This window comes from Talpa europaea, assembly GCF_964194135.1.
Source record: "Talpa europaea genome assembly, chromosome: 2".
NCBI lineage: Eukaryota > Metazoa > Chordata > Mammalia > Eulipotyphla > Talpidae > Talpa > Talpa europaea.
The window spans coordinates 144,054,561-144,342,918 of NC_140068.1; the positions used below are offsets into that span (position 1 = coordinate 144,054,561).

General features: G+C 39.6%; 3 protein-coding genes across 3 annotated transcripts; 2 read left to right on the forward strand and 1 right to left on the reverse strand.

Annotated features, from left to right (window-relative positions):
• Positions 1–22,745: 22,745 nt before the first annotated feature.
• On the forward strand, positions 22,746–189,971 carry DCDC2 (doublecortin domain containing 2; the record flags this gene model as incomplete). Its single annotated transcript, XM_084259528.1, has 10 exons — positions 22,746–23,038; positions 27,360–27,414; positions 81,717–81,793; positions 81,928–82,059; positions 87,260–87,406; positions 89,283–89,337; positions 98,679–98,841; positions 162,629–162,729; positions 186,404–186,706; positions 189,873–189,971. The coding sequence occupies 10 exons, from the start codon at positions 22,746–22,748 to the stop codon at positions 189,969–189,971; spliced, it is 1,425 nt and encodes a 474-aa protein (XP_084115654.1).
• LOC311167728 (mitochondrial import inner membrane translocase subunit Tim17-A-like) lies at positions 55,238–55,905 on the forward strand (the record flags this gene model as incomplete). The annotated part of the gene is made up of 2 exons (XM_084228777.1): positions 55,238–55,520; positions 55,772–55,905. The coding sequence occupies 2 exons, from the start codon at positions 55,238–55,240 to the stop codon at positions 55,903–55,905; spliced, it is 417 nt and encodes a 138-aa protein (XP_084084903.1).
• Positions 189,972–212,553: 22,582 nt separating the features above from the next.
• On the reverse strand, positions 212,554–226,609 carry NRSN1 (neurensin 1; the record flags this gene model as incomplete). Its single annotated transcript, XM_084228022.1, has 2 exons — positions 212,554–212,952; positions 226,421–226,609. 2 exons carry the CDS (start codon positions 226,607–226,609, stop codon positions 212,554–212,556), a joined length of 588 nt encoding a protein of 195 aa, XP_084084148.1.
• Between the last annotated feature and the right edge of the window lie 61,749 nt (positions 226,610–288,358).

Here is a 288,358-nt window from a genome sequence, read left to right on the forward strand (position 1 = left end):
ATGCAAGAACACAAAGGAGTTTATTACGGGCTCGAGTCCGGGCTCACAACATGCACCAATGCAAGGGCAGAGGTCGAGAGCACTGAACAAAGAGAAGAGGAATCTTATATAGGGTTACAAGTAGATTCCTAAAAATTAAATCATGTTGGCAATCATTCATTGGTTACACAGGTGCATTTCTTAACAACAGTGGGTACACAGTTTCAGTTTTTGAGCTGATTGGTCACATCGAGATGCAGCTCTACTTTGTGGCTAGTTTGACCCCATTAGTGGCCCGAATTGCTTGGTTCTATTTTATGGCTAGTTAGACCCATTACTGGGCTCCACTGTGGCTGGCCGTCCAAGATAAGACCAGAGCGGGGTGGGGGTCAAAACCTTCCCTGGAATGCAGTCTTTCCTGGGACAGCAAAACCTAAAATTCTAAGATGGCAGTTACACACAAAATGACAAAGCAATGGCTAAGAATACTTATGGTTGGTTCCACACCACCAAGAAAGGGAAAAAAAGAAATGGTGGTAGACTATACTTTCTAACATTGTTAGACTCATTTCAGTTTCTGTCTTTAAATTGTAAACATAAAACAATTAAAAGGTTTCTCTTTTCTCTCCTTTCAACTAAAGGGATCAAGATAAAGAGCCAAGGAACAGCTGACCTGACCTTGGGAAGATACTGCATTAGCAACAATAAAAAGTTGTGTCGAAGTAAATCAGTACCTTCAAGTAAAGACTTCAAAATTTATGGCCTTGCTGAAACTCTCAGTTTCCAGACTATAAGGCTCAAAAGGAATAAAGGTAAAAAAAAATTTTGAAGGAGAAAATGATTTTATTAAATTTCACACTAACCACCCCACCCCACTTTTTAATGTATATATTTTATGTCATTCTTCATTTTTGTACAATGTATGCTTTTTCCTATCAGATGTAGTCCCCATGAAATTTCCACCACCAATTCACCCATGTCCCATCATCATAGTCCCTTGTGCTCTTCCCACCCCATTTTGATCCTTCTCCCACCTCCCCTACAGAATACCTCTGACTTATAATTGACTGTTGAATTTTAAAAATCTATTTATTTATTTATTTATTTATTTATTTATTTATTTATTTATTTATTCTTACAATGTTTGCTTTCTTTTCTCAGGTGTAGTCCCCATAGAATTTCCACCGCCAATTCACCAGTGCAAGGGATAAGGTAAATTTTAACAACCCTTCTTGTTTTCCTCAATGCTTAAACAACACCCAATAGATACAGTTACTGGATGGAGTCTGTCTGAGTCAAAGCGAGTTCTATTCCCATGTTTGTTAATTCTTAAAAATAATTAGCTCCAGGTAATTGTTATGCCAAGGAGGCATACTTTGGGGTGGCAAATTATGCTCTCCTCCACCGCTTTAGCTCCACAGCATGTTGATTATGTAACCCCAACCTCATACTGTAGATTCTGTTCTCACCCAGAGCTGTTTCTTTGATCATAGCCTCCTGAAACTTCCAAACCCATGATGATAATATTCTCCCATCAGAACTTTTCTGGCTGATCTTCTCTACCCCAATAGGATGTTGCAATTTGAAACCACTATGCCTAGTTCCCAGAACACTAGGACTCATGGGGTGTAATTAGAGAAGTCACTTTATTTCTGTCCCTTTAATTCTGCGGAGTGGGGCAAGTCCTTCTGCCTCTTGGCTGGTTCCACGACTTTCTGATCTCTCAGTCTTAGTCTTAGGTTCATTGAAAAGGTTCACTTTATGTGCTAATTTCAATTCAGAAATTTGCAGTGTCAGACTCAATTTACTAATCACTTTGATCTTCATTCAAAGGAAAGGCTTGGCCCTTCTCCCCTTGTTGGGTTTGGAGGCAAATGGGAAATTTTGGAGTGAATAGAATATCTCTCTCTACCAGTTCATGTAGCTTTTCTTTCTCCATGGTAACTTTCTGACTGCAGGGGTTGTGAGGCAAAGTAAGATAAACCAAAAGTTCTTATTGGAAGGTAGTATCGTGTTCTCTACAGGCAGTACAGATTTTAAAATGGACATTGTTGAGTGCTATTGACCTCAAACAGAAGACATCAGTTATTCCAACCACAAATGGGATTTATTTGGAAACAAAACAATAGAAGAGAGGACAGATTAGGAAATGCATTTGTGGCAAGACCTACATGCACTCCCCCAAATCAAAGGCTAATAACTGTATATAAACTCCTCCATAGTTCCACTGAAGGGGGAAGGAGTGGGAGATTCAAGGCACGCTGAGTCCTGTCTTATAGTTTGCTGATTTACACACGTGAGGACAATCTAGTTTCCCTACCTCATCAAACTTGGTTCTACATATTAGTGTTTAACCCGAGTTTCCCTTTCAGCGGCATGCAGTGAGTTTCCCCTTGAGGCAGAGACTTTTGGTTATATCCAAATGGGCAGGTTTATTATATTTAAAAAAAAAAAAAGGAAAGGAGAAGAAGACTCTTGCACAGACACAAGCGAGCAGGAAGATCTACTTCTGAAAGGGACCGGTTTGTTTAAAGAGACGCCTGCATAGACATAGGCATAGGGATGATATAGCTGCTTAAAGTTTGAAGTTTATATATTGAATGTGAAAAGGATTATAGAATATTTTATATGGATTTTCCAGTCTTGTTTCTGCTGACATTTGGGGCCAGATTGTTGGGGGCAAAGGCTGTCCTGTGCATTGGAAGATGCTGAGTAGCATCCCTGGCCTCTACCTACTAAGTCCCATAGCACCCTATGGTGCTGTTACTGATTCTGAAGGGTCTTTCTCTGACTTTCACTAGTTAATCTATATGAATTTTGAAAGAGCCTGTGGTTTCAATAGAGGAACATTAGTGAGGATCATATAGTAGGGAAGGGCCAGGGTGAGTGTGGTGGGGATCCTGGTTTTATGAGGTTAGTCACCAGGGCAAGGAAGGAGGGAAGCAGAGTATCAGGTGGCTGGGGTTTTTAAGCAGCTTATAGACTGGACTTAGAGGATTTCTAGCTCAGGTTTCAGGGGGCCTTTAAGCACCTACAGGAGCTTTACTTGGGCTCATGTTTAACCTCACTGTCCATCCCACATAAGGGTATTCCAGTTCATCAGGTTTTCAACAACAGGAAAGTAACAAACAAGGACCAGGGTATTCCAGAGGCCCCATGATATTGTGAATGACTGAAAGTCTCAGATGTTGTTACTCTTTCCTGGGGAGCAGAATCACTGCTGGTTGAAAACCACTACATTTAATAGTAACGAGAAGAATCCACAAATCTCAAGACCATTTTTTCCCTTCAAAAGACTCATTTCTTTAAATGTTATAGTCCCATTATTCATAATTGCATATTAAAATATGAAAATCTAAGGTTATCAGACACTGGCACTAAATTAAATTAATTAAATTCCATTTTCCTCAATGTCTTTATGACTTAAAAGTGTGCCCTGATTTATTTATGTCCTTTGTTTCAAATAAAAAGTCCCTGGGGCCTCCCTGGTGGCCTAGGGGTTAAGTCTCAGTGCTATTACCACTATGGTCTCAGTTCGATCCGCAGCCAGGGAGATAAACCACCTATGGCACAGTGCCTGCTGCTCCCCTTAGCAGTGTATATCAGTAAATCCGCTTGTTCTGCTTCCCACTTTGTCTCTGGTGAATCCTTTCATCCCTTGTACCTCTGGCCTATACCCCAGTTCTTCTATGCAAAAATAATTGAAATTAAAAAAAAGTCCCTGTTTGTTCCCAGCACCTAGAGCGGTAGGTAGACTCTGAGGTCTGGGTCCATGATCCATCCATGTGGGCTTTGCAAAAGACTAGCTTTCCTATGTTGGAAAATTTTCAAGGAATTTGACCACAGGAGGGAGCACTATCCATATGCTTGCTTATTATTAACTCTTTTAATACATTTTACCAAGTCTACTGATTCAAATGCTGATGTCATCTGGAAACACCCTCACAGATACCCAAAAATAATGTCTAATCTGTGTACTCCATGGACCAGTCAAATTGACATACAAGATTAACCCTCACAACTAATCTAATCTCTCTCTCTCTCACTATCTTTTTTTAATACTGTTGACGTTGGCTTACAACACCGTATATGTTTTAGGGAGTGCAAGTTCACACTTCTTCCATTGCATGTTCCTACACCATGCCCACCGCCGAATCACCAGTAACCCTCCATCAGTCTACTGGGCCTACTCTGCCCTTTGTTCACACCCCAGTTTTTGTAACCTAAGGTCATACCCGCCTACAAGTGCATTTCTTTCCTAATTATATTTTTTGAAATCAGCACCCATAGACGACATTGTTACACCACACAGTGGCTTTAAAGAATTCCTGAGAATAAAAGTGTTAAAACTAACATCCTCCACTTTGAAGAAAACACATGGTATATGGTGATAGGAGATAATTGATAGAGCTTCTGCCTTTATGTAATATCTATAGGCATGTGGAGAAGACAGCATTTTTTGCTTTTTAGGAGTTAGCTTCTGTCAAAATGTGAAAATTGCTTGGACTTGTAAATATAGTAGACAAATACCAAGTACAGTTGACCCTTGAACAGCACTGGTTTAAACTGTGTAGGTCCATTTAGATGTAGATTTTTTTCAATAAATACCTAAATGTATTTCTTTTATGATTTTCTTAACATTTTCTTTTCTCCAGTTTGTTGTCTATTGTAAGAACATGACACAACATACAAAATATGTATTAATGGAGTGTTTGTTGTTGGTAAGGTTTGTAGTCAATAGCATGCTACTAGTAGTTACATTTTGGGGGGAGAAAAAGTGTTACAAGTGGATTTTCTACTGCACAGGGTATTGGCATCCTTAACCCTTGCATTGTTCCAGGGGCAACTGCATATATCTGTGTGTGCTTTAAAATAATAAATGTGTATTTATATATTCATATTGTGATATGCTGAATTGGCTCTACTTAAGAGGTAGAAATGATACAAGGAATTTGATAAAAATTTCCTTAAAATAACTTAGATTGGGAGTGATGGTTGAATAGAATAATCTTATATGACATGGTATCCTATTCATTCAATTTTATCATTTCATTATCTGAAAAAACCTGGCTTGTATAGGATCTGTCACTCTTCTTTCTGCACCCTTTTGTCAACACAATATGAAGCCTCATAAGACATGAATTTTTATCTAGGATGATATGAAAATGATTTGATTTGATATTCCCAGGAAGGTTGGAAATAATTCTGGATTTTCCCCAGTTTACCCAATGTGGAAGTGAAGGTTCGAAACTGGTAGAATACATCTGTATACCGCCTAAAGAAAGGGCTCCTGGAGTCCACATTATAATACAGAATGGTGTAACATAAGTTAACCAGATTGGGCAGGGAATGGTTCCAGGTCTAGTTGACAGAGAGTCATGAATGCTTTTTTTTTTTTTTTTCGGAATGATTCTAGACTTTGTTATTTTTTCCTACAACAATTAGTCTTTGGTAATCTGAGTCATGATTCTAAGTGTAATTTCTTTTTGGTTAATATACTAGCACTTGGCCTTACCCTAGGTAAACTACCCTAGGAATATTATGAAAAAATATTTTTATACTATTTTGGAATCAAAACTGGCTGATGAGAGTATAAGATGATGACTGGGTTTAGAAAAACCAGCCCCAGGGTTTGCTTCCTCCTTTTACAGGGAAACTGATTTGAGAGGCAACTAGAGTATAGTCTTGTCAGGGAGGGTCAGATGGGAGAGGCCAGCTGTACATGTAAAAACTGTAGGAGAGATTTATGAGTGCTGACTCTATGGACCGGGATATTACTTTTTCTAATCTCAGAGACCTGTGATTACATAGTGCCTCACTCTTTTATGTAACCCAACAAAGAAAAAATGGTGATGACACAATGCTTTCTTACAGCATAGATTCTTAAAATTTTTATACTTGTTAAAAGTGTCCTTTTAGACTAATAGAGATGAAGTTTCTCCCGTGTAACATTCCTGCAAATAGATGAGAAAATGTAAGCAAATTATTGGTGAAGACATTCCTAATTTTTTTTTTGTTTTAATGCTAATCTTAAAAAAATTTTTAAAAGTCAATTGTGGGTGTACAAGGCTCCTTTCAAGTTAGTCAAGAGCATGATGCTTGATCGCCCTGGGGCAATAGGTATACATCACGAGGTGTGACCAGGAAAGTCCAGGGGGGCCATTGACTGATGTACTTTGCATCCCAGGGGCTGATCAGTGGAATGCCTTGTTAATAAGATTGGAGCCATGGGTAGGGGTCTGGAGTATATCAGTGGACTCACTCTCCCTAAAGCCCTAAATTCAGTATTCAGTTTGACCCACACTTTGTCAGTAAAAATGCCAGGCTCATGCTCGTGAGCAGCATCCCACATCCTACAGCCTGCTCCACAACTCCTGTTTCTTTTCTTCATCAGTGGGGTGTTGCTGATGCAACAATCAGTTAGACTTAACATGAGGTAATATCCATGCATGTAGCTCAATTCAAGTGCTGGCAATATTAGCAGTATGGCCAGGTTCTTCTTACTGCCTGTGCAAAAAAGTACCACATGGTCAATGACAAATGTAAGATTTCCTTGACACTAAGACACATCCTGATTTCAGACTTAAAAGAAGTGGAAAATAATGTGCATGCTGTAATAAATGTAATGTGATCAGGTGTAAAGGCGATCATCCCATAGCCTTCTGGCTGCTTCTAGGCTGGCAAATAATCAAACAAGTATCTGACAAATTGATAAGAAAAAAATGTCAAAAGAAGTTTACTAATGGCATGTATGCCATCCTGTATACCTGGATAAGACCCAGCATGACTGTCTAATTCACCCACTTGGCCTCATACACCATCAGTTTAAAAAGCTAAAACAAGGGAGACTGGGAGTCAGGGGAGAAAGGGAAGTCATCTGGGAAGGTTACCAGGGCAGGCACTCTGGATACTTGTATACAGATTAAGGTCTATCTTCTGCATTGAAAAGAAATAAAGAGGGGCCTCCCCACTGGTGCAAGGGGTTAAGTCTCAGAACTATGAAGCTGCCGGAAGCCACTGCAGCAAGAGTTTGATCCCCGGCCAGGGAGATTACCCATATGGCGCATAAGAGATTGGAACTTCCTGGTTCCCATCCCTACAAAAGTTTATATGTAAACATCTTTTTCTTTTCTTCTTTTTTTAAAGATTTATTTTATTTATACAAGAACTGGGGCACAGGCCAGAGGAGTGGGAGGGTGAGAGAATTCACCAGAGACAGAGTGGGGAGCAGAACAGGCAGACGGACCAAAAACACTGCTGAGGGGAGCAGCTGGTGAGACAGGAGAGGTCTGCCACACCATGTGGGTATCTTCCTGGCCAGCTGGGAATCGAACCCCCACAGCAGAGGCTGCAGGCAGCTTCATAGCGCTGTGCTCAACCTGCAGTGCCTCTGGGGAAGCCCTCTTTTCTTTTTTCTTTTTTTTTTAGATTTATTTATTTATGCATACAAGAACTGGGGTACAAACCAGGGTTGCGGGGCAGGGGGGCGGTGAGAGGATTCACCAGAGACAGAGTGGGGATCAGAGCAGACAGAATGACTGAAATACACTGCTGAGGGGAGCAGCTGGCGAGACAGAAGAGGTTTGCTGTGCCGTAGGGGTAGCTCCCTGGCCAAGGCTCAAACTCATGCTGCAGTGGCTGTGGATAGCTTCATAAGTTGCGTCTTAATCACTTGCACCACCAGAGAGGCCCCAGCCTTCAGAGCCCCTCCTCTGAAATCAGCCTTTTGCCAAAAAGCTTATTTGGGGATGCAGATTTTTGCTCTCCTACTGTGATGATTCATCTCTTCCTCTCCCCACTCCCTCTGGCTTGAGAAAATTCCTGGTATTAACTTGTTTCATCATTTGTCTCTTTCAGATTAAAATTGAATTAATCATGGGAAAATATTTAGACTGTGTTCAGGATGTGCTGTGTTCTTACTAGGTAAGTTTTTCTATATTTTTAACTTAACTGTCCCTAAATATTTTTCATCTGGTCACATAGATGTCTTTAAGAGTACTTTTCAAATCTGTCCCAATAATGGTTTTACCACACTATTTGAAAATGTCACTGGGAAATGATCAAATAGGTCATAAAACTGAGAGGTTGAAAAATGTTAGTTTGTGCAATCACTGAAACGACTGTAGTTACTTTGTAATTGTTAGACATCAATACATATGAATAGAAAATATTAGGGTGTCTGGCCTTCATCATTCTAACTCTTATGCTACTCATGGTCTTATTAACTGATACAAATTTTTAAAATTAGAATTTCCAGACTTTGAATGACATCAGATTGTCATCATTCACTTACACAGCCTTTTCCCAATAATCCAGAAACTGGAGAGCAGTTAAACAGTAACTTCTGTAGCAGTGACATAATTTCCTGCAAAACTGTTATTTTTGTAATGGTTAACTTCTCTCAGTTGTTCACAGCTGGGGGTCAGTTTCTTTCATCAGTGTCTTCTATTTATTATAAATCACAGTGGCTATTTTACCCTTGATCTTGCCTGTTTCTTCCAGACTTGCCTGGCCCCTTCTGCCCTTTTCTTATGGTTCCCACCAGAAGCTGCCTTAGACTTGTGGCAGGCTTTTGGGCCAACTGTGTAACTGGACACTTACCCACAAGGGGATGGGTAGCATGTGTTTCATTGGAAACTATTATCTTCTCTTCTTTCTATTGCACACAAATTCTATTAAAGTTCTTTCCTATGGATGATCTTATGCACTAAGAATAAGTTTGTCTTTATGCACTGGATGGCAGAACCCATAGAGAGTGTGCAGGTTTGGGAGTCCTGGGGTACCCCTCTGTCTGGCTGCTAATATAACCAGGCTCATAGGAATCCCAGAGGATCTGGGCTGACCACCAACAGTCATGTTTCACACTCATCTGCACAGGAGAAGAAAGACCTTAAAAAAAAAGAGATAATAGTTAATTTGGCATCTACTATATAGGGCACTTCTTTAATCACTATGCAGTCATTATCTTTATTTAAATTTTTTTCTCCATCATCTTTTTATTCAGTTTTCACAGGAATTTTGTTTTGCCCATAATTATCACGTGAACTAAGTTAGACTGGTGTTTGTCTTAATGGAGCCATAGGAAACTCTGAACATTATGAAAGGGAAATGCTAAATCCTGTGCCTTTTCAATTCTTTTCCCATTCTTTTTTTTATTAATTAATTAATAGGGGTAAAGATGTTGCAGTCATTATCTTTTTAAATCTTGCGTGGGTAGTGTTTTGTTCTTCATTTTACAGAAGAGGAAACTAAGACTTATTAAGTATCAGACCTGTGGTGACAAAGCTGTTAAGTGGCAGGATCAAGATTCAAAACCAGAATACAAATAAATAAAAACAACACTTGTAAATACAATAGCACATTTTCAATGAAGCAAGTTAATGTCAATGTTGAGAACTGTAAAATAGATGTAAATCTTTACCAAATGAAGAGACTTAAATAATTTGATGAATGTATTTCAATGTGTGTGCATTTTGAAATATAAAATATTTCTAGTCAACAATTGTCTTCATTTTTCTCTTGTAATAAAAGTCCGTCATTACCAATAAATAGTTTCTTGTGGAGATCTGATTCTCTGTCATTTGGTCCTATCTGTATGCTATCCAGTATGGAAAAAGAGCAAGCCTTCTGGAGTAGTTTTGTGCCAAATTTGACCTGTGGCAGATACACAGACTGTCGACATGTTTATTGACTCCGATGAATTTGAAAACCTCAGGCAATTCTTCTTCCTTGCCTTGAAATAATAGTCTAGAGACAGAGGAATCCTCCAGGTGGCTAGTTAAATGCCTCCAGAGAAGGCATGGGGCATTGATGAATCCCTCTGTGGATTTCTGTATTTACATGTGGCCTTATTGGTCAAAGAATCTCATTAATCATACCCCTTAGAATGGGAGCTCTAGAAGTGGCATGTTTGTGAAGAAACTGGAAAGTAGATTTGATGTTGCCTGGCATTATCTCTCTAAGAAACTCACTAATGCAGACTTGTTTCTTTTCTTAAAAAAAAAAAAAACAACAAAATCTGTCATATTTAAAGTAATTATTACTAAATTGTCTTTTGCCAATGAGTAAGCTGTATTGATTTTTTTTTCTCTATCCCTTCTCCCTTGTTCTCAAGTTCAAGAGCTCAAACCCCTAGATTTTCCTAGGTCACATCAGGCTAGGAGATAAAACTGGTCAAAATAGTAAGACAGAGGGCCTCCCCTGGTGGCGCAGGTGGTTGACGCTGCGCTGTGAAGTTGTCCGCAGCCTCTGAAGCACCGGTTTGATCCCAGCTGGCCGGGGAGGGTCCCACATGGCATGACAGACCTCTCCTGTCGCGCCCGCTGCTCCCCTCAGCAGTGTATTTTGTCAGTCTGCCTGTTCTGTTCCCCGCTGTCTCTGGTGAATCCTCTCACCCTCCCGTTCATCTGGCCTGTACCCTGGTTCTTGTATAAATAAATAAATAAATCTTTTTTTTTTTTTTTTAAAAAGTAAAAATAGTAAGACAGAGGTTGATGGGCTCTTGTATCCTACGAAATGTGCATGTGCATCCCATAACCTCTCCCCTCAGAAGTCCCCCTATTAACTCTAGGAGTCCCCAGGAAGTGAGCTCTTAAGTCTGCACAGCTTCTGCATGTCCTGAATTCTCTGCTGTATGTGCTTTTGGTGCTATTTTGTGCAAAGGTTTCTACTGCTTGTGAAACCAGCACTGGTGCACTGTCTCCTCTGTGAGGTGACCTGATCTCTTGCCAGACATCTGTGCCATGGATGTTAGATTAGAGTCCTCAGGTGCAAGGAGGCACTGCCTCCCAACACCAGAGTGCCTGTCACCTCCCCACACACCGTCTCCATGTTCTGTTATACAGACAGTGTAAAAGAACTGTTTGTGCTCAGTGCTTTATGGAATTTATAGTGAAATACTGACTACAAGTTTTACTGACACCAAGTCTAATTCCTCGTAGTAAGCACATGAGGATCAGAAGCTGACAGATGAGATGGAAAATTTAAGTTTGTCTTCCTCCCACCATCTAGTCTTTCTATTTGGGACCAAGTTGATTTCTTGCTATGTTGTATGTTTGGATGAGTTTTTTTTTTTTTCCTCAAGTGATGCATCAGTTTCTCACAAAAACACATTCCTGGCAGGTCTGCCTAACAGTAGAGAAGATGTGAAAATATAGATGAATCCCTGTAGTGGACATGGCTGAGATTTGAACTAGGTCACCTTCCTCCTCTGACCTGCCCTTCCTCCATTATGCTCCCTTCACCCCTTATTTAAATCTCCCTCCTTTACACACACACACGCACACACACACTCATCGAGCATCAACTATGTACCAGGTACTGCTCTAAGCACCTCAGCTAGAGCAGTGACAAAACAGACAATGTCCCACTTTCCTAAACATTCTAGAAAGTGGCAGGTGTTATGAATAGGAAACAGGACAGGGTATCCTGCCAGACATAGCTAGGATACACTTTATAAAGGGAAGGTCATTCACCTGAATGACAAAAAAGACCCTATAATTCCCCATAATATACAAAAACCTGACATTTAAAAATCACAGCATTTATATTTATACACAGCATTTATATTTATATTATGTGTTATAATCCGCCTTTGAGAGCTTTCCTGTCCCTAAAGACGTAAGAAGTGAGATTTTCACATGGAACCCACCCATGGCTGGCTTGTTCCACTCCCCCAGGTTGCTGTTCGAACCCATCTGGAGCAGGCCATATGAGTGACCCTGTCTCAGAGGGACCTCGGCGATGGGGACCCTCTGCAGATCCCTCTTGGGACCCAGTCACATTCCCAACTCACCACACACTCTAATGGGGCCTCTGGGCATATGGTTTTCAGGGTTTCTAACCTCATCCCATAGGGAGGGGTGCTTCAGGGAAATCCCAATTCAGGTGCAGATGCAGTGAGGAGAAGGCAGTAAGGAACCCACATCCCCTTCTTCTCAGGAAACTCCATATAATTAAACTCTAGCAGGTAAAGAAATTGTAGAAATTTCTACAATTTCCATGGGGCATTTCTGAGAGAGCAAAATATAAAAAAAAAAAAACCTGGATTCCCCAAGATGGCTAAGGGACTTGGGGGTTGAGGGTCTAGCACCCCCATGAGGATCAGTGTCTCTCTTTCATCTCCTCAGAGAAGACATTGGTCATCACAGGCTGGACCTCCTCTCAGGCGGCCTCACTGATTTTTCCTGGTCCTAGGGCATCTAGAGCCCCCCTCTCTAAAGGGGTTCTGACATCTAGTGTCACTGTCCTGCATCATGAGCCCCCCTACCTCACACCTCCAACCCTCCACTGCCCACCCCCTGCCCCAAGCTGCACAGGCCACCTCATAGTCTCTGGGACCAGGCCTGATATCAGGGAGGACTATTTGTTTTTTTGATTCCTTCCAGTCTTGTTTATCCATATTGCCTTTGCTCATCTTTTCACTTATCTTCTTTTCCTTTTATTTCTTCTCTATCTTGTCACTATGTCAGGTTCATCAAGGCTGTCTTAAGACTCACCTCCTCTCTGTGGTCCTCCCTGATTGCTAGTGCTTCCAATAATCTCTTCTTTGCTGAATGCCCACAAGTACCTGGGATCTTTTTTTTTTTTTTAAAGATTTATTTATTTATGCATATAAGAGCTGGGGTACAGCCAGAGGTGTGGGGGTGAGATGATTCACCAGAGAGAGTGGGGAACAGAATAGGCAGATAGACCCAAGTACACTGCTGAGGGGAGCAGTGGGCAAGTCAGGAGAGGTCTGCTGTGCCATGTGGGTAGCCCCCTGGCTGGGGATTGAACTCGTGTTGTAGTAGCTGCGGATAACTTCATAGACTGCATCTTAACCCCTTGCGCCACCAGGGAGGCCCTCCTTTCTTCTTTTTTTTTATACCTTATTTTTTTCATTCTATTAAGAATTTGCCTGTTTGTTTCAGGGTCTCCCTAGTGACACAAGGGGTTAAGCACAGCACTATGAAGCTATACTCAGCCTCTGCAGCAGGAGTTCGAGTTTGATCCCTGGCCGGCCAGGGAGCAACCTACATGGCGCAGCAGACCTCTCCTGCCTCACCTGTTGCTCCCCTCAGGAGTGTATTTCGGTGAATCTGCCTGTTCTGCTCCCCACTCTGTCTCTGGTAAATCCTCTCACCCCCCACACCTCTGGCCTGGACCCCAGTTCTTGTATGCATAGGTAAATAAATCTTTAAAAAAAAAGAATTTGCCTATTTGTTTCAAAACTTTTTTCAAAAATAAGTATTACTAAATTTTGAATGTGAATGTGTGGCAAGCATTTATCATGTGTGTGAGGGGTATAAAACATTAACAATATTAAAAAGATTGTATGCCCCTGCCCCCAGCAAAGTATAAGATCTCACCATTTTCCTACCATATCCCAGGGTGTTCTTGCTAGATCGCATCCTCTTTATGGCTCTGACTCTACCCCAGTGGCTAACCATTTCCTTAACTGTCTGTTACATTCCCTTTTCTTTATAACTTTAGCAACTTTAGATCCCTAATGATTTAGTTCTTCATGCATTAAAATTTTATTTTGGTTGAATTATACTATAAGTACTCTTCTGTGTCTTGCTTTGTGTGTGCCATGTTTGTGGAGAGTCATGTTGACTCATGCTGCTGGTCATTTTCAATGCTGTATGGTACTCCATTGTCAGATTACATAAGTATTTATCCATTCTATTGTTACACATCAGGATTTTCTGTTTTCTTATTATGAAAATGTTCTATGAACATACTTTTCGATGTCTCTTGATGCACACATGTAGGCGTACAAGTAGAAGAAATGTTGGTTTAACAGTATATACATGTTCAACTTTAGAAGAAATACTAAATTATTTTCAAAGGAGTTGTCCTAGTTTATAGTTCAAGAGCAGTAAATGGCCTGTTGTTCTTTATCTTTGAGGATCTTGGTTTGTTGTATCCTAATTTTTGCCAATCTGGTGGGAAAAATCTAAGTTTTAGTTTGAATTTCTCATGAAACAAAACATCTTACGTGTTTATTAGTCATTTAGGTTTTTTTTTTGTTTCTTATCTTTTGCCTTCTTATCTTTTTTTGTTTCTTATCTTTTGTTCATATCTTTTGCCTATTTCAAAAATTGAATTGTGAGGTTTTTTTACTTTACCTTTTTGGATGCTGAATTTTATATATATATATAATATAATGTATATATATATATTCTTAGTAGTTTTCCTTTGTTGTTACATATCCTGCAAATATCATCTCCTACTTTGTGGTTTTTAAAACATATTTTAAAAATAAACATGTACACATGTATTTTAATATAAATATTTGATTTCTTTCTTGGAACAGATGCTCTTAATTTTTTAGTTAAATCAGATGCATAATCCTTTTCCTTTATGCTTTTTGTGTATTATTCAAGAAATTCTTTGTACCTTAAAATCCTGATGATATTGTTTTACATTACCTTCCAAAAACTTTAAAGTTTTACTTCTCACATTTAGGTTTAATCAGCCATGAATTGTTTTTTTGTGTGTGTTGTGAGAGTGGGATCAAATTCCATTTTATTCACATGGACAACAAATTGTCTTAGCATCATTGTATACACACATACATATAAAGTTAGTCTCCAATAATATATGCTAGCACTTTATATATCAAGTGTCTAATATAATAAAGGTCTGTCTGCTGCTTTCCAGTCTGTTTCATTGGTTCAATTGTGAAGGCTTATAGTAAAACTATTCTAAATTAAGTATTATGGCTTAGTAAATTTTGATATTTTATGAGGCATGCTCTATATACTTTTCTTCTTTGTCAAGAATACTTTGGCTATTATTGATTTAACACTCATGCAAAAAAAGGAGAGAGATATGAAAAGAAATTAAATTGTAAATGAAATAGGGGTGATAACTGAAGATACTACAGATAGAGCAAAGAAAATCAGCGTATATTATGTATGACATTACACCAATATATTTGAAGGCCAATGAAATAAAAAATATTTAATTATGTAAATTCATAATCAGACTCAAGAAGTGATTTTTTTTAGAATTTTCTTTTTCTTTGCTGAAAATGTATAGAAAACAAGTAGATCCTTATACTTAATCTGTGTCTAGAAATATAAACTCTCTAATTTTAATAATTCATCCACAGATTATTTTGAAATTTCTTTTTTTTTTAAATTTTATTTATTTATTTAATAGAGGCATGTTTTTATTTATTTATTTGTTTGTTTGTTTTGTTTATACATGCACTGGGTACAGTCAGAAGTGCAGGAGGGTGAGAGAATTCACCAGAGCCAGGGCTGGGAGCAGAGCAGGCAGAAGGACCGAAGTACACTGCTGAGGAGAGCAGCGGGCGGCAGGAGACGTCTGCGCGCCATGTGGGACCCTCCTCGGGTGGCCGGGGAGCAGCCAGGGATCGAACCAGCACCGCAGAGGCCGCGGGCAGCTTCGCAACCTAGCGCTCAACCGCTGCGCCACTGGGGAGGCCCTATTTTGAAATTTCTATGTACATATTCAGATTATTTGGAAATGAAATTATGTTCTTTCCAACACTTTTATATTTCATTTCTTTTTTTTGCCTTACTGCATTGACTGTCCATCTCAGAGAATGCTTTCAATGTTTCATCTTTCCATGTCATATTTGTGATAGGAGATTTAATTTTTTTCATGGATGCTTTTTGTTATGTTAATAAATTCTCTTTTATTCATGATTTGCTGAGTGGTGTTATCCAAATGGTTCTCTTTTCATTCAGTTCTTGACTTTTCTGAATTCTTTTCATTGTTGACAAATTGACAGTGTGTTTAGAAAGATGTAAATGTTTATCTAATCTATCAGTTTTGATTGTATAGAAGGAAAGCGAGAGAAAGTATTTCACCTGCTGTTGGAAATGGAGTTCTAGCAGCATCCTTTTTGAAGGCTCACTGAAAGCAGAAACCATAGCTGTGCACACATATTCCCTGCTAGCACCTAATATTGTCAGGCACATCACACTAGTTGTTCAACTCTTCTTGGGATGCCTCTCTTCTTCCTTCTTGCTCCGTGTCTTCACTGTCAGATTGATTCACTAACGGGTATTTCTTAAACACCTGCTTTTACCATGATGGCAATACTGGAAGATCCAGGCAAAACGTATTTCCTTCTGCAGCATGAAGAAAATTGAAACTCTGGGTGTGAAATCTCTCAACTTTGTTTCCCTAAACTTGTCTTTTGAATGTTGGTTTTACAGATACATCCTAGTGAATTGCAGGTTTTTTTTTTTTTTTCACTGATAATCAAAGCTCTTATTGTAGGTTTTTTCTAGAGGAAAAGAATAGTAATTTAGAGACGTGATGTTTGTCTTAGGTAAGTTTAAAGATTAAAGATAAACATCTGTGAGTTTCTTTGGGGTTTATTATGTGATAGGAAGCAGCATAAAAAATAAAATAAGGTATAGGGTTTATTATTTCAGTAGATTGTAATTACTCAGCCACACTCTAGCAATAAACAAAGTAGGAAATGACTACTTTTTAAATGCTTAACTTCCTAGTCTGTGACAATGTATAAAATAAACCTTTGACTAAGGTCTAGCCTGAGGTTGGGACGGCGGGGATTAGGTAGAGAGAGGCTTTACGTATGTTAAGCAGGTAGACTCAACATGATTAGCTTGTGTGTAGATGAGGATGGTCCCTCCTATGGCACCTTTCAGGTACTTTATTTTTATTTTTAAAATTTTCATTGAGGTATTGGTTTATGTCATTGTTTGTATAATGGAAATATAAGACCCCTCTCCCTTTAAATGTTGTTTCTGTAGCGCACCTCCCATCAAAGCACCCATAGTCCATCACCATAGTCCATTGTGCTCCCTCCCTACTTTTTCCTCATTCCTTCCCTTCTCTCTCTGGATGCCTGGACTCTACAGTCAGTTTTCCAGGGTCAGCTTATGAATTTGGGTTTATCCAACTCTTTGTTTGGTTTCTCTTTATTCCATATATAAGTGATGCCATCTGATATTTGTCTTTCTCCTCCTGACTTTTGTCACTTAATCCCCTTCAGCTCCATCCATATCACCGCAAATAGCATGAGTTTATCTTTTTTGATTGCTGAGTAGTATTCCATTGTGTATATATAACACATCTTCCCAATCACTTATCTGAATTGGGGGCACTTAGGTAGTTTCCATACTTTGGTTTTTGTAAATAGTGCTGCCATGAACATGGAAATGCAGGCTTCCCTTTGAATCAGTCTTTTTGTATTCTGTGAGTAGGCACTTTATTTTGTTATTTTTTAAAGATTTATTTTTGTTTATACAAGAGCTGGGGTACAGTCAGAGGCACGGGAGGGTGAGAGAATTCACCAGAGACAGAGTGGGGAGCAGAACAGTCAGACGGACCGAAGACACTGCTGAGGGGAGCAGCAGGCGAGACAGGAGAGGTCTGCCTTGCCATGTGGATTTCTCCCTGGCTGGCCGGGAATCGAACCCGCATCTGCAGAGGCTGCAGACAGCTTCACAGTGCGGTGCTCAATCTGCTGCGCCACCGGGGAGGCCCGAGTAGGCACTTTAAATATAGCTGACTGGGGAAGGTAGCCTAGTACCTCGTTGTGAAAGAACTTAGCCATTGCCTGATCTGATGAGAGGCTATCAAAACCATTATCCAAGTGTCAATATAACAAACATAGTTTTTGCTGAAGTTCTTACTCTTTCTGAGTTTGAGCTGTGAACACAACTTGTGAAAGTGACGATGGTCTTCAGTGGAAAACTATGGAAAAAGCCCCACATTTCATAAATATTCTTATTGCCATGACAGACTTGGAAACTCAATGCTGGGTAAGAAACTCTGGTTCCTTGTGTAGGTGGCTTGCCTCTGCTTTGGTGGTGTATCTTTTTGGTGGTGTATCTTGTCTGAGGTTAAGCAGTTAATTTTCAAATTCCTTTAGTTGTCAAGTTCTTTTTTCCTGATCTGAGAGTATTTTTTTTTTTTTGACAGAAGCACTTCCCACACCTTTAAAAGCTTTTTCTTAAATTTTCAACTTAATATATTTTGCATTCATTCACTCATCAAATAATTTTTTAGTACCTGCTATGTGCTATCCTCTTTGCTAGATGCTGGGGGTATGTTAACGAATAAAGTGGACACAGTTCTTTCCCTTAGGAATTTTATCCTTATAAACATATAATGCCACAAAGTCTTATAACTACAGATAAGAATGATGGAAGAAAAATACAATGTGTGTAGGCCTAGTCTGATCTGGGGCATGAGATATAAAAGCTTAACTGGGAAAATGACATTTAAGTTCCCTACTAGCACCTACTACACTCTGAGGCGCATTTTCTAAAAAGATTTATTTTTTGTTTATGCAATAGCTGGGGTACAGGCCAGAAGCATGGGAGGGTGAGAGGATTTACCACAGATAGAGCAGGGAGCAGAACAGGTAGATGGACCAAAATACACTGCTGAGGGGAGCAGTGGGTGCAACAGGAGAGGTCTGCTGCACCATGTGGGTAGCTCCCTCGCCGGCTGGGAATTGAACTTGTGTCACAGAGGCTACAGACAGCTTCACTGCGCTGTGCTCAACCCGCTGCACCACCAGGGAGTCCCTGAGGCACATCTTATTAGTTGGAACAAGTCAAATCTATGGCAATGAGGATAAGAGGCCACAAAGAATATTCAAAGGTATATGCAAGGAAATGAAAGGCTAAGTCTTCGGGAAAGTCATAGGGAGAGTCATGTGAGAAGAGATGGAAATTACAGCAATAAGGATACCATATCCAGAGTTTTGTAATCAGTGTTGATGATGTTGGATTTTATCTTAAGAAAAGTGGGTCATATCAGAAGAGTTTTAAACTGGAAAGTAGCTGAACAGCTTTGTATTTTTCAACAATCTTTCTGGCTGAGTGTTCTGTACAGAACGGACAGGATAATGGGGAAGCAAAACTGGATACAGGGTGGCCTTTTGGGGAATGATGGTCCCCTGAATTCAGAAAGTAGAAATAGATTTGGCAATAAGTGAATTGGTTCATTAAATATTTGAGAGGTAGAACTGAAAGAACTTGATGATTGACCAAAGAGCCCTTTAATTGCAAGATGCAATGTAGTCTGGCTTCAGTATAGTGTTACATTAAAATAATTATTATTTTGGCAGAAAAATGCAATTGGAAGGATTTCAGAAACTAACTCAGGTACTTGAGGAAATGTCAAATATCTTTACAGTAGTTTTAATGCATAATAAAACATTTCTAATATCCTCTTTTGCAATATCTCTCACTCTCAGTGTCTTCTACCAATTTAGGAAGAAGCTTAAAAACAAAACTTCTCTCATTCTGTGTGTGCTCTCAAATATTCCCCAGCATTTATCTGAAATGGCTTCACATTCTACCTCAGCTTTTCACCACCAGGGATCATTTAACCTTTCTGATTCTTAAGTACTTCTCCTTTTGCTCAATGTTCGGATTCTGCAAGCAAAAGAAACAAAGATGCGTATACTCTATGCAGATCTGTGTTTTGAGGAAAAGAAATGAATATGTTTCAACTTTAAACAAATGGGTGTTGCAAGCATGCCCATTTATGGAGGCAGGGAACATAGGACAAGAGAAGATTTTGAGGAAAACATGAGATCATGTGTACCATTTGTGTCTGGACTGCCTTCTCATAGTGCAAGGGACTGGCTCATAGGAACAATGTGCTGAAAGTCAACGTGGACTGGCTTACAAAAGTCAATTGTTAAATTCTCAGCCATTTTAAACATGATGTTATTATAAATAAAACAAATTACACAAAAACTAAGATAATAAATACTCAAAACATATTACTACTGACATTTTACTATTACCTATGAAGTTAGATGTCTACTGTATCTGTATGATAGAAATACCATATAATGCTATGCTACTGTGAATCACTTGCCTTCAGTGGTGTCAGACTGGTAGCTGGAAATAGGCCATGTTTGCAATACTTAAACTACAAACACTGGCAAATGTTAGGCATCAAGACCTTCCCTGCCCTGAGATCTAGTAGTTAAACATTTATCACTACATCACTGTCCAAGAGGAGCCTGGATGAACGAGTCTGGGCTCAGGAGACAAATCTGGGCTGCAGATGCTGTTGTAGGGGTTTCAGAATAAAGATGTGGGGCAGCTTCATGAGATGGCATCAGTGTCATACACTTAGAACTTCTCCATGTTTGATTTAATGTTCTGCTTTCGCCATCTTGAGTTCCTTAATTTTTGAAGAATGGGCCACTCACTATTATTTTGCACTGGGTTGGCATAGATGGTAAGGAGCTTTGGGGGATTGCTTAATTTACTGCCTACCATCCCTCAAAATAAGTATTTGGCTTTATTCACCTACTTGGTAGTGCATTTGCACAGGTATTTTCCCCAGTCATTCTCTCAACCTGTGTATCTTTCACAACCAACTCATAAATTTTCCTTATTTTGTTTTTTGCTCATTTTTGTTCTCTTTTCAAAATCTGTTAGCTTTCAAGTCATTGCTATATTAAATGACTTCAATAAAACGCCCCAGATTGTGATGTCCCACATCACCTTTCAGATTGCTGGGACACGGTGGTCTTGAATCATAGAAAACTGGGTTTGCATTTTTTATGTGACCAGAGGTTAGTTTCTTTACTTTCTCCACACCTCAGTTTCCTCATCAGGGGAAAGAAAGATACTTACCTCTGAATTTTATTACGAACATTAAATAATTTATGTAACGTGCCCACCAATGGTAAGTATTCAGTTAATGGTAGTTAATAGTAACATTATTTTTATTCATATAGGATGAATTAGGAACACCTGGTAATGAATTTTGAAAAGGATACAGTGGTAAGGTCTTAGGAGAAATCAGGGGAACACTGTTAGACATAAGCTGGAAGATTTCAACTTGTTATTTATTTTATTTTTAAGATTTCTTTTATTATTATTATCATTTTTAAAATATTTATTTATTCATGCATACAAGAACTGGGGCGTAAGCCAGAGGATTCACCAAAGAGAGTGGGGAGCAGTACAGGCAGACTGACTGAAATGCACTGCTGAGGGGAGCAGCGGGTGAGACAGGAGAGGTCTGCTGTGCTATGTGGGGGATGGAACTCTTGCTGCAGTGGTTGTGGAGAGCTTGATAGCACTGTCTTTAACCCCTGCGTCACCAAGGAGGCCCCGATTTCAACTTTTTAAAGAGAATTTTCCTGGTGCCACAATGTTTCCCAGATTGTATTGGACAAAGTACCTCTCACAGGAGTTCTTAATATTTTCAAAGCTCCTCTCCCCCATACACTGATCTAAATCTACACACAGCAAGAATACGGGCTCTAAGGCAGGGATGGCCATTTCCCAATTAGCCTTTTTGGGACAGTGGAAAAAAACTCTTTTCTTGGCATAAAGCTGCCATGTGGTAGATACTCAAAATACTGTGGGTGATTTTATTCACTGCTGCATCCCCAGCTTCTAGCATGGCCTGGTCCACGTAGGCGTCTGTTTATAGAACGACCTCAGGATCATGCCACCCTGCCTTCTCCATCGGTCCTCCAGCCCCTCATTTCTGTCGTTGCAATGCCCCGGGGACCAGGCGCGCTCTAGACCTGGAGCACGGACTCGGCTCCCCGCGCGCGTGGCTGCAGTTGCTACGGAAACGGCGGGACCTAACAACTCCGTTCCCCCCGGGGTGAGAGAGGCCCGCAGAGGCAACGGCAGCGGGAGGAGCAGCGGGTGCGACGCTGGGCGCCCCGCCCCGCCCCCGCCCCTCCTGGCCAGCACCCCCGGCGCCCCCCCAGTGTTGGTAGGTACCCGGGGTGGGTGCCTCCCCGAGGATCCCACCCAGTGCCCCCCGCTGCCCGGGGCCTTCCTTGGTTGCGCACCGTTGCAGGAGGGAGTCAAACGACGACCCCCAGGCTTCGCAGCCGGGCGGGCTCCAGGGGGTCCCAATGCTCGAGTCTTGTCTGTCTCAGTGCACCGCAGGCATTTATTTTGCCGGAAAAACAAACAAACCTGGATCATTGCAGCCAGACTCTTAAGTGCTCTAACTTGGGCTTGCAAGGTGGAGATTGAAAGGTGAGGGCACACGGAGAGAAAAGAGGAGCCGGTTGGAGAGGGTAACACAAGTGCGTTAGAAATCCAGTTTCGTCATATTTATAGTTTGTGCGCGCTGTGTGTGTGTGTGTGTGTGTGTGTGTGTGTGTGTGATGTTTCCACCACTCGTTCCTGCGCTCCCCGGGCCTGCCTCTTTATTTTATTTTATTTTTAAAAAATATTTATTTATGCATACAAGAGCTGGGGTACAGGCCAGAGGTGCAGGGAGTGAGAGGATCCACCAGAGACAGAGCAGGGAGCAGAACAGGCAGCCTGACTGAAATGCACTGCTGAGGGGAGCAGCGGGCGAGACAGGAGAGGTCTGCTGTGCCATGTGGGTAGCTCCCTGCCCGGGGATCGAACTCGTGCTGCAGAGGCTGCGGTTAGCTCCATAGGTTGCGTCTTAACCCCTGCGCCACCAGGGAGGCCCCGGCCTGCCTCTTTAAAGCCCGCTGCGCTCGCCTTGGGGGGTGGTTACACCTGGACCCTGCGGGGAGCGTGTGAAACAGGTGCGGTGCGCGCCCAGCCGGCGCTGATTGGCTGTGCAGCCCTGGGTGAACTACCTGAACGAGCCGGGGGAGCCCTGCAGCCTGCGGGGTCTGCGCTGCATGCACGCCTGGCGCGCGGCCGCGGCTTGGCTCTCACCTGCGGGCTGGTCTGTTTCTTGCCGGTTTCAGGAGGCGACCCCGCGCCGAGTGAGCCGGGAGGCGGCCCGGGCAGCCGAGGTCCCTCCCCGCCAGCAGCGCGCCCCGGCGGCGTCCCGCGGGGAAGATGAGCGGCACCAGCGCCAAGTCCAGCCACCTGTCTCAGCCCGTGGTGAAGAGCGTGCTGGTGTACCGCAACGGAGACCCCTTCTTCGCGGGGCGCCGCGTCGTCATCCACGAGAAGAAGGTGTCCAGCTTCGACGTCTTCCTGAAGGAGGTGACCGGCGGCGTCCAGGCACCCTTTGGGGCCGTGAGGAACATCTACACCCCGCGCACCGGGCATCGCATCCGGAAGCTAGACCAGATCCAGAGTGGGGGTAACTACGTGGCAGGCGGCCAGGAAGCCTTCAAGAAACTCAAGTGAGTCGGGCTGTCCCTTTGCCCACTATTTAGGGGTGCGCGAAGGTGTGAGGCCGGCAGGAGGAAAGAAAGGCACCCCCCCAGCTCCCCGGCACACACATCTCAATGGGCTGAGAGGATGCGCCTAGGAGGGCTCCCTCCTCCTTGCAGAGGGTACCCCTGCAGTTGGGGTTCCCCGTTGAAAGTGTGGCCAGAGGCGCAATCTCCTTGTGAGGCTGTTAAACTTCAAACAGGCTTCATTAAAATTGGTGTATGAGGAACACGGATCTTACCCCTAAAAAGTATTCAGTGAGCAAATCAACATGTGTGCGTTTTCTACTCTGCTTTATCTCTTTGGGCTTTTTCTCTCTCTCCTCCCACTTCTCTTGGAACCCATTTTTGTAATTTATTTTATTTTTTTAATATATATATTTTTTATATTCCCCATACAATTGCAACCCCCTTATTTTGACCCCAATCCCTCCCCTCCCCGCCCCCACCCCCCATAGAGTGTCTCTGGTTCATAGTTTGTTGATTTTGATTTTTACTTTCTTATAGTTATTCTTTTTCCTGGTCCCTTATTTAAGTTTTCTAGATTCCTGCTATGAGTGAGACCATCCGGTATTTTTCTTTTTCTTTCTGGCTTATTTCGCTGAGCATGATCCCTTCCAGTGCCATCCATGTTGCTGCCATCTTTGTAATTTAAAGAAAGATTTCCTAAAATCACCTTGAAGTGTGGGATACTATGCTCTGTAATCTCCAGAGGAGAAAATTGCGCTCTGCATTTCTCCCTGCTGGATAAATTCTTTCTTTGATTTCAAGTAGACCTGATCATGCCTGGTTGTGACCCTTCTCCGACCTCCTGCATATTTATGCTATTGGCATAACGCTTGGGCGAATTTATTGGCTGACTGTATTTTTCTACCCGCCTGTCTGCAAGTATCTGATGGCTTGATCTTTGAGGGCATCATTGGTTGATGTTTATTCCCGGTTCCTGGCAGGAAGCTCACACTCATTGTAGGTGTTCAATGAATTAGCAAACTATTTAGGTCTTTGAAAGGAACTAAAATGAACAAACCATGACTCTTTGCCTTTAGGAGTTTACAGTCTTACAGGAGAGAGACTACATGCAACGCAATAATTTTTATGCAAAGTACAAAAGAATAGGTGTAATTAGAAAAATAAAATGACAGGACTCCCTGGTGGCTCAAGAGGTTAAGAACAGCACTGTGAAGCTATCCGCAGCCTCTGCATCATGAGTTCCATCCCGGTCAGTCAGGGAGCTACCCACATGGTGCAGCAGACCTCTCCTGTCTCGCCTGCTGCTCCCCTCAGCAGTGTATTTCAGTCAGTCTGCTGGTTCTGTTCCCCACTCTCTCTGGTGAATCCTCTCACCCCCCACACTTCTGGTCTGTACCCCAGCTCTTATATGCATAAATAAATAAATCTTTAAAAAAAATAAGGTGACATGGGAGTTCAGAGTGGAAAGAAATTAGTTCTGCTATTAGACTAGCAGGTGGCTATTATAAATTTATTGAATTTAGTATGCCATGTATAATTTTGATAGCTTGAGATATATTTCATATACATAAACTCCACCCATTTCGGTGGCTTTTAGTGTCTCATAGAGTTGTGCACCATCACTGCAAACTAATTTTAGAACATTTTAGAACATTACTCCAAAAAGAAACAGCCTTCCAACTTCCCCTCTCCTCTGATAATCATTAATCTACCCTGTTTTTATGGACATATCCATTCTGCTACTTCAGGTCAATGTAATCAGACAATATCTGACCTTCTGTGTTTCTGGCTTCTTTCATTCAACACAATGTTTTCAAGGCTTTTCCATGTAGCATGCATCAGTCCTTCATTTTTTTTATCGTTGAATAATATTCCATGGTATAGATATGGCACATTTTATAGATCCATTTGTTACTTAATGGATTGGAGTGTTGCACTCTTGGCTATTATGAATATTGCTGCTATGAACAATTGTAGTTCAAGGCTTCATTTCTCTTGAGTAGATATTTCAGAGGGGAACTACTGGTTGTTGAATAACTCAGTATTGCATAGCATTTAATATATTTTAATTAAAATCAGGCTAGACCTCAGGCTAGTAGAAGGATATCTTTACTATAAAATCTCTGCTTGTGTGTTCTGACTTTAACTCTTAAAATATTTTCCCAAATGTCACTAAAGTTGTCTCATATCATGAGCTGAACCTTCCTATGAGCTGTTCTGTCCTTTGTTAAGCCAGACATTCTTTTTATGTGAGGATGAGGGATATATTTGGATCTATGAAATTGCTTCTATTAGGCTTTGTCTAACTTTCTAGAAAATGAACCAAACAAAACTGTGTGCTTTCAAGAAATTTAGAACTTAAAGCTGAAAATCAGGACGGTTGAGATGGACCTGCTTAGTAGCTCTATGTCCTTGGAAAGGCCCCTTGACACAGTTACCTAATAAAGAAAAGTCACATAACCATCCCTGCCTAACAGGGTTTTTTAAAAAGCAAATCCTCTATGGTGGATAAATGCAAATCATCCTTAGGCTCAGTTCCTTCCATCATACACCTCATTTTTTATTAAATAGTTTCTATATGAAACAATTTCATGGGAATGGGAATTTGCTTGAGAATCTATGACTAGCTCAAAATTGTAGACTCATAATCTCTTTTATTTGGAACTACCAACTGAAAAGGTAAAAAGAGGAACAGTTCCAAACCAAGTAGAAAGTGCACTTCAGAGCACTCTTTATGCATGTAAAAAACTTGCATGGTTAATTTTGCTTTTAGTTCATACACACACACACAACTGAGTTTGTTATAAAAATGTCTATGGTTAATTTTCCATGCCGATAGATGAATAGTTTATTTATTTGTGTTAACCTAGCACTATATATGGTTATAATGATAGAATCCAAGAAGACCTATATGATGAATATATTTGAAACCTGGCAGTTATACTATTATACAAATGAAGCAATAAAAGAAACAACAAAAGGAAGCTCAAAAGTTAATGAGGGAAATTTGTGTCATTTCGACTCTAAATGATGTTGGGAAAGATAGCAATGGTGGAAAAATTAATTTTCGAATAAAAGTGATCAATTTCCTACTTGAATCTTTTTCACTTAAATTTTATTCTTACATTTTTGAAACTATAAGCTTCAGATAGCTATTAAATCTTTATTTTATATAGAGAATTCTAGAGGGTGGTATTTCCCCCCAAATTGTCTGTGTGCTTTTTGGGAAGTTGACTCCATTCCTTGTGGAGCAGAAAACACCTATCTGAACATGACAATTAGGATACTTTGATAATATGTCAGAAATCATTAGGGTTGCAAGAATCATTTTATTGTTGAACAGAAGGAATATTTATACTATGTAAAATACTGTTTATGAAAGGGAAATACATGATAATTCCCACAAGTATCTATTAAAGTCTTGTATAAAAAATCAGATAGCAATAAAAAATACTTCAATAGCCAAAATTACTTCTAACATAATTTTTTTGGCAACTCAGCAATTATGATTGTTGAAGTAGAAAATCAGTCAGTAGATTTGCCTGTCTATGGTTATAGGTTAAATGCTAGCTTATACATACTTTTAATATTACAGCATTTATTCAGCATCTTCTGTGTATGAAGGTAATGGGATTTGATTACAGTGATGGTCTTAAAGCTTGAAGTTGATAAAGAGATAGTTTTCAAGTTGTGCTTATGGTAGGGTTAAAGAATGACCACTAGTTAATATATTTGTAGCAAATAGTAATGGAGTAATAGAGGTCTCCAGAGGTTAACTAGTCCACTCACCTGTCTCTTAGCTAAACCAGTAGCTAAACTGTCTCATATGGCTAAGTGTTTCTGTATCACTAAAGTACTGTCACAGGGAAAAAGATTTCCCAGCCTTTCAGAATTGTTACTTTAGTGCATACTACCAGCACTTTCTTTGACCTGAATCTGTGATTAATGGAACTGTTAAGCAGTTTGTACTATAAGCCTCTATTTTTAGCAAACTTGATATAAGAATTAGAAGTGCTGTATAGATAGCAAGTAGCTAAGCCATAAGGCGGTGTGGGGGTGGGGGTGAGGGTGGGGTGGGTGGGGAGGAAGGGGTGGTGTGGGTTGTTCCCAAAATAGAAGTTTAGAGTAGACATGGTTTGCTTCTGGGTGGTGATGCTGAAAATAGTTTGTACTACTATGATTGCTTTTAATTAGTGGCTGCTGATTTTTGCTTTAGGCTTAGGTATTTCCTATGGCTTGCTTTACTTTTTAGTAATTATTTGAAATAAATTTATAAATTGACTCAAAAGCTAAAAATGGAATCTTTATTTTTCCCCCCCAGTTACTTGGATATAGGAGAAATCAAGAAAAGACCAATGGAAGCTGTAAATACAGAGGTAATGCACACAATATTTTGAAGGTTTAAATAACAGAACCATTTTTGTGTTTCTTACAGTATGTCTGAGAAATTTAGCACACATATTATTATCAGAAGCAAAGAAACTGAGTGGTTCTCCTAAGACATGTAGGATTAGATACCACATGATCTTCTTTTCCTATTTTCTTTCTTTCTTTTTTTAAAGACTTATTTATTTATTTATTTATTTATTCAAGCACTGGGTACAGTCAGAAGCGCGGGAGGGTGAGAGAATTCACCAGAGCCAGAGCGGGGAGCAGAGCAGGCATAAGGACCGAAGTACACTGCTGAGGGGAGCAGCAGGAGAGGTCTGCACGCCATGTGGGACCCTCCTCCTGTGGCTGGGGAGCAGCCGGGGATCGAACCGGCACTGCAGAGTCTGCGGGCAGCTTCGCAACCCAGCGCTCAACCGCTGCGCCACTGGGAAGGCCCTTTTTCCTATTTTCTAACTACATTCTTAAGTTGAAATCCAGAGGATTTTTTCCCCTGTCACAGGGAAAGCGATTATGAGTACTGTGACACAAATCTTTACCAAATCTTCATCCTCTGTCTTCACTGACAGCCTTGTGTCTGAAATAACCAGGTGCTCTGCCTGTGCCTAGGGTTTTCCAAGGAGCCTCTTGGCCTTTCTGTGACAAGAGGAAAACGTGTCCATTTCAACTGCTTTAAAGTTCACTTGAGCAGAGTCAGCAGAAGCTTGTGAGAAGATTGCAATGGAGCCTTGCGAAATGGTCATAACACTGGCTGCCACAAAGCTTCTGAAACCCGAGTGCCATTTTCAGATATTCTGTAGGACATGCACCTTACTTTGGGCATTAAAAAAATAGATGAAAAACCAAGTCAAAACAACCCGCTTAAATATCCCAGTGAAACAGAGAAGTTGGTCGTTAAACCCAGATAGCACTTGGTCACCAGCTCTAACTTCTGCTCTTTCTCTTTTGACCCCCATAAATCTATGAAGAAATGGCCGGCAGAATAGTTTTTTATTTGTAGTGCACAGCACAGAAATCTCCACAGCTTGCACCATTTCTTCTCATGTATGGTTTATGCTCAGCAGGACCAAATAGGTCCCTCTAGGAAAAAAACATAAGAAACAATTCTAATGGCGCAGAATTTAAAGAATGTGAGTTAAATTTATTATTAAAATAATTTGTGGAAAGAGGTACCAATCCCAGACATTGTTTGAAATAGTTCATATTCTTGTATTTTGATTTTCAAGGTGTGCCAAATTGATTATTTGAGAGAGTGATAACATACATAGCTTAAAGTAGAAAAAGGTATGCAGGGCCTCCCCGGTGGCACAGCAGTTGAGCGCTGGGTTGCGAAGCTACCTGCAGCCTCTGCAGCGCTGGTTCGATCCCCGGCTGCTCCCTGGCCACCGGAGCGGGGTGCCACATGGCGCGCAGACCTCTCCTGCCGCCTGCTGCTCCCCTCAGCAGTGTACTTCGGTCCTTCTGCCTGCTCTGCTCTCCGCTCTGGCTCTGGTGAATTCTCTCACCCTCCTGCGCTTCTGACTGTACCCAGTGCTTGTATAAATAAATAAAAATAAATCTTTAAAAAAAAAAAAAAGAAAAAGGTATGCTTTCTCAGGTTGGGCTTGTATTACAGCTAAAGAATGTCCAGTAGTTAATATCTGTAGCATGTAGTCAAAGAGGAATGATTAGTGAATTAGTTCTGGGTATAATTGTGTTTGAAGGATGCATAATTATTTGAAGTAGCCTGCCTTGCTTAAAATTGCTGACTGAACCTGCGTTTCTGTGATAGAAATTGAGATGTGCAAATTATTAAAAAATGTGAACATATGTTTATTCCGGACTCCAGTGCTTTGGTGAAGACATTGTACCTGGCAAAATGACAATACATTTTTTGAAATTTTTTTTTTTACAATTGTTAAATTATAATTTTTTTTTTTTTTTTTTTACAATTTGCAAAGTTCAGAAGGACTCAGCTTAATTTACTAAAGTTCTTCCATTGAGGGCAGCAGCAATTGTTTCTTCTGTACTGTGGGTCTATGTCCGGCCACAGGGACAAGATCAGGGGATTCTGCTTCCCCTTGCGCCCGTGTGAATACTGCATCTCTTCCACTTAATTTCTTCCTCGTTGTTCCCTCCCTTTCTCCTTTCCTTTTAACTGCACAGACCCCACTGTAGCTTTTCATTTCTTTTCAGTCTTTCGCCACAAATCCTTCCAAAGAGGATAGAAAGAAAAGAAGGAGAAGAAATTTGGGGAGCTGGGGAGAGGTGGTGAGAAACTGCTTGTCCATGTTCTTTTAGTATTTCCTTTCATCCACCCAAGACCCCCCCCACGTGCTCCCTTGAGCCCCCCCAACCTTTACCCTCCCCTACCGTTCCTCCTAGTCTAGACAAGCAGGTATTTACTTTCCTCACTTTTTCAGTCTTTTTTTTAAAACGTGTTTTATATTTTGTACATCATTTTTCATTTTTGTACTATGTATGCATTTCCATCTTGGTTATAGTCCCTGTGAAATTCCCAGCACCCATTCACCCGTGAACTATCACCGTGGTCCCTTGTGCTCTTCCCACCCTTTTTTTGATCTTTCTTCACCCCACCCCCACCCCTGCAGAATCTTGCTCCCCAACACAGAAACCCTCCTCCCCAAACTCCACTCCCTGACCATACTTCCAGCCTGCATTGAGCAGAAGGAGCCCCTCCTTTGTTGACAGAAAAGGGAGAGTTTTGGATTCCTGGCTTCCCAAAAGGAAACTCTGAGTGTCTTTTCTCATGGAGCTATGACTTTAATTGTTCTATAACATATTAATGTCCTAAAACTAAAGGTCCTAGAGTAGCATTGCTGCTGTTTTAGGTAGAGCACAAGTAAAAAGACTTTTGTGTACTCTCCTGAGAAGCTCACTGTGGTGTGTGTTTAATCCTTTCTGTGCAGAAATACCTCTCTTTTCCATGACTTATTTATAATCAGACTTTCATTTCACTTTTTAAATTTTGAAATGAGTTTCATGGTCTAATAAAATACAGCAGTATATTTCATTTATTTATTTAATAACTTTTGAAAAAAGATTTATTTATTTATACATATAAGAACTGGCGTGTGGGCCAGAGGTGTGGGGTTGAGGGGTGGTGGTGAAAGGATTCACCGGAGACAGAGTGGGGAGCAGAACAAGCAGACTGACTGAAATACACTGCTGAGGGGAGCAGCGGGCAAGACAGGAGATGTCTGCTGAGCCATGTGGGTTAGCTCCTTGGCTATGGGGGGTGTGAGGGGGGGATTGAATTTGTGCTGCAGTGGCTGCTGGTAGCTTGATAGTGCTGTGTTTTGACCCCTGCACCAGCAGGGAGACCCTACTTAATAACTTTTTTAAAGATTAATTTAACAATCACAATAAGGACTTTTTAAAAATATTGTAAGTGCCTAACATGGCATTATATCCAATAATTGTCCAACATGACAATCACAATCAAGCTTTTAGAATTCAGCAAGTTTGTGACTTGGAGGCCTAAGTGTGTTCAAATTTTGAGGACTGACTTGGTAAGCACTGACCTTTCACAAAAACTACAGGTTCTATTTGATGTAAAGTGGCGATTTCCTTCCAATATTCGTGTCTACTGAGAAAATAGTGCATACCTTATTACTTACTTACATGAGGACCACAATACTTTATCAATTAATTGAGTTCCACAGTTCTTTGGAGTCAGATGATTTACCTTACTCCCAATGACAGAGAGGGATTCACTGAGTTAATTGTGAAGTAGGTTTACATGAGGGGTTAGGATTGACTGAAGGGGGAAATTGCAATGCTATAGTAGCATAAAGGATATTTATTCTAAGATGTTTTAGTGTGAATGGTGAATAAAATTTTTCAAAAGAATTGGGAGCATTTCCTTGAAATCTGAGGTGATTACATACTGTTTGAGTTTTCAGTTTTGGATGTATACAATAAAAGTCAGTATGTTGGTGTGTATGATTCATTTATCCTACTTGCTTAAATAAATTAATTCTCATTGTTCTCAGCTTATGTTACTATGCTGTTTGATGGGGTTTTGTAGAATGTGGAGCACTGGGTCTTAGCCACTGGAGTTAGGTTTTTGCATGTGATAGGAAACCCAGCCAGAGTGCTGGGAATTAATGGCATTCCTGCCTTCTCTCTGGTTATCCTCACCCAAGCCCCAGAGAGTTATAGTTAATAATTGAGACACAATGGTCTCTACTGTGACCAGACTGCAGGTCACAGTAACTAGAATGTGCATGTCACCTTGACATTCAAAGGTCTTTTGTGTTGGGCCTCCCCGGTGGCGCAGCAGTTGAGCGCTGGGTTGCGAACCTGCCCGCGGCCTCTGCGGCGCCAGTTCGATCCCCGGCTGCTCCCCGGCCACCAGAGGAGGGACCCACATGGCGCGCAGACCTCTCCTGCCTCCCGCTGCTCCCCTCAGCAGTGTACTTCGGTCCTTCTGCCTGCTCTGCTCCCTGCTCTGGCTCTGGTGAATTCTCTCACCCTCCTGTGCTTCTGGCTGTACCCAGTGCATGTGTAAACAAAAACAAACAAACAAACAAATAAACAAATAAACATGCCTCTATAAAATAATAATAAAAAAAAAACAAAGGTCTTTTGTGGTTTCTATTATTGCTTTTCTGTTCTATAAAGCTAATCTTTGAAGAGACACCGAAAGAACAATCAGTTCTACTCTTCTTTTCCCTGTTTATGGCCATATTTTCCAGTGAGAGAATAGTGGAACTACCGTGCACCTTGTCCACTAGCCCAAAACAAGCACATGGTCTTGTTTAGCAGACATTTTGGACAGCAGGAGATAAAGGGGGTAAGGGAAAGAAAGGAAAGAAAAACGAGATAGAAATAAGAAAAAGGAAAATGTGACTCTGCTGTTTGTACCTGCTATGAGTGTTGTAGGTTCAAAGCAGACTTTCCTTGCCTCTCCAACACAGGCCTTGCTTTTATCTATACACAGGTAAAGAGAACTTCTAAACATCTCTTGCACTCTTGCCTCTGTTCCCCAGTTATATTTTTCTATAGTATTGTATTTTTATTGACATTATAATGTTGGTTTACAACACTGCATGTATTTTAAGATTATAGGTTCATACCTTTTCAAATGTATGTCACACCACCAAATGTATGTTTAATGTATGTTAAAGCAACCACAGCTCTCCGCTGTTGTCCATTGGGGCCCTCCCCTGTTCTTGCTCCCCACTCTACACCCTCTCCCTCTTCTGGCTTCAATTCTGCAGTCAGATTTCTAGGCTTTGTTTTGTCTTAGATGTGTCTGTTCCTTTTTTTTTTTTTTTTTTTTTGCTTTCCTTATAGTCCACATAGGAGTGAAATCATCTGGTAGTTATTCTGATTTATTCCCTGAGTATTATCCCCTCCATCTCAACCACGTTGTTGATATGGCAAGATTTCATCTTGTTTTATAACTGAGTATTCCATTTTGTATATTGACCATGTCTTCTTTAGCCATTTAATTGCTTTGGACACTTTGGTTGTTTCTGTAATTTGGCTATTACAAATAGTGCTGCAGTAAACATAGGGATATATATATATATATATATATATATATATCATTGAATTGGTGTTTTGATATCTTTGGGTAGATATCTAGGGGTGGGATTGCTGGATTTTATGGAAGATCTATTTTCTTTAATCAATTTATTTGTGCATACAAAATCTGGGGTACCGGCCAGAAGTGTGTGTGTGTTGGGAGGGGGGGTGAGAGGATTCACCAGAGACAGAGTGGGGAACAGAATAGGGAGATCCACTGAAATACACTGCTGAGGGGAGCAGTGGGGGAGACAGGAGAGGTCTGCTGTGCTATGTGGGTCACCTCCCCAGGCAGAGATCAAACTCCTGCAATGGCTGTGAATAGCTTCTTAGGACTGTGTCTTAACCCCTTGCGCTACCAGGGAGGCCCCTGGAAGATCTATTTTTAATATTTTGAGAAATCTCAAAGTTTTCCACATGGGCTGGACCAGTCTACATTCCCTCCAGCAGTGTATGGAGTCTTCTCTTTTCTCCTCACCTTTGCCTGCTCTTGTTTGTGCTCTCTCATAGTTTGTGCTATTATGCACTAGAATATGTTTTGTCTTGATGTGGTAGATGGCAGAACTTATTTAGAGTGGGTAGGTTTGGGGATTTGGGGGTGCCCCTCACCCTGCCCTATAACAAAAGAAGGAAATTGTTTGTGCTATTCTCATAGTTGTGAGTGGTAAATCATTGTGATTTTGACATGCATTTCCCTGATGTTAAGCTTCCACAGATAATCTGTTGGCTATCCATGTGGCTTCCTCGGAAAAATGTCTATTTAGATCTCCTGCCCATTTTTTTGGATTGAGTTATAGGTTTTCTTATTGAGTGGCTTGAGTTCTTTGTAGATCTTGGATATTAGCCCTTTGTTGGATTTATGATATGCATCTATTGTCTCACATTCAGTCTGTCATTTCATAGAGCTGTGTTTTAATTTCTCTTCCCACTTTCTTACATCAGTGATGATTTTAATAAAGAATTGTTTTTTTTTTTTTTTTTAATCTTCTGAGCTTGGTAGCTCAGCTCCTCAGTTGTGTCTTCCCATGTCCTCTCTTTACTTCCTTGTCTGCCTCCTCTCAGTCCATTTTCAGATCTCATTTGGTGCTCCTCTGGTCCATCTTGAGTGATCCCCCTCTTTGTTTCCTCCAAAACATCAGCAGTCTGGGGGAGTCCTCGGCCCTCCGCCATAGGAAACCTCTGATCCGCCTAAGACGTCTTTCCTCTTCCTTACCAATCTGCTGTGCTCTGACCCTTTTGCATTAGCTGCCAATGATTTTTGGCTGCCCTTCTTGTTTTCCCACCTTATCTACTTGACCTGCATGTGATTGGACACCTATACTATGCAGCAGGGTACGCAGAGTGCTGGGGACAAAAATGAGCAAGGTATTCATAACTTCTCACCTCCAGGAATTTATGGTCTTGCTGGGAAAACAGAGGTATGGGCACCTCTGGGAACATATAGTATGTGATTTGATTGGGTGAGGATTCAATTCTATTTGTGTTGAACTGCTTATTTCAAGCAATTTTGATTTTATCATGTTACAACAAAGCCATTGTGTACTTTGAAATGGAAATTTCCTTCTTTTGTTATAGGGCAGGGTGAGGGGCACCCCCAAATCCCCAAACCTACCCACTCTAAATAAGTTCTGCCATCTACCACATCAAGACAAAACATATTCTAGTGCATAAGACCTTTAGAGAAAAGGAACTTTAATACAATTAGTGTGCAACAAAGAAGAAAGGAATGAATATAGGTTTCAAATCAAGCACCCAAAGTTTATGCTGGCCACTGAGGCCCAAAAGCCTGCCACAAGTCTAAGGCACCTCCTGGTGGAGATCCAGAGAAAAGGGGCAGAAACAGCCAGCAAAGTCTGGAAGGAAAAGAGCAAAATAAAAATCAAAGTAAACGCTGCCATTGTTAACCTCCCCCTGGGTCTCTCACCCACATCTGTGCCACCCAGTCCAGAACCAAGAAGCAATAACAGTTTCTTCACATGTCTCTCTGCTCCAAGTGCCTCTTCTAGGTCTGCTTCTGGCTCCCCATCCTGCTTCCTTCCTTCCTCAATCTCCTCTCCAGCTTGTCTTCTCTGCTCAGCTCCACCCTACCTTGGGTGGGGCAGGGAACTTAGAACCTTCCGTTTTCCTGGGGAACACCCTGTTACACTTTGACATAAAATTGCAGATCCCCCTTATCATCCACCAGCCCACGTCTCCCTTGTGTAGTGAATTCTTCGAAGAACAACATTCTTAAATAGTTATTGAAATTGCAAAGTCTGTCAGAAGCCTTGGTATGCTGTATATTCAGTGGGGACAAACAAGATGGCTCGACTACAAAGTGCTTATGATGTTTGTTTTGTTTTTTATCCCTAGGTGCCTGGCATAGAATGAAAACCTCACTGCTCTGGCTCCTTAAGAGCCTGGAGCAGGAGACAGGGCAGTAAACCAACAGTTATCCTCCAGGGCACATGTGGTGGGTTAGAGGTGTGTTCAGAAGACTTGAGGAAGGGCAGTTGGATTTAGGGTTGTGGGTCAGCCAGTTCTAATGGTTTTAAATATAACACAATATTCCTTCTAGCCTTTTTCTCTTAAAGTTTTGCAATGTCCCTTTCTATAATTTGATGCAGGGGCATTATTTTATATTAACATCCGTAAAAGATGTTCCTGTCTCTGACAGGAAGAGTGCAAATCAACCTGATGGGAAAGGCAGAGAGGCAGTTTGCCATTCCCTCAGGCCTGGAGGGTAGACACAGCAGGCAGCAAAGAACTTGGCTTCCCCCATAGTCAAGGGGCAGCTGCAAAATGCCTCCAGGGCCCTGTCTTTTTTTTTTAAAATTTTTGTTTTTGCATAGAACTGGGGTATAGGGCAGAGGTGGGGGGCCAGTGAGAGGATTCACCAGAGACAGAGTGGGGAGAAGAGCGGGCAGATCTACTGAAATATACTGCTGAGGGGAGTAGCAGGTGAGACAGGAGAGGTCTGCTGTGCCATGTGGGTTAGCTCCCTGGTGGGGATCGAACTTAGCCTGTAGAGGTGATAGTATCAAAACTTAACCCCTAGGCCTCCAGAGTAGCTCCAGAGCCCCTTCTTTAAGTGATTTTTTCTTTCTTAGTGTGGACACTCCCAGATCTGCTTTGCTGTTCCCGTACTTGACTGGAGGACTGTCATTGCTAAACCACTTTCCCACCTTTACCTCATAACAACTCTGAGTTAATCCCCCACTTCTCTTCTTACCTCAAAACTGTAATCAACCCAGAACTGAATCTGAACCCAAATCTTATAAAAGGTGATTCCCTCTTCCTTCTTTTCCAGTGTCATTCTCTGATTTTTCAAAGTCTCCCGTTGCCCCCTGTCAACCTGATTTTGTTGGGCTACCCATCTATTCCTGTCCCTGGGAGTCTTTAGTTGATTAGGCTTTAACACATGCATCAAAGCTGCCTATTAGCTAGAAGCCTCTAGGAGGTCTGCTAATTTTACCTAGAAATTAGGCTGGTGGTTAATAGGCTGGTAATAGTTTTAATTCTCCATAGTTTTGAATGTCCCTTATCAGCAGTTAAGGGAGCCATGGATTTGCCTCCTGCATGCCTGGTTATTTTTGCATTTCACACATGGATGGAATGTCTCAAATAGTAAGAGTCTCCATATTTAGATTTTATCTCAGGAATAAAAATAGTTGCAGTTAAACCTTTGTGTGACATGTTCATTGTCTTTCCAGTATAATTCGGAGCCATGTTAAATGGATGCTATTTACTCAACATAGATGTATTGTGCGCCTGCTGTGTCCAGCATTGTTTGTCCTGTGGGATCCAAACCAGCGTCACCCCTGGCCTCTTGGAGTTTATTCTTTAACCTTCCTTGCCTCATGAGCTTCCATCTTGACCCCACTGCCACTGACCTTTGTTGCAAAACTCAGTGTCAGATAAAATAGATTTCGGTTCGGTTTTATATTTTGAGGGTGAGATAGACAGTTTTTGAATTTTGTTATTAAAAATAGTTCAAGAAATAGTGTTACAGGACAGGGAGAGGGGCAGCCCAAACCCCGCAAACCTGCCTATTCTAAATGGGTTCTGCCATCCGCCGCATCAACACAAAACATAGGAGACTTTAATGAAAAGGAACTTTAATAAAACTAGGAAACAATACAGGTTAGGCAAAGAGTCTAGTTTCTAAATCAAGCACCCAAAGTTACCCGTCCCCTCGTGGGTAAAACTCCATCCATATGGGATCGGCCCAGAACAAGGCCCCAAAGCCTGCTACAAGTCTAAAGCATCTTCCAGTGGGGACCCACAGAAAAGGGTCACAAACAACCAGACAAGCCCGGAAGGAAAAGAGCAAAATCAACATCAAGATAAAAGCTGCCATTGTCACCTCCCCACGGGTCTCACCCACATCTGTGTTACCCAGTCCACGACCAAAAGACAAGCACAGTTTCTTTACGTGTCTCTAGGGTCCATGCGCCTCCTCCAGGTCTCCTTCTGGCTCCATCCTGCTTCTTCCTTCCTCAGTCTCTTCTGCTGCTTCTCCTCTTCCTGCTCAGCTCCACCCTCCCTTGGGTGGGGCAGGGAACCTCCCCCTTTCCTGGGGACCACCCTGTTACAATAGTAATAGTTTTTGAGGAACAATGCAAACTTAGTTTATGGAATATTGGTTCCCTTTTCCTACAGTTGTAAACATTGAAGCTATTGACTATAGCCTGAATAACAGTTGGGGTTGTCTAGCTCCTTATGATTGAGATAAAATTGGATCAAAATGCCTCTGCTTAGCCGGTGAAATGCCCAACACTCTTCCCAAGATTTCTGTGACTTCCTGCAGTAATTATTATCTCATACTCATTTCTTCTTCTGGGTTTCTGCTTCTAAAATATTAGTTTATTTTATTTTTTCTTGTTCCCCTACAAGTTGTGTCTTGTTAGGCACCTTCCCCAGCACCTCCCACCCAACTCAGAGGAGAAATCCTTTTATTGATGTCCACATAAATATTTCATTCACACAAGTTTGTGTGAATTTACTAAGACTTTGTAGAAGTAAAGTAGGTTTTGTAGGTTAGGTTGATGTGTCAGCAAATCAAAACTCAATATCAGATTTTTTTTAAAAAAAGATTTATTTATTTATGCATACAAGAACTGGGGTACAGGCCAGAGGTGTGGGTAGGGGGTGTGTGAGAGGATTCACCAGAGACAGAGTGTGGAGCAGATCAGGGGAAATACTCTGCTGAGGGGAGCAGTGGGCAAGACAAGCGAGGTCTGCTGTGCCATGTGGGTAGCTCCTTGGCCAGGTGGGTGATCGAACTCATGCTGCAGTGGCTGTGGACAGCTTGACAGCGTGGCACTCAACCCACTGCGCCACCAGGGAGGTCCTTATCTGTTCTTTCTGATTTGCTAGTGAAGGTGCCAATAAAAAGTACAGTGCTAGGTGTGAAAAGAGAGCAGAAGGTCAGGCTCACCTAATTCTATCTGATCTGTCCAGGAATAGATCTGTAGTTTAGGGAAGTGATGCTTTATTTTTTTTTTAAATAATAAATTTTATTTTTATATTCCCCATACAATTGCAACCCCCCCATTCTGACCCCAACCCCTCCCCTCCCACCCCCCACCCCCCAAAAAGTGTCTCTGGTTCATAGTTTTTTGTTGATTTTGATTTTCACTTTCTTATAGTTATTCATTTTCCTGGTCCCTTATTTAAGTTTTCTAGATTCCTGCTATGAGTGAGACCATCCGGTATTTTTCTTTTTCTTTCTGGCTTATTTCTCTGAGCATGATTCCTTCCAGCATCATCCATGTTGCTGCAAATTGCTTGTGTTTATCTTTTTTGAATGCTGAGTAATATTCCATGGTATATATGTACCACATCTAGGGAAGTGATGCTTTTAAAGGAGATCTGCAAGTTAAAAATCAAAAGACCCCACTGAATATTGTTTCAAGAAGTGATTGCCTTCTCGTTGGCTAAGTAGCATTGAACACACCTACTCCATTTAAAATTTTCATTTCAGTATAAATGTTCATTTCATTTCATATCAGTGGGATTGAGCACTGCAGAAGTACCTTGGAGAGGAAAGAGAAAAAGGAAGAGAGTTTCTGAAATCTCAGAACTTTGCTTTGTGTGAAAAGCTTGTGGGATATACCTTAGTTATAGACTTCAGGTAGATGTTTTTAAGGTTTCTGAATAGCATTATTAAAACTTCACATTTCGCTTTAATCATTAGGCATAATCTCTAATGCAACATACCATGAAACTTTCTACTCTGAAGCTTTTGGGTGGGAATGGGATTCTAGACATTAAATTGGCTGTAATTATTAACCTTATTGCTGGAAGACATGGGGCTGTGTGTTTTAACTCTCTAATCTTTAGCCTGGGAGTTCTGGGTTCACAAGGGGAACTACTAAATCGTTAAACCTTTAAGTATTTCTTTCTTTAACTTGAGGAAAGACTTTTCATATTGTATTAGTAAGGTTGCTAATCTACTGAAGAATCAAAGAAAATAAAACCCACTATTGTGAGTCCTCCAGCGGGTATTAAAGTCGCTCTCTAATCTTTTATTTTACATCTTGCCCTCACCTCTCTATTATGACTGCTAAGTCAGAAGCATTCTTGTAAGGACAGCCAGTGCACATCAGTGGACATGGTTAGTCCAAGGTGAGGATGACTTTGCCAAGACTCTATGAAAACAGTTTTTTGATGAGGAACAAATGACTATTTAATTTTTTTCTTCATACTTTCTTGTTTACCCTTTTCTTGTTGTTGAGCTGTGTGTGTGTGTGTGTGTGTGTGTGTGTGTGTTTGAACAAGAGTGAGGAAGAAAGATGTGTTATCTTCACCAGGAAAATATTGATCTTATGAAAAGACCCATTTATAAGCCTGGTCAGCTCAGATCAAAACTTAAAAGGTTGGCGATTTTGGCTTTCCCGTTAATGTGTATCAATGGCTTTTGTTTTTAATATCTTGCATTCTGTATTTGACATGTAGACATGATTTTAGGAATCATGTCTGTGCTCAAGGACATGCAAATTAGAGCATGCATATAATTTTATTTAAAGTAATAAGCTGTTTTGAAGCAAAGAGAAATTTTATAAGTTAAGTTTTAAAAGTAATCAACATTTTAAGAAAAAGGTAGAAAAGATATTTAAAAATGGGTACATTGCAAACTAGATGTGTATGCTCAAAAATAACTCTTAATTGAAGTATCAAAAGATTCTCAATAAAAACTTTAACTAAGAGTCTACTAAAATAAGATTCTTTGGTAGCTCCAACACTCACAGCTGTTGACCAGAGAAGAACCTTGTGTTTCTTTAATTTTTTTTTTAATATTTTATTTATTTATTTTTAAAGATTTATTTATTTATGTATACAAGAACTGGGGTCCAGGCTAGAGGTGTGGGAGGTGAAAGAATTCACCAGAGACAGAGTGGGGAACAGAACAGGCAGATCAACTGAAATACACTCCTGAGGGGAGCAGCGGGCGAGTCAGGAGAGGTCTGCTGCACCATGTGGGCAGCTCCCTGGCCAGGCATTGAATACGTGCTGCAGTGGCTGCTGATAGCTTTATAGGTTGAGTGTTAACCCTTGCACCACCAGGGAGGCCCTTAAAGATTTTATTATTTTTTTATGCATATAAGAACTGGGGTGTAGGCCAGAGGTGTGGATGGTAAGAATATTCACCAGAGACAGAGGAACAGAATACGTGGATCTACTGAAATACATTGCTGAGGGGAGCAGCAGGTGTGACAGGAAAGGTCTCCTGAGCCAAGTGGGTCAGCTCTCTGGCCAGGGATTGACCTCATGCTGCAGTGGTTTGATAGTTCTGAGACCTTAACCCTTGCACTACCAGGGAGGCCCAGATACTCTTTTTTCTATACTTCCTGGGATCCAGAAACATAGAAGATGAAATTTTAAGAATGAATCAGTATTATGATTTGAAGTCTTGTCAGTATAGATCAAGCATTGGTTTGGTGGGCACTTGTGCTCCTTCTAGGGAACAAATACCTAGGTTCACATTTTAGGAAAATTCTAGAAGAGTTTATTCAGTTTTCGGGTGAAATCAAAGGGATTATGCAGGATGAAAGTGTGATTATTTCTACATGGTATAAATAATTAGAAAATATTATTAAATACATTGCAAAGTAGAACCAAGGAATACAAATAATTTATGCTCAGTTAATTGTTGAATGCTGCTCATGTATGTCAAATCTACTCAAGAGTTTTATAAGGAGATTATGTAATACCAGGCAGTGGACTGGATTCTAGTAATGCAGGTATAAAGACATCATGTGCCGCTCAGAAGTTCTATCAAGGCAGTTATTATAAGAGGACTCTGAAAAGAGTTTAAAAAGATAAGACATGGGGAAAACAATAAAGAGATTTTAAAGCATATGTATAGGTATACGTATACATAATATGAGAGCTTGTTAACCCAAGGGAAGACCATGTTTTATTTAGATCCAATAGATAATTGGCTTCAATGTTTGTAAAGAATGTGGTGAACATAGCTGAGTACACAACAAGGGGAAACAAAATTAAACTGTGATGTGAAGGTTGAAGAATTTGGGTCAGATTGAAATGGACTATGGTAGAGAATTATTGGTGTTTTGGAGTTGTTTTGATATGATAACACACATCTGAAGAGGTGTGAACTATACCCCTAAATCATGAACCGGTATAAAGACATCATATTACAAATCATGCTGTAAATCATTGTCACCTCAATAAAAAATAATATCATTTAAAAACTAAAAAAATCAACTTAAAAAATGTGTGAAGACTACTAATTGAAAGAAAATGAAGTATCTTCTTTCTGTCAGTTTCCATAGATAAATACTTTCATCTGACTCACATATTTCAGCTGTATAGATGGCTGGAAAGAATTGCATTGGCTTTAGTTTCTAACTGCCCTCTAATCTAAGACCCTATAATCTAAGACCCTTTCCTGGAGGAGGCAGTGTGTAGGAAGTGCTGGAGAGGCTGGCAGTAATCTGTGCTGGTAGCTTCTGAGTTTCATAGAGTTCTTCAATTTTATTTTATGTAAATCATGTAACAATTTAAATGAGGTGCTATGATTTACTGGAATTTCCAATCAGTTTTAAAATAGTAATGCAACTTGAAGCAACACCATAATAGTAAAGGGTTTGTAGAAAATTCCTGGCTTGAAGTGTGTTGGTATTTAGGGCTGCAGGTAGAGTAGCCTCCTCAACAGATAGAGCAACCTTCCAAAAATATTTCAGCTTTTTCCCACATTTTGTATATCTAGAAAAGAAACCCCCAAAGAGTGGTTTGTTAAAGGAATAAGGGAAATGAAACTCAGAAGGATCAGTAATAATAAACAAGCAGATAAAGTCCCTGTGTGAGAGTATGTTCATGTTTGATTAGGATATAGGAACTTACCAATTCAGGCAGCGTAAATGTTATTTATTTTTGATTTTGAATGTGTGTGTGTGTGTGTGTGTGTGTGTGTGTGTGAATCTTAAATGCCTGTTTTGCGGGACCTTGATTTCAAAGACTCAGAGTAGCACAGAGCAGCAAAACATCCTCGGACTTGACTGGTGGAGGAGCATGGTGAGAACAATGTGCTGATGAAACCAAGGAGTTGGACTTGGGCCCCATGGAACTCTTAGTTCTGGTAGGTCTCTGGCCCCAGACTAGCCCTCAAATATACAGGTGTTTCCTCTAGTGTGATGTTGGTTAAGGTATGGGTGAGAATGTGTGTTTAATTCAGTTTACATCCATTCCCCATACTGGAAAAACAGCTGAAAGGAGCTGTGTCTCACAGGTAGTAGGTAATAATCTTATCTTTCTGTATAATATAAAACAGATCTCAGTATACTTCAAAATGGATGGATGCATTTTTTTTAAAGGTTGGACTATTTGTTTGCATTTGGTTGATTTCAGCATGAAGTATGTAAGTAGCCTGCCTTAGCTGTCTAGTTTGATCTACAATAAAAATTCCCATTTGTCATTGTGAAAGACTCCTTTATAAGCAACCAGCCAGATCAAGCTCAGATGCCATCCCATGATTACATAGTTTGGATGTTTGGTTTGTTGAAATAAGATTGATTTCATCCCGCCTGTTAACTGAGGACTAGACTCTTCAGGGGTGAGGGATTGTGGGAGAGGGAACACCAAATTGACTTGGTGTATTTGCAGTGTGTAATGTTTAACCTGGAAAATTTCTCTCTAGGAAATATCTGATGGCTGTCTCTGCTGTTTCCCGCCCTCCCCAGCCCCCCACAACCCCTCACCCTCTAGCAGCAAGTATTTTTGTGTTTCAAAGATTTGTGATTTTCCGTGCCAGCTCTGCTATTTCAAATTACTATGTAGTCTAATATAGCCAGGCTGCCAACTTTAGAAATGTTTATGAACAAGTTGCCTAATGTTACTTAAGTTGCATTTTGTAAATCGTGTGTTTATTGATAAAACTCCATATTCACAATCTGTTTTACTTGAAGCGAACAGATAACTCAGTATCTAGCATTATAAATTTTGTATTAGCTAGCATGGAATTGTCCACACTGGTTTTTTAAAAGCTGGGTTATTTATTTTTAAGATTTATTTATTTATTTGTACAAGCACTAGGTGCAGTCAGAAGCGCAGGAGGGTGAGAGAATTCACCAGAGCCAGGGCGGGGAACAGAACAGGCAGGCTGATGAAGTACACTGCTGAGGGGAGCAGCGGGCGGCAGGAGAGGTCTGCGCGCCATGTGGGACCCTCACCTGGCCGCTGGGGATCCAACCTGTGCTGCAGAGGCTGCGGGCAACTTCGCAGCCCAGCACTCAACTGCTGTGCCACTGGGGAGCTGGGTTAAAAATGATTTGAAACATAAATTTTTAAGTTATTGATGTATAAATATTTTACTATAGCAAAGAGATTCTTTCATTATCAATTTTGCAAATGTATGGCTTGTTTCTCATGGACACTGGTTGACTTTTAATTTTAGTCTAATGGTGTATAGGAATGGGATTAAATTACCTTTCTTCTGGCCGTGACTTCTAATCACATTGCTAGTCACTTGTGTTATTCCTGTTTCAATTATTCTATCAATAATATTGATTAACTTTGCCTCTTCTCACCTGTTAGCCTCTCTGAACACATATTCATGGGCCTGTATATAATGAAGCACAATGTGGTTTATTACTGGGAATTTTCACTGTTTTTACTTAGGGACTCTTATTTATTGTTAAGCTCTTTTTCCCTTCTCCACTGCCCTAATTCCCTTGTTTATATATAACCATATTGAAATGGCAATTCTCCATATGTTTAAGAATTCCCTTTCCTCTGTCTTAGGGTGTCAAATTAGTGGAGTTGTGTAAATCAAATGTGGTGTCCAGAGCCCCTGTCCAATGCTTTTTTGTTTTTTAAAGATTTATTTATTTATGCATACAAGAGCTGGGCTACAGGCCGGAGATGTGGGGGAATGAGAGGATTCACCATAGACAGAGTGGGGAACAGAACAGGCAGATTGACCGAATTATACTGCTGAGGGGAGCAGTGGCGAGTCAGGAGAGGTCTGCTGTGCCATGTGGGTAGCTCCCTGACCGGGGATCAAACTCATGCTGCAGAGGATGCAGATTGCTTCATAGTGCGGTGCTTAATCCCTTAAACCCCTTAAATTTGTAGAAATTCTAGGTGCCTACATGTTAGTCTGAAGCAATATGAGTTTAGCTATGTGCCATGTGATTGACTGGATATATAGATAGAATCATAAAATGACAATGGCAGTGTTCCTGTACTCCATCTAGGGGTTCCTAAGGATTACAGAGATGCCTTTGTTTGCAGCATCTGGAGCACATGTGTCTGGAGATGAATTTCTCTCTGGTTCTGCTGTTATATTTGACCTCCTTTCGTGGGGGAGGCTTTGGAACTCAAGGGATTAACATGAATCAGAAATTTATGGCTCTTACTTTTTGGTTGTAAAAAGTTAGTTTCACAAATCTATACTTTCATGAAAAAAAAATGTCGTGAGCACCTATTCATGTGCTAGGTGTCATAGCACTGGTGAGGAAGTCACAAGAGGATTTTAGCCTTCATGAAGCTTGTCTACTGGAGAAGCTATCAGCAAGCAAACTCTGTAGTCATGTCTGGAAGGCATAGGATACAGAGGGGCAGCTATCATAGATCAGGGGGCTCCTCAGAAGCTTCCTGGAAGAAATAACATTTAAGTTGAGGTTGAAGAGGGATGTATAGTCAGCCAGGCAAGAATGGGGAAGAATGGAGAGATTGGTTGGGTGATTTTTGGATTCTTGGATTTTTGGCCTGGGCAACAGGTTATATGGTATTCCCTGTCATTGAGATAGGGAAAGAATATTTTTGGATCGCAGTGACAGTCATAAATATTTAAGTGTTAACTCTTTGAATATTGAGTCAAACCAAATATTAGAAGCTGTATCAAGCCCCAACCCCTGGCATATGAGTATGTGTAATTTTTTTGCTGTGTTCTTAGTAGTGTTCTATGCGCTTTACAAAAATTATCTAGTTTAATCCTGACAACAACCTTACGAAATAGAGATTGTTAATATTCCCATTTTAGAGAGAAGTAAAGTGGTGGCTAAGACCTAGTCCTGCAAAGCTCACAGTAAAAAGGGACTGCGTGTTAAGATCCATTGTCTTAGTGCAGGGGGAAGCATTTCCTTCTGAGTTAATGAAATTTAATCGAAGATGATAATTCATTGTCTTTTTGCTCTTAAAAGGGTGAAAAGTTTTACATATTTATTATGCTTTGATTTAATTATGATGGGAAGGAAAATATATGTAATGAAAATTAGAAATTAGGAAGCAAATCCAGAGAAGAGCTATAATTTTCTTTTAATTTCCTTAATATCCTTTAACAAGACATCATTAATCACAAAATCTCAGCTAGAGTTATTTTAGTTGTATTCTCAATTGACTTTTTTTTCCTTTGTCTTTGCTAATATTCCCTATAGGACATGATATTTCTGTTGAATGTTTCCAATACAGAACTTGAAATGACTTTGGCATGTCTGTCTGCTTTTAAAGGAGATCTCAAGGGAAACCAAAAATATTTTTACATGGAAATTTACTACAGAGTGTAAGGGCATTAGAGCAAGAGATATTGAGCCAACACTCATGAATGATTCTTTTAAAATTTTCACTATGTTTACCATCAGAGGATCATTTGGTTTCTTTAGCTATTCTGACCTGTTATTTTGAATAACACCTATCAGATTAAAAGGCAAACAAAAGCAATTTGAAGGATTGGAGAAGTGTGTTTATTGCAGCACTATTTACAATAGGTAAGCTATAGAAACAACCCAAATGCCCAAAAATAGATGACTGGATCAAGATGATGTGGTACATATACACACTGGAATATTACTCAGCAATCAAAAAAGATAAACTCATACCATTTGCAGCAAACTGGATAGAGCTGGAAGGGATCATGCTCAGTGAAATAAGCCAGAAAGAAAAAGAAAAATATCAGATGATTTCACTTATAGGGGGACTATAGAGGATCCAAATAAGGGATCAGGAAAAAAAGTAATTATAGTAAAGTAAAAATCAAAATTAACAGGCAACTATAAACCAGAGACATTCTGCAGGGGGGAGAGAAGGGAGTAGGATCAAAAAAGCAGTGGGAAGAGCACAAGGGACCATGGTAAATGGGTGGTGGAAATTTCAGAGGGACTATAACTGAGATGAAAATGTATACATTGTACCAAAATGAAAAATGATGTAAAAATATATCAAATAAAATAATAATAAAATAAGTATATCAGCACATAATGAACTTCTCTATGTGACTCAATCTTGGAGTAATCCTTCAGATATTGAGGGTTTACATAATTTCACCAAAAATGAGATCTATATAGAGCAAAAAATATGCATGTGAACTAGCCAGAATATTTTCAGTAAGCAAAAGACGATGTCTGTGTCTTATTTAATAGAGAAAGAATTTTTGAAAATATATTAGATATAATTTACAACCTCTATTAGAGCTGGAGAACTAAACTTAGAGAGTCACAAGGGAGTAGAGGCTCCCAGGATCTAGACTGGTGTGGCCGCAGGACCATGCCATTAAGGACAGCATTGCCTCTACTTCTAAACAATGGACACTGTGTTCAGGTTTTGACTACACTGCTCCAGACTTTTTACAGTGGATGTTGCAAACACTGCCTAGAAATTGGACTTTGTTACTCTTAATAGTACTGCTTTTATGTCTCTATGTTGTTGTATCACCAATCTTGGTATCAAATCCCTGGATGGCAATAAGGGGCCAAGTGAAGGTTGTATTCTGATGACTTAGCTACAGCGGGCTAACAAAGTGAACACTAGCCTTTTTTACTCTCTGTGTGGTGATGGGATCTGTGTGGTGATAGGATCCAAACTTCACACAGTGGGAAATCTGTTCAAGTAGAAAATGCATTCAGATGCTGGAAAGACAAAATAGGACAAATATTCACTGCATATCCTTTGATGGTCCAATAGTAAGGTATCTTTTGTTTCTGCCAAAATCATCCCTAACATTTCTCACATCTCCAGAAATACATATCCTGTTTTTCAAGTGGGATTGGTACTAAGTTTCCTTACTTAGTACATCCTGTTCCAAGTCAGGATCTCTGGATAGTGTCTATTCTTTTTCTAGTTCTGCTGTTATCTCAGTATTTTGCAACCCATATCCTAAATGTAACTGTTATTACTTCATATAAGACACCGGAAGAGGGGGGTAAACAGATACTAGTTATAATATCCAATATAAACATGATACCACAGAGAATCATGAGACTGGAAATAATATTCATGATTTCTTTTTCTACCTCTTTTTTTAATTCCTCTTTCCTTCTTTCCTTTAGTTAGTACTTCATGTGCTGAGGATTCTTAACTGGTGGGTTCAGCCCAACAGTTCTGAAGGCATCTGAACTCCCCATAATGTTGTCTGTACAGAATTGCTAGTCTATCACATGAAATTTACTATTTAAAAAAATTGAATTATGTACTATAAGCAAAAGAGAAGCTATACCCACAGTTTAGAGAATAGTAAAATTATGAAATGAACGTCTATGTATAATGTCTAGCTTAAGAAATAGAACATGACAATTATAGTTAAAGCTCCTGTCTTTTCTTAGTCACCTTTCCTAGATCTCCCCAGGAAGATAATGTAAACACTATATTCAATTCCCTATCATCATTTTGTCTTCCTTATAGTTTTACTCTTGTGTTTACCACTTTATAGTTTTACTACTGTACTGTACTACAAACTACTTTGTAGTTTTGCTGTACATAGTTTAACTATAATCTATGTATTCCTAAACAACATAGTCAAGTTTGGAACTTTATGTAAATGGAGTCATATACTCTGTGTATTTTTGCAGTTTGCTTTTTCTTTCAATGTTGTGTTTTGTAGTCTTCATCTATGTCATTGTACGGAGCTGCAGTTCTTTCATTCTCCTCTAGCATTGTATTCCATTTTATGAATAAAAGACTATTTGTTCATTCTCCAATTTATGACATTTGGATTATTTCCAACCACCCCCCCTTTTTGTATTACTATAGTGAATTACTATAGTGAATGTTTTGTACATATCTAGGAATAAAAATGCAAGAGATTCTCTTAAAAGATAGATGGAAACAACATGCTAGGTGAGAATTTGAGTCAGTTAGGAGCCAAGGCCAGTTGATTCCTCAACTGGACAGAGTATTTCACTCCCCCAGGGCGCATTTCTCTGGTGAATGTTGAAGGTCTCATTGAAAAGACTTTGAGGATGACTTGGCATATTTAATAGTGATATTGTATCTCCTTTCCACAAGGGTCTCCCCTTCAATTTTGGGAGGATTGTTGGGTCTGATAATTGACTGTGGGATTGTGACAACTGGTAGCTTAAGTCAGGTTTCTTTCTACAAGATCAGGTTTCTTTCTACAAGATCAGGTAGCTTAAGTCAGGTTTCTTTCTACAAGAGATTTTTTTTTTGTTTTAAAAATCTAGTGATTTATACAGCTCTTTTAATCATAGAAATCCCACAATTATTCACTTGGTATCATAGGTCCTCCCAGATCAGTTCATTGTGATAATCACATTGACTCTGCTGCCTCTTATGTTATTGTGTCTGCCTTGTCTCTGGAGAATAAGTGTTACTTCTTTCTTCTGCCAACCCAGAATCCTGATACCCCACTGAAATCAGAGACCCATGGCAAGCACTGCATCTCTACCAGCACATGTGATGGGAAGAGAACAACTACTAAAACAACATTGCTCACCAGTGTGCTTTTCCAAACCTTCCTGAAGGGATTGAAGGGAGTGTACGTGGTCTTTGGATTTCTTCCTCTGAGTCAGTTGTCAGCTCACTTATGTAAGGTGCCAGGCAGCAAATATCTTAGGCTTTATCAGCCATCCTAGTCACTGTTGTACTATTCAATGCTGCTGTTATAGAATGAAAGCAGTTTTTATAATTTGTGAGTGAATGGATGTCACTGACTTCCAGGGAAATAGATTGTGGGAAGAATTTGGTCCTTGGGTTTGTTGTTTGCCAGCCACTGCTTTGAATGATATCAAATGAAATTTGGCATATTAATTTTTTATCTGAAGGCCACTATGAAGTCCCGGTTCTAATTAACTAGCTAGGCAAAAACTTAGGGCTATTCTTAGGTCCTCAATGTAACGTGTTCTGTCCGAGTCTCTAGGAAGTACACCATGGCCATCAAAGAATGATACCTCATCCAGTATTTATCTCAGTAAAAGTCTGCAGTGAACACATTATCACAGAATGTGGATTTAAAAACAATTTCACTAAACATGCTTCAGAATTGTTGCATTGTTAATGTGTCAAATTTAATCTCATAAAGTTTGCATGCAGATAATCTAAACAAGTGACTTTATATAATTATGCAAGAAATATTTAACAGTACTTAAGTAATTCTAAACATAGCTATTTTTGATTATATCCAAATATATGTATTTATATATATGAAATGGAGAAATGAATTTTTAAATATAATTATTTAATAATTTCTGAGCTTAATTTTTTATTATGTCATGTTTACATTTTTCTCTTTTCATATTCAGCATTTTGAGTATCTCCATCCTTGCATTTCCTCCCATTATTTTTTCATTTTTTTTTATCTTCTTACTTTATTCTCTACTCTTTAAACTCTTTGTATGGTCCTCTTCTAGCCTTCACTGTACTTATGAAACATGATTAAAAATACCCTCATCAGGCAGCTTCTTTCTTCATTTCTTTGGAGTGTTTTACATCTTGTTTTCAAAGCTAAAAAACTATATATAATATATATATATATATGCATACACACACAAACACTGTGATGTTTTATTTAAAATACAGATTTTTAGGGGCCTCCCAGGTGGCGCAGCGGTTGAGCGCTGGGTTGCGAAGCTGCCCGCGGCCTCTGCGGCGCCGGTTCGATCCCCGGCTGCTCCCCGGCCACCAGAGGAGGGTCCCACATGGCACGCAGACCTCTCCTGCCGCCCACTGCTCCCCTCAGCAGTGTACTTCGGTCGTTCTGCCTGCTCTGCTCCCCGCTCTGGCTCTGGTGAATTCTCTCACCCTCCCGCGCTTCTGACTGTACCCAGTGCATGTATAAACAAAACAAACAAACAAACAAATAAATAAAACATGCCTCTATTTAAAAAAAAAATACAGATTTTTAAAATCAAGTATGCATTGACCCCCTTTAGTTCATGCTACTATTTTAATTAATGTGTTAATTTTGGCAAAAAATGCCCCAGTTAATTTTAGCAAGTGGTATTTGAAATTGACTTGAATTAATGATCAGAATAGTAAAGGAATGAAATATCAGAGAGCCAAAGTTATAGGTGAAAGAAAAACTGATGATTAGTAAAAGTTAATAAATCAAAGGGTTGTTTAATAAAGGAATGAATAAGTAAATGAGTGACTAGTTAACTCCTTACTATACATCCCCATCCTAGTGTTATCTGAATGTCCCTGAGTCTGTATCATGTTTAGATAATGTTAGTGATTTTTATCAAATAAAGGATTGGGTTTAAAATATTCTGTTGGCAATTTTTGAAAACTGTCTAGCTAAAAATAGTTGGGGTTAGGTAGAAGAATCTGATATAAAATCTTTCCTGTCTAGTTGTAAGACACATGATAGAGAATTCACTAGTAATTTGGCAAAAGTAATTTCTGTTCCTTTAAATGGGATAGATGATTGTATATGATTTAGAAGTTAATAAATATGAAAAGCCTTCTTAGGTTTATTACAAGTGCAGGTGGAAACAGGAATGTGTTTGTCTTAGTTGTTATTTAAACCATATAATCTTTTTTTTTCCCACTTGATCTGAGGTCTTTGGCAGAAGCAGATGCCTGTCAACTGCTACCTGTAAAAATTAATAAAGACTTCACATGGAATTGCAAAAGAAAGCTGTGTGTATCACATCATTTACACTATGAGCAAGTCTGCTCCTTTCTTTTGATGTTTCAAAGTCATCATGTGTTTTACTAGGTTGTTTTATCAAGAAAGAGGGTGGTTGTCATTTAGGGCCTTGTACTGTAAAGACAGGTAGTGGTGATGAAGGTTATAAGACAACTTGAAAAACATTGAACTAGTACTTAGATTGATTTATTAACAGTGTGTATAAGCAATGTCTCTCTCTATAATATGGCTGTGAGTAAGTTAGAGCTGTGGGAATTAATGTCACCAGAGAGAATTCTCTTCCCAAGTTCCAGTTAGAGAGGAAAGATTTTATAGAATGGGTAAGATTATAGTAGGTATCTGAGTAAAAGAAGGGGAGACATCTGGAAGAACTGGGAACCCAAGAAGGGAACCCTGAATATGCCAATGTGGATCTTCATTATAATGGAAACAAGAAGGAAAGAATATGCAATTTTTGTCTTCTATTTCATTGTTTCCTTTTCTCCCCAAAGATTGCTTGTAGAGAAAATGCTTTGCTTGCTTTTCATTATAATTCATTTTAATGATGAAAATTCCTAGTTGCTAAAACTGCCATTTTAGCATTTTGGGAAGATTCCCCAGGAACCCCTGAGCTGGGTAAGCATTCATCAAAGAATTGAAAAATATGATTAAAATACAGTCTAAGCTCCTCTTATTCAGACTGCATAGTAACTGTTTAAAATGTCATTCCTGTGGGTCCTGTTTCTCTTCTCCTCAGTAGTGGTGACTCTAAGCTCTTTTCTTCCAAAAAAATCTGTGGTTCTTGAGTGGTGAGATTTTACCTGCCCACAGTAGAGAAAGAATTGGGCTAGTGCCAAATGAAAAAGATAGCCTGCCCTGTCTTAAGCACTAACAAAACAAATTTCAAAGATTAAAAATTCTTGTGTTCTTCGTGGTGGTCTATTTGAAAAGGCCAAGTTTTCAGATTGTTTCGGGTGGCGAATTTCTCTTCCTTTGATGCTAGACAGAATGACTTTTTCATGCAAGGTTGCCCAACCCATACTGTTTATACAGGGTGATCTTTTACTTTGATTTATTGTTCTACCTCCATGGGTGTAAATACTGAGATTTATCTTTTGATGCATATGGCAGGTTTCTGAGTCTTTGGAACAGGATGTCTAGAAGTTGCATTCAATCCAGAGTTGTTTGGTAGTTGGTAACCTGGAAACCTAATTGCAACAACAAGTCATCCAAACAGTTATTCTTCTGAGTGCTCATAATGAAAGTAATACCAGGAGGGATCAGCCAGGAATTGACTAGACAGCTCTTGCAAACAAAACTGGCTTCAGGTTTATGCTTATTGCTAATTGAGTTACAGTAATTCTGAAGCCAGTTTAGTGGAACTTTTTAAAGAATAATTCCCTAGTAATGTGTTCACTGGAGATTTTAGTTGGGACAAATACTGAATGAAGCATTCTTTTTCATTTGAACGTTAAAGTAGCTGTTTTTTTCTTCTTCAATGTTTCATGAGATGTAAGCACTATAATTATGGAAAACACAACAGTGTGGAAATTTAAACATAGGCAAGCCCCTCCCCATATTTTATTCTTTCACATCTTCATTTTGGCATTATCAATATAAATGCTAGTGGAACAGGTGATAGTGCAAGGGTGACTTAGTGTTTCTTGTGGACCTATTTTTTGTCATCTCAAGGATTATTTGTGTTGAATGTAATTAGGCATCTTGTTGTCAAACCTAGAGTTCCAGTTTTGGGTTGTAGAAGATATCCCTGTCCAGTATCCCATTCTGTTGAGAACAAATGGCAACTAGTGTTAAGTTTTGCCGAAGTTGTCTGTTTCCACATATAAGTTGTCTAGATCCTTATTTCTACATTATCACCATTCTTCTTTACCTTTATAATTTGGGGATTGCAGAGTAAAAATGAGAAGTTAAAATGAATCAGAAATCCAGTGATATTTTTTCCAAATACTCTTTCAATTAGACTAAGTTGATGAGAAATTTGATTTCAGTTTGATTGAAATTGTTTTTCTGTTTAATATGATAAGTTTCACTCAGGAAAAACAAGCAGATTTGATAGTGTTTCCAAAAAAATCTGTGTTTTGTGCAGAGGGAATAAGGGTAAATGTTCTTCTTTGATTATGCTATTTATTACTTTGTATATGTCTCCCTCTAACATTACATCTTCCTGCATTTTGAGTACCTAAACTTACTTAGCCTTGAATTATCTCTCGAAACACTAATTTATATGCTTTTATTAGTAGGAGCCATCTCTGTGTGTGATTTTTTTAAAAAAAGATTTATTTTATTTATTTATACAAGCACTGGGTACAGTCAGAAGCGTGGGAGGGTGAGAGAATTCACCAGAGCCAGAGGGGAGAGCAGAACAGGCAGACTGATGAAATACACTGCTGAGGGGAGCAGCGGGCGGCAGGAGAGGTCTGCGCACCATGTGGGACCCTCGCCCGGTGGCCGGGTATCGAACCGGCACTGCAGAGGCTGCGGGAAGCTTGGCAACCCAGCACTCAACTGCTGCGCCACCGGAGAGGCCCCGTGATTTTTTTTTTTTTTTTGAGTGCTTCAGTTGAACATTATTTACGATTGAGAGATGGCATGACATGGTAGAAAAGAACAGAGATTTTGGAACAAAAAAACCCCCTGAGTTTCAGCATATATTCTGAGACCTAAGTACTGTTTCCTCATTGAAATTTGGTTACAACTGTCTTGGAGCTATAGTTATCAAGAAATATTAAGTGAAAAACCTACCATATATCAGATGCTGAACTGGATGAGAAATGACAAAAAAGAAAATGTGACCCTTACTTTCCAGGGAATAACTTGTTGTCTAACAGGAATAATAGACAGTAATGGTAATAAAATGTGATAAGTACACTTGTAGGTGAACCCAATGTTAATAAAAATACCAAAGGAAATGCAGCAAATACTAAATGGCAAAGAGATCAGAGAAAGGATACTTCAGAGAAGAACTGGATCTTGATAAATTAGTTGTTCAATAGACATATTGCAGGCAAGGTGGAAGGTGATGAGCAAGGACATAGAAGCATAACATTTCATAGCTGTGTTGGCCACTAGTTTGGCCAACAGACCTCTGGGGCTCTGATCCCAGAAATATGCTTTGGCTGTGGCAAGATTCCAAAGCAGTGGTTCTCAACTCTTAGAATATTCAAACTACACAAATTCTTCCTCTGCCCAAAGGTATTCAGATACAAGTTATGGCCTGAAATAGTTGAATTCACAGGCATTGCATATACAGATGTGCAGAACATAGCTAGTTTAATGTCCTCTGTAGTGTGCTTTACAGGAATCTAAACTCTTTAATACCTGGAGATCTAATAACTGCAAAGGTTCACCTACACAGGGGAATCTACTTTAAAATTCTCAGTTGTTACAACTTAGTGCCAATAGGCCAGGGATTTAGAAGTACTCTGTGACCTGAGCAGAATAGCTTGTCAAGTTTCTATATATATATATGAAGGCGATATGATTGTGGAGAAAGTATTCCCCTCTGGTTATTGAACAACTACCATTTATTAAACATTTTTTGATATGTAAACTACTCTTTTTCATTATCAGGGAATTCATACTCCACTCAGACAGTAGTCTTTATTTTCTTTCTTGGAGATGGAAGAACACTAATCTAGATCTCATTTCCTTGTGCTTACATCTTAGCCATCCACACATGCTGGGCATTAAAGTGTAAATTAAGCTAAGTGCATATTAAGCAGAGACTAATAAATGCAGGGAGGAAGACAAATGAGCACATTTAATAGACTTTCAAATATTTTATTTAAAGAATACTCATTTTATTCATTTTAAGCTTGTAATGTTAAGAGACTGATTAAAAGTAGAGAGCTACAGTGAAAACTAATTATATATATGAACTTCAGATACATCACGGGCTGCCAGTTGCTGAGGACCCTGAAGAATATTAGTAGAGATTAGTTTCAAAGATGGTGGAGTACGTGCAAGAGCCTTGCCCCTGGCGAATTGTGTATGATTGTGGTGGGGTCTTTATCATGGGTATGTTAAGTGGTGGTATCATTCAAATAATTAAAGGCTTCTCCAGTTGTAAGTGGGGAATAAACCACAGATTTCATGGCAGTTTGACAGCTATTATAACCGTGGTGCCACATTTAGAAGGTAGCTTTGCAGTTAGGGAAGGTCTATTTTCCATGAATGAATGCAGTATGGTTCAAATCAGAGAGAAAGGAGATCCCTGGAATTCTGTTACAGGTGGTGTCTTCTTTTTTTTAATAAAGATTTATTTATGCCTGCAATAACTGGGGTACAGGCTAGAGGTGCAGGAAGAGGATTCACCAGAGACAGAGTGGGGAGCAGAACAGGCATATCTACTGAAACACACTGCTGAGGGGAGCAGCGGGTGAGACAGTAGAGGTCTGTTGCGCCATGTGGGTTGCTCCCTGGTGGGCCGGGGATCAAACTAGTGCTGCAGAGGCTGAGGACATGTGGTGTCTTAATGGGAGCTATATTGACAGCAAGAAATGGACCAGTGAGCATGTCTGGGTCAGCCACAGTTGGGTCCTTTGCAATGGGTGGCATTCTTCTAACATTAGTTGAAGGGGCTGGTATCTTATTGACAAGACTTGCCTTTGCATAATTTCCCAATGGTCCTCAGTTTACTGAAGACCCTTCTTAGTTGCCTTCCACACAGTTACCATCCTCATCCTTTGGAGATTATCAACAACATCAAAAGAATTTCTTTCCCAGGACTTCTTGAACAGAATAAGCTGCAGTTCAAGAATTTCAGAAGATCAATTTAGTTTGGTTTGGTTTTAAAAGCATGTATGGGGCAACTATGGCCAAATAGTTTGTGAAGAGACAAAGAGCACCTTTTTCTAGTTAAAGAAACTTGGAAAGTGGAGCAGAAGGGTGTGTGTTAAAAGATCATGCATGTATTTATTCACATTTGGATGGCATTTGTGATCAAAATATATCTTTGAAAGAAAACACAGTAAGTGCTTAGAAGATAAATGAATAAATAGGCAAACAGCAGTGAATTATGACTGTTATTTCAGTGGGGACTTCTCTGCCTGGTTTCATGTGTTCTGACAGTCAAACAAGAAATAAAAAACATTTGGAACTTGCTTTCTTTTAAGATAAGTTGTAGAGCTCTGGTTTTCATCCCCAAATGCTTCAAGTAATACAAAGTACATTGAAAATTGCATGTTTTATTGGTAGGCCCTCATCTCACTGGAGATAAATTATGTATAAGAAGAATTGTGCCGAATCAGCTTGGCTCATTCCACCATAAATACTTTATGGGTGGAAGGCTAGGATAAGATACATATCTTGGCTTTGACAATAAAATATGCTTTGTCTTGTTTTTGAGGATGATAGAAAACTCTTCTTACCTTTGAGACTACCGTGTTTGATTCTTGTTTCCTGATCATCAGAAACCTCTCCAGAAACAACCTGCTTCCAGTGCACCCAGTTCTCTATAAGAACAACTCATGGTGGGCCTCCCTGGTGGTGCAGCGGTTGAACGCTGGGTTGCGAGGCTGCCCGCAGCCTCTGCAGCGCCAGTTTGATCCCGGCCACCGGCGAGGGTCCCACACAAAAAAACAAAAAACAAACAAAAAAAAAACCCACCTCATGGAGGGGAAGGATAAAAAAGTTTGTTGATTGTGTGGTCGAAAATAAAACATGTGCTGTTTTTTTTTTTTTTTTTTTTTTTTTTTTTAAAGATTTATTTATTTATTTATTTATACAAGCGCTGGGTACAGTCAGAAGTGCGGGAGGGTGAGAGAATTCACCAGAGCCAGAGCGGGGAGCAGAACAGGCAGACAGACGAAGTACACTGCTGAGGGGAGCAGCGGGCGGCAGGAGAGGTCTGCACGCCATGTGGGACCCTCCTCTGGTGGCCGGGAAGCAGCCGGGGATCGAACTGGCGCCACAGAGGCTGCGTGCGGGCAGCTTCGCAACCCAGCGCTCAACCGCTGCGCCACTGGGGAGGCCCAAACATGTGCTGTTTTTAATGTGAAGGAAAGATGAGTTTCAAGTAAATAGGATTCACAAGGAAAGTGTCAACAGAATGAAGACAAAATGCTTTTGCAAAGTTGGAAGATCTTAGGATAGAGAGTCAAAATTTCTGGGCTGGGTGAGGGTTGTCCTAGGACCTCGTCTTCCTCAGCTGTGACTTGATGCCAACAGTACTCATTGTGGGGGGGAAGGGGAAATTGCATGTTTTATATATATAAAAACATATATATGATATATGTTTTATATTTATATATTTCTATATATTTGTATTATATATTTTTATATTTATATATTTTTATATATGTATATGCTTCATTAGTAATTGCAGGTGATCAGAGCACAAAATTTCCTTCTTCCTTCTTTTCCTTCCTTCCTCCTTCCCGTTTTCTCAGGCCTCTCTCCCTATTCCCTCCTTTTTTTCCCTCCCCACTGCCTGTCTACTCAATTTTTCTTCTCTCTCTCTCTCTCTCTCCCTTTCTTTTCTTTCCGTCCTCCCTCCCTTCCTTTATTCCTGGACTCCCTCCTCCTCATTATCCCTCCCTCCCTGCCTTCCCTCCTTTTTTTTTTTTTAAGATTTATTTATTTATGCAAGCACTGGGTACAGTCAGAAGTGAGGGAGGGTGAGAGAATTCACCAGAGCCAGAGCAGGGAGCAGAACAGGCAGACTGACAAAGTACACTGCTGAGGGGAGCAGTGGGCACGGCAGGAGAGGTCTGAGCTCCATGTGGGACCCTCACCTGGCAGGTTACCGGAGATCAAATGGCACTGCGGAGGCTGCAGTCAGTTTCGCAACCCAGCGCACAACCGCTGCGCCACTGGGGAGGCCCCCTCCTTCTTTTTCTTTCTCTTTCTTCTTGGCACTTCATGTGAAACTTGATCAACAATTAAAATTCTATATTCCCGGGCCTCCCTGGTGGCGCAGCGGTTGAGCGCTGCATTGCGAAGCTGCCCTCAGCCTCTGCAGTGCCGGTTTGATCCCCGGCCACTGGCGAGGGTCCCACATGGCGCACAGACCTCTCCTGCCACACCCGCTGCTCCCCTCAGCAGTGTATTTCGTCAGTCTGCCTGCTCTGCTCTCTGCTCTGTCTCTGGTGAATTCTCTCACCCTCCCATGCTTCTGATCTTTACCCCAGTTTCTGTATAAATAAATAAATAATTAAGCTTTAGAACAACCAAGACTCAAAAAAAAAAAAAAAAGAATAGCAAAGTTGTGAGACTGAAAAATCATTTCCAGTCCTTTCAGTATCAGAAATATAAAAAGTCAGTGTGATTCATTTGTTTGTTTTTGGTCAGCAGGCCTTGATAGTATGCTAAGGTGTAAACTCTGCTATAGGCTGAGATGCGAATGTGATAATGAAGAAGAGAGAAACAAAGTGAGAAACATTTTGCATTTTCTCTAGTAATTTATTTAAAAAAAAATAAAATCCATCTGTAGGGTAAGGTAAAAAGTATCAGGCTTTTCTGCCCTCCTGCCATTAGGATAGATGAGGGAACCCTGTGGACCTGAATGCATGCCTGAGGGCGGGCACCTGGAGTAGGGTGTGGGCATGCGTAGATGGGATTCACCTGGGCTGAGAGACTAGGCTTATAAGGGCGGCATCAGAGGGACGCTAGCAGAAGCAGAGAAGGAGAGAAGGCCGGAGAGCCCAGAAAGAGTGAAGACTTGCTGGGGGCTGGGAGGCCTGCCAGGTACCTGGTAAATCCCAACAAAAGCCTGAAAAGCCCACTGAGGGCTCCAGGACTCCTCCTTTACCCGGTCTGCTGGATCAGAAAACCTGCTCTGTCCCTTCCTGGCGTTACACCAATGTACTTGCTAAATGTGCCTTGGAGTTATAGAAAATTTTGTGGAATACTTTTGTTGAAAACTTTTGGACTAGAACACAGTGCCAATATAACAAACCTTTGATTAATTGTCGGCACAACAACCTGTAGATTTGGCAAGACTAGGAATCCCTTGTGATACCTTCAGAACACGAGGACCATATAATCTCGGGACCATATATTACAAAGCCCCATTGTCTTTGCAGGTGGGAAGCAGCATCTATGTTATCCTTCCAAGGTGGAATGTTGGTTAAGATTTCCAGAGTTATTTCACAAGATAACATTCCATGCTGCTTTTCTTATCACCAGGAAGATTTTTTGATGTGCTCACATACTGTAGTGTAAAAATTGTTTATGGAGTATCTAAAGATGGTGGCCTAAAAGTGAGTGTCTTTTTTTAAAATATTTTATTTTATATAATTCTTACATCATTTTTCATTTTTGCACAATGTATGCATTTTCATTTTGGTTATATTCCCCATACAATTGCATCCCCCTCCTTATTTTGACTCTAGTTCTTCCTCTCCCATCCCTCCTTAATCCCCCCCCTCTAGAATGTCTCTGGTTTGTAGTTGCTTATTGATTTTGATTATTACTTTGCATTGATTAGTCTTTTTCCTGGTCCCTTATTTAGGTTTTCTAAATTCCTGCTATGAGTGAGACCATCTGGTATTTTTCTTTTTCTTTCTGACTTATTTCGCTGAGCATGATCCCTTCCAGCTCCACCCATGTTGCTGCAAATTACATGTGTTTATCTTTTTGGATTGCTGAGTAATATTCCATGGTGTATATGTACCACATCTTCTTGATCCAGTCATCTATTTTGGGGCATTTGGATTGCTTAGATGCAAAGGATCATTATGTGATAAAGTACAAGTCTTGCTCCTTATTCCTAGAGTGTTGAGTTTGGACCAACTCACCGGTTTTGAATTACTCCCAGAGGAAGGGTTCAGGGACTTTGAGAGACCTTCAGCGACCTCCTGATTCCAAAGCTTTCTATCATAGTTTGTTATATTTTTATTTATTTTTTTACTAAGACTTTTCATGAGTTTATAGCAGAGCCATTTGTTTCATACAAATTAGTATGACTTTTGAAATTATATAATTTTCTTCTTTTTTATATATATTTTACATCATTTTTCATTTTTGCACAATGTATGCATTTTCATCTTGGTAATAATCCCCATACAATTCCCACCCCCCTTATTTTGACTGTAATCCCTGCCCCCTCCGCCATAGTGGTCCAACCACTATGGAGAGCTGTGTGGAGATTCCTCAGCCCGCTAAAGATGGAGCTTCCATATGATCCAGCAATTCCACTCCTAGGTATTTACCCAAAGGACACAGAATCATTAATTCAAAAGGGCACCTACGCCCCTATGTTTACATCATAGATGTTTTAAAGAGGTGTGGGGTTCAGTGAGTGGGGTCCTTGGGATAACTGAGAAATGTTTCACCAGAGTACCCCTTTCAGCAGAACACAGGGAGTTTACCCATGAGGCAAAGACTTTGGGTTTTATCCAAAAGGAAGGTTTATTATATTAAAACAGGAAAGAAGACGACTTTGGCAGGAAGAGCTGCTGCTGCTGCTTTGCAAAGGGAAAAGGTTTGTGAAAGGAAACACCTTCATAGTCACGGGGAGAGAAACACTTGCACAGCACTCTGGTAGAGCTGCATCTTGCCAGTGCAGAAATTGTCCTGATGTAGTAAGTAGTGTTCTTTTGGGAGGGGTTCATTCCTTTGTAGAATCATTATCTGTTACTAAATTAATTCTGGGGTATGGCTATTTTGATTTGTGAGGACTGGTGACTCTGTACAGTGGCCCTCAGTTTCCACATCCCTACCTCTGGTCGGCACCTCCAGATACTTTCTATGGCAGTCTGATACCTGCTATAGCAGTTGCCCCTAAGGATTTTTCATTTCTATGCTTGGTTTAACAACTATGTTAACCATTTCCACCCCCACCTCTAGTTGTGGTCTTGCACACCTGCATCCTGAATTTTCTACTCTTGGCCTCCATTGGTAGACCGATTGGGAGTAAGATGAATTTGACCTCACTTAGTTGTATTTGATGTGAAACCCTTCCTTCTCTCTCTTATGTTATCTTTTAATTTAATTAAAGTGTTTTAGAGACCAAAGTGGCATTGCTTTTTAATGAGCTATCCTCACCCAAACAATCCAGAGCTAATATAAAAAATTGAACTAACAGACTTTGATTTTCTTGCCAACAATTATGTACAGATGAGACAAAGTATCATGAACTTGGGTGGTGTTGTTTTTTTTTTTTTTGCAGCTTGTAAAATGGATCAAATACAGATTTCACTTCTTCGTGTGTTTTCGTTAAAAGAGCTGCATCCTCATTCATTTTGTTGCTCTCAGGTGAATGTATTTCATTTAGGAAGGCAGGGCTCAGCTCAGAGTAAGCTAATTATCATAAAGGGGGCTTACTGTGCCATTGATAGTCTTGAACTGTTCTTGAATTTTTTAATGTTTTTTCTTTGTGCTTTTAATTAAGAAAAAAAAATTCTCACTGAACCTTGAACATTCTTCTTTATCTGCATCATGTGCTTTGACCTCCTGGATGGTGCAGTTTTGATGAGAAGGTGAGGTTCTTTTGACCTAGTTCTACCCTAAGGGAATGCAAATATTTTCCCAATTATGCTAGGCTCACTGGTTAACAACAGAGCATTGTTTCTTATTGTTCTGAGCTAGTAAGCTTGGTATGTGGAAAAAGACAGTCCCCCCCACCCCACATCCTTTTCGTGTTAATGGCAAAATCCATGGCTGATCTTTGGAAGACAACTGTGCTTTCTTTGTTTTAGTGGTGCAAGAACTAATTAATTTAGTGTCAAATATAGCATGACTTTTTTTTTTTTTTGATGTTCTTTTCAATTTGGCTTCACAACATAACAAAGGGCCAAGTTCCTCAGAAACTAAATAAAAAACAAATGCAATCGGGCCTCCCCTGGTGGCGCAGCAGTTGTGCACTGGGCTGCGAGGAAGCCTGCAGCCTCTGTAGCACCGGTTCATTCCCCGGCCCCTGGCGAGGGTCCCACAAAAAAACAAAAAACCAAAAAAACCCAAAAAACAAATGCAATCACATGACAGCAGTGCTCAAGTTTAGTTGTGGATGGAGGTTACAGTTAGTTGTCTTAGGAGACATTGTCAATTAAGTACAGAATTTTTGTGATTATTGGGAGAAAACAAGAGGGAAGACAAGGTGAAGACAGGGCAAGGGAGGTGGTCAAAGAATCAGATCTTTAGTTAGGATATGGGGTATTAAACATTACATCTGTTTTTATTTTGAAATAACTTTGATAACAGGGCAGAATTTCTTGTATATCTTACTTTACCGAGCTTCCTATCAGCATCTTACATAACCATAATATAGTTATGGAAGCAGGAAATTAAAACTGACACAGTGGTCTGATACAATAGATCTTATATGACTCTTGCTAGTTTTCCCACTACTGTCTTTTTTTTTTTTTTTTTTTTGATCCAGAAGCCAATCCAGCATCCCATATTCATTTCCTTACCTCCTTGGTTTTGCAGGGAGGCAAATATCTGCCGCCCAAAATCTTTTCGGCAATAGGTTGAATTTCATGAGAGGGGCCCTAAAGGCTGAGTAGAGGTTGCCTTTGAGTAAGATATTTATGTTAATTTCTGTAAGAGTGTGTGCCTGCAAGACAGTCTCCTTACCTCTTTTCAGTGGAGACGGCAGAACTTAATCTGCATACCTTTGTCCACTGTGTCTTTCCCAGTAACCTCCCTAACTGGCCTTCCCTTCTTGCCCTACTGCTAACAATGTCCTTCCGTCTTAGTTACACAATTTATAATGGTGTCTGAAACCACACGGTGAGTTACTCAGACATGTTGGGTCTCCTTTTACAGAGGAGTGGATAAGCTATTAAACTTCTCCCCAACATTTTCTCCTATCGCCTGTCTGTAGCTTGTGTGATTGTTTGCCAGCCCAGAAGAACCCAGAGGGGTGTGAATTGATTTCTTTTGTGCATCAGTGTTTCTACTAACCTGTTGCTGTTCCTCAGTTTTTCATGACCTTGACAATTTTGAAGGTCATTTATTTTGTAGAATGTTCCTCAGCTTGAATTTGCCTGATGTTTTCTTGTGTTTGGGTTGAGGTTATTTCTTTCTTGATAGGAATCCTGGGAAATGATGTTCTTAGTCATAAGATCAGAGGGTATTGCTGGGGAAATATAATTGAAAAAATAAAATCTCCTAATCTATTGTACCATAGAATCTATTGCATTCTACAATAGTAATAGAGATAAAAGTACTTTTATTGTTGAATAATTATTAAACCAGAATATGAGGCATATCATAGTCAATCCACTAAGAAGACTGCAAAGACAGACCTCATTCTCACAAACCAAGTAGATGCAACTTACCACTTGGTAAAAGGAGTGACCATTCATGTTAGCTAATTTAATTTATCCAGAAGATAAACAACCTAGACATGTCTTTATGCCAGGAAGTAATTTTGCAAAATGTCATGGGGTGCCCACCAAAATTAATTTCCAACACACAGATGTTATGCTCTTATCCTTGAGAAAGACATTCCTGAGTTGACGAAAGGCTAGCTTGTCTTCAAAAAGAGGACAAAGTATTTGTCATCCGAATTTTCTAAAATACATGTTCTGAGAAAAAGTTGGGGAGGGAAATATCTTCATGAGGGAGAATTAAACTCCTACTTTTCATTTGTTCTTAGAGTACATGCTATTGATAAGTCTTCTTACTGGTGATAATTAGCTTTGATCACTTGGTTAAGGTGGTGTCTATCCAGTTTCTCCACAGGACAGTTGTTCCTTTTATGTATTAATAAGTATCTAGTACTATTTCTCATTATTCAGGGCTTCACCTGCACATTTTATCATCTCTGGATGGTTCTTGCTTGCAACATTTATTCCTATGGTATTAGTTTTGACTAATGCCAATTTTTCCTTCAATATTTATTAATCAGAATTCTACAATAGAATAGTTGTAATCTCGCTCACATTAATTTTTTATTCCATCATTTATTTATATCATTATGTACTCATGGATATTTATTTTATTCATTGGGTTAAAATCCAATGCCATTATTGTTCATTTTGTTATTTAAATTATCCCTCCTTTGGCCAGTTGGGACTCTTTCAAGATGGTTTTTGTGTCTTTCACACATTGTTATGAGTACTTCAGTACTTTCTGGTACCACAAGTTGTTCCAGGTTCATTTTGTATATTTCTTTCTCCCACCCATTACTTCTCCATAGAACCGTGGTTCCTTAGTGGCATTTAGAAATCAACATTTGGTGGGTCCCCCTGGTGGCCTAGGGGTTATATCTCAGTGCTGTCACCGAGACAACCCAGTGTAATGGCCTTAGTTCCATCCCCATCTAGGGAGCTAACCCCTTATGGCACAGCAGACCTTTCCTGTCTTGCCAGCTTTTCCCCTTGGCAGTGTATTTCACTAAATCTGCCTGCTCTGCTCCCCACATTGTCTCTGGTGAATCCTCTCACCCCTGTTCCTCTGTCATACAGCCCAGTTCTTCTATGCATAAATAAATAAATAAAATCTTAAAAAAAATAGAAATAAACATTTGGGCATTAGGGGTGCTCTTTCTACCCAGATGTTAATGGCTTTTAGGTTTTCTCAGTAAGCAAAGCTAGAGCATACATATATGCATGCCAATACACATATGTACATTTAATTTTATGTCCTCTATCTATCATCTATATGCATATATGCAAACATATATTTAAAGAACAGAGTTCATACCAACACCTCCATTTCTATACCAGCACTATAAGGTTCATTCCATTTCCCCCATTTCTTATTTATAGCTTTTTTCTCTGACTGAGAAACACCACTGTCATTACCCACAGTAATGTGCATTTATTCAGCTTTACTGTACACATAGAATAGTTTTAGAGTTTCTAATCCGTAATCCTATGAGGAACATTTATTCAACTGGAGTCAGTATTTATATAGTTCTTTTTGCCTTTAGCTTTCCAGTAGGCAGTAAGAACACTATATTCCCAAGTTAGTTCGGTTCTTCATGCCTTCAAGTGTGGTGTGTTATTTATTTAAATTATTTTCTATGGTCCTAAAAGTCATAAGCTTTACAAAAAGGTATGCTGAGAGAAGTATCTCCCTCTGTCTCTGCTTTTATCCTGTCCTTATCCTGTCTTTTCCCACAGAAGTACAGCATCCACTCTAGACATGTACTTGGCACTTGGCTTTTTTCCACTTAGCACTGTGTCTTGAAAATATTGGTACAGAAAGATCTTTCTCATCCTTAATTGAGACTTCAGAACCTTTCATGATGTGAGTGTACCATACTTTTGTCTCAACCATTTTCCTATCTATGGCCGTTTCCCTTCAACATTTTGCAATTACAAACAGTATTGCCATGAATAGCTTTGTGTCTCTGTATTTTTGTGTTATTGGAAGTGTATGTTCAGAGCAGATTCTTAGAAATAGAATTGTGGGTCAAAAGATAAATGTGTATTTCTCTTAGATATTGCCAGATTCCCCCCTGGAAGCCTTATAACCAGTTTGCATTCCCATTGTCAGTATATTCAATATGATAGTGTCTGTTTCTACATCCTTGAAAACAAAACATCTTATGTTTTTTAATTTTAACAACCTGGTGAGTGAGAAATAGTATCCCAGTGATATTTTAATTTGTATTTCTCTAATTGTATAATTGAACATTTCTCATACATTCAGAGGTCAATTTTAGAAGTTTTTTTAAAAAAAACTGAATTCCCTGTTTGTTTTTTTCCCTACATTTTTCTATCAGGTTATTGGTCTACTGTTCTTAAATTTTTATTTGTTCATTTTAAAAAATATTTATTTATACAAGCACTGGGTACAGTCAGAAGTGCGGGAGGCTGAGAAGATTCACCAGAGCGGGGAACAGAAAAGGCAGAGTGACGAAATACACTGCTGAGGGGAGCAGCGGGTGCAGCAGGAGAGGTCTGCTGCACCATGTGGGACCCTCACTGAAAGCCAGGGATCGAACCGATGCTGCAGAGGCTGTAGGCAGCTTCGCAGTCCAGCGCTCAACCACTGTGCCACCAGGGGAGGCCCTGTCCTTCAATTTTTAAGAGTTCTTTATGTATTAGGGATATTAATGCTTTGCCTGTGGTATATGTTGCAAGAATATTTTTCCCTGTTTTGTTAAATTACTTTTGCTTTGCTTATGTCATTTTTGGTGATGCAAATTATTTTTATCTTTTAAGTAATTAAATTTATCAGTCTTTATTGGAATCCTGCTAGAAAGTACTTTTCTATACCAAGGTTAAAGAGGAATTCACTCATGTTTTCTTTTAGTTCTTTCATGGTTTCATTTTTCACTTTTAGATCATCATTCTGTTACAGGACAGGGTGAGGGGCACCCCAGAGCTGCCTGCTCTAAATAGGTTCTGTCATCTGTCGCATCAAGACAAAACATACTCTAGTGAGTAAGACCTTTAATGGAAAGAAACTTTACTACAATTAGTGTGCAATAAAGAAAAGAGAATATAGCTTCTATATCAGAATATATAAAGTAGTTTCCTAATCAAGCATCCAAAGTCACTCATCCCCTCATGGGTAAATACCCAGCCAAACAGAGTTGGCCCAAAGCAGGGCCACTGAGGCATAAAAACCTGCCACATGTCTAAGGCACCTCCTGGTGGGGACCCATAGGAAAGTGGCAGAAGGGGCCCAGCACATCTGGGATTGAAGGAGCAAAATCAAAATCAAGATAAAGGCTGCCATTGTCACCTCCCCACGGGTCTCTCACCCACATCTGTGTCACCCAGTCCAAGATGAAGAAGCAAGTGCAGCTTCTCATGTCTCTCTGCTCCATGTACCTCCTCCAGGTCTCCTACTTGCTCTCCATCCTGCTTCCTTCCTTCCTCAGTTTCCTCTGTAGCTTCTCCTTCTCCCTGCTCAGCTCTACCTTTCCTGGGCTGGGCCAGGGAACCTGGAACCACCCCTTTTCCAGGGGACCACCTGTTACAACTCTGAAATTTACTGTTGTCTATGGTGTGAAATATAGATCTACTGTACTATTATCTTTTTCTAAAGATACCTAGACTTTCCCACTTGTCTTGTCATCATTTGTATGGATCCCATTTTTGCTCCAGTGACTTGAGATATCCTTTTTATATGCCGAATTTCCTGATGGTGTGCTTTGATCTATTTCTGAACTTTTATATCCTGAAACCCTGGATTATATGAAAGTGTATTTCCCCAAGGTAGCTGTGACACAAAAGAGAGGTAGCTGTGACACAAAAATTGGAAGAGGACATGGATTTTGAAGCTGGATTAACTGGAGATGGAAAAACATGCTTACATTCTTTAATTTGTTTTTAGTTCTATTCCAAGAAAAACAGATTTCTTTTGAAAGGTCTCCAGCACTCAGTAATAGCACTTAAAATATTTTGACTACAAATGTGCTATGTGGGAACTACCTTTAAGCCATTGAGAGCGATATGCTTTTGTGGTCTTTTCAGGATGAAGTATTAGGTGTTGTAACCATGTTTCTGATCTTCAGGACTCATTTTATACAGTGATTTGTATGAATTCAAATTTAATTACTACCATATTTGTCTTGTGAACTGTATAGTTGCAGATGTGGTATATGGTAAACATTTGAAACTGAAATTTATGGATGAATTTTATCAGTAATCTAGTTGACTTAGTCTATTTTATATGTATTTTTTCTTTTTCTGATAGGAGCAGATACCTATATGGGATCCTGTTTAGTGTCCATAGTGGCATTTTGTTCCAAATCATGGGGATCCTAGCTAGTAATTCTTTGATATTTAGGGTTAGCAAGGTCATGTTTTTAGTAGTTTTATTTTTAAAGCTCTACTTTTTGGTCAAGATAAGTTACATTTTAGTAACACTTTAATATTTTTGGAGAGAGAGAACTTGAAAAGGGATTAGAGATTATGAAAATGTAGCCTCTTTATCCCATAACTGAGTAGACAAGGCCCCCAGGGTTGGTGAAGTGACGCAGGTAGCTAATTCAGCAAGGAGTTGAATTTCCAGGATTTAAAGCTGACTCCCAATCCAGTGCTCTCAAATGATGCTTTCCAGGATTTAAAGCTGACTCTCAATCCAGTGCTCTCAAATAATGCCAGATGGCCTTATGCATTCCTTCACTCCTTCATTGTGTCTCACTCTCCAAGTCTAGTTTCCCACCCACACCCTGAAGCTCAGTGAGAGTGGAGATTCCTGCATACACCCTCTACAGTACTGAAACCTCAGCATGGAGCGCAGAGCAAGTGCATTGTGGGTAAAAAACTAATAGTTGCTAAAAATGTCTGTGTCTCTTCCCCTGCCATCTGTTGGTGGGTTAATAGCTTTCTTGGTGTTTATGGAAGACTGCATGTAGATCATGTACAGTTGGCACATTCTTCAGCAGGAGTCCTGGGGACTAAGTAACTGATTTAAATGCAGGTTTGCCCACATGTCCCTGCATGCTCAGCATTGCTAACTTTCATCTTGTAATGTGCACACTTTCAGCTGCTTTGCATTCTTAGTGGAAATTTTACATTCCTCTGCCTAGATTGGTTTGGTAACCCAAATCCCATTTGGGAAAACAAACAAACCAAAATTACAATGGTGAAATAGTAAGCTGGGTGTGGTAAATTAAGAAGGAACATAAAAGAAATAATATACTGTAATATAATGTAACAATTACATTTTATTTTTTTTTTCAATACTTGGTTAGTGGTAGTTCCCATAATTTCTCCTAAGAGTTCTCTTGGGTTAATTGGTTATTTTTTAACTTGATGAGGGTCATATTCTCTTCAGCATAACAGGGAAACACCTTGGCTGACTTATGAATGCCTTAAAAGTGACTTATGTTCTGTTTAGTTTTCCAATAAGATAAATGTCATTGCAAATAATTATTTTGGAATAAAGTGAAGAAACAGGAGATTTAACATTGTATAACTAGAATGCTTAGGATTATCAGATCTTTTTAATTATTTCACAAAGTGCAGTAAAGAGAAAGTTAAACCAGAAGAAGACCACTATTTTAAAATGTGTTGTATGCTGGGAAATTGATTAAATGGTTCCAAACTTGATGAAAGTTGATGGACATTTTGTTTTTGAAGACAAGAAAATTTAGCAGCAGACAATTTATTTAATTATAAATTTATACTTGAGAGTTTCCCAGGGAAGATATTACTTAAAATGGGTATTCTATCTTTTGCATTACTTTTTTTTAGTTTTCTTTTAATAGACATTATTTTTTAAGAACAGTTTTAGATTCACAACAAAATTGAGGGGAAGGTACTGAGATTTCCCTCATACTCCCATCCTCCCACATACAAAGTTTTCCCCCTTATCAATAGCCCCCTCCAGAGTGATACCTTCGTTACAATTGTTGAACCTACATCATCTTGTAATTATCACCTAAAGTTCATAATTGACAATAGGATTCATTCAGTGTTGTGCATTTTATGGGTTTGGACACATTTATAATGAATGTTACTTTCAGGACACTTTTAAGCATAGAAGAAATCCTTTCCCTTGCGATGTTTTGAAAATCACATCATTTCTGAATTGATTTTGAATTATTTTCCTGCTTCAGTGATGGGAGACAATCACAATCATTTAGAGGATATTTCAAAAGACAAATCCGCAAACTGATGTTCAGGTATCCATTATTGGCAGGAAAGTAACTCTCTGAATAAGGAATGATAATCTATACTGACAGATGAATTCTAACCCTTCCTCAGGGAATCAGCTCTTGGGCTGGGTACAGCAACATGGGGACTGGTATGGGAGCCAGGTAGAGGTGAGTGGTTTCATCAGCTCAGAGAAACTAATTGGATCCTTCTGGGAATGTTCTAAACAGCTTGTTCATTATAATTAGAGAATCTCCTATAACTAGGTTCTCAGCAAAGTTAGAGTGCTTGGAAATTTTTATTATAATTATGATGATAGTTTTATTTATTATTATTATAGTTATTATAATGCTGATGTTATAGCCAGTCCAAAATTTTTCAGTGGCTGGGATGATTTTGCCTTTCTGGAATGTGTGTGTGTGTGTGTGTTTAGGATTTATTTATTTATGCATACAAGAAGGTACAGACCAGAGATGTGGGGGGGGGTCAGAGGATTCACCAGAGACAGAGTAGGGAACAGAACAGGCGGATCTACTCATATACACTGCTGAGAAGAGTGGGCAAGACAGGAGAGGTCTGCCTCTTGCCATGTGGGTTGCTTCCTGGCCTGTCGGGGATCGAACTTGGGCTGCAGAGGTTGAACATTGCTTCATAGTGTGATGCTTAATAACCCCTTGCGCCACCAGGGAGGCCCCTTTCTGGAATGTTTAGTGTGGGGTTAACTGATTGCAGTTTTCATACCCTTGGGACTCTATACATTATAACTGATGTAATATGTAAAGGATATTTGGTAGCAGAGAAACTTAAGAAGATACTGGGACCAATGAATAAGGGTGATCTAGACGTGCTAATCTACAATTTATAAATATATGTATTCAGTTATGTATAAATCAAGAAATATTTTATTTAAATGGTCTAAATACGTGTCTACTGTTTATGCTACTACCCAGTGTCTGTCTTGAGTAACTTTGGTGTAGTAGAATGAACCCTGACCTGGGAACCAAAAGAAGTGTTTGTTTACCTTGGTGGCTGGAGCAGTTCATCTTTCACCATCTCTACAATTGGAGTAATTAACCTCACAATGTTCTTTTGAGAAGGAAATGTCACTATAAATGAAAGTGTTTTATAAATTCTGATGTTTTATAACTGTAAGCTTATTTGAAAATAACTTTAAAAAATATTTATTTATTTATGCATGCAAGAGCTCTGGGGTATAGGCCAGAGATGTGGGGGGGATTGAGAAAATTCATCATAGACATAGTGGGGAGCAGAGCACTGCCAAGGGGAGCAGTGGGTGAGACAGGAGAGGTCTGCTGCACCATGTGGGTTAGCTCCCTTGCTGGGGATTGAACTTATGTTGCAGTGGCTGCGAATTGCTTCATAGTGCTGAGACTCAACCCCTTGCACCACCAGGGAGGCCTCAAAAATAACTTTTTTAATAAAAATATTGTAAAAAATCAAGGTAACATACAGAAGGTGTCTGATAAAGTTCTGGGCGTGGCATATGCTCAAAAAATTTATCCAAATTTTGATTACTTAAAGTGTTAACTGAATTCTATGTCTAAGTTACCATTATTGTGTCTTTGAGTTATAGAAGAGGCTTTTTATTAAAAGCAAAATACAAGAGAAACATGGTACACATACATATTGATAACATAAAGGGAATATGTTATACCCATGAAAAGTGTTGTAGGAGAGATTCAGACAAAATGATATGCAATTTCTGAGGGAAGAATTACATTAGCTGATTAAAGGGTGTAAGTGAGGTAGAACAGTGAGAAATTAACTTGGGACCAGCCCACGTATGACATCAAATATCTAAGACCAAGCCACAAGGACTTCATCTGAAGGCAAGCATATCCTTTGAAGGTGTTTGCTTAAGAAGGTCACATATTTGAGTCTATGTTTTCAGGAAGACTAATTAAGAAGTAGGTAGGTGAGAGGGAAAAGGTGTTGAAGGCAGAAATACTGCATTTTTCTGGTGCATTTCTTGGGAGAGCTTTTTAGGGTCTTAATCGGTGGGGTAGATAGAGGAGGCAACAGATGAAGCAGTTTTGAGATGGAGGAACCTATGAGTTCATTGTATTCTGGATGAGGTGGTAAAGATGTGTCTTGCCATACATTTTCTCACAATTGCTTTGAAAAAAATTGTGTGATTAATGCAAATTGAATAATGCTCTCCCTCCCCCCTCCCCCAACTTTTATATTATAATGACTGCTGAATTAGTGAGTGTTTAGGTGCAAAACAACAATTTAAAAATTGTTGTTGTAGCTGTCTTTTATATTGTAAAGAGTTAGACACAGTCTGGTAATACACTTTGGTGTTAGGAGAAAGAATTGACCTAGATATACAGATTGATTGTCACCAGCAAGATGATGTTGCTAATAAATAACATTGGATTGGATAAATTTGACTGGGGAAAGTGTTGAGTCACAAGGAGAAGTAGGCAGGGATGAAACCAAGCCTGAGGGAAGTAATAGCATTTAAATGCGAGCAGAAGAGTACTTAGCATAGGAAGCTAAGGATGGGGCATAAACAATGTATTGCTGAATTGTGGTGGAGTTTACACCTACACATTCCTTGTTTATTTCTTCTTTGATAATATAAAAGATCGAATATCCAAAATTTCTGGGACTTATGCTCTTCCAGATTAATTATATTTTGGGATCTTAATTTTATGTCATTTGGTATGTCAGGTATTACATCTAATGTTTTGTAAAAAATACATACATTTATAATTATATTTGTTTTAAAAATACCTTGCTATAAAGCTATTATGAAAGTTCATAGAGTCAAGGAGCTTTTGTAATTTTGCATTGGTCAAAAAACCCTGGATTTCTTTGATTAGTATTTGCATAGTATATATTTTCTAAACTTTTACTTTCAATCTACTCATGTCCTTATATTTTAAACATGTCTCTTGTAAACAATACATAATTGGACCTTGTTTCTTTATTTATTCTGACCTTTTCTGTCCTTTAATTGGATTCTTTATCTTATTTGTATTTACTAAATAAGTGGTATGATGGGTTTTGAATCTACAGTATGTGTCCTTAACTTGTTTTCGCTTGCCATCAAATGATATTTTACCAGTTCATGAACAATGAAGAACTTCACAATAGTGTAATTTCATTTATCATCATGCACCTTTTGTATTCTCGTTAACTATTTTGCTTCTATGTAAGTTAGAAACCTCATGAATCATTATTATTCTTTTTTGAGTTGAAATAGTCTTTAGGATTAAAATTTTTTTAAAGTCTTTTTGAAAGCTATCTCCTCAGGGTATAAAAACTGGCCATTTTTTCCTTTCAAGATTTTAAAAGTATCTTTCTGTCATGCTATGGCTTCCATCACTTTTTTTAGCATAGCTGGGGTACAGGCCAGAGGCATGGGGGAGTGAGAGGATTCACCAGAGACAGAGTGGGGAGCAGAACAGGCAGATGGACCAAAAGCACTGCTGAGGGGAGCAGCGGGCGGCAGGAAAGGTCTGCCATGTGGGACCCTCCTCCGGTGGCCTGGGAGCGGCCGAGGAGCAGCCGGGGATGGAACTGGTGCTGCAGAGGCTGCGGGCAGCTTCGAAACCCAGCGCTCAACCGCTGCGCCACCGGGGAGACCCTGGTGTGGTTCTTTTTAGATTTGTTTTGATTGGGATTTACTGAAATATTTGTGTGAATTGATACTTTTCATCAATTTTGGAAAACTTTTGCCTATTTCCTGTATACACACTTGTAGTCCATTACCTCTCTTTTGTCCTTGACTCCAGTTAACCACATTAGATCTCTGTATCTCTGGTGGTTCTAAGTGTGTGTGTGTGTGTGTGTGTGTGTGTGTGCGTGCGCACGCATGTGCACACATTTCATTTTGTGTAAACTCCATCTTTCAGTTGACTCATCCTTTCTTTACTGTGTCTAATCTTCTGTTAAACCTATGGAAAGAATTCTTCATTTCAGATATTCTGCTTTTTAGTTCTAGACTTTTCAAATTTGGTTCTTTTTAAGAGTTCAATTCTAGGCTAAAATTCTCCATGTTTCACCTCTTTTTCTCTGCCTTTCCTATTGAATCCTTTAACATATTTATAATAGCTGTTTAAAACTCCTTATTTGCTAATTTCAATTTCTCAGTTATCTCTGAGTTTGATTTTATTTTTTTCTCATGACAGTGGGTGATATTTCTTGTTTACATGTTTTATATTTTTTGTTACATACTGGGTATTTGTAGGAACCCAAGGAGAAGGTCAACTATTCTTTTGAGAAAAGGTGATTGTCCTCACCTCCCCTCTGAGTTGATGCATCTGGAGTAGTCCATGTTGAATGGCTTTAGGAGATATTCAGGAGTTTAGGAGATATTCCTAGAACAAAATACCTTCTCTTTGAGTTACTTTTCCAATTGTCAATTATAATGTATACCATCAACACAGGTGGACTGTACCATTTCCATGCATTAGGCGTGTTAGCCAGTCTCTGTCCCATTGAAAAAATAGTAATACTGAATAAATGTATGCTAATTTAAAAAACCTGTTTAGAATAATCTATAATGTGTTATTCAAATCTAGCACAAGTTGTATGTGTCAAATCTACTGACTCTTAGGTTAATTATTTTCAATGCTATTATCTTTAAAATTGTCTGCTCATTTGTCAAAAAGTGGTGAAAATTGATATTCGTTAAAAGGACTTTGTTCTCTTTTTCAATGATGTTTGCTGTCTTTGTAAATTAGTAGCAAAGTTCCTGCAAAGATTGCATTTTGAAAACCCACTTTTCTTTTTTTAATTATAAATTTTATTTTTATATTCCCCATACAATTGTGACCCCCTTATTTTAACCCCAATCCCTCCCCTCCCCGCCCCCCAACCCCCATAGAGTGTCTCTGGTTCATAGTTTTTTGTTGATTTTGATTTTTACTTTCTTATAGTTATTCTTTTTCCTAGTCCCTTATTTAAGTTTTCTAGATTCCTGCTATGAGTGAGACCATCCGGTATTTTTCTTTTTCTTTCTGGCTTATTTCGCTGAGCATGATCCCTTCCAGCGCCATCCATGTTGCTGCAAATTGCATGTGTTTATCTTTTTTGAATGCTGAGTAATATTCCATGGTGTATATGGACCACATCTTCTTGATCCAGTCATCTATTTTTGGGCATTTGGGTTGTTTCCAAAGCTTAGCTATTGCAAACAGTGCTGCTATAAACATAGGGGTGCAGGTGCTCTTTGGAATTGATGTTTCTGTGTCCTTTGGGTAAATACCTAGAAGTGGAATTGCTGGATCCTATGGAAGCTCTATGTTTAGTAGGTCAAGAAATCTCCACACAGCTCTCCATAGTGGTTGGACCAGTTTGCACTCCCACCAGCAGTGCGGGAGAGTTCCTTTTTTTCCACACCCTCGCCAACATTTGTTGTTGCTAGTTTTTTTAAATGTGCCATTCTCACTGGTGCAAGATGGTATCTCATTGTAGTTTTGATTTGCATTTCCCTGATGAGAAGTGATGTTGAACATTTTTCATATGCCTGTTGGCCATTTGCATTTCCTCTTCAGAGAAGTTTCTTTTTAGCTCTTCTGCCCATTTTTTGACTGGATTATTTTCTTTATTTTTGTTGAGTCTCATCAGCTCTTTGTAGATTTTTGTGATCAGTCCTTTATCATTAGTGTTGTATGCAAAAATGTTCTCCCAGTTGGTGAGGTTTCTCTTTGTTTTTGTTAATGTCTCTTTTGCTGTGCAGAAGCTCTTTAATTTGATGTAGTCCCAGCTGTTTATCTTTGCCTTCACTATCACTGCTTTGGGTGATGTGTCTGTAAATATGTCTTTGATGTGCATATCATATAGTGTTTCGCCTATATTTCCTTCTATGTATTTTATGGTTTCAGGTCTTATGTCTAGTTCTTTAATCCATTTTGAGTTGGTTTTTGTGTATGGTGTGAGGCAGTAGTCAAGCTTCATTCTTTTGCATGTAGCGACCCAGTTTTCCCAGCACCATTTATTGAACAAACTTTCTTTGCTCCAATGCATATTCTTTGCTCCTTTGTCAAAGATTAGTTGACCATAAATCTGTGGGTTTATTTCTGGATTTTCTATTTGATTCCATTGGTCTGTGTGTCTGTTCCTGTTCCAATACCATGCAGTTTTGATGATTATGGCTTTGTAGTATAGTTTGAAGTCTGGGAGTGTGATGCCTCCATTCCCTTCTTTTTTATTCAGGAGAGCTTTGGCTATTCAGGGTTTTTGGCGATTCCATATGAATTTCATCAATAATTGTTCTATTTCTCTGAATAATGACATTGAAATTTTGATTGGAATAGCATTGAATCTGTATATTGCTTTTGGTAGGATGGCCATTTTAATAATGTTTATTCTTCCAATCCATGAGCAGGGGATGTCTTTCCATTTCTTTTAACAGTGTTTTATAGTTTTCTTTGTATAGGTCCTTTACCTCTTTTGTTAGATTTATTCCCAAGTATTTGATTTTTTTTGTTTCGATAATAAAAGGGATGTTTTTTTTTTATTTCTTCTTCTTCAGATTTATTGTTTGTGTATAGGAAGGCTACTGACTTTTGCATGTTGATTTTGTATCTTGCCACTTTACTGAACTGATTGATGAGCTGAATTAGTTTTTCTGTGGAGTTTTTGGGGTTCTCTATGTATATTATCATATCATCTGCAAATAGTGATAGTTTGACTTCTTCTTTTCCTATTTGGATTCCTTGTATGTCTTTCTCTTGTCTTATTGCTCTGGCTAGGACTTCCAGTATTATATTGAAAAGCAGTGGTGAGAGTGGACATCCTTGTCTTGTTCCAGATCTTAATGGAATTGCTTTCAGCTTTTCACCATTGAGAATGATACTGGCTGTTGGCTTGTCATAGATGGCCTTTATGATGTTGAGGTATGTTCCTTGTATCCCAAGAATTTCAAGGGCTTTTATCATGTATGGGTGTTGCACTTTGTCGAAAGCTTTCTCAGCATCTATTGATATTATCATATGGTTTTTATATTTCTTTTTGTTGATGTGTTGGATAATGTTGATTGATTTTCGGATGTTGAACCATCCTTGTGTCCCTGGAATGAATCCTACTTGGTTGTGGTGAATTATCTTATGGATACATTGTTGGATTCTGATAGCTAAAATTTTATTGAGGATTTTTGCATCAGTGTTCATTAGGGAGATTGGCCTATAGTTTTCTTTTTTTGTGTTGTCCTTGTTCGGTTTTGGTATTAGTGTAATGTTGGCTTCATAGAACGTGTTAGGTATTACACCTTCCTTCTCAATTTTTTGGAAGAGTTTGTGAAGGATAGCACCAATTCGTCTCTGAATGTTTGATAGAATTCATTTGTAAATCCATCAGGTCCTGGGCTTTTGTTTTTGGGGAGGTTTTTGATTACCATTTCAATTTAGCTGCTTGTAATCGGTCTGTTTAGGTGTTCTATTTCTTCTTTATCTAGCTTTGGGTGATTGTAGAGTTGTAGGAATTTGTCCATCTCCTCTAGATTGTTGAACTTGTTTCCATATAACTGTTGATAGTAGTTATGATTATTCTTTTGATTTCTGCTGTGTCCGTTGTGATTTCTCCTCTTTCATTTATGATCCTGTTTATTTGTGCTTTCTCCCTTTTTTCCTTTGTGAGTCTGGCTGGAGATTTGTCTATTTTATTGATTTTTTTTCGAAGAACCAGCTCTTGGTTTTATTGATCTTTTGGATTTTTTTTTTTTTTTTTAGTTTTGATTTCATTTATTTCTGCTTTGGCTTTATTTCTTTTCTTCTACTGGTTTTGGGGTTTTTTTTGTTGCTCTTTTTCTAGATCTTTGAGCTTCGAGTTTCTTTGAGTTCTTTCTTGTTTCTTGATGTGAGCCTCTATTGCTATATATTTTCCTCTTATTACTGCTTTTATTTTTGCTGCATCCCATACATTTAGGAAATTGGTGTCCTCTTTGTCATTCAATTCAAAGAATTTTTTAATTTCTTCTTTGATCTCCTTGTTAGTCCAGTGGTCTTCCAGAAGTGTGGTAAAACCCACTTTTCTTAAATCCATGAAGTCTCTGGGTGGGTTGGCCTATATTTGCAAAATATGTAGCTTTTTGCCCTAAATTGCCTGTTTTAAATATATAAGTATACATTATTATGGATGGTCACAAAAACCTGATCTCTTTCCTTTAAAAGTGATTTAACTTTGCCTTTTAAAATGGTATAGTGAATTTTTCTAAGAAGTCATTAGTCATTAGATCTTGGTGATGGCACCCATTTAACAGAATCATTTCTTCAGGTTCTTAACTGAGTTTGGCTTTCTTGACCTGGGTTTTTAGGAGATGTTGAGCACTGAGATTAGAGGCAGATGGATTCTCTGAAGCATTCAACCTAACAGCCCTGGGGAGTGGCATTGCCAGTTCATTAATTAGTTCATGGAGCATCCCTTTGGGCTAGGTTAGCAGGTTTACCCCTATTTTTACAGATAAAGAAAATGAGGTGTGAGGCATTAAATTGGTTCATAGGGAAAGGTTTGGCAATAGGTACTGGAGTCAGAATTTCAAACCTTTAGTCAGCTCCTCACTTTGTAGACTTTGATGTTATTTGTTCACACGCATATTTTTAAGGTAACACTTTAGGCTCACTGAAATGGGTTTTTATAGTGAACAGATTAATATTTTTGAGTCATGGAAGTTTTAACTTGAATGTTGAACTAGTGATATTTTCTTGTTAAATGTCATTTGAAATTTGTGACCTTAAGTTAAATTACATACTTAGAGTGATTTTTGGTTTTTGTTTAACAAAACCAATTTAACCATAGGCTAATTGATATAAACAAAAGTTAATTTCCTAGAGCATACTTCTGGTCACAGAACCATCACCAAACTTCTAAATAAATACCCAACACACTTATATTAAACAATCATTTGTATTTATTCATTTATTTGTTACCTCTCTTTCCAACTCTGTTACTCCAGTGACCGGTTGTCATAGATCAGGGTGTAAGGGTGTAAGGCTAAACCCAGCCCTTGTTAAAAAGTCCTTCCATTGCAGGGTGCACTCACACCCACACCGAGAATGGGGCAGTTTAGACATACCAATGAATCTCACTTGCACATCTGTGGGATGTGGGAGGAAACTGAAGTACCTGGTGAAAACCCACGCAGATCTGGGGAGAAAGAGCAAACTGCACACAAACAGTGCCCCTGGCCAGGAGTGGTTTCATTCTTCTCACCAATGTTATAACAAGAGGATGTTGAATGAAATGATGTATTTAAGCAAATGTTCTTATGATTTGCAAATATTTTTGCCCACTGCGCAGGTTGTCTTTTCATCTAGCTGGTGGCTTTCTTTGATGTGCACAGCTTTTTTAGTTTGATGTAGTCCCTCTTGTTTATTTTTGCTCTTGTAGCCTTTCCATTTGTGATCCAATCCAAAAAAATCATTACCCCAATGGGTGTCAAGAAATGACTACCTATGTTTTCTTCTAGGAATTTTATGATTTTTGATCATAGATTCAAGTCTTTAATATGTGTTGAATTAATTTGTGTGGATGCTGTAAGATAGAGGTCTGGTTCTTTATGTTGCTTGTGGCTGTCCAGTTTTCCCAGCAGCATTTATTGAAGAGATGGCCTTTCCGCTTTGTGTATTACTGATTCCTTTGGCAGAAATTAATTGGTCATACATATATTGGTTTATTTCTCAACTCTTTTCTGTTTCATTGATCTATGTGTCTTAAAGCATCTTAATTAACCTTCATTAAGTATTTACTGTGCAACTAACAGACACTGTCAAGGATAATTTTAGGTAACAGAGAGTCACAGAAGAATGGATACTTTTTATTCCTCATTAAGATGGCATAATTCGACAGACGCAAGAGTACCTTAAGTTCCTTAGAGTTAGTATTTGATCTCTGTGAAGCTAGCAAAATGCGTGACAGATAATGAGAAGTTCATACATAAGGGTTCACTAACATCTCTGCCTTTAATAATGTATGATTTTAGACAAATTAATCAATTGAGTTCATTTCTTCATTTGTAAAATGGGGCCATAGTAATAGGCTTCAGGGCTTGTTTTTGATGATTAAATGATAAATAATACATCTAAATTACTTAGTACTGTGTTTACCATCAAATATAATGCAATTAATGTTAGCTATTTTTATTAATAAAATCCTTTTGCTTATAAGTACCCTTTATCAAATTAGGGGGAAATAAGTCCTAAAAGCAAATGTATTATCATAGATATAGGAGCAGGAGCAGTTTGAGAAAGAAAACAAATGAATGAAGAGAGAAGTATTGTTGATAACTGAGCTGATCCTAGCAAATGGAATTTTAGCAGGGGAATGGAGAGCACATTTCAGGGAGAGTAGCATGATAAACAAAGGCTTGGAAATGGATGCTGGCTGTGATTTGGAAATGGAGGGGAGTAGGTTAGTTGGACAAAATGCCTTGACTAGGGTTCTGGGTGGATGGAGTATTGGGTAGGAGATGAGAGAACTGAGCAAGCCGTAGCTGGACATGGGGTTCTTGGAGGCCAACCTTCAGAATTGGGCTTTAGGGGTCTCCCTTGTGGTGCAAGGGTTAAGCACAACTGTGAAGCTGTCTGCAGCTACTGTTGCACGAGTTTGAGCCCCAGCCAGGCAGCTGCCTACATGGTGCAGCAGATCTCTCCTGCCTTGCCTGCTGCTCCTCTCAGCTGTGTATTTCAGTCAATCTGCCTGTTCTGCTCCCCACTCTGTCTCTGGTGAATCCTATCACCCCCACACCTCTGGCCTGCATCCCAGCTCTTGTATGCATAAATAAATAAATCTTTAAAAAAAGAGAATTGGGCTTTATTTGGTGGAAATCAAATAGCAAAAGACTGAAGAAGGGGGTAGGATGGGTGGAGGAAGGAATATGAATAATGAAGAGGAGATATTGAGAGAACAAAACTTGAGAAGGTCAAAGGGTCAAGGCACAAATTGAAGACACCAGATATGGGGGTGGAGGGTCCTAAATTATTAGTGGAACAAACAGAGGCAGCAGGGGCCAAAATCAAGATGGGGTTTTGGGTTTGTAAAGGGCTAAGGGCCCTCCTGTGAGACAGGCAGAAAAGGAAAAGTAACAAAGGTAAAGAGGTAGATGCAATGGGTGTGGAGGGAAGGGAGCCCGGAAGACTTCTTGTCTGTTGGCCTCTATTTCCTTGAAGCTTGAAAAGAAATAACCTGCTGAGAGTGAGTATGTACGGGATGGGATTTTTGCGGTACAGAAAGAGAAGGCGGGGTTTGGATTACCCACTGCAGGAAATGTAAGAAATTGTTGACATGAAGGAGAGATCGGCCAATGTTGGAGCCCTGGCTCAGGTGATGGAGCTCCTAGAAGTCATGCGGTTCTTGTTAGCAGCAACCTGGAAGCAGAAGGATAGGGATAGGTGATCAGACCAACTCCGATACAAGGGGTTCGGGAATTGAGGATGTTGGGTAAAAGTGATGGATAGGGAAAGAAGCAAAGCCAAGTCAAAACTGACCAGGCCAATATTAAGAGGAGTGGGTGGGGTCAGGTGCCTGGTGGGGGTCTAGATTCAGAGAGTAGGCAAGGAGAGATAACAGAACCATATGTAGTGGCTGGTAGAAGAGGACAATATTGTGTAGGATTATTTTAATTTCTCAATTTTTTTGACCAAACACAGCATTATAACATTAAATTTCATGTTGTATTGTTTTTTTGTTTGCTAGAAAGCATTTTTTTTTTTAAAGGTTGCCTTAAAACTCTCATGACAACTCATCTCTTCCTGTTGTTGGCACATATTATGAGCAGTACAATCCCAATGCTTAAGGTTTTTGTTTTTGAGAATTTTGTTAAACCCATATAATATTGAGAGAGGGTGAGCCTTGAGTGTTTCTGTAAGCGGCCAAAAAGCAGAGTTTTAACAAAGGCACCTGAGGTCTCAGCCAGTTCCTTGGAAACCTGTAGTTTTTTCTCAGAAGGAAAAAAAAATCCCCAAAGAACATAAGCTCAGTGATTTGTATTTCTTTTCTTTTAAAGGTAAAACCCGTAACCCACAGCAAGATCAACGTGTCAGCTCGCTTTAGGAAAACGCCTCAGGAACCCTGCACCATCTTGTAAGCTGGAACGCTTTACATTGCAAGTTAAAACTGGCTTGGTGGTCTCTTGGTTTGGGATTTGTTTTGTAGTTTTAAAGGCATCACTGTTTCAGATGGTCTGGCTTATTTTTCTTTTCTTTTCTTTCCCCCAGCTTGATTGCAAATGGAGACCTCATAAGCCCAGCTTCTCGCCTCCTCATTCCCAGAAAAGCCTTGAATCAGTGGGATCATGTACTGCAAATGGTCACAGAGAAAATAACTCTGCGGAGTGGAGCAGTGCACAGGTACGTGGACATCATCTGAGAGCTGATGGGTTTCAGGATGATTGTATGTATTCCGAGTGGCTCCGGAGTCTATCCCTAGATCCAATTTTTGACTCCCGGGGTCGATATTCCTTACGTTATATAATGTGATGTGATCTGATAATACTTCCATTTTAGGGTTGTTTTTAGGAATGAGGTAACCCACAGAAAGAGCTTAGAACAATCCTTGGCACACAGCAGTAACTCCACAAATATTAGCTCATTTTTATTCTTCTGATTTGGAGCAGAGACAAGAATCGATATTGTTTTACTTGACACAGACTTTTTTTTTGAGTGAGCCAGCTTCTTGGCTCTTAATTAAGTGTTCTTTTTTCTCAGGGGATATTTATGCTTATTTAATGGCTCCAATGATTTGCCCAGGGTAAAAAAATACCAGTCTTCAGGAGGCGGTTAGTGGGTTTAAGGAGGAGGCAGGTGAGAAAGGATAATTAAGTGAGATTGCCTGAGCTTGAGAAGTCAAAAGCATTTTCTTAGGTTCTGAAATTTAAGTGATGATTAAAAAAACATGGCTTTTAAATTGTGAAGCCTATGAAATTATATTTTGATGGAGGGTGACTTATTTATTTTCTTTTGGGTGAGAGGGTTACATATAACATATACAAGCACAGAATGTATTATGAATCTATCTAGTATGTGACACACAAATATTTGATTGCACTCAAGTTTTCTGGCAGTTTTCCTTGAATTTCCTCATCACTCCAGTCCCTCTTCTATTCTCCACTGGTGGAGCTCACTGCTTTTCAAGCTCTTATGCCTATTTCATATCTATTTACCTATTTACCTATAGACATATATGATACAATAAGTTCTAGAATGATTGCATATTATTTCAGTTAAATGTGGATAGATGATAGTTTATACATATAATAATATATAGGGCATATTATTAATATATACAGTTTCATAGACATTGAGATTTTAAATCTAATTGTTTTAATTGAAAGTAATACTTCACATATGGTAAAAACATTCAAATAGGGCAAAGATATAAATAAATAAAAATAATTTCTCCTTTCTCAGGCTCCCCAATTCCACACTCTACTACTTTTCAGCATTAAAATATTCTATGCATACTGAAGTGAAGGCACATTTGTTAAAAACACAAATAGGAACACACACACATACATATATACATGAATAAATATATACATATACCTTGCTTTTTCCCCTTGTAACAACAAATCTTGAATTTTATTCTAATCAACATCAATAATTCTTTCTATTTTTAATGCTGTAAAAGATTCCACTTTATGACTACTCCTAGTTTGTTTTAAGTCTTTTCTTGATGGAAATTTAGGTAATTTCTAATATTTTGCTATTACATGTATGAATCTTTGTATATAAGCAAAGTTTGTCAGGAGACAATTTTGAAGTCAAATTTCTATGTTAGGGAGCAAATGCATTTTCAGTTTTGATTGATTCTTACAGTTGCCTTCCAAAGAGTTCATACCGATTTATACTATAACCAAAAGGACATGAGAAGGCTTGATTTTTCACATTCATCTATACTGTGAAACTAACAAACTTTTTGTCTTTTCATTCATTTTGGGTAAAAATATTCCATTTTTTTCTTGGCTTTATTTATTATTTATTTGTATAAGAGTAACATCTTGATCATTTCTTGTGTGCAAGGAATTACTCTGAAAGTTTTATAATTTTATATTTTTTAACTTGGCAACTCTATGAGGTAAGTAGTATTATTATTTTATTTTAATTTTTTTATTTTTGTGTAGAAGAACTGGGGTGTAGGCCAGAGATGGGGGGGGGTGAGAGGATTCCCCAGAAAGAGAGAGTGGGGAGTAGAACAGGTGGATTTATTGAAATACATTGCTGAGTGGAGCAGCAGGTAAGACAGGAGAGGTCTGCTGTGCCATAGGTGGATTATCTCCCTTGTCAGGAATCAAACTCAGGCCATACCAGTGATAGCGCTAAGACTAATCCCTAGACCATCAGGGAGGCCCTTATTATTCTCTTTTAATAGATATGAAACATGAGACACAAAAGGAAAAAGTTATAGTCCCAAGATTATGCAGATACTGAGTAGCAGGACTGAGTTTCAAGTCCAGTGGGCAGTATGGCTCTGGAGCCTGTGTTGTTAAGTAGAAAGCTCTTCTCTAAATAAGTGCCACATAGTTATTTTCATTCATGGCCTTTACACATTTATCTTATTGATTTGTGGACACTCTTTACATATTAGGGGAACTGGCTCTATTTTATGTGAGTTTTAAATATGATTCCAATTTGTATTTTTTATACTCTATTTTTCCTTTTGTACACAGGTATATTTACTTTTGATGTAGTCAGATTTTCTTATCAAGATTATAAAATTTCCTTCCATGTGTTCATCTTATATTTTTTTAAATTTCATTTAAATCTTTGATTCTTCTGCATTGTATTTAGGTGTTAGGAGTGAAGGCAGATTTTAATAGTTATGTATTAATATTTTTAGATAGTTTTATCTTTTACATATACATAAGTGTAAACCCATTCAAATAAATAATATATACACACAATTGTATGCCAAGACTCACCAATTCATATAAAATGATATAAACAAATTTATGAATAGAAATCAATTACTGCAAATGCCAGTAAAGAAATGAACATATAGTTATATGTCTCCTAAATACTTGAATACTTGGAGAAACTTCTTTTTGAATGTAGTATAAGATATCAGGAGATTTGGTTGCTGCTAATTTGGGACGTGTCCAACAGAACAATAATAAGTCTTTGGACATGTATATATTATTTGTAACCTTCCTATCTAAAAGAAATAAATTTGTCAGTCTGTATCAAGGGATAATCTTCATGGTTTAAAAAGTCATGTTTTTAATCTTCTCTTAAATTTCAGAACTTGAGAAAAATGCTTTTGATTTATCAAACTTCACTATTTAATTATCCCTTCTAAACTCTTCCTCCTAAAACCCATTAATGATCTCCTGATATGTTTTTTTTTTTTTTTTTTTTTTAACCCTGGTCGAGTAGTTTGGACCTTTAAAAAACCATGAACATCTTCTGAGAAAAAGGACCTAGGAATTGGCTCACTTAAAAATAAAAAAGTTGCATCTTTCCTCATGTCAATATGTCTATGCATCAAAAACATACAGTAAAAATTGGTTTGACTCCTTGTTTTCTTGTATTTTGTAGTAACGAAAGAAAGCAGGTGAAGGGTAATCACGTTAGAAGACTTACACCATGAGTTAAAATTTATTCAGTACTGTTCAGCTACCTACAGAAAAAAAAAAAAAATCAATGAAATGTTGCCTGTTTCCAGATCCATAGCCATGCTGCTTTTTAATTTCTTAGTATAAAAGTTAACTACTGATTCAGATCTTTTTATTGTGAAGGAAAATGAAAGAAGAATGTGTGGGTCTAGGTGGGTGGTTATCAACCATGGGTCGTCTTACCCCAGGGGACATTTGACCATTTCCAGAATGATTTTAGGTGTTCACAACTGGCAACGGGGGTAGCTATTTAAGTCATCTAGCAAGTAGAGGTGAAAGGACTGCTAAACATCCCATAACTCACATAACAACCCCCAACTCCCCAACAAAGAATTATAGGGTCCAAAATGTTAATTGTGTTGCTGTTTATTAACCCTGGTCAAGTCAATGCAAGAAAACCAGAAATCTGTTTGTGTTGATATTCAGACTTGTATGAATAGAAGTATGATGTTACAAAGGAAGAGACTAGCATTTTTATACTAAATCAGACACATTTGGGGGATTTGGTCCCTATTTGAATTGTACTTCATGGATCCCTATAATGTGGTCATTTACTTAATCAGCAAATGCCACAGACAGGCAGTTGTCTCCCCACACCCCCATCTTTTGCAAATGTTGCTGAGGTTTATAATATAAGAAGTCTGAGAGCATTATTTTTAAGTTTGTTTTGCTTTATTTAGTTCATTCATTTCTGTTTGTTTATATAACATCTATGAGTGGAATCATACGGTGTTTGTCTTTCTCTGACTTATTGTAGCCTCTTGGCACATCCGTGTGACTGTAAATGGTAGGATTGCACCTGTTTTTTTATATAGCAGAACAGTCTTCCATTGTGTATAAATACCACACCTTCTTTATCCAGTCATCTGTCCATGGACACTGAGGTTATTGTGCATTTTGCTGCAGTGTGCCTGGGTGCATCTATCTTTTTGCTTTAATGCATTTGTATTCTTCAATTAAATACGCAGAAGTGGGAAAACTGGGTCTTATGGAATTTCCATTTTTAATTTTTTGGAGAAATCTCCATCCCATTTTGCATAATGGCTGCACCAATTTACATTTCCACCAACACCAATATATCCCCTCCAAGAATTCCTAGAACTTTTTAAATTATTATCTTGAAATCCTTGAGTCTGCTAACTTTTACTTGTAACCTTTATAAAAGAAGCATTGTCTTTCTGCTGTAGTTTTTTATGGCTTATTTTTGCCCTTTAAAAAAATTCTGGGGACACTTTAAATCAGTAAGTGAAATTATTACTGTGCTTTTAATAAGTCACATATTAATTGTAGTTGGTCACAGCAGTTTACAGTAAAGAGAGGCTCTTGTGAAATCCCTTGATTCTGGGAAGATGAGGGAAGGCAGGGGAATGAAGAACAAGAGAGAAGCATGAATGCTATGCAGTTCTGCACCATTAATACTGGCAATGGGTTCTGTTCCTTTCTGCCCTCTCACCTCTTGCCTTCTGACCCATTTCTGTGTGTCTGGATGTAATATTTTGGCTGAGAGCTGTTCTTGCACAGATTGCAGTAAGTGACTTGTCAACCTAACAGAGTCATTAAGAAAATAAATTTTGAAAGTGCTTTCAGAATATAAATAGAAGAATCAATCTTCAGTGGATGCTGAGCTTTATTTAAAGGCCCAAGTTCTGTACAAGTGAATTCTCTCTCTCTAAAATCCTAACATAGCAGCATTGGGGACTGTTTATGTTAGATTGTGAGGTTTATTGGGATGAAAACCTGTACAGCTGGGTACTAACTGTATGTATATTGTAATAGGCATTTAGTTGGACCTAATGACTGTGAAACATGTATAATTCAATAATTAGAATAGTAATAAATGGGCCAAATTAAGAACAGAATGTTTTTATTTACTCTGTAACATTAGAATCTTTCAGTGCTTGTTAACATTGTAATTGCTGGCATTTATGTTTTGGCAGACTTTACACTTTAGAAGGAAAACTGGTTGAGAGTGGGATAGAGTTGGAGAATGGGCAGTTTTATGTGGCTGTCGGCAGAGATAAGTTTAAGAAATTGCCTTACACGGAACTACTTTTTGATAAGTCAACAATAAGAAGGCCTTTTGGGTAAGTTTGCATCATCATTCACTTTTCATATATTGATTAGCACTTAAAATAGCCTGGAATCTTTTGCTGACCCCTGAGACATTTTATATAATCCTGTTACCAGGATTGGAAAGCATGCATGAGACACAGAATTATTCTTATTTGCCCCCCTTTATTGGTTAACACTGGTTCACAATAACTCTGTATATGACTTAGGGGACTAGGTTCATACCTTGCCTACTGGATGTCACCATATCACCTCTACAATCCAAACACCCATAGTCCTTGTCCTGGACCATTGGGCCCCCTCCCACATTTGTTCCCACCCCTACATTTCCTCCCCTTCTAGTAGTTTCAGTTCTGCAGTCATCATTTCTCAGGGTTTATTTTGGGTTAGTAATGTGAGTTCCTTTGTGGTTATGATTTGGTTGTTGTAGATTACTTGTTTGTTTTCTTTTATTCCAAATGAGTGCAGTCATGTGCTATTTGTCTTTCTCCTTCTGGATTCTTTCACTTAGCATAATCTGCTCCAGTTCTGGAGATTTTTTCTTGTGAAGAAGATCCAGGGCAGTGAACTGCTATACAGTATACAATATTTGAAGTTTTAATAACATCTTCACTACTTAACTGAACCAAATGATTTTTTTTAGTTAGTACCCATAGAAACATCCAAAGTTGTTAAAAACATATTTTATTAAAACCCTTCTAACAGTAACTGCAATATATTAAAAAACATAATTCCACTGGTGCAAGTAAGTTGAGTATATATTTAATCTGTGCAAGATGTTAAAGCTTGCACTTTTAACTGCATACCATGCATTGTGAACTTTTTTTTCTCTGAAGTGTCCTATCTTTGGGACATTTTGTGGGGTGTGCTTATAAGTCACATGACATTGTGTAGTCACTTTGCTATTGGAACTGACTGTGGTTGTCCTCTGCTGGGGGCTGGGGACGTGGGCGGTGAGACCTGCTGAGAGAGAGCAGAATGTCACCAATTTGTTCTCCATTAATTTGTAATTTGTGTAGCTGTGTGAATTGACTAGTCGAGGGTCTCAGAATAAGTAATAGATGGAATGGAATTTCAGGGGCAATGTTTAAAATATGTAAGAACACTTGGTTTTCTAACATTTTAGAATACTTTACTGGCAGTCTCACTGCTAACCTTCTTCACCCATCCGTGAAGTTAAATCCTTTACAATCTCTTCCAAGTAGCACTAGATTAACCTGCCTGAACTACAGTGTATACTTGATGGTGGTGAGAAAACTGTAACTCACAAATTAGGAAGACTTACCTTTACCTATGTAAAAGCCCTCTTATTTTCCAAGCGCTGCAATTGGGTTTCAATGTAAGTCTTTTCCTGATCATGTAGCCATCTGTGAAGCAACTTACTCTTATTGACTATGAGTATTAAAAAAAAAAAATCAATGAGAATACTGGTTTAGAAACCCTTTGAATATAAAAGCCAATGTTTCACCATTCTGAACTTCTATCAGAAGTTGACATTATAGGAATTCTACTATCAATAGCAAGTTAATGCCTTAAACTTGTTCTGCAAAATGACTACTCAGCCTGGAAAATGTTTTTTGGAAGTGTAAATAGAAAGTGTGGGCATTTGAATAAAAAGACTGTGAAAAACATGTAACATGGTAGTAAAAGTTTATTTGTAAGCATCAATTGAAATAGTGTACAGGAAAATATAAAAAGGCATTTGGAATGGATTTGGAAATTTCATGGTGGTCATTGTGAATTTGGGAAAACATATGGTACTCTTGGTGAAACATTGATATCAGTAAACAGTTGACTTCCAGGGTGGGATGATAAATTTGGAATGATGATCTTCTTGCATTTCGTGTTTTGTAGCTATTCAGATTTCTAAATTGCAATTTGTTTCCACAGTCAGAAAGCCTCTTCACTACCTCCTATTGTGGGATCCCGAAAGTCTAAAGGGAGTGTAAGTATCAGATGCTTTACTCATTAATGTCCTATATTTCTATACAATACAGAGGGAGATTGTCCTTTGGGTTTCAATTAAATTTGAAGAAATAAAACTTAGCCGCCTTGTGGTATATGGCAATTATGTGAAACAACTCTAGAACATTAATGTTATAATTAAGGTCTGAAAAGAGTACTGACATTAAAAAAATAGATTTCATGATAGATATCTTTTCCTTCTATGCAGACCTGATATAATCAATATCATGGTTGAAATTTAGGCAAAAGAAGAAGTGTTGTATTAGGACAAATCAGGGGCTACTCAGCCAGTTACATATGGGAAAGACTAAGAAAGAAGTTTTTGTAAGCCTTGGTTATCCTATTTTTCTTTATAAAGATTGAGTCTTTACAAATATTTCATTCTCCATGAGAATGCATTTAGTTCAACATGCATTATTGATTCATTTACTTGTTTTTTAACTCAGCAAAATCTTTTTAATGACTATTATATGGATGCTATGACAAGCATTTAGTAATTTCTTAACCTGCTTGTGTTTTACTGTACTCCCTCATGGAGTTGAACTTTTTATCATGCTGGTGTATTGCCTTGGCAGATTTTTCTGGCTCAAGTTTCTCTTTCTAAACTTTTGATTGAATTGCCTGATTATTAGTGATCAGAATTGATTCAACATTCAACATTTCATCCCATCTATGAATTAACTAGGCAAAATTCATATTGCAGTAATTTATAAAATAATTGATTGCTGGGTCCTGTTTTCTCCTGCATATGGTCCAGATATACTTTCCTTTTGGTTTTGCAATGTGAAATTCTTGAAAAAATAATTTTGCATAAAGTAGTGCTAAATCAGCATAACAATAGAGATTTGTTGTCCACTCATCTGCTTAGACTCTTGTACTCTTCGTATCAAAGTTCCTGAGAAACTTTATGACAAAGTTCTCAAGAAACTTATGCTCCAACTGGAGTTGAGGAGATAGCTCCCAGAGGTAACTGACAAGCTAAAATTAAACATCAAATATGTGATGAGATCAGTAAATATGAGAGAGGGAAGGAATCTATGTGCATTGGCTGAAGTCTAAGGAGGAAACTAGATTTGAGCTATGTCTTTGAGAACTGTTTAAGATTCAGGTACAGGTAGGGGAGGGGATAAAAGGATGATGTGAGGAAAGGAAGAGACCAGCAGTAACCTAACTAATCCTTAGTGAGTGCTTGTGGGCTTCTCATTATGCCAAATTCTTTACAGATGTGATTTATTTAATCCTCACCCTCAAGGCAGGCACCATTGTTATAAAATATGCATATTTTAAGATGAATAAAGGAAGCACAGACAATACAAGTGGCACATCCAAAGGCTTCCATTTGACAAATAGCAGAAGGATGAAGTCTAGATGGGCTGGGATGTCTGGAGTGCATATTCCTGACCCTAGAGGGGACCATGAATCCCTCAGACTGAGTGGAACACAGGATCCATCATGGCTGGAGGCTGGTATACCTGAAATAGTAATGAGGACAATTTTTAGGTAATCTTGAATACCAGAATGAAGAGTTTAGTCTTTATCCTTGAGTAGAGGGCAGCTCATAAGGACTTATAAGAGCTGATCATGTTAGGCTGTTAGTGTATAACCAAGGGGCACCCAGGGACCCCAGACTGTTAAGGGGTGCTTGCAAAGGAAACAGATTTTCAGTGTGAAAGATTTGTAATAAAGTTGATGTACATAAAGAGAGTGAGTAGAAAGGATATCAAATAACAGATTCCCAAGAAAACTCCAAAAATCACCCATCCCCTTGTCAGCAAATGCCCATGCAAACAGGCTTGGCTCAAGGGGAGTCTGTTAAGTTTCCAAAACTTGCCACTAGTCCAAAGTACTGTTGGGCCAGGAGCCACAAGAAAGGGATTAAGCAGGTTTCAGAGAGCAGGTACAGAAGGAGAAACTAAAAATTCAAAAACATACCACATAATGATGAAGCCAGGATAACAGCTGCCATTGTCTCTGCCAAGGACCAGGGCAGCCACCCCACCTGTCTCTCCTGTGTCTCTTTCCAGTGTCTCTACATGTCTCTCCTTCACGTATCTGCTCTAAGTCCCCATCACCTTTGTTTCACCTCCTTTGTAGATACACCCTACTCCTTCCCAGCTGTTCCCCTCTTGGAAAGTCCAGTTCATAGCTTGCTGGGTTTCATCCAAGGTGATTGCATGTCAGTGAGGGTGTGGAAAATGGTGAGGCGTATATGTTACAAGTCCACATCCATTTTCAGAAGGCCAGATCTTTTATCTGGAGAAAGACTTAGTAGGGTGAGAATCCATAAATTAGACACTGGATATGGGTCAACTGCAATGACCTTGTGTAAATTGATGGGAACCTAGAGTAGGGAGGTCATACAGGTATTGGGAGGTGATTATTGTTTATGAAGAAACAAGGTATTTCCTTTGTAATTTGCACATGGGGTTATTGGACAGATTGGTCCCCAAGATAACTACAAGTTTTTGATCTTGGATGCCCAAGAAAATGGTAGTACTTTGACTAAGAAGAGGGCAGTCAGAGAAAAAAATGCTTAATTTTCTGCATGCTGAGTTGGAAGTGTCATAAGAAAAATCTATAAATTTTCAGCAAACAGGTGTAAATATTGGGGTCTGCTGAGGATCACAGGGCTGGGGCTGTAGATTTGCAAGTTGGTTCATGGGATGGTCATAGTGGATGAACAGAGACTTGTCACTGTGATGTTCCTTCCTAGCATCCAACACAGCTGGGCAGGGAGAGAACAGGTCTCCTCATGATGTTGAGTGACTGGGCAGGGGAGTGGGCTTCTAGAAAGAGAGAGTGTGCAAACAGAACTGCACAGGATCCATATGGAGATGCTGGGGCATGAGACTATTCCAGTGGCTGAAAAATACATTTAGCCATTTTCAGGATAGAAGAAACCCATCATTTGGGAGTTTGGAAATTTTGTCCTCTTCTTCAGAACTTTGGAGTGGAAGCTCTTCTGCAACTACCCCAGTATGAACCCATTCATTCTCATCTCACAATACCACCAGAAGGGGGATGGTTGAAAGGGGCTCAATGTAGTTAAAGTCACAGGAAAAGTTGATGTCAGAACCACTATCCACACTCCACTCTGCATTCACAGTTACTGAACTTTGGATTGATTGGTGTTCACTCTTCTGAAATTTGAAAAGTCTAAGTTTTTTAAATTAAAAATGTGTAATGTGTTTCCTGCCTTAAAATTCATATGCAGGAGGCACACGTGCACTTTTCTTTCTTGCTCACTTGATTGGAAGTTCTCTGGTATCTGAATATTCATTCATCTAGTGATGACTGATTGAATTTTCTGTGTATCTGGCATGGAACTAATTCCCAGCAAGATTATGACGTACAAAAAGACATGGTGCTCTCTCTTATGCAATGCTCTACTTGAGGAGACAAATAATGAACAAACAATTCCACATATCAATATACAATTACAACATGGAGGAGAATGAAAAAAAAATTGCAGAGCAATTTGAGAGGTAATAAAAGGAGAACTAATTTAGGGAGGTGTGCCAGAAAAGCCCTCTTTGGTGATGTGACTTTTAAAGAAAGGCCTTAAGTTTGAAGATACAGTTCCATCTCTTAGAAAGCAAAAACTCAAAATGTTAGCATGTTTCCTTGCTCTGACTTAGAAAAATCAAACAGCATTTGTCCTCTTTCCACAATAATCCCAAAGTCTTCTATATATTATATATATATATATCTGTCTAGCTACTCATCCATGCCGTCATTCATTCATTCAACTTGTATTTAATGAGCAGTTATTAAGTTCCAGGAACTGCTCTAAGAAGCTGGTGATCAGTGATGAACAGAGTTTCAAACAGATCTTTAATTCATGTATATGTGCATGCATGTGTAACCTGGGGTGAACAGACCATCAACCCCTAAACCTATACGGTCATGTGTCCTTCTGAGAAGTGAATTGTTAGGAATTTTATTATCACTAGAACATCATAGAATGTCATCACACAGACCTAGATAGGATAGCCTATTGCACATTTAGGCTCTATTTAGGGACCACCATCATATATGAGGTCCATTGTCAACTCAAGTGTGGTTATGTGGGGCATGGGTGTATAAATAATTTCATCTGGAGCTAAGCACTATGAGAAAAATAAATAGGCACTAACTGATAACAAATTCTCTGAAGTAGACCTTTATGATATCATGAGTCAGTCATGCATGGATGAGCAGGGAGCATAGAGCTCCAAGGCAGAGGAAACTACCACTGAGGCTGTTGGGAACCAGCTTGGCTTGCGAGGAGAGCAGAATCTCATGTGTCTGAGGGGTCTGACATGAACCTGGAGAGGCAAGCAGGGAATGATCACATGGGCCCTATAAGGAGTCCGGGCTTTATTCCTTGAGGGAATACTGCTTGAGGGTTAGAAGAAAGGAGTTAGTTGAAATCAAGGGCGGCTTTTGATTTACATTTTTAAAGCTCCTACTGGCTGTGGTGTCTACAGAACAGTGGGCCTGGCAGAAGTACAATCAGGTAGCACTGGGATGTCTGGAGTCAGTTATTTGACGCAAAGTTCTTTGACAGGTGCCGGTGGGTGGAGGTGGGGCAGGCATCTATTATATATCTTCTTCTAGCATATTGTAACTGTCTGTTGTCACTGATTGATTCAATCATCCGTTATTCATTTATTGAGTGTTTATTATGTTCTTTTTTTTTTTTTTAAAGATTTATTTATTTGTACAAGCACTGGGTACAGTCAGAAGCACAGGAGGGTGAGTGAATTCACCAGAGCCAGAGCAGGGAACAGAACAGGCAGACTGATGAAATACACTGCTGAGGGGAGCAGCGGGTGGCAGGAGAGGTCTGCGCGCCATGTGGGACCCTCACCCTGAGGCTGGGGATTGAACTGGTGCTGCAGAGGCTATAGGCAGCTTCACAACCCAGCGCTCAACCGCTGCGCCACCACGGAGGCCCACTTATTAAGTTCTGGGCACTGGTCTAGTGCTTGGAGGAAGAAGGCAGGAATAGGAGCCAGAGAAAACACTGAACTGTTTGGAGCTTACATTCTGGAGGAGCAGCTGGACAAACACATATACTGTACATTCGATTTTAATCACATCTAGACTTGAGGAAAAATATGTCAAGATATAGTAAGAGAAAGTGTGAGAGGGTGCTACTTCAGCGGGGGTGGGGGGGGAGGGTCAGGGGGGACCCTTTGAGGAGGTTACATTTACTCAGAGGGTAACAGCCAGCACACAGTAGGTTTTCCCAACACTTCTTCATGGTGAATGGCAGCATAATACACAGACTGAACATCTCACATTGGTGACTCCAAAGTCACAAAGTTCATTTTAGCAGAAAGGCTAATTTACTCCTTTCTCTTAATTAATTGGCTCCCTGGAGAAGGTAGGCATTTTTTAAGATCATTAACAGCTTGGCACTGAGTGGGAGCGTGAGTGAAGGGGACTGTGCATGGGGAGTGAGATTAAAACTTTTGGAACCACTGTCAGATCAATCTCTGAAATGCTGATGCCAGTCAAAGGGGGTACAGAACTAGACTGTAAGGACTTCACTAGCTTTCTAGGAATTACTCAGTAGCATGTTGCATGGGGCTGAGAGAATTAAAAATAAAAAAAAGAGAGGGGAAAGCTGCCCTGGTCTGGTGGTCTGCATGGAAGACGCCTGCTGGTAGCATACCTTACTTGGTCTACAAGGCCCCACCATTGTGGGAGGGAAGTATAGGGAACCTAGGGGCTCAGTAACCCCCTCAAAACAATCAGGAATTCCTTGGCAAAGGAGGACAAGACAGAAGTCACTACTATACATTTTGCTGGGAGTCACAGAAATGAGCAAATTGCAAATAATTGTAATTTGCTATTTGAACCTTGAAAATAAATGGGAAATATTAGTGAATTGTCTTAAATTCCACTAAGTTTGAAAAAGAAACCTATCAGCTGAGGGTTGTTCTCTAGCTGCAGTTACACCACATATCAATAGAAACAACACGCCCTCTAGTGGAAGAGATAGAAAATCAGGGATGTATTTGAAAGTTATGAAGACTAGAAAAATTAAATTGCCTTCCATTTTATTACTGTGGGGCTAATATATATCATGATGTAATTTACAGAATGAAATATTGTAATTGTTAGTATTTTGGTAAAAAAAACAACAGATTATCTACCTATCACTGTCACCGTAAAGTGTTTCCCTGACTCCATTCTGCCTGGGTGGGTTGTGGGGGCCTGGCACAGAGTCTAGCCTGGATGAAAGAGCTTCTCATCAAAGTAGCAAGTGAGAGAAAGGCCCTTGGGAGTCAGGGTCTAGTTCCCTTGTAAAGTTTCCTGGGTGCATTGCTGTAATATGCCCATGTTGAAGACTGCTCTGTGAGGCAAACCACTCACAGAATGATTTTAAAACTATGTTTTATGACCTGAGTGTCTTTGACATATTTTCATGGGGGTTGGAAATGGATTTACTGAGTGGCTTGGATCTTCTTAGAGGGAGCCCAGGGAACTATTTTAAAAATTCCAATTTAGGTAATGTGACAGGGTGGATCAAGTGCTGTTGTTTGTTCATTTGAGGCAGACATTTGTTATTCCTATGGGATAACCTGATATATGTGTGAGGCAGAAGGCAGGACAGGGGATGAAGTGTCATGTGGGGTCTCTCTTTAGCAGGGCAGGTTTAAAATTCAGCAACTTCTTGATTCCTTCCACTTTGGGCTAAAGTTGTAATTTGTCACTTCCAAATGGCTGTTTCAGGGAAACATGCAATCTTATAGCTATTTTTAGTGACTTGGGCATTAGAGAGCTTTAGGATATAGAAAAATCAGACCTGTGTAAAGTTAAGAAAGTTAATTCTTTAACCTAAATTGGTGATAATAATACTAGGTACAAACTTGGTAGATATTTGTGACAATGGATATTTAGCACATAAGAGGAATTCAGAAATACTGTTTTATCTGCTGGCATATTTGTATGAGATGGTAAAACCCTCCTATGCTCTCTGCCCCCAAATAGCAACCACTCTCTATGCTTCGAAGTTAGAAGTTACATGTGGGAGTCTGAAAAAGAAAGGAAAATCCCTCCCTGCATTCCTTTGTTCTTCCTTCTCTACATATAATTTATATATATTTACCTTTAACTCATATAATTATGTAAAATAAACCAAGAACATATATAACATGTTATTTTTTTGTATTTATTTTGGTATTACTAACACTTTAGATGAATCAACAGTTTTCTTTTAAAAAGTTTAAGTTATTTTCAGACTGATAATTACAAAACAGTTCTTCTCTTTGTTTCAGTTTAATTTTATTCTCACTCACAAAGTGCCAGGCTAATGGCCATTCACTGAATGTATAAGTGTCCATGCCAAAGCCATGCCTTGTATAGTTACTAGAATCAACTAAAAAGTTTCTTGCTGCTCCAAAAATCATCCTTTTGAGTATCCCTTTCAGAATTGTAGTAAATCAGGAGTTTCTGGTATATTCCACAAGAAAGTTGATTTTTAAAATTATGTGAATACCCAGTCACTCCAGATTAGATCCTGCTTCTCCCTTGTTATTCTCCTTTTGAAAGACTTTTGCTGGATTGTATAAAAAACTTTTCTGAGATCCAGAGGGTCTCATTTATTGTTTAGTTTGAGTCCTTAGAAAATTTTATCAGCATTGCTGTGCATTCTTATAAACTTGTTAGAAGGATAAGTCCTCTCATTCAACACTGCTAAAGTTTTAAAATCTTGGGATGAATAGACTTGCTTGAAAATTGTCTGGGCTATGAGACCTGGCTGATGGTTTTGGAATCTTCACTGTGATCATATTAACTCTTTCTTCTGCCAGGCAATTTATGGCCTTGTGAGAAAGAATCACTGAAGAAAAATAAAGAGAAATAAGACTCAGGTTGCAGTTAATGCAATAACTAAATGGAATCTGTATGTTTAAATTGCACTTGGAATAGGAAATTAAATCAAGCAAAAAAGTGTTATAGATTTGGACAAGTTTTCATACTGTTAATAAATCTATGCATAATTCATTTTCTTGTAGGCTATGACAAAATAGCATAAATAACTTCATTTGTAAGGCTGTGAATTTTTCTGTTCTTAATTGGGTGATGGCTAAAACTATTTAAATGCTTCTGGATGACTGAATATATAAATGTTTAAAATGAACAGTTATAATAGGTTTCTGGCAGATTTGTTTATTTAACATTACTGCATTTATTTTCAGATGGTAGTATAGTATGGATGTTGCATAAAGATTGTGCCAGATATGGTATGAGTTTGTTGGGATTTTTAAGAAAAAGCTATTAACTCTTTGATTTTGGAGAAAGTTACTCTGATACTCAGTAGAACAAATACCACATGTCAGGCACTGTCAGAGTCACTTTATAAATGTTCCATTTCATCCTCAATAGACCCAAAAGCAGGTACATTAATCCAATTCAACTGAGGAGGAAACTAACTCAAAGGAGGTAGGAGTGAGTCAACCCATGGTCCACATGTGCTTCTTGGCAGACCATTGCCTCTGAGCCAGGTATTTGGGGTCTCTAGAATTTGCATTTTTTTCTGCTATCTACAGTTGCACACCTTATACACTCAAGTAAGTTTAACACCAGAGCATTTGAGAGACAAGATGACTTTGTTAGGAGGGAGGTTTTTGTTGTAGTGGTGGCCATGGCTAAGTATCAGCACAGCTGTTCTTAGAGCTGTTCTTAGAGTTGCCATCACTGTCATGGCTGTCATGTGGTTCCAGAGCTGTGCTTGGACCAGTGACAGGAACCACTGAAACTCAGCCTCACCTCCATGCTGACACAAGGTCTTCATTTCCAGTGGCACAAGAGGACCAGAGGCAGCCTCCACAGAGATGATCATCCCTGGCTACTTTGCAGGAATGGGGGTATGCTGGGTCTTTGGAATGAATGGCAGGCATGTGATTCTTTGCTGCTGTGTCTGTCTGTTGCTCTGGATTTACAATTCTTAGAGACCATGGTGGCCAGCAGCAGATGAGTTAGTATCAGAGTTCCACAAGTGCAGCACATGTCTGCCTGCAAGATGGTACCCATAATGGGGTAGTAGCACTACCTGTCTCACAAGGTTATGAGAAGTCAATCAATTTTGTAGAATACCTGGTGCATATTACTCAATAATTGTTAGGTCTTATTTTTGTTGTCCTTCCTCAGCTAGACCCTTGTGCTGCTGCTAGGAAGAGTAATTCAGTATTAAGTGGACAGTAGCAGGATCAGCACCACCCCTTAATCCCCTGCCCCAGTTACCTCTAGTTAATGGCTTGAATTTACTAGGAGTCACTATGGGAGTTCGTCAGCCAACACCGATGGGTGTCATCTTTTGTCACTTAGGGAAATGATCGCCAATCAAAGTCAACAATCGGATCCAGTGATAATTCATCTCCTCAGCCCCCAAAGAGGAAAGGGAAAAAAGAAGATGTGAATTCACAAAAACCTACAAAAGGCAAACAAAATATGAAGTTAAAGAATTCATCAAAAACAGTTCCAAACAGTGGTGAGTGTGTTGTTACTATAATGATTAATTACCATTAAGGCTGGGATACAATTTCAATTATCCAGTGGACCTCTTTGTTTCTCTGACTCAGTGTCCTGTATGAGAATTTTCAAAGCTTTCTTGTGTATGAGAAATGCTACTGTTTTTTTATGCTCAATTTCTATCTGTAGACAGATAATGTGCTATGAAGACACTTGTTTTGAAATAAGGTGTTTCTTATGGTGGTCTTATTTTAAAAAGGTAAATTTTACCATCTTCTACTCCTGCTGAGAGTGTTTGACGAACATTTTTAACAACTACTATTGACATCAGTCTCTTCGTGTGGCTACGTCGCTGTCTGCATTGATTTCGATTCACTTTTAGTGACAGATTACCTTCCTCAAAAGGCTGTTCTGTTAATGTTGCTGATATCCAAGAGAATACTAAGCACACATAAAACTTTACCAGTAGACAGTATGTATCAAAATCAGTTATGTGTTTTTAGCTTGCATTACCATGTGAGACATGGTCTATGATAATTTTATAAAAATTGGCATTAGCGTGAGATCTCGGGATAGACATGTGATAACTAAGGATGCAGCAGAATTGTGAATATTCACATTAGCATTTTTTTGCAGACAGCCTCATTTTGGTTTTGTTCACCAGGGTGAGCATGTGATATGGGCTGGGGCACAGTGCAGTGGGGTGACGGCTTCTCCTTTTCTCCTGGATCCACCCACTCCCACCACAGGGGGGCATGATGGGATGCCCAGGATGAGGTTGGATGGGATAAGATATCATGGACAGCACTGCAGTGTCCATCTGGGAGTTCCAGTTCATCTCAGAATTGATATGAAGATTCACATTAGAGTTACAGTATATAATTGAACAAAGCAGGGTTAGGGACGATGACCCACATGCAGTCAAAAATTTTAGTATAACTTTTGATTCCCCCAAATTTAACTACAGATGTGCCTTAGTATCTGTGTGTGTGTGTGTGGGAGGTGTTTCAGAACGCTGGTGGATACCCAAGTCTTATAGCTGACCCTCTATATTCCATGGTTCAGCATTCACCAATACAACCAACCACAGATGTCAGTTGGTTGAATCCGAGGATATGGAGGGCCAACTGTGTTTATTTGAAAAAATCCACTTAAAAATGGACCTTGAAGTTATAAACTGTGTTGTTCTATTGTATAGCTAAGGTGAGCTTCCCCGCTGGGAAGACAGCATGAATCTGTGTGAGAGTTTGGAGGAAGCTGAACAGTTGATTAAAGAGCCAGAAGAAAGATGTGAGAGACTAGGTTAAAATGAATGAGCTAGGCTAAATGAATGAAGCAATTACAGAAGAGAAGAGAGTGAAAGGGATTTAAATCTTGAAAGACTTAAATGAGAGAGATTAGCTGGAAGTCAAGAGTTCTCCATTCTTGCTCCAGTTCTGCTATTGATACTAAATGAGATCATTTGACTTATTTTGGGTCGCCTTAGCTCTCTGTAAACTGTGGGTATGTGTTAAGAATTACCTTTTCAGTTGCACTTATCTTTAAGTTTGTGTGATCCTTTTTGGTGACCTGAAACAATGAGGTGGGGGTGAAAGACACTCAACAAATGTGTATTGAATGCTGAATGTGTGGCCAGCATTAAAGGAAAAATGTTAGCCTTGAAGAACATGCTATACCTTGAGCATTAGAAGTAACAGAGACTTTATTTTAATCAGTGCCATGGGCTTTCTCCTGAGATTTCTTCTTTCTTTAACCCTTAAAACTGGCAGAGTTCTAATAGATAATGAGATATCAATAAAGACTGATGAATGGATGACAGAAGTCACAAAATAGAGAAGTATCTGAAGTATTTTGACATCCACTAAGGAACATGACCCACTTACAACTTTTCATGAAGTATTCTTGATGCAAGTTTTATAAAGTATTACTTGCTTATTTTCTGTGAAGACTTGATTAGCTTATGAAAACCCCATTTTTTAAAAAATGTGTTACATTTTTATTTTATTTTATTTTTGTGTAGAAGAACCGGGGTCCAGGCCAGAGGTGCAGGAGGTGAGAGGGTTTACCAGAGACAGAGTGGGGAGCAGAACAGTCGGATTTCTGAAATAAACTGCTGTGCCATGTGGGTTAGCTCCCTTTCTGGGGATTGAACTCAGGACATAGCAGTGCTGGCACTGAGACTTAACTCCTAGGCCACCAGGGAGGTCCTGAAAATCCCAATTTCTACTTCTGATTATAGATTTTGATGTTGTCCTTCAGAAGAATGAGCACCATCATCTTTTCAGGTTATCTCTTTTGTAAAACTAGGAACATGACACTGGTTTAAATTTTCCCCTGTCAGAGGAAAGCAAAAATTTTTTAAAAGAGTTGAATTATCAGTATTTTTACCTTTGTAGAGACACACATATAATTTTCAACTACATTTGTATCTGTGGTAATGTGCTGGGGTAAGGTAGCAGACCTCTAGCTGTTCTTGCCTCTAAAGAATCCTACAGATGTTTTTAGATATTTGTGCATTTTAAATGGATGTTTTCCAATATAATTTTAATAATGTGCAGATTATAGGTTTTTCAACTGCTGGAGCTCATTACATGGAAGAATAACTGTCTTTCAAGTGAAGGTTTTAGGAACTGATTTTTTTTCCTCCAGTCAGAGACTTGTACACTGATCTAGAAACATCCAGAGAAACCATTTTGCATCTGTTCATCCTGATAGAAAGAACATGCAGCCTGACAAATGAACATTGCCTCCTGAAAACATTTTCTCAGGAAAAAAAGATTTTGTGCAGTTCATAGTTTAAATCATCACTTACTAAGTTTAAATGTTTTCAGCTTAAATCCATACTATTGAACATTGAGCTATTTCTCTTTAATAGATCTCCCTCCAGATGTTTTGGCTATTGAATTTTCCAGGTTATATTATCTAAATCAGTCTTCTCTCTCTCCCTCTCTCTGTCCCCCGGCCCCTTTAAATTCAGCCTTCGTTTACATTTATTATTGCAGTTGCTTTTTGCTTTAATGTCATCTATTTTCGTAATGAGAACCAAATGTGTGTTTTTGGATCCTAGCGTCTCCAGTGGGCTCTTATGCTTTAGGAAGTTAAAAAGCAATAGTGACTTGAGGCAAAATGAAAGGGAATATATGTGCAGAGGCAGGATAATAAGTGAAAAAAAAATGCAAGAATTTGGTTTAGAGATGAAATTTACTTAGTTTTTTTTCTAATTAAATACATTTTTATTTTGGAATTAAGTAATCTACTTAATTTTCATGTAAGTGTTAAATTCTAGAGTTCTGATGAATATCTGTGATTATTTCTTAGTTAAATCAAATTGTGGGCTTTTTTTTAAATCTGATTTTGCCTATATATTGTTCTCGTCATAATGAGTAAAAAGAGATTGGTTATCTTGATTTTTTTGAATAAAGGTTTGAGCCTACATCTTGTGTTTTCTTTAACTGTTCCCTTTTACTGATGCGCTGTATGAATGGGCAGTGCTGATATCAGTCTGTAGATGGCAACCTGGGTCTAATTTTATTTCTTACTGATTTCTTCCTTTTTTTTCCTCTTTTCTCCCTGACTCTGTTTCTCTCTGTAATAGTAAAAGTTTAATAATTCAAGCAGAGCAATGACATATTTCTTCAGGGAAACAAATCCCATTTTCTTTTGGTAGCCAAGATGCAAAGTCAGATTGCTTGGTGATTGATGAAGTTGGGTGTGAAATGCATTTTTAGTGCTGCATTTAAATACCAGCTTAACTGGCCAGTGTTTTCGCTACACTTCCCACTTAAGCTGCATTTGCTTGAGAGGTTCTAGAGGCCGTTTATCATGCAAGCTTCACTCTGAGCAAACTGGTACGATGATTTATTTTTGAAAGAGTATTTGGGGATCGATTATATCCTTTGATCATTTTAATACTGATGATATATAAAAAAAGGTGTCCTTAGAATCCTTGGAACTCAGGAAGTATAGTGAGTTTAGAGTTTCTTAGATATGATGGAAAATACCCAGGTCTGTATTGCTCCGGTTTATGAAGTACTGATAATTATAAATCTCTTTGAAAGGCAGAGTATAAAAACATAAGCAAAAACAAGACTGGATTTTTTTTTTAAGAATGTGATTCTCTTTCTGTTTGTGTGTGTGGATGTGTGCCTGCATACACATACACACACACACGTGCACACACACGGACGAGGATCCTGCTCCTTGCGATTCCTGGCTTATTCCCAGCACCCTTCTATGATTCTACCCAGGGAAGCTGGGATGTTCAGACTCCTGATGAATGACAGGGAGCAGGTGCAGCGCCAGGAAAGGATGTCTGTCTCTCCTGACCTTGCTGGGTGACTGCCTTTCAGCAGTCACGCTCTTGGATTTTCTAATAGCTACAGCCTGCACATGGTTTACAGCGTGGCCCCAAGCATGAAGCATTACTGCAATCCATCCTCAGAGGCAGATCATGGGGCATGGAAATGTGCACTTCTCTGGTTCTGCCCATGAACTCTGAAGATAAAACAGAAAGTTCATTTTCCCAATGTGCTCTCTCTGGTCTCACCCTGGAAGGGGTGTCACATACTGGGTGAAGTAAACACGAAGGTGCCAAGATGACATTACAAAACTGGGCACTGGCTTTGTTACTGAGCTAAGGTAAGATTTATGATTTGTTGGTGTCTATTGTGGCCACTTTCTCCCAAGAAATGGAAATAGAGCTTTTCTGCTCCTTCGCCAATTGTAGCTCCCATCTCAATGCCGATATGTATCGTGGAATAAGGGTCCAGTTTTACTCTGATAAATACAGGGATGATAAAAATTAGTAAAATAAGCATTTTTTTCATGCCATAAAAATGGCATAACATACTGGGAATGACATATTGTGGGACAAAAATTCTAGGACAGCGGGGGGGGTGGGTTTTAGTGACCTCTTGAACTTTTGCTATTAATAAAAGTTAGTTTGGAAATGTTTACTGTTTTAGCACTGAGAGATTGAACAAATAGAGGCAGGCTGAAGAGCAGTAAGATACACATCTCTGAAAAGAGGGAAGTACTAGACCTTTCGAGAAATCATTCTTTTCATATCCTGCTTTTTTTTTTTTCCCGAAGATTGATTTATTTATTCATACAAGAACTGGGGTACAGGCCAGAGGTGTGGGGGATGAGAGGATTCACCAGACACAGAGTAGGGAGCAGAACAGGCAGACTAAGTGAAATACACTGCTGAGGGGAGCAGCGGGTAAGACAGGAGAGGTCTGCTGTGCTATGTGGGTCACCTCCCTGAACTCATGCTGCAGTGGGTGCGGACAGACTCATAGGTTGCATCTTAACCCTTTGCGCCACCAGGGAGGCTCCATATCCTGCTTCTGACACATTTTATGCACTGCTTGGAGAGACTGTGAGAAAAGCGTTCTTTCACAAGGTGAGACTTCTGAAGTAAACTTCTCTTGGGGGTTATTTTATACATAGCCCAAGATTGGGGTGTGAAGATACTTTTGGGTTTAAGTAGAAGTCTGTGAGCTGTTGAGTTACACAGATATTTTCAAACCTTTGGAAGATTTTATCCCCAAACGTAATTTTAGTATTCACCTCACATTTCAGTAGTCCATAAAAATCTGATATAACCCCCAACACATACTAATTCTTGCACTGTACTCCTGATGCCTTGTATGGCGCCTGCAGTACCAATAGCATTTCTAATGGGGGAGTGAACTAGGAGTTCGATTTCACATCGCCAGGGACTCATGTTATCCACCTTGCTGCTGAGGGATGTGGAGCTTCCTTCTGTTGAGTCACTGGTGTCAGCCTGGGTTTTGAGGCCAGGGCTCAACTGGGATTGGGTATGAGGAGGAGCAAAGGTTAAGGGGTCACACCTGGAATTTTCAGAGGTGGAGACTCTAAGGTGTGAGCTGAGGTTCTTTTGTTGTTGATCCTCTGCAAGAGGCTGGTGATGGGATTGTCCCATCTTTATTTTTATCCCTGGCTTACCAACCCCCCATTTTTGTACACACTACCCATCATTTCTTAGCAGAGCCGTATTTCCTTTTTGGCCCATCAGGATGCTGCTACCTTTCAGACCATTTCCTTGATTTTACTGCTGCCAAAACTTTTCCATCGGTTAGTACAGATAAGCTGATCCCTATCAATGGGGGAGATGAAGATGCGAGTGTGATTCATGTATTTTTTCAGGAAGAAACTAGAAGTGGTTACCCTGGGCATTTCATTGTAGAATTTGAAATAGGCCCCAAACTGAGGCTTGGTTGAAGAGGGGGCTGAAGTCAGGAATGCCAGTGAGAGACTGATGGCTGGGGGAGACTGGGGAAGGAAAGAACAAGTGGTCATGGATTTATAACCTTCCTCTGCTCCCCAACTTCCACTTTCTTCTGTTCGTCCTATGGGGAAGTGAAAGCAGGGAGCCTGGTACATTGGCTTGTCAGTGACTGTCATTCATGGGTGAGGCACAGATGTGCACCCAGCACTCAGTTAGGATTTGTTGAGTATGTGTGTGTGTGTTTTTGGTGTGTGTATGTGTGAATTACATATTTGTGGTGACAGTTAAAATGAAGTGCTACAAATCACAAATGTCAACAAATGGTTCAATTCTCTTACTTATGCCTTAGCACATATCCATTGTGGATTCTAATAGGACATTTTAGAAGCTTCATCTACAAGTCTCAGAGTTAGACATTTCCTCAGTTTCACAGATGGAAGGAAAAGAGGCAAAACTCTTCACCCAGAGTCAAAGCGTGTATTATATCAATGACCAGTGATTTCTGCAAATTTCCTCGCTGGTCCATAGCTGGTTAAGGGGAATGTTTGTCGGTCTGCTGATGCTGTCCCTTACATTATTTCTCATACCTGTTCCCTCTTTATCCCAAAGATTGCTGAGTCCATCATGGTCCCTTTTCTTGTCTACAGCAGGTCTTCTAGACTTTCATAGGCCCATGAAATTCCCCTCTAATCCAGCAGCCACACAGTGTAGCATCTTTCTTAAAAGCAGTTTGGACATGCCACTCTTCTCCAGGAGAAGCTCTTCGCCAGGTGTGAGAACAATGTAGGGGACAGAATATGTAGGGGACAGTCTTGGTGGTCTGGGGGGGAAGCTGTCATGTGTACTTTGGCCTGTCTTCCTTCAGTGGTGAGAGTGTTGATGTATCACAGCAGACCTCGAAGCTTCCCTGAAAGATTTCGAGAAGATTCCCTTTTCCTCCTCTGCTGTTCTTCAGTATAGCATAGCCCTTTGTAAGTGATGCTTGCTTGGAGTCTGCTTTGTAGATGGTGTAGCCAGCTCTTACTAACAAGGTTTTCCTCTTCAGCTATGTGGGGTGATGCCAGCCCCATTCTCACACATATCAGGCCAGGCCTGAGTCTAAGTCTTTTAACCAAGCTCTTCTCTGCATTTGAATTTCCTTCCTTGTGTTTCATAAATTCTTACATTTCTGAGCTCCACCCCTTTTCCTAGAATGTATTGGGTGCTTACTAAGTACCACGCACTTTGCTCATCACCAGGGTAACTCCATTTTCTCCCTTTGTGCTAATTGCTCTGTGCTTACACATTTCTTCCCCTGGTCCTAACCAGTTTTTTTTTTTTTTTTAAAGATTTATTTATTATTTATACAAGAACCGGGGTACAGGCCAGATACGTGGGAGGATGAGAGGATTCACCAGAGACAGAAAAGGGAGCAGAACAGGCAGACTGAGTGAAACACACTGCTGAGGGGAGCAGTGGGCAAGACAGGAGAGGTCTGCTGCACCATGTGGGACTCTCTCTGGCCGGTGGGGATCAAACCCTCACTGCAGAGGCTGCAGAGAGCTTCACAGTATGGGGCTCAACTGCCTGAACCACCAGGGAGGCCCCCATAACTAGGTTTTTTTTTTTCTTTTCTTTTGAAAAGAAATCGTAGACATGTATGACTATAGACTTGAGACTACCAGAGTACGGAGGGGAGTGTGGAGATCAAAGAGGACGGAGGGAGGCACTCACTTGTCTATGGTGGAGGACTATGGATGTATGGACATCTTCATGGTGGGTATGGTATGGTAACATGTTTGAAGAGTTGGTAGCCTCTACCTCTTTATCGTATATAGCATTGTAAACGAATGCATCACTAGATCTTTATCAGGAAGTTTTCACTGATGAACTAAAAGCCGGTTTTCTTCTCCATTGTAATGATCAATCACCATTTACCACCCATAAATGCCCAAATATATTTATTTTGTAAGCACTGACATTTGTTCCTTCTTGGTATTACAGTCATCTCCTAGGCCTCTGTATTAATTCTGTCCATGTGAAAAGGAGTAGCTCCAGAGAATAAGTCATTTCTGCTTAAATGTTTTTAGTAGGGTGTCTGAAACAATTGCCAGATACTCCTTGTTACTTCCTCACTCATATAATATGCTGGGGACGCCTTTGTAGACTGTGGCCTATTTGATATATGAACTATATTTTTATTCTTCTCAGTTACCCTAGTTGTTTTCAAAATAAGATATAACCTTTATTGTAAATCTTCATGCAGTGTGCTATCACGATGGGGATAACGAGAAAGAGAAAATATCTATAAGGTAATTTTGAGCTTTGTAGATTTCAAGCTATCCATTTATTCTTATTTTACACAATTGGATGATAATACCAAAGCTCTCCTGTGAAATTGGGCAAAGATTCACGCCCTTTAAAATGCCATAATAAAAGCCATTTTTCACTGGATGGTGGGCAGAGCCGACAGGCCCCCCTCAGGCCTCTTGACGAGTCCAGAGCAAGTGTTTGTCGCCCTTGGATTGATTGAGGCTGACTTTCCCCATGACTTTGTTTTGCTTAGTGGTAAGAGCCATCCCAAAGGGGAAGTCATTTTTTAAAAAAGATTTATTTATTTATATATACAAGAACTGGGGTGTAAGCCATAGGTGTGGGGGTGAGAGGATTCATCAGGGAGAGTGGGGGAAAAGAACAGGTGGATCTACTGAAATACACTGCTGAGGGGAGCAGCGGGCGAGACAGGAGGTCTGTTGCGCCATGTGGGTAGCTACCTGGATGGCTGGGGATCGAACTCATGCTGCAGTGGCTGTCAATAGCTTGAAAGTGCTGTGTCTTTAACCCCTGAGCCACCAGAGAGGCCCAAAGGGGAACTCAGTTTAAGGAGAATGTTTGTGCCATAATTGGAAACAGGATGCCTCCACCTAGATCACTGAAGTCCCCTCCCAAAGCTGGCAGCCCAGCACCCTGCCCAGATTCACAACCCAAAGAACCACCACCACCTTGGGTACTCTTCAGGGGGGCTCTTACTCAGAGCTCTGCTGTTAATTCCTAAAGTGGCTTGTGGGTGCCATAGTTGTAGGGTCCTAGTAGACATTTCCCATAATAAGCGTTGCATGCTCAGTATCAACTTGGGAAATGTTGGACTATACAGAGTTAAGCCATTTGCTTTGCTACCGAATTTCTCAGTCTTTCATATGGAGATGTTCCACACCTTTTAGAACTCTGGCTCTCTGTTTCTTTTTTTTTTTCTTCAAGATTTATTTATTCATGCATACAAGAACTGGGGTACAAGCAGAGGTGCAGGGGGTGAGAAGATTCACTGGAGACAGAGCGGGGAACATAACAGTCAGACTGAAGAAATACACTGCTGAGGGGAGCAGCGGGCAAGACAGGAGAGGTCTGCTGCACCATGTGGGTTTCTCCCTGGCTGGCCAGGATCGAACCCGTGCTGTAGAGGCTGTGGACAGCTTCACAGTGTGGCACTCAACTGCCTGCGACACCAGGGAAGCCCTGGGTCTCTTTCTGAAGCACAACTTGAGAAACATTGGGGGTACATAAATAGGTAGTGTTCTCCCACACGACCATTTCCATGGAGGTTGAAAGTGTAGGGGAATTCCTGGTGAATATTAAATGACACACCCTGTTCTGACCAGATCAATCACTAATGTAAACAGCTAACATTTCCCAAATGACTATGTGCCAGCGCCTGGACTGCGTGCTGTAGGTATACGATCTCACTAGCCTTCACACAGCGCTGCAAGGTAGGTGTGGTGATTATTACCATCACACTCATTTACTGATTAAGAAACAAAAGCCCTGTGATCATATAAGTGGCCAATAATGGAAGTTCAGACCTGCCATTTCAGTCTGTGGAGGTTACTGTCTGGACTACGTGAACTCACATACACAGAAAACTCTGGATCCCAATCCCTTATTAAGTGCTATAGTCTCCTGTCCCCATAAACATCTACTTCCCAACAGACATTGGGGAGATGATCCCAGAAATCACAGAGAGGTAAGACATGGAAGGGAGGACAGGTACTAACGGGGTATTATTGAATTGGGCACCCTGTGGGCAACTGGGGCTCAATTCTGCTGGAACCTTCTGAGTGTATGAAACACACCTCAGAATTGTCCTACGCAGGGCTGAGGAAACTGGTATTTCTGGTTGCCATCCCTGTCCTTTGCTGGCTGAGGGTTGTTGTTGACTGTTATCTCCCTGGGACGCCAGCCTACCCACAATTAGGTTGACTGAGCTTCTGTGGCCACAAAAAGACCTCAGGTAGGGACTCAGAAAAGAGAGTCAGAAAGGCCAGGAAGCATGCAGGGACTGTCCATAGAAGCTGGGTTGGGCAAGAGGATGAGGGCTGGGCACCCTCAGTCTCTGCTCCATGAATTCTACATATGCGAGCCGCTCATTTCTTTTTCCTAGAGAAATGTTTTGAGGCTTTTCAGATGCAGAAGTTTGTCTCTCTTCCCTACTTTGAGTAAGATGCTTCACCGTAGCTTCAGCTGTGTTTTATGTCTCCTTCTAGGTTCTTTCCAAGACATTCTCGGCAGTTCCTTCAGTTGCCTGGGGAAGAGATCTGAGGGACTCTCTCCTCTTCAGGCAACCTTTTATCCCGTCCTTCTCTTTCCAGCCTCATATTGTACCTCAGTCTTCAACTGTACTTGGTGTCTTCAGTTCCTGTCCCCTTTCAGAGTGCTGCAGTATGCTTTTTGTTATTTCTACATGTTTCTCTGATACTGACACCCACTATTGCTGCATATTCTTTTTTCAAACTTCTATTTGTGCTATTTGTCTGTTGTCGTTTCTTCTTCCATTGTATTTACCCTTGTAGGTTTATGCACTTTGAATTTTTAACCTTTTTTTTGGGGGGGAGGGATTTTTAAAATTATTTTATTTTATATGTTTTTACATCATTTTTCATTTTTGTACAATGTTTGCATTTTCATCTCGGTTATAGTCCCCGTGAAATTCCCACCACCCATTCACCCGTGAATTACCACCATGGTCCTTTGTGCTCTTCCCACCCCTGTATTGATCCTACTCCTCTGCCCTCCTGCAGAGTGTCTCTGGTTTGTAGTTGCCTGTTGATTTTGATTTTTACTTTATTATATTTTCCCCCCTGATTCCTTATTTGGATCCTCTACATTCCTCCTATAACAGAGACCATCTGGTATTTTTCTTTTTCTTTCTGACTTGTTTCACTGAGCATGATCCCTTCCAGCTCCATCCATGTTGCTGCAAATGGCATGTGTTTATCTTTTTTGAATGCTGAGTAATATTCCATGGTGTATATGTACCACATCTTCATGATCCAGTCATCTATTTTTGGGCATTTGGGCTGTTTCCATAGCTTAGCTCTTGTAAATAGTGCTGCTATAAACATAGGGGTGCAGGTGCCCTTTTGAATTAATGTTTTTGTGTCCTTTGGGTAGATCCCTAGGAGTGGAACTGCTGGATCATATGGAAGCTCCATTTTTAGCAGGCAGAGGAACCTCCACACAGCTCTCCATAGTGGCTGCACCAGTTTACATGCTCACCAGCAGTGTAGGAGAGTTCCTCTTTCTCCACATCCTCAGCAACATTTGTTGTTACTAGTTTTTTTGATATGTGCCATTCTTACTGGTGTAAGATGGTATCTATTGTGGTTTTGATTTACATATTTTTGGGAGGAATTTTTAAAAAGAGAACAGATAAATACATGCATTCAGTTTGCTGTATTTAAGAATTCCTCCAAGGATTTCATATGCACTAATACCCTAGGAGAAACATACTGTATATTATGTTGTTTTGATTTACATATTTTTGGGAGGAATTTTTAAAAAGAGAACAGATAAATACATTTATTCAGTTTGCTGTATTTAAGAATTCCTCCAAGGATTTCATATGCACTAATACCCTAGGAGAAACATACTGTATATTATGTTCCCTTAACAGATCAGTAAACTAAAAAGCAAAGCAGTTCAGTTACTTGTCCAAGGCTACATAGCTATGTTGTAGAAGGAAATTTGAATCCAACCCTGACTCCAGGCACCCTGCTGTATATTAACTCTATTATACTACACTCTGCTTTCTGCTTAACAATAAATTAAATTGGACAGACAGCAAACCATACCAACTAAGATTTCATGTTTTCAGTTAGCACCATGGTATGGATGGCATGGCACTATGGCATGACTCTGGGGATGCAGAGTGAACAGCCCAGTCCATTCTGTCAAGTGTCAGGATATGTAAAATACCATCCAGACACAGGCTGGGGAAGCACTGGGAGAAGGTAATCCTGCCCTTCCTAAGGAAAGCTTCATCACAGAGCATGGCATGAAGGAAGTCACATTGTGGGCAGGCTTTGAAGGGTGAGTGGGAGAGGATAGAAAGGAGGCAGGCTAGTACATCCGTGGAAGCATAGAATTAATAAGCATGGCATATTCTGAGAACACTACATAGATTCATATAACTGGAGCTTCTGCTATGTGGAGAGAAGAGTGAAAGATAAAATGGAAAAGGTAAGAGGGGTGATGATTGTATGTTGGTACTCACTTAGACCACTTGACACATAACACATCCTCAATTTCCCAGAGAACCCTACTAAATAGCCATTTTCTTGCAGCATTTAATACAGGGCAGTGGTTATAATTCAAGGTATCACAGCATAGGAATCAAGACCTTTTACCCCCATGTTTAGTGTTTCACCAAGATAATGGCCTTAATTAGACTTTAGAGTTGTCCACAGTCTAAATACGTGAGGAAGATTCTGTGCATATTTTATGTACAAGTAAGATGAAATGCAAGTCGCTGAACCCTCTCAGATCAGCACTGTGATTGTCTATATTTTACCGACTGCAATGTTATCAACCCAGAGTGCTTAGCACCAGGAAAAGTAAAAAAAAGCATTGACATTTCAGATTAAACACAGAGGTAGAGTCATCTTGTGTAATAGTTGAACACCAAAAAAAAAAACAAAAAAAAAACAAGTAAATTGATTTAAACTGCATTTAACAAGGGACATGAAGAAAATGATAGCTGAGAATTCTAGTATTTTTTTGGAAAAAGATGAAAATGTTCTCAGCTTAAAATGAATGTCTGTGCCCTATAACTGTTAAACTACCCCAAAAATCCAATTGAAAGGCTAGACAGTTCCTAGGTCAGACTAGCCCAAGAGTGCACACGAGCAAAAAGAGACAGTGGCTGCTTTTCTTGATTAGATAAAACACTTCCCCTCATTGGTAATGTTCTTCTCAATAGTTCTGTCTAATTTAGGATTGAGTGGTGGGAGTGATCATTGTTCTGACAGACATGAAGACTAGGCACCAGGACCAACACTTAGAAGGCTCTAGTGAGCTCCATTACTCACAAATGGTCTCTGGGACTTTTTGTCCCAGCATGTTTGAGATTTATTACGGTTTCAATTTGGTGAGCTTTGTTAACTGACACAGAGTTCCAGATCTAATTAGTCTAGCACTCCATTACTTTTGGATGGATGAGTTCACTCCTTAGGAATTTCTGTTTTCTTAGCGAACCTCAGTCAGGAGGGACAAAGAAATTAAAAGTTTCTCTACTAGATAGATTTAAGGCAGTTTTTTGTTTGTGAGGCAGCCTTCCTGTTAAATTTTTAGAAATTAGGTGGGAGAATAATCAAATTCTCTTTAGATTTTATTCCCAGGTTCACCCTGAGGTTGTAATTTAGAAGCACCATTGTGGTTATTTAGCATTTTTATAAGAATAGAACGTTAATGAAAATGAATGAGAAAACACTCTTACAAAGTGGTACGTGCTTATAGGGGCCCTTGGTTGGGAGCAATATCTGCATTTAAAGAGATCGGAATTAATTTGGACTCCAAGTCGGAAATGAGAAACTTCTCCCGAATGGGGGGGGGGGGGACCTGGAGACAGGGGACGGCAGTGGGAGGAGGGTGCCCATGATTAATTTACGTTTCCTTAGGTATTTGCCACATCATTATTTCCCTCTCTCTCCCCTTCAAGACTGAGTTACCATTGTAGTCTGAGGCCTAAACCTGAAGAAGTCTTTGAAAAATGCTGAAAAAGTTAAAGGTCCATAGGATTAGCAAGGGGTAGAAAGAGAGAAGAAAAAAGGTCAACTGATCAGACAAAATAATTTCTTCTAATAAAATTTTTTAAAATAACTAAAATAACCTCAAGCCTTCATTCTCTCTCACTTCACTTAGCTTCTAGGTTAATCTTACTTTATTTTGCTCCATCAAATGTTACTGACAGCGTGGCGAGACATGAAAATGGAAAAAGGCATTGTTTTTTTTTTTCTCACAAAGATGAAAACTGAGCCAGAGGCTCTGAAGTGCCTCTACGTCAAGGTCAGAGGTGGCAAGTAGCAGAGCAGAGCCCCCCTGAAAGGCTTGGAGAGCAGGAAGAGACGTTCAGTCTGACCTGAGATTGGGAACTGATATTTATTTGAGAGAAAATTTGTAGCATTTGGTAAAAAAAGGAAAGGAAAGTCAAGACCGATTTCAGCATTTAAATCTCTAATGCGTTTTAAACCCAGAGTAATGAAGTATTAATCCTCCAAATTAGAATAATAATTTAATTTACCATGGGCAAGGGAGATGAGGGATTGTTCAGAAATCTGTCTATTGGACAGCGAAGAACAGCTGTGATTTTTCTTTTTCTATCTTTCTTTTGGTGGTAGTGGGACTTCCCATTGATGGTTTAATTTTATGACATCATTCTTTTTTTTTTAAATTATTCTTTTTTTAAAGATTTATTTAATTAAATTAATTAATTTATATAAGCACTGGGTACATTCAGAAGCGCGGGAGGGTGGGAGAATTCACCAGAGCCAGAGCGGGGAGCAGGGCAGGCAGAAGCACCGAAGTACACTGCTGAGGGGAGCAGCGGGCGGCAGGAGAGGTCTGCACCCCATGTGGGACCCTCCTCCGGTGGCTGGGGAGCATCCAGGGATCGAACCGGCGCTGCAGAGGCTGCGGGCAGCTTCGCAACCCAGCGCTCAACCGCTGCGCCACCGGGGAGGCCCATTTATGACATCATTCTTATGCTCTTTTGCAAATTTGCAGAAAAGTTGCTGTTTACTCTCAGAACATGACTCTTTATGCGGAAGACCCTTTGTTAATCAAAGCAGCAAATTTTTGTGACTCTCCCTCCTTTAAAGCGCTTCATAGACTTTGATTTTCCATTACTCACTGGAAGAAACTCACTGGGCAAACTCTCAACACCTTCCTTACAGACATAACATTAGGGGGTTGCAATTGTATGGGGAATATAAAAATAAAATTTATAAAAAAATATAAAAAAAATCTCTACAGAAGAGCTGAAATATTATCTATGCCTATTTTTACACTTCTCAACTTTAGGACTGGCTTAGCCATTGGCAACATACCATACTTACCAATGAGTCAATATACTCTGGGGCATTACTACGATAAAAGCAGAGAAGCACAAAACAAGGTAGAAATAAATTTATTCTCCTGTAAAAAAAAATAGAATTTGTTTATAGGTGCAACCACTTTTCTCGATTAAGACCCATATTTCTGACTGGGAACTTTGACTTTGATTTCTCACAGGCACCCACATGCATATGTTAAAAAACAAAATATTCCAAGCTCGGACTTCCTCTGTACACTTAGTGTTCTTCACCTGTTTCCCCATGTCATGGAATGCCTAAATTAGAAACTGGAAGTGATTTGCGTTCTCTGAGCTGGAAACTGGAAGTGATTTGTGTTGGTCTGCAGGGGCCAGAGGAAGAGTTGATGGTTTCTGTCAGCTTGCAGTGATAACTCAGGACACGGGCCGTCCCTACTGCATATATTTCTAATGCCCTCCACGTCTTCCTTTCCACCATTCAAAATTTTTTTTTGTTATTGAAATAGCATTGATTTATAAGATTATAAAGGTTTTAGGTCTGCAGCATTGTAACTTGACGTCTGTTAACGCTGCATTAAATTCATCACTAAAACTCCAGTTTCTATCCTTTACCAAACTACTGCCTTTCAGCTGATTTAATCCTGTTAATTTTGAGTCAGCTTAGACTTTTCCTTGTTCTTCATTCTCCACTCCCAATCAGAGCAAATTTGTATTGATTTTACCTTCTCAGGATCTCTTGAATCTGCCCTTCCCTGGAATTCCTGATTTAACCTCTTTATTTTGCACATAAACTGTTGCAGCATTCTAGATGCTCTTCTAAACTCCCTCCTCTTATACCCTACTCAGTTGGCCTGAATGATATCCTAAAAGCACAGAACTCTTCTTATTGCAGTTTCTCCAGAAGCTTCTCACTTTTATGATATTTCTTCCCAACTTTATTTCCAATAAAAGAAGAACATTCATTTAAAGATTCATCTACTTAGTAAACAATCCAGTGTCTAACATAAAGATGTAATTGAATTCCCACGCAAACCTAAATTGTTTGAGTCCCAACTTCTGAATTTCTTCATGCAAGTATCCTTTTTTGAAAATCAAAGCAATATTGGTTTATAATATTGTATAGGTTTTTGGTGTATAATCTTTTAAGCCAGCATCTGTATATAGTACCTTGTATTTGCCACCAAAATTCTAATTTCCATCCACCATCATATGGTTGCCCTTTTACCCTTTTTATCCCCTCTCTGTTCCTTTCCCTTCTGGTAACCACTATTTTGTTCTTAGAGTATCCTGGTACCACTTTTAGCACGTGAACTCCTGGTCTCACTCACCATCTCAGTAAAGGTCAGGTTGTCTTGTCCGTCAATGCCTGTGGTCCGGCGGGAGCACAGAATTGTTCTGTGCACAGAATTGTTCTCAATTTTTTGAGAACAGCCTTTTGAGAACATGCCTTTTCTGGGCAGAACAGAGAACACAAACAGTTTCTTGATAGCATGAACCTTTTTCATGTCCTTCTACTTGTATCTTGAACCCCTTTTTCCATCAACTCCCTTCCCTTTGAGACTCATTGTGACACCACCTCTTCTTTGAAATCTGCTCTAGCACTTCCAGATCCATCCTGTCTCCGCTCTGCCTCCTCAGCAAAACATGGCTTCATGACAGTGTGTGTTATGTTGGACTAGAACCCCCTTTTTAAAGATTTATTTATACAAGAATGGGGGTACAGCCAGAGGCATGGGAGGGTGAGAGAATTCACCAGAGACAGAGCAGGGAGCAGAACAGGCAGACAGACCAAAAGCACTGCTGAGCAGTGGGAGAGACAGGAGAGGTCTGCTGCGCCATCTGGATATCTCCCCAGCCAGCAGGGATCGAACCCACGCTGCACTCAACCTGCTGCGCCACTGGGGAGGCCCCTGGAATAGAATCTTTTGTTCTCATGTCTTTCTTCTCCACTGCTCCAGGGGTCACTTGAGAACTAGGGCTTGTCCTTATGCTTTATATCACGCCTTATTCATCTTTGTGAGTTGGTCTGTGGCTCAGTTTCTAACTTCTAGTTAGCGCTCTCTGAACTTGGATGAGAGCATGATTTTTTCTGAATATCGTATTTTTTTTGGCTGTGCTTTTATTTGAATTTAGTCACCACAGTTATTTATGATGATATTTCTTAATCATCATTAGTGTGATTAAATCAGATTTGCTAATCAAACATCTCCCATGAGCATAGAGATTAACGGGGTATCTGCCTGGCACAGCATCCAGACAGAGTAGTTGTAGATCCACGTAAGTAGAGGCATATTATTCAAATTCAAGGAGAAGTAATAGGCTAGCAAAAAGACTGCTTATTTAAGAAGTCAATATTAGAACAGAGGTATAATGTATGTCTATGTGGGGAAAACTGAAAAATTTATCTTGTTGTAATTTAATAAAAAAAATCAGCGTGGTTTTATGGTCCTTGAATGGGTGCTCTGTGCTGCCAAGATAACAGCCTTAGGAAGATACCACTAAAAAATGGAGGCTATTAAAACCAAACTGAGCTGATGAATTTTCTTCAATTTATAATGTGAGATGACCCTTTGTGTAGTGCTGTCTATGTGATATTGGATTTTCCATTACTGGAGGATTTAAAAGCTACTTTGGGCTAAAGATTATTTACATTTCTAATTTCTCATATTAAGTGATGGGACATAACTTTAAATTGTGACCCCTGCCCCACCCTCTAACAAAATTTTACAGTGGCTCAATTCTCAGCCTCTTGGTGAAACCTGCTGCTGTTCACACAGTCTCAGGAAAATCTCTCTCCTGTATTTTTTCTTGTGCTCTATTATGTTAGATTTGAATTAGCAAACATATCTAAGAGATTCTTCTTTTTAGGTGAGCACCCAATCATGTGCCAGAAGGAGGAGTGGCTATGAAGACACCCACCCACCCACCCACCCACCACACAACTCAGGCCCATATCAATATCAAAAATAAACTTTTTTACTGGCATGTAATATTTGAGAAGAGAGCTCAAATCATAAGTAGACATCTTGGCGAGTCCTCACAAGTTGAGTAGACCTGTGGCCAGCAGCCAGATCTAGAAACAGGACATTCACATTCACAGAGTGAGTTTTCTTTTATTTCTTTCTGATACCAAATACCCGGTGTCTTTCCCAATATCATCTTCCCAGTCTTTGACTCCAACGAGGTGCCCTACAGCTCATTTCAGTCTTGACACAAGGTTAGACTGCCCTCATCTCGGATGCCAGTCCCACAAGTGTCAGGTGCCCAACCCACCTGCCCATAAATAATAATGTCCCACATAAATAATTATGTCCCACTTATCTGCAAAGTCAGGGGTTTTAGCAACTTGGCCTGCTATATCTCCATGTTAATAATATACTAGAACAGCTCACAGAATTCAAGAAAGTGCTTTAGTTACAATTGCTGGTTTATTATAAAGGATACAACTAAAAAACAAACAGCTGGGAGAGACACACAAGACAAAGTATAGGCTTCCATACCCTCTCCTCACCTGCCACCCCCACAGCATCTTGAGTGGTGACTGTGCCAGGAGCTCTCCAAATCTGTCATTTAGGTCATGGAGGGGTTTTTATAGAGGTCTTGTTAGGTCGGCATGATTGACTAAATCACTGGCCATGAGTGATTAAATCTATCTCCTATCACTCTCCCCTCTCTATGGTTTGGGGGAGGGTGAGCCTGAAATTTTCAACCTTTTTTTTTTAAAGATTTATTTATTTATTTGTAAAAGCACTGGGCACAGTCAGAAGCACAGGAGGGTGAGAGGATTCACCAGAGACAGAGTGGGAAACAGAACAGGCAGATTGACTGAAATACACTGCTGAGGGGAGCAGCGGGCGAGACAGGAGAGGTCTGCCTCACCATGTGGGTTTCTCCCTGGCAGACCGGGGATCGAACTTGTGCTGCAAGGGCTGCGGATTGCTTCATAGTGTGGTGCTTAACCCCTTGCACTACCAGGGAGCCCAAGAACATCATTTGTTTTAGTCTTTCTTTTTTCTAATACATATGCAAACCTATAAAATTCTAAGCACTGCTTTAACTGTATCCCACATGTCTTGTTTGTCTTATTTTCATTATTCATATCAAGTGTTTAAAGATTTCCAATGTCATTTTGTCTTTGATCCATGGTTATTTAAAATGGCATTACTTAGTTTCAAAACAGTAAGTTCTTGAATTTTCCAGTTATCTTGATTATTTTTTAATTTCTAGCTTAATCCCATGGTGGGCAAAGAGCATATAAATAATTTCAATCCCTTTAAATTGTTGGGACTTGCTCTATGGTTCAGTGTACCGCCAAATTTGCTATCAATTCCAGAGGTTCTTGAAAACTATTTGTGTTCTCTTACTGGTAAGAACAATGTCCTGTATTTGTCAATTATGTCAAGTTTCTTAATTTTCAACTTTGGTCTTATAATGGCTCCAGGCTCATTCTTCCCTTACCATCTGCTTTCTACTTTGTTGCTCATTAAATTGCTTTTGCCATAGCTTCTTTTGGTCTAGCTATATTTGAATTCATTTATGTTTTCACTTAGCTCTGACCTATCTTCTGCTTAAAATTCTGACTTTTGTCATCGTCCTTTATTCTTTTTGCTCTGCTTCCTTCCTCAACAGGCCAGTGTGGGCATCTCCCATCCCTTTAGGCTACTTGAGAAAGGAACAGAGCAGACAGGTCTGTCCGTTGGCGTGCATGCCTTGAGTGTGGTTGTGGGATTCTAGTAGTCTTTGATGCAATCTCTGACCTCAAAGGGCTTCTGATCTGGTTGGGATAGAGACCTCCACACACAAAAAGTACAGGCTGTATATAATACAAATTACATATCATATAGTACAAATCAGTAGGATGAAGGATGTCATTATGAACTGGAATGGTTTTGCAGAGAATCTAGCATTTAGTAGGATATCAAAAAAAATGGGAAAACAAACTAGAATCTGAGTCACAGAGAGTTTACCTAAGTGAAAAATTTAGAGGCAAGGCAGGAAAGCCTAGTGATCCTATGTTTATATTTCACATAAGAGGAGACGATATAAACTATCAAAGTAATAGTGGCTTTCATCGAGGTAGATGGAGGTCAGAACATAAAGGACCTTCAATGTGAAGCTAGTTCATGACATTATCATGCCGCTACTGAGGCAGGGCATTGGAGATTACATGGGTTGTGTCTGCGGTAGTGTTTTAACAAGAATGATCTAATGGTTGTATAAAGAATAGAACTGGAAGGAGCCTAGAAAGACCCTGGGGAAATGATTTAATTTGAGATGATAGTGTGCATAGCAAGGTGGGAACAGATTAATGAGGAGTCTTAGGGGAAGGGAAAAGGTAGATTCAATGATAACTGAAGAAACCCAGCCTAGGTTGGTAAGAATCCAGTGGTGCTATCAACATAACTAGGAACATGGGACGTGGAACAGAATTTATACACGAGGTGTTCGATGGTGCTTAAGACCAGAGAGTTGGAAGCAGCTCTGTACAGGGGAAGATTAGTTTAGGCAGGGGATGAGAATGGAGAGTATGATCTTGACACAGGTATTGGGAGGTGACAAAGATGATGGATGGGAAGAATTCACCTAGAGTTCTCTCGAAGATAGCAAATTTCCATGAGATTTGTGATGACTTCTATTTAGACACACCAGCTATGCAAGCTAATTTAACCTAACTTGCTGTCCATAATTCCATAATCTCCAAGGAAACAGTCTGAAATCAATTAACAATAAGAGAGCACTAATAATTATCAAAAAGCATAGCCCTCCTAAATTACAAGTGACCATTTGGAGTTCAGTTTTAAAGAAATAATCTATGATGCATATATTCTCCTTTGCTGTAGGTTCCCCAGCAACCATCCAGTTTTGCCTTAACAAAGACAATTTGCGGAGGAACCACGGCAAAATCCTAAACTCCAATTAGCTAGTGCTATCAGAGATTAATAACACTTTAGACCTGCTGGAAGCAACTTCACATTTGAGCCTCTTTGTACTGTGTCATGGCAACAATTTACAAATTTTAATAATAGATGTCCTCTTTGAGAAATTGCCTTTCTTTATGCTATGGGAGTTATTGTGATTAGAAATATACCTCTCTCCTTGCAGTTGTTTTTGAGGCATTTTTGTTACCATTTTTGCTTATCAGTAATGGTTCAAAAATTCTCTAACACAGAGCAATTAATATCTGTCAGAAGAAATAAATTACATTTTTCATTGCTTGTGACATGCTCTCAAATGCTGTTTGAAAGTGCCATAATTATGCATCATCATGCTATGTAATTTTGGTGCCTGGTGTAGTAGTGCTTTAGGGGTATGATTTATATTTTCTGGTTTTTTTTTTTTTTAGTACTGAATTAATAGGCTAGGTATAAGGATTGGGATATAGGTTTGGGAATGACATTTTGCAGGATAATGTGTATTATTTCCTTCTTCTAAAGCAGTCTGTTTTTAGAATTGGTTCACATACTGTGTGATATATATACACATACATATATACACACATGCGTGTATCTATGTGCATGTATGTATAAATTGTATATATTATGATTATACCATTTTGCCTTATTATTAAAAAAAGAGTGCATAGTATATAGCATATTAAAAGCATATCTTTTATAGCCCCAAGGAAGAAGTATATGATATTTGTAAAATTGTTAGCTATGTAGGGGCTTCCCGGGTGGCACAGCGGTTGAGCACTGGGTTGCGAAAGTGCCCGCAGCCTCTGTAGTGCCGGTTCCATCCCCGGCCACTGGTGAGGGTCCCACATGGCACGCAGACCTCTCCTGCCACCCGCTGCTCCCCTCAGCAGTGTACTTCATCAGTCTGCCTGTTCTGCTCTCCACTCTGGCTATGGTGAATTCTCTCACCCTCCTGCGCTTCTGACTGTACCTAGTGTTTGTATAAATAAATAAATAAATCTTAAAAAAAATTGTTCGCTATGTAAGGTTCCTTTTGTCCTTGTCCTTAAGTACCCTGGTCCTTGCACCTTAGTCAGCCATAATTACTGGCAACAGACAGGGTCCTGTGATTCAATCCATCCTCTGCTTACCCTTGGACTTGACAGTCTGATTTTGACCTCTTTGCTTTTGGTTACCCATTAGCATTCACCTCTGGCTTCATGGATTCCATCTTGCCTGGAGGTTTTTCTTGCCAGCTGGCATCTTCCATCACTCAGCTCCCACCTTTTATTTATTGCCTCAGGTAAGAGACTCTCAGATGAGGTCAAGGAGATGGGGGTGGGAGACTGTCAGGAACTGGCAAAAACCTTAACAAATCACAAAGGATCACAGCTTATTAATTAAACCTCTCAAATTACAGTTGTATTAAAGCACAGACTGACGTCATCAGCTGGCTTATGAATGAGACTACTACTATCCTCAGTGCTACCCACATTCCAGCCATTCTTAAAGTGAGTGAAGGGGATTGGAATATGCCACCCCCAAATATGGCATGTTGGCATAAGAACTATTTTGCATTGAAGGCAAATGAGAAACAGCAGACTGAAGGGACTCACTAACGGGCTTCTCCCTTTCTGCCTAAAGCAGAGAATAAATTTCTATTTGTAGAAGTATCTTCTCCCACCCCAAGAAGAGAACAACTCAATCTTTGGAACTAAATCTTTTTACACTGGAGACGGCCCTGATTTGCGTCTGCATGAATAAACCTCACTAAAATAAACCCAATCTTTCATTAGTTTCCCCCATAGAACCTGTCGTCATGGGTTTGGAGTGCAGGGTCCTTGGATTCACTCTGGAAAGGTTTCACCAGAGCTCCTGCTTCAGCAACACACAGCGAGTTTCTCTACGAGACAGAGACGTTAGTTATATTTAAAGGGCAGGTTTATTGGGAAGGGGATAAAACACTTGCATAGGCACAAGCAGGCAGGAAGAGCTGCCCCAGAAGGGACAAGTTTGCTGAGAGAGGCCTTGCGTGGTTGCAGGTGGGCAGCCTTGACAGGACATGGGCAGGCAGGAAGCTGCTGCCCTGCAGAGGGGAGAGTTGATGGAAAGAGGCACCTGTATAGTCAGGAGTGCTGCCCCGATTCTGTGCAGAGACTGCACTGATATAGTCTTCTTCTGTTTGGGAGGGGCTCACTCCTGTGAGTCCTCAGTTGGTTGCTAATTTGGGATAACTATGTAGAATTGGAAAGGGACTAGAGATTTTATAATGGGCTCAATCTCCATATCTTTACCTTTGGGCCTGTGCGCTAGACAGCAGTCTGATACCTGCTTGGATGTTATGCTTTGTGATCTAGGCTCTGAGCGTCAGGATACTAGTGTTGTCCACGCCTCGGGATACCAGTTTCCACAACCGTGTTGATGTTTATGCTAATCTCTTCTGCCCCTACCTCCTTGTGTGAGCCAGGTTTCTGGTCTTGTGATACCTCCTTTTTAAGCTTTTTTTTCTATTTTTGTCCTCCATCAGAACCTGTCCATGATTTACCTCTTGCAGAAACCCCAACCCCTATTCCTCTGTCCACCCACTTCTCTACAATTTGTCCTCCCTTTGTTAAAATGGTATTTATCCCCTGCATCTACCACTTTTTGGTTTTTCACTTCTTTTATTGTGAAGCTCCTGTGTGCAGGTGATATAACATTCTTCTCCTGTTCATCTTTTGCCAGTTTAATTTACACACCTCATCACTAAACCTTATGGGGCAGCGGGAAATTCATTGTCTTCACATATATAACATATTTCATCTTGTTTGACTGTGATCAGTGACCAGTCCTGAGTCTAGGGGATTTTCAAAACTGTGAACTCTTTCCCATGAAGTCTGCCTTCACTTTCTACCCTTTCCATTTTTTTTTTTTTAATTTAATGCTTTGACTGGGTTCCTTTAAGATTGGCTAAAATAAGCAGAGGTATATGGAGGTAGCAAGCTGAACTGGAGGCATTCGGCAGCACGCCTTCATGTGAAACTTGTGAAATTATTCCTCCAGGAAAGGCTCCATTACTGTGCTTCCTGGCAGCACAGTTCTGAGCAAAGTTTTAGAATAGTTTCTGTACTGAATTTCTCAGTTTTGTAAAAAAAAAAAAAATCTTAGTAAATAGAGAATTATCTTCCTACATGGAACTCAAACCCTCAAATCCGTAAGTAGAATTTGAGCAATTTATACCAGTGGTGATTGTAGTATATATTTTTAATTATAGAGGCATTGAAAGCAATCAGCTCACATTAACTTTCTCTTCAATAGAATCATAAAGCAGAGCCTTTCACGCTGCTAATTCTTTTGTTTAAGGAGTCACCCAGTGTTCTTAGATGACTTACTTCAGAGTGAATGGCTTATTGTAGAATTGAGTTTTAATATATTGCATAAGAATAAGAGAAATCTAAGAAGAAGGAACCTTCAAGATTATGGTCACCCCATTTTATACCTTTCTGTTTCATTTCTAAAGAGAAATGCCTAAAATAATTAAATGCAATAAAAGAAACTAAAGCTGTTCACGGGATGGCTCATTGGTAATTGGTAGTTATGGTTTTAGAGGAGTAAGGGCATTAGGTTAATTGGTGTAATGAACACAGATGCTTTATATTTTCAAACATCTCAGCTCCAATTTTAATTTAACGTTTACGCAGGAGTTCATATGTTGAAAATGTTTATATTCATTTTCATTTGTTATGTCTTTTCTAGGAGGTCAGTCAGCACATCTTTTCATATCGGTTCCTCATCAATATGCAGAGAATCTGGCATGTGGTAGATAGATGTTTCTGTCCTTGAGGAGGTTAGAAATTAATATTCACCTTTCAGATCTTAATATTCCAGAGGTAACACCGTGACCTTTGCTTAATCATGCATCCTAGCCCGTTAAAATTGTGTTAGCAAATTGTGCCAAAAAATAATAATACCTACCATTGATGAAGGACTTCCTATGTGTCTGCTACTCTATCCTAAGTTCTTTATCCATGTTATATATTTTAATGTTAATAATGTGCTGTGAGGCAGCGCCTATCTCACTTGTGCAGGTAACAAATCTGAGACTTAAATAGGTTCAGATCATGTATCTTGTGTTGTGAAGTGGTGGAGCTATAACGGCAAGGATTGGAATCCCAAGTCTGCTCTCCACAACCGCTCCTTGCAGTAACAATGAAGGCTGAATTTTTGGAGCAACTACTTAGTGCTAGAGTTCTACTGAACACTTCATACCATGTTTTCATTTCATACCCACAACAACTTAAAGATGTGAAAATCGAACAGGAGAGAGGTTCAAGAATATTCTTTTCTTTTTTTTTTTAAATTGTTTTAAAAGTTTTTAATGAAGTGCTATTGTTTTACATACTTGTTAATGTGTTGATAGTATGCGATTTCTCCCCTCAGGTGTAGTCACTGTAGCTCCCACACCACCAAAGCACCCACAGTCCTCCATCATATTCCATTGTGCCCTCCTCCATCTAACCCCTCCCTCTCCTCCTCCTTGAAGAATTTTTTTTTAAAGATTTGTTTACTTTTGCTTACAAGAGCTGGGGTATAGGCCAGAGGCACGGGAGGGTGAGAGGATTCACCAGAGACATAGTGTGGAGCCAAACAGGCAGATGGACCAAAGACACTGCTGAGGGGAGCAGTGGACAAGGCAGGAGAGGTCTGCCGTGCCATGTGGGTCTCTCCCTGGCTGGCCAGGAATCGAACCCATACTGCAGAGGCACAGCTTCACAGCGCTGTGCTCAACCTGCTGCACCACCGGGGAGGCCCTCCTTGAAGAATATTTCTAAGATTACAAGAGCCTCCCCAGTGGCACAGCTGTTGAGCGCTGGGCTGCGAAGCTGCCCGCTGCCTCTGCAGTGCCAGTTCTATCCCCGGCCGCCAGCGAGGGACCCACATGGTGCACAGACCTCTCCTGCCATGCCTGCTGCTCCCCTCAGCAGTGTACTTCGGTCCTTCTGCCTGTTCTGCTCCCAGCTCTGGCTCTGGTGAATTCTCTCACCCTCCTGCACTTCTGACTGTACCCAGTGCTTGTATAAATAAATAAGTAAATCTTTTTTTTTTTTTTTAAGATTTATTATTTATTTATTTGTTTATTTATACAAGCACTGGGGTACAGTCAGAAGCGCGGGAGGATGAGAGAATTCACCAGAGCCAGAGTGGGGAGCAGAACAGGCAGAGTGATGAAATACACTGCTGAGGGGAGCAGCGGGCATGGCAGGAGAGGTCTGCGCGCCATGTGGGACCCTCGCCGGCAGCCGGGGATCGAACTGGCGCTGCAGAGGCTGCAGGCAGCTTTGCAGCCCAGTGCTCAACCGCTGCGCCACCAGGGGAGGCCCTAAATAAGTAAATCTTTAAAAAAAAATTACACAGCTATTGAGGAGAGAGCAGAGTTTCAAAATAGGTTACTCTGGCTTCAAAGCCGAGTGCTCTATGTTCCAAAGTTCCTTGCTTTAGCGTTTCTCATATGTGTGTGATAATGACATGCAACTTATTTGAATGGAAGGGAGATGAGTATACACTGCTGAATGACTGAATGGTTTTTATTTGTAAAGTTTGTTTGGAGCACTCTCCTGCCTTGCTTTTAATAACCACTTCCCTTTGTCAGCACACCCCATCTTGAGATGACAAGAGCCCTCAAATCACCACTTGTCCATTCCCTTCTTCAATAAAATTACATATTAAAAATCAGACTGTAATAAGCTCAGCTTTAGTAGTTACAAGTAACTAATATTTAATGTTTGTCTCTTCCTAGAGTTATGGGCATTTGCCGGGGTTATTTTAGTGGGATTTCTGGTAGTTGGTTCTGACTGGAAAAGATTTCTTAGATGGTTTTCTTGGAATTCTTCAATATATAGCAGGAAGTGAGTCTTTTCATGTATATTAAGTTCAGTCTGAGCCTCAATAAATGTCTTACAAGTGTTTTCATTGCTTTGGAGGAGCCATTTTCTGTGAGCATAGACTTGTGATTTTGTAATGAAAATTGGTGAGAAAATGGGAATCATTTCACAATTCCCGTTCACTTCATTATGTAAGCCCCATAAAGCAAAGGAAGAAGAATCCATATGAAGATATAGCAAAGACACGGGTCCATTAAAAAAACAAATGAAACCCCCAAACTGCCTTTCTCCCACTTAACAAGACACCATTTCTAAGACATATCTTACAGTGAGGTTCATTAAGTGAATATAAGATACTATATTACTTAAATGGGTCTGGAAATTTATTTTCTCTAAAATTTTGCTGCTAAAATCTCATTATTTGGAACAGTACAATTTTACTTTTTTCTTTTGTTATTACACAGCATTCTTTATTAAAAATTAATTTGTTTATTGTGGTAACATTGGTAGACAACACTATCGATGATTTAAAAGAATAGGTTTAACCTCCTCAGTGTATGTCACCACATCAGCCCTACCACTTAAGCACCCACAGTCCTTTTCTCGGGACCATTGAGCTCTCTTCCTCCTTTGTTCCCACTTGCATCCTCCCATCCCTTCTGGTTGCCTCAATTCTGCAGTGGACTAATAATGTTATTAAAAATATATACAAATAATCCTTGAAAGTAAACAAACATATTACATCATTAATGATTAATCTTACAGAACTATATTTAACTTAATGTCTCAGAGCCTTCATAGATGGCATTTGGTCTCTTGTGATTTTTACTCTTTTGTCTGCTGTATACTGGTGATTTCCTTGGTTCTTTCTTCCAGATCACTAATGCTCTCTTCAACTGAGGTAACTGTTTAATCTGGCTGGTGGGTATTTAATTTGCCCATTGAGTTGTTAATTTCAGTGACAATATTTTTCCATTTCTAGAAGCTCTATTTGACCTTTTCCCCAAATCTCTCAGTTTTTGTTTATTCTGTTCTGTCAGCATTGTTTCTGTTCTCTTTTAGTTTTCTAGTCATTTTAATGAACTTTAAAATTATCACTTCTAAAATTGTTCTATTACCCCATGCTTTTGGGAGTGCTAGTTCTTTGTTTCTTATGTCTACTGGCTCTTCTTCTGGGTGGTCAATTTCTACACTTCTTTTGTAAATTTTGATGGCGAACTCAACAGGAAGTTTGTTTTGCAAAGAGTATCACAAGTACCTGGGATTGAGGGAGTGTGGAGTCACTGTGTTTATACATGCTTCTGCTGAGACCAGGAGAATTTTCCTGGTTTTGGACCAGTTTTATTATTGTTAACTTATTGGCTGGAGGTTTCTTCACTACACGAGTAGTATAAATTTAGTCTTTTGCATAGTACGTGCATGGAATTTTGATTTCTCAAGGACTCCAGGGAGATGCCTGGCTTTCTTCCTGCTTTTTGGTCCAGTGCACAATTTTAAAGCCCACTTTTCAGAGTTTGGGGGCCCTTTTCACATTCCCAATTTTATGCTGCAACCTAGGTTCCAGCCTTGACCTTGTGGACGTTAAAACCCCAGCTCCCAGCATCCAGAGTCAATATCTCTGTCTCCCCTTGAAGCCCAGAGACACCCATCTTCATTTACAGTATCTTGAAACTGCCCTTCTTTTGAGCTCGGCTATGAATAAAACTCAACGGGTTCACATTTTATCTTCCATTTTCTGTATTTGTAGCTGGAGGCAGCTCATGTCGCCTCAGCCCTATCATGTTCCTTTAAGTTTAACTCCATGAGTTCACACTGAGGGATTTTGTTGGAGTTTGTAAGTGGCCAAGGGAGGCCAGATGTGTCTGACCCCGAGGGGTCTGGTGGAAGGTGAAAGAGATAGGCAAAGAATGTTGGTCTTCAGGGTGGGGGACAGAGAGGAAAAGTAGGAGAGAGAAGAGAAAGGGACATGGGAGATGGGGGGTGGTGAGGACACCAGGTACATCCCTTGCTTAAAGCTGAATCTGCCCTCCCGCTCCAGATAGAGAACTGTTCTCATTGAACAGTGACATTCACCCGGCCAGATTAACTGAAGGAGAGAGTAAGGCTTCAGAGGCGGGCATTTGATGAAAGGTCAGGATGATTTCTACTCATCTTGTATAATTTTTCAGTGAATAAATTTTCTGTCCTTTTCCCCAATTCCCCTGATTTGTTTGAAAACCAGTCTCAGGCACTTCTTTGTCTTTTGACTTGGTTTCTTGATTCCCAATTATTTTATACTTGCTTATGTTTTCACCTGAACATTTAGAAGCAAATCCGGAAGGTCACCATTTCTGAATTTTCCCTTGAGTGATATTAAGAACCAGAGTAGATTTTCACTGGTAGCAGCACCACCATGGATTCCTTTGGAAGCCTTCCACATTTTACTTTCTAGATTGAAAATTTTCTATTTATGGCAACTATTTGCTTTTAAAGCAGAAACACTTAGAGATCTTTTGGATAATATTGTAGATGTTGATTCGAAGAGATCTCTTTAGCAGGAGCCTGCATAATACACATTGTTAGTGTTCATTAATGGTGTAAGTTCTGAAGTGAACAATAAGCAATGCCTTTGGAAGGAAATAGTAACAGAAATTAAAAGGCAGGTGGTGAGGTCATATGGAGTTTTAGCTCCAGTTCCTTGTTTGACCCCTCTTCATTGCCTGCTCAACCCCTACTCCCATTCCTGTTGTTTGGGGGTACCTCTGCTTATTGGAACCATATTTGAGATGTCTGGGGTTCCTGTTCAATAGAATATCCAACACATGATGTTGGAGACCTGGCTGCCTAAGGAGTCAGGATTTTATCTTGCTGATGATATGGGTGTCATTAAATAGAAGCAATCTATTAATTTGCTGTTTGGGTCATTTCTATATGAGAAAATAGTATGTTTCATTTGTAAAGCTAGTGAAATACGAGGTACCCTCATCTAGACTTCTCTCCTTTAGGAATAAGCCATTAAAATACAGAAAGATAAAGTAAACAATTACAGGTTGGAAGAACTTTGGGAAGGGTGGCCTATTTAAATAAGCTCTTTTTGAGATTGTACTCTGAGTGTTTTATAAGTCTCTAAAAACACTGCCAAAAGATATTTAAATATTCTCCCCAGTGAACTTTTCATAAATATAGAAAAATAGGTTAAACATTTTTTTTTTTTTGCTCTAGAGTATTTGTAATTAGGCAATATTGTAGAAATCGCTTTTTAATTTCTGGAGGATATATATTAAAAAAAATATGATTCACTGCTTATTTTTCTCAAACTTTTAAGTTTCACTTCAGTGAAGCCTTCCTGCAAAAATACAAGAAAAACTGGTGACTGTAGTTTTTGCTGTGATCTCTGAGACCTGAGCTTGAGACACAGCCAAGTTTTAGTGTATGATAACAGGAAATATATTTATGTAAAATGACCCGGCCTGGAGACTCCATGCAGAATATTCTAGATTCTGTCTTTTTTGGTCCTAGTCTTGGAAAGGCCGGGAACTATAGGAAAAACAGCAGAGTCATTTCATTTTCCTTTGAAGTGTTTATCTTGATCAATCATACCCTGTGCATAGCTATCGGGGATCATTACACTGCTCCATATCCAACTCCAGCTGGCTGAAGGTCACAGGTCTCACAAGCCAATGGGAAAGCTCCAGTCTGCACTCTATTACAGGGATTGACTAGTACTTGAATTCTACCACCAGGGAAAAATGATTTCACCCGGGGAAGCATTTACAAATTGCATTCATTGTTACTGGCCGTCTTGATACCAATATCAAGCACTTTGTGACTTTACACAAATAGTTGGGCAAAGCAGGTGTCCATTATCTTGTTATAATATTCAATTTCCTTTGCATTTTCTTAATTGAAATGAAGTTGCCCCTGCTGCTTTTGGGTAGTGGCAGCTTTATGAAAATCCTAAACTCTCAGTGGCACCAGGGATTGATTCTTTGTCTGCCCAGCTTTATCTGGGACTTCTCTGTGTGTGCTAGCTCTTGTTTCTGCCCACAGCATGATGCTATTAAACGCGTTCTATCAATCCTGCCCGTGTGTGATGGTGGAGTCCTGATTAACCTCTTTGGATTACTTTGATTTTAAAATTGACTAGTCCCCTAGTACAGTAAGTCATTTATTTCAAAATGCCTAGTAATCAAAATAATAACGTTAATGATTTTCCACTACCTAGGCCCACTATGTAAATCAGCTTGTGGAAATAGCTTGAAAAGCAATATGACTGAATGAGCCTATTCTTACCTTGTTGACCAAATAATTTTGTGAAAGTCCACTAATTTCAAATTTAGCCTCAAACCCCCATGGAAAAAAACTTTACAGTTCAATTAACAGGAGATAAATTGCACGATGCCTGTAATCAGAAAAACTGGCATAAACTCAATGTTCAATTAATACCTCTAACCTCTCTACTTTCTGATGTATCTCTTAAAGCCACTAAGGAAACAAGGATGATAATTAATTTTTAGGGTGGAAAAAAAAAGAAGTAATCTGACCATAACCCGGTTTGATTTTCACCTGATATTTATCACTATATCCAACAGCCATACTAAGTTTTTATTTGGTCTGTACCAATGTTTATTAATTCTGAACTATTTTAACTTTTTAACCTGCAAATAATGCCATGTGTGCATATTTTAGCTACATTATATACTTGATGTGTATTTTAACGACATTGCCTCTATACCCAAATCTCTATGCACTTATACTGGGCACATCTGTTCTTGCTGGTTTCCTTACCTGTTTTCTCTACTCTGTCCCCAGCATCGGTGCCCAAAATGTTATTAGTTGACCAATGACGTTAATTGACCAGAGTCTCTTCTTTATCAGTCTTTCATCCAGCTTGAATTGGTGTGTTTTCTAAGTTTTGTTTTACTGGAGCTAGCTCATTATTCAAACAAACTTTCGATATTGAAATTGGTCATTTTTCAGAATTGAAAAAAGAAATTCAAGACAAAAGCAAAGACAGACCAGAAACCAGAACAAGAGAGGAAAACACCCACAACCAATCTCTTTGCATCTCAGGCTAATTCTAATCCTCTGAGTTATTCTCCTCTTACTGCGCACAGACCCCTCTCATACCAGGAGAACGTGACTATTGACAGCTCCTGGGTTATGTCCTGTTAGCCCAGGAACATGAGAATAAATAGAAGTTTCCTCTTTTAGCTTCAGATTGAGGGGAAAAAAATCACAGGGAGGGATTCTGATTGGCTCAGTTTATTATCATATGTCAGTCATGTTTAGGGAATAATGATTTATGATTATCTGGGTCTTATGACCAGATCGACATTTAAAGGGAAAAAGTTCGTTACTAGAAGAAAATAGGACTTTTTGTGAAGCACGTGATCATCCCCTTTTTTGCCTACAATTGTTAAGAGAGAACCAGACTTTTAAGATAAAATGAGAACAAGACCTGTATCTAAGTGATGCACCTCTAGTGGGAATAAGATTATAGTGTGGTGGGCTGCGAAGCTGCCCACAGCCTCTGCAGCACCGGTTCGATCCCCGGACACCACCGGGAGAGGGTCCCACATGGCGCGCAGACCTCTCCTGCCGCCCGCTGCTCCCCTCAGCAGTGTATTTTGGTCAGTCTGCCTGTTCTGTTCCCCACTCTGGCTCTGGTGAATTCTCTCACCCTCCCACGCTTCTGACTGTACCCAGTGCTTGTATAAATAAATAAATAAATCTTAAAAAAAAAAGATTATAGTGTGGACAGAAATGTGGTCCCTTAAGGAACTTGGGTCTAACAGGGGAAGGATAGTATCCACTCTCGGTTTTGGCCTGAAGGGTCCTGTAGCTTGTCCTTGCTTCCATTGTACTTGTCACATGTACCATACTAATTTGTTCACAACTATGCCTCCTCTGGTAGACTATGCGCCACTGGGACCTGGGGCCATGTTTTATTCACGTTTGCAGATATTCATATCCTGACATGAATGCATGACACTTGCTGAATGAATGCACGTGTGTAGTAGAATAGTCTATGCAAAGTTGGGGTGCTGAGTGAGAATACAGTTGAATTCTGTATGTCTTTTATCCTAAATTGCAATACAAAGCTCTTAAAGCGAATAAACTTTTTCTGCAGATAAAGTACCTGTACACCTACAGGGGCGCCCTTCCTTATAGCGTAGCCATTTCAGTCACTCTGAAGGTGACCAGTCCTTCTTGGGGTTGGCCCATAACCTACTTCCTTGGAATCACCACCCTTTGCTCCCAATGGACTGTATAGAGCCCCAGAGGGACTGTGTGGAGAGTGTGACCCTTCCGTTTTATAGCCCTTTGATATTTGGAGACGAAGACCTTCTCCAGCTAAAACTCTCCAATTCTTCCAGTCGTCCTCCATTGAGAATGATTACTGGACCCTTCCGCCCTAGTTATCTTCTATTGTCACCTTTTGGGTGTGTCCATGGTTGCCTCAATATGACATGCCTGGAACTGAGCATAAAGATGTGGCTTGACTTATACAGAATTTGCTAGGGGATGATTACAGCCTAGGATCACTAGTCAGTGGTATGGGAAGTAGAACCATTTCATTAAAGGAAATTTTGCACAAAGTCCACCTTGTATAATAAATGAAGGATTTTTTTTTTTCTGGTTGAAAAGAGCTCGCCTCATGTATTGTAGTGCCCACTAAAATATTTTGATGGAACACTGATGTGAAATATGTATTGTTAAAAAATGTATTACATATTTTCTAAATGGGATCCACATTGTCAGACCTAATACAGGACATATTAAGGTTAAATGCTACTAAAATATTCACTTAATTTCACATGAACAGCTGTCAAGTCACATCTTTTATCCCATAACACAGGATTTCTCATGTTCTCTTGTTTAATTTTGTTGATCTATTTCAGCCTGTCAGGATGATTTTGGATCTTAATTTTGTTATTTATTTGTTATTTTTCCACCCTATTCTCATGTGGCTGTTCCGTGGTATTCTATGTGGTATCCAATTACTTTGATAAGTTTATTGAAGCAAATAGGGGTCAGTGAGACAGACTTGTTTTCCAGTTGATACCTGGACACTAATGAGCATTTTTTTCCAGGGGGAGTTCAAGACCTTAGACTCAATATTTCTAAAATCAAGCACATTCCTGACTTCTTTTTTTTTTTTTTAAGATTTATTTATTTATACAAGCACTGGGTACAGTCAGAAGTGTGGGAGGGTGAGAGAATTCACCAGAGCCAGAGCAGGGAGCAGAGCAGGCAGAAGGACGGAAGTACACTGCTGAGGGGAGCAGCGGGCGGCAGGAGAGGTCTGCGCACCATGTGGGACCCTCCTCTGGTGGCCAGGGAGCAGCCGGGGATCGAACTGGCGCTGCAGAGGCTGCGGGCAGCTTCGCAACCCAGCGCTCAACCACTGCGCCACTGGGGAGGCCCCCTGACTTCTTTCTTATTGCTACATAATCCCAATAGTTGACCACACTCTGCTGATTTTACTGATTAAATATCAGGGAATCTTTGTTTTGATTCTCTGCAATTCTTGCTTAGATTCACCACTGCTCTTAATAGGCACCTGCTCCTGACAGGTGCCTTTTCTTCTGGTCTTTTCCCACTAAATTCTCTTCTGCACTCACGTCCAGTGTAATCTGTATGAAACAAAACCTGTATAATTCACACACTTAAAACCATCCAGGTGTTCCCTGTGACCTACAGGAAAAAAAATCAAGGTCTTTGGCATAACCCTCAAGTTCATGATCAGACTCTTATATGTCATCCTGTTCCAACAAGCCCAGAGGAGCTTGATGCTCTCATAATGTCAAATGGCTTTTCTTTCATGTCCTCTTCTACCTCTTGCTCCTGGCAATTTTTTCCCTGGTTTCCTTTGTCAGAAATTCTTCCCATTCATACTGCCACTGAAACTTTTTGTCAAAATGTGCTTGCTTCTAACATTCAGCTTAGGTGTGTTATTTCACTAAAATGTTCCCCTGGACTTCTCCTATACCTGCCACCTGCTCCCATCCAAGGATAGTTCATTGATCTTTTTCTACCTACCTTTGTGCAAAACTCTACCCACATTTTGTGTTTATTCCTGACTAGGCAGCAAGATAATTAAAGTCAGGTTCTGTGGCTCACACGTTGGTATGAATTGCATGGAATCTGGGCTCTACTAGATATTCAGTAAATATTTGGTGAGTTGAGTAATGGATGAATATACTTAAATCTTCATAATCACCTTATTTTACGGTCCACATTTTATATATGGTCCACATCATATATACAAAGGAATGGAGTCCTGAATCCACTTAGTGATGATGTTGAAATGCAAGTATTCTGTGTTTGATGTTGTCTCTAAGGTTGGCAACCTTGTGTAAAAAAATAGACATTTTATCATTAATGACATGCTAAGTGAACTTATTTTGGACTTCTTTTCATTATTGCATTCTTTCTAAATGAGCACAATCTGGAAGGAGTGGATTTGTAATTAAACTGCCTGAGTGGAGAGTGCTTTTCACATGTCTCTTTCTTTCCAATAACTTCAAACAATTAAACTTGAGCTAAAATAACATGGATTTATCGACTACTCCCTGTGATATTATAAGATGGACCTCCTGACACTCAGTGGTTTATCATCTTACTGGGGGAAGGAGACATATTATGCATAACACAGGAATTAGCAAATTCAGCAAGTGGTCAACTGCCCAAAAGAGGGGCACAGATGATGAGTGTTTGGCTCTTCTATGAAATAGTGGTGATTTATTTTATTTTATTTTTTAAAAAGATATATTTTATTTATGCATACAAGAACTGGGGTACAGGCCAGAGGTGTGGGGTGCGGGGGTGAGAAGTTTCACCAGAGACCGTGTGGGGAACAGAACAGGCAGATGGATGGAAGTACACTGCTGAGGGGAGCAGTGGGCATCAGGTGAGGTCTGCTGTGCCATGTGGGTAGCTCCCTGGCTGGCCGGGAATTGAACTTATGCTGCAGAGGCTGAGGATAGCTTCATAGTGCTGTGCTTAATCCCTTGCGCCATCAGGGAGGCCCCAACAGTGGTGATTTAAACAAACAAAAAGCAAACAAGCAAAGGCACCACATAATGAATGGGTAGAAACTAAATTGTGAAAAAGAAGCTGGTTATGAAGGAAATCAGTACAAGGTTCAGAAAACAGATCCTCCTTGACTTTATGTCATGTTAATTGTGAGGTTCTTAGGGTAAGTTCAGGAATGAACATAACAATGCAGCTCAATTTAAGAAAGAGGTAATGTTTAAAACAGATAAGCTAATTTATTAGAACTAATTTATTAGAACTTTCTGATGATGTTTGATAACCATTGCAATCAGGTAGGACCATCCTTTTGGAGTTTGTATCCCTTTGAAAATATTTCAGACATGGACAACAAGGAATTCTATATGGGATAAACCATGCATTACAATTTTCTCGGAGAGTCAAGCCACCAATGTGTTTCAGACTGGAGAAGCTGCTTCTCAGGTGGTTCCTAGGCAGATACAGAAAGGAAAGTTTGCTAGGTTTCCCATGACTGGAAGGAAGTAGAATTTGAAGCAACTGTAATATTTTTTTTTTTTGAGGACGCCATTCATTCATTCACATTTAGCAACTATTTATTGAGCACCGACTCTCTGAAAGACATAAGTTATAGAGACAATTCCATGGTTGCTAAAACAACTTTATGAATTGATTTTCCACATTCAACCTCCTTCTCCCTCCGCCCCCTATAATATTTGTCTATCAACCAAATATTACCTACTGTAAATTACGGAGCATTGCCGTGTAAGTGAGAAATATGGGTCTGGTCATGCCTTGGGCAAATTACTCAACAATTCTATCCTCAATTGGAAAATGAAAGGGTTGAACCATTTGCTTTCTAGAGTCCTTTGAGGCTGTAAAATATAATGATCTAATTAATTTTGATGGCCTTCTGGCTTGCACTTTTGTATTTGTGAGTTTGTTTAATGCCTGAACATGCTGACTGAGTTGACTCTGTGAACTTGCGTAGAAGACACAGGTTTGAAATACAGTGGCCACAGCAAGTCCTTGGAAGTCAGCCATCATCCTTCTGTTGGTCGGGGAGGTATAAGCCTTCATTGTTTAGGTATTTAAAGCTTAACAAGCTAATATTTATTATGTGGCAGGAGGATAGCTCAACTGTTTCTGTGCCTGGTTAATTGAGATGAGGTGCTTTGATTTTATGGCACTTTATATAAATTTTTCAGTGCAGTGCTTGAGTCTACGAATATGACTGATGTTTCAAATGTGACATAGACATCCGTCCTCTCTGTTCCACTGAGTGAAAGTGCTGTATAACGTTTAAGTGGCTCCATCAACAAAATTGAGCATTTTATTAAAAGAAATTTATATATGTGTATGTGTGAGTATATATATATAATTTATATTATCTATGCATTTATATATATATACATATATACAATCACCAAGGCACATAACAAATTTTACCTCAAAGTCATTTCTGAAAGGGAGTATTTTAATGTTCTCAGTGAATAATTTCTCTCTGCCTGAGAGCTACTGTTGTATCCTGGGAAATATTCAGAGGAGAAGATAAAATTATTTAGATTTGCAGCTTCTTGTCATGGGAGGTGAAGACCTTTTTATTATTATTATTAATGTGATGGGAATAGTCCCCATCACATCGTGTCTCTGCACAGCATCCTGAGAACAACCTTCTCATCACATAAATAATTACAGTTCTGTTTTTTTAATGCCTCCTGCCACTACATGCCTCCCCTCCTCAACTGCTTTCCATATGAACAGGGAGGATAGCACTCTCTACCCAGAAAGCCTTCTCCAAGTATTGACAGAAGGCAGGCACTTGGCTGTGGTGGTGGAGGGCAGGAGAACTGCTCCTTTGCCCAGCAAGACACAGATCTGATCTCACTGGAAAGGAATGTGGTAAAGGGCAGGTGCATTTTTTTTTTTCAAAGTAAAGTTCTTGTGTGTGGAAATTGCAGAATTTCCCAGAGAAAAAAATCCACCTCTGGCCTAGTGTCTTTTCCTTCCTCAGGGACTTATCTCCTGGCCTGGGTCTCAGAAGGAGCATCCCACAGATAGTGGTACCAAGGGCTAAACTGGGCCATAGTCCTCATGGTATTGGGAGTAGGGGAGGGAAGCCAGTGGGGCCAAGATCCCTGGTCTTAGGGAGTGAATGATCTTGTGAGGGAAAGACAAGAAACCAAGAAGCAGAGAAGTTGGGCCAGGTTAGGAGCGGTGATGCTGTGAAGGAAACATGGGAGGAGGCCGAGCTGTGCCCCGATATCCCATGTCCTTATTGTTGCATTTTGGAATTGGGCCTGGAGGGAGGGCAAGTCACAGGCCTGGCAAAATGTGTCTTCTCAACCCATCTGTATCATTTAGCCTCTCTGTGATGACTTCCAGATTCTTGGATACCCCTGGAGTTGTCCCCTACCATTATTGAATGGAGCACGGCCTAAGCAGAATATTTGGTGATTAAAAGAATAGACTGAATCTTAAGATAAAAAATGCAGATGGTTAGTGTGGAGGTTTTTTTAAAATCTCAGTTCTAGTCTTTTAGCATTTAAATGTGTTTTAGGGGAAGCATTTGTTATAAAATATCTCTTACCTTCCAGCATTTAATAATTGTGCTATGTGCTTGTTTCTACCTCAGGACCTTTGGACAAGCAATTCCCTCTGCCTGGAACATTCTTGTCTCAGATATCCATTCCTCATGCTTTTCAAATCTTTAATTAAAAAAGCTTGTTATTATTTTCAATGAGTCCTATCCTTACTACTCTATTTGAAATAGCATTCTTTCTAGCCCTTACCTATGATGATATCCTTGTTTATTCTTTTTACTGTCACTCGCTCTCCATTGTCCTTCTGCCTGCCAAGTTCCAGGAGGCCAAAGATTTCCATTTATGTTCATTCCTGCATACCTAATGCTTAGAACAGAGCCTGAAACATTATAGGTGCTCAGTAAATATTGTTGAGTTAATGAAAGCCTTTAAAAATAGGGGCCCCCCCAGTGGCACAGTGGATTGAGTGCAGCACTGTGGAGCTGTCTGCAGCCTCTGCAGCACGGGTTCAATTCCCAGCCAGCTGGGGAGCTACCCACACGGTGCGGCAGACCTCTCCCGATTCACCCGCTGCTCCCCTCAGCAGTGTTTTCTGTCCATCTGCCTGTTCTGCTCCCCGCTTTCTCTGGTGAATTCTCTCACCCTCTCACGCCTCTGGCTGTACCCCAGTTCTTGTATAAATAAAATAAATCTTAAAAAAAATAAAAATAAAAATATTATTTTGTAAGTGTTGCCAACAGCAAAATCCCTTAGAAAATTCTCAAAAGGGCTATTTGTTTGCTTTTGGGATTTTGGGCTTGGAAGAGGTATTTAAACCTATTCTGGCCCAAGAATGAAGGGAGCGTGTCCATCAGGGGGTTGGGTTGGTGGGAGGGAAGCCTTAGCCAAGCCAGGGACCTCTCAAAGGGAATGCAGTGTGACTCAGAGCTGTCCAGTGGCAGGTTTTAAAATCAGCCCCCTCTGCCCACTCCTGTAGGCCTGGGATTAGCAGGGAATCAGTGTAGACATGGAGACTCATGCCTCTGGGTGTCTGGTTCTAAAGGACGTGAGTGTAAAATACTATAATTGAGAAAAAAATGTACAGTTTTTCTTTATTAGAAGTTACATGAAGACATGACCGAGTGTTTGGGACTTTTAAAAAATCATATTAGGATGTGAGTGTTCTGAAGAGACTGCTTCTGCAGACAAAACCAGCCTTTTAATTTGAAGAGCTGATTCACTTTACGTGTGTCTTGAAAACCTTTGTGCTGTTTGAAAGATTTCATGTGAATGTGGTAAGCAAAATAATGGCCCCACAGATCCCCAGTCCTAATCTGCAGGATCTGTGAGTATGTTATGTTACATGGCAAAGGGGAATTGAAATTGCTAAACAGCTGACCTTAAAATGGGAGCTGTAACTGAATTATGTTGGTGGGTCCAAATTAATCATAAGGGTCCTTTAAAAGTAGGACAGGAAGGCATAGAATGAGAACCAGAGAGATGGCAGTATAAGCAAGATTCATTGAGGGGCCATTGCTGACCTTGACGATGGAAGGGGCCACGGGCCAAGGAAAGCAGGGAGTTCCTGGAAACTGGACGAGACAAGAAGATGGGTTCTCTCCTAGAGCCCCCAGAAACTGCCAACAGCTTGATCTTAGCTCAATGAGAGACTTTTCACACTCTGACCTCCAGACCTATAAGATAATCCACTGTGTTGCTTTAAGCCATCAAGCTTGTGGTGATTCCTTACAGCAGCACCTGGGAACCAAGACAGGTAGCAAAGGACACCCTGCTCAATTGTTTCACTTCACGTCCCATTTGTGATGCTGTGATACCCGGTATTATCCCAGGGGACATTCAAAGCCAAAAAGCAGAACCACAAAATGCATTATAAGTTTCATTAAATTCGTTTTTTAAAATGGAAGCAGCACTGCGTTTAAGATTATGTAACATTGAGGTGTTCATCGTGGAGACGCCACAGGCACATACTCTGCATGAAGTTCACTGCCAAAAGTCCAGAACTCCCTTCCACTGAACAGTTGGCCCATTTTTCCTGATGGACTCACCCCTCCGCTCTGCTGCCCTCTGGCAACCATTAATTGGTCTTTTTTTTTTTTCTCCCCAAAGAGCTTTGGAAGTCTGTGACTGCCAACCCTGTGACACCACATAGACCTCCCTCAGGGGACTGTGGGCCGTGACCTCTTCTCTCCTTCATTGCCACTGCTGGACAGTGACCAGAACGTGACAAAGTGAGACCCACACTGGGAAGCCCTCAGGCCGCAATTCTGCCCAGAGTGGGTCAGAGAAAGGTGGGGGGGGGGCATGTGGATGGGGAATGTTCGAAGTTAGTGCTTAGTGCAGCTCTTGGAAATCTTCATTAGCAGATGTTTAAAAGTCAGCGCTCTAAAATTACTTGAAGAAGCTTATAAATATGAATTTCCTGTAATTCACATCTTATAAGAACTCCTATCAGCTGTATCACAGCTTGAAAAATACCAAAAACGCATTAGAAAAATCTTTCTGTTTAAAACTAGATTGATCCCACATTTACATGGCAAAAGAAGGCCATTACCCGGCAGGCAGTAAAAGCTTCATTTCAGAGAGCTTGAGAAAAAACTCAAAATAATTCACTTCTACCCAGGCCATTTGACAAGTGTTAGACTTTTTCTTATAAAATAAAATGAAATCCCACCACCTGCTGCTTAAAATCTCCAATTAATGCTATAAAAAGTGCCTTCATTTAAAAAGCCAATGTGTAAATTTCTCCAAGCTGGGTGCAGACATTTCTTCAAATTTACTGTAACCTTTTGCACCCATCTGCAGTGGGAAGAGGCTTCCAGATTCAAAAAAAAAAAAAAAAGAAGCCAGGACTGATTTTCACTTAATTATTAAAGCGCTAACCCCCTTTCTGTTTATCAGGTTCAGTTACTGCAGATACTGGCAGTTCACATATAATCTGTTGCTCTGTGTGTTTAATGGCCATCATGAAAGAGGGTTGTGGAAGCTTGCCAACATTCCACCGGTGCCTTCCAATGAGGGTGCTCACTGAAGAGAAAGAAAAAGATGGACGAACAGGGGAACAGTGCTCTTTCTTGCCCCACCAGGCTTTTTAGAGATAGAATGAGCAGGTATGAGAGTCACCACCTCGGAGCAATTTTAAAGCAGTGAAGAAGTCCAGGTCTTTTGCCTCTTCCTTCCCACCTTGACAGGTTAATTTGGGAGGGGTAAGCCCCTGCACATTTTTGACACAGCTCTTCTATTTATCAGGTTCACTGAGGGACAGTCAGTTGTCTGTCTGGGTTGGAGGTGCGTCATTTGCCACTAGTGAAACCAGAAGGTGGATTTCGTCTTTCTATCTTGCTATCTGACCAGGGATCAGGGCAGGAGCTGTATAGTATAACATTTCCAAGAATACATAGGAACTGTTTTGGTTATTGGTACAGAGCTAGGAAGATGTCATTGGAGACACTGCCTAAAGAGTGGATTTGATTCAGAATCTTTTTGTTTGAGGACCCTGTGACATCAGAGGAGGGGTATGGAGTGGCAGGTTGCAAAGGCTGATGATCCAGGGGATCTGTGGGTGCTGCTGTGGCTTGGGGTGGTGCCTCCGGCCCCCCATTGATGCCCCGCAATAGCTCCTTTGGCTGGTTCCTCCTTTTCTCTCTCTATTTCTCAATGTGAATCCAAGAAGATGGGTCTCCTTGGGCATCTTGACAGTTGCTTGTTCCTCCAATACTCTGTTCTTACTTTTAATTCTTGTCTGGAAAAGCTTTCCTCTCCTTTTCTCTCTTTCATAGTCTACGCACTCTGAAAATCCAGGACAAATACCACTTCCTCTGGGAAGACCAGGTAATCCTCAACCTCACTGAGTGAACTTTTCACATTTACTTCTTTTTTTTTTTTTTTAAAGATTTATTTATTTTTATACAAGAGCTGGGGTACAGGCCAGAGGAATGGGAGGGTGAGAGGATTCACCCAGAGACACAGGGGGGAGCAGAACAGGCAGACGGATTGAAGACACAGCTGAGGGGAGCAGCGGGCGCGATAGGACAGGTCTGCCGTGCCGTGTGGGAATCTCCCTGGCCGGCCAGGAATCGAACCCATGCTGCAGAGGCTGTGCACAGCTTCACAGTGCTGCGCTCAACCTGCTGCGCCACCGGGGAGGCTCCACATTTACTTCTGTGTCACAAAAACTGGCATCTCACACAGAGGTTTGTTCTCCAGAAGGCATCTGCATTATTTATCACTTAATTAAGTCAGTATACCTGGCCATCTTCTCAAATCCCGTCCTCTTGGATTTTGTGGTATTCTGTCTGCTGTGTTTTCTTCCACTTGTCTGTTCCTTCTCTGTGTGTTTCCCTCTCTGTCTGGCTCTAATGTGGTGTCCCTCAGAGTTAAGCAGTTAGGCTCACTCTATCTCAGCACCCCCCTTGTGGATCATCAGTCTTTGCAACTCGCCACCCCATATCCTTCCTCTGATGTCACAAGGTCCTCAAACGAAAAGATTCTGAATCAAATTCACTCTTTGTGCAGTCCCTTCCATAACGTCTTCCTTACATGTTCTTCTACAATGCCAAAGCAAGAATGCTCATCTTTCAGCTGTGTGTCTGCCTTGCCACAGCCCATAGGTTGCTGTTTGGTGTGATTGCAACCTACTTCTGAAATCAGTCACTCCTAGAGCCCATGGGTGTTACCCTAGGTCATATCTGGTTCTCAGTCTTGTTCTCTTTTCATCTTTTGTTGACAAATTATTGCCTGAAGCACAGTTAGAATCACGACTCTTAGAGACTTCGGTAACCTCTGGCAGAGCAGATTGGGACGTCTCTGTTGCAGAACTGGTAAGTCTCGTCAGATGGTCTTCACAAGGGGTGGTCTCATCACTGAGTTCTGGAATGTCTTGCAAGAGTCTGCTTAGAGTTCAGTCTCTTTGTGAATTCTTCAGTTAGAAATAATTGGGATACCACTAACTCTTTACATATCTACATCATGGTTTCTGTTAGATAAAATGTTGTTTATTGCCAACATCATCTATTTAAGCCCAGTGTGTCTTTTGTTCATCTTTGTATCTTGAATGCTAGAAAAATACCTGGATCCTGGAAGGGAAGTGGGGGTGGGAGCTGGGTGTCAGTGAAAGTTGGTTAATCAGTGGATGTTCATTCCAGTTAAAATACAAACCAATACTGGGCATATTTTATGTGGCAAAATTTTCTTATCCATAAGAATACACATGTGATAAAGATTAAATACTTGTCGTCTTTTTATGGTAAAGATTGTAAGCAACAGGAAAAGAAAGGTAGGAGATGAATGTGTGGCTAAGGTACTAGGTGTGAATGTTTCATAATCATGTGGCAGTATCTGGAGACTTGCTATATTTGATTTGGTAGAGTAATCATCTATTTTTCACTGCTCTGGTATTAATGAGACCACATAATCTTAAAACAAGAAATCAATTGCCAGGATTTGGGGGAATATTTATTCCGCTTGAATTTAGGTAGTGAAATTAAAAAAAGAAAAAGGAATTTCAGAACTACCAAAGAGGGATAGATTAGTATGTGTATATTTGCAGTGTATTTGTGTGTGTAGTTGAATAGACAATCTTCCTGTGACTTCTTTGTGTAATATATAGAATGTAAGCTGAATCATGGGCTTGCCAACATTTAAATGAAGCTTTAATCTGAAGCTTTGCTGGTGTGGCGGCCTAGTTGCGAAGTGTATTAGTGTATTAGTGTATTCCATATGGTGGTCCGATTTAGTTGTCATGTTCATGCTTAGTTTTAGTGCACCTTGTGAACTTTCTATATATTTTCATATGGATGTCTATATACATATGCATGCCTATATAGATATATGCACACACACACGTGTGTGTGTGTGTGTGTATGTTTAACCAGATAATGTGCACACTTTTCCAGATCAGGGACAAACTTGTTCATTCCTTTGAGTCAGCTGAGTGTTTTATTAGCTCTACTAATAACTTATTGAACATGTAGCAAATGTCCAAGAATTACTTACTAACAGCCTAATTATCTTTGTATATCTCATTGAAATGGTATAAACATTTAATTCCATTTTCAAAATTGAAAAAGAAAAGTACCCATAGTTCCAGGGCAGCTATACATCTCCAAAGTTTTGCTGGGGCAGAGATTCTAAAAATCTGAATCTAGGAGGTGACCCCAGATTGGAAGAGGAGACCTGAGAGCTGAAAAGGTATTTAAAACATGAAAACATAAAAAAAGTCTTCATTTCTGTTGTGTTCTTTGCCATCTTCCACAAGGAATATTTCTTTTCTTTTTTTTTTTATTTACTTATACAAGCACTGGGTACAGTCAGAAGCGCGGGAGGGTGAGAGAATTCACCAAAGCCAGAGTGGAGAGCAGAACAGGCAGACTGACGAAATACACTGCTGAGGGGGTCAGCGGGCACGGCAGGAGAGGTCTGCTTGCCAAGTGGGACCCTTGCCAGTGGTGGGGGATCGAACCAGCGCTGCAGAGGCTGCGGGCAGCTTCTCAGCCCAGAGTTCAACTGTTGCAAACCAGGGGAGGCCCCTCCAGAGGAATATTTCTAATGCATGTATCTGTGAGAAACACCCACACATTTATTATTTTATATTAGCTCTCATAAATCTGCTGTTTGATCTTCATCTTTTTTAATAGGTGAGTAGTATTCCATTGGGTATATATCCCACTGTTTTATCCAGTCATCTGTTATTTAGGTTGGTTCCATGTCTTGGCTATTGTGAATAAAGCTGCTATGAACATAGGAGTACATAAATCTTTTCATGTAAGTGTTTTCATATTTTGGGGGTAAATGCCTGGTAATGGTATTGCTTGATGATATATATGGTAAGGCAGAGTTTGCCTCACTGAGGCATGTGCTGAAATACTAACCTCTCCTCTGCTTCCTTTGTGACCACACAAGATCGTTGCATATGGTTTCATCATCTAGTTTTAAAATGTGCAGCTTAAAATGTATTTAAGAACAACACGTGGTACATTTAAATGCAAAATTAGACCGTGTGAATAGTGTTAGAATGGCATTCATAATGAAATCAATTCAGTTAGATGTAGTTTCAATGTTGTAAGCTCCCTCTTTACTTAAAAGCTTTTCCCAAAAGTTTTCTGCTAGAGGTTTGTCAGACTCCATTTAAACCCAGCTGTGGAATTCATTAATATGTGCTAAATTCATTTGGTCACTGACTTTTTGAAAAGGAGCACACTGAATTTTTATACACACATTTCCATATGAAATTAGACACTTCATTCAGTTACTTTTTTCCGTATAAGTTCAACTTTTGCCCCCTCCAAAAAAGAGAAAATATATTTAAATAAGCAAATATGATTGGAAATAAAATCTGCTTTGATTATGATGGAACTTTGTGACTTCCCTCTTTAAATAGTTATTCAACTTTTTAATGGCTTTTATTTTGTATTCTAGTTTATGCCACTGCCTTATGGATATACTGTTATTATAGTTGTAGCCCAACTCCTTATTCTGTCCTTATTTTTAACTCTTCTTTCAATGAAAAGGAATGTAAATAAGCCTTAGGAACATCTAAGGAAAACAGATGGTTTTTCAGAATTTCTTTACTCTGAAATTAGATCTCTTGCTTTTCACTTTTGAGCTAAGAATAAAATTATTATGGATGTTCTCATTCTGTGTATTAGGGCATGTTATACTCATCTCCCACATTAACATTTTTATTTCCACTGGGATGTCTGATATAATCAGGCATTAAACCTGTGGTTATTTTGGCAATTATACCTTTTATGGAAGAATTCCAACTGTTAAACCCCAACTTCAGAAAATATACAGTTTTACTTCATCTGCAAGAAGAATTATCCTAAAAGATGGTTAGAAGATTCAATTTAGGTTGAATTTTTTGCAGAAAAGCTCACAGACACTGTTGCTGACTTTCCATCCATTAAGCAAGATGGATGAAACTTTTCTTCCTCCTGCTCCCCCCAAGGCACACACCAGACTTAAACTCATACCTTGCCTTCTATGCCTGAGTTGCCATTATTTTTACATGGATAGCTCTGTGTTGTCTGTTGTTCCTACAAAGTTTAATTTATTGCACTGTCCTACCATTTTGATTTATTTTTTAAAAGTATTTTTTTTTCTCATTTGTTTTCCCCCAATGTCTCAAAGGGGCGAACCTCCCTACATGCCCCTCCCTTCTACCCCCAGGCCTATTATCTCTATTTTTAACTTTTGAATTTGCTTCTCATCTGTAACTTAGAAAGTGGCTTAACAATTCAAAAGTAAAGTAGCTCCTTCTGATGACTCTTGAAATATTTATTCAGATTTAGTCTACCTGGTGTAATTTGCAACAGATGGCTTTAATGGTGGTGATGCTTCTGCTTCTTCCAAATTCTTCTAAGGCAAACGTCATCTAGAGGCATCATGGTGGGAGTAGCTTGGGCCTTAGTTCTGGCTCTGTGCAACCTCTAACAAGTCATTTAAACCTCAGATTGCTTATTCACAAAAGAGGACAAAAAAAATACTTACTTTGTAGTGTCATTGTAAGGACTGTGCTTGGCAGAATGCTTACCACATAGCAGCCTGTCAAAAATACTATGTATCTTTTCTCCATCTTACCTCCATATTGAGTGCTGCGTGTAACCCAATCATGCTGTATGCCAGGGGCTGTCTGAGAAGTGAGTACAGAATAATCATATCTCCTGCCTGTCTCAACATCTAAATTGTCCATAATGTAGAACAATTAGCATGCAGAGAATAAATACAGCAATTTTAGAGATGTGAAAGATGTCTGGGAGATAGCCCTTGAGTTGTGTCTTGAGGACAGGCTCTGTGGCCATGAAGAGATGGTTGAGTAAAGGCACCAGGCATAAGGAAGACTTGGACTGCTTGAAGGGGTAGGGGTGGGGTGGGATGGACAGAGGGCAGGAAGCTTCGTGGTTTTCTTGGGCTTGAGGGGAACAGTTGCAGAGCAATCTGACATATTGGGAGGTCAAAGTTAGGACAAACTGTGGTGGTCTTAAGAAATTGAGAGAGAAGTTTAGACAGCACAGAGCAGAGCAGGGAGCAGGAATTCAGGTAACTGTGTTGCTCTTGTTGAGTGGATGATCTTTCTGGGTGGCAAGGAAAGGGATTTTTATGTTTTTTGATTTCTTTTATTTGTAGCTATATTTTTTATATGTTTCCCATAGTCTGAAAACAATTTACATCATGATCTAGTATACTTACATGTGCTTGGATGTATTTGTTATGGAAGACAAATTTTGTGAAGAAATAGTTACCCTTACTGTGTATGCTGCACAGGACTGACAGTATAATTTGCAGGATCCAGCACAAATGAGGAGGTACAGTTTTTGGTTAAAAAAAGGCTATTAAAGGTACTTAACTATGCACTTTTCCTTTTCTTCCCTGGTCTCTCTTTTGCTTAACTTGTCATGATTTTTTTTGTCATGGCATTCTACGTAAAGAAAAATACATTCAAAATTTAAATTATTATGGTGAATTATACCACTTATCTTTATATAGTGCAATGCCAGTCTTAAATGAAAAAATAAGAGCATTCAACTCCTATGTGGAATCACCTATCACACAATTTGTATTTCTTAGCTCATCCTTACATGCATTTTGTTCTTATCAGAAGAGTGGAACTATCATGTAAAACTAATTCAGTGATTTGATTTACTTTACTTCTCAGTCTGCACTCATTCTACCAACACTCTCTACCTTAGGCTTACTGAAGAGTATGGCTGACCAAAAAAGGAAGCTTGGGTTGACGTATGTTTCCCTTTTCTTCTGTGTCATCTTCAGGATAAGTGACTGATGACTACAGAGAAGCAACGTGAATGAAAAGAACAGGATGGGATTATCCTCGGCCATTCTTATTTCTTAGAAAGCCATTGCCACCCTTCTTTGGAAGCAGGTTCTGGTTTTAATAGAGAGTGCCCCCTAGGATGCATCATCAACCCCATCACCCCTTATTAAAATGCTAATCCTTTACTCAGTTTGAATCTCTGTAAACTCTCATGCGTGGTGGGTTCAGCAGAATTCTGTTCTCTTGAGGCATCGAAAATTTTGAAAGGAGTGGCGAGGAACTGTCGACGTCATATTGTGTGTAAATCCTCTCTGGGTGAACGTGCTCCATCGTGTTATTGGACTTCTTGTAGAAAACAAAAGTTTCAAGGCAAAGCATTTCAGATCATAACAGCAGAGCATTTAACAAACTGGGGGATCCTTCAGAGAGTGGGGTCCTATATGAGTGTAGAGATTGCCCAGATCTACTTTCTGTTTTCTTCTGTTTTGTTTAAAAAACACTAGCTGGGATCCACTGAAGGGTCAAGACTGGCAGATTAGAAAAGCCTGGAAAAGCCAAAGTGGTGAAGTCATTCAAAATAAGGACTTCAGTATCATATTGCTCTGTCTGAATCCTGCTCCCACCCCATTTACTATCTATGAACTTGAGAGTAACTCCATTTTGCACTTGTAATGGTGTTAATTTACAAAGTTGTTATGCACACTAGGTGAGTTAATAATACATATTCACATATGATAAGCACCCAATAAGTATTAACTAGTAATCATCTTTATTAATAGTGTTGCTATTATTATTACTATTATTATTAAGTCTTGCTATAAATGCTGATGTAAAAGTGTTTCTTGAATGAATCATAAGCATTAGTACTTATTCTAAAATAGGTATTTTCTTAGTTTACCAACATTTGGTATTTTTTGTGTGTGTTTTATCTTATTGGAAGATTGTGAAATATTATAGTAACCAAAAAATGAAGGGTAATCCACACCACACTTAAAGCAATGGAAATGCCTAAAGATTATTGTCTATTCAGTATTACAATGAAAGGTCATTTATGTTTCTCCTACCCAATATTAAAACAGGTAGATTTTGGGCATTTCTTAGTTATCAGTTAAGAAGAAAGTGACCAGCTGAAAGATATCTTTCCTTCAACTTACAGAGTCAGAATTATTCTTTTTCAAGTGAAATTTTTAAATGATGACTTTCAATCATAGGTTAAAATGCTAGTGGAGAATGTTTTCTGTATTCTCAAAAAAATAGCATACATGAATTTTTATTATAGATACAGACCATTGAATCCTTCAGTCATACCACTAAATGAAAAGGGCACAGAATCTGGTAAATGCTCCTCAATACCTGTTGGAACAATGTTAAATCTAAGTCAGCAAGTGCTGGTTGATATGTATTGATCACTTCCTTGATAGGTTCATGACAAATAGGAGTATTAGGTAGCTAACTTGTATATTGCCATAATTAATTAAATATCAAGATTTATTTTTCCATTGATGTTTTGGCATTTCATGTTTATGTGATTCTCTCAGAATTAGTATTAAATTGATATATCATCATTTTGTTTGAATGTTTATCAATTTCTAATACATAAGCATATTTGTGGTTAGATAATCATCTTAAAATGGAGCTTTCTGGAATCCTGTACATAGATTTATCTCAGACTACTTTAAATATAAATTATTTGGAACATGGAGATACTGCAGAGAAAGCTGTCGCATGAATAACATGTTTTTATTTACCATTATTGACCACAGTTCCTTTAGTTTTAGGCTTTATACATAATTAACGAAGACTCTCTAAATGGAATGCCTGGTAACTTCCATTTTATGTAAAGATGGAAGAAGTAAAAAAATTACTATGGAGCGGATATAAACACCCGAAATGCTAAATGCTTAAGATATCTCACTTTGTCTAAAGCAAAGAGAAGCATACTGTTCTGCAAAATTCTGAAGCAGTTCAATTGCATATCCCCTCACTTAGAGTCAATAAAAAATTCAGGCATATTACCTATGCCAATTAAGTTAGATGAAAAATAATCCAATCTCTTTATTGAGAATGACTGATTTTCACATTTATATTGCATGTCACTTTACCCTGAATGAAGACCTTCGTTCCCAGATCACTTTGAATGTGTTGATGCTTGCTTTATACTTACAGTAATAATGGCATTGTTAAGTATGTTATTTTTGTATTTCATAGCATGTTATTAGTAGTTGATAGTGAATGTTGGAAACCTAAGATGATCAAACGGTAACTTTGTAGTAATTGGGATTAATAGCTATTGAAAGTGCATGTTTAATCTATTTGTACTTTGATATTTGAGAGAGGTATTTAATCCCTTAGGTATATAATGTATAATTTTTATTTATTTATTTATTTTAATATATAATTTTTAAACAAATATTTAGGAAAATATTTTGGTTCTCTATCTCAAGTTTATTTTTTTTAATTTTTTAAAAGATTTATTTATTTATGCATACAAGAGCTGGGGTACAGGCCAGAGATGTGGGGGGTGAGAGGATTCACCAGAGACAGAGTGTGGAATAGAACAGGAAGACTGAGTGAAATACACTGCTGAGGGGAGCAGTGGGCGAGACAGGAGAGGTCTGCTGTGCCATGTGGGTAGCTCCCTGGCCGGCTGGGGATTGAACTCTTACTGCAGAGGCTGCGGACAGCTTCATAGTGCTGTGATTAACCCCTTGTGCCACGAGGAAGGCCCTCCCATTCCATTTCTCTGAACTCTTCAGGCTGCCAGCTGTTGGTCACTCCAGTCTGACCCACATTCCAGACTTTCCTTTCTACAATCTAGGAATGTAAGAGTATTGTGGATTTCTATTATATGCAAGTGTTACTTTTGCTACCATGAGAAATTTTCTAGAATAGAGAAGTAATTTAAGTGTGGCTACCTCTTTTAAATACTGGAATATACAAGGCCATTTGAAGGTAGTTGGACCAACCAGAATTAAAAGCAGGATTCAAGAATTAGTCCCCTTATTAAGTAACTCTGAGTCACTGGAGTGCAAGGAGGAGCAATTAAATTATTGTGATGAACCAAAACTAATTTGCAGCATTATTTTCATGAGGTTATAAAATGAGAAATGAAAAAGTAAAGCTGCATATTCTTGGTAGTTCAGGTAAACCTACTCTGAGGTACTTTATTATTTGCAGTCCTATTTATCTGATACAGATTTTAGAAATTATATCAGAATTTATGAAGGTTATAAGATAATAGAGTCATGGATTCCAGATATCATAAATATGTGCCTTATTTTCTGTACACTGGATATTTCTGATTTTGATGAACACCTAAAACATCTGAAACTAAAACGATTGAAATAAAAATGTAGGGATAAAAACAAAATTATCTGTGATCTGGGGAAATCGATGATAATGATCCTGCTTTTGCTTTCTGTCTACACTTAGATAATTTTTTACTGCCATTTAAAGTCAAGTAAAATAACCATGAGGGTTAAGATCAAGCCCATACAAGGATTTAATAGTCAAATTTAAACATCAATTGCTTAAGAGATGATACATAATACCCTGGAGTAGGAATCAAAGAATAGAATAGAACCAAATCTTTCAAATTGCAGTTGAGAAAACTCAATATATATATAAGCCAATGGATAAAGTTATTTCCATGTACTATTTTAAATTGCCAAAGAAAAATATCATTTGTGATATTCTTGTGTCTGTAAAGAGTTTCCATTTAAGGTTATGGGACATAATGAAATGTATGGAGAAGATTAGTGATTAAAACACATTTGCGTTCTATCGCTATATTAGATTAGAAACATTCAAAACATTAGTGCTCTATTTGATTAGTTTTTCATCTTTCTTAATAGCAATGTACTTTCATTCAGAGGCGTGATATGAGAAAGGATATTGGATATTGTATAAGTGGTAATAAGGTTCAGAGGAAGGCTGGTTGATCGCCTCTTATAAGTGTTACTAGATGTGGATCAGCTCTTCCTCTGGACCTGCCTATTCACTAGCCTTCCTCAAGAATGCCTCCAGCTGGCTGAGCCTCCTAGAAGAGCTTTCCTTAAAATCCAGTAAGATGTGACAACCACAATCTGTATGGCAAGTTATATTAGAAGGTCAACATATTTTGGGGCCTCCCTGCTGGCGCAAGGGGTTAAGACGCAGCACTATGAAGTTATCCACAGCCTCTGTAGCACCAGTTCGATCCCCAGCCAGGGAACTGACCCACATGGTGCAGCAGACCTCGCCTGTCTTGCCCGCTGCTCCCCTCAGCAGTGTATTTCAGTAGATCTGCCTGTTCTGCTCCCCACTCTGTCTCTGGGTCCTCTCACCCCCCACACCTCTGGCCTGTACCCCAGTTCTTATGTGCATAAATAAATAAATCATAAAAAATGAAAGAAATTCAACATATTTTCATATCTGAATGTAGTTTACATTAACTTTAGCTAATGAATGTTATTTTATTATCACCTTCTTACCAATAATAATTTTAATTCTACCCCTAATAATGCAACACATTAAAAAAAGAGTACATGGTTTTTTCTTGTAAAGGCCACATTTTTCCCTTCTGCTTAGAATATTATTTTATATACTGAGAGCCATAAATTCCTTGTTTCCCACATTATCCTCAGTAATCTACTGGGTTTAATGAGCTGCTTCTTAAAATTAACATTTTGTTTTTAATTTAACATTTTTATGAGGCAGTCTCAGCAGTAAATCATAGTAAAATGTTTATAGTCACAGGGAGCTTTCTTACTTACTCTGTAGTGTTTTGACTTAATGGTTAATATTTCCATAAAGTATTTAGACGTGGGCTTTATTTTGTTATTTTTCTTGTTACTTCTCTGATTAATCTTCAGTTTTACACACTGAACATATTAAAGTATGGTTTATAATTTGACTTAAAATAATTTTTACTAACTCTCATATGAAGGGATCCTTTAAACAAGATTGGGAGTTTATCATCAGTTATGTGAAATTATTACTAATTATTAGGTAGCTTTTCTTCTTTGAGAACACTAGGGTGTTGCAATGTTTCTAAACCAAAATCCTGAGGTCCTGAAGCTAGGAAATGCTTTCCTGGCAGTTGTTCTAGTGGCAGAAAGGCTAAACACGCACCAGCGCCTGTTTTCCATTTGTGTAGGGGAAACAGATTCATATTTATTATGAACTGCACATAATGATAGGACTTCCTACCTCAGCAGCTCTGCTTTCATTTCTTAGGCAATAAAATTCATAAGGGATAAGTGAAAAATAATTGAGGAGCATTTTTATTTTTAGTAGAGTGTTTGTTATTGCTTTACTGTGTAATACACACTAAAATGTCTATTCATGATTCAAAGGGAAAAAAAAAGATTAGAGCTGAATTGGGGTGTAGTGTGCATCCAAGCATTGAATTTGATGCTCAGTGTAGTAATTGAATGAGAGCAGTATTGTGTATCGAATTCATCCTTGGTTAGTGAATGGCTTTTATCACAAAGGTTTTCTGGTGGGAGAAGATTTCAAAAAATTAAATCCCTTTTCTTCTAGCCAATGGGTAGGTGCTGAGGGTGGGGGTGCTTTTTGCATGTAAGGGGGTGAGAAAGAGAAGTCGCGACAGTTAGGGAAGGAAAACAATAGGCTGTGGGACTTGTGGGAGCTTTTTCTGACCTCTACCTTGACAGCAAGAGGCTTCCAACCTGGTGGCTGTCACCCAGGAGGTGCCTGCAGGGGTCAGAAGGGGGGTGTGCAATGACATCTGCCCTGATATTCTCTCTAGACCATAATTTTTGTGCACATGGTGTCTTAGTTTGTTATTGCTGCTGTAACAAATTCCCATACATATGGTGCTTTAGAATACACACAAACATGTTGTCTCACAGGCTGGAGGTTAGAATTCCAAAAGGGTCCTTGCTGGTGTACAACCAATGGGTTGGCTCCTTCTAGAGGTTCTAAGAAGAAAATTTGTGTCCATGCCTTTTCCAGTTGTGTGTGTGTGTGTGTGTGTGTGTGTGTGTATACAGAAGAACTGGGGTGTAGGCCAGAGGTGCAGGGGTGAGAAGATTCACCAGAGACAGATGAGGGGGCAGAACAGGCAGATTTTACAGAAATCCACTGCTAAGGGGAGCTGTAGGTGAGACCGGAGAGGTCTACTGTGCCATATGTGGCTTAGCTTCCCTGTCCAGGGATAGAACTCAGGTATTAGTAGTGACAGCACTGAGAATTAACCCCTGGGCCATCAGGGAGGCCCATTTTTTCTAGTTTTTTAAATAAATGGTCTTTGAGTCCTTGGGTTATGGTCCCATTCCTCATTTAGTCAGTAATGACCAATCAAGTCTTTCTTGAGCTGCTTCATGCTGACATGGAGTCTCCTGCCTCTCTTACTTTGTGATTACATTGGGTCCACACAAGAATAAAACATGATAATACCCCCCATATCAAGGACAGCTGATTGGCAACCTTAATTCCATCTACAATCTTAATTCTCCTTTGCCAGGCAGTGTAGCATAGTCACAGTTTCTGAGGCTTGGGATGTGATTATCTTGGGAGGGGTGTGATTATTTTACCTAGCACATACAGCATAATTTGTGGATCTCTATGGAGGTTGTACTCCAGTATTCTTTCTCTTCAACCCTTTATGTCCTCATCCTTCCCATCCACATTCTGTACTGGCCAGATTGAGACAAACACCCTCTAACAACATGAAGAATTAATGGACAGGACCAGTGGCTTTTAAATTTTATGTTCCTTACATTCTGTTTGGATGCAGTAAATGTTCTTGAATGTCTACAGTTCATTCCTTTAACAAATACCTTTTGAACATTTGTGTGCTGAGCTCTGATAAGCGCTGGGATAAAGCAATGAACAACTTGGGGGTGTTCTTGCCCTGTGGGTGCTTACACTTTGGGGAAGACTGGTCAACACTAAATCACTAAATTGGTAAATGATAGAGAAGTAGAACAGAGCGATATCAGTGACTGACTGGTTGCTGGACTTGAAATTAGGAGAGTTTCCTGAGATCTGAATAATAGGAAGCAACCAAACATGTGAAAAAAAAGGGACTATTCTAGGCAGTAGATGAAAGAAGTACAATGCCATAAGGTAGGAATGCAGCTTCTGTTGGAGAAACAATGTGTCTGGAGTTTACTGGACAAAGAGAAAATGATAGGAAATGTGTTCTAAGAGGGAATTAAGGTCCAGATCATGTATCTGTAAGTCATGATAAGATGATAAGGATCTTGGATTCTCTGTCTGGTGGTCAGACATTGGGGAGGTTCTAGGTAACTTTTATGATTTATTAAGATCGCTTGGCTAGTGTGTAGATTTCGGGTAACAGGGTAGTAAGAGTGGAAGAAAAGAGGTGCTCATTATAAGCTATTGCAATAGCAGTCCAACAGAACATAATGATTTAGAGCAAATTGATAGTTGAGATAGAGTAGTCACAGATTGGGGATACATTTAAAAGGGGGTGAAATTGACAAAAATTAACATTGGAATGGATATAGGGTTTGAGGGCAAGATGAAAATAAGGATAATTACAGGATTTTGGGGTTGAGTGGTGGTGTCATATCCTGGGATGGTGAATATAGAGAATGAGCAGTAAGACATGGAAACAGAGTTCCATTTTGATAATGTTCATGTTGAGATAACTATTAAACATCCACAGTGAGCTGTCAGGTCAGGCAAGTGGACATGTAAGTTTCTGTGTTCCACTGGAGACTAAATGCCTTTACTCTACATAGTACCTACCTTTAGTAAGTTGTGGTTAGAATGTCTGCTATTGTTATACCAATTAATTACACAGTGGTTACACATTATGAACTAAACCCACCGATTTACTGTGCAAGTTTAACTTAAAGTAACAATAACAAGAAAGTGGTAAGGTCTTGAAGTGTGTGAATAATATTGCCCTTGATGAAAAACTTGATATTTTTGCAAATGTATGAGATCCGTCCTTGCAAACCTTTAAAGGTTTTAATATTCTGTCTTTGCCTTCTTCCATGGAGTGTATTTTTAGTTGCCTTTTTCTGTCATTGACAGAAGGGGGACATGTTCTTATTGCATTTTTCTAATTTGTTTTCCATTGTATTTTGGCAATTTGGCAAAGGAGTCTGGTAACTCTTTGCTGTGAATGATTTAATTAAATTTCCTGCTTGAAGACTACTTTACTTTCGAACATTCACATTGGCTCACTGAACTTGACCCTGGATGAAGTATGTTGACATACACATTCTATTACTAATAATTCCAGGCAACACCAAAATTTATCATTCGTTGATTTTAAAAGACATCGTGAAACCCGTTATGTGGCCAATATGTGCTGAGCGCAGGACTTACAAAGACAAAAGATTTGATTTATGCCTGAAAGATCTTGTGTTCTAGTGGGGAGGAGAACAGAGTTGGTAAAAGAAATCGTTGAAAGTAAGTGTGATTCATGAATGAGTGTGTGAGATAGAAAATGGTTCCCAGTGGGGTGTGATTGTTTGTTTGATTGTAGGTGGTGGTGAGGTCAGAGACGACTTTTATAGAGCTGAGTAGGATTTGAAGCATGAGTAAGACCCCAGTAGGCAGTCACATGGACATAGGGGTGAATACAGTAAATCAGGGGTGGAGGGCACAGGTGTGGGGCATGAATGGGGTACCATGACATGTGGGTTCTTTGGTTATCTCTGATCATGGGCTACAATTGAGAGGTCACTCCAGGTGATGAAAAGGACATGTCTTAATGGATAGAGTTGAGGTCAGAGCATAGAATGACTCATCATGTGGATACTGAAATTACTTAGTTGGGAGGGTGCAGGATGAAGAGAAACTTGGGTTGGTGAGATTTCCTTTAAAATGGAATTGAAGAAACAGTCAAAGAAGAGGCTCTAGATTTATATGAACCAATGGTCTCAATACAGGATGTCAGCATGGCAGGGGGAAGATTTGGAAGGAAGCGCTGGCCAAGCATGTGAGGGTGGTGGGGAGTGGGGAACATAGAGCAGGACAGGAACCAACATTTGAGAAAGAAATTGAATTAGGAACCTGTCTCTTGTCTCATATCAATAAATATTTATTGAGAATGTGGTGTGTGGAGTGTATCATGCTTGCTTTTGGGAAATAAGGACTGTTAAGGTATGAAAGGAGATAGCGGGTAGATCCGTGGAAAGATGGTGGCCCATGTCTCTTGTGATCTTCACACACGATGCTAAACCTATCAGGAGCAACCTTTTCCTATTTTCCAGAGTGACTGCTACACGGTAGCTCTTTTTTTTTTTTTTTAAGATTTATTTATTTATTTATACAAGCACTGGGTAGAGTCAGAAGCACGGGAGGGTGAGAGAATTCACCAGAGCCAGAGCAGGGAGCAGAGCAGGCAGAAGGACCGAAGGACACTGCTGAGGGGAGCAGCGGGCGGCAGGAGAGGTCTGCGCGCCATGTGGGATCCTCCTCCGGTGGCCGGGGAGCAACCGGGGATCGAACCGGCGCTGCAGAGGCTGCGGGCAGCTTCGTAACCCAGCGCTCAACTGCTGCGCCACCGGGGAGGCCCTACACGGTAGCTCTTAATGAATATTTGCCAGTCCATCGGTTGAATGAAAGTCATCCCATTTATTTTAAAACTCCCATTTTCCTTCATTCAGTATTGTCCACTAATTACCATATCATACTGCCACATGCAAATATCTATTGTATGTTCAAATAACTTTTACTGATATTGGAAATGCTCATGATTTTAAAAAATATTCATTATTTTTTAAATTTTTTACATCATTGTTCATATTTAAATAATATTTGTTTCCCCCCACCCCCTCAGGTGCAGTCTCCATAGAGTTTCCTTCCTCAATGCACCCGTGCACCATCACCTCAGTCCCCAGTGCTCCTCCCTCCCTCCCTCTGGCCCCTTTCCCTCCTCCTCCCCTGCAGGATGTCTCTGATTTATAATTGTCTGTTTTTGCTTTGTTGTGTTTTGTACTGTTATTATTTTTTTTTTACACTGATGTCTTATTGGGTTCCCCTGTATTCCTACTATAAGTAAAACCATCCGATATTTTTCTTTTTCCTTCTGGCTGATTTTACTGAGCATAACTCCTTCTAGACCCATCCACATTGCTGCAAATGGCATGAGTTTATCTTTCTTGATTGCTGAATAATATTTCATTGTGTATATATGCCACATTTTCTTGATCCAGTCATCTATTTTTGGGCATTTGTGTTGTTTCCAGGTTTTACCTATTGTTAATAGTGCTCTTTTGAATCAATGTTTTTGTGTCCTTTGGGTGGATCCCTAGGAGTGGAATTGCCGGGTCGTATGGTAGCTACATTTTTAGTAGATTGAGGAACCTCCAGACAGCTTTCCATAGTGGATGAACCAATTTGCACCCCCACCAGCAGTGCAGGAGAGTTCCTTTTTCACTACATCCTCGCCAATATTTGTTGTTGCTTGTTTTTTTGACATGTGCCATTCTTACTGGTGTAAAGTGGTATCTCAATGTGGTTTTGATTTGCATTTCCCTGATTATAAGGGATGTCGAACATTTTTTCATATGCCTGTTAACCATTTGCAGTTCCTCTTTGGAGAAATGTCTTTTAAGTTCTTCTGCCCATTTCTTGACTGGATTGTTTATTTTGTTTTTATTGAGTCACGTGAGTTCTTTGTATATCTTTGTGATCAGTCCCTTATCAGTTGACTGGAGCGCAAATATTTTTTCCCAATCAGTGGGGTGTCTCTGTTTTGGTTAATGGCTCTTTTGCTGTGCAGAAGCTTTTCAGTTTGATGTAATCCCAGGTGTTTATATTTTCCTTGACTTTCTTTGCTTTGGGTGATGAGCCTTTAAAGATGTTATTGTGATGTATGTCTTGTAGTGTTTTACCTATATTTTCTTCTATATATTTTATGGTTTCAGGTCTTGTGTCCAGTTCTTTTATCCATTTTGAGTTGATTTTTGTGCATGGTGAGAGGTAGTGGTCTCCTTTCATTTTTTTGATGTGGAGGTCCAGTTTTCCCAGCACCATTTGTTGAACAATCTGTCCATGTTCCATTGCATATTCTTTGCTTCTTTGTCAAAGATCACTTGTCCATATTAAGTATGGCTTTATTTCTGGGCTCTCTGTTCAGTTCCATTGGTCTGTGTGTCTGTTTTTGTTCTAATACCAAACTGTTTTAATTATTATGGCTTTGTAGTATAGCTTGAAGTTTGGAAGTGTGATAACTCCTTTCTCCTTTGTTTTCATCAGTAGGGCTTTGGCAATTCATGGTTTTTTGTGGCTCCATATGAATTTCATCAGTATTTGTTCTATTTCTTTGAAGAATGTCATTGAGATTTTTATTGGAATAGTGTTGAATCTGTATATTGCTTTTGGTAGGATGGACATTTTAATAATGTTAATTCTTCCAGTCCATGAGCAGGGGATGTCTTTCCATTTCTTTATGTCTTCTATTTCTTTTAACAGTGTTTTATAATTTTTTTTTTTTTGTATAGGTCTTTCACCTCTTTTGTTAGGTTTATTCCCAAGTATTTGATTTTTTTTTGGTTTCAATTAAAAAAGGGATGATTTTCTTGATTTCTATCTTCAGATTGATTCTGTATAGGAAGGCTACTGATTTTTGTGTGTTGATTTTGTATCCTGCTACTTTACTGAACTGGTTGAAATGCTCATGATTTTAAAGTACAAAATACCTTCAAAATTATGTATACAGTAAATCCCAGTTTTATGAGTAAGTGAATGTGTGTGTTTATGAAAGAGAGAGGGAGAGAGTGAGAGAGCGATAGCGAGAGAGATCAAAATGCTACAAGTGGTTATCTTTGGGTCATGAGATTAGAAATATGTGTATTTTCTGCATCCTCCCAGTTTTCTAAAATGCATAAAATAAACTAGAATCACAACATGCTACTTAAAATACTGTTTTTCTAGAAATTCATATTACTCTATTTTTTATTTTACAGAGCCTTTTAGCAATTATTACAATCCCAGTAGATTTGCTTCCATCGCAAAGTTTAATTTTCTAGCTGTTCTTCCCTATTCTGTCACTCTTTATTCCTTTGAATTCTTTTCTGACCTTGGTTTCTTGATTTTCCTGACCTTCAGTGCTGCTGAAGCGGTCCAGTTAGACATCTCATAGTCTGTTGATGAACAGAATCCATGTCTCTCTTCATCTCACTTCCCCCTCCTCCCCACCTAAACACTTAGATCTGTGATTACACAATGTTGAGTTTTGTTGATTTGTCTCTCTGCTGTTTATAGCCTGATGACTGCCATTTTTCCATTCCAGTGCCCTTACAGTTTTATTTTATGTGTTCTTCTTTTCTGGTGAAATGTTTATTCTGAAACACATCTGCAAGCCATACACAACTCTGCTAAGATGCAGTTAAACAGTTCACTGAATGTGTGTATTAAGATTATAGTCTTATTGTACCTAGAGTTTTCTCTTCGTAGATTCTATGAGACTAAGTGCAAGATTTGGATGTGAAACATGGTCCAAAAGGTCTTGTACATAAGTTATGATGAGAGGCCACAGAGTCCGACATCTTTCTCTGGAGGTTGACTCCAGGAACATTACATGGCTGAGTATAATTGTCACCTGAGCTAATTCAAAGGTAGAAATGAATGTCAAATATACCCTTCCTCCCTGCATTTTCCTTTTTGAACCATTTTAGAAGGTAATATTCAATCAATTGCATAACCCTTTTTGAAATTAATTTATTCTTCATCTGTGCATCTCGAACTTATGAACTCCATATGTAGAATAAAGTGGAATTTATTTTTATTGTTTCTACTATTGTTTCCTGGAGTTCCAGGTTCCAGAATTTGATGGAGAAATAAATATCAACTTACCCTATCTCCACTGATTCCAATTTTGTAGACTGGGATTTCTCCCTTTCACTTTTCATCCTTTCATCCTTTAGAACAGAGTAATTGTCAGCTATTTTCCAAGTCCCTGAATTGTCCTCCCCCTACCATTTTTAGCTCAGGATTACTTATTAAGTGCATGACCAAAACTCTGTGCATTTATGACATATATGAGAGCATCAGCACATTTCTGTTTTGTTCCTATATTCTTTCTTTGGATATCACTGAACTCTTGGCTGCAATTTCATTTTGGATCCATGCCCTCAGTTTTAAGATATGACTGAGTCAGCATATAATCTGGAATATGTTGTGTCCTGGGGGATCATTCACTGTAGAGATAATTCAAAATATTGGTAGTTCCCAATGCTGACATCATCATCTGATAGAGTTTTTTTTTTAAACATATCTTGTATATGTGTATGCATTATCAATTTTATATATACCTAGAGGATGATTTAACTAAGAAAACTCTGGTGACAAAAAAATTATTCTGGACTCCTTTAGCATACCAGAGATGATGGCAGACACAAATCATTTGTTGAAAAGACTTTGCTGGATGATAGGAAAACCAGTCTGGGATTAAATGATTATTGCAGGATTAACCAATTGTTGTAGGGCCTCCCTGGTGGCGCAAGGGGTTAAGCACAGCACTGTGAAACTATCCACAGCCACTGCAGCATGAGTTCGATCCCCAGGCCGGACAGGGAGATACCTACATGGCACAGCAGACCTCTCTTGTCTTGCCCACTGCTCCCCTCAACAGTGTATTTCAGTAGATCTGCCTGTTCTGTTCCCCGCTCTGTCTCTGGTGAATCCTCTCACCCCCAGCACTGATGGCCTGTACCCCAGTTCTTGTACGCATAAATAAATGCATGTTTTAAAAAAATAGATGATTGTTGCAGATACTTCTCAAAATGAATTAATCCATGTGAATGAATCTAGCATTTATAATCAGCTTTGAGGGGAGCTCTGTTGTCCCTGTTTTTTAAAAAGGAGAGTAGAGAAGCTAACATCCAGTCAAGTTACAAATAGAGTAATTAAAATGGAAAATGGCTCTCTAGGACCAACAAAAAGGGCTTGAGTTTTGTTAAATTTTCTCCCTCCGTCCCCTTTTTGCTCTATATCTAAGCTTCCATAACTCTCAGCTATAGCCCTTACCTATTATCGTCCTTAGCTCAGGGTGCCTCGGGAGGTGTGTCTATATCTCTGTCTAACCATTGGCAGCTTGAGGGAACAGCCTACATCTCATGCGTATCTGAGACCATTGCATTGTGCCTTACATATAACTGATCCTCAGTGAATATAAACATCTATTTTACATTTAATTAATAGTGACTTCATCTCCTCCACTACATACAGTATTATGTGTGTGAAATTGTCGCACAGTTGTACTCTGGGAAACAACCTCTGCTAGAGAAATAGAGGGGGTCTTAAGGCAAAAGATAAAAGCACATTTTCTAGGCAGTGAGGGTAATCAAATACTGTAATAGATTACCAGGGAAGGAGGTGAGATCTCCATCCCTGGAAATCCTTAAAAATTGGACAGAGAAAACATCTGTGAGAATGACTGAATCATTAAATCTGGCTGGAGGCAAGTAGGTAGACACAATGACAAATGGTTCTGTGGCTCTTTGATTACTTGGCCTGAAGAAAAGAAGACCAAGAGGAGACGTTTCAATGACTTCAAATATGGAAAGCAGCTATTATTGTCTTCCATAGAAAAACAAGTCGTGGGAGCATCACCCGAAAGTCTTAGAGATTTAGGCTACATTTTATAGTTAAGGATTTTAAGATGTAGGTTGTGAAAATCCCGTGGAAATCTGCAAAATAAAAGATTGATTTGTGAGATGTGGAGTCAGCTTTATGATTCTGTTTGCAGTAAAACATTTTTTATGTTACACTGAATAGAGAGAATTATTCCAATACATTATGTTCAATGGATACTATTCTTTTGGGAAAATCATATTTTGAAGCACCAAGCATCATCACCCTTTTGTGGATAGAAAGGGGGAACAGAGATAATAGGTGTGACATCCTCCCCATTTATAGACCTGCATAAGGTTGTGTGATTCCATTGGGAGCCATAGGATGAGTCTGGGGCACAGCTCTTCTGTGTGGCTCAGCCTTGTTTTAGCTCCTGAACCTTCCCCTATGAAAATGTAGAACTAGAGAGAGAAGGCTACAAAAATCCCATCAATACAAAGGGCACCAAAACACCTTTTTTTTTTTTTTTTAAAAAAACCTTATTTTAAAAAAAAAAAGTAAGTATTTGTAATTCCAACATCTGGCCACACGATGTCACAATTGGATTTTGATTTTCATTCTGTGTTTGTCTCAAATAACAGATGAAGGCATTTTCAAAGCTGGAGCAGAAAGATCTGAAACGCGGGGGGCAGCAGAAATCCAAGAAGATGAAGATACCCAAGTTGAGATTCCACTTGATCAGGTAATCTCCATGCCTTTTAAGATGTGTGCATACCAGTTACTACTATTTTCTTTTCGTGTTTTATATTATCTGCTCCATGCTGTCCCTATGGATTTGATGGATTTGATAGTTAACACCTCCCAGGTGCTGTTGCTAAAGGATCTTCACAACAAAACAAAAACCTTCATGTCTTCCTAGTATTACTGCAAAGTATAATCATTTGGATTGAGTCTTTATTATTATTATGGAAAATAATGTGTCTTTAATAAACAGCCCTGAAGGGTGAAGGTGAATTGGAGTTAGATAGGAGATACAAAGGGGGCAGGAAAGGTCGCTGCAAACAAGAACATCTGGGGGGTGGGGGAAGTCTTCCTTTTAGAAAAGCTATTTTCCCCCCTTAATGTCAACATATTCTTTTCTTTAGGGTCGTGAAGTTGTTGTGGTTGGAATTTGTTTTTCACAAAGGAATCGCTGATATAAATGCAACTCCAATATTTGCTGTGTGCATACTGATTTTCTTTCCCAGGCCAGTGGAACTCTGGACTTTTAAGAGGCTGTGTGTTTGTGTGTGTGTGTTTGTGTGTGCACGCGCGCGTACGTACGTGTACACATATATGTGCTTATGGAAGGGAATAACAGTTTTAATTCTGGTTAAATGATGCAAGAAATAAGAGCCAGCTAAGCTTTTTAATACAAACCAACCAGGTTTCTTACAATTCTAAGTGGAGGATTGGAATTTAAGTGAAGAGGGGGTAATCATAATCCCAGGCTCATGGGAATAAGAAGTCACTAGGAATTGCCGCTTGTCCTCCGACTGTGATGTGATATTTCCTTTTCAAAAAGCAAATTTCACAACCCAGCAAATTCCATAGATGATCTTCTCAATCGTATTTGTCTTAACAGCACGGTAGGGAAATTGCTGCTTGATTATTCCACAGGCATTTTCTGTAAGCATCGCCTTCCTGATGAAAAGCCTAATGTGTTAAAAATCACACCGATTTTAAAAATCCAATTTATTACCCAGGATTAGCTACAACTAATAATTTTTCATAAACTCCAGTTATAGGTATTCTTTTTTTCTGGAGGGAAAATGGAATTTAAAGTCTTCTGTGAAGCTGTAATTAAATAGTATTTTTCAAGACAAAGAAGAGTAATCATCTTGTATATATAATACCTAATAGCTGCCGAGTCCAAGACTAATTTATATTCCAAAGTCAAAATGCCAAGTACCAAGAGATAAACATAGTGATATTACCCAAAGAGAAATCTCTTTGTTAATCACTTTACAAGTTATAGGTTCTGTGATGGGCATTTCTTTACCGATAAGTTTGAAGATCACAAGGAAGGGGACGAGGTAGGGACAACTGTTGTCTGATGAAAGGCCTTGGAGAAGTGTCTGCAGCGCTTGATTTCTTATTGGACTAGAGAGTGCTAGCTTAAAGTACAAGTATGCAAGAGAGACCAATTAGACAAATTGGCAAGAGCTGGGCAAGTTCCACAAATTGATACTGGTTTGAAGGAAATAAACTAACAGGTCAGACTTACTTTCTTCTCTGGCCCTGTCAATAACAGAGTTGAACTAGTCTATAGCTCAGGTGGTTGACACAAGATGCCTAGGAGGTCAGGTCTAGAGTCATTCTCTCCACTGTCTGGTGACCTTTTGCTCCATTTCTGAAGCAGTTATGTTATAGATATCCTGAGAAACAAAGGAAGAATGTGGAGAGATAAGTAAAAATCTCTTGAGTAGTCAGAACAACGCCGAGGATGTGCCCTCATGGTACAGTTCATGAAACAATAGCTACTATTTATTATCTACTGAGTGCCAGGCACTATACCAGGCACTTTCATCTCATATAATTGTGACAAGGTAGGTATTTTACATGTGGGAAGAAAGTTAGCTCATCAGGTAGAATTATTTACCTAAGATTGTACCGTGAAGTAGACAAGTTGGAATTTATATGCAGGTCTGTGTAACTTCAAGGCACAGGCATGAGCTTAGGGGCAAGTATTAAATGATAAAAAAAGAAATAAGGGGTTGAAAATTAACCCAGGAAAGGAAAAATTCCTGCATAAGAAAGGAAATGTAGTGATCATATATTACTTGGCTTAGTTATAAATGATAGCTTTGACTCAAACCTAGTAAATTTCTTTGGAGTAGTTTTCATCATCTAAATCACTCATTTTGTAATTTTAGTCAAAGGGTCACAAAGAAGGGAGTGCGTGTATAAATATCATGTGCAATTGGCCAAGTAATTTATCCATGCCTGAAAAGGAGATCAAGTTTTAGAAGTAAATATCTAGGCTTCTCTTGGGAGATAATTCTCCACACTTTCTTGTGTTTCTATCACATGAGTAGGCACCAATAGTCTTTGTTCTGTACTAAGTTTTCTTTTTCTTTTTCTTTTTTTTTTTAAGATTTATTTATTTATTTATACAAGAACTAGGGTACAGGCCAGATTGCAGGAGGGTGAGCGGATTCACCAGAGACAGAGTGGGGAACAGAACAGGCAGACTGACCAAATACACTGCTGAGGGGAGCAGTGGGCAAGACAGGAGAGGTCTGCCTCACCATGTGGGACCCTCGCCAGCCAGCAGGGATCTAACCGGCACTACAGAGGATGCAGACAGCTTTACAGCGCTGTGCTCAACTGCCTGCGCCACCAGGGGAGGCCCTGAACTAAGTTTTCAAGGATGTTTGAAAGACAGAGATAGTGACTTCCTCTAAAACAGAAATTCTCCACAGTACATGATGATTTTGTTTTAAAGGGGGGTAGTTGGCAATTTCTGAGACATTCATGATTGTCATACCGGGAATACAACTGGCATCTACTGTGTAATGACCAGAGATGCTGCTAAATATCTTGTACTGCACATGACAGCCCTCAAAAATTATCCATTTCAGGGCCTCCCCTGGTGGCGCAGGCGGTTGAGCGCAGCGCTGTGGAGCTGTCTGCAGCCTCTGCAGCGCTGGTTCGATCCCATCTGGCCAGCGAGGGTCCCACATGGTGCGGCAGACCTCTCCTGTCTCGCCTGCTGCTCCCCTCAGCAGTGTATATCGACAGTCCGCCTGTTCTGTTTCCCGCTCTGCCTCTGGTGAATCTTCTCACTCTCCCGCTAATCTGGCCTGTACTCTGGTTCTTGTATAAATAAATAAATAAATCTTAAAAAAAAAATCCATTCCACAGTGACAATGGTGCCGGGATAGAGAAACCATGCTGCTGTGGAGCGGAGGCCAGCCTTCTTTACTGTTCACTTATTAAAGATCATGACCCCCCCCCAACATGTTTAAAGGTCAGACAGGCTTACTGCCCAATATAAAAGATTTTGTGCCATTGCTTTATATACTTAAGACTTGTTAAAATGGTAAATTTTATGTTATGTACATTTTACTACAGTAAGAATATTTGTAAAAATAAAATTTGGGTTTCTTAGAACACCCCCTGAGATGCAGGCCACTGTGTACTAACTACCTCTTTCAAATTGTCCTGTGGAAACAGGACCTCAGGGAGTAGGCAGTGCAAATACTGATCCCCTGACTACTACTATTGCCGTGAGCAATAAAGATGGTTGTCTCTGACCCAGTCATCTCTTGTCTTCTGCTAGCATCCATGAAACCATGGCAGGTTAATGTGTTAGCTTGTGCTTTCACGGTCTTTGATAGTCATAGAGGTACCCTATAGCATGATGACTCTGTGTGTGTGTGTGTGTAATGGGCCATTGTGGACCATTCCATTCCAACCAAAAAAAAAAGTCTGGGAAATGCAAATGGCCAACAGGCATATGAAAAAATGTTCAACATCACTTCTCATCAGGGAAATGCAAATCAAAACTACCATGAGATAACATCTCACACCAGTGAGAATGGCACATATTAAAAAAACTAGCAACAGCAAATGTTGGCGAGGGTGTGGAGAAAAAGGAACTCTTCTGCACTGTTGGTGGGAGTGCAAACTGGTCCAACCACTGTGGAGAGCTGTGTGGAGATTTCTTGACCTACTAAACATAGAGCTTCCATATGATCCAGCAATTCCACTCCTAGGTATTTACCCAAAGGACACAGAAACATCAATTCCAAAGAGCACCTGCACCCCTATGTTTATAGCAGCACTGTTTACAATAGCTAAGCTTTGGAAACAGCCCAGATGCCCAAAAATAGATGACTGGATCAAGAAGATGTGGTACATATATACCATGGAATATTACTCAGCATTTAAAAAAGATAAACACATGCAATTTGCAGCAACATGGATGGCGCTGGAAGGAATCATGCTCAGCGAAATAAGCCAGAAAGAAAAAGAAAAATACCGGATGGTCTCACTCATAGCAGGAATCTAGAAAACTTAAATAAGGGACCAGGAAAATGAATAACTATAAGAAAGTGAAAATCAAAATCAACCAAAATCTATGAACCAGAGACACTTTTGGGGGGGTGGGTGGAGGGACGGGAGGGATTGGGGTCAAAATGGGGGGGTTGAAATTGTATGGGGAATATAAAAATAAAATTTATTATCAAAAAAAATAAAATAAAAAAATTATATATGAGGAAAATATCAAACAGAAGTGAAGATAAAATTGGAGAAATGAAGATTTGTTCAGTTCATATTTAAAATGGCTCAAAATCATAAAGGTATCAATGGCATTTAATAGTAATAAAGTAGCTATTTTTTGGTAAAGATCCCAAAATTAGTACAATAAGACTGAGAGGGGATTGAAAATAATTGAGGAGTCTTGCCTCAATTGAATGTAGTTTTAACTACATTATTGAATGTAGTTTTAACTCAACCACTATGTTGCAATGGCAGTTACATAGGCCTCAAAAGGTCTGAAACTATATAACTTATGTAACTGGTAGTCAGGTCTTTGGGGTTCTCAAATTACTAAACAATTTTAAAATCATGTACTGATTTCTGGAAACTGCTCTCTCCAACAGGTTCACACAAAGTATCTGAGTAAAGATGGAGAAAGTTGGTGTTTTGGGCATGGTGTGGTAACACACATTTGATGAATTGTAAGCCTATACCTATATAATATACATAGTCTTATGAACCCATGTTACCTATGTAAAATAAATAATAAAAAAATAAACAAATTAAAAAAAAAAAAGTCTGAACTTGGCCCCAAGTCTAGAGTCTTTTGATTAGTTAAAGACTAGTTAGTGATCTTGGATTACTAACTTCCAAATCCATGGGAGACTGACAAGTGTCCCATTCTTTTTTTTTTAAATGTATTTGGGTAAGGCTAGCACAAATATCTTTTCTTTGGGGGAGAATTTAGATTTAATAAGAGTAAGGTACTCTTCAGAGTTTTTTTTTTTTTTTTTTACATGCACATCTCATGTCAATCTGGTAGCCCACAAGCAACAGAACAAGTGCCTGATGCTGGGTGTGGGTAAAATTTGCACCACTCCTCTTCTGAGAGTGGACAAATTAGTATTAGACAGATCAGTAGAAGAAAAAGACCAAATTTAATAACATATGTGTGGAGAATTTTCAGGGCTTCAAATTCTATCTTAAACGGGATAAGCCAGGGGTTTATCCTGTGCTAAGGGATCAGGAAAGAGGAAAGCATGTTTTCATATGACAAAACCATACTCATGTTTACACTGACTTAAGGTAGGTTTCTCTACCCAAATGCCCAAAAATAGATGACTGGATCAAGAAGATGTGGTACATATAGACCATGGAATATTACTCAGCAATCAAAAAAGATAAACTCATGCCATTTGCAGCAACATGGATGGAGCTGGAAGGGATCATGCTCAGCGAAATAAGCCAGAAAGAAAAAGAAAAATACCGGGTGGTCTCACTCATAGCAGGAATCTAGAAAACCTAAATAAGGGACCAGGAAAAAGACTAACTGTAATAAAGTAAAAATCAAAATCAACAAGCAACTATAAACCAGAGACACACTACGGGGGTTGGGGGAGAAGAGAGTAGGATCAAAACAAGGGTGGTGGGAATTTTACAGGAATGATAACCAAGATGAAAATGCATACATTGTACAAAAATGAAAAATGATATAAAATATATAAAATAAAAAATAAATTAATAAAAAGGAAAAAAGAAAAAAAAAAGGTTGCTTATAGTGACATCCCTAAATCAAGGTCATTTTTTTAAAGTAATGGTGAGTTTTTCCATCATGAATCCTTAAGCAGTGAAGAAAGCATTTTTGTAAATTACAGATTGTGATTATTTTCTTTAGCTACCTACTTATTTATTTAAAACCCACTTGTACATCAAAGTGATACATATAATATTCTAAAAAGTCAACCAGTTTAACAAAGATTATAACAAAAAAAGCAACCACTTGTCCTTTTCTTCCCTCCTTGGGTCTCTCCTCCACAGAGGTAATTGATTTCAATTCTAGAAGAAATGATTGAAGTATGTCCTTGATAATCTCATTCTCTCCCTTTCTCTAACTCTCTTCTGGAATTCCATACATCTGGATGTGGGGCTGCCTAGACTGAACCTCTAATTGTCTCTTCTACTTTTCATCTCTGTGGATTTTTTTGGTCTATTTTCTGAAAATTAAAAAAATAAAAAAGCCTCAACTTTCACCTTCCATCAATCATTTTTTTTCTAGTCATCATATTTTTTTAAAAAGATTTATTTATTTATTTGTTTGTTTGTTTGTTTATTTATTTATATAAGCACTGGGTACAGTCAGAAGCACTGGAGGGTGAGAGGGTGAGAGAACTCACCAGAGCCAGAGTGGGGAGCAGAGCAGGCAGACTGACGAAGTACACTGCTGAGGGGAGCAGGGTGGCAGGAGAGGTCTGCGCGCCATGGGGGACCCTCCTCCGGTGGCTGGGAAGCAGCCGGAGATCAAACTGGCGCTGCAGAGCCTGAGGGCAGCTTCGCAACCCAGTGGTCAACCGCTGCGCCACCGGGGAGGCCCTAGTCATCATATTTTTAATCTCTAAGAGCTTTTTCATAATCTGTGTTCCTTTTTATAGCATCTTGTAGTATGGATGAATTATTTTCTCTGGTCTTTTCAAGTTTTAACACATTATTTTGAACTTTATTTTCTTGTACCATCTTTGATTCTTTCTTTTCTCTGTCTTTCTATTAGAGCCTTCCAATGACTATCTGGTTAGTTTTTGGAACAAGGCATTAAGAAAACTATGTACATTAGCAGAGTTCATCAATTTGGGGGATAGGGAGCTGGTTTACTGTAGAGGTTTGGTTTGGCCATTTCATTGGCAGACCTCCCATTTTCAGTATCTGTAGGTGGTATTTGTTGAGGTCGGTCTGTTTTCTTTGAGAGGTGTCTTTCAGTCTCTTGCCCTGGTAATGCAAGCTCAACTGTCAGCATTTTAAGATCTGACTGTGGAAAGGGGTTTGGTGACCTTGTCATTAAGTAAAGCAATTTCTTCTTCATTTCAGTACAGTGCCTTTCTCTCAGTTATGCTACATTCCAGCTTTCCTACATTTCCTCTTCTCTAGAGACTAAACCTCCTGTATTTTTTAAGGGTGGGAAGGGCAGTCCATCTGTTTCTTTTAAAAACTATAAACCACTTCACTGTTTGAGTCACACCTATGCCCCTTCTTCCCAAGACAGATGGTGTCTCCAATCCCCAAACATTCTATAGATTTTCAGCATGGAAAGGCTTGCTTCTTGGCTTCCTTTTTCTGCAGGCTCAAATTTTAGCTTCCTTATTGGTACCACATCCATTGGTCTTGCTGCTTCCCCAAATTTTGTATCTGTTATTTCCTTTTCCATCTTCTGTGTCCACATGGGTTCATCCCTTTTTAAATTGCCTTTATTGACAACTTAGGTGGGAGCTAAGAGAAAAAAAATAGCTATTTGTTCAATCTGCTGTGTTTAATAGAAATCACTTTTGCACCATTCATTACAGGAAAAATAGACTTCATAAAATCTATACAAGGGATCTAGGTAAACTGACAGCCTGTAACCAAATCCTCTGTGAAAGAATCTCTTTGTTCCAGCACAGGGATTACAATTTCTGAACCGCTTTGGTAGGCCACGTACTCTTCAGTTCACCGCAGGCCACAACACTCCCTATTATGTAACGCTTTTCCTGAACTACATATTTATGGTATTCCTGGGGGGCATTTGAGTTTGTGACTATTGCTCCACATATAGAACATAATGCCATTTTAAAGAATCTGCAGCCTGGAGTCTAAAACCAGAATCAGGTGGTTTGAGATCCAGATATGCCCACCCGACATAGTTTTGTTCTCCGTGCTTTCATCACTCACTCAACCTGCTACTTGTGGAAAATTGGAAGTCACTTATAGCTCTTTTGTGAGAAACTAGCTAAATGAAGAGCCGATTTGTATTACTTTTTCATATGCAATGAAATACGCAGAAAGATAAAGGAGGCCACTTCCTCTGACCAGACCCTAAATCAACTTCATTAAAATGTATTTGTTAAAATAACAGCTATAAAAATATTTAGGACCAGAAGGGAAGCTGGTCTAATAAACTGCTTATTTTTTCATTAAAACATCGAAGTCCCACATTGGGGAATGGCATTTCCCCACAAAGATGAAGTCTATTGATGGGGCACCTCCGAAGACACCCAGAGTTCCTCTCTTCCAGTTTGGTGTTCTCTTCAAGCACTTCAAGGAGAGAAGTAGGAAGATGAGGCATTTCCAATTATTCCACCCACAGCAGCATATTCTGTCTGTGTAGAGGACTACTTGGCTTTCACTGCTGTCCATGAACGGAAAAGGAATTGTGTGCGAGCAGCATTCGACTACTCTTGGCCTTCAAGTCATATCCTTTTAGTGAATCATATTCATGCTTGCTTCTACAGTCAGAAGAGTTAAGATCAGAATGATCTGGCTTCATTTCCCTGTGCATCATCAACAAGGCTTTCTGAGACATCGTGTTTGCAGATTTGTGTTTAATTGATGGAAGTGGTGTTAAACATTAAAATGTAGCCTTCAGGGATTTCTGAAGTAAGTGAAAGAAAAAAAAATCAACATTTACTTCTAAGTGCGAAAATTTAATGGGGATTTTTTTTTCCTAATGATACTAAATATGCTCATGCTGTCTAAATATAAATTTTCAGTTTTTTATATCATCTCATGTGGATGTTGAAGGAACTCTTAGAGGTTGAATAGCCTGGGTGGGCAACCTTTCACCAGGTGGCTGGTCAAAGCGTCCTTTTACTTGTGCCCTGACAGGGCCACATTTGTGAATATAACCACCCTTTTTGTAGTTCATTGTACTTCAAACCACTTCTGAACCTTTTTGCCTCTGTCAAAGTAAGCCTGTGAAAGCTGAAAACAGGAAGCGGTACTTTGCTATCATGAAAAATTGAAACTGATTACTTCAAAACACCTCATTCAGCCTGGGTTGGAGATGATTTTAGTTGCCATGGGAACAGAAATCAAAACAAGGGTGGTAACTTCTATACTCTCAACATATGGCCTGAACTCTGCCATTAAATCCTCAGAAACACCTTCTGCCCCAAACCTGTAACAAATCCTCATTCTTTCCCAAGTTTTAAATGTGTCAAGTGTTGCATGGACCTGTGAGCCCCTAAGGGGTTTTTTTCATTTTGGGGGGTTCTGAACTCTACTCTTAAGGTCTAGTTTATTTTAGAGAGGGAGACCTGCCAGGTGGGCTGGGGGATTAGGTAGGATATGTTGATAAGAAAGTTCTAACTGGTGCCGTTATCTCTGCTAGCAAGGGTCATAAACTTTAAAATACATTTCTCAGGGAAAGCTGATGTAAATGTAAGGGAAGTCAACATTTATGTCTCATGTGAGTGGGTCGTTAGCTGTCATCTCTATTTAGATGCCTTTCCCATTCCCAATTTTTGGTGCTACTCTTTCTGTCGGAAGGGGTGATGTGAGTTTAACGTGCAGTCATTTGAGTAGCCCCATCTGTCTGTGAAAATACCTTCCGAGTAGTTGATGCTTTCGATATTTCTTGGCTTATTTCCATATGATTTCCATATTTCATCATCTTCCTTCTTACCACTCAGGAATCCTGAATTAACCTTTGTAACTGTATGCATAGTCTCTAGAAGCCAGAATACTTATGGTTTCCTCTGAGCTGTTCCCCTGATGTGCCCACGATCATAACTACCAGACAGTTCAAACATTTTGCCATATAAGTCAGTCATTTTCTCAGAATGTCTATTACAATATCAGTAGTAAGATACCCATGCAGGTAAACACAGACAAGATGTACTTGAAGTGCCAATGCTTATGTCATGTTAAGGAGGAAATCTGGTGTAACTTGCCTAATAACAAATATTAAGAGCAATTGCTTATGATAAATGATATGCTTTTTTTTTTAAAGGTAAGTGTCTCAACTTTCTTTGGAAAAAACCCTTCTATTTTAAGGGTGCATATTAAGTATAGCTATATATATGTGTGCAGTGTGTCTGTTAACCTATCTGAGCTCTGAATGATCTTGTCAGAGAGGATGTAAGTTAGAATCATCTAAATGACTTCAGTGACCACTATTATCTGACTTGCGCATCCACTGAGTGAGTATAGAGGAGAGTGTGTAAGGAATGCTCCTTCTGACTCTCATGAAACAGAAGAGTTTTGCTTTACACAGAATATAATATTATATACTTATTCACAGGAATGAAATTTCAGAATGGATCTTTCGAGAATCAATTTCTACTGAAAATTGGTTCTCTTAAAATTTTAGTTACTAGTTGACTTAGATTTGATTTAAATATCAAGGAAGAAGGCTTTAAGCACAGGTAAAACAAATCTCCCTGATTTATTGCCTTTGAAATAAATGATGTGTTTTTTTCATAACAGGACTCTTAATTAAAGCGGCATGGTGATGTAATTAGAGTAAATCTTGGAGAACTGTCTTTGTGGCCAAGCATCATTCTGTCAACAGTCAATCCTATTTCTCCTAGCTTCCAATAAAATTGATATTTTTTAAAGGATAGAAGTGCAATCTTCACTTAAAGAGGCATTATTTCAAGACATTAGAAAATTTATTTTACTTTTCTATCTTTTAAAAATTGTACTTTTTAAATTGTGGTAACAGTTTACAACACAATATGATTTAGAGGTGTGCTTTCTTTTTAGTCAAATTTCATTGTTTTACTTTTCTTTTGTAAAACTATATAATTTCAGAAGCGCAGCATCATACCTTGAAATGTATATCTGCATCACTCATCAACAACCTAACTTCTAACACCCTCACATTATCACATTGACACTCTACTCTCTCCTCCCACCTGCACCCTCTTCCTTTCTGGTAACCACCATGTTTTTTCACCGTCTAAGAATTATTTTTACTGTGTTTTGCCAGTTGTTTACTTTGGTTATTTATTTTCCAGAAATGAGTGAAATCATCTGTCTTTGCCTCTCACTTCCTGACTTATTTCACATAGCACAATTCCCTCAAGTTCCATCTATATTGTCACAAGGGCACAATTTCATCTTTTTAATAGCTGAGTAGTATTCCATTGAGTATAAATATCACCACTCCTTTATCTAATTGTCTGTTAATGATCGTTTAGACTGTTTCCATCTCTTGGCTATTCTAAGTAATGACACTGTGAACATAGGAGTGCATATCTTTCATAATCTTTGAATAAATACCTAAGAATGGAATTGCTGGGTTGTATGGAATTTCCATTTTTAGGTTTATTTATTTATTTATTAAAATATTTTATTTTATATATTTCTTACATCATTTTTCATTATTGCACAATGTATGCATTTTCATCTTGGTTTTAGTTTTTAAAGGAATTTCCATCCTGTTTTTCATAGAAGCAGCACCAAATTACATTCCCACCAGCAGTGAATGAGAGTTCCTTTTTCTCCACACTTGGGTAAACACGTGTTTCCTATTTTTTTTTTTATGCATGCAGGCCATTATCATAGGAGAGAGGTACTGTCTCATTGTGGTTTTGATTTACACAAAAATGTGTTTGAAGTGGTGCATTTATGACCCAATTGTGTTATAGGACATTCAGAACCTTACCTTGCAGAGGATTATCTGGGAATCTGCAGCCTCAGCAGTACTCTGGGAACTGTTAGAAATGCAAGGCTTGGAACTGCTGAGTCAGGATCTGCACTTAACAATATCCCCTGGTGATGGAGCAGCACTGGCTTAGAACACAGTGGACTGAATGTATATAGCTCATGTTGTGCTGAGTTTGGGATGTTGTTCTGGGGAAATAGTTATTATAATCTAGTGGTCCTTGAGATTTTGGACAAATTTACCTTAATGCTTTAACTTCCTTATCTGCAAATTAAGATAACAGTATTTACCTCAAATAATCAAGTGGTTAGTTTAAATACAATTATGCATATGAAGTGCATGGAGTATAATAGCCCCTGTCTTGAGAGCACCCTAGACAAACACAAGCTTTGTCATCATGATTCTATTTTCCTGGAGGTACAGATTATGCTGGCCTGTACCGTAGGAGACATATGTGTGTTTAATTAAAAACCAGATATACAATATTGTGGTTAAAATAGTGATGGACACAAAGATGAGTAAGAAAGAGCCTTTGCTTCTGGAACCTTCAGCAGGCCCCCATAAAGAAAAGGCTGATATTTTCTCATTAAATCATAATCATTCCAACCATCATTTGAAGCTTCTATTCTGCAGTAAATCATGTTTACCATTTCACATCACAAATAGAGAATAATAGCACACTGTGAACAGGGTGTGCTAAAGGAATTTGGCAGGTACTCTGAGGGCACAGATAATGAGCAACAGCCACCTGAGGGAGCAGGAAGGCTTCATGGAGAAGGGGATGGAAGAGCATTCCGGGTAAAAGAACAGAAAGAATAATAAACAGTGCATTGCAGGAGGAGCAGCCCAGTGTCCTCCACAGGGGACATGCCTTCTCCCAGCTCCTCCTCCAACACTTCTGTGGGGGCAAGGCTGGGTTTGGCCTTCCTACTCTGCCACATCCAGTCAGTCCTTCCTCATAATGGCTGCCTTTCTACCAGACCTCAGATGCCTCATCCTGCCCCGAGGAGCATAGTATCCCTAGTTTGTAATGAAAGGCTCTTTAAGGAAATAGGGAGAAGGAAGAATATGAATATGAATGTGTGTGGGGGTGGGAAGGGGCAAAGAGAGAAAGTAGTAGTTAGTGAGTATATTAGTTTGCTGGGGCTACCTGAGCCAAGCACCAAACACAGCCTGGTTCTGGAGACTAGAAATCTGAGATCAGTCTTCAGGGTTGGTTTTCTGAGGCCTCTCTCCTTGGGTTTTCACATGGTATTTATTTTGTACATTTCTCTATCTTTTTTTTAAAAAGATTTATTTATTTATTTATACAAGCACTGGGTACAGTCAGAAGCGTGGGAGGATGAGAGAATCCACCAGAGCCAGAGTGGGGAGCAGAACAGGCAGACTGACGAAGTACACTGCTGAGGGGAGCAGCAGGCGCGACAGGAGAGGTCTGTGCACCATGTGGGACCCTCACCTGCTGGCAGGGAATAGAACCAGTGCCGCAGAGGCTGCGGGCAGCTTCTCAGCCCAGCGCTCAACTGCTGCGCCACCATGGAAGGCCCCATTTCTGTATCTTAATCTCCTCCTGTCATAAAATGACCAGAATTTTTCCATTAGGACGTATCCTAAGAATCTCCTTGTAACGCAGTTAGCTCTTTCAAAGTCTTACCTCCAAATGTAAGCACTTTCAGAGGTATTGGGATTTTAGGGCTTCAACATATAAATTTGAGGAGACATAATTCATCCCCAAATGTCTGGTGAAAAAATGGGGTCTGTCTCTGATAATAATGCTGCCTAATAGTCAAAAGGCTAATATTCAGGGAACAGAGCCAGCTTTTAAAATCTACGAGAAAGCTGACCAGTGATGCACAGAGAAGCAAGAAGCAGAATTAAGGACCAGCATGGCTTAGCCGGTCCCTTTGCCCCATTAGTCCATTAGTCATATGTGAGGGGTGAGACTTATTGTGGTTCCTGGTTGCTGTGGTGACCAGTTTACAAACTGCCTGAACCAGTCCTTCCACTGGAACCTTTTTTTTTTTTTTTTCTTTTTATGATTCAGATGATAGCTGAATCTTTTTATGATTCAGATGATACTGCTCCTGTAATGCCTGCAGATTTCTTGGCTTTTCTTTAGGACCTTTTCCTCCATTCCAACTCTATACAATTGGGATAGTCTTGGCTACCACTTGAGAAGATGAAATGGGGAACAAATATGTGATAGTGCTTTGAGAAGCATAATTTACCCCCTAAATGTCTGGTGTTACCATGTTCTTAACTGGCTTCTGCCAACTTATCATTCCAACTGAAGACAAAGTCATGTGGTACCCAAGTGCATATGAAGTCATCCAGGTAGCAGTTTAGAAACAAACAAAAAAAGCTTCTAGTTGATAAATTTGTTTTGGAAAATGCATGCCAGGGAACGCAGGAGAAAAGAAGGAACATAACAGAGCAAAGATGATTAGTAAATGTCAATCACACCTTAGAGTCTCCCTGAGCCAGAAATTGAATACCAGCCTGTCTTTTAACTGTCTTAACTGATAAGGGCAATGGAAGTGCTAAGTGTTCTAATACCATTTTTTTTTTTTTTTTTTGGTTTGGTTGTTTTCATGGGCTTTAGAAGGGATATTGCTATAAGAATACACAACACACTAGAAAACGTTAGAATACAGTGTCGTCAGTACAAGTCCTGTACTATAATACAACTTCTCAACTCCTTCTATTCAATGGTAAGACAAATAGGGTGAGAAAAATACATGTCTAATATATATCTCTCTACATCTCTATCTTGTTCAGTTTGCAATGGTGTTTTATGTGTATATTCTCATTTCATACTTACTCAAACCTTTGAATTTGTTATTATCATCCTCAAATTCCAAAGGGGACTCTGAATTCGCTGGCCTGAAACTGTTACCAGGCAGAATGAGGGTCACTCCAGGACCCCCAAATCTGTGTGCTCTAAATGGGTTCTGCCATCCTCCGCATAAAGACAAAATATACTCTTAGTGTATAAAACCTTCAATAAAAAAGAACTTTAATACAATTAGTGTCCAATAGAGGAGAGAAGACAAAGAATATAGTTAGTTTCCCCATGAAACACTCGAAATTACCCATCTCTTCATGGGTCAATGCCCAGCCAAACAGGATTGACCCAAAGTGGGGACACAAAGCCTGCCACAAGTCTAAGGCACCTTCTGGAAGGGAACCATAGGAAAGGGGCAGAAGGGGCCAGGCAAGTCTGAAAGGAAAAGAGCAAGTCCCAAGTCTTTTTTAGCTTTTTTTAGCTTTTTTAGCTCCTTCCTTGGGTGGAGCAGAGAAGCTGGACCCTCTCCTTTCTATGGATATCACACTGTTGCAAGACTTCCGGAGTAAGGCTGCCTTTCCAGACCCAGGAGTGCTTGTCCTGCACAACCTCTATTTTACATTGCCAGTTGACTTTTCCAGGAAAGCCTGGGATCCTCAGTGATATCCCTCAAATATGGAGGCAGCTTCTTGTGGGGAGGAATGGGCGAAGCTTGTGCAGAGTGCTGCATCCCTTTCCTGTAAATGCGCTCAGGAAATAGAAGCCTTTCTTCCTCCTCCTCCAAGCTGAATTTGTTACTTCTCACTTTTTTTTTTTTTAAAGATGTATTTATTTATTTATACAAGCACTGAGTACAGTCAGAAGCGCGGGAGGGTGAGAGAATTCACCAGAGCCAGAGCAGGGAACAGAACAGGCAGACTGACGAAATACACTGCTGAGGGGAGCAGTGGGCAGGGCAGGAGAGGTCTGAGTGCCATGTGGGACCCTCGCTGGCAGCCGGGGATTGAACTGGTGCTGCAGAGGCTGCGGGCAGCTTCGCAGCCCAGTGCTCAACCGCTGCGCCACAGGGGAGGCCCTACTTCTCACTCTTAACTTCCTTTGGTATCCTTGCTTCCCATCGCCTTCCTCTTGGCTGCTGTGTCTACTTTTCTCTATCTAAAGTGTAACCGTGTCAGGATCTTTGTAAGGATCCTGGAGGAGGGAGTGGAACCTGGTCCACAGGGCATGGGACAGTCCTTGCTAAATGAGTTACCCATTAACAGTTAACAATGAAAGTTAAATAGCTGCAAAATTCTTCTTTTTTTTTTTTTTGGTGGGGGGTGGGGGGAGAAAGGGAACCTCCTGAAATATAATGTGGTTATCTAGTATTTTCTAGCACTTTCAGTCTTTAATGAAAAAACTTCACTTTTACTGACAATTTTGGTTGACATCACTATGTATGATTTAGGGGTACAGGTTCACACCTCTTTATTTTTTTATTTATTTTTAAGATCTATTTATTTATTTATTTATTTATTTATTTATTTATTTATTTATTTATTTATTTATTTATTTATACAAGCACTGGGTACAGTCAGAAGCGCGGGAGGGTGAGAGAATTCACCGGAGCCAGAGCGGGGAGCAGAGCAGGCAGAAGGACCGAAGTACACTGCTGAGGGGAGCAGCGGGCGGCAGGAGAGGTCTGTGCGCCATGTGGGACCCTCCTCCTGTGGCCGGGGAGCAGCCGGGGATCCAACTGGCGCTGCAGAGGCTGCGGGCAGCTTCTCAACCCAGCGCTCAACCGCTGCGCCACTGGGGAGGCCCTCACACCTCTTTAGATGTATGTTATCACGCCACATCCAGCACCCAAGCACCCATAATACTCCATCATTTGGTTTCATTTCCCCTGTCTCCAAATCCTACCCTCCCCCTCTGGTGGGCTCAATTCTATATGTATTCTAATTCTAAGCAAGCAGCTATTTTCAGTTCAATTTGTTAGTTCATTCGTTTGGCTTCCTTGTTCATTCAACACTGTCTTCTACCTCCTACCAAGAACCACCAGGTACTTTGCAAAGGGAAGCTTTTGGTGCCTGAGATGAGGGAGGTGGCTGTCAAGAGTTAGAATATAGGAGAAATGGAAATAATCAGAGGTTGGCCACTTGGTGATGTTGTGCATTCCGTGGGTGTCGTAACAGATAGACCCCTGGCCTCATAGCTCTGCCTGGTGGTCAATAGTTATGGTAAATTGCGCTTTAAAAAAAAAAAAAATTCAAAGTAAGATTCTCATAGCATTGAAAAAAACCTCAAAACTAACCATTTAAAAATGTGGTATCAATTGCTTCTGGGCCTTTTGGCTAAGGTCAAGTATAAAAATGTACAATCTTTTGCCATTTTAGTACACTTGTTCTAGGAGTCTGGTCTGGCTACTTGCTCCTCATAAGCCAAATTCCAGAGTCAAGAGTTGGTGGGAGGAAATCAGGTTTAATCAGGAACCCTGAGGATAGGGGCAGGCAGCTGTGTCGAAGGTCACCTCCCTGAACTGAGGAGAAGCAGGGATTAAAGAGAGGGAGAGACAGAGGGGCTGTGTGAGCAGGATTTCAGAGAATTAGGCAGGGATTTCCAGGTACTGCCTTCACTCCCCTTCTTGTGTCAAGTTTGGTCTTGACTGGATCTGTTACAATGCTGGTGGGTGTGCTTTTTATTTTTACCCTGGTGATGAGGCTGTGGCTTGACCCTTGTCTTACATCTACCTCCATCTTGGTCTCAGCCGGTCTGGTCTAGATTTCTGTAGTTTTTGTCTGCAAGAAAAGAAACAGGAACGCAGAAGGGATGAACAGGACAAGGAAGAGGAACTGATGGCTACCAGGCCTCTGACACATTCTCTGCTTTGTGCAACCACCATCTCTGTCTAGTTCCGAGACATTTTCATTACCCCAAAAGGAAATCTCATACCTATTAAAGAGCTGCTCTCCAGTCTCCCCTCTCCCAGCCCTGACAACCTCAAATCTGCTTTCTCACTCTCTCTCTCTCTTTTAAGATTTATTTTATTTATACAAGAACCAGGGTACAGGCCAGATGCGCGGGAGGGTGAGAGGGTTCACCAGAGACACAGCGGGGAACAGAACAGGCAGACTGACGAAATACACTGCTGAGGGGAGCAGCAGGTGAGACAGGAGAGGTCTGCTCGCCATGTGGGTTGCTCTGAGGCTGGCAGGGATCGAACTGGCACTACAGAGGCTGTGGACAGCTTCACAGCACTGTGCTCAACCACCTGCACCACCAGGGAGGCCCTGCTTTCTGTCTCTTAAGGCCTGTCTTGAATGCTTCATTCAAATGAACTCATACAGCATGTGACCTTTCGTGTCTGGCTTTGTGGCCAGCTCAAGGTGTAATTCCTGAGCCAGAGTTGTGCTGGCGTTGCGAGGACAGAGCTGTGGCTGTGCCTGTGACCTCCTGAGAATCCCATTTGCCTGTGTAAATTCTGCTTCCTGAGAGTCTCACTGTCAGGGCTGAATGTGAGTTTTGAGTTCTATGAGGGGTCTCAGATTCTTCTCTGATAGTTTTTCTGTAGCAAGAGAAAGGGGGAGAGAGGATTAAGGGCTGCAACTTGCTCACTTAGTCTCTCATGTTTCGTGTTTCCTTTTATCCTAAAGAATATCTCCCTCCCATCTTGATCCCAGACCTTCTTGTAAGAAGAGTGCCTCCTTGGCTCCCTTGCAGGCCTTCATCATGCTATAGATTTTATCTATGCACGTGTGTATGGGTGTAAAACCCAGTGTTCCTTCTGGGGATGATTTGATTGATGTATACACTGGAAACATCTTTAATAATTTAATGCCTGCTTCAAAGGAGATTACACCAAAAGGCGCATTGCTTTTCATTTATTCATTACAGATCTGTCATAGCAGCATTTTTTTTTTTTTTGCCCTGAATTGCAGTAATAATAAATTTTGTTCTACATTCAGGATATTATAGAGGATTATAAGCCTTTTAACTAATGTTACTGTCTTATTTAAATTGAGCAAATTGGTATTTCAGTCCCATAATCTTGTATTTCTTAAAGTTGAGCTAACCAGATGTGGCTTCATCTGATGACTACTGAAATCACTGGGCTGGGAAGTGTAATAGAGATAATGGGATGAAAGCATAACACTGCTTGTTAGTAACATTGGTAATAAATGTTGAAGAGAACAGAACCTGAATTTAGGGCTGGGTATCTCCTTCCTCAAAAAGGTACTAGGGGGTCTCCTAGTAGGGGGTCTCCTAGGAGGTGCAAGGGGTTAAGATGCAACCTATGAGCTGTCCACAGCCTCTGCAGCATGGGTTCGATTCCCGGCCAGCCAGGGAGCAACCCACATGGTGCAGCAGACCTCTCCTGTCTTGCCCGCTGCTCCCCTCAGCAGTGTATTTCAGTCAGTCTGCCTGTTCTGTTCCCCGCTCTGTCTCTGGTGAGTCCTCTTGCCCCCTGCATCTCTGGCCTATGCTCCAGTTCTTGTATGCATAAATAAATAAATCTTTAAACAAAAAGGGATTACGGTATTTCACCAACTCTTTGCATTAAAGGAGAAAAAAATGTGTATGTGTTTAGCAATTGAGAGTAAAGAAACAGATGACAAATAGAAATCTAAAATTCAACAAATGATCATTTTGTAACTTTTAGGTATGATTTCAGATGTCAGTAAAGGAAACAGGCTTTTCCCCACTTAACAGCATTTAGTATGTGCTTGTAATATATTCTTAAAGAGGTGAGGAAATTATCTAGCCTCCTAAAGGATTAAATTATGAATTTTCTCTTGTAGTGTTATTAAATTTGTATTAAGAAATGCTACATGACTTTAAAACCAAACCTCAAAAGTTGCTCTGAATAGGAGTTTAGCCTATGATGACAATAATTTGAGAGTGATATGTAATTATCCAATTCTCAGACAAAATTTTAAAAGAAATCAGTTTTTATTGACACTTAGTGCTATAATATTCTGGATGTTGATTGTGTACTGTTTCCGATATTCTGCCTAACAATATTTATTATATTCCCTCCATTGATCACACCAAAGGTCTGCCATAAAAATTCAAAGATGTTTTGTTCTCAGGTCGGTAATTATTTAAACAGCAAAAATAACATTGCCTACAGCAGATGTGATATCGACTGGCCATTGACTATGCTGAGTATGCTTGCCATAGCTTCTAGGTGAAGTAGTGACCTCAGTGTTATTTCTTTAAGGAAGACTATCAGGATTTTGGGACAAGATGACCTTAGGTTCTAGCCCTATTTCCTACCCACTGTGTGATGTTAAACATGCTCAGTGACAGACGAGTCGTGAAGAGGTGGCATATGTACACAATGGAATACTACTCAGCTATAAAAAGTAGAATCTTGCCATTTGTGACAAAACTGGAGGGGATAATACTTAGTGAATTAACTCAGAAGGAGAAAGACAAAATGAGATGATTTCATTCATATGTTGGGTATAGAGAAAACAAAATAAAGGAGCCAGCAAATCTAAGCCAAAACAAATCCTGGAAATGTGACTCTAGAATTGAAGCTTCTAAAAGGGTGGGAACAAAGGTGAAGAGGAGGCCCAATGATGGATGATGGTAGAGGATTATGGGTGACTTGGTGGTGGATTTGGTATAGTAATATTTATCTAAGTAGGCATGAGCCCTATTCCTCTAAATCATACACAGTGTTGTAAACCACTGTCCTTAATAAAAAATAGTTACCAAAAAAAAAAGATCCCAAATTATCACACATATGAAGATTCATGGTTATATATTTTAAATAAGGCCTTACAATGTAAACATTAAAAATTGATGATGAGGGGAAAAAAGTTTGGAGTGATTTCTCTTTTTCCTTATTTGTACAATGGGCATAAGATGTGTCCTTCATGGGGTCAGCCTAAGAGTTACAGGAAAGAACTTATAAGTGGGAGGGGGACATCTGGTACAGATGATGATGCTTAGCACAGGGGCCTCTCCTCTGTCACCAGCCACCCCCAAACACCATTGCCGAGGTGCTTTAGTCTTGGTGACCACAACGTGTGCATCCACCATGTTGCCGTAGACCACCACACCTTGACCACCTTGCCGTAGACCACCACACCACCACACCTTGCCGTGGACACCTTGAGGTGTCTTTTTCCTGACACATGTACTTGCTGCTTCTCTCCTGCCAGCTCGTTATGATGTGGTTGTTTCTGCTCTGAGTTCTTCCATGTCAGGCACTGTAGTGTCTGAAGGCTGAGGACCTAGAGTATCCTCACACCAGTGGGGACTCTATGCCTACAGCTCAAGTCATGGTGACTGAGAACCTCCCAGGTGTCTTGTGGGGTCTCACAATATCTCCCCAAATTCTTCCAGGTAACCAGGAAGGGAACTTGCTGCCTCAGCACCCTTAGACCATCTTTTCCTGGCCTCTTCTGACATGTTAGTTGGGACCACCTACAGTGTTTCTCTGAGTCGGCGCCTTAGTCTAGCGCCCCCTGCTGGCCCCCTCCTCTCTTAGCGTTTTCTCTCTAGAAGCTCTTGCTCATCAGGCATGTATAAGTGTCACCACTGACCCAGCACATTTCCTCTGTTCTGTTTTCATAATGACAATGCCCACCCTTTTCCTCGAGATGTACTACTCTGTCCATTACTTCACCTGTATCTGCCTTAAAGCTTTGGCATTTTCTCTTTGGAGAGATGGTGGGACAAGGCTGTGCAGAAAGTCATACTGTTTACTCCCCTGGAAACTGGAGACTTTTCTCATGTTCATTCATTTTGTTCTTATACATAAAAACTAGAAATAAAACCAAACACTGTGGGTTACATTTCACAAATCTTTTGTTTGTCCTTCTAGTACCATCTGGCAGATCTATTCTCTGTCCCTTGTCCCCCCAAGTTTCTGTTCATTATTCTGCCTTCCTAATGGCCTCACCCTGATCAGCAGGCTTAGGGATTGCTATGGCTCTATGCTGTTTGGCAGTGAGCACTGAAATGAACTCTTGAAAGACTCAACCTCACTATACCATTATTTATTTATGCATGATGACATGCACTGTGGTTTCTGGAATATCTTCAGAACAACATTATTTCCCGCTTCATTTTTCAAAGTGCATCTTGGATATCATGTAATCAGTTTGGAGATTGCTTTTGACAGAATATAAGAATTCATGGTTCCACCTCTTTTTGCTTCAAAGTAATATATGGAATTTTTACCCTGAACTTTTAGCTTTCTTTCCTTCATTTGCTTCCTCCTTTACTTTCCAACCTGAGAATGTTATGTTAGCTTTCATAGGGAGAGCTTTACCTGTCCCATAACAAGTGGCTGGGCATTGGGAGGAAATAGACTTTCAGAACTGGAAGGGAATTTCCTGCCATCTCAAACTACATTTTACAGATTTGGGAGGAAAGAGTGGCCTTTTAAGTGTCAGGAAAGAAGAGGCAGGTCTGGGATCCTATCACAGAACATAGAATTCTGTGTGATTTCTATCTTATCCTTAAAAACAATTCTATTATTTTGTAGGGGGCAATGAAGAAATATGATTGCTTCAGGAAAGAATCTATCATAACAAATGGGAATGGAGTTTAATGTTTGTTTGTTTTCCTTTTAAGGTCCCTGATATGCCAGATATTATACCAGATTCTATATATTACTAATTTAACCCCCAGGTAGTTTTATTATTTTCCCATTTTACAAGCAGGGCATCTGAAACTCACAGAGTGTATGATAGTGAGCGAGTCCCTTGTCAGGACTTGAAACCAGGCCATTCTCTCTCCAAAGTCTCAGCTCTGGAACTCGGCTTCCTCCTCTCTTTTTAAATTATTTACCCAAAGGACACAGAAACATCAATTCCAAAGGGCACCTGCACCCCTATGTTTATAGGCTGTTTACAATAGCTAAGCTTTGGAAACAACCCAAATGCCCAAAAATAGATGACTGGATCAAGAAGATGTGGTACATATACACCATGGAATATTACTGAGCATTCAAAAAGGATAAACACATGCAATTTGCAGCAACATGGATGGAGCTGGAAGGGATCATGCTCAGCGAAATAAGGCAGAAAGAAAAAAAATACCAGATGGTCTCACTCATAGCAGGAATCTAGAAAACTTAAATAAGAGACTAGGAAAAAGAATAACTATAAGAAAGTGAAAATCAAAATCAACCAAAAACTATGAACCAGAGACACTCTATGGGGGGTGGGGTACGGGGAGGGGAGGGATTGGGGTCAAAATAAGGGGCTTGCAATTGTATGGGGAATATAAAAATAAAATTTATTTAAAAAATCAGCTTTCAAAAGCAGACTTGTAAAAATATCTAACTAGAATGTATAAAATACTTGAGCATTTATTATTATTATAGAAATAACCAAGAGTTTCTTGGCCTTGGATCTGCCTGACAATCAAATTTTGTCTTTAGAAAAATACATTTTGTTTACTCTTTTTGGTGTCACCTGGAAAGCGGTCCACAGCTTATTTCAGAAACTTGGGTTCACATTTGGTGCCTTTGCCATTGTCCTTTTTGTAATTAGTGATATAAATATATACCAGTCCCTAGCTGTGAGGATAACTGCTCCACAAAAACTTTTTTTTTTTTAACCTTCTCCTCTGGCCCTGGTGTTCTAAAAGGCATTGACCAAAGAGCCTGACTTTGGTTTTCTGACTGCCATGGGAGTGAGAGCATTGATTCTAGATTCAGGTGCTTGATTCTAATTCTGGCTCTTCTACCTATCAACAGTGGGATAATGGGCTAGACACTTAGTCTCTCTGGATCTTAGTTTTCTCACCCTATAAAATGGGGATAATACCAACCTCACAGGATTGTTGTGAAGATGAAATGGGGAAATACTTGTGAAGAGTGACACATGGTAAGTCTTGAGTAAAGGTTATCCCAGATAAGAAGTTTTACTTGACTGTAATAAAATAATTACAACATCATTGTAATACGCAATGGAAAATCTCTGCTATCCTTCCTACTTTTATCCATTTTCCCTTTTGATCCACCAGAGGCCAGCAGAAATAGTAGTTGAAGAAGAAGACGGAGAGAAAGAGAAGAAGGATGTCAAAGAGAAAGAAGACTTCTCAGGGATGAATGGGGAAGTTGAAGAGAAAGAAGGTGAGGACACTACAGATGCTCCCGAGCAAGCTGAGGAGACCACTGAGCACAGCGAGGAGCAGGCAGGCCCTGCTCTTGTCAATGGAGGCACCAATGAAGAAAATGGCGAGGAACTGGATCAGGTTAATAATGAGGTTCAAGAGGCAGTAAACGAGGAAAAAAACTCTCAAGAAGCTGCCAGTGGGCAAGATGAGGTATTTCTATTGCTTTTGCATGCATGAATGTGTGAGCCTATATACATGCATGTGTGCGTGAGCACACACTTAGGGAATTGTTCAAGCACCCAGGACTTGCACTGAAACCACTTGTGATTGATTAGAAAAGGATTCAATAGTGTTTATTTGACTATGGTATTTCAGTCAGTTAACAAATGCTATCATCCACCTCTCTGGTAGACTATAAGTCTGTTCTGTCATCCATCCATCCATCCAACCATCCATCCATCCAACCATCCATCCATCCATCCATCCATCCAACCATCCATCCTTCAATCCTTCCTTCCTTTCCCCCTTCTACCTTCCCTCCCCTTCCTTATTCTAGAAAAAATTTACAAAGGTTCCTAAGAACATATATAACAACACAGAGAGAAATATAAACAACAAATACAAATAACACCAGGGAAGATACAAACCAGGAAAAAATATCCAGACTAGTTATAGCTAGATATTTTACAAGGAACATTATCTCTGTTATGGTCCTTGCTCTCTAGAAATATTAAAGTTTAGTGTGTTTAGTCCACTTTGCTTGGTTTAATTTGGATTTGGTACACCTGGCATTCAATAATATACAGTTTTATTTATTATACAGAGAGACCTAATAAAGAGAAAGAATAAAGAAATATGTGCTGAGGCCTCCTTCCTGGCCTGTTTTCCTACCACTAGCCCTGGAGCAGGATAGCCTCAACTTATCCTGGTATTTTCCCCTAGGACACATCAAGTTCCATGGGATTGAGTAAGTTACATGCTGGTGAATGTGAGGCAGCTGCTGCCAGGTTCATACTGAGTCTCAGAGTATGAAGAGGCAAGATGTGCTCCCCAGCATTCTCATCACCCCCATATGCCTTTCCTCCTGTCTGTTCATCAGGTCGGGGCCCACCTGCCTCTAGGGTATAGGCTCTGAAATGGTTGTTGGCCCATTTACTCCTGACACCCACAGTGATGCTGGGGTCTTCATGATTATTTATTATTGACTTATCTGGTTTTTTTTTTTTTTTTTTTTTTTTACTTAGAGAAACCAAGTTTAGTAATGGCAAGATATAAAATGTTCTTGGGGCCAGGTTTCAATGACTAGTACATTATTTGCAATCCTCCATACAGTTAAAAATGTTTAAAAATTTGCATTTTTAACATTTAATTGGAGACTCTCAAAATGCCTCTTTTCTCAAGATGAGATAATCACAGTCCTGTTAAATAAGAGATTCCCCATTTGTAGTTCTACATAGTTATTTAAATTTTAGCTAACATTCATATCCTGAAGTTGTTTGTAGCTGAAATTAAAAAAAAAAAAAGAATGCAGTCAGTTACATGATTCCCTTTTACTTAATAAAGAAGCAAAGTGAATTTCTCAAGGAAGGCAAAAAAAAAAAAATTTCTCAAGGCAAACAAAATGTCCTTTTGGGAAAAACATGAAAACTTATGGGAAACACAAGAAATTAGAAGTGTCCTGAGTGTCACCTATGTGGCAACTATAGGGAAACTTTCCAAAGCTCTTTGGTGAGGTAGCCTTCCTTTGCTGAACATTTACAGCTTGAAATCGGTATAAATTCTAGGTGGGAGCTAGGTAGTAAGATCCAGGTGAGAATTTTCCTAGTGATGTAGTTTAATCCAATATTATCACCTTATCAGATTTTATGGACATAAATAGATTGGCTGCCTTTCCCCTTCCATGTACACATCTTAAAAATAAGCCTGTCATAGGAGTTGGACATCAGTCAGAATTAAGGTTATGTGCTTTGAAGTACAGTTGTTCATGCAATCTATTGAGGACAATCTAAATTCTTGGGAGTCCAAGTGAACAGGTGCTCAATATGGGACTAGTTTGGGATTTTAAAGATGGTACAAATCCTAAAATAGAACAGTTACCTAGAAGAGATATTTTCTCTTCTTCAGCTCACCTCTCTTATAATGATAATATATTTTATTTCCATTTGCCCCAAAGTAATAGAATAGGTACACTTTACAGGTGCCAAATAGATGAAAAACCAGATCTATATGAGTAATAGATGAGATATTAAGTTACCTTTTGCAGAAGGGCCCTTTCCTTATAAAAATGACTAAAAATATAGTTTTCCATGTAACATTTTGTTCCTTATAACAGTCCTTGGGCAAAATGTAATATGATTGTAGGAAAACAGCAGGAATTATATGACAAATGCACAACGACCAACAGACATTTAATGAGTTTGTACTATATTCAAGATACTATGTCAGACATTTTATGACAAAACCATGTGAAATAATAGTCCTAGTAATTATCTATCTATCTATCTATCTATCTATCTATCTATCTATCTATCTATCTATCTATCTATCTATCTATCTATCTATCTATCTATCTATCTATCTGTCTAACTGCCTGCCTGCCTGCCTGCCTACCTACCTACCTACCTATCGACCGACCTATCTCTACGTTTCATTTTTAGAGCATAAATTGTGGCCAGTAGGGGGAGACCTAGAGCTAGTCCTGTTGCCTCTCACCCTGTGGACTTTGTGGGGGCCGTGGAACAGAATTTGAAAAACAACTAATTCAAATCTCCCATAGTTTTCAGTCAAGTGGGGCAAGACAAATTGTAAATGAGACAGTGTATTAATAACATATGAGAAGTCCCAGGGGACAGGGACAATTATCTCTGTTGGAGAAATGCTGCCTCTGTGCTTTGTTTTTTTGTCCTGCTCTTAGCTAAGTGATACATGGTGGTAGTTGGTATCAAATCACACACACAAAAATTGTGAATTCGAGTCAAAAACAAACAGGAGAGCGTCTGTTATGGGATGGGTTAATGTGACTTGACTGCATGTGTCTCTTCCCTTTTGTCTGAAAATGCTAAAATGGAAAGTATAAATAAGCTGTTGAAAAGAAATGCTCAGTGGTAAATAAGTTTGAAAAAAAAATCAAGGATAATAAAGCCCGCAGCTCAAAAAGTGAGTCTGTGGCCTTGAAAGCACACAGTGGATTATGGTCCCAGGATAGGCTTATGTACAACTAAAGCACTAAGAAACGTGCGTCCACTGGGTATCGATGGAGTGCAAATCAAACGGAACCCAAGAAACAGTCTCTAGTGGAATATTGATATGATTAAATTTTGGTTGCCTTTGTAAGCGAAAGAGCTTAATATCTTTGTTTTGATCCATTTTCCTCCAGGCTGATTCAGACTCTCAAAGACCACCAAGACCAGAAGTGAAAATCACCAGCCCCCAAGAAAATGATAACAACGAACAAAACAAGGACTCTGCGTTGTAGCATATATGATTTTTAAAGAGAGAGTATATTGATGATAAGAAAAATGAAGGGCTATAATACTTGAATATTAAGTATATAGTTACTGCTAAACATAATGTGACAATGGGGTGACACTACCTATTGAATTGTAAAATTAGAGGCCTTAATAGAAAGACTAGGTAATTCTGAATAGCTACTAAAGGAGACTGCTTGTTGTGGGATATGTTTTAAAGTGTAATTTAGAAAAATTAAGTAAGAGGCAAGGAGGGGAATTTGCACTGGGAGCCAGTTGGCTACTTCTCTTTGTAAAGGATGAAAAATAATAGGATTGTTCCTATTATATCCTTTCTTATAACTCTAGAAATGAATTAAATGGCAGTTTATTTAAAAGAACTTATTGAAGAAAGCATAGGATTTTAAAGACATGATGATAGGAAAGCATGTACTATTTTTTTTTTAAGCAATAAACTCTTGAATAAAATTTTGCATCTTAGTTTCAGAGATAATTTGGAGATGGCAAGAGTTTGAGATGTTTCCAGGACTTGTTGACAATCCTTTCTGTCTTCCTTCTTACCAAAATTTACCTTAAACAAATTAAAAAGACAGCACAAGTTATTCATTTTGGAAAGAGGAAGCATCCGCTCACTGTACTGGTGATTGATATTGTCTGTCAAGTGCTTCGGAGCTTCTTCTTATGGCTTTAGTGACACTCACTGAGGAAAGTATCACAAGGAAACAGCCAATGTCATTACTGAGCCTGGTTGGTGGGTTTGCAAGTCTGGTGTCCTGTGGATTTTCACCAATCCATTTTACCTTTATCAACAATATCCCTTTCTTTTTCCTTGTGCTGTTATATTAGAGAACTCAGTACTGACTATTCCAAAAATTGAATTATCTCCAGTTTTTCTTTTTACCAAACAGGTAGTGTAATAGAAAGAAAAAATTAGGCTGTATGATGAGTTTGTCACTGCTCAGTTTTACTTGCTTTTTGCCTTGTTTTCATGGCAAGTTATGTTTAGACTTTTGAGCAGATTCTTTTCAATATAATTTACAATCCATCTGATAAAGAGTTATTGAAATAAGTTTTAAAATTGCCATAATGAAACCTGTTCCTGATTATGAATTTGTGAACTGATTAAATTAACTCATAATTACCTTGCTAGGTGTATATGGGGAAAACACAATTGTAACTGTTTGTTTGCTTTTTGAAATTTTAAGAGATGATACAGTTTTAAGAGATGATACAGTTCTTAAATATAGAAATAATATATTTTTCTCATAGACTATTTTTGTTGATTATGTAGAAGTTATATATTTGAAATTTTAACTTCTGTACTTTCATAAAATTCATTGTTAATCATAATTTCAAATAATTTCCCCCCTCCAGGTTTCGTAATCAAGCATTTGGAATCAAAGTAGTTATATGAAACACTTAATAATAAAATTATAGAAAACAGATGTGCTTTCCCCAACAGCTATTTCAATATATTCCACAAATAGGAAGTCCAAGCAGAGACTATAATGTAACAGTATTGGAAAGAAATAATGGTGTAATGGCATATTTATCTGGGAGGACAAATTATAAATAGGGTACTATATTTTAGTACAAAATCTACATCGTGCTTTTTTCTACTTGGGTTATATTATTTGTTTTTCCCAAATGGGATAATAGAAAGCACGGTAGGGTCTAAACAACTGTCTTATGTTGTAAGGGAGACAGACCACCTGGTATTTTAATGTTATATTTCCAAGCTGTTGCCAGGCTAGGGATTAATGATTTTAAGCAGCTTATAATAATACGAAATTAGATATAAGAAATTACAACTAACTATACAGGTGATTCTTTCCCTTTCCTTGAATGAAAAAAAATTCCCTCTCTTCTTACTTTAATAAAGGTATTTTATCTTGCCTTTTGCTCTTTTTCTTCATTATATTACAAAATGTAGGTCTTTATGAACTTTTAAAAGAGGTCATCTTAATGAAGCTCAATGCTATTTTACATGAATAAAAAAGTTAAATATATGCCAGGAGGGTGATAGGTGACAACTAGAGCAAAGAATTTGAAACATGGAGATTATCAGTTTCTCTTGTCCCTGCGTATTTTACCACCTGTTGGCAAGATATAATTGTAATCTAACTGGAGGGAATGACATCTAATCACCTTAAAGCACTTTGAAAACATTTATTACTGGGGTAAAAAAATGAACGGATTATATTGTCTAACCAGGGAAGAAATCAGTCAAAGGGGACTAAAATTGTGAACCACATTTGGGAGATGTCTCTAACATAAATGATGAAAGTAAATTTATGCCCCCAATGTGGACATTTTCTTCATGGTGTAGACTAACTTCACAAATTAAATGAGTCTAGCTGACAGATTTGGAGACGATTTTTATGAGTGAGAAGAAATCTTGGTTAGGATTCAGAATTGTTTTCTAGAGAGAGAGTGCTATGAAATACTCATGTAACTTTTTTATGTGGTGCAACCAATAGCACACTTTCTTTCATATATATATATATATATATATATATACAACATCATAAAGAACTGAGATATATATATATATATATATATATATATGTATGTATATAAAGTACCTTGAATTTTGTGGAACTACTTTCTGAAACAAATGGCCTCTAAGACATTAGTAAATAGCTGGTATATTAATTGGATTGGAAAATAGGAATTTTGCACAACAAATAAAGATTTTAGCTAAAGCCATTTTCATGCTTAGGATGTTTTACTTGGCTTAGCTTCTGTTAAAATAACCAATGAGAGTCCGTGGACTTCTAGTTACCAAACTTGATATGATTGCTATCGGATCATTTTTACTCACTATTTTTCTCTATGACCACAGGAGGACTTTTTTTTTTTTTAGCAAAGCATTTTTAAAAATACTATTTGTGTTCCTGCTCTGGTCTGTAAAGACAGAACTACCCCACGTATATGTTGCTTAGAGACAGATACCTCTCATGATGGTTAAACCATACTAATATGACATTATTCATGCTAATTCTTCCAGCTTATAACTCATAAACCAACACCCTCAACAGTTTCACTAAGTAACCTTCTACACAAAGGATAAAGTCCATTCATCCAGGAAACGTCTGTTTATTTAAAATCATGTCCAGAGCATGACTGGAAGACTTCTTTATCTTGTTAACTGTCTTAAACAATCAGCTCTATACTTTCACTTTGTGCTCAGGAAGTAGCAAAATCAAAGTTTAAAAAAAGATTAGCTGCTACACAGAAAACATCACATCTGAACTGTTGCCAATCTGAGCAAAAATAGAATCTATAGATACACACACATATATATATATACATATTCAAATACTGATTCTAATGCACTTATCCACTTTAAAACACTGAAAAGACCTCTTCAGGCACAGCATTATTAATAGAATAAGACTCTTGGCTCTTTTGAGAGAAGCAATGCATAAAATCACATGGAAAAGAGATGCTCTTTTAAAATAAAATCACATGGAAAATGACGTATATCATGGTGCTTTAAAAGCTGGTTCCTGAAGATGTTAAGAGACTTAAAATTCTCCTTAAAATAAGAAAAGTACGAACATTATAATGAAAAATTTATTTTAGGAGTGAATATATATATATAATATATATCCTAACATATTTTTATAGACTATATATGCTCTCTATATAGATTACATATATAAAATCTTATATTGTCTATATAGATAGAATATATATAACCTTGTTTTCCTGAAGTGACAACACTGCAATCCTTTAGGTCATTGTCACCAACCGTAAGTACCATATATTGTAGGTATAGAATATTTTATACCAACACAGGCTCTGGCACATTCTCTGCTTGTGAATGTATGTGTATGAATTGCATGACTACATAGAGGACTCTTTTTGATATCAAGTAGCCAGATTCACTACAATTAGAGCAAAAGACTGGCCTATTGGTGTATTAGTTCAAGTTACGTGCAGGAGTTTTTTTAACTTCCTTTTATGAATGCAATACCTTCCTCAGTAGAACCATTTTTAAAGTTTAATCTCTTTTTCTAAGGCAATGAGCACATATGGTTCTGTGTATGAAGTATCCTTTTTATAAATTCTATAAGGTTTTTGCTTTTCAGAAAACATCCTGCTGTCTAGATGGGTTTGGTTTTTTTCTTACCATGTGAAGCTTGTCTTATATCCTACCATGAAGTCTAAATGAGATGGGGAATGTAGATGAGGAAGAAAAATAATGGTTTTGAAGAGGAGTAGCATGCCTTAAATATGAGGAATTAGGAAAGACTTAAAGAAAATCTGGATGAACATAAATGGTTTATAATATTAGGTCTCTTAACAGAGCTCCATTAACTTGAGACTTGGCTTTATGACTTAGCTTTACACTATGAATGGGACCAAATGAATTCTCTATAGTTTCATCTGTGTAAACCATGTAGTTTGAGTGTTTGAGGTATTGTCACAAATGTTCATGGCAGGTGGGAAGAAGAAAGTCTGTAATTAATTTTAGAAGTTTAGAGAAAACCTATTGATATTATTTTTGCTTCAATGTTTTTTCTTATGCCTTAAATCTTCAATATGTACAATGATAATGGATGATTATTGATGATGTAAGTAAAAATTAAATTGAGCACATCATTTTTATATGATTTATGCTTATAACTTCTCTCTGTAAGAAAAATTATTTGCGGTTTTGATTAAGTTATGAGTGTTTAGGTTTTTACTTCTGTATCATTGCTCCCTCTAAAATATAAGATTACTGTATCTTTTGAGTAAATAGATCTGCATTTTATATAATTAAAATGTGCTTGAATGGTTTATTTATGATGTGTTGCTAATGCTTCATGTATTAATATTTTGTGACATTTTTCACTAAGGTAATAGAAACTTTATTTATTTTATTTTTATTTTTTTTATTTTTTCAATTTTGGAGAATTGTCTTCAAGTCCTTTATTTTTTTTTTTTTATAAATTTTATTGTTATATTCCCCATACAATTGCAGCCCCCCCATTCTGACCCCAATCCCTCCCCTCCCACCCCCGCCCCCCTAAAAGTGTCTCTGGTTCATAGTTTTTTGTTGATTTTGATTTTCACTTTCTTATAGTTATTCATTTTCCTGGTCCCTTATTTAAGTTTTCTAGATTCCTGCTATGAGTGAGACCATCCGGTATTTTTCTTTTTCTTTTTGGCTTATTTCGCTGAGCATGATCCCTTCCAGCGCCATCCATGTTGCTGCAAATTGCATGTGTTTATCTTTTTTGAATGCTGAGTAATATTCCATGGTATATATGTACCACATCTTCTTGATCCAGTCATCTATTTTTGGGCATTTGGGTTGTTTCCAAAGCTTAGCTATTGTAAACAGTGCTGCTATAAACATAGGGGTGCAGGTGTTCTTTGGAATTGATGTTTCTGTGTCCTTTGGGTAAATACCTAGGAGTGGAATTGCTGGATCATATGGAAGCTCTATGTTTAGTAGGTCCAGAAATCTCCACACAGCTCTCCACAGTGGTTGGACCAGTTTGCACTCCCACCAACAGTGCAGAAGAGTTCCTTTTTCTCCACACCCTCGCCAACATTTGTTGTTGCTAGTTTTTTTAATATGTGCCATTCTCACTGGTGTAAGATGGTATCTCATGGTAGTTTTGATTTGCATTTCCCTGATGACAAGTGATGTTGAACATTTTTTCATATGCCTGTTGGCCATTTGCATTTCCTCTTCAGAGAAGTTAGAAACTTTATTTAAACCATGTAGAAATTCAGCTTATTAAAAGGCAAATCTGTTTTTGTTTCATATAGATATTAATCTTGTAAAGATTTTTACTTTATTATAATTAGTCTTTGTCCTGGTCAAAGAAAATTTTTTATAGCTTCACATACATACTGTTCAGTTGATACAAATTCAGGTACATTTTAAGATATTATTAGTTTCCTTTTTATGAAATGGAAAAACACAGATGCAGAATTTTTGTTGGTATAAATTATATCTTTAAAAACAGGAAATAAATTGCATACATTGCATGCATTTTGGGTAGATAAAGCTGTAGGAATAAACCGGTATTTTTACTAAGAGATACGTTAAAATCCTGCTTCCATTTATGGAATATTCACTGCTTTCTTTCTATTGAATTAAAGTAGTTCTTATTCCCCCCCCCCCACCATGTTTGGGAAAGAAAGAAAGGCAGTTTAGCATAGTACATTGCCTTCTTGATATGTAGTAACAAAATATGTGTGATTTGGGCAACTGAGAACACATTAATGTAGCTCTTGTGCAGTTGTCCTGTGCATCTTTGGTATTCACGAAGTGGAAAAGCAAACTGAGCAACAAAGGAGGTGTCTAGATTGCCAAAATCAAATCTCTTTGGGCTACATGGCTAACTGACAGTAGAATTTCCCACCACCATGATTGGTAACTTCTACAAGGCATTGTAAATTGACTAGCATGCATTCCTTATACATCCCTTCTTCTTATTTTTTTAAGATTTATTTATATAAGCACTGGGTACAGTCAGTAGCACGGGAGGGTGAGAGAATTCACCAGAGCCAGAGTGGGGAACAGAGCAGGCAGACTGACGAAATACACTGCTGAGCAGAGCAGCGGGCATGGCAGGAGAGGTCTGTGCGCCATGTGGGACCCTTGCCAGCGGCCGGGGATCGAACCGGTGCTGCAGAGGCTGGGGGCAGCTTCTCAGCCCAGCGCTCAGCTGCTGCGCCCCCAGGGGAGGCCCTACATCCCTTATTTGTGAAAATAAATATATAGCTTTTCTGCAGGTTTCCAAGTGTCTTTGCTCCCTTTAATGGGTCCTTCATCACTGTACAGATTACTCAAATGCCTGCACCTACTCAGTCTTCCATGAAAGATACCAAGGATGCAGCAATGTCCTGGAGTTCTCTTTAGATTGATTTAACAAAGTTATTGGTTTAGTAATAACAAACATGATTTTAAAATGCAAAAATAACATTAAGTTGGAAACCCAACCAGGCAATTCCCCTTGGTTTCACTGTATTTGTTCTTTTTGGATAAAGAGAACTGTCTCTTTTCTGTCCTTTTTTTTTTTATTGATGTACCTTTGGTTTATCAATACTGTGTAAGTTTCAGGTGTACAGCTTCATACCTCGATAAATGAATGTACCTACCCCCAAATTTCTAGTACCATTCACCACTATCCATTTGACCCCCTCTACCCTTTCCTCTCATCTTTCCTCTTCCCCTCTGCTAACCAGAATCTAGGAGTTTCTTTCTGTTGTGTTTGCTCATTTGATTGGTTTCTTTATATTCCATGTAGTAAAATCATAGGGAATTTGTCGTTCTCTTTCTGAGTTATTCACTTAGCATAGTCACTTCAAGTTTCAGCCATGTTGTGGAATCCTTACCAAGATGGGGAGGTAAACTGTCACAGTTGGGGGGTTCTCACCCATGTGTTTAGAACTGCAGTTGTAGGACATGACTCAAGCTAGGAGTTCAACCACAGAGTTTATTTACAAAGGTGGGGGAAGAGAGAGAGAATGGAAAATTTGATGCAGAGATCAGATGCAAAGATCTTGAAGGCTGAAGAACTTCCAAAGTTCTCTTCATAGGTGGCACCACAGCAGTCATCAAACGGATTACACAGCAGTAATCTGAAGCCTGGTCTGGCCATTACTGGACACTGAACCAGTCAGCACCAAAGGTAATAGAGCACCAGGGGTAGGTGCTGGATGTGTCAGAAGCAGGGATCTGTGTTATAGCTGTTAGACATGCTGAGCGTAAAGCCAACAGCATGCAGCTCTTTGAGAAACACCTAGCATGGAGCCAATGGTTTCTGTCATTCAGCAGGTGATACTGGATGCAGGAGGCAGAGTTGGGGTCTGTGAAGAAATGTTGCCAGAGGACAGGAAGCTGCTACAGCTATACAAAGGTCTTCCCAGGAGAGAGTTGGGATGAATCTGCGTGACTGATGAAGAGCTTACTGGAGCCTCTTGAAGGTGCCTGCCTTTCAAACCTGATTGGTCCATTTTACTTTGATTGGCACCCTTGGGAACTCCAATCATATGACCTATTTACAATCCCAGTTAATTGATTGATGTTGGTTGAACTGCACAGTGTGTCCAACCTGACCAATAGTAAGGTTGAGCTTCAAAACTGTTTTCATTGGTGCCTCTGATATTGTCACAAATGACTCAATTTCATCTATTTTTATAGCTTGAATAGTATCCCATTGGGTATATACACCCTAATTCATTCATCTGTTATGGGAATTTAAGTTAATTCTATGTCTTGGCTATTGTGAATAATGCTGCAGTGAACACAGAGGTACAGATATCCCTTCAAATTTGTGTTTTATATTCTTGTAAATAATCACAAGTGGAATTGCTAGTAGATCTTTTTCTTTCAAACATGCCATCTTCCTGAGCCATCTTAAATACTAAATCATGATACCAACAACAGATCTGTGACTCCCCAATCTGTATTTCTAGGCAGGAAGTCCTAGTTCTGGTTTCACAACTCAGCTGGATATTCCATAATTATTTCAAAGTCAAATGTCCCATTTTCTTGAAAACATATTTCTATTCCTATGTAGCCTACTTTGGACATCCAAGAAACCTGGGAGTCATTTTTTCAATTATCATAACTCCTTCACTCTATGTCCAACCAGTTATTTTATTAATTGTTTAGAATGGAAGCTTAGAAATGTTAGTTCATTGTATTTTAATAGGCATTTCATTGATTTACATGTTTATCTCTTTTTTTCCTACTAGGTTTCTGATTTTTTTGTTATTGTTTTAAAGAGCTTCTTGATATTTTATTTGTAACTTTAGCTGTGGTTATATAATTTATAAATATCTCTGCCAGCTTATGGTTTACCTTTTACCTTTCTAAGAATGATATCAAGTTAGAGAATTTTTGAAATAGTGTAATAAAATACAGTAATATTTCTTTGTAGTTTGTTTTTTTGTACTTTAAAAAATGTATCAGGACCTCCCCTGGTTGAGCTCAGCGTTGTGAAGTTGTCCGCAACCTCTGCAGCGCTGTTCAATCCTGGCCGGGCAGCGAGGGTCCCTCATGGCGCGGCAGACCTCTCCTGTCTCACCCACTGCTCCCTTCAGCAGTGTATTTCGTCAGTCTGCCTGTTCTGTTCCCCACTCTCTCTCTGGTGAATCCTCTCACCCTCCCATGCATCTGGCCTGTAACTGGTTCTTGTATAAATAAATAAATAAATCTTAAAAAAAAATGTATCAGAACCTGATGTCAGTTTTATTCTGTAACACTTGTTTTGTTTGCCTGTTTGCTTGTTTTTCATATTTTTCTGAGTATGTTGGATATAGATTCTAAGTTGTCACTGATACTTGGGGACCCAAAGTGACACTGTATCCTCCACTAGGGTAGAGGGGTAGAGACATAGGGAGTCAGATAATGAATGGAGTCCTGGCCAACATCTGTATCACAATAGTCTACTGCGTCCTTCCCTCCTTTCCAAATATATAATTATGTGGCTATTCTTAACCCTCACACTGGTTCTTATGAACTGCAGAATAAGAACTATTATAGTAGGAGAGGCCAAATGAAATCCTTGAAACTTCCCCTCTAGGCCAAGAAAATAAATATCATACATTGAGGGAATGGCAGATCTAGTGCTATTCTGAAAAATTTAAAGGATGCATGAATGGCAGACCACACTTGATTCCCATTTAACTTACTAGTCTGGCTACTTTACATGGTGACAATAATATACTATCACTCATTAATAAAGTAATAGTCCCAATTACAAAAGCTTGCGTCTGGTACAGTATCTTTATTAGAAAAGATTAGTACACTTTTTGGTATGTGACATGAAGCTATTGATTTGCCATATATATTTTTTTCAATACCCATTAAAGAGGCAAACCAGAAGCAATCTGCATTTGTAAGGGCTGGACACTAGTATACATTCAGCCTTATTAATGGCTGCATTCTTTCTGAATGTCAATTACTACTGTGGTCATTCTTTTTGTTTAACATTCGTTTGACTCTATCTCATCCTTTCGTCTGCATCTTTGCCATTATGTGTATTTCTTGTAAATTGCATATAGCTGGATTTAAAAAATCCAATCTGTGAGTCTTTGTCTTTTAGAAACAGAATTTACTCACACAAATTTTGAATTAATTCTACTATCTTGTTTTGGTAATGGCCATCTTTGATCTCCTTTCTCTCCTTTCTAATTTTGCAAAATTCTCAAAGGATTTGTGGAAAATTCTCAAGTTTACTATTTAATTCCATACTATTTTTTTTCTCTGCTTTTCAAGCTCCTCTTAAATATGTATTGGACCTTTAATTCTTTTCCCAAATCTCAATTTTTTTTTTTAAGATTTATTTATTTATTTATACAAGCACTGGGTACAGTCAGAAGCACGGGAGGGTGAGGGGATTCACCAGAGACAGAGTGGGGAACAGAACAGGCAGACTGACGAAATACATTGCTGAGGGGAGCAGCGGGCATGGCAGGAGAGGTCTGCCTCGCCTTGTGGGACTCTCTCCGGGGTCCAGGGATGGAACCAGAGCTGCAGAGGCTGTGGGCAGCTTTGCAGCCCAGCGCTCAACCACTGCGCCACCAGGGGAGGCCCCCTAATCTCAATCTTCATGTCATATTTTTACCCATTTATATCTTTATGCTCGCCTATGGGTGATCAGTTCATATCTTTATTCAATCCCCCAAATCTTTCTTCAGCATCATCTAGTTTACTATTTCTGTCTTTCATTTTATAAAGGATTAATCACTATAACTTATAACAATTATAAATACCTAACATTGAAGCACCTAAATATATGCAGCAGATATTTACATATTGAAGGAGAAATAACAATACAGTAATAGGGAACTTCAAGAATTGGCCACATTCAACAATGGATATTCAGACATTCCATGCAGCAGCATCTAACAGTCTATCTGTCTGTCTAACCATTATTCACCCATGAGAAATGAGGATATCCTACCATTTGTGACAACATGGCTGGACCTTGAGGACATTATGCTAAATGCAATATGTCAGACAGAAAAAAAAAATATGATATTGCAATTATATAATTATTATGTAAATGTGGGACTGGAACGGGGCTATAGGGGTGCTATACCCATCCAATGACTATGGCCAATAGAGGACAGGTCACTATGGGCTTTCACCAGCGTGCACAACTGCAAGACTGTTCAGGCTCAGGGAACAGCCACAGTGGGGCTTATTTAACAAACAACCCCAACAAAGAGTTTCTAAGGCCACAGTTAGTGTCTGCATCATCGCAGATAGTGTCCAGTGTTCAGAAGTTGCAAAGAAAAGGCTGCTTGTTCAAGATGGTGCTGTCCTGCCATGGAAGGTCTGGAGCTGCTTGCAAACAGGCACCAGTCACCCATCAGCAGTGCTGGGCAGTGCTGGCTGGTCCCGTGGCCACCAGAGGCGGTATTGGAAACAGCGTCACAGCTCTTCGTGAGTTCTTGGCCTACAGGACCACCAAAAAATTGCTCTTTGAATCGCCAGGCCTGGGCATTTGGTGCTCCCTTAGGCAGTAGCAGCCGCAGGGCTGGAGGCAGTTGCAGCCTACCAGCTGGCTGCAAAGCTCTTCGGTTTCTCTTTGGAAGCTGCTTTTGAGGACTCCAGGAACAGAGTGGTGCTCTGGCAATCCCAAGCCATGCTTTCCCAGCCTTAAATCCTCTTTCAGTGGTGCTCCCTACACCTCCCCAATTGATGCCTGCCTGATTGGACCATTTTCAGTTATGTGAACTGACTGGTTGACTCAACTAGGACATTCAGTCCATCTGGCACTTAATAATCAACTAATGAGCTGATGAACAGGATTGGTTCACTTTGTTCCCACCTCATTGGGCCATTCTACCAATGCAGCCGTCAATAACTGGAGGCACTAGCCTCTGTGCAGCGCCCCAGCAACGGTCTGCTGCTGGGCGCTGCCCAAAGGCCATGCTCTGGATAGCCAGCGGGAACGCCCCCTCCGCTAGCACCTGGGGGAGGGGCTGCCCCCACACAACAATTTTTGGTGTCTTTGTGCTTTTCCAAAGGTTCTCGCCATTCAGCCTACCATGGGAAGGAGTCAGTTTTACCCCGAAGTCCACAGTGTGGGGCCCCTCATTTCAATTATCTGTGAAATGTTTAAAGTCTTCCTGTGAAATCCTGGATACAGTTTGGACATCACATTAGTGTGACGTTTTAAGCAGCAGCAGCAGCAGCAGCAGCAGCGTCATTGGAGATCTCATTGAACTCCCTGCATGTACCAGCACTGTCCCGCCAAGCTCTGCACCCCTGTCTTGCTGCTCCTGTACAGGTAAGAGACCCTAGCACATCCAAGGGGACGCCCACTTGCCAACTGCAGTGTTGGGTCCTTCCTGGCATTTCTCAAAGGCAAGCTGTAGTTAGTATATAAAACAAAATCATGATGATGATTCTGATTATTCAGGCCAGAAAAAGCAACTTTTCCTGTCATTCCTAGGAGTGAAACTTTGATGTCCACTGAGATTATTTTAAGGTCCATGTTCATCATGCCCATTTTCTGAAGAAAATTTCCTAGGAAGAGTGTCTGGTTACTTGCCACAGAAATTGCTTTCCTCTCTTTGGCTGGAGACCATCATCCTCAAACTAATTTCCTGTTTAGTGTTCAATATTTGAAAGCAGGAAATTGTCATAATAAAAAGGAAGCTTGTGTTGATGGTAGAAACACATTCAGAAATTTGGTTGCCAGGGAAATCATTTTTGCCTGCTTTAATTTATTCAAAACTTAGACTTTATTTGTTTTTTTTTTCTTCCTTTATTCTTATTCTCATCAGTAGCCATTATCAAAGGAAACTTATTAAATATTGATCTCTATTTGGCACCATGAGTGAGTGATTTGGACCTCTGCCCATTAGCAACTTGTAACAAAAATGAGAAACAACAGCAAGAACAAAATAAACATTGTTAATTTGATACTTAACTACAGGCAGACACTCTTCTAAGCACCTTAGATGGTTTTAAAAAAATAACACATTATTATAATTAGTCTTTTTCCTGGTCCCTTATTTAGGTTTTCTAAATTCCTGCTATGAGTGAGATCATCTGTTTTTTTTTTTTTTCTTTTTCTTTCTGGCTTATTTCGCTAAGCACGATCCCTTCCAGCTCCATCCATGTTGCTGCAAATGGCATGAGTTTATCTTTTTTGACTGCTGAGTAATATTCCATGGTGTATATGGACCACATCTTCTTGGTCCAGTCATCCATTTTGGGGCATTTGGTTTGTTTCCATAGCTTAGCTATTGTAAATAGTGCAGCTTATAAACATAGGGGTGCAGGTGCCTTTTTGAATTAATTTTTGTGTCCTTTGGGTAAAATCAAAATAAACAGGCAACTGTAAACCAGAGACACTCTTATAGGACGGGGAGGGAAGGAGGGATTGGTGTCAAAATAAGGGGGAGGAACTGTGTGGGGACTATAACCAAAATGAAAATGCATGCATTGTGCAAAAATGAAAAATGATGTAAAAATATATAAAATAAATAAATAATAAAAATTTAATACAGTAGTCATATGAGGAAGTCTAATCAGAAAACACTAGAAAGCATAGCGAGTGTGTATATACAGATTAAAATATAAATGCAGATTTATTATTGCGTGCTAGAGGTAAGCCTATTTTGCAGGATGGAAGTGAGAAGGGAATTTTGTAAATTATATATTGAGGATTTTCTGCTCTCTTCCAAAAGGGCGCCAAGACTATAAATTTACAAATTGATTGGAAGCACCTTGAGGCAGATGGGGAGGTGACTTAGGTTCTTTTTTTTTTAGAAATGTTAACAATTCCTTAGGCTAAATGGAGAGAATTAGCCTGAGGCGAGTGTGCTTAGCAGCTGTTCTGCAGGAAGCAAGGTCAGCTCATCACAAGGAACCAGCTCTTTGGAGCCACAGGGCTGAGCTCCCTTGGCTGACTCTATAGCAAAGTCAAGCAGGATATGTAGAGGCTAGCCTGGCCTCCCCAGGACACACCCCAGTCCTTTGCATGTTAGAGGTAGTTGAGTTTGAATCAACTCCGGCACTTGTTTAAAATTTTCTATCCTCCTGTTGGAACAACATGATCTAGTGACACAAAATGCCAGTCTAGGAAGTCAATAAAGTCAGATTCTATTCAAGGTCTTTTCTGGGATAAGTAACTGGCAAGAAGTAGCCATCATTCTGAGTAGCTGAAAATAGCTAACAAGACATTTTAATGAGTTAATAAATCTTTCCCATTGAACTACATGGAAAGACATGAAACATTACACTTCAGCTACTCACCCAGCCTTAATTAAACTTGACGTTGAAAAGGTCAGTGCCCTGTCTGGCAGGTTCCAAATCACTTCAGACCTGACAGTAGGGGTGACTCTAAGGGTGAAAGGAAGTGTGTGCGCAGGCAAATGGGTGCATTTTAAACAAGCCACTCCTAGCTAATTACATTAGCATTTATTAAGTGCCAGCTGTGTGTAAGTCATTGCTGCAAGAGCTTTAGATGCATAAGCTTATTTAAACCTCAATATCAACCCTTCTGGGTACATGTGTTATCACTTTTTTTTATATTGTGCTGTATTAACTTTATGTATGTATCAAGACCATTCCATGCAACTATGTCACCTGGAAAGCATTTCATCCGCTGCTCTGTTTAGCTGCAAATCTCTCGTCTTGTAGTGAGAAAGATGCCTTTTGCTCAGTGAAGAGAAATCCATTGTTTGTTGCCTTTGCCAACAAAGGGATGGTGGCATTGTGGGTCACCAGGTGAGGGATTCCTTTGGTGTCCACAAAGATCCTTCTTACTTTGCACAACTTGTCCTTGGTCTCCTTGGTTGTAATGAAATGAACAGCAAAGCAACCCTTGGTATCATAGATCAGCTGGAAATTCTCTCCAGTCTTGTCAATGTTGTTGACATCCAATTAACCAGCAGGATAGGTTGTATCAGTGTAACCTGACATCAATCTTAATGAATGGCTGGAAACAGATTTTTTTAATCTCATCTCCTTTTAAAGCATCCTTAAGTTTCTTCCTTAGGAAAATGATGAGAAGGGCACATTTTCTCAGCTTGTGGGGTTTGATGAATGGATGAGTAGCAAACACCCTTGTCATTTTATCCAGTGTCCAATGCTTTGGAGCTGTGTCTTGCTTCAGTTACTTCTTGGGACCATGAGCCATGGTAGTGCTGGTCATGGAAAGAACTATAATTCCTGACAAATGAGAAAGTGGAGGCACAGATTGTTGTAATAGTTTAACCGAATTTCTGTGGTTTGTAAAGTGATAGAGTCAAGATTTGCACAGTCTCACTTCAGGTTGTGTGTTTAACCACTCTGCTCTGTCACCTGCCTCAATCAATGTTGGGGTTGTGTTTGTGTAGGGTAAAAAAAAAGGTATCAGGCTTTTCTGCCCTCCCGCCATTAGGAGAGATGATGGAACCCCGCGGTCCTGAATGCAGGACTGGTGGCAGCACCTGGAGTAGGGTGTGGGCATAGGTAGATGGGATTCACCTGGGCGAAGACTCGGCTTTTAAGGGCTTAAGGGCGGCATCACAGGGAAGCCAAAAGGAGAAGCTGCAAGAGAAGCAGAAGCTGAGAGAGAAGCCGAGAAGAGCAGCAGAAGTCGAGAGAGAAGCAAGAGAGAGAGAAGGCCGGAGAGCCCAGATAGAGTGAAGACTTGCTGGGGGCTGGGAGGCCTGCCAGCCTCCCGGCCCCCCAGCACCCCTGCCTGCTGTGTACCTGGTAAACCCCAATAAAGGCCTGCAAAAAAGCCACTGAGGACTCTGATTCCTCCTTTACCCGGTCTGCTTGATATTAGAAAACCTGCACTGTGGTCTTCCTGACCCTACAGTTTGCATAGTTAAAATGCACAAGATTCCCATAGATTTTGAGCACTAATACCTTCTGGGAAGCACAGCAAAGGCATTTTAGGATAGATCAAAGCATGCAAGGCATTCAGGTTCGGCAACGGAAACATAATTCTTAACCAATATCATATAGAGTCATCAGAAGATTGGGTTGGAAGAACAATGAATTATTGCAGCCTTTGGTACTAGAGAACCTCAATTCAGTAAACACTTACTGAGCTTCTACTGTGAACTGTGCTAGGTGTTGGAGAGAAATATGAGTAGGTACTATCTTCAAGGAACTTGCAGATTAGCAGATTTGCCCTTCATAAGATTTCTAGGAAAACAAAAATAGCTCTCTGGACTGACTTAAAAAAAAATTTATGTATTTATGCATACAAGAACTGGGGTACAGGCCAGAGGTGTGGGGGTGGGGTGAGAGGATTCACCAGTGACCGAGTGGGGAACAGAACAGGCAGATTGACTGAAGTACACTGCTGAAGGGACCAGTGGGCGAGTCAGGAGAGGTCTGCTGTGCCATGTGGGCAGCTCCCTGGCTGGCCAGGGATCGAACTTGTGCTGCAGGGGCTGCGGATAGCTTCATAGTGCTTTGCTTAACTCGTTGCGCCACTGGGGAGGCCCTGGACTGACTTTGTAAACTCAGCAGTTGAGTTCAGAGGGAGTCTTGCCTTTATTGCTTGCAGTGTTTTAGACTGAAATGCCATGTAGTTGTAGCATCTGTATATATTATTTCCTGCTCACTCTTTTATGGAAATGTCATGTTCTGTGATTCAGGGCGTGCTTAATCTGAGATTAGATGCAGCAACATTTGCATCCTTTGTTTTTGTCTGAATGTAGAAGAACTGGGGTGTAGGCCAGAGGTGTGTGTGTGGGGTAAGAGGATTCACCAGAGACAGAGTGGGGAGCAGAGCAGGCAGATCTACTGAAATACACTGCTGAGGCGGGCAGCAGGCTAGAGAGGAGAGGTCTGCTGCACCATATGTGGGTCAGGTCCCTGGCTGGGATTGAACTCAGGCCATAGAGGTGATAGTGCTGAGACTTAACCCCTAGGCCACCAAGGAGGCCCTGCATTCTCATCCTTTCTAACAGAACTTATTCCCGGAAAGAGATGGCTTGGAGTCAGTCAGCCTACTTGGGTGGAAAGGTTAGTTTGATCACTTCCTGGTTACATGTTCATGGGTGAATTACTTCATCTCTCTGAGCCTAGACTTCTTTATCTGCAAATGGAGAAGATAATAGTAGTCTCCCTTAGACTTCTTCTAGATGTTTATTAAATGCACATAAAATAAATGCAAAATAAATGCTGGATGATTCTCATGTGTAGACTATAGAGAGAAAAAAAAACCAAGGAACAGACAAAATGAAGTCAAAATAAACCATAGACATATGAATGCAGAATTGAGGTTACTAGACAGGCACCGTGGGCATAATGCTCTAGGTTAAAGGACTGTGGGTTATTTGGATGGTGGGACTGATGTGGTGACATAGACCAAGGAAGTGTGAACCTCTCCCCCTAAATCATCCACAGTGTTGTAAATGTTACCTTGATAAGGTGAAAAAAAAAATAAAGTAAATGCAGGGCCTCCCCGGTGGCGCAGCGGTTGAGCGCTGGGTTGCAAAGCTGCCTGCGGCCTCGGCGGCGCCGGTTCGATCCCCGGCTGCTCCCCGGCCACCAGAGGAGGGTCCCACATGGCGCGCAGACCTCTCCTGCCGCCCGCTGCTCCCCTCAGCAGTGTACTTCGGTCCTTCTGCCTGCTCTGCTCCCCGCTCTGGCTCTGGTGAATTCTCTCACCCTCCCGCGCTTCTGACTGTACCCAGTGCTTGTATAAACGAACAAACAATTAAATAAATAAATAAAACATGCCTCTATAAAAAAAAATAAAAAAATAAAGTAAATGCAAAAATGAGTAAGAATGTTGTCACATTGAGTTCAACAGCTGTTCTCTTTTTCCAGTCTTTTCTATTATTTTGTAGCTGTCTGGTTCTCTCTGAAAGCTTGTTGGTTTCTTTTTAACTCTTGTTCCCTAAGATTTTACAAGAACGTGTCCAATTAATTTTCCCTCACTAGACTCTCCCAGAAACATGCTTGGTAGCTCTTTGCCAGTGAGCAGGCTGGCTGGCTGGAGGGTTTTGCTTTTTGCTGTGGTAATGACTAGCTGGCCATTAGACTAGACCCCCAGCAGCAGTCTCCTAAATGCTAGATTGAGGAGAGCTTTCCTCTGGGAGACCTGTATCCATTCTCTCTCTTTGTAAATTGTGATACAATTATTTATTTATATATTTTATATCATTGTTCATTTTTGTACAATGCATACTTTCAGGTGCAGCACCAGAAACATAATTCTTACCAATATCATATAGAGTCATCAGAAGATTGGTGGAGTCCCCATAGAATGCCCACCACCATTCACCCCTGCATCATCACCATTGTACCTTGTGCCCTTCCCCCCCCCTTTTGATCCCTCTCCCTTCCGCTCCCCTGCAGAATATCTGATTTATAGTTGCCTGTTAATTTAGTTTTATTTTTAATTTCTTGTTATTCCCCCTTCCTACCCGATCCCTTATTTGGTTCCCCTATGTTCCTCTTATAAGTGAAAGCATCTGATATTTTTCTATTTCCTTCTCATTTATTTCACTGAGCATAATCCCTTCTAGCTCCATCCATGTTGCTGTGAATGTCTTAATCTCTTCTTTCCTTCCTTGCATGTGAGTGCTCTCAAGCTCGTGTGTGCATATACATACCATGTGTGTACACACACACCATGTGTACACACACATCCCATGTGTACACACACACATACTATGTGTGCATACATTTAGTTCCCCTATTAATCATCTCTTTTCTTTCCTTAGTGCCAGCACAATGCCTGGGTCTAAGTGAAAACACCGAAATTGTTTTCAATGATGTTATGATAGGAGCCCATAACCTTTTTGTATTCGCTTCTGAGCTTTCATTACTCATTACCATAGGCTGCCTATAGCCAAGCAGTTAATAGTCTGACTGCTAATGGAAGAATCAGTTGTGTAAACAAATTACTACAATAGAGATAAGTGCGGTGGAATGTGTTTGGAGAAAATTCTGGCTATGTCGAGGTGGAGACATTAAGTCTGAACCAGAAAGCAGGGTGGGGGCAGGGCTTGGGGTGGGAGCTGGAGAGGCTGTAGCACTTTCCTGTTGTGTCACTTACTGGTTCTCCTTGATAAGTTATCCTTTTTTGCCTCCCCTGTAAAATGGGCATATGATAATAGTCCATATCACATATGATAATAGTCCGTATCACATGAATGAATTGAATGATTTTCTAAACATAAAATGAATTTCTAAACATAAAATGAAGTCAGCCCTGCCTTACAACCCTTTCTTGCTGTTCCCCATCAGAATGTGCCTTAGACTTGCAGCAAGTTTTGGGGTCTCAGGGGCCCTGCTTCAGGCAGACCCTGTTCGGCAGGGCATTTGCCCATGAGAAGATGTGTAATTTTAAGAGTTTTATTAGAAGTATCCTTTCTTTTCCTTTCTTTCTTGCACACTAATTCTATTAAAGATCCTCATGCTAAGGGTCTGCTTCCTTTGCCTTTGTGTACACGGATCCCTTTAGAACGTGCACCCCTTAATAATTTGGGGTGTTGTTTTTACTTTTATTATTTATTTTTTACATCATTGTTCATTTTTAAACAATATTTGCTTCCCCCCCAGGTGTAGTCCCCATAGAATTTCCTTCCCCAGTGCACCTGTGCACCATCACCTCAGTCCCCTGTGCTCCTCCCTCTCTCCGTCTGATCCCTCTCCCATCTGCTTCCCTGCAGGATGTCTCCGGTTTATAATTGTCCTTTTTAGCTTTGTTGTGTCTTGTACTGTTATTATTTTTTCCCCTGATGTCTTATTTGGTTCCCCTGTATTCTTCCTATAAGCGAAATCATCTGATATTTTTCTTTTTCCTTCTGACTTATTTCACTGAGCTGGAAGGAATAATGTGGGGTTTCTTAATAACCTTTGGTCACACACCAGCATTACCATCTAAGGTTTTGATCACTCTGTGTGCCTATGCTCACATGATAGCCTGGCCAGAAGACATTTCTAACTTTCCAGTCTCAGTCACATTTTTTTTTTAAAGATTTATTTATTTATTTATACAAGCACTGGGTACAGTCAGAAGCGCAGGAGGGTGAGAGAATTCACCAGAGCCAGAGCAGAACAGGCAGACTGGCGAAGTACACTGCTGAGGGGAGCAGCGGGCGGCAGGAGAGGTCTGCGCACCATGTGGGACCCTCGCCGGTGGCCGGGGATCGAACCGGTGCTGCAGAGGCTGCGGGCAGCTTGGCAACCCAGCGCTCAACTGCTGCGCCACCAGGGGAGGCCCTCCAGTCACATCCTTTCCCCCTATCTTCCTCCCCATCTCTAGGTGTGCCCTATTACTTTGCCTTAAAAGTTTCACTACTGAAGGGAAGGATCAGTTAGATGCAACAAACAGGCTGAGAACAAGGCTCTAAAACCATTCTGGTTTGCCCTACCACTGATGTCTGCCCAATCAGACCTGAAAATCCCTTTAAAATCTTTAGTCTGTTGCTCCCTGTCTTCTGATTCCATACGAACTGCTTCCTATTCAAAGATCAGGCTGTATTTCCTGATACCATTCAACTTCCTTCCTCTGCTTCCCTACAATATCCTCACTTCCTCTTGTGGGGGTGCTGGGAGGGTCCTTACTGTACCCACTTCCATAAAGCCTGGGCAGGACAGAACATACAGGGTTCAACAAATCTCTTTTAGGCCCAACATCTTCTGTGTCCATCTGGGTTTCTTTCAGGTTTGAGAAATAGGGATTTTTTTTTATGGTTGCTAGCATGCCTGTACCTAAAAGCTCTCCAGCCCCCCAGCCACTACTTTTCATTCTACAGTCTTTTTTTAAAGACTGATTTATTTATTCATACAAGAACTAGGTTACAGGCCAGAGGTGTTGTTGTGGTGAGAGGATTCACCAGAGACAGAGCGGGGAGCAGAACAGGCAGATCTACTGAAATACACTGCTGAGGGGAGCAGCGGGCGAGGCAGGAGAGGTCTGCTGCACCATGTGGGTAGCCCCCTGGCTGGGGATCGAACTCATGCTGCAGAGGCTGCGGATGGCTTCATCGGTTGCGTCTGAGGCACCAGGAAGGCCCCATTCCACAGACTTCTAAGGTCAACGGTCATCCTCAAAGTTTAAGGTCAACTGTCATCCTCAAAGATTCATTGGCACACAAGCCAGAAGCAAGTATGGAAAGCTTCCAGTGATGTTGCCTTGAACAGATGCTTGGGGGCTTGTAGATGGCTTCATGGAGCAAGATTAAAATGGTATTGTTACAGGAAGGTAAAACCTGAGGAAATTGGAACAATTTCTCCTGTATCTGGCCAGTGATCCTTGGTGAGGATGCTGATTTGCCCTGTGTTTTATGCTGGACTGTGCAAAATAAACAGTGTGCACAAAGAGCACTAATTGCTTCATTTAGTCTCTCATTTAGCCAGAGGAACATCAAAGCCTATTCAGCCTCAGAATGGAAAATTACATGTTGGAGAGAAAAAAAGCCACACTGAAGGAATGACAAAGCGATTCAGGTTTTGCTTGTTCACATATTTTATTTATCTAGTGAAGGAGGAAAAAATAAAAGACAGGACTCGAAGGTGGCACAAATTCTGAGAGAATACCAAGGTCACACCTTTGTTCTTCCTTGGTGTGATTAAAATCCACAGATTAAATAAAAGTGCAAAGGGATGAGATGAACATCTTGCTCGAGAGTGGAATGTCATATTTGAGAAAGAAAACCCCTTTGTAAGGTTAATATCTACTCGGGGGTTTCCTATTTGAGGATTGCTTACTTTTGTCTTTATAAAAATATGCTAGCATTGTATAAACTGCTGGGTCAGATGCTTAAGGGTAGGGAGCATGGAGGCTGCTGACTTGGTGACTTTCTGGGAGTTCAGGTCTGAATAAACCCACTGTGGTGAGAACCACAAAGTTGCTGCACATATCCTGGGGTGGAGGGACATGATGATATGTGGCAAAAAAAAAAAAGAAGTTTTGGGCATCACAGTCCAGGACCTCTGTGATGCAGTTGAGGAATCTGAGACCGAGGAGGTTAAATGATTTCTCCAAGGTCATACCACTTATTAGTCATTGGAACTCAGATTTCTTGGCTTGTGGACATTGCATAAGTAGACGCTACTCATATTAATTTTTTATGTAAGTTTCTGAAGTTGACTGTTTTAGCTTCTGAAGTACAAACAAAAGTGGAGAAAGCAAAGAGATTTGCGCAGAATGCAGCTATCCAATCTCAGGAACCTCATGTTTAGATACGGTGATTGGACTAACATTTGGGTCAAAATCAGGGAACTCAGTTTTTCTATGAACACACACGTACTGAGACAGGAAGGCAGCACCACACAGAAAAGTCAGAAAAAAACAATATTAGAAAACAAAACAGACCATTGGGAGGCTGGTCTAGAAGGTTCGGCGCTTTCCAATAACATGGAAAAGGACACAAAGTCTCACTATAGATGAGAGGGGTTTTCCAGAGGGCTCTGGGGGGCACCCAGAAGCACCCCTCGAAGAGCTGGGTGGTGTGCACAAATTAACACACGGCTTCAACCCCCACCTCCACCTGCCCCGAGCAAGTGTGAGGTCACAGGCTCTGCTGCCCTCAGCAGCACATGGCCCTGGGGTAAGTCAAGGTCAAATCCCTGTCATCTTAAAAACTGGCCACTCCATTCTAACCATGTGTGTAACTTAGGGGAGGTCTCAGGTGGAAAGGATTTCAGGTTGTCGAGATGGGCTGGACATTGTGTACCTTGGACAGAGTGACCGGGATCTTTGTTTCTCCCGGGCCTGGAGCTTTTGTAATGGGTGGAGTTTGGGCCTTGATGTCTGCGATTCGCTCTTTGAACTTTTGCTGAAGGAATTTCTCTTCTTTAGAGTAGCTTTTGGCGAACACCGACATCAGCAGACACCCTGCCATGGACGTACCCCCGATGCAGAAGAGAACAGCCCCCGCCAGCTTGCACATGTCCAGGGCTCCGTTGAACTGGACAGCATGTGTGTCAACCACCACAAAATCAGCTTCACCAAAGGCTTCAATTTTGGGGGGCACCACAAAGCCCACTGCTAGAACAGTCAAGCCAAGAATCACAAAGACTGTGCCAGAGATGAGTCCGACCTACAGGAAGAGACAACGAAGCAAGAAAGAATAAGCATGAGCTTTGACTCTCACCGAGATCTCCAGGCGGGACTGGTTTTGTTCTCTTAGATAGCGCTGTCTTTAAGCCCTGCACCACCAGGGAGGCCCTTAGCGGTAGCTTTAATATAGTAGATAGAGACATATGTGGACTCTCAGCAATCAACACCTGAATGTTATGAAGCACTATTACTTTGATTAAACAGAAATGTATTGTGCATGTAGTATAATTGGAGAATGAGAGAAGAAAGGGAATAGAGAGGAAGGGAACTTGCAGTCATTATGCCTTGTCTACAGGGATTTTAGAAGAGCTGTTCTGTGTCAAAGAAAATAATTGACACAAGCAAAATGACCTGAGGTAGTTTAGATCTGCCCTCAGATGTTCACCCAGACTTCTATGTTGATATCCCAACTGGAACTTTTAATGAAATTACTACTTCTAGGAAAAACAGATGGAAAAACTTCTATGCAGAGAAAACAAATGCAACTCTTGCTTGAGAATTCTTTGCAGATGAAAATTTTGAAGCAAGTCATACCATATCTATAAGTTTTTTATGGCTCAGTTCTTGGATTTTTAAAAAAATCGTGTTTATGACATGCAGAATTTAGAATAAAGGGACTACAATGCTTCTCATTAAATATTCTTTCTTCAGCAACAACAAAAGAAGTGGAAAGGAGATACTTTCTGATTTTAATACCAACCAGGAACTGTAGCACTCTTGATTTTCCCTTTGAGTCTTTCACTTGTACAAGGCTTTGCAGCCGAGAAAGACTCTTTTGCTTACAATATCTCATTTTGGCTCTGAGGAAGAGAAAAGCATCCCTGATATGCAGGAGCTGGCCTGACTGCCCACTGGACTTTGATGTTAGGAGCTGACCTGGAGCCCACAGTGACATCTCATGACCACAATCCATTTCATAGATCATCAGTATTGGAAAATTGCATTCAGGGTGCATGATGAAATGAGACCATACCAGCCCCCTTCATATTTCTTTCTAAGCATGGATACAAAAACAGAGTCATCATGCAGACCACAAACTGCCAGCCCCCACCCCCAACACACACACACACACACACTCACACACACACTCCCTTCCCTCCAGCTAATGTGAATAACCTTCTGTTTCTTTACCAATTACAGCTTTGTCTTGCTCTAGTCTGGTCCCACTCTAGGTGAGATGTATAAAGATAGACAATTATCAAACTGTCCTTGATTGTTGGAGACCCCTAAGGCATGAAGTGCTGAGACAAGGAAAACAGCAAAGTCATGGCTAAAAAACTGATCAGCTTGGGTCGGAGAACTGGCCCGTGTACAGATTGGGGTGTTCTTTCTTGTGCCTGTGAAGCTATGTCTGGGGGACAAACTAGATTAGAAAAAGAAACAGAATGACCTGATGGTGCAGAACCTTGGTGGTGAATGTGTGCCCCGACAAGGCCAAATGCTAAGAGAATACTTCATCATCTAGTAACCAACCTAAAATGTGGGGGGTAGGGGGTGTCGGCTGTTTGTATCAATAAAAATGAGTTGCATCGGGCACTTGGGGTGCTTGAGCATGAATGAGAGGTCTTGTGTGCCCTGGCTCCTGCTCAAACTCTATTTTGTGTCTGTCATTTCTTGGTAATTTCCACGGCTCAATTGGATTCCTCTCTCAACACTGTTCACCGGAGCTGGACTCTGGCACTTGATAATCCAGGATGAACTCTTGCCCCCTTAGATCCTTCCAAACTGCCCATTCAAAGCCCAGGAGAGGTCTGCTGCACCATGTGGGTAGCTCCCTGGCCGGGGAGCAAACTCATGCTGCGAACTCTGTTCTTTCTCACACTCTTACTGAATGCCCTAGGAGTCTCTATAGCATCCTTCTTTTTCACTATGATGAAAAATACGCTCCGCTTGTTCAACATATAGGTATGTTGCTGGTGGTTTTGGCTGGAGGCCACTACTGATGGTCTATATTATTAACTACTCACCCTTTCCCCAAGAAGTGGGGAAGAACCCCAATTGCAGATATATAGGTGTGAAAGGTAGCCTCTTGTGGGGAGGTCACTGTTGTGAGGAAGGACAGCTAAGAAGTAGCAAAGGCAGGGATAGAGGCCACCATCTAACTGATCCCCAGGAAGGCTCTTACTCCTCTGACAGGTAGTTATTTGGATTTTAGATGTTGAGAATTGTTAAGAGTCGTAGATGGAGATCAAAGTGCGTTAACATAAGTTCTGATAAAATTGACACAACAACAATGGAAAGTCATCTATCATTTGGTGGTTTAAGTTCAGAATCTTGGAATGAACAGAGCCGGACATAGAGGTATGTTATCATTTGTATTATATAAGTAAAATTACTTAAACATTCTTGTAAATTTCCCCTTCTGTAAAATGATCAATGATAATAATACCTAACTCAGTGTTGTTTTGAGAACTGAGTGAGCCCATGTACAAAAACACTTAACCCTGTGCCTGGCTAAGTAATAAATTATGATAAATAGCTATTGTTATTGTTTATTGTTGTTGTTTGGAAATACAGCACTTATAAAATTATTCTGCATCGACAACAGTATTGAAATAATTATTCACCACTTAGAATAAAGAATAGCTAATACGTTTATTTCATTTATTTATTTTTTAAACACATCTTTCATTTCTTCCTGTTTCTAATTACTGTTAGTGAACAGCAAGGTTGGAAAAATAACCCAATGCATACCACCATTTAATCTTGAACATTTAAAGTATATTTCTCTAACTTATGTACCTGTTAAATTTCAGGTCCATATGATCCAGCAATTCCACTCCTAGGTATTTACCCAAAGGACACAGAAACATCAATTCCAAAGAGCACCTGCACCTCTATGTTTATAGAAGCACTATTTACAATAGCTAAGCTTTGGAAACAACCCAAATGCCCAAAAATAGATGACTGGATCAAGAAGATGTGGTACATATACACCATGGAATATTACTCAGCAATCAAAAAAGATAAACACATGCAATTTGCAGCAACATGGATGGCGCTGGAAGGGATCATGCTCAGCGAAATAAGCCAGAAAGAAAAAGAAAAATACCCGATGGTCTCATTCATAGCAGGAATCTAGAAAACTTAATTAAGGGACCAGGAAAAAGAATAACCATAAGAAAGAAAATATCAAAATCAACAAACAACTATGAACCAGAGACACTCTATGGGGGGTGGGGGGTGGGGAGGGGAGGGATTGGGGTCCAAATAAGGGGGTTGCAATTGTATGGGGAATATAAAAATAAAATTTATTATAAAAAAATTTCAGGCTAATATATTAATAATGTAGGTTTGGATACTAGAAGGAAAACAGACCCATGAATTAACCCACCCAACAGAGGGGTAAAGAGAGCCAATATTGGCGAGAGTCTATTAGGAGGTGGCACAGTGCTAGATGTGTTTTTCACTTGATCCTCACCAGTGTCTTGTGAGAGGGAAGTATTTTTACCCCATTTCACCCATACGAAACAGGTCTGAAGGTCAAAGAAGCAAGTTTCACAGCAGGCTGGCTCTAATCCAGGTCAGCATGTTAAGTTCTACCCCTGCTCTCATTCTCCCATGATACTTTGCTAATGACTATTTTGTATATGGTGGCCATTATTTTTTATTAGAGCAGAGAGTAAGTCACCATATAGGACAAATTCCCATTAGGTATTATAAAGAAACTGAAAAACTGACAGAAGGGTCAATGCAAAGTCTTCTTAAAAATAAAAAAAATAGAAACTTCTGCAGAAGATATAAGGACTGTTGGCAAGATTGGGTAGTAAAAAAGAACATTTTGGAAGGCTTTCTACATTTTTCTAAAATTCACCTTCAAAGACTAACCATTATTTATAACTTTTAGAAAATGACTCACACTGGAAAATTCTGAATGCACAAATGAAATTAACATAGATAGCCCTGGTGACATACTTCATATGCCACTAAATTACCTCCCCCCCTCAGGAAATGGCACTAATTCTTAAGAATGGAGGGCAGCAAAAATGCATCCGTCTTAGTTTTCCAGCTGCTGGAGGACAACCAGGCCAATGCTCTCTGTCCTGTCTCCCTCAGCTCTTGTTCCAGCCTCATGCTCAATAAATATTCTTGACTGACTAACTTAACCACCAGTCTTCTGAATATGGAGTCAGGTGACTGATTCTCAGAGCAGTCTGCTCCTCCACTGAGCGGTGCTTTATAGATTAAAACCCACTCTTGGAACATCACTCAGAAACGAAAAGGCAAACCATGCCTTGCAGATGGCTGCACTCCTGCTCGCTCTGAGAAGTGGAAAACGGCTGGCCTCCCTGAGTCTTCTCCCTTTTCCTCTGTGTCTCAGAGGCTCAGAGAGACCCACCACTCCTGAAGGAGGCATGACCTAATGAATAGTTGACTCCAAAGATTCTGAAGATGTCATCAATGCAAGTCTAAGGAGGGTCTTTAAGAGATGTGAGCAGCTGAGACTCCCAGCTTGTTAAAAACACATCAGAGAGAATTTGGGATGGTGGGCATGAAGAAGCAATTGATGACATCGAAAGTATCCTGAGACTCAACTTCCTTGAGTGTATGATGGAGTTGTGAGGAGGGATGTTGGTGTACATCAACTTAATCCTGGAACCATGATGACATACTGGAAGGAACGAAAATTGGGGGCTATGACATAAAGTAATATAAAATGAGGTGGTCTTGGGTCTCCAAGAAAGGGGGTTCTATTAAATTGACTTTAAAAATGCAATACAGAGGTCTTTTAAGGGTCCGAGAGAGCAAAGCAGCCCTGTTTGGACCATGCAGAAGAGTTGGAATATGCTGCCTAGAGTCCTCCTATGGGAGCATTCTGCTGTGGGGTGAGATCAACACCAATAATGAGTGAGAATTACCTGTCCACACGTGACAATCCCTAAGGACAGCAGCAAGGACAGCTTTTGGGCTGTGCCTTCTGTATTCTTTTGGCTGTGGGAGGATGTACAAAAACCCAGACCCTGGTGTTGGAAAGGTGGATTGGATAGGTGGATTCCAGCAATTTTGTGGGTAGGAACTCCAAGCCAGAGACTGCTGTTATTTTGACCAATACCCCCTCTGTTGTATCTCCGAGAGCTGATGAGGTCTGAAAATGCAGTTCACTCCAATAAGCAAAGCTGGCAGTAGAAGCCACACAGCTGTTCTGGCAGAGGAGGCAGTAATGACTATTGGAAACAAGAACCAGTGTGGCAGGAAGGAACAGTGTGTGTGGTGTGGGGAAAAAGCTGGAGGGAGCTAAATGTGAAAGGAGCCATCTGGGTTAGAGGTAATTCAGGGGAAGTGTTTCAAGAGCGAAAACTTCTCCATCATCCCTGAGGGCCGCTGATGACCTCTGCTTAGCAGGATCTGAGCTTAGAGTGGTGTCACCTGCCAGCAGTGACAGCAGATTCTAGTTCAACTCTCTCAAGCCTTGTGTCAGACCTGCATTAAGGACACTATACAAAACAATATCCGATTGCTGCTATGATCTAGATCCTTCCACTTGTGTTATTTCATACAATCGTCACAGCATCCCTTCACCTGGGTCGTGGAAACCCACATTCTCTCTTCTCCCTTACTGAGACGGTGTCCTTATTGCACATAAACAGATGCAATGATTTCCGTCTTTAAAAACTATTCTAGGGTATGTTTCCTTTTCAAGCTACTGCTTGAGATCATTTCCATCCTTGATAGCCAAACTGTCTTCCATTATTTCACTGACACTATTCTCTCTGAGGTCACTATTGACCTCCTAACTGTCAAATCCAATGTAATTTATCCTTCTTGTTTCATTTGAATATTCTGCAGTCATTGTTGTTAAGCACTTAGACTTTCTGAAAACTCTCACTTATTGGTATCCTTGACACAACTTCTGCTGCTGTATCTACCTTTAACAAGTCACTCAGCTTGTTTTGCCAGACATTCTTCTTAAATTACTGGTGTTCCCCAGGATTCCACCCTTGACTCACTTCTCTTGTTCAATATATTTCCTCTAGGGTTTTTTTTTTTTTAAGATTTATTCATTTTTATACAATTGCTGGGGTACAGTCAGAGGCGTGGGAGGGTGAGAGGATTCACCAGAGAGAGATAGGGGAGCAGAACAGACAGATGACTGAAATACACTGCTGAAGGGGGCAGAGGGCATGACAGGAGAGGTCTGCCTCACCACGTGGGAATCTCCCTGGCTGGGAATCAAACCAGTGCTGCAGAGGCTGCGGACAGCTTCACAGCTCTGTGCTCAACCCCCTGTGCCAGCGGGGAGGCCCCATATTTCCTCCAGGGTTTAATCTGTGACTGTGGCTTCAATTCTCCCCAATACCAGTGACTTCCAAATCTCTAACTCTAGCCTAGATCTTTCTCCTGGGTTCTTGCCCTATGCTTCTGACAGCCATTAGGAGCATCTACACAAGATTTAATAGAATAGTGGTCTGCTCTATTTGCATAAAAAGAAAGACTCACACAGTAAGATAGAAGTTATGCAGATGCATGTGAGCAAAGATTCTAAAGCATTCCCATTTAATTTCTATCTCTAGTTAAGCCCCTCCAAGTTGTCCATTGCTAAGAAGATGGAGCAAGGGCAGACTCCAACTGAGGCACTGGGAGTAAAGCCTTCAACATAATCTTAGCAACATAGTAGTGGAAGAGGGAAAAGAGAAAGCCACTTAAACCACTCATAGATGCAATTTAAAATGAAAACAAATTCATAAAAAGGGATTATAATAATATAAACATGTCTTTAACCAGTACCTTTCTCTGTGTTGGTAGAAAGTTCTCCATTAGTCAAATTGGAATGAATTCACTTATATGCCCTAGGAGAAAATCTAAGAGTGCAGTTAATCTTCCTGGTAGAGCTAAGGTCTCTAAGACAGTGAATTTCTGGTACTTTAGGTTGACAGTAGGTGTCTGAATTCCAGGTCTGGAGTTTTATGATTAGGGTATGTGTCTGGGATTTGGGTTTTCCTGAAATAATATTCTATGACCTCATGGACTTTTGGCTGTTTTTATTCTTTGAAGTAGGCCTATCACCACAGGTACAAATACTTCCAGATCTTTGTATAAAATAGAATGGAAAAAATATAGAAATCTGAGTTCTAGGTCTAGTCACTTACGGGAGTTCTTTATTTTAAACCCACATGCATATATTATTGAATGGGTTTACAGCTTCACAAATCACATAACCAGTAATGCTTTAAATCCACATAAACACTAAAAATATTCTGTATGTCAATGGCATTTTAGGTGTTTGTCTCAACAGATCTGTCAGGAAAATGCATATCTATATTTTGACACATAGGGACGTGACCACTCACTTAACTGGGTAAATATAAAATGTACCAATTCTGGCAATGTATTTCATTGGTCCACACAGTGAGGATTCATCAGAAGCAACATTTCTTCAGGGCAAGGAAGCTGACTTGACTAATTCAAATAAGGAACAAGGGACATTAGCAAAATTTTGAACAAACCCTAGATCTTGTACACTCCATTATTAACAGCTATTTTGCCCAATGCTTTATTAATGATAAGACTTCCTGTTTTATTTTCATTTCAAAATTGACTGTCCCGTGTGGCATTTGGTAATATTAGTAGCTTATCAGACATGTTGTAAGCTCTTTGTAAATATTATCTGATGTAATTTTTACAGCTTTGTGTATTTTTACTGCATTACAACCATTGGAAGTCCACTAACTTGCATTACAACCATTGGAGGTCCACTAACAAGGTCAATTAACTTGCCCAAAGTCGCAGAACTATTAAATGAAGAACTGAGATTTGAGCACATGTAATCTGAAGACAGAGTCCATGTTTATACACAGTGTGCTACATTGTTTCTTATTAAATTATATTGCCATTATAATCAAAAACCTCCCCAAAAACAAAAGCCCAGGACCTGATGGATTTACAAATGAATTCTACCAAACATTCAGAGACGAATTAGTGCCTATCCTTCACAAACTCTTCCAAAAAATTGAGAAGGAAGGGACAATACCAAACACGTTCTATGAAGCCAACATTACACTAATACCAAAACCGAACAAGGACAACACAAAAAAGGAAAACTACAGGCCAATCTCCCTAATGAACACTGATGCAAAAATCCTCAATAAAATTTTAGCTATCAGAATCCAACAATGTATCCATAAGATAATTCACCACGACCAAGTTGGATTCATTCCAGGGGCACAAGGATGGTTTAACATCCGAAAATCAATCAACGTTATCCAACACATCAACAAAAAGAAATATAAAAACCATATGATAATATCAATAGATGCTGAGAAAGCTTTCGACAAAGTGCAACACCCATTCATGATAAAAGCCCTTGAAGTTCTTGGGATACAAGGAACATACCTCAACATCATAAAGGCCATCTATGACAAGCCAACAGCCAGTATCATTCTCAATGGTGAAAAGCTGAAAGCAATTCCATTAAGATCTGGAACAAGACAAGGATGTCCACTCTCACCATTGCTTTTCAATATAATACTGGAAGTCCTAGCCAGGGCAATAAGACAAGAGAAAGACATCCAAGGAATCCAAATAGGAAAAGAAGAAGTCAAACTATCACTATTTGCAGACGATATGATATTATACATAGAGAACCCCAAAAACTCCACAGAAAAGCTAATTCAACTCATCAATCAGTTCAGTAAAGTGGCAGGATACAAAATCAACACGCAAAAGTCAGTAGCCTTCCTATACACAAACAATAAATCTGAAGAAGAAGAAATCAAAAAGACCATCCCTTTTGTTATTGAAACAAAAAAAATCAAATATTTGGGAATAAATCTAACAAAAGAGGTAAAGGACCTATACAAAGAAAACTATAAAACACTGTTAAAAGAAATAGAAGAAGACACAAAGAAATGGAGAGACATCCCCTGCTCATGGATTGGAAGAATAAACATTATTAAAATGGCCATCCTTCCAAAAGCAATATACAGATTCAATGCTATTCCAATCAAAATTTCAATGTCATTCTTCAAAGAAATAGAACAATTATTGATGAAATTCATATGGAATCACAAAAAACCCCGAATAGCCAAAGCTCTCCTGAAAAAAAAAGAAGGGAATGGAGGCATCAGACTCCCAGACTTCAAACTATACTACAAAGCCATAATCATCAAAACTGCATGGTATTGGAACAAGAACAGACATACAGACCAATGGAATCGAATAGAAAATCCAGAAATAAACCCACAGAGTTATGGTCAACTAATCTTTGACAAAGGAGCAAAGACTATGCATTGGAGCAAAGAAAGTTTGTTCAATAAATGGTGCTGGGAAAACTGGGTCGCTACATGCAAAAGAATGAAGCTTGACCACCACCTCACACCATACACAAAAATCAACTCAAAATGGATTAAAGAACTAGACATAAGACCTGAAACCATAAAATATATAGAAGGAAATATAGGCGAAACACTACGTGATTTGCACATCAAAGACATCTTTACAGACACATCACCCAAAGCAGTGATAGTGAAGGCAAAGATAAACAGCTGGGACTATATCAAATTAAAGAGCTTTTGCACAGCAAAAGAGACAATAACAAAAACAAAGAGAAACCCCACCAACTGGGAGAACATTTTTGCACCCAACACTAATGATAAAGGACTGATCACAAAAATCTGCAAAGAGCTGATGAGACTCAACAACAACAAAGAAAATAATCCAGTCAAAAAATGGGCAGAAGAGCTTAAAAGAAACTTCTCTGAAGAGGAAATGCAAATGGCCAACAGGCATATGAAAAAATGTTCAACATCACTTGTCATCAGGGAAATGCAAATCAAAACTACCATGAGATACCATCTTACACCAGTGAGAATGGCACATATTAAAAAAACTAGCAACAACAAATGTTGGCGAGGGTGTGGAGAAAAAGGAACTCTTCTGCACTGTTGGTGGGAGTGCAAACTGGTCCAACCACTGTGGAAAGCTGTGTGGAGATTTCTGGACCTACTAAACATAGAGCTTCCATATGACCCAGCAATTCCACTCCTAGGTATGTACCCAAAGGACACAGAAACATCAATTCCAAAGAACACCTGCACCCCTATGTTTATAGCAGCACTGTTTACAATAGCTAAGCTTTGGAAACAACCCAAATGCCCAAAAATAGATGACTGGATCAAGAAGATGTGGTACATATATACCATGGAATATTACTCAGCATTCAAAAAAGATAAACACATGCAATTTGCTGCAACATGGATGGCGCTGGAAGGGATCATGCTCAGCGAAATAAGCCAAAAAGAAAAAGAAAAATACCGGATGGTCTCACTCATAGCAGGAATCTAGAAAACTTAAATAATGGACCAGGAAAATGAATAACTATAAGAAAGTGAAAATCAAAATCAACAAAAAACTATGAACCAGAGACACTTTTAGGGGGGCGGGGGCGGGAGGGGAGGGATTGGGGTCAGAATGGGGGGCTGCAATTGTATGGGGAATATAACAATAAAATTTATAAAAAAAAAAAAAAAAAAAAAAATAAATTATATTGCCATTAAATGGCAAATTTCTGTAATAGCAGACAAAACTTCTGGGTTCTTGTGGGAGAAAATCTGGGATGATTGGAAAACCCAGCATACAGTATATCAGATCTAGAATGGAACTGAAACATCATCTACGGCTGACCTCAATGTCACATCCTGAATATTGATCCCTTTTTTGATTTCCAAATTTTGGGAGATCTCAATGCCTTCTTCACTTGTGTGTTCATACTTACTAGGTGACCTTGTCTAGACTGGTGCATTATATACATTCTATATGTCAGTGACTCCCAATTCCTGAGTTGCAGATTGCTGTGTTTAAATTGTTACTAGACTGGGTCTATTTACAATAGGTAAGCTATGGAAACAACAAAATGGATGACTGGATTAAGAAGATGGAGTATAGGGCCTTCCCTGGTGGCGCAGTGGTTGAGCGTTGGGCTGTGAAGCTTCCTGCAGCCTCTGCAGTGCCGGTTCCACCCCCAGCTGCTGGCGAGGGTCCCACATGGTGCAACATACCTATCCTGCTGTACCCGCTGCTCCCCTCAGCAGTGTACTTCGTCAGTCTTCCTGTTCTGTTCCCCGCTCTGGCTCTGGTGAATTCTCTCACCCTCCCATGCTTCTGACTGTACCCAGTGCTTGTATAAATAAATAAATAAATCTTTAAAAAAAAGAGAGAAGATGGGGTATATATACACAATGGAATATTACTCAGCAATCAAAAAAGATAAACTCATACCATTTGCAGCAACATGGATGGAGCTGAAGGGGATCATGCTCAGTAAAAATAAGCCAGAAAGAAAAAGAAAAATATTGATGGTTTCACTTATGGGAGAAATATGAGGATCCAAATAAGGGATCAGGGAAAAAAAGCTATTATAATAATGTGAAAATCAAAATCAATAAGCAACTATAAGCCAGAGACATTCTGCAGGGTAGGAGAAGGGAGTAGGATCAAAATGGGTGGGAAGAGCACAAGGGACTATGGTGATGGTACATGGGTGAATGGGTAGTGGGAATTTCACCGGGACTATAACTGAGATGAGAAGGCATATATTGTGGGGAAAAAAAGGATGATGTAAAAAATATATAAAAAATAAATAAAATTATTAAAAATGAGAAAAAGACAAAAATTGCTACTAGAAATCACCTTGTGCATGTCTAGTAGGTATCTTTGATATAACACAGCCAAAATCAAACTCTTGGTTCCCTTCTCATCGCTACTGCTCTCCTAGTGCTCTCCATCCCAGTCCATTATAACACCATTCATTGAGTAGCTCAGACTGCAAGCCTTGGAGACCTCCTGGACTTCACCTCTTATATCTAACTCATCAGCATACCATGACATCTTGGCTTTCAAACTTTAATGCTACTTCTGACTATTTCTCACTATCTTCATTAATCCTACTCTAATCAAAGCCACCATCATCTCTTGTCTGAATTTTTTTTTAAAGATTTTATTTGTTTATGCATACAAGAACTGGGGTACAGGCCGGAGGTGTGGGGGGTGAGAGGATTCACCAGAGACAGAGTAGGGAACAGAACAGGCAGACTGACTGAAATACACTGCTGAGGGGAGCAGCAGGCGAGTCAGGAGAGGTTCTGCTGTACCCTGTGGGTAGCTCCCTGGCTGGCTGGGGCTCGAACTCATGCTGCAGTGGCTGTGAAAGCTTCATAGGTTGAAGTCTTAACCCCTTGTGCCACCAGGGAGGCCCCTTTTACCTGACTGTTTTAATAGCCTCCTAAGTAATCTAGTTGTTTCTACCTTTGTCCTTCTATCACCTATTTTCTGTGCAATAACCAGAATGAGCCAGTTAAAATATTAATTGGATCATGATACTCTTCAGCTTAAAGTGTTCAGGTGACTTCCCATGTCTCTTGCGGTAAAAAACAAAGTCCTCATTAGCAAAACTCAACATAAAAATTGTCTGTGCTCTTTTATTTTTTTCTGAATCGATCATAGTCCTTTCCTTCTTGAATTCCATTCCAATAGGGTGGTCTCTTGTTAACCAAGAGGCTGCAGGAGATTTATGTTTAACCTATAGGAGGTTTGTGTAACTTTGAAATACACCAAATTTGTTCCCATTTCAGAGTTGGTGAACTTGCTGTTTTCCCAACCTAAAATGACCTTCAGCTAGATAGTTTAATGGTGTGCTTCCTCAGTTCATTCTGCTATTTGCTCAAATATCATCATCTCTGAAAGGCTTTCTATTTAATGCCAGCCCTGTTGCTATCTTTCTTTCCCTCCTGCTGTATGTCTCTTCCCAGCACTTATCACTACTTGATGTTCTCTGATGTAGTTTATTGACTTATGTCTGTTCTCCATGTTTCTTCATGATACAGGGGCTTTTTCTTCCTTTGTCACTTTAGTCTCTAGAACTTTGCATTTTCTTGACATAGAATAGATGCTCACTAATTATATGTGGAATGACTGAACACATTTTGCAATGAGGTTCTTTCTTTTAGGGAAACTGAGTTTCAGAGGGCCTCATGATTCCACATCTGGTAGAATCAGAGCTGGTATTCTGATTACCATATTGTGTTTCAGCATCAACTCTCTCTAAATGTCCAATTCTTTTAAATGATTGTTGCAATTTGTCAAATGAAACTTACCAAGACTGTCACAGAAGCTGAAAGCATCATGTTTTGCCAATGGTTAGCTTCATAGTTGATGAATTTCCTGGCATAGTTCAAATAATAATTTCCTAGCACATTTTAAATAACAATTTCATGACATATTTAATAGTAAAATAATAAGAAGAAAGATGGAAAGCATATCTATCTGTCTTATCTGCAAATCATCTACAAAACTTTCTTTAGTTCAAGTTTCATATTCTCTTTCCTAAGGGAGGAAATCTGCATTTAGTATCATCAGGGGTGTTCAACAACTGTGTACGAAATATCTCAGTTCTCTGTAGTGACATATCCAATAACTTTTCAATTTCTTGAGTTAAACACATGCTCTTTACATACCTTCCAGAATACTGAGCTCCACCTGTTAGGTGATCTCTGGATCTGGAAATCATCCTCATACTCCCAGATAGAGGTGGTACAGTCCTCATAAAACTGGTGCAGATAGGACCGGACTCCGTAGCGCTGGTACCCACCTTCAGTTGCAGCCTGCACCTGCCTGGAGCCACAGACATTGCTGCAAGAACTCATCTTTCACAGCTGGAATGAGAAAATGCGCATGGATCAGCGCCATGGGCTCTGACCTCATGATCAAAAGGCATATTAAAGGTGAGAACCAAATCGAGTAATGTCAATGACAGGAAATTTTTATTTGAGCAATGCTCTTTTCTAGAGAAATTTTTAAAATCATGTCTTTCTTTTCTTTCATTTTTTAATTGAACTAATATTGGTTCATGATATTATGTAGGTTTCATGTGTGCCTCTCTATGAATCAGCACCTGTGTATTACTGCATTATATTGACCACTCAAAGTCTGATTCCATATTTTACCATATAGTCTAAAATTTATTTTTGTTTGTTTATTCATTTGTTCTTTTTTTTTTTAAAATACCACATGTGTGTTAGAGTACATAGAGTTTCTCCTGACTTGTTTCACTCAGCATCATGCCTGTAGGTATCCATGTTATTGCAAATGGCAAGATTTCATCCTTTTTTCTATAGCTGAGTAGTATTCCATTGTGTGTGTGTGTGTGTGTGTGTGTGTGTACACATAAGTGCATCTTTTTTATCCAATCATCGGTTGACGGACACTTAGGTTGGGTCCAATTCTTGGCTACAATGACTTTGGGGGTGCATATATTCCCCTGAATTAGTTCTTTCGGTGAATACCCAGAAATGGGATATTTGGATAATATTGAATTTCTGTAATTTTTTTAGGAACCTCCTTACTGTTTTCCATAATGATTAGATCAGTTTATATTCTCATCAAAAGTGTACAAGCTTTTCCCCACATCTTCTCCAATAATTGTTGTCTCCTGTCTTTTGGAAAGTAGTCATTCTCACAGATATAAGGTGATATCTCATTTTTGATTTAAGTTGCATTTCCTTAACAGTAAGAGACAATGAACATCTTTTCATATGCGTGTTGGGTATCTGTACATCTTTGGGGAAGTGTAAAGTTGTATCTTTCTTATAAACGTCTCTTCTTTTTTAGTTAGTGCAAAAATGCTCCAAATTCATAATGACTAGAACTTGTCCTCCATAAATGAAACTAGACATAACAGCCAAACTCACTTAAATTACGCAAAAATTTAAGCATGAAACAATGAGAAATGGCAAGAAAGAAAGTGGTATTTTTCATTGTCTTGACAGGAAATCTTTAATCTTTTAGGAGCCAAGATTCTTTGGACTTATGTGTTAAAGAATGAGGCAGTCACATTCACTTATTACAGATGGAAATTGTCTTGGACTGTTCTCTCAGGATCTTGTGGATTCCCTGTGGAATCTGCACAGTGATACTCTTAGCAATTTGATAATTTGCCTTTGGATCTCATGTATCTTGCTCTTAACATTTGGATGCATTGCCAAGCTGTACAGAAGCTTTGTTAAAAAGCTGCTGAACAATGTGTGCTCTATGTTTTATTAATACAAATAGATCAGCCAATCACTCACATCTCACTGACCCCAACATCATATATTTCATTCATTATTTGTGGCTACATCTGTCCATGTGGCAAGCTAGAGGCTGAGATAGTGAATGGGTAGATCCAGTCTTTTTACTGTTCCCCGGGTGGTGTCTAGTATCAATAAAAATTATTAAATGAAATTATGTTATGGGTGGCTTGTTTGAGATTCTGCCTTCTGAAAGTGAAACTTTCATCTATATTTGACCTAATAAACTAGATTTGGACCTAGAGAGGGGTATTTGGTTATTAATCCATGGTAAAAAAAAATATAATTACTGTGGGCTAACAGTTGTGGTGAGTCAGGGAATTCTCAGTTATTCTATTTGTTCCTTAGTTTTCTGAAATCTGTAGAAGCAGTTAAATGTTAGCTGGAAATGTAAAATACTTATTTGGATTTTCCAATTACCCTCTAAATAGTTTTTCCTATGTAAATATCGTCAGTCTCAACATGACAAAGCAAGAAACATGATGGAAGAGTATTTTCCCATTTTACCAAATTTTCTCAGGGCTTACATTAGAATTCCAGTGAACAGAAGATATTTGAAATGTTTTCAGTTAATTAGCAAGAGATCAAGCAGCGATGCTTATCTATAAGGGAACAAAATAATCTAAATTTCTTTTTTAAAATGTTCCTGTGTGGTCTCTTTAGTTTGGCTGGAAAAAATCGTGGAACTAATAATGAAGTGAAAGTCAAGGAGAGTTAACATTTCTCTGTCCAGTAACCACAGCGGGAACCCATAAAAACACAGCATAAATGTATGCCCTTAGCCACAAATGGATTTTGGTTAAACAATGTAGTCAGATTCAGGGAAATATGATTCTGATCTTAGAAACATAACACAAATAGGTGCAAGTGATGATGAACAAAGACCATCCTTTTCAGCATTAGTCAATATTATATTTGGTGCCCACCCCTATGATTTCTTCCTGTTCAGGTATAGCTGCCATCAAGAGAAATCACCTAGAAGGAGAATGCAAGGGGAGTGGGCAAAAGGATTTTTTGTTTATGTTTTAATTTTTGAGCACTTCAAAAGGATATTTTTTTCATAAAAATATCAAGATTTTAGAATGTATGTTTCCTTATTAGAACAGCCAAATCCCAGGAGCAAATTATTTGTGAACCTAATTTTCATAGTTTCAGTGCTAGTACAAGTATGGCTTCTTCAATCCCTTTTAATTAATACTTATACAAAGAAGATGATTCATAAGAGCCTATTACTAGTGATTTGTAAGTAGAATAATGTCAAAGGCACTTTGCTTGAAATCAGTTTTCTTTGAAATTTGACATTCTAATAAAGTTTCAGTCAAGGTGAGATGAGATTAGTGTTACTAATCTGCTTTGTCATTGAAGAAACTGAGGCAGAGAAAAATCATCAGCTAAAGGTTGCAGCATGAATCAGGGAACAGATGAAAGATGACAATACACTAAGCAGGAGTATGGACTGAATCATATACTTGCATAATTAGAACTGACTCTTCTAAATATGTATTTTTAGGTTTCCTATAAAGCATCAAAGACTTCAACATGAAAAAAATTACAAAAATAGATATGATAGGAGAAACAAAAAAAAAAAATCCCTCATAGCAACAGTAAGAGTTATTTTCCTTAGAAGCTGAAGCTGTTCCTTAGGATTGAGCTTGATTCAGAGCAGGACTGTGTGACATATTGTAATCATACCCTGCACAGCTTGTTTCCGGCACAGTAGGTTAAATGTTTCTGCTTTATAGGATGAGGCTCAGTAGTCCAACTTTTCTAAACACAATATGGAGAAAATCACAAAAGAGATAGAAAGTGTCATAAAACAAATGCTTTGAGCTGGAGTGATAGAAGCCTCTACTCTAAGTCAGAATAGATTTTATGATGTTAGATGCATTCCAGAAAATCCCAGTGAGTCTTGTTTTCTCTTTAGGCATGTAAAGCTTAAGAACAGGGCCTGCACTGTGCTAACCCTGTAGAACTCTAATGATAGTTCTTGATCTGCAATCAAAGAGTCATAGCAGCCCAAGCAAGCTCTCTATGGACCAGATAATATCTAATTCTTCTTAGATGTAGTTTTCCAGGACACTTTGCCCATGCATCTCCAGAAGCAGTTGGTTATTTTTGTTGGATAAACATGCAGGTTTACCAGTTTCCTGCTTCTACGTATATCCTAATGATTTCATTGTTAGGTTATCCCAGATTCTGCTTCATTATGGTATGTATGAAGCTTCAGTTGAACGCAACATACAAATGATAAGTTAGGTATGCATTATTTGGTATTACATAGGCTGAATGGTATTATTTAATATAATACCATATGAGATATATTGCCTGAAATAGCAGTTCCTGTTGGTCTTAGAAATTTCATATCTTCTTCCAAACATGTCACTTGTTGGAATTCATGCTTAGAGGAGAATGAGTACTTAGAAAAGCATGAATTTTAAAGCATAATGAAGGTATTGGTGTGGTAATTTTGTACCTCCAAGATCTCTTTTTATTTTATTGTTATTTTTTTATTTTATATATTTTTTACATTGTTATGCTTTCTCATCTTGGTTATAGTCCCAATGAAATTCCTACCACCCATTCACCCATGTACCATCACCATAGTCCCTTGTGCTCTTCTCTCCCCTGTTTTGATCCTGCTTCCTTCCTTCCCCCTGCAGAATGTCTCTGGTTTATGGTTGCTTTGATTTTGATTTTCACTTTATTATAATTACTTTTTCCCCCTCATCACTTATTTGAATCCTCTACATTCCTCCTATAAGTGAAACCATCTGCTATTTTTTTTTTCTTTCTGGCTTATTTCGCTGAGCATGATCTCTTCAGATCCATCCATTTTTGCTATAAATGGCATGAGTTTATCTTTTTTGATTGCTGAATAATATTCCATTGTGTGTATATACCACATGGTAGCATTTATCATAGGAAAGCAAGTACCTTTTTTACACTATAGAAGATATTATCATTTGTAATCCACTTGGTCAACTGATACCTCCAGTATCGTAAAGAAGATGCATGAGGTCACTTTAAAAACTGAACAATTATTATTTAGTAAACTAGAGTCTGCTTAAGGAGTGAGGTTTCATGAGAATGCTGATATATTTCAATGGCTATAGTAGCAGATGAAAAAACAAATAATGTTAAATCTATGACTGTTGTTAAATGACAGGTCCTGGAGGTCTCCTTTCTTTAGAGAAATTTGTAACATCCCATGAAGTATGTGAGTGGGTCAAGGGTGGGTGAAAATATTTCCCAGTATTGTGTTTAAACGAGTCCATATGAGTATTCATTTTATACTAGTGGAGACCCAGGCAAGGAGAAGATTATACTTTAACTCCCCTTCTGAATTCTATTTTATTGTTCTATTTTAAGCCTTTATTGCTCTATTTTAAGCCTCTATTTTAAGAGGCTTCCTATAAGCAGGCTATTAATATCATACTTGTATCTCTCTCTCTCCACTTGTCCAGATTTGTTTTTCTTTTTACAGAGAGCATTTGCTACTACTTGATACTTTATTATGTGGCTTGTTTAAGATTTTCTAGACCACATCCATGATAATCTGTAAGGGTTTTTTGTGAGGGTTTTTTCTGTTCTGTATACCATTTTAGCTTCTGTCTTGTTACCTGACCTCATTTTCTGGCATTTTCAAACTCCATGGCACAGGTTCTACATGGGTTACTGTGAATGGGTGATGGCCTGGGTGTGGTCCTTCATTTCCCTCCCCTTTTGATATTTTATTAATTTAGTTTTAAAAGGATTCATTTGTATATGCATACAAGAGCTGGGGTGTAGGCCAGAGTTGCGGGGAGGTGAGCGTATTCATCAGAGACAGAGTGGGAGCAGAACAGGAAGATCAACTGACAAACACTGCTGAGGGGAGCAGTGGGCGAGGCAGGAGAGGTCTGCTGTGCCATGTGGGTAGCTCCCTGGCCAGGGAGCAAACTTGTGCTGCAATGGCTGCTGATAGCTTCATAGTGCTGAGACTGAATCCCTTGCGCCTCCAGGGATGCCTTCCTTTTGATATTATGAAAACACTATGTTCCAGATACATGAAATAATGGTTTCAAAGATGAGTGGGTCTTTGTCTGCTCCAATGGACTCTTAGCTTAGAGGAAGAAATAACCCTTAAGCAATAAATGCAACAAAACAACCACAAAAAAGAGGTATTTGTAATGGTGGGAGGAGAGCAAATGCTGAGGATCTTCTGAAGAATTCCTCTATTAGGCGAACAAGTCCACATCTGTGGTATTAAGACCTCTGTGTGTAGCAATACATTCTAATAACAACTTGTTGGAAATTGAAATTTAGGTTTAATATAATCAGTTGCCTTTTTTTTTTTTTACTTGAATAAGTACTCATAGCCAGGAAAACAGAGAAATAAGTCTCTATGCCTCATCAAGCTCTCAGAACACAGCAGACTATATTATTTGTCTCATGGTCTCCTTGAGAGAAGAGAGGCAGATAATTGAGGCACAGAAGGAATGAGTATTTTCCCATGGCTGTATGTGTGAGTCAGTTGTAAGGCCAGACACGGGCCTTGTTCTATTTATTCTCTGTGAAATATCATTCCATTTTTCATTCGGCTTTTCTCTCCCCTAAAATCATCCTGAGATAATGAGAGTGAAGCTCCCTTTAGAGCCTCTTTTCCACAGGGCCAGTGTGCAAGGTATAGGCACATAGCTGATTTAGACCATTAATCCAACGCCAAACTAAAAGCTCAATTCACTTAAAGGAACAAGTTCGACTCTGAGTAGATCCAGGAATGCATAGAAGTCTGCTCACAGCATTTAACTTTTCAATCTGGCATTCTGGAATTATGTAAGTATGACCTTAAAACATGAAAATGCATTTCCGACAGTGGGTTATTTCAGAGATATTTTATTTTCCCAAAACAGTGATAGAGATTGTAGCTATATATTACGAGCTTTTTTATACCCTCAGAGTCAGTAACTATCTCTTCTTTATCTACATGCAGACTACAAGGTTCTTTTAATCTACATGTGAACTGATTTGCCATACCTTTGAAGTTCTCTTCCTCTTGTTTATTTGTTGACTTTTCTTTTTAATGGCATATTCTTCAATCCTACTTAAGAAAAGAAATCTCTGCAGAATGTTATCCCGATACAATCCTAAATTTCATAAGACATTCCTGTTACATTTGAAAAGCCATTTTAATGTTGACAAAACATTGACCAAGGACTTCTTATTCCAGAGTAGAGATAACTTTGTAAAATACCATATTTTATAACTTTTTAATGGGCTCTCATGAGAGTTCACAGAGTAAATGAGACAACAAAAATGAAAAGGGCTTTGTAAACTATAACACATTATGTAAATGCTATTCTTATTTTAATATAATTATATTCTATGTCATAAATAGTACCAATTAGACTGATCTATTGAATTTACAAATTGGAAGCAAAAAATAACTTGTTTCCATAATACTCTGAATTATTCTGTTTGGTCCCTATTCCATTCTATCATGAAATAAATTACTCTTATAGTCATTGCATTTTCTAAACTGTTTACAGGCATTTTCTACTTATCAGGGCTCTTTGGTTGATTTGCTCATTAGGTTGACTTTTACTCCTATATCCATTTTCTTCCTATCATGATCATTTTACTTTCCATCTGCCTAAGAAAAACAGGTGCCCAAGCAAGATTTAATTAAAAAGCCATTGCTAGCTATAAAGCTACCGGTTTCCTACATTACTCTAGTCATGCCAAATAAGCAATAATTAGGCCAGGTTTTTCAAGAGGGCATTAGGAATTATTTTTATGAACAACTTGCCAACCATTTGCAGGAGAACCTCCAAGACTTGAGGAGTAAGCTTAGTTGAAGACTAGAAGTAAGCTTAGTTGAATACTAGAAGACTGTTTCTAGTATTTTCCAGGTTCAGTCTACATGAATGATAGCCAAACGTTCTTCCAAACTCATTTCTTTGCCCTGAAATTTTATTTTGTTGCTATGTGAGCAGATTTGGGGAAAGAAGCAAGTTATATTGAGATCCTGAATCTGGATATGCAAAAGAAAACAAGCCACTATCTTCTCTGTCTCTCATTCCTCACCCTGCACCTCTCTCTCTCTCTCTCTCTCTCTCTCTCTCTCTCTCTCTCTCTCTCTCTCGATTAAACCCCTCTTTTTTAAATCTGTCACCTTCCCCATGTTTTGTCAACTCCACACACACCCTCCACCCAAGGCTGGCTCGAGATGGAGTTTGGGATCTCTCCAAGGTGCTGAAAACATCTCCGCTGCAGAGTAAGGAACCAGTTAAGCTAGTCCCAGCTGTTTAACTCCAGCTCTGTTTTCTTCAAGGTCATCAGTCTTGGCTTGACCCCTACCCCAACATCATTTTCTAACAACACAAGGAAGTAGGTCTAAGCTCTTATGAAAACACTCGAAAATCTTTACACACGGCAAACGAGTAGGGAGAGCAGGTGGGGGTTAAATTCAGTCTGGAAAACACATCAAATCTGCTTTGTAAACTCCAAATAGGTCTATATTTTATTTACTTTTTCATATAGCTAACTTTTCTTGTTCCATAGTAAAGAAACTCTCAAGAATACCTCCCCAGTTCTTACATAACACAAACCACAAACCGCCAAAGCGTGGAGTTGGCTACCCCTTAATTTGGATGCTCACGGATTTTAATATGCATGGTTTGGGTAGAAATGTATGCACATATAACAAAGGGGAGTGTGTGTGTGTGTGTGTGTGTGTGTGTGTGTGTGTGTGTGTGTGTGAGAGAGAGAGAGAGAGAGAGAGAGAGAGAGAGAGAGAGAGAGAGAGAGAGAGAGAATATGAATATTTGTAGGTGAGGAGAGAGGAAGGAAAGAGAAAAAGGCATGAGAGGGAACTAGAGAAAGACAAATCGAGCTCAGAAAACCGCACCCCTGGGCTCAGCATCGTTTTACCTGGCCCCTCTGATCCCCTGACCCGTGGAGCAAGTGCAGCCAGCTAGCCGCAGATCTCTCGCCGGGGTCCCATCGCAGCAGCCGCCTCTGCTCCCGCCTTGCGGAGCTCAACCTGCGCGTGATTGACAGCCCAGCATCCCGCGCGTGCCCGCGCATCTGAGGCCCGCGCAGCTGCTGCCGCCTCGGAGGGGCCGGGTCCGCGCTGCGCGGGCGAGTGGCGAGTGGGTGGGGCCCCGGCGACGTGCCAGCCCCTCTTCCTGTCTGCGCCCCTGGTCTAGGGCTTCCTCTGGGAGGTGGCTGGCCATCTGGAAGGCGGGTCCTGTGCTCTGCAGATGCTTCACCGGGCAGGGCGTCTCCTGCACCTTTCTGTCTGTCTCCTGTTTTCTTCTTGCCCAGCCCAGTATCTGGCCATAGAGAGTTCAAAATGCAATGAGACATAAGAGGAGGTAAATAATCCAGTCAAAAAATGGGCGCAAGAGCTAAAAAGGAATTTCTCCGAAGAGGAAATGCAAATGGATAACAAGCATGTGAAAGAATGTTCAGCATCACTTGTAATCAGGGAAATGCAAATCAAAACTGCAATGAGATACCATCTTACACCAGTGAGAATGGCACATATTAAAAAAAAAACTAGCAATAACAAATGTTGCTGAGGATGTGGAGAAAAAGGAACTCTCCTGCACTGCTGGTGGGAGTGCAAACTGGTCCAACCACTATGGAGAGCTGTGTGGAGATTCCTCAACCTTCTAAAGATGGAGCTTCCATATGATCCAGCAATTCCACTCCTAGGTATTTACCCAAAGGACACAGAAACATCAATTCTAAAGAACACCTGCACCCCTATGTTTATAGCAGCACCATTTACAATAGCTAAGCTTTGGAAACAACACAAATGCCCAAAAATAGATGACTGGATCAAGAACATGTGGCACATATACACCATGGAATATTACTCAGCATTCAAAAAAGATAAACACATGCAATTTGCAGCAACATGGATGGCGCTGGAAGGGATCATGCTCAGCGAAATAAGCCAGAAAGAAAAAGAAAAATACCGGATGTCTCACTCATAGCAGGAATTTAGAAAACCTAAATAAGGGGCCAGGGAAAAGACTAATTATAATAAGACCATAAAAAGAGTATAATAAGGTTATAAAAAGACTAATTAATTGAAAAAAGAGACTAATTATATATATAAAATCAACAAGCAACTATAAGCCAGAAACTCACTGCGGGGGGAGAGGGGAGGAGGGATTAGGGTCAAAATAAGGGGGGTGGGAATTGTATGGGGAATATAACCAAGATGAAAATGCATACATTGTGCAAAAATGAAAAATGATGTAAAAATATATAAAATAAAAAATAAATAAAATATTAAAAAAAATGAGGAGCTCTCCCAGCACTGTTCAGTGAAAGAACCTTGTCACACATCCATCACCATTGGGTTCTTTCAGTTCCTCGCCTCACTCCTAACCCAACTTCAGGAAGTCTAAGTAGTTGAGATGGAAGAACGATGGAGTAAATGAATTAAATGAATTAAACAATGACATACAAGGAAAAAAATACCCATAAATACATGAAGACAGAAGCACATTAGAAAATAACTGGTGACTACTCAGAATATTTGTGGTGTGAGCAGGTTAACTAGTAACTATCCCTGCTTCATGAGACTTTCTGCAGACAACTGGTAAGTGGTATTTAATGAAAATGATTCCTAAAACAGGTAATATTTACATAGTCATCCTATACATAAAATAGTAACACCCAGCATTTATATAGTGCTTACTATCTTACAAACTTTGCTCTGAGTACATTGCATATCTGCATATTATACACACACTGAATCATTAAATCCTCATCCCAGCCATGTGGTAGATAATCTTTATTATCTCGGTTTCACAGAGGAGAAGTCTGGGGTATAGAGAAGTGACTTGGATTCAGTGACACAGGCCCCCAATTACTTGTTAGAGGTCACACAGCTACTAAGTGGGAGAGGTGGGCTGGTATCTACAAGGACAAGACTTACAGTTATAAATGAGATTTTGCCCAAAAAGAATTAAGAAACACCTCTATTTTAGTAAACAGTGGATGAACCAAATCGAACAATGAACAAATGCTGAAGAGGAACCAAGGACTTTTATGTTTTTCTAGTTCACAATCCTTTCTCCAGTTCCACCATCACTTTTTGCTACTTAAGCACGTAAGTGCTTCTTATTTCTTTCTTCCATCCTGGTCTTCTTGAAAGTGCATCTTTTGAGAGTTCTGACATGTAGCTTGTTAACTTGCTTTTCTCATATTCAGTGTGGATCTGGTGAAAATTTATTTATTCTTAGATTGTGATATAAGGAGCACATGTGCAAAAATCCAAGAAGTTCCCATTGATCAGATTCTAAGTTTTGGGAAGGACATGTTTGATGTTGTTGTTTTTTGGTAAGTTTCCTGGTCTCCTGACAATTAAGAGTCCTCATCTCTCAAGACTCATCTCCAGATCCTTATCATTCATTCATTAATGAGTGAAGAGTCTATCAACTTTTAACTCAGAGAGGTAGTCCAAATAGGATTTGGAATTTGACAAACCTGGATTTTAATCCTGGCTCTGCCACCTTCTGCTGTTTAACCTGGTTAAGTTCCCTCACCATTCTGTATCCCATTTTTCTCATGTATGAAATTGTTACAGCAATATCTGCTTCTTATGGTAGTTAGGAGTGTTAAATGGAATTATATTTAGAAAGCATTTATCACAAGGCATGGTGCATAGTAAGCAATCAATTATTCAGCAAGTTATTTAGTTAAGTGATTGGGAACCTATGGATGTTTTCATTTTAGAGTCTTATGTCTTCTTAGTTTCCCAGGCTATATTTCTAATTTTACCAGATCATTTCCAAACTGTGCCATCTCTGGCCTCTGCAGACGTTTCTGATAAGGTGACACAAGGATGCCTATATCTATCCAGAGCCTGGAGCAACACAGAATATCCACATTCTACTAGCACATCTGTTTTTGTTTCTCTCAATCCAAAGTAATTTGAATTAGTGAGAAAAGTAAGATGATTTATACACTCCAAGATGCTCTTAAAAATGTGAATGATCACTATTATCTTGCCTTTCACAAAGCAGTTTTTATTTATTAGTTTTGCAAGCTGTAGGGACCAAAGATGATTATTTGGAAGCAACTAAATTTTCATTTAGAACACACTGCACAATTTTCCTGCGTTATATTACATAGAAACATTTAGCAGTGAATGTCTTATTAATTCATCATTCAACACATGTTTATTGAATGTCTGCCATTTAGAACAGAAAGAGTGAGTTACACACAGAAGCAATATGAAAGTCAGAGAGAAGAAGAGTCAGGAGAGGTCGTAGATTCTGAGTTATTTTCAAGAGGGTGTCTATGATTAGGTCTCAACCTGCCTTGGTAACCTTCTTACCCCTCTCCCAAGTCCATTTCTCATCTCGTTGAACACATTCGGTGTTCTTCAGTCGCAATGTGCACTTTCTTCCTCTCTTACTTACTTCAGTAAGTATGAACCTTCTTCCTCCATATCGGTATCTTTATTTATTTATTTATTTTTAATATATTTCTTACATCATTTTTCATTTTTCCACAATGCATGCATTTTCATCTTGGTTATATTCCCCCTACCCCCTACAATTGCAACCCCCTTATTTTGACCCCAATCCCTCCTCTCCCTGCCTTCCCCTGTAGTGTGTCTCTGGTTTATAGTTGCTTGTTAGTTTTGATTTTTTCTTTATTATAGTTATTCTTTCTCCTGGTCCCTTATTTAGGTTTTCTAGATTCCTGCTATGAGTGAGACCATCCTGTATTTTTCTTTTTCTTTCTGGCTTATTTTGCTGAGCTTGATCCCTTCCAGCGCCATCCATGTTGCTGCAAATTGCATGTGTTTATCTTTTTTGAATGCTGAGTAATATTCCATGGTGTATATGTACCACATTTTCTTGATCCAATCATCTATTCTTGGGCATTTGTGTTGTTTCCAAAGCTTAGCTATTGTAAATGGTGCTGCTATAAACATAGGGGTGCAGGTGCCCTTTGGAATTAATGTTTCTGTGTCCTTTGGGTAAATACCTAGGAGTGGAATTGCTAGATGATATGGAAGCTCTATCTTTAGTAGGTCGAGGAATCTCCACACAGCTCTCCATAGTGGTTGGACCAGTTTGCACTCCCACCAGCAGTGCAGGAGAGTTCCTTTTTCTTCATAACCTCGCCAACATTTTTTGTTGCTAGTTTTTTTAATATGTGCCATTCTCAGGCCTTCCCTGGTGGCGCAGCGGTTGAGCGCTGGGTTGCGAAGCTGCCTGCAGCCTCTGCAGTGCCGGTTCGATCCCTGCCTGCCGGCGAGGGTCCCACATGGAGTGACAGACCTCTCCTGCTGCGTCCGCTGCACCCCTCAGCAGTGTATTTCGTCAGTCTGCCTGTTCTGTTCCCCGCTCTGGCTCTGGTGAATTCTCTCACCCTCCCGTGCTTCTAACTGTACCCATAGCTTGTATAAATAAATAAATCTTTAAAAAAAATATGTGGGCCTCCCGTGGTGGCGCAGCGGTTGAGCACTGGGTTGCGAGGCTGCCCACACCCTCTGCAGCACCAGTTCGATCCCCAGCCACCGGTGAGGGTCCCACAAAATAAATAAATAAATAAATAAAAATAAAAGATTAAAAAAAATATGTGCCATTCTCACTGGTGTAAGATGGTATCTCATTGTAGTTTTGATCTGCATTTCCCTGATTATAAGCAACGTTGAACATTTTTTTCACATGCCTGTTGGCCATTTGCATTTCCTCTTTGGAGAAGTTTCTTTTTAGTTCTGCCCATTTTTTGACTGGATTATTTTCTTTGTTTTTGTTGTGTCTCATCAGTTCTTTGTAGATTTTTGTGATCAGTCCTTTATCATTAGTGTTATGTGCAAAAATTTTTTCCCAGTCGGTGGGGTTTCTCTTTGTTCTGGTTATTGTCTCTTTTGCTGTGCAGAAGCTCTTTAATTTGATGCAGTCCCAGCTGTTTATCTTTGCCTTCACTATCACTGCTTTGGGTGATGTGTATCTCAAGTGCTGCTCATTCTTCAAATCCTAGTGAGCAGGACTTTCAAAAAAGTCCTTTCTAATAAGGTTAATACAATTCATTGTTCTTTGTTTTGAATTACTATAGCACTTAGTCTTCTCTGTCTTATGGTACTGCCACTTTTTTTTTTTTTTGCCTTATATTGGAATTATGTTCCTATCCACTCTTCCCTTGTAGGTGTGTAAAGATCATCAAGGAAGGATTTACCCAAAATTCACTGGGTATTCTACACAATGACTAGTGCATTGTCTTATACACTTTAAATGCTCATTTTTGGCAAATGATATATTAGTGATCCTAATGATATGGATCTCAAGATGAGCCTTGAGAGGTGGACGAGATTTGGATAAAAGCAGAAAGAAGAATGTTATGACAGGTTTAGGGGAAAAAAGAGTCAGCTTGAAGGCTCAATTCCCAAATTTGTTCCTGGCATTCTGGGTCTGTAGCAGGAGAATGGGCAGTGCTGGAGAAGGGCCTCCATATAATTCGTTCATGTGCTACTGAGAGACAGAGCATGGAGCATTTCAGTGGTGGCTACATAGCTCCTGGGATGCCTCCTACCAGAACAGCCTCTGTCCACCTGGCTGTGCAGCCTCTGTCCACATGTCCAGGATGGAACCACACTGTTCTGTTCCAGACAGTAGCTGGTGATTAGTATGCTCTCTGTGTTCCCGGACAGAACAGATGTTGGTCTGCTTTTTTTCTGCCTAATGATGATGGCAGGTTCCCAATGATCAAGATCCAATTTCACATTTTCTGAAATGCTGTAGCTGAGAAATTCTATTTGACTTCTTCTGAGACCAACTCCCCCCTCTGCAGGGAATCTTTGCCTTGCACATTAGTGCAGATGGAGGCGGTGGAGGGCAGAGTGGCGGTGGGCCTTAGTCTTGCTCAGGTGCAGCTGGTGATTGAAGGGTGTACTGAGAATGGCCTTCAACCAAATATATTTGATTTTCTGTATTCCTTTATTCCTTTCTCCTCTACTAACAATAACACCTTTGCTGACCTGGCAAATCCATTGCTACAAGAAAATATTTGGAATTTAAAATAGTTTATTTTTATAAGTGTGCCTTTGGAAGAGGGATCATGTCAGCTGTTACTTTGGTGATGGTTAATTGGATCCTTTCTTGTAACAAATGCTTTTGGGGGTGGACAAGAGATAAAATAAGACTAGGCAGGAAATATAGATTCAGAATCTGAAAAGCTGTCCCAAGAGTTCATGCTTTATGGTATTTTTTTTTAACCTGTATTTCTCCCCAGCTTTATTAAGATAGAATTGACACATAACACTGTATAATTTAGTGTGTGTGTTGATTTAATACACATATATATTGCAAAATGATTAAATATCACCTCAGTTTTAGTTAAAATATTTATCACATTTAATAACTGTTTCTTTTTCTGGTGAGAACAGTTAAGATCTGTGCTCTTAGCAATATTTAACCATAGAGTATAGTTTTATTGGCTATGATAGTCATGCTGTGCATTAGGGCCTCATAATTTATTTCCCCTATACCTAAGAGGTTTTACCCTTTGGCTAACACTTCTCCATTTTTTCCACCCCCCCCCCAATTCCTGTAATCACTGTTCTACTCTTGTTTCTGAGTTCAGATATTTTCAAGTCCCTCTATGTGACATCTTAGAGCAATTGTCTTTTATTATGTGACTTCTGTTACTTAGCATAAGGCTCTTAATGGCTATCTCTGTTGTTGCAGATGGCAGAATTTCTTTCTTTGTTACGACTACATAATATTCCATTGCATGTGTATCACATCTTCTTTATCTAATCATCTTTCCATGGACACTTAGGTTGTTTTTGTATCTTGGCTTTTGTAAATAATGCTGCAATGAGCATGGGTATGCATGTGTCTTTTTGAGTTTGTGTCTTCATATTTTTAGGATAAATACCCAGAGTAAATGCTGGATCATATGGTATTTCTATTCTTAAGTTTTTGAGGAGTCTCTATACTGTTTCCAAAATTGGATGCTCCAATTTACATTCCCATTAACAGTGTAAAAGGGTTCACTTTTCTCCCTATCCATGCCAACATTTGTTTTTTTATCTTTTTGATGAAGGTCATTCTAACAAGTCTAAGGTAGTAACTTGGGATTTTGATTTGCATTCCCCAGCTGATTAGTGATGTTGAGCACCCCTTCATTGTGAGCCATTTTTATATCTTCTTTTTATAAATGTCTATTCAAATCCTTTCCAATTTTAAAATCAGATTTTTTTGTTACTTAGTTGCAGCAGTTTCTTATGTATCTTGTATTTTAATCTTTATCAGATATATGATTTCAAAATATTTTCTCCCTTTCTGTAGGTTGTCTTTTCATTTTGTCTATTGTTTCATTACTTTGCAAAAAAACCTTTTGGTTTTATAGAGTCTACTTCTTTATTTTCGCTTCTGTTTCTTGTGATTTTGGTGTATTATTAAACAAATCTTAGGATCAAAAAAGATAAACTCATGTCATTTGTGACAACATGGATGGAGCTGGAAGGGATTATGCTAAGAAAAATAAGCCAGAAGGAGAAAGATAAATACTGGATGGTGTCACTTACATGTGGAATATTGAGAAACCAAACAAAGGGTCAGACAAAGACAAACTTAAAAACCAACCCTTGAAAACTGATCATAGATCTGAGGCATCTAGGAGGGGAGGAAGAGGAATATTGGAAGGGGAAGGGGTGAAATTGGGGTGGGGGGCACACAATGGATTATGGTGGACGACTATGGGTGCGTTGGTGGTGAGAGACCACATGCGAGGGGAAAAATCTTATCCTGCCAAAAATATTAACAAAGGTATAAAACAATGGCACGTCATTAAAAAATAATAAAAAATATATGCAGAAGAAATAAAAATAACAACAGTAGTCTTTGGTCAATGTCAAGTTGTTTTTTCCTTATTTTTTTTCCCTAGAAGTTTGAGGTTTGAAACTTTTATTTAAATTTTAATCAGTTTTTCTAAGTGGTGTAAGACTGGTATCCACTTTCTTTTCTTTTCTTTTTTTTTTGTATGTATATCTTGGTTTTACCATTTATAGAAAAGACTATATTTTCTTCACTTTGACCATTTCATGAGTCAATTTCTGGGCTTTCAGTTCTGTTCTATTGGTCTATGTGTCTGCTTTTATGCAATACTATCCAATCTGTTTTGAGTACTATATCTCTGTGTTTTAGTTTAGTGTGATGCCTTCCTCTTTCTTCTTATTTCTCAGTGTTTCTTTGGCTCTTTTGAGATCTTTTGTGGTTCTGTATGAATTTTAGGATTGTTTTTTCTATTTCTGTAAAAATGACATTGAATATTGACAGGAATTGCACTGAATCTGTAGATGACTTTGGATGGTATGTACATTTTAACAATATTAACTCTACTGATCCATGAACAGGAGTGTATTTCCAATTGTTGGTGTCTTCTTTAATTTCTTTCAACCAAGACATGTGTTTTCAGTATGTAGGATTTTCTCTCTTTTTTGATAGTTTGTTAAAATAGTTTTTTATGATTTATTTTTATTTATCCATACAAGGACTGGGCTGTAGGCCAGAGGTGTGGGGTTGAAAGAATTCAGCACAGACAGAGTGGGGAGCAGAACAGGTAGATGTACTGAAATATATCTGCTGAGGGGAGTAGCTGCACCATATGGGTTAGCTCCCTGGCAGGGGATCAAGCTTATGCTGCATTAACTGGTCATTGCTTGATAGTGCTGAGAATTTAACCTCTGTGCCATCAGGGAGGCCCTGGGATTTTCTTCTTGGTAAAATTTCTTACTAAATATGTTGTTTTTGATGATAATGTGAATGAGATTTCTTCCTTTTTCCTTTTCCAAATATTTCATTACTGCTGTATAGAAACAAAACTGATTTTTTTTTTTTTTTTGCTGATTTTGTGTCTTGCAACTTTACTAAATTCGTTCATTATTTTTAGATTTTGGGTGTCACCCTTAGGGTATTCTATATATAATAGGGACACCTTTATATTTTTAAAATTTATTTATTCATTTACTTATTTATATTTTTAACATTTATCATTCTTTAAATTTTTTAAGACAATATTTGCTTCCCCCCCCAGATTGAGTCCCCATAGAATTTCCTTCCCCAAGGCGTCCATGCACCATCACCACAGTCCCCTGTGCTCCTGTCTCCCTCCCACTGATCCCTCTCCCACCTCCTCCCCTGCAGGATGTCTCTGGTTTATAATTGTATGGTTTTTTTTTTTTTTACACTGATGTCTTATTTGGTTCTCCTATATTCCTGTTGTAAGTGAAACCATCCAATATTTTTCTTTTTTCTTCTGGCTTATTTCGCTGAGCATAATTCCTTCTAGCTCCATCCACGTTGCAAATGACATGAGTTTATCTCTTTTGATTGCTGAATAATATTCCATTGTGTATATGTACCACATCTTCTTGATCCAGTCATCTATTTTTGGGCATTTGGGTTGTTTCCAGGTTTTACCTATTGTAAATAGTGCTGCAATAAACATTGGTGTACAGATGCTCTTTTGAATCACTGTTTTTTGTCCTTTGGGTAGATCCCTAGTAGTGAAGTTGCTAGGTCATATGGTAGCTCCACTTTTAGTAGACTGAGGAGCCTCCATACAGCTTTCCACAGTGGTTGGACCAGTTTGCACTCCCACCAGCAATGTAGGAGAGTTCCTTTTTTATCTCATCCTCACCAACATTTGTTGTTGCTTGTTTTTTTGATATGTGCCATTCTTACTGGTGTAAGATGATATCTCCATGTGGCTTTGATTTGCATTTCCCTGATTAGAAAGGACATTGAACATTTTTTCAGATGCCTAACAGGGACACCTTTTCAAGGGGAGGAAATCAATGATGCTTAAACTTTTGCAGAATGTTACTACTAGTTAGAGACAACACTATAACTAAAAACCATGGCTCCTGATTCATAGTGTAGTTCTGTTTTCACAGCTTCCTGGAATAATGTCTGATTCATTTGTACCACCATGAAGGAGGAGGGGGTGTCATTAGTCATTTTCTCCCCTTGTCCACTCAGAGCTGACATAGTAAACACAGCACAAGAGACTTTTGTGTGCAGGAAATTTCTGTGTTTCTGTTAGGATGCCCATGTAATCACCATGACCCTAATAGAGGAGGAATTTTGTATAAATGTTTTTTTTTTTTTATGAAGAAGTAACAAATCTGAAGAGCAGATTGATATGCACAAATTAGAAGTAGTACTGTTAACTTGGCTTTTCAGAGACCATGAATATGGATATATAATGCAATTTTGGCAGGGCTCTCTGATTTCACAGTTCCAGAACTTGGACACTGTGTTGTGGAAATGGAGAAATAAAGAGTATAGTGGATTTTTATGCTTTGAAATTCTGTCAACCACTTAAGATTGAGAACTTAGTTCAGCTGCTTTAATTACCATCAAAATTAGTTTTTGCTAAATGTCTTAGAATGTGGGTGTAAGGGTCATGTCTTTGGGAATGTTTAAATAGTTGGATAGTGGAATGTGAGTCAAAGGAATATTGTTGCATGCTGCCTCGGATCTTTGCATTGAGGAGAATGTTGAACTCTTCCTAATTTAGGTGTTCTTAAGTCGTGGTCTCTAGATATCCATTAAACCTAAGATTCATCCCTTCTTGATTTAAGAGTTTATGTTCTTTAATATGCTTTAATTAATCCCCTCTTATTTTCAGTTTTGTTTGCTTCCTTACCCTAACATTTTTCTTTCTAGGTCCCATTCTTTACATTTATTTTTTTTGGCTACCTATTAACCCTCTATCCTTCTATAACCTTAACTCAATCCAAAAGCATTTATTAAACAAAACTGTCTATAAAATATTTATACAGATTTGGTGGAAAGATATTAAGGATTTAAAGATGTAATCTCCAGCTTGTTCTGTAAAATCAGAGCTAATGTAAATTTCATAAAACATTTACATGACATTTCCAAAGCAATTGATGTTTGTCCCATTGATTGTGTGGAATTGAGGCAGACACTGAATTTTAACAAAGCGCCCCAAATATTTTCGTTGCTCAATATGTTTGCTGAATGAGACACCAGTTGGATTTAAAGTAAGGGGTAAACCACTGTAGAATGGCTGCTTGTTATGGGTAAAGGTTTAATCTGGAAAGGCATTTTATAACTTTCTGCAAATTTCCATCATGTCCTCTCTCTACCTTATCTTCCAGTCACAGCAATCTAACCACAGTTTTCCTAAAACTTACCTGTATGCCCTCTTATGTTGCTCCCCCTATCATTCCCATTTCTGATTTGATGAGATTATAATCAGTTTTCAAGACCAAATTCAAAGTTACCTCATCTGGGAGATGTTGCTCCTGCACCCTTGTCCATCCTGTCACACTCTTGGGATGAAGAGCTCCAGATTAAGCTTCCAACAGTCTATTTAATAAAAAAAAAAATAGACTACAATGAGCATGTACCACGTAGGATACAAATTGAGAAAATACAAAAATAAATATAGCATGACCCCGAAATTAAGAGCTCATGGTCTAGTATGGAAATCCATTTACATACATAAAATTAGAGTGATAAGAGCTACAATAGAATCACAGCTGATGCTTGACAGCTAATTTGAGTATCCCCCAATTTGAGTATCATTAGTCTGAGTGTTAAAACAGATGAGGTTACTTGTGAAAAATTACAATGACTACAGAATATATTTAGAAATCCCTACATAGGAGAAAGGTCTATAGTTTGAAAATGACTCAATAAGTGATTGAGCCATAATGTGTCTCCTGTAAAATGACCAATGATGACCCCCTCATCAGCGGCCTTGCCCTGTGGCCAACTTCCTCTGAGGAGAGAGAAAGACTATATTTTGGTACAGATGGGAAGGAGACTGACAGGAGGGGGGCTGTAGATTTGCAGGCCTCACAGTGTTGGGATTTTGAGGGCTTGGTGAAGACAGGGAGGGGTTGGGAGGAAAGTGCATCTTGCCCAGTTGGATCCATCTTAAACTGCAAGGATGCTCAGCCAAGAACTTGAGAACAGTAAGAGCCCAGTAGGCAATTTATGCCCAGTTTAGTGCTCCTAAACTATTGTACTTTTATTAATTCCATAGTGCTGGAACAGGACTAAATAATTTCGCAATAAGCATGTTTAATGCTAAAGTGGAAATTCAGATCCGTGGTCAGATAAACCATTGGAAGGGAAATATGGGACAATAGAGAGGATCAAATTTTCATCCCCAGAGCCTTGACTTTGTGCTCAGATCAAAGGAGACTCAGAAGGTTGGCCAAAAGCTTAGCCCTGGAGTACCCAGAGTCCTGGGTTGGAGTTCTCACTAATTCTCAGCCTCAAGAGTTACCTTTCCTGGAAGTGTGTGAACAGATAATTCACATAAGAAGAAATTAAGAAGGTCAGTAAATATATGGTGAAAAAAAAAAAAAACTTCACTAGTTACCAAATAGGAATTTTCTGTCCTCTTAATTTTTAGTTTAACAGTGTATGAGTGAGTATATTAGCTTCTTAGGCCTGCTGTAACAAAGTCCCACAAATGGGGTATCTTAAAACAACAGAAATTTATTCTCTTATAAGTCCAAAAGCAAAGGACTTTTGGACTTTTGTTGGGAAGGCCGTGCTTCCTCTGAGACTCTGGGTAGAATCCAAGTGCTGGTGTGGCAGCTGGCAGCCTTGGCATTGTACTCAACCCTTGGCATTCAGTGGCTTGCAGCCACATCACTCCAGGCTTGCCTGGGTTATCACACGCTGTTCTTTCTGTGTGTCTGTGTCTTCAAGGGTATTTTCTTCTTATAAAGACGCCGGTCATATTGGGATAGGAAGCAACATTGTGATCCTAACTTGATTCTATCTGCAATGATCTTACTTCCAAATAAAGTCATAGTAACAGGTATCGGGGTTTAGCCCAATACTGGGGGACACAGCCCAATTCACTATGACAAGCATCCCCCTAACAATGAGTATCATTTTTTTTGAAACTTAATGGTTATATTCTCTTTTATGGCTGAAGCATAATGAAAATATTCATCAACATGAAAATGTCCATCATTGTGAAGTGATTGTACTCAATTTGTGTAAAGGTTTAGAGAAAGGGACATAATTTTATCTTTATATGGTCAACATGTGCGTTACTTGATATTCTCCCTGGTTGAGTCATTTTTCTACCCATCAGATATTGCTTGACTGCTGGACTGGAAGCTGATTTCCACTCCATAACGGTGAACGTAGACTCATTTTGCAAAGCAGTTGAGCCCTGAGCCTCTGACGTCTGTTCAGGAGTTTTATAGTCTTGGGACAGAACATAGAGTTAGGTTATCCAAGTAATAAGCAGAATAAACGTGATCCTCCTACATCTTCCAGCTCCGACCTCAGAGAATCTAGGCATGAAAAGATGATTCCTTTCATAGATTCTTCTGTGTGCTCCCTCCCCTTTCCCCCATGTGCCTGCAGAGTCTAGACCAGCAACTGCCTTGCCACTGGGAGTTATGCACAACTTGGTCTTTGCAATGCAGCCTGCAAAAGGTGAGTAGCACCTTAGCTCATGCACTCAGTGGCCAACCCCGTGCTGTGCTCACCTTTCCATACTCAACATTAGGACAATGATCCTATATGTTAGTGGGACCAGACAGAAACTTGTGTTGAGAGACTCTTGGTTAGCCAACAAGTCATCTAGAGATCACTGCAGGGGCCACTCCACTTTCCTTTTGCCTTAGATATACTCAGACAGGCCCCTCCTACTTCACACCCCCCAAATCCATTGACTTTCTGTGTCTGCTATGTACTCTGACTCCCAGGGCCTCTGGTGCCCATAAGACAGGAAAATGGGCACTTGGTCCCAAGTTGAGATGGTGCCATTCCTGGGAAGGGATTTCTAGCCTCCACCAATCAGTGCAGACTGTACCCAAGTGAGCTCACCAGAATTTTGGCAGGTTGTTGGGGAGTATATTGACACTATTTTTTTCCCCCTTCTAGAAGGACATAGAAAGCACAGGAAAATTCGCTGGGGTAATGTTGAATTTTTAGGCAAGGGTTAGTGCTGGGATGGAGTTGGGTGGACACAAGGTTGTTCTGAAAGTCTTTCCTGTGCCAAGCATTGGCATTTCTTAAGCTCTGGTGTGAGATGGTTTTGCTGTTAAAGACAGCCCAGCCCAGGCTCTGCCACTCTGGTGTAGCTTGCTTACAGTATCCTGGCAACTTTGCCAGTGGGAAAAGTGCAGCTGAGCTCCTGCGATTGGTGCTGCTCTATTAACAACAGGAATGGGAACAATCTTAGGTGGGAGATGAGAGTGGTAACAGGAAAACAATTTCTTTTCATTTCCCCAGTGTTTATAGAGACAGCATAATTGCCAAAGGAGACATCTCCAGTTTGAAGGAATAACAGGTGCCATGCTGCAAGAGAGAATTGATTATTAAATGTGATCGGGACACAAAAGCACAGCAAATGGTGGCATCATTTTCATTCTTTGCAACAATCAGTTAGCAAAATATTGCTACTTGCGGGGCTGAATGATGAAACAGTTTCTAATTAAAATACCTTCTTCCAGGATTCCTGATTGTACCCGTGTGTGTGGAAGGATGTTAGAGCAAGGAAGAGATATCTGGGGTGATGACAGAATTTTGTCTGGGTCTGGAAATAAATAGTTTATTAATAATGGTTTCCCAGGGCCTCCCTGGTGGTGCAGTGGTGGAGCACTGGGCTGCGGAGCTGCCCGCAGCCTCTGCACCGCCAGTTAGCTCCTCGGCCGCCAGTGAGTGTCCCATGTGGCTCGCAGAACTCTCATTCCATGCCCACTGCTCCTCTCAGCAGTGGACATCATCAATATGCCTGTTCTGCTCCCTGCTCTGTCTCTGGTGGATTCTCTCACCCTCCCACACTTCTGACTGTACCCAGTGCTTGTATAAATAAATAAATCTTTAAAAAAATAATGTTTTCCCAGTTGGGCAGTAACACAGTTTGAGAATCCTACTCTTCAGAGAGCTTCTTTGAAATAGCTTCTCCCCAGTTATCAAAACACACCATCTCCTCTGCTCAGGGCCTGAGCTCTTGGCTCTCCTTAAACACACACATACCTGCACACACACACACTACTACACACACAGGCACAACTGCACACACACTTGCTTACACATAGGTAAGCAAATACACCTTTGCTTAATGCGTTTTCTGATTTCCTGTGGTTATCCTTCTGTGGTTATCATACCATGTCATAATTAGAAACTAATAGCAAACTACTGAGTGTTTCTACATACCGCTGCTAAACTTTACCAATATTATCATCCCATGAATCCTTCATTTTTATCCCATTAACCCTCCCTATCCCTGCAGGGAAGCAATTATCAGCATGCCCTACTTCACAGGGGAAGGAGAGGCTCAAAGAAGTTATATTCTCTTCCTCCATCCACTCAGATAATAAGAGGCAGAGCAGAGACCTGAAGTTAGTTGTCTGCACCGTTGCTCCATATCTGATGCAAAAGACCTGGGGAGAGTGAGGCAACCAGGGCCCACAGAAACTGAATGGCCCCTGAGTCTGTGCTTCAGGGATGCCCAGTAGAAGTGGGTGCTGTTGCTTCCACCCTAGAGAGTTTGGCTTTTGCCACTGCAGGAGATGGAAAAGAGGCTGCTGCACATTTTGCTTTCCATTCTTGGGATCTTTTTTTTATCATTATCATGATATTTATTTTGTTATTTAATTAATTTATTTTACATCTTTCTTCATTGTTGTGCAATGTATGCCTTATCATTTCGGGTATAGACCCCATGAAATTCCCACCTCCCATTCACCCGCGAGCCATCACCACAGTCTCTTGTGCTCCTCCCACCCCTGTTTTGATCTTACTCCCTTCTCCCCTGCTGCAGAATGTCTCTGGTTTATAGTTGCCTGTTGATTTTGATTTTCACTTTATTATACTTACTTTTTCCCCCTGATCCCTTATTTGGATCCTTTATATTCTTCCTCGGAGTGAAACCATCTGGTATTTTCCTTTTTCTTTCTGGTTTATTTCACTGAGCATGGTCATTCTTAGGATCTTCTTGATTCATGTTGATCATCTCTTACCTGTCTGTCTCCTGGAGCTGAGTGAAGGGAACTGTCTACCAATGGAAAACCTGGAAGTAGATTTCCCTACTTTCATTCCCACTAACTCATGGACATACACAATAAATTTTTGAGTGTGTGTATGTGTGTTTGTGTGTGTGTGATGCACTGTGACAGAAGCTTAGAATAGTGTGGGGGAAGTAATGAGATTTGTTTTGTCCTTCTAGGGTTCACTTAATTTAGCTAAAGGTTTCCTTGTATGAGGGTAGCAATGCCAACTCAGGAAATAGATGAGACTGTTAAATGAGAGACTGTATATGGAAGTATTTCATAAGCTCTGAAGTTCTGAGGAAGCAAAAATAAAAACCATAGCTGTCATTTATATCTTATTTTTTAAAAGATTTATTTATTTATTTATTTATACAAACACTGGGTACAGTCAGAAGCGCAAGAGGGTGAGAGAATTCACCAGAGCCAGAGTGGGGAACAGAACAGGCAGACCGATGAAGTACACTGCTGAGGGGAGCAGCGGGCACAGCAGGAGAGTTCTGTGTGACATGTGGGACCCTCACCCAGTGACCGGGGATCAAACTGGCACTGCAGAGGCTGCAGGCGGCTTCACAGCCCAGCGCTCAACCGCTGAGCCACCAAGGGAGGCCCTGTCATTTATATCTTAATGGGCTACTGAGATGGGACCTTGCCTCAACACCCAGAATTCCTGCCAGCTATCAACATCTGTCCTGCTTGGTGATTGCTTACATTAGTACTCCTGAAATTCAAGTTTAAGCAGTATTTGAGTTCCAACTTTGCTTAAGTACATAATCTTATTCAGTCCTTAAATGTCTAGTGAATCAGGGAGTCATTGCCCAAGGCATAGTTCAGCTCCTGCCTGTTTGCTCTAGAATAAAATAGCTACATCCTCTCTCTCTCTTTATCTCTATTCTCTGCAGCTCTTGCTTTTTCCACTAAGTTCTATTTTATGGCAATTTCCAAGTTTAAGGAGTTTCTTGTCCATTAAGACCATTTTTTCTTGTTATCAGTTGCATCATATGGTTTAACATCATGTAATTTATCAGTTTCCTAATCATACACATTTATGTTGCTGCTAATTGTTCCTCTTGCAAAAAATGCTTTGATGAAAATTCTTGCATACATATCTGTGAATATATGCTACTATTTCTGTGAGATGAAATAAGGATTGTGGGTTGAAGGGAGTTCCTGTTTAATGTTTTGATAGATTCTGTCCAATTGACTTCCTAAAAGGTTACTATTTTGCACTGTGTATTTGAGTACCCCACAATCTTGCAAACAGGATATTATCGGTCTTTAAGAATACTTGACGAGTGTATAGACAAAATTCATATTTTTTTATTGACTCAATTGTTCACAAAGACTAAGCATGCTTTTTGGCTTATTTTTCCTGTAAATTGCTGTTTTGGCACTGCATGTTTTTGAGAGTTATCTGTCTTATAGAGTGATGACCCGGAGGCATTGAAAAGAGCATAAACTTTAGTGTTGGATAGTCTGATGTGAGTTTTGAAGAGTTGCTTAATTTTCTGGTTTCTGTTTCCTTGTTATCAGATGAGATTACAACACCTGCCATCATGTGCAGCAGGGGCGGGGGAGGGAGAGGAATCAAACAGGGGAGGAGCACAGGGGACATTGGTGATGGGTCTGGGGGCTGAGGTAGTGGAGAACTGCATGGATTATACCTGAGGAGAGAAATCAAATACTGTCCAAAAATTAATAATGATGTAAGCAAATCAATCAATCAATAAAATAATATCTGCCTTCAGATATCTGATATCTGAGTATTATATCCATCCCCAAAACATGGAGGTGTTTAAAACTCACTCCTCTGGGTGGTTGGGGGCAAATAGATTTTTTTAAAAGAAGGATGGAGCTCTTGGTAGTAAACTTATGCATACCAGAATAATCTGGCACTGCCAGATTTTTTTTTCTAATTTGGCAAATTAGACTTTTTTATTTTTTAAATTGAGAAATAAGCCAATGTTACCTCAATTAAAAATAGAAATAAATTTAAAAATTTAAATGTTCATCATAAAATGTATATACTTTAGTAGATGTTAACCATAAGATTTAATTCAGAATGCCTAGAAGCCAGTAGGAAGAGGAAATCAATATGTCTTTTTTAATTTTTAATTTTTTATTTATTTTCAAATTTTTTTTAAGATTTATTTATTTTTTTTTTATGCAAGAACCGGGGTACAGGCCAGATGCATGGGAGGGTGAGAGGATTCATCAGAGACAGAGTGGGGAACAGAACAGGCAGACTGAAGAAATGCACTGCTGAGGGGAGCAGCGGGCGAGACAGGAGAGGTCTGCTTCATCATGTGGGATTCTTGCCGTCTGGCCGGGATCGAACTGCAGAGGCTGTGGACAGCTTCACAGTGCAGCGCTGAACCGCCTGCACCACCAGGGAGGCCCCTCAATATGTCTTAAAAAATAAATATTACTTAAAAAATAAAAGGTCATATTTAAAATATCATATTCTGAGAAAAATGTGTCACATCTCTAGGATTGTAGAAAGGGCTCTGTGAAGTATAAATAATATCATCAGTTCCTTTGCTACAATAAAGCAAATAGAAAAAGAGTTAGTTTTTTTTATAGTATCCCTCAAATTTGGCTAATGGAATTATACTAAAATGCAATATAATGAAAGTAATATTAAAATAGTGTAACTTGGGTACATGACTTTTGGATGAGCTACAGACCACTAATAAATAAATCCTAGTAATAAGCAAAAAATAGAAATAATTAACATAAAATAAAACTTACATATTTAAGAAATTAATTTTATTAATTTTGACAATTATATCTAAACATGTACTCACTACCCAAAAGAAGATGCAGAATTTCCTTGGAAAGTTCTCGCCACCTTTTCTGCAGTTTGTACTCTCAATAGCTTTTTGATTTATATCATAATATATTAAAATTTCCTGCCTTTGGACATCTTCTAATGAAATCGTACAGTATATACTAGTATAAAAGCTTATTTGTGTTTGGCTTCTTTCACTCAGCATAGTATTTTGAGATTCATTCACGCTATTTCAGATCATCCTGTTAATCTCTGGGTAACATTCCCTTGTAGGGCTATACCATGATTTATTTATTCATTCTCTTTTTATGAGCATTTGGGTGGCTTCCAGTTTTGTCTATTATGAGTAATGATGTTATATATGCTCACACACCAATTCTGTTTGTGGACATATATTTTCTTTTCTTTTTTTTTAAAGATTTATTTATTTATGCATACAAGAGCTGGGGTACAGGCCAGAGGCGTGGCAGGGTGTATGTGAGAGGATTCACCAGAGACAGAGTGGGGAACAGAACAGGCAGATTGACAGAAGTATACAGCTGAGGGGAGCAGCGGGAGAGTCAGGAGAGGTCTGCTGCACCATGTGTGTTGCTCCCTGGCTGGTCGGGGGCCAGGGATCTAACTTGTGCTGCAGAGGCTGCCGATAGCTTCATAGGTTGCATCTTAACCCCTTGCACCACCAGAGAGGCCTGACATATATTTTCATTTCTGCTACCAGACTCATTGGGTCAAGTGTATTTTAGTTTTATCAAAAACTGCCAACAAAGTTTCCAAAGTGGTTGCACCATTTTACAATCCCACAAGCGATGCAGGCAGGAAGGTTGAGGGGTGGGAGAAAGCAGGTTGCTCCAGGACCAGAAGTTTATTATCACTGGTGCAGGGTAGTGGGGTGGCTGTGGTAAGGTCACTGGTGAGGGATATAGCCAAGGATGAAGGGAGAGATATTCTACTTGTGTTAAGGAACATAAGTAGATATTCTACTTGTGTATATCTTAAGAGCAATAGGATTCAATGGTATGGCTTTATTTATTTATTTACGCATGCATGCATGCATGCATGCAAGAACTGGGTACAGGCCAGAGGCATGGGGGGGGGTGAGAGGATTCACTAGAGACAGAGTGGGGAACAAAATAGGCAGACTGATTGAAATACACTGCTGAGGGGAGCAGCAGGTGAGTCAGGAGAGGTCTGCTGCACCACGTGGGTAACTCCCTGCCCAGGGATCGAACTCAAGTTGCAGTGGCTATGAATAACTTCATAGGTTGCGTCTTAACCTTTTGCACACCAGGGAGGCCCATGATGGTACAGTTTTCAACAGAACAATAGTATCATTAGATTTGTTCTCTGGAAAGATCGATGTGGGTTGCCATGTGGAAGTTGGGAAGGGGTGAGTCTGGTTATGGGAATACTTCTTGGAGAGCATGGGGTCAGAGTTGGAGGTCACGAATGGGAAAGCGATGACTTTGATTGATGATAGGTGCTTTAAATTCTTGCCCAGTTTCCTCAGCAAGGGTGTGCTGGCCAGATGACTCAAGAGGACTTGGAAATGCTGGGAATCCAAATGACCACTTTCTGCCCCCTGTGGTGCCATTTTTTTGAGCTCTGCAAGGGTAATTTAGAGCTGAGTGAGACTTAATGAAATCACCCGGATGAATTCCATGATGCATCTGACTGTGAGAATTTGACTGTGCAGGCAGCATGCTAATTACCCAACTCCTTTCTGAACTACATGATACTAAAGACCAAGAGAACTTATTCCTATGAAAAATAGATGTGCAAATGTTGCAATACAGTCAGTTCCCTCATAAGTCTATTGTCCCTTAATTCCTTGTTCTCTTTGTAAAGGGGACAAAAGGACTCCAGATAGTCAGAAGTAATATTCTTGAGCTTCTTGGGTATTTGATTAATGTTTCTTGGCTTTTATTTTGCTGATCATCACATTGTCCAGGAAAAGTCCCCTTTCCTCTCATCAAAGCCATTAGGTTGTTTTCCTTGATGGTTCCCAGAGGTGAAATGTAGTCACCATTAGAGTGAACAGTCTCATTACACCAAATCGTCAGTGGCAGGCACTTCCCCTTGAGAACTGGCTTCCCACGCATGGAAATAAAATGGCAAAAGATGATGACTTGTCCACCTATAGTTTAATCAAGGAAATTGGTAACCTGCAGTGTTGACACCTCCCCTGCGGGCAGACCTTGGAGACCATTAAACTCACCAGAAGACTGTCAGCTCTTGCTGTGACCTTTGTCTCTTCCCAGCAAGTGGCAGCCACAGACCTGCATTTGCTCAGTCTTACCTGGGAGGAAGCACAGAGCTAAGGGAGCAGCCTCCACTGCTGTCTTTGTGATTAGCAATGAAAGTCCCCAGGTGCCAGCTGCCCCTTTAGCCCCTGAGCCTCTCCTTCCTGCTTCTGTTGTCTTTATGGTCCTGGAAGTCACGTCTCTATTTTCTTTCTTTGCAATATATATTTTTTCATATTTTTTTTCTCAAAGCAACATTGAGAAACAAAGCAGCTGCATACGATTTAGAGCTATAGGTTCGTACTTTTGATTCCTTCTCTATTTGAAGCTTTCATTTTTTATCCTACTCAACTATATTGATCTTCTGGAAGCACAGCACCGCTTGCCTATTTCACAGATGCTTCTGCCCTCTTCCTCCCTCCCTTGTGCTTACCTCTTGGACTTTGGTTGCGATCTTTTGCTGTAGCTACAGCTGCTGACCTCTTGGCCTCATGCTTTGCTCATATACAATTCTGTTCTCTCCTGGGTTTATGTCAGTTGACACTTTGACTTTGACTCTTGCAGTCTGTCTTTCTCTCTCTAAGACATGATACATAAGGGAAACATGAAAGAAAGCAATTTACGTTGACTGTAATGCAAGTGTCTACTGTGGTCACCCTGGCTTTCAAAGGCCTGGTGGAATTCACCAGAAACTCTATCTCTCTGACCATAGGATGCTCCCAATCACTGCAGGAGACTTATGGAGGAACCTGATGGATTGGGTAGTTTTTCTTCATTTACTCTTTATCTGTTTCTACTGAATTTGTCTAATTTATTGGAATTGTCCCGGCTCAACACCTTTCTCTTTATATTATTTCATGCTAATTTTCTTTGATTCTTAAGAATACTATCTCCTCAGGGCCAAGGGAGAGCCTGACTTTAACTGAAGTCAGTGATATAGAGGGAACTAGTAGCTTCAGCGAGCACATAGGGAATTCATTTGCTGTTTGTCTGCTCACTTTCCCCATTCAGAGCATTCATTCAGAGTTCTTTCTCTGCTGGAATCCACTGGAGCTGGCTTGCAAGGGCTGATGGTTAATATTTAGGACTTTGGAACCCATAGGTTGCGTGAAATGAGCCATGGTAAGAGTATTTACAGCACAGAAACTGGACTAAGCTACAAATTACTTGTTTTGTTTGTTTCTCTGTTTTGTTTTTAAGCCTTTTTTTTTTTCAGAGACCATTGCTTCAGAAAGCTTTACCTTCAGAAAGCTTTTATTCCCCCGCAGACAGGTATGATTGCAACTTTCTCTTCATCACAAAGGCAGAAGTCATAAAACACATGATGGTTGACTCTGTTGCCAAACTCAGTTGAAATTTATAGAAATTTCTCTGGGATTGTCAATCTGGGCATGACTAGGCTATTGGTGTGAGGATACAACAGGGCGAGTTCCCCTAGTTGCATTCCTGTGGTAAGGTGATGGGATGCTTAGCACCAGTGGAGATAGAACCTTTGAGAAGATATTTGTGAGACTCAGAAATTTAGCCACATTCTGTTTCTGCGGGAGAATAAAGGTAAAGGCCAGAAGAAATCAGGAGAATGAAAGTTTATTGCAGACTAAGGGATGATATTCTTATTTTCTAAGTTAGGCAAATACAGGGGTAAGATCGATCAGATGGAATTTATCAAGATTTGTGAATTGTCGCAGTATGCATTAGGAGAGGAAGCCACTGGAATGAGGCGATGAGTCAATTAAAACATTTCTCTGCATCTTAGTATCTAGCTCCTACTTCCTACTTCCTGTCCTCTTCTTAGCCTGTTTCTTTGGGATTTTCTTCTTCTCACTTAGATGAGGTTAACAGAGATCACGTCTTCTTTTTGCTTGGCCCATGCTAAATAATTCATTAGCATCTCCAAATGAGACTTAATTGTTTCATTTCTTTATGATCAATCACCGAGGGAAAATTTGCTTTAATAGAAAACCCAATTAAAACCCAATGCCAGGAGCCGCAGGGCCCCTTCCATGGGAGATTAACACACCGGGCCTTTGACTCTCACTTAATGGATGTTACCATTTGCTCTGTGGACTCCAGCCATTGTAAGATTTCAGACTAGATGGTAATGCATTCTGGGGTAGGATGTGGGTGTGACAGTGACCCAGGGCACATTGACCTGGTCTTCCAATTTGAGCAAAATTCTTCTATTCTGCAGACTCGAAGGAGGTGTCTAGTGTCAGCTGGTCTGGCCACCCTGAAGGGGTTAAGGAGACCAAATATGTTGGAGCTAAATCTGTCCACCTTTATGACTGAGAAATCAAAGCCTTGATATCTGTTCTAGAGAACGACTCATGTATGGGTAGGAAGACAGGCCACACCTAAGTGCCCTTCACACTTACTGTGGAGGAGGGAGTGAGGCCAGGTGGTCATAAATTTTTATGACTTTCTTACCTATAAAATGGGAATAACACCTGGAGGCTTGTTTTGAGTTTCAGATGAAATAATGCCTATAATGTACACTGTACAGTGTCTGATAACATACCTTTTGAATAAATAACAAGTAGCAATAAATAACAAGTAGATTTCAATTAAATTTTAATTGTAAAAACATATTACCCTCGTTAAAAAACCAAAAACTGGGGCTCCCTGGTGGCTCAGGCGGTTGGGAGCCGCACTTTGAAGCTGTCCACAGTCTCTGCAGTGCGGGTTCGATCCCTGCCGGCCAGGGAGCAACCCACATGGCTCAGCAGACCTCTCCTGTCTCGCCCGCTGCTCCTTTCAGCAGTGTGTTTCATCAGTCTGCCCGTTCTGTTCCCCGCTCTGTCTGGTTAATCCTCTCACTCTCCCGCACATCTGGCCTGTACCCCGTTTCTTGTATAAAAAAATCTTTAAAAAAAAACAAAAAAAACCCCAAAACTAAAATATGATAGATAAGGCCAGAATAACTTAAAGTCATTCCTTTTTCCCAGTTTCATCCTTAGCCCTCTGGTCCCCTCACTGAGAGGTAATTACTCTTGCCACATTGGGGTGAGTCTTTTCTGGCCCTTTGATATGCATATGTAAATACATACACTATTTATAAGTATATATATATATATAGCATATATAATATGCATATAAATAGAACATGTTTTTCCTTAGGGAAAATATATAGTTATATAGTTATATTCCTATTTAGTATGTTTTTGAGATTTATCCAACAGTTAATAGATATAAAAAAAATATTTTGGGGTCCTCCCTGGTGGCACTAGGGGTTAAGCAAGCACTATGAAGCTATCTGCAGCCTCTGGAGCACAAGTTCGATCCCCGGCCTGCCAGGGAACTACCCACATGGTGCAGCAGACCTCGCCTGACTTGATTCTCTCGGGCCTCCCTGGTGTTGCAAGGGGTTAAGACACAACCTGTGAAGCTGTCCACAGCCTCTGTAGCCCGAATTCAATCCCCCTGCCAGGCCAGGGAGCTACCCACATGGTGCAGCAGACCTCTCCTGTCTTGCTTGCTGCTCCCCTCAGCAGTGTATTTCAGTCAGTCTGCCTGTTCTGCTCCCCACTCTGTCTCCGGTGAATCCTCTCACCCCTGCATCTCTGGCCTGTACCCCAGTTCTTATATGCATAAATAAATAAATATTTAAAAAATAAAGAAAACATTTTTAAATACTGCAGAATCCCAGCATATATGCACAATATATTTAAGAACCTTTTAGTTTTGGGTGAATATTTAGGTTAATTCTAACCTTTTGCTGGTGCAAACAGTGTTGCAACAAACATCATTATAGCTCAGTTAGCAAGTATTTTTCCAGGGTGCTATCAGGAATTACTTATGTAGTATCATAAGGTATAGGCATTTTTAGCTTTAATCTGTTCTACACCATGAAGAGCAAAGTTTCTAAACCAGTTGAAATTCTAACCCACAGCACATGAGAGTAATCCTTTCTTTTTTTTTTTAAGATTCATTTATTTATGCATATAAGACTGGGGTACAGGCCAGGGGTGTTGGGGGTGAGAAGACTCACCAGAGACAGAGTAGGGAACAGAACAGGTAGACTGACTGAAATACACTGCTGAGGGGAGCAGCAGCCGAATCAGGAGAGGTCTGTTGTTCCGTGTGGGTAGCTCCTTGGCCGGGTGGGGTGATGGTACTCGTGCTACAGAGGCTGTGAACAGCTTCATAGTTTGCGTCTTAACCCCTTGCAATACAAGGGAGGCCCGAGAGAATCCTTTCTTACACTCTTCTCAAGCTTGATAGTCTTGTGGGTGAAAAAAAGAAAGGTATATTATTTGTGCTTTTAATTACTAGTGGGGTTGAATGTCCTTTTCTGTGTTTATAGGTCATAAATGCTTCCCTTTATGTGAATTCCCTGGTAGTATTTGTTGCCCATTTTCCTACTGGCTTGTCCGACTTCCTTCTGTTTGATATGACATACTAATCCTTTGTTCTCTATGTTGAAAATATTTTCTCTTGATTCTTGCTTATATTTCACCTCTGTCTCTGTGACCTTTGGAGTCACAGAGATATTTTCTAATATTTTCTTTTAGCATTTTATCCATGTATTTTTATACATGGATATATTGACCCATATAGAATCTCCACATGAGCAAATTTTCTTTGTTTGAAAAGAAAGTCCATTATTCCCAATGTCACTTATGGACTAATATGTTCTCTCTTTGTAGATTTTAAGGTGTTGCTTTTCGTAAACATTAGACCCCTACATATACATCCATCTGTTCCTATACTGACCATGTAATTGCTATAGTTTTTAATATATCTTGATGTCTGGGAGAGCTGATCTGTTATTTTATAAAATTATCTTGGCAATTTTGCCCATTTGCTCTTCCAAATGAATTTTAGAATCAGTTTGAATCGTACACGAAGAAATTCACTGGGCTTTGATTGAAATCATATCAAATGCATAAGTTTATTTTGGGAGAAGTGATGATATAATGATGCTGTTGATGAGGATGACAAGGATTGATTTCTGAGCTCTGCCAGAGCATTTACTGCTGTTCCAAACAGGATCATTTGGAACAAGTGGAGATGATAGTGGTGGTGATGAGCCATCTTCTCTGCTTACTCTTTCTCTCTTTTGAGGAGCTGGTCCCCTGAATTAAGTCTCCTTAGCACAAGTGAGGGCTGAAAGACCTTTGATTAAGGAGGTCGAACATCACTTGGGATTAGAATGATGCTTATGGAACAGACTCTGATCTGACACCTGATCTGCTCACACATTTCCTGCAGGTCACCTGAGTATTGGGGGCTCAGCGTCATTTCTAAGGCCTTACGCTCACTCTTGGGCAATGGGATCATCTACCCGATGAGGACGCCTTTCAAGTGTTATGGCTCTCCCATGAAGCTGTTATGTGTTAGAGGAGACATATAATGGAAAATATCTGTGAATAAAGTAGTTCATATACATATGTGAATATATATCTTTTTATGTATGGCATTTTGCATATTCAACTATGGATGGTGTTGGTGTCCACAAGAATTGGGAAACCCCTGGTGCTGAGAGATAAGGAAATCCTCTTCCGGGGCATCTGTCAACTGATTTCCTTGAAGACCAAGGTCTATCTCATGTGGTCTCCTTTTATACTCCTATAAGGTTTTCTAAACTAACAACTTGCATTAAAAATTCCCTAGGCTTTAACTTGTATGTAGTTTACCTTTCACACAACTGTGCATCTTTTTCTCTTCTGTATGTGTGTTGTAGGTACGATATGCAGCACACACTCATTTGTGTGCATATATACCTTGTATATTAACCTTGTAGATAGTATACACATCAATACATCAATATACTCTTTTTTTTAAATAATAAATTTTATTTTTATATTCCCCATACAATTGCAACCCCCCCATTCTGACCCCAATCCCTCCCCTTCTGCCCCCCACCCCCCAAAAAGTGTCTCTGGTTCATAGTTTTTTGTTGATTTTGATTTTCACTTTCTTATAGTTATTCATTTTCCTGATCTCTTATCTAAGTTTTCTAGATTCCTGCTATGAGTGAGACCATCTGACATTTTTCTTTTTCTTTTTGGCTTATTTCACTGAGCATGATCCCTTCCAGCCATCCATGTTGCTGCAAATTGCATGTGTTTATCTTTTTTGAATGCTGAGTAATATTCCATGGTGTATATGTACCACATCTTCTTGATCCAGTCATCTATTTTTGGGCATTTGGGCTGTTTCTAAAGCTTAGCTATTGTAAATAGTGCTGCTATAAACATAGGGGTGCAGGTGCTCTTTGGAATTGATGTTTCTGTGTCCGTTGGGTAAATACCTAAGAGTGGAATTGCTGGATCATATGGAAGCTCTACATCAATATACTCTTTATTCTTTTTCAATTTATTTTTCTATGTATTTATTACATCATCCTTCAATTTTGTACAATGTATGATTTCCCTGTGAAATTCCCACCACCAATTCACCTGTGCACCATCATCATAATCCCCTGTGCTTTTCCCATCCCTGTCCTGATCCCTCTTCCTCCTCCTCCTCTACAGAAAGCCTCTGGTCTATGGTTGCCTGTTGATTTTGATTTTGATTTTATTATAGTTATTTTTTTTCCCTGATCCTTTATTTGGGTCCTCTACATTTCTCCTATAAGTGAAACTATCTGATACATACACACACACACACACACACACACACACACACACACATATATATATATATACTTTTTATATAAACCTTTTAACACATAAACTAATCATCCACAGATTAAGTGGCATTCGTGGGTGCACTGAACTTTGGCTGTGCAAAATAAAGGCAATTATAGTCCTGTAGGCTTTTCAGAGTTCTGGTGAAGAGCAAATGGGCTGATGCACAAGAAGCCATCTGTAAATCATTATACAAGTGCTATTTGGCTACTCAGCTCTGTAGGTTATAAATGAAACAGCCATCTTGATTCCTGCCCTTGAGTCATTTAAAACCAGTCGGAGGTTCAGATCACGGTGGAACAATTAAGGAGATACTGCAACGTAACTGGGAAGCAAGCTCCTGCAACAAATATCATGAAAATTGTAGCCCTAAGTGCTAATATAACACTGGGAGCTGCTGTCCCCAGAACAGCTCTCACACCCATGCAGGTGCACTACCCCATTATTTTGTCCCTGGTGGAAGTAGGGAATGTCCTCTTAGCAGCAAGGCCAGCTGCTACTTACCTTCTTCTGCCTTTAAAAAGCTCTCCTCCAGGAGAACTTTCCAGGTTTGGGGCCTCTCTTTTTCTAATAGCTTCTTTGCCTTGTGGCTTTTTCCTCCTCCCACGTGGCAATATTAAATCCATTCTGCTGGCAGTCCTGGGACTCGCGTCCTGTGGTACTTGATGTTGATGAAAACAATGTCAGAAAGAGCCCACACAGCCTCTCTGTCCTTGGCTTCAGGTCAGAGCCTAGTGTTTTGATCACTTTATCCATTTAGCTTGCATTTTGAAATGGTGAGTGTGGGTACCCACTGTTCTATCACCCAAGAAATCTGAGACTTTTGGGGATGTACACACAGGTAATTAATTTGTCAGGGAAGGAGAGTTGTCTTGCCAAAGACAAGCAAAAAAACTCAAATTCACACCTCATCTAGCAGTTGATTAGTTCTACACATGACCGTGAATAACTTAAAACGTGGGGTGGGTGGGGGTGGTGGTGGTGGCAGAGAAGATAGACCTGCAGATGGATGAAACTATACTGCTAAGCTTAATGTATTCACACTTTTTGCCTCTTTGATGGTTATAGTTCCTCCTTGTAAATGAATCCCTTGTGGCTACTGCATCAAGCTCTTGGATAAATGGATGCACTGAAAGTCTCATGTGGCCCCTGTTTAGGTGAAGAGGAAAGTTTTCCTCTTGCTCTCCCTCCTCCCTTCTACTCTTTCTTTCCTTGCAGAAAAGCCAATGCTTTAAATTGACTTTAAATTAAAGATACAATGAAGAAATTTCCCAAAATCAACATTAGAAGATATGGCCCAATGGCAAGAGAGAATATTTGAAATCCAATGGAAAATCCAGGCAATATGGCCGCTTAATTACGGATGAGAGAAATCTCTGCAGATTAACTGCTCCTCTAGCAGTTTGGATGACTGACAAGATCCCTGCATCTGGAGTCACCAGGAGTTTAGCGTTTAGAACCTTGTAAAGAAACCCGCCAAGTGTTAAATACCAAACTGAGCACATGATAGGCAAGTAACACAGCAGCACAGTCTAATTTCTTCAAACTCTGTAAATTGCCATTGATTTGAATAGTAAATAATAGTGACTCAGTTTTTTTTTTTAAGATTTATTTATTTATTTATACAAGCACTGGGTACAGTCAAAAGTGCGGGAGGGTAATAGGATTCACCAGAGCCAGAGCGGGAAACAGAACAAGCAGACGGATGAAATACATTGCTGAGGGAAGCAGCGGGTATGGCAGGAGAGGTCTGCGTGCCATGTGGGACCCTCGCTGGCGGCTGGGGATCGAACTGGCGCTGCAGAGGCTGCGGGCAGCTTCGCAGCCCAGTGCTCAACTGCTGCGCCACTGGGGAGGCCCAATAGTGACTCAGTATTATGAAGATTCCAGTTATCTGTTTTGAAAGCTGTTTTTAAATTCTGGAGAAGCAAGGAGAACATTGTATACCAATTACTAAACTTTTCATGCAACTTACTTAATGAGATAAATGTGTCTGGAAAGCTATGTAGTGTTTATAAATCAGATATATTTTACACATATATTGAGATTATTCTTTTGTCAGTTGTATCCTAGAAGAATACTTTTCTTTGGAAATGGAAACATAAGTTTAATAAATTCTGATGTTGACATACTATTTTTGGTTTCTTAGTCTTATTCAGTTAGACTAGCTTTAAATGAGAATCTGTTATATGCTAGGCACTTTCACAACATGTAATCTAGCATTCTCTCAACAACCACCATAACTTTGTATGTAGGACCATGCTTTTAATATCTTTCTCGGGATGCACAAAGTTAGCACATGGCAAGCAAGATCTGAATTCTGGTCTCTTGCAGTGTTAGCTTGCTCGGCTACTGATTGCAAAGTCTGAGATTGCTATCCTTTCTTCTGTTCTAAGAATTATGAGCTATTTAGGAGACATTGTATTATGAGCTTTGGAGTTAATCTAATTTGAGCTCCAACTCAGTTTTTTACTAGTTGTGCTATAATACTTTAGAAAAATTTCTCAACTTCTCTGCATCTTAGTCAACTTACTTGAAAAATGGGGATAATAATACCTGTCATGGGAATATTTTTAAAGTTTGGAGAAATAAAATATCTGACACATACAAGGCATTCCTTAAGTGATCATTAGTATTATTATCACTGGTAGTAGTAGTATTATTATCATTGAAGATGGAATTCTCAGTAAAGGGGACATATTCTTATCCTCCAGTGAAATTCTTCAGACAAGTAGGATTCACTATTAACTGTTTAGTCATGTTGTGTTAGAGTTATGGGAAATTTAGTAAGTTTTCAAATTCATTAAAAGATCTTAGATTTTCTAATCACTTTCCTTCTAGCTACAAAACAGGAGAGAAGTCTTTCATCATGCTTACAAGGCCCAAAAGAGGGGCCTAATTATCTTTTGGTCTCTGGATTTGGATTTGTTACCCTTCATTGGCATGAGCTCACTCCTTCATATATCCTGCTCAGAATTTCCTCCTTGTGAATGCTATCCCTGGAAAAGTCCTACTCTCTCTAAAGTCACTTTTGGATCACATTTCATATCCATAGTGTCGATTAAACTAGAGTTCTAATTATTTTTCAAATTTGTCATTTTGGGCACAGATAGACTATTGTTTCTTTGGAAATCAGATTTTTTTTTTTGTAACTTGTATTCTGGTATTTTAAATATTGAACCTTGGAATGATAGGCATTATATTCTCATCATAGATATTTTATACCTGCTTCCCATGCCATGGTGAGAGAATTACATAGGACTAAAGAGTGTTAAAGGAGATACATCATCTCTTTCCAATTTGAGGAAGATCCTTGGGGATGGAGTATCTCTGAGAATCTTCTTTGTATCCACAACAATGCCTAGTATCCTGCCATATCCAGAATTTTCACTTAATAGATACTTACTGAGCAAACAGATTGAACAAGGAAATAGAGGTATTTGATTTAAATTGTTTTCAGGGTTCATTTGCCTCCATAGTCCAAACCCTAAAAGAGACAATATTCCTGTGGCTGAAATACCCTCTTTCTTCCCCACCCTGTCTTCATTTTGAAATCTTTTATGCTGAAATATCATCTCCTTGCAAAGCTTTCATTGGATCTCCCAGGTAGAATTTATTCTCTCTTGCTATTCTGTTTACTTTTTCTAAAAAATATTTTTATGTATGTATTTTTGCACAGAAGAATTGGGGTGTAGGTCAGAGGTGTGGGGGGTGAGAAAATTCACCAGAGGCAGAGTAGGAAACAGAGCAGGTGGATTTACTGAAAAACCCTGCACTCCTGTGTTTATTGTAACACTATTTACAATAGCTAAGATATGGAAACAACCTAAATGACCCCAAACAGATGACTGAATGAAGAAGATGTGGCATATATATATATATATATGAATATTATGCAGCAATCAAAAAGATGAACAAATGCCATTTACAACGTGGATGGAGCTGGGTAGATTATGCTCAATGAAATAAGTCAGAAGGAAAAAGAAATATATCAGGTGGTCTCACTTATAGGAGAAATATAGGCGAACCAAATAAAGGATTATGGGGGGTGGGGAAGACAAAACTAGCAGGAAACTATAAATCAGAGACATTCAGCAGGAGAGGGATTAAAACAGGAGTGGGAAGAGCACAAGAAACTATGGTGATTGTTCATGGGTGACTTGATGGTGGGAATTTTATGGGGACTACATCTCAGCGGAGAAAGCAAACTACAAAAATGAATAATGATGTAAAAATATAGAAATATTAATAATAATAATAATGACATACACTGCTAAGGGGAGCAGTGGACAAAACAGGAGAGGTCTGGCGTGCCATATGTGAGTTAGATCCCTGACTGGGGCTGGAACTCAGGCCACAGTGATGACAGTGCTGACTTAACCCCTAGGCCATGAGGGAGGTGATTCCATTTTCAAATCTTCAAGCCAGAGCTGTCCTGTGGAGCTCGGCAAAATAATGGTAACCACGTGGCCTGCATTCTGAGCTGGAGCTCTGATTTGGGTTTGAACAGATGTGGTTTCAAGCCCTAACTTCATGTATTATCAGCTCTGTTTGCACAAGTGAATCTCGAGTTCTTCATGAACATAGTTGGAATCATAGCAACTGACTCTTAAGGTTATAGGGGGATTTAAGCAACACCCCTGTTGTCATTTTTTTTTTATCACACCCAAGCCTTCAAAATCAGGAATCATATTAGTTTCCTTTCATTTAAATAGCACCCACTGCAGTACAAGGCATTTAAAAGCTCCTCAATAATATGTTTGTGGTAAAAAATATAAATGGGTGGACATAGTGGTGATAAGCGCCAATGTTTACACAGTACTTACCATCTGTCTGACACTTCTAAATACTAAGTCTAACCATATAGCAATAGCAATCATTTGTCGTGTAGGGGAATATTACCTCCTTCCTGAAAATGGAAATTACAAAATTAAAGGAATGGTGTGTGTGTGTGTGTGTGTGTGTGTGTGTGTGTGTGTGTGTGTGAGAGAGAGAGAGAGAGAGAGAGAGAGAGAGAGGAGATTAGGACATTAATTCAGAGGTCAGGTCTCAACCCATGTAATAAGGAAAATTTCATATTCTGGAGCCCTTAATTATTTTTTTTCTTTTTGCCTCTAGTGTTTTCCTGACACTGGACCTTGAGCTAGCTTAACTGTACTTACTTCTCTGCAAGCACAGATGATATAACATTTTGTTATCAAAATGTATGCCCTGTCAAATGGTAGCTGGTGACTCAACTTGATATGCAAATGAAAGTCACAGTAGTAATGGCTGATAATGGCACAGTTTGTAGATTTCCCTTTCATGTCATGTGGTCATTGGTGCTTAAGTCTAAAGCAAGGAATCATTTGGAAATATTTTCCAGAGAGACTCTCATTACCTCTCAGAGTAAAGGGAATAAAAACTTAAAATGGGATAGAATTGGGAAAGTGTGTGTTCAGTTGATGTTTTTCTTGAAAGCTTAATGAAAGAAGCCCAAGAAATTAAAGCAGAAACAAGAATGGGAGAACGAGGAGTACCTTGTGTGTGAGATGCTGAAGGAGAAAAGTGATGTTTCTGTGACTGAGCATTACGAGCAGAGCTCTGTTAGGTTTTATTTTATTTTATTTTTTAAATTCTATATGTTCTTATTTTTTAAAGATTTACTTATTTATGCATACAAGAACTGGGGTACAGGCCAGAGGTGTGGGAGTTGAGAGGATTCACCAGAGATAGAGCAGGGAGCAGAACAGGCAGACTGACTGAAATACACTGCTGAGGGGAGCAGCAGGCAAGACAGGAGAGGTCTGCTGTGCCATGTGGGTATCTCCCTGGCGGGGGATCAAACTCATGCTGCAGTGGCTGCTGAACCATCTCGTTTTGTCAGATGACTCACCCGCTCCTCATCATATAACACTCTTTCCTTTCTCCTCAATTCCCCAGTACCCTAGTCCATTCCTCAGCTTAAGAACATATAGGGGCCTCCCTGGTGGCGCAAGGGGTTAAGACACAATCTGTTAGGTTTTATAAGAGAGGTTAAAGAATTGTGAATCTTTATATCTGAAGGAGTTCTATTTAACTTTTGAGTTTATTATATATCTAACAGGCTCAGTTTTCAATGCCTCGGGGTTGGGGGGTGTGCTCTAAAAGCACTTTTTTTTTTAAATCAAAGACAACATAGTACATATTGTACAAACCAACAGAGCAGAAGTCTAGATTTGACTGGAAAGGTTCAATGTAATTTTCAAGTATGTCCAAAATGAAGCAGCCATAACCTCTTGTGGAAAGATTATGATAAGATAATGTAACAGGGTTTGGCATAGGCAGTAAATTTATATTCGTCTTAGGACTCACTCAATCTTAGGAATAGAGAGGCTGGCATAAGAAAGGTTACAGGCTGCCTATAAGACCGAGTCCTCAATATGACTTACTGCAAGCTCGCAGAGATGGCTCAATTTTTCCTCTTTTGATTTTATAAGTCTGTAAAATATGTAAAATAATGGCATATTTGCTATATTTTTGATTTATGCTACAGATTTACAAGTCTGTAAAATCAAAAATATAGCATAAATCAAAAATATAGAAAATATGCCATTATTTTCAAATTTAATATTCTAAGTTACTTCTTCAGCAAAAGTATAAAATTTCCTTTCCAAAGTGCTTATTTAAAAAAATATCTTGCAAAGGTTGATAATAGAATGCAATTTCTGTGGCAATGAGGACAGTGTCTCTGTTAACTGTGGTGACCAGGTCCTAGCTTACTCTTCCCCTGAGCCCGGGGGAACTCTGCAATGTGGAAAGAGCCATTCATCTTTTATGGAAATACTTGTCTAAAGTCTGAGAACTTCCCCAAAGTGTCTCATTTCTTGTTACTTGGATTTCATCAATTCTAGTGTGCTCTGATGCTATTGCTTTTTTGCTCTTTTGAGAAGTTGTTGAAGGGAGAGTTTCACAATATGATGCCATAACATTTACCTTATGATCATAAACCTTATCAATTGTGTAATGCATCTCTATTCCAGTAAAAAGTCTATGAAAGTCTATACGTTATAGGAATGATGATTTGGGATGTTTCTGTATTCTTCTCTTTCTTTTTCATATCATTGTCATATATGCTACACTATACATTTCATATATGTTACCTCTCTCTTCAGGGATTCTAATCGGATCTAAAAATTTTTATATTGTGCAGTGAAATTCTCTGTCCTTGTTTTAAAAGCTCTGAAGTTGAATGTCCTTTATTTTTCTAAAACATCTACAAAATGAATGTGTGTGTGTTATATTTTCTGTGAGTTCTTTCTCAGTAATTTTAATAGCAGAGATTTTGAGCTTAGTTTTATAGGATTAAAAGTCAATTTGATTCTAGGAGGATGAAACATTTGATCTCAAGTTAGTGGAGTGTTTTGGAAAATTTACAGTATTAGCTGGCTGCGTATATGGACTTTGAAATCTACTGTGACAATTCCAGCAGAGGGATACAGGTTCTCAAACACCTTGAACAAAGTATTATCAGCGAGCGCAATGCCTCCATTAATTCCTAGAGCTGCCATAGCGAAATTTCATAAACTGGGTTGTTTAAAACAACAGAAATTTAATCTCTGACAATTCTCTGACAAAAGGTCAGTAGCCTGAAATTAAGGTGTCGCTGTGTTGTTTTCTCTGGGGCCTCTACGGGAGGAATCATTTCATGTCTCCTTGCTTCTGGTGGTTGCCTCCAATCCATGGTATTTCTTGCCATGTAGCTACATCACTGCAGTCTCTTTCCATGTTCACATTGCCTTCTTCCCTCCTAGATGCTCTAAGTTTCTTCCTTTATCCTACAAAGACATCAGTTGTAGGTCCCACTCTAATCTAGTATGACCTTATCTTAATTAATTGCATCTGCAAAGACTATTTGCAAAGAAGACTGCATCTGGACATGCAATAAAGGTGGCTGTGAAAGCTTAGGGAGCATTATTCAACTCAGTGCAATGCAAAGGCACAAGAGAAACACAGGAGGCTGGGACAACCACCCCCAGCCAACCAACTCAGTGGAACCTGGAGAATAAGACCTGCTTTAAAGCACTAACATCCAAGTACACATAACAATGACTTTTTCTACTACTTTGCAGAACACAGATGTGTTTGCACACCTTTAATTACTCAATTATTGAAGATCAAGAGGAATAATTGTGAAGGGTGAATAGATGAATGAGAGACAAGGCAGGCCCCTTCCCCACTGTGCTTATGCTTTTGTGGTTCAGCAGCCACTTGCACGCACAGTAGATGAGTATCTTTGTTTTCATACTTCCCTACTTTACTCTCCTGCTCCTGGAATCCCACTCTATCAATTTTGTATACACATTTTTTTTTTTTGGTCTCTGGCTTTGCTTTCATGGTGAGCCAAGACTAAGTCAGGGTTATTTGAAGAAATTGCTTCTGGCTTTGCTTGACAACACTGTGCACTTGGTAACATGTGTTTAAGATTTTTCATCTGGGGTTGGTTAACTGAGGTGATTCCATGATGCCAAGCTAATTAATGCAGAATAGAAGATTATGGAGAAGAAATCACCTTCTCCATGAAGGGGATGAAGGAGGAAAGGACATTGGTTCTCTACCAAACTGTTTGAAAGACTTCTCCATCATTTCCTTACTCCACAAAATGCTTTCTACCCAACTATTCATTGAAAAAAAAAAATTAGCGAACTAGACACAGATGAGAATTACTGAATGGATGATATTAATCAATTACCAAAACTTCAGTATAGAAATTAGAAGATGGAAAATATATAAAAGATGGAGAATATGTAAAAGAGGTAAAAAATGTGAAATTTAGAAAGGAAACAAAAAGAGAAAATGAAATGAAGGCAATAAATATTCAGTAGATCATTGCCAAGAATTTTCTAGAATGATGAGACACCTATCTATAAATTTAAGAACCCAAGGAAGATCAAGCAAGATGGGTAAAAAGAAATCCAAAAATAGTCAATTTATAGTGAAATTACAGAATAGAATGTCAAAGAAGGGCCTCCCCTGGTGGTGCAGTGGTTGAGCTCTGGGCTGCAAAGCTTCCCGCAGCCTCTGCAGCGCCAGTTCGATCCCTGGCCGCTGGCGAGGGTCCCACATGGTGCACAGACCTCTCCTGGCGCCCGCTGCTCCCCTCAGCAGTGTACTTCATCAGTCTGCCTCATCTGTTCCCCGCTCTGGCTCTGGCGAATTCTCTCACCCTCCTGCACTTCTGACTGTACCCAATGCTTGTATAAATAAATAAAAAACAAACAAACAAAAAAACCCCCACAAAACAAGACAAAAAAGAAATTCAAAGAAAAAATTCTGAAAAGAGGCCATGGAGAAAAGACAGATCACTTCCAAAGGAATGACAAATACATCACAGACTTCTGAAAGCAACAGTGAGCGAGAAGCCCATGGAGTAAATAACCTCCAAGGCTGAGAGAAAATAAGTGTCAATCTGGGATTACATATCATTCAATCTATCTTTCAAAAATGAGGACAAAATAGAGTTTCATATTAACAACTGCCAGAGAGATTGTAAACCAGCCTTTGAACAGTTTTTTTATTCAATGTTGTCTGGTCATAATGTTGATGAGAAAAAGCCATCTCAGTCCATTTGAACAAAACCAAGTTATTCCAGGAGCTGCCTGTATTATACATCATTTCACTTCAAGTTGCAGTTTCCAGGAAGCTATTCATGACATTAACTGAGAACTTATTTCCTCTTGAATGGAAATTGTATACTTTTCCATTGTATACTTTTTTTACTAATTGTATACTTTTCACTAATTGTATACTTTTTTTAAAAAAAGATTTATTTATGCATACAAGAGCTGGGGTACAGGACAGAGGTGTGGGGGGTGAGAGGATTCACCAGAGACAGTGTGGGGAACAGAACAGGCAGATGGACTGAAATACACTGCTGAGGGGAGCAGCGGGCAAGTCAGGAGAGGTCTGCTGTGCCATGTGGGTAGCTCCCTGGCAGGCGGGGGGGGGGGGAATCGAACTTGTGCTGCAGTGTCTGTGGACAGCTTCATAGGTTGCGTCTTAACTCCTTGAGCCACCAGGGAGGCCCTAATTGTATACTTTTAAAGGAAGAAAAAGACCTCTGAAAAATGAATGTTTGAGAGGAAACAGTGGATAATGAGGGAAGAAATCAGCAAATACAAATGACTATAAACACACTACTGTAGAAAATAATCCCAATAACATTAATGTCTAATGAGGAGTTAAAAGGGACAATTATCACAATTAAATTGGGAGGGATTAATCTGGTAATGTTCTTTTTTGATTTCGTGTTCTGGTTTGTGATTTCCTATGGACAAAAAAAAAAAATGACAAAAATATTTTAATTCTACCCTGTCCCTTATCTCCAACATGCAAATATCACTAATTTCTTTTGTTCCTAGTTCATAAATGTCTTTTAAAATTGGCCTCTCATTCCTCACCTCTTCCACCATCATTTTCTTCCCGGACCATCATATCTACATCCTATCTGTTTTCACCATCTCTGTCTGCTCTTCTGCATTTCCTGCATGCCCTGTGTGATGCTTCACATGTCTCAAAATCTGGTTCATTTTCTTATCTTTGAAAAGAAACCCTCAAAATAAAAACTACCCCCAAACCACCGCATTTGAAAAATAAACCACAAAATCCGCTATTGGTCTCCATCTTCTACAAGAGGAATTCCAAACGTCTACGTTTATTTGATAATATTCCCCATGCCAGGGTTCATGCGCTATTCACTTCCTGCTGATGTTTCCAAATTGGCCTCCCAACTCTGCCACACACACAACAAACTCCCACTTCATGCTCGGATGTGCCAGGCCTTTTTCTACTTTGCCTTTCTCTCTACCCAGAATGTCTTTCCTATTTTTTTCTCCTGCTCATTCTTGAGATGGAACCTAAATATTGCATCTGGGGAAGACTCCCAAGTTGCACTGAACTTGTGTGTCCTACAATCTTCTTTCTTGCTACATGTTATCATATGGACAATCTTTCCTTTTTCCTAATTTTTCTGTGTCAGAGCTTCTCAGGTGCAGCACCTGTGTTTAGTGATCATTCTAGCGCTGGCAGTTACTCTGTGTAGATGCTAGAATAATGTGTTGGAATAATGTGTTAGAATAATGTTTTGGAAGAATGGAGGGAATAGGAAAGTCATGATCCCACAACCCCCCTAAAAAACAACCACCAGTGATGGTGAGTGTAAGGAATCTGGGGTACGCAGGCTCTATTTCACCTCCTGCTGCCACTAACCTCTATAGCCTCCACCTGAGGCCTTGCTTTTCCCTCCCAGGTTGCATTACCTGCGTGTGCCACTTGCTTCTAGATAGCCTGTGCCTGTTAAATGATTGCATCTTTGGCTTAGTAGCATCAAAAATTTCCCATGTAGCTTGAAGGTTGTGGTTCACAATTATCTAGTCTGGACTCCACTGAGAAGTGATAATTAGGTGCTAAATGTTAACTGGATTACAGCAGGGATGGCACCCACCAGTCATTTAACACCTCATCAGGGGTCTGAACTTGAATGTTGTTTTCTACTCACTCTTCCTGTGCAGCTGCCTCTTCCTGACCTTTCTGCAACAATCTATATATTATCTTTCTGTCCAATTTTGGGACAGCCACATCTGTCCACCTACTCGATAGAGTCAGCCTCCCTAACATACAAGTAACAATCTGTGACTTTTCTAAGAGGGTGGAAGGAGCCAAGAGCCTTAGGGTGTCTCTCAATTTTTCCTGGAAGAGAGAGAATTTGCTCTAATCCTAATGGAAACCAAGATTGCTGACTTCCTATGTAGGAGGAAACTGTGAGTCCTGTGTAAGTGTTATTTGGTTTAGGATGTGTTTTGTGTTATTGCTACCCCAGGCTACAGTGGAAACTAGAGCAGCAGGCAGTTTGCATTGAGACTAGATGGACCTGGAGCCTGGATTCTAATCACTGTGCTGTGCTGAGACCTTGAACTCACTTTGTTCCGGGACTTGCTCTTGCTCATTTGGTATGGCCATTCTACTCCATTTGGTGCTTCAGGAGAGATGAATATAAGTCCTTGCTCACAGGAGGACACACTTGGTGTGACTGATCTCTCTGGGAAGTCGTGTTTTTATGAAGCCAAGTGAGACACTTGCTGAGGAAGAAGCCACTACTGATAATTTTTAAGGATGCCTGTTTATTGCTACCCTATTTTATTCCCTTTGAAAATCCCCAAATGCCGGTTGTCGCAAAGGCCTGTGGATCAATCGAGTTATGTTCTAGGGAATGTGAGCTGATTTAGAAAAGATGAGAAGGCCACAGACAGGGAAGGTCCAGGGTACCAATTCAGACATTATATTATTCCTCAGTGCCTCAGATCACTTTATATGCCATTGGCAACAGCCTATGTGATTTTATTTCCATATTCATTACACAATAAACTCTCAAGACATTACTCATATAGTGATTACAGATTTTTCTGTAATGGTGTTTTCTTTCTGATTCAATCTATTGCAATAATATTTGGTAAATACTAAATTTCTATTCATTTTGACTTTTCATTGTAGATTTTTTGGGGAAAAGCTCTGTGTGATTCAACACATTTTTATTCATTTGCAGTAGTAAATCTAGCAGTTCTTACAGTCATTTTTGGTTTCCAACCTTGATTTTGTTCTTAAATTTGTTTGTCAACACTTATTTTATCAATACAGTGATTTTATTACTGTGCCTTTTTTTTTTTTTTTTTTTTTAAAGAACACCAAATCCATGGTGAATGTACATGTTGACTAAATTGTTTGCTTGGCTGTATTTCCTACCCCCCCCCCCAAATAGTGCCAAGAAATTGTACTTTCAAAAGGCAGTTTCAGCCCCCACTGACTTGCTTGCCATTCAAGACACTTGCCTGGGTACAGTTTGTTATTCTGAGGTTTTTCTCTAGGTGCTTGTTTTTATACTCCTTCTTCCGCATGCGTTTTCTTAGTGTTAACTAGGTATCGGGTTTGATCTTCATGCAGACTCACTTAGCATTTTAATCTGAATCTCACTAAATCCTTGTCACTCAGCTGATGTAGCCTGCACATTTACCATGCTCGTTTAATCATTCTGGAAGCATTTGGTCATGAATAAAAGAACACTGCAGCTGTTCCAGCTTGCAGGCTGGACAAGACCTCTCTTTCCAAAGCTGAGCCAGGGACTGCTTTGCACTCACGTCGACCTTGATTCCTTGCTTGTGAGAGAGAGAAATTTTAAACAAGTTGGGTTTTTATTCTAAGCTGATAAATCTCCTCAGCTCACCAACATTTTATTAAAACGCTGCTTATTTTCTCAGCTTCACGAGTCAACCCCAGGGTCCCTTAGGGTCATTGCATTTTCCCCTCTTGCTCCCTAAAAATGAAGCAATTTGCAGTTGCTGAATATTTGAGAGAGAAAGTGGCAGGGATGGAAGGACACATACATCTGATCACACGTTTTTCCTCTGATTTCATAAATAAATAAAACAAATGTATTTGTCTCTGAGACTATAACTAATAAACCCTCCCAGTTCTGTATTTCTGCGGTTTGCTGGTGAATCGTTAAACTAAATAAGTTGAACAATGGGGGGTGGACTCTTGCTCTAACCCACTCATATCTTTGTGTGGGAGTCTTCTTCCTCCTAACTGAATTGTGGTTGCCATGCATCCTGCTTCTCCCAGCTCAGTCTCTGTGTCTTGCCACCCGTGCTTTGAGAATTTGAGTTTAATATCATCTCTCCATCAGGAAAGGCTAAATGATGGGAAAATATTGCTTCATTATCTCAGTGGCTTAAACCCAGGAAGGTTCATCTTGTTCCCAGAACATGTTTATTGCAAGTTGTCTGCCACTCTGCCTTTCTTATGGACTCATGGAAGGAAGGTTCATCCCAGCTACCAGAGCAGAAGCAAGTGCACTGGACTAGAGGTGACATCATCTAGAAGCACTTGATTCTTCCATCACTTATTTGGCCAACTATAGACCAGGAAACAAGAAGAAGGAGCTGTTTCTCTACTATCACTAAAATAAAACTCCCGTTTCTGGGAAAAGAAGGTGGCCCCATTCTAGTCCGTAGGCACACATTCTGACCCAGTGGTCACTGATTCATCTAAGAAGCACTGACCTAGATGTGACGTCATCATTTCCTGCTTCCATTTCCTCACTAGTAAGTTTCAGTTCAATCCTACCTGTGTCTAAAAAGGGAATCCCAAATATTTGGTCAACAGTAACGATGACTGGGCCTCCCCTGGTGGCGCAGGCAGTTGTGCGCAGCGCTGTGAGCTGACCCCTGCCTCTACAGCGCTGGTTCGATCCCGGCTGGCAGGCGAGAGTCCCACATGGCGTGTCAGACCTCTCCTGTCTGGCCCGCTGCTCCCCTCAGCAGTGTATTTCATCAGTCTGCCTGTTCTGTTCCCCACTCTGGCTCTGGTGAATCCTCTCACCCTCTGGCGGATCTGGCCTGTACCCCCTTTCTTGTATTAAAAACAAAAAAACAGTACTGATGATTGCCACACTCAAGAGGTACAGAAACCTGGTGGAGGCGACAGGATGCTATCAGCTTGCTGCATTCCAAATTCAGCTCAATACAGCCATAGAAAGCAGGCTGCTTGATTTGTGCGGTCCAATGTAAATAAAAATACGCGGCTCCTTGTTCAAAATGGGAGTTCCAAGGAGTGACACCAGAGCATTAAACCAAACACAGGGTCGTTCTAAGTGTGGAGCTTGATGCAGTTATACAGGTCACACATCCATGAAGCTGAACCCAGGAAGGGATGTAGGAAGACACGTCCTCTGGAGAAAGCAGCGGAGGATGCTAAATTAAATGTGTGAGCTTGCCCAGAGAGGCCGCACAGAGGAAAACAGATTGTCTGCCTGTCTCTCTCAGGAGGTGCTGTCAGGATGAGTAAGACAATGTAAGGGTGAGGATTTTTCCTTTGTGAATCCCTACAGGGAGGTGACCTCTAAATTCAAGGCATAATCATTCCCCAGCAGTGATTTAATGACATTAATTACACTCCTATAACTGAACTCACTATTGTAATTTCCTTAGAGAAAGAAGATTGGAAACACCCTTCGCTGCCCTGACTTTCTCTGGAGGAGAAAATATGGTAGCCTGCCAATAAGCATTAGGAACGATTGACATTTGCCTGTGTCCATTTTGGCAAAGCTAGTCAGAAGAAAAGGTTTATTCAGGGGATGGGCAGGAGGATGATGAACTGGAACTTCCTTTTGAGCAGAATCCAGTCTATTGTGTCCTTTCTTAAAACAAAAAGCCCTGGAGTGTCTGCCTGGCTTGTGTAGATCTTTAGGATTCCGAGATTAAATTGGCCATTTAATCTTCTGGATGACACTCTTTGTAGAGTGATATGCATGTATAAAGGCCCTGTTTCTATAGTCAATACTGTCTGTTAAGACCGTAGTAGATACTGTTGGTGCTCCAGCCCAGTTCCTCAGCTTCCTTGGGGGTTGACTGCCTGAGGTTCACCATCCACACCCCTCTGCCTCTTCTGACTAATTCTAGCTGCATCACCCGGGAAGCAGATCATGACCAATAACTGACTGATATGAGGGGACAAGGGTCTGATACTTTGTCTTAATATAAAGACAGCTGTGTGGTATGATTTATATTCCAGAGTTCTCCAAGGATCATACTCAAGCCTAAATAAGAGGTCATATTCTTGCTCAGCGATTTTCCCTTCTCTACTTTAATTATCTCTGTCCTCCTCAGATTTTTCCTAGGTAACATCCCCTCAATAAATCATGTTCTCCAAATCCTTTTCTCAGGCTCTGCTTCTAGGGAATCCTGTAGAGGATAAGAACAGTACCTGGTTTATTCCCAGGGAGATTCATTCTAAATAGACAGTGACCCCTGGGTCAGAATGTGTGCCGAAGGACTAGAATTGGGGGCACATTCTTTTTCCAGAAGCAGGGGTTTTATTTTAGTGATAGTAGAAAAATAGCTCCTTCTTGTCTTCTCCTGGTCTGTAGTTGGCCAAAGAAGCGATGGAAGAATCAAGAGGTTTGATGGAGGTTACTTCTACCCAGCGGCCATTCTTTCTAGCGCTGCTTCTTTCAAGTTGGGTCTGTGGCAAGTCATTGTTTCTTACCCAACTCCCCTTGTCCTCATTCTGTGGCTTCTAGTTAACTATTGGTGGTGTGACAGTACACGTAACTAGCCTGTGCATTGAGTGAGCACTTTCTATAGTGAACCCCTTGAATCACCAAAACCACTCCATTGTGCAAGTCCAAGGTAATAGAGTTCACAGGTTGCATAGCCACATTTACACCAAGGCCATTTGGTTCTAGATTCCACCTCTTTGTCACATTCTTCTACTACCTCACAGGTAAGACTAGAGGATGACTCTCACCTGCTTCAATGGGTTGCAAAGGGTAAATGAGATAATGTGAACGAAATACCTCATATAATACCCAGCACATAGTTAGGACTCCATAATAGCTATAATTATTTTGTAAAAGAGCATTCTGGGAGACCAACATTTTGAGTGGTTTAGTGTCATTTTAGTCAACTCCTTTAAATATAAATGTTTCTTGTACAAAATCCATTTCTTGTCTCCCTGACCTTGCTTCTTTCCTACTAGTAATAAACACAGTCTAGAAACAGTTGTGATTCCTTCAGCAGTCCGTCTTAGCAAAATGTGGTGATGAGCACAGAGGGTCACCATGCTCCAGGCATGTATTTGTCCTTATAATCATTGCCTTTTATGGTCTTGGAGTAACACAGAGAAAGATTTAGTTCATCCCAGCCAGAAATGAGTTGGATATTTCGATTGTTTTCAGAGAGAAAAAAGAACCCCATGGGGAATGGCTATTACAACCTCCCAGTCTTATAACTGAGTTGGCAGTTTGAAAAAACATCACCAGAAAGGGTGATTTGCATTGTGGTATCTTTGGATTTCACAGTGAGTCATCCACATCCTTCCCCGAGTGAGTCAGCTGTGCTCTGACTAGCACTGAGCATTGATATTTCGGTTGAGTGTGGAGAAAGTATGACACCTATCTTAGCAAATGTTCCGTTTTTACCACTTCCAGCACCAATTTATTGGATTTGGGGTGACTGGATTAGCAACTCTAGAGCTCTTTTAACTGATTGTGAAAGTCATAAAGACTCTGGGGGAGAAATTTACTTTCTGTGAAGCAGTTAATAATGGCATTACACTGCCTGGTGAGCAGGAGGCCATTCATGAGAATGTGGAAGTACATCTTGTTGGCTTTATTATTCATGGATGCCAATGAACTCAAGTGACAAATAATTGGGCAGTGAGCTCATTTTAGGTGCTATACTTCCTGAAGTTGATATTCTCTTCTTGAACATATGCATATTATGGTTGATTGAGAGTGAGACTGAAAGTTGTAAAGGAAGTGGAGCAGGAGAGATAGACTCGTGGGCAGTACAAGATCGGATTTTACTCGAAACTGTGAATTAGTTAAAGCATAATAAAAACTGTATGATAAAGTGTTCAAATCCTACCCAGGGCAGTCTAACATCTTTCTATGTTACTGTCATAATCGGAATACCTAGGTTTTGATTAGAGGGCAGGAGAGACAGGAGTAGAGATGGAGCAATTGAAAAGGATCACTGAAATTGGAAAAATGGTCAGATCTCTACTATTTCCCAATGACATTTTGTTCATCGCTCATCCAGGAGACACTGTTAAGTGGAAACACTAAGAAGAAATCAAGTATAGATTCAGTCAATGAATGGCTGAAACTTTTGTCAGGCTCTTAGATTTTACTTTTGTCTATTTGCTTTTCCTTAACTAGCTGTATCTGAGCAAGTTGTGACTAGTTTGCTTTGACTACTTAGAAATGTACCATTTTTCATAGTTTGAAAGAACTAATTTCTCTTAAGGCACACAATATAAGGGATAAGTAAGAGAATAGATATCATTTCCCTCTATGCAAGATGACACTTAATGGAAGGGACATTATTGAGTAGGAGTTAAAAACAGGGGCTTTGTAATAAAACTGGATAAAGGCAGTTGGAACTCGGAGTCTGCTGTGTGACTTTGGAAATGTTACTCAATCCCTTCAAGTTCCAGTTTCAGAATCTATAAAATGAGGATTATACTTTAGGGGTTGTTAAAAGATTCGTTTTGCTGGTATCCCAAAGCCCCATCTCTGGCATAGGCTTACATGGTAGGTATTCACGGGACAGTGCTGAGTGCTTAACTCTTCCATGATGGGAGTGGGCGCTCATCCCCATTCATCAGTGAGTCCATGTTGGCCTGTTTCCATATCTTCTCTCTGGGTGGAAGATTCCAGTGAAGATAGCCTTTAGCTTCCATCATGTTTTGGCAATTTCTCAGGAACCCCCTTTACTGTGATGATTGCTAAACCCTTCCTGATTTGGGGGCAAGTCAAGTGAATGAGCACGTAGCTACTAATGCTGAATGCTACCCTTTCCTGTTCAAGGTGATATGACTTTATAGACTAGAATCTGGAACTGCTAGTGTAGTGTTCTTTTTTTTTTTCCAGATTGTAGTAGTCATATTAACCAATATTTATAGATATCTTATTATGCACCAGACATGATGGCAAGCTTTGAGCTATCCTTTTCTCAGTTCTTGCATATAAAACAGAGATACAGCTATTCTGAGACCACACAGTGTGCTTGGGAAAGAGTGCTGCTTAGGGAGACTGCTGTTAGCCATCCTCTCTGTCACCCTCATGGCATCGGTAGGCTCCTCCATTGAACTATTGGATCTGTTAGACTGCTGCCAGACGTCCTGGTGGGCCCTTGGGATAACAAGTCAAATGAAGAGTAATAGGTAAGGGCCTCCTCAGTGGCGCGGCGGTTGAGCGCTGGGTTGCGAAGCTGCCCGCAGCTTCTGCAGCACCGGTTCGATCCTTGGCTGCTCCCCGGCCACTGGAGGAGGGTCCCACATGGCGCGCAGACCTCTCCTGCCTCCCGCTGCTCCCCTCAGCAGTGTACTTCGTCAGTCTGCCTGTTCTGTTCCCCGCTCTGGCTCTGGTGAATTCTCTCACTCTCCTGCGCTTCTGACTGTACCCAGTGCATGTATAAATAATAAGTAAGTAAGTAAATAAATAAATAAATCTTAAAAAAAAAAAAGAGTAACAGGTAAGCTTGTATTTACTTACTGTGAAACTAAGCAGGAGGCAAAAAAAAGAGCTAGCTCTCCCAGTGTTACACTTCTCCCATGACTGGCACTAGACAAAGAGTCAGATGGATGAGCACAAATAGGGGGAGTCTTTTTGCTAAGGGAGCCTTAAATAAATAAAGGACTTCTACTATTTTATGGGAATGGAGACCCTCTGCTCCCACCCCGAATACACCGAATGCACCCCGAATACACCCCGAATACAAGGAGGTTTCTGGAAAGAGGTGCCTAGACCAGGAATGCAAATATATGTATGAGCATGGCCAGTGGGAGAGTGGGGAGGGCAGAGTTCTTGATGGTTCCTCCCTCCAGAGATGGCAGTGCACTGGCTCTGCCTGATTCTGATGTGGGAACAGCGCAGCTTGCTTAACATGAGACAGGTGGAGCCTGTCGCTGAGCTTGAAAGATGACCCATAGGTTTCTGGCATTGAGCTGAGGCCTCAGGACTCTGTGAACATAGTTTGGAAGTCATTCTAATCTTTGATAGGATATAAAGTTAATTTATGAAGGAAAGATGTAGTCATTTAGCTTTCAAAGGAATGGACTTTAATATAATCGGTGCTAATAAAGAGTTTATATTTATGCCTAATTTGGCATTAATATACCAGTTGATCGTGCTTTTTTAAAGGCGTGCTATTTGTCTTGCTGATGGAAATCAAATTGGATTTCTAGTTCCTAGAAAATGTTTTTGTCTTTCACTGCATGTCTAAACTTCTGAGATTCTTCCATAAGGTAGTTAAATCAGAACTGTCAATGCAGCATAAAATCTTATAGCCTGAAAATACAAAGGGTTTTGTAAGTAAGTTGTCAGTCATTGTTTATAGTCAATTTCGTGGTTGCTTGGTAATTAGGAGCAGAGAAGCAAATCTTGCCAAATAAAGATGCTTTGCCTCTCAAATCAGATGTGAAATAATGACATAATTATTCAGCATTTACATGACATTTTTATATGAATAAAATGCATCCCAATCATTTTTATTAGTGGTGATAATGTACCTTTTGGGATTCCAGTACATTTGTGTTGCTTGATGAGTGAATTGTTCTGTCTATATAAAAGAAAACAGAAACAAGCTTAGGGAAGTACATTCCATTTCCCGATTTTCATATGCAAACTTAAATTTAAGTTAAAATCCTGACTTTAGAATTCACTTGTATATTACCATCTATGGACTCAAATAAACCTTTGCTGATTTGGTTGCTTGTTTCAGATATAAAATTGGCATATTGGTTTAAACTGGCTTTTCTGAATTTTTTTCCAGGACAATTGAAGTCAAAATTGCGTACACAAACAGCTTAGCTAGGGTTTTTCTTTCTTTCTTTTTCTTTTTTTTTTTTTTGCATAGAAGAACTGGGGTAGACAAGGGGGTGAGAGGATTCACCAGAGATAAAGTGGGGAACAGAAGAGTTGTATTTACTGAAATACACTGCTAAGGTGAGCAGAGGGCAATACAGGAAAGGTCTGCTGTGGCATATATGGGTTAGTTCCCTGGCTGGGGGTCCAACTCAGGCTGTAGACATGACAGAGCTGAGAATTAACCCCTAGACCACCAGGGAGGCCACAGGGTTTTTAGATGCAAGGAATCCAAGTCTAAGTAGCCGCAGTCTTATTAGTCCTGGGGAATGAAATCTTGCACCTAATTCCAATGTGTGAATTTTTTTTTTTTTTTTTGCATACCATGTAATTCTCTGACATCAGCCATTCTGACATTATCTAACTGGAGATAGGATCAGATCCTACAGGGCAAAGGCTTAGTTATATAAGACCTCTCATATTCCCTGCAAGACTACCCCACACCTCCACACCCCCAATCTAGACACCAATTGCAAGTGCAGGTGATCACCTGTGCTCCTGTTGGCTCTATGTTGGCTCCAACACCCTTCCCCCACCTTGGGTTTGATTAATTTGCTAGAGTGACTCACAGAGCCCAGAGAAACATTTTCTAGAATAGAAAGTCATCTCATTAACAAAACAAAAGACATCTTTATCACTCTTAGTCCCAGGTTTTAAGGAGCTCTGTACCAATGATGGGGAAGAAGACCATGTACATATTTTTTTTTGCTATAAATCATAATATTCATGTTGTGAATTAAAATGCATTAATACTCTCTTTCAGAAAAAAAGAGAACTCATAGTGGAATTGTGTGCTCCTGTGGCATGTTTGAAAACCACTGACAAAGATTTGATTTCTCCTTGGTAATTATATCTTTTGATGGAGTCAAGCGCAAATGGGTCATGCCCAGTAGTTTGACACTGTGTTTCTTAAATAACTGATGCTTTGATTTCTACTTTGCTTTTCTCTTTTATAGGTGCAGCTGAAGAGCAGGATTGAGAGGTCTCCCTTGGGTTCTTTCTTATTTATCTGGTTGGGTAGAGAACATGAGAAAGGAAAGAGAAAGTACACTTTCAAGTTGACTGAGGACACCAACCCTCCCTGGAGGGTAACATTTAATTAGAGGATAGATAGAAACATATACAAGTAAGTTCAGTCACTGCCAAGTTTATCTTACTCATGTGAGGAGGACAGGGAAGTTTTATGAAGTTCAAATATACCCAGGAAAGATGGAAATGTTGAGCAGTTGACCATTTTTAGAAAAGCAAATGTCAGTTTGTGTTGGCAGGTACTTTAACAGGAAAATGGAATACAGGCTGTTATTATCTAGTTCTGCTTATAATTGGCCAAGTCCTGCTTATAATCGGTCAAGTCAGGGCTGGTTACTACACAAATAAGGTCTAATTCCTGACCCATAATGTATACAGTTGCTATTTGGAGACAGTAACCATAACAGGTTATAATGGTCTTCTAATGTATATCTTGTTCTATTTAATCCTTTGTTCTAATTTCTCATATACAGTTTTCTCAACAGTGACACCATTGGCATTTGGGTTAGAAAATTCATTCTTGGTCTGTGAGGGTAAGGAGGGATTTGTCATCCGCATTGTAGGATTTTTTTTTTTTCAGATTTTGTTTATTTATTTATTTATACAAGCACTGGGTACAGTCAGAAGCGCGGGAGGGTGAGAGAATTCACCAGAGCTAGAGCGGGAAGCAGAACAGGCAGACTGACGAAGTACACTGCTGAGGGGAGCAGCGGGCATGGCAGGAGAGGTCTGCGCACCATGTGGGACCCTCGCCAGAAGCTGGGGATCAAACCAGCGCTGTAGAGGCTGTGGGCAGCTTTGCAGCCCAGCGCTCAACCGCTGTGCCACCGGGGAGACCCCGCATTGTAGGATGTTTATGAGTATTTCTGTTCTCTGCTTACTAGATGCCAGCCCCACCACTTTCCTTTCTCTTTCTATTTCTGAAAACAAAAAATATCTGCAGACATTATCAAATGTCTTGGAGGTTGAGGTGCAAAATAAAAATCACCATCAGTTGAGAAACGACTGACCTCCATGTGGAAACCTTCAGATTTAAAGTATTCTTTTTTTATTTTAACCTTATCATGTTCATTTTCATCAGTAATACTTTTCTATAGCCAAATGTTAAAATGTACATGTTGTGATCATGTTAGATAAGGATAAGACTATGGTCAGAGTATTTCTAATCACCATTAACTGCTTCTTGATAGACCATAAATCTAATTTTTGGAGTCAGTTGCCAGTCTACCTAATAATACCGTCATATATCTATCTTACTGGTCCATAATAGTATTTTAAGAGTGTTTGAAAAAACACATTTAATGATAACTCTTTTTTTTAAAGACTTATTTATTTATGCATACAAATGCAGGCCAGAGGTGTGTGTGTGTGTGTGGAGGGGGAGGGAAGGTGAGAGGATACACCAGAGACTGAGTGGGTTGCAGAACATGTGGATTAATTGAAATACACTGCTGAGGGGAGCAGCGGGCATGTCAGGAGAGGTCTGCTGCACCATGTGGGTTGCTCCCTAGCTGGCCGGGGATCGAACTCATGCTGCAGAGGCTGCGGACAGCTTCATAGGTAGCGTCTTAACCCCTTGCACCACCAGGGAGGCCCTTAATGATAACTCTTTAAACAAAAGGAAAGACTGAGTTTGACTCATCTTTAATCTGTTCTGGCACCTAGTAATTATAGTTTTCTTTTTGAAGAGCTCACAAATCATTGGGTTACTCATTTTTTTTTTCTAGAGTCCTTTGGTACTTAACCTTGAACTCACAAGTTTATGTTTAAAGAATCAGCCTTTTTTCCCCTCAAAATATTTGTCCACTCCCATTCTTTTAGTGCTTCATCTTTTAATGCAAAATTCCTAAAAGATTAAGAACTTTAGAAATTATATTATGAGCCATGTAGATAAAGGATTATAGATGATCTCTGCCATTTCTCCTAAAACCATATGCATATGTATGCATCTCTCTCTCTCTCTATTTTAATAAGACTGTTAACATAGACTCAGCAATCAGCAAAAGATTTTCTTAGACTCTCCCCTGATTAAAATCTTGCCTCTGGATGTCAGAAATACATATTCAACTGCCAACTTGATATCTCCACTTAAACGTCTCATAATTCAATCTATCTTGAACGCAGCCCCATTTTTCAGCCCCAACTGTGTTCCTCTTCACTGCTTCTTAGCCTAATGAAGGGCTCCCCCATCTGGTCAGGCCCACACACTGGGGCACTGGAAATAGTCACCAGGAGTTCCTTCTTACTCCTTACCTTTCAAATCCTTGCCCCCCCTCCCCATCAATATATAATAGCATCTAAAAATACTTTTTACACTTTCTCCTTGTTTGCTCCCTCTCCTTCACCCAGTTCAGCTGAAAGTTATCATTAAGTAGCTGGGCTAATGCCATAGCTTCCTAATTAGGTTTCCCCAGTCCATCCCTGATAGCCCTGGTGGTCTTTTTGAGATATAAATCTGATTATGTCATCCCATCAATGAATTCACTTTATTCTGGGACACAAGTTCAAGTCTTAGTCCTGGCTTAAAAAGCCCATGCTATGCTGGCCCTGCTGCCTCCACTGCTGTGTCACCTCTGCCTGCCTGTCAACACCGGGCCATACTGGTCTTTCCACTTGGGCACTTAGGATGCCTTTGCCAGGCAGGCTCTTCTTTGCCATGCTTTTATCCTAATTTAACTTCCACTCACCTCCAGGTCTCGACAATCACCCCTCTCCAAGGACACCTACCCTAACCACTTTGTCACACATTCCTTTGCCCCTCTGAATCAAATCATCCTAATATATGCTGTCATAGTACCAGGCACTTCTTTACGGAATCTTGGAAATTTAATTTTACACTTGTTTGGGTGACAATTGCATGTCTCCTACTCTGAATCACTGAACTTTTTTTAAATTATTTTTTAAAATTTTATATATTTTTACATCATTTTTCATTTTTGCACATTGTATGCATTTTCATCTTGGGTATAGTCACCATAAAATTTCCACCACCCTTGTTTTGATCCTACTCCCCTCTCCCACCACTGTAGTGTGTCTCTGGTTTATAGTTGCCTGTTGATTTTGCTTTTTACTTTATTATAATTAGTCTTTTTCCTGGTCCCATATTTAGGTTTTCTAAATTCCTGCTATGAGTGAGACCATCCGGTATTTTTCTTTTTCTTTCTGGCTTATTTCACTGAGCCCGGTCCCTTCCAGCTCCATCCATGCTGTTGCAAATGGCATGAGTTTATCTTTTTTGATGGCTCAGTAATATTCCATTGTGAATCACTGAACTTTTTGAGGAAACAGGAGTCACCTGTTTTTGTCATCTTGGATCTGTGTTACATCTCTGTTTGGTACCATGTTTTTGTCACTGGTGTAATCCCTTGAAAAGTACTTAGCATATTGTATAAGTGAAATATTTTTAATGAATGGTTGAAGGAGTGAATGACCACTGGAGTTTCCTTCTACTCCTTTAAGAGTTAGAATGTGCATCTTCTGATCCAATTAGTGGAAGAACATCTATCCTCCTTTAGAAAGGGACAAAACCCTCATTCATTTTCTCATAGAGTAATTTTAAAAGTCATTTGTATCTTCTAGCTATTTATAGTTATATATTTCATTATTGCTATCAATGAGTTTTTATTTTTGTTTTTGCAATCATAATTGGTTTTGTCGGTTAGTCCTTTGGAACATTATTCAAATTATATACCTGAACTCTTTCTTGTTCCATTTCTTGCATATTGTCTTTAAACATGATCCCTCCAAAGTTCTAGATAAAAATCATAGGACTTTACTTGATTTTTTTGTTTTTAAATTTGTTTTTCCTAAGATAGCCTATCTTATTTTTTGTTAGTTCTTCAAAATCTCAAGTCCACCTCTAATATGGTTCAGAATTCCTCTCCTTACCAGTGAGGGCTCTAACACTTGGTTGGTTTCTCTCAAAGTTATAATCACCTCCATTTCATAACAGGTCAGTCAGTGAATAATGGCCTGCTGTCAGTTTTTCTGTCTAGCTGTATGGCCTCAGGTATATCCCATTCCTGCCTAAGTTCCTAACCTGTTAGAAGATGAGGTTGGATTAAATAAGGCTCCATTACATTTAAAATCTGCAAAGCAATACATATATGTCACAACAGAAGAATCTGTTTATTTCTGTTAAGGTTGGAATGTCATAGAAAAGGGGT